This window comes from Furipterus horrens, unplaced genomic scaffold (assembly GCF_987537825.1).
Source record: "Furipterus horrens unplaced genomic scaffold, mFurHor1.1.pri manual_scaffold_4, whole genome shotgun sequence".
NCBI lineage: Eukaryota > Metazoa > Chordata > Mammalia > Chiroptera > Furipteridae > Furipterus > Furipterus horrens.
The window spans coordinates 109941496-110220849 of NW_028327174.1; the positions used below are offsets into that span (position 1 = coordinate 109941496).

At 38.9% G+C, this 279354-nt stretch overlaps 1 protein-coding gene and 2 pseudogenes across 5 annotated transcripts; 1 reads left to right on the plus strand and 2 right to left on the minus strand.

The window, feature by feature from the left end:
* Positions 1-55954: 55954 nt before the first annotated feature.
* MICU2 (mitochondrial calcium uptake 2) lies at positions 55955-240169 on the minus strand. 5 transcript variants are annotated; one of them, XM_090273922.1, is made up of 12 exons: positions 239688-240169; positions 172995-173139; positions 139896-139927; positions 139716-139791; positions 112675-112722; positions 111017-111099; positions 94746-94808; positions 93767-93864; positions 76769-76940; positions 73972-74080; positions 73386-73543; positions 55955-56508 (listed from the first exon to the last, which is right to left on the minus strand). In XM_090273922.1, the coding sequence occupies exons 1-12, from the start codon at positions 239895-239897 to the stop codon at positions 56479-56481; spliced, it is 1224 nt and encodes a 407-aa protein (XP_090130048.1). In that variant the 5' UTR covers positions 239898-240169; the 3' UTR covers positions 55955-56478. The 5 variants fall into 5 exon arrangements, with proteins under 5 accessions (XP_090130048.1, XP_090130046.1, XP_090130045.1 ...); XM_090273920.1 differs by lacking the exon at positions 55955-56508 and adding an exon at positions 70996-71664 and having other exon boundaries at positions 73386-73540; positions 239688-240165; XM_090273919.1 differs by lacking the exon at positions 55955-56508 and adding an exon at positions 70996-71664 and having other exon boundaries at positions 239688-240163.
* LOC150012663 (obg-like ATPase 1) lies at positions 64005-65394 on the minus strand (annotated as a pseudogene).
* On the plus strand, positions 177387-178959 carry LOC150012664 (TBC1 domain family member 7-like; annotated as a pseudogene).
* Positions 240170-279354: the final 39185 nt, after the last annotated feature.

The window sequence follows — 279354 nt, forward strand, 5'->3', positions numbered from 1 at the left end:
CTATCATTGCATTAAACCTAATATATCATGGGCTGTTAGAGTAAAATATTATTAAATTATCCTTTATTATAATATCAAATTATTGGGGCAAAAAGATAGAAGTGCAAAAATAGGCACTATAAAAACAAATATCAAGGTTCTTTTGTGTCTACATATACATATATGTAGTGACTATGTTGACATTTAAAATACATTTAAAGAGAGAAGATGGCGGCGGAGTAGATAGCAGTGTGTCTGCTTGCTCCTATTGCGGAAAGGCTTTGAGTACAGGCATGGAGACTAGTGAGTGAGTGCGAGTTTCAGACAGCGTGAGCAGGGTGGGGAGTGCTGGACTGGAGTGGAAAGGGGCAAAGAGCTCACCCACGCTCTCAAGGGGAGTTACTGGGCCCACCTAGCCCAGTGCTGCTGCTGCACCAAACCCCAAAGGGGCAGCTGCAGACTGGCTCACTGGCCTGGAAACTGCTGCTTGCCATAGGCGCTGGGACCAGAGGAATCCCAGGAGGAGACAATATGAAGGTTTCCTTGAAACAGCTGGAGGTGCGGGTGATGGCAGGCGGCTGGGACTGTGGAAGCTGTGTGAACTGAGTCTGGGTGGAGAACCCCTGGACTGGCAGGTCTGAGCCAGGGGCCCCATGCCCCGGGTGTGCACATCGAGGTACCACTGAACAGAAAGGAAAGGAGCTGGGCCGGGAGAGCTGTGACAGAAACGCGGGCTTGGTGGGGGCCCCAGGTGTGCCAGCAGCATGCACAGACAAATGGTGAGACACTACCAGCCAGGGACAGAAACAGCCTGGTGCTGTGGCTTGGAGCACAGAGACTTCTTGGGAGGAGGAGCAAAGACAGGACCCAAGGCTGGGCGGGGTCTAGGAAGATGTGCAATGGCTTGCCAAAAAAACGGCGTTGCTAGAGAAGCCTGAGGACTGCTGGAGGGTGCCGCAGGACAAGTGGGGAGAGACCCAAGTCTGCGGCTCACAGCAGGTAGTTACAACAGGCCCCTGAGGGAGAGAAAAGCAGCCACAGAAACCAGCCAGAGCTCCTCACAGCCAGCCAACGAGGAAAAAACTTTGAAACACATGGAATTTTGACCAGGTGTGGATCCAGAAAAAGAAGACTGCACACAAAGTCTGAACTAAGTAAAAACTTTCTTTCAAATTTAATTTAAATTTTTATATAAATTTTTTCTTTCTTTTTCTCTTTAAACTATCTCTTTAATCTGTTTCATACCACCTCTCCTTCCCATCATTCATCTTTAATTTTTGTTTGTTTGTTTGTCTGTTTTGTTTAGCCTCCCTTTCACATTAATTATATAGAATATAACTACTATATAAATCTAATACTATACACTAATACTTTCTTATTTTATCCTGCATTCTTTCCTCTCTCATTTTTTATTATTAACATACAATGTAAATATTATTTACTGTCTTGCACAGTCTTAACACTACTTGCTACTAGTATTAATCTATCATCCCTCTTCTCAAAAATCATGTTTTTCTTCATTTAAAACAAATTTTATCCATTTCTCCTATAGTATAATAGCCATTACCTCTTTACATTTATATTAATACTGGCTAATTTGATGCCGATAGCGGGATAGAGGATAGGGGATATTTTCGTGGGTGTGGGTTTCTTGCCTGGGCTGTGTGTTTATGTTTTTAACATCATCTCCACAAAAGAACTCAAGATAAGGTGGGCAGAGTGACTCTCAATCCACTAGCCAGAGGGAAGGTCCCACCAAAGAGCATCTGAAATATAATCAGACAACTTAAACAAATGACATAAAGCATACCCCAAGGACATCAGGTCAAGAGATCAAAGAGACTGCACCACTGAAATCCCCAGATCTCCTATAAAGAATCTCATACCTCAAAGGAGGAAAATCAAAGCAGACAAATCCAAAAAACAAAAACAAAAACAAACAAAAAGAATCCATCATGGGAAGACGCAGAACCAACCTCCCAATGAAAGGGAAAGAGAAATCCTCAGAAAGAGAGGTAGATGGAATAGACATAGAAAAAATGTCAGACATGGAATTCAAAATAATGGTGGTGAAGAAGCTCAATGTACTCGACAACCTCAAAAATAACTATGACAACCTCCAAGGAAGTTACCAACAGCTCCAAGAAAATTACAGGGAACTTACTGAGAACTACACCAGCATAAACAAAAGATATAGAAACTATTAACAAGAACCAGGAAGAAATGAAGAGTACAATCTCTGAACTAAAAAACACAGTAGAATCAATCAAAAGCAGGCTAAACAAAGCAGAGGATTGGATCAGTGAGTTAAAGGACAATGTAGAAAAAAAGTCCCAGACAATACAACAAAATGAAAAAAGATTGAAAAAGTATAAAGACGGTCTAAGGAAATTGCAGGATAACATGAGACAAAATAATATCCAGATCATTGGAATAAAAGAGAAAGAAAAAGAAGAAAGAGGAATAGAGAAGCTGATAGGAGAAGTAATGACAAAAAATTTTCCTAACCTGATGAGAGAAAAAATTATGCAAGTTCAAGAAGCACAGAGAGTCCCAAAGAAAAGGAACCCCAAAAGGCCCACTCCAAGGCACATCATAATTAAAATGGCAGCATTCAAAGACAAAGAGAGAATCCTAAAAGCAGCAAGAGAAAAACAGCAAATAATGTACAAGGAAGATCCGATAAAGCTATCAACTAATTTCTCAACAGAAACACTGCAAATAACGTACAAGGAAGATCCGATGAGACTATCAACTAATTTCTCAACAGAAACACTGCAAGCCAGAAGGGAATGGTCAAAAATATTTCAAGCAACGAAAAACAAAGGCCTACAACCAAGACTACTCTATCCAGCAAGGCTCTCATTCAAAATGGAAGGTGAAATAAGAAGTTTCTCAGACAAAGGAAGACTAAAAGAATACATCTCCACCAAACCAGCATTGCAAGAGATGCTAAAGGGAATATTTTAAGAAAAAGTAAAAGAAAAAGAGGCGAGGAACACAGGTACAAAGGGAAATGAATAAATATATGTCAATAATAACCTTAAATGTAAATTGATTAAATACTTCAATTAAAATACATACGGTAGCAGAATGGATATGAAAATAGGACCCACATATTTACTCTCTACAAGAAACACACCTCAAAACAAAACACTTACACAGACTGAAAGTGAAGGGATGGAGAAAAATATTCCAAGCAAAAGGAAATGAAAAAAAAAGCTGGGGTAGTAATACTCATATCAGACAAAATGAATTTCAAAGCAAGGGCCATAAAAAGAGATGAAGAAGAGCATTTTATAATACTACAGGAACAATCCATCAAGAAAATATAACACTGATAAGCATATATGCACCCAATATAGGAGCACCTAAATTCATAAAGAAAATACTAGAAGACCACAAGAAGGATATTAACAACAACACACTCATAGTAGGGGACTTTAACACTCCATTATCAACAATAGACAGATCTTCAAAGTCAAGAAACACCAAGGATATACAGGCATTGAACAACACACTAGACAACATGGACTTAACTGATATATATAGAACTTTTCAGCTCAAAGAAGCAAAATATACAGTTTTTTCAAATGCACATGGCACATTTTCAAAGATAGACCACATGATAGGACACAAAAGCCTCAACAAATTCAATAAAATTAAAATTATATCAAGCATCTTTCCAGACTACAACGCCTTGAAACTAGAAATCAACCTCAAAGAAAAAAATCAAAGACATCCAAATTCATGGAGAATGAATAATATGCTATTAAATAATGAATGGATTAACAAACACATCAAAGAACAAATCAAGACGTTTCTGGAAACTAATGATAATGAACACATAATAGCCCCAAACCTATGGGAGACACAGCAAAAGCAGTCCTAAGAGGGAAGTTCATAGCAATACAGGCATATCTGAAAAGGATAGAAAATTTTTAAATAAAAAAATCTAACTCTACAGCTACAAGAACTAGAACAATAACAACAAACAAAGCCTAGGGCAAGAAGAAGGAAGGAAATCATCAAGATCATAGCAGAATTATATGACAAAGAGACTAAACAAACAATTGAAAAGATCAAGAAAACTAGGAGCTAGTTCTCTGAAAAAATAAAAACGGCAAGCCTTTAGCCAGGATCATCGAGAAAAAAAGAGAGAAAACACAAATAAACGAAATCAGAAATGAAAGAGGAGAAATCACGACTGATACCACAGAATTACAAAAGATTATAAGAAATTACTACAAACAACTGTATGGCAAGCAATTTGACAACCTAGAAGAAATGGACAAATTTTTAGAAACATAATAACTTTCAAAAATGAATCAAGAAGAAGAAGAAAGTCTCAACAGACCAATAACAAAGAAGAAAATTGAAATAGTAATAAAAAATCTACTGGCACACAAAAGCCCTTCATCGGATGGCTTCACAGGCGAATTTTACAAAACATTTAGGGAAGAACTAACTCCTACCCTTCTTAAACTACACCAAAAAATCCAAAAAGAGGGAAAAACTCCAAACTCTTTTTATGAAGCCAGTATTACCCTAATTTCAAAACGAGGTCAAGACACAACACAGAAAGAAAACTACAGGTCAATGTCACTGATAAACAAAGATACTAAAGTCCTCAACAAAATATTGGCAAACAGTTTCCAGCAATACATTAAAAAGATCATACACCATGGTCAAGTAGGATTCATCCCAAGGATGCAAGGATGGTTTAATAATCACAAATCAATTAATATAATACATCACCTAAACAGAATGAAAGGCAAAAATCACATGATTATATCAATAGATGCAGAAAAAGCATTTGATAAAGTACAACACCCACTTATGATGAAAACACTTGGCAAAATAGGAAAAGAGAGAGCATAGCTTAACATACTAAGGCTATATATGGGAAACCTGAAGCCAACATCATACTCAACGGACAAAAACTGAAAGCACTCCCCCTGAAATCAGGAACAAGACAAGGATGTCCACTCTCTCCACTCCTATTCAACATAGTGTAGAAGTCCTAGCCACAGCAATCAGATAAGAAAAAGTAATAAAAGGCATCCAAATTGGGAAAGAAGAAATAAAACTATCATTATATGCAGATGATATGATAGTATACATAGAAAACCCTATAAACTCCACTAAAAAACTACTCGATATAATAAACAAATTTGGCAAAATAGCAAAGTACAAAATGCATATACAGAAATCTAAGTCATTTCTGTACACCAACAATAAAATATCAGGGGCAGAAACAAAAAAGAAAATACCATTTACTATAACAACAGGAAAAATAAAGTACCTAGGAATAAACTTAACCAAAGAGATAAAAGACTTATACTCTGAAAATTACATAACATTGAAGAAAGAAATTAAGGAAGACACAAATAAATGAAAGCAAATACCATGTTCTTGTGTGGGAAGAATCAACATCATCAAAATAGCCATACTACCCAAAGCAATTTATAGATTCAATGCAATTCCTATTAAAATACCAATGACATATTTCACAGACCTAGAACAAAGACTTCAAAAATTCATATGGATCCAAAAAAGACCCTGAATAGCCAAAGCAATCTTGAAACGCAAGAACACGGCAGGAGGAATAAAAATGCCAGACATCAAACGATACCACAAAGACACTGTGATCAAAACAGCCTGGTACTTGTATAAGAACAGACATATAGATTAAAGGAACAGAATAGAGAGTCCATAAATAAATACAGGACTATGCGGTCAACTAATATTTGATAAAGGAGGAAAGAACATAAAGTGGAGTGAGAAGAACCTCTTCAACAAATGGTGCTGGGAGAACTGGACAGGGATGTGCGAAAAAATGAAACTATACCTCCAACTTACACCACACATGAGAATAAACTCAAGATGGATCAAAGACTTAAATGTAAGCCGTGACAGCATAAAATTCCTAGAGGAAAGACTAGGCAGAAAAATTTTAGATATACCACGTAACAATATTTTCAAGGCAAGAGAAATAAAAGAAAAAGTAAACAAATGGGACTACATCAAACTAAAGAGTTTCTGCTCAGCAAAAGAAAACATCAGCAAGATGAAAAGGAAACCAACGATATGGGAAAACATATTTGCCAATGATATCACAGACAGGGGACTGATCTCCAAAATATATAAAGAGCTTATACAACTCAACATCAAGAAAACAAACAGCCCAATTAAAAAATGGGCAAAGGACCTGAACAAACACTTCTCCAAAGAGGACATACAGAAGGTCCATAGGCACATGAAAAAATGCTCAACATCATTGGCCATCAGAGAGATGCAAGTAAAAACCACAATGAGATACCACTTTACACCAGTCAGAATGGCCATCATCAACAAATCAACAAACAACAAATGCTGGCGTGGATGTGGAGAAACAGGAGTCCTACTGAACTGTTGGTGGGAATGCAGACTGGTGCAGCCACTATGGAAAACAGTATGCAATTACCTCAAAAAACTAAAAAAGGAACTGCCTTTTGAACCAGCGATTCCACTGCTAGGATTATACCCGAAAAATCCTAAAACCCTAATTCAAAAAAGCCCATGCACCCCTATGTTCATAGCAGCCCTGTTTACAATAGCTAAGTGCTGGAAGCAGCCTAAGTGCCCATCTGTAGTTGAGTGGATCAAAAAACAGTGGTACATTTACACAATGGAATACTATGTAGCAGAAAGAAAGAAGGAACTCCTGCCATTTGCGACAACATGGATGGAACTAGAGAGAATTATGCTTAGTGAAATAAGCCAGGCAAAGAAAGCAAAATACCATATGATATCACCAAATACAGGAAACTAAGGAACAACACAGAACAAATTAATTAAGTAGAACAAGGAACAGAATAACAGTTATTAGGGCTAGGGGGGTGGGAGAGAAGGGGTATAAGTAAGGGAAGGGTTTAATCATTGACACGGGCAACGGGGGGGATATGATTGTGGGAGAAGGAGTGGGATGGGTGAGGGGGAGCAATGGGGGGAAAATGGGGCAACTGTAATTGAGAAACCAAAAAATAAAATTAAAAAAATAATAAATAATATAAAATACATTTAAATGATTACTACAGATACTAAATATTTCCCACTATAAAACACAACTTCACAGAAAGTACAACATAAAAAAATGACCTTTTTGCTTTTCCTATATCGTACATACAATAACCAACTTATTGACCATTTTGTGCAGATTTTTTCCCTGGTGTCTCAAATGGCATAATCAATCATATTGACTATAAAATAATCCAAAATAGCCATTAAGAAACAACCTTGAGGTGAAATTCTATGACCTTTATGAAACTTTAAAAATTGGCTTCCCCAAGGATCAATTCCTGACCCTATACTTTACCTTTGGAAATTGATACCCTGAGGCACTTTATCAATGTAACATTTGTTGAAGTCTTTCACTTTTTTAAGAGTTGTATGCAACTCCATTTATGATTTACTTTCAGTGAAAAAATACCTCACAACAATAACCTGGAAATCTATAAGAATTAATTCCACAATAGGTCCATGGGGGGTGTAAAAGTTATGTATTTACAGGTTTTTTAAATAAAGAGCTACATGATAGCTCTCCCTTGGTTAATACATTTCCTAGGAAAACTCTTAACTCAGGCTATAATAAATTACATTAGAATTGAAGAATAATATTATACTACAAACAAATGCAGTACACCCATTTATAACTGGCGCAAAGTGGTTACTCAATCCTCTTTGGAAGTATAATAAATATATGATGTCTGCCATATACAGGGCATCATTCTCCATACTATGGTAGAAATCTGATTTTGGCTCTAAAGAATAGAAATTGAATCTGAATAGTCTAACACAAATTTTTTGTAAAGAATTCTTGATAGATTACAGAATTCAGAGAAAATTTAGAAAATTGAACTGTGGATCTCAATAGAGCAATCAGTCTAACTGCCAAAGAGTATTCTCACTGTGCTTGCCATTGCTGACATCATTACACCATTGGTGAGCTCCTGACACACTGTTAAACATTTCATCCTCTCAGCACTTTTAATTGCACATGTGGGTGTTCCACTCAGCTACAGCCATAATGAAAATCACAGTCTGACCTGGGACCTTTATTTCATCCTCTCAAGCATCAAAGTACAGGACATGTACTTTTTCATTATGTTGGAATCATGCCTCAGGTACTAGGTAAAAGGGAAAGGAACATATCATCCTGGATCCTATAGTGGAAGGAGCTAACAAGATCATTTGGGTTCCCAGAAGCCAGAACTGAGATTAGTTAGTGGTAAGGATACACTCTATACTGATATTTCCAAAATAAGGTAAAGTGGAGTGGCAGAAGTAAAAAAACAGGTATTCTTTACACGATTCCAGAGAAAAGATTCCATTTGAGCTGTGGAATTGAACAAAAATATGTATTAGGAGGTATTATATATGAAATTTAAGTGGTTCTATTCAAACCTTAAATTAAAAATAGTACTAGTCTTAAACGTTTTCAGGAAATAGAGAAGACTTTTCAACCTGTTCTGAGGTTAGGTACAATACAAGCCTCTTACCAAAACATTATGAATATATTTGAAGATAATTAGAGACCAATATCCCTTTTGAGGACAATCACAAAAATCACTAATAAAATATTAACAAATTTAACTCAACAATATATAAAATTATATTATATTATAACCAATTGGAGCTCATCAAGAATACAGGGATAGTTTTACATTCAAAAAGCAATAAAAGTAATGCATGGTGTTAACAATGTAAAGAAGAAAAATTATAAACTCATTTCAACAGATGCATTAAAAACATTTTACAAATTCAGTGCTTATTTATGGTTTTAACAAAAATATTCTCAGCAAAGTAATTTATGAAAACCTCTTCTATCTAATTATTAAAAAAAAAACAACACAACAGTGAATATATACTTAATGGTGAAAGTCAAAAACTAGTCAAGGATATCAGTTATTTAATTCTATTTAATATTGTACTAAAAGATAATTAAATAAAAAGCATAGATATTAGAAAATAAAATATAAAATTGTGATTATTTGTAGATGGCATTGTTATGTACAAAAAAATGCTAAACTATAAAATTATACTGAAAATAATTAAGTAAATATGCAAAAACTCAACTGTTTTTCTATATATTACCTGAGACTAGCAGACATGAAATAGAAGCTATATCATGTACAAATTATCAAATGGCATTAAATACCTAGAAATAAATCTAACAAAAATATTCCAAAATACAAAGCCTTGATAAGACAAATTAAAGAAGATTTAAGAAAAATATCTAATATGATTGTGCTATAAGATTAAAGTATTAAAATGTCCATTCACTGCAAAGTGATCTATATTAAATTTAATGTAGTTCTGGTCAAAATTACAGCAGAATGTTTTCTGAAAATTGACAAGCTGATATTAAAACTTTTATAGAAATACAAATATATCAATAGCCAAAGTAATTTAATAAACAAGAGCAATGTTAGAGAACTTAAAACTACCTGACTTCAAGATACACTATAAAGCTACAATAGTCAAGACAGACTAGAAACAGATAAATTTAATAGATGAGTGGTGAGATAGATATCATACATATATATTTAACTGATTTTTAACTAAGATGCCAAATTAATACATCAGGTAAAACAAAATATTTTGACACTGCAAAAAATATCCATGAGGTGGAAAAGAACCTAAACCACTCACTCTATAGGTAAATATTAAGTAGGGATACATCATGACTTTAACATTAAACCTTGGACCATAACATTTCTAGAACATACAGGACAGTATGTTTATTATATATATATATATTCGTTTTCCAAATCACCATCACTAAATTTATTTGAGGGAGAAATTCTCATCAACTTAATGATGATACCTTGTGTGCAGGGTCTAGTTACCTGTGTAATTGTGCACACCCAGAAGTTAGGCAGATCAGTGTCTCTAGTCCTACCCAGTTTAAAAGTTCCTGATAATGTTTACAATATTGAGTTCAAGTTATCCTCACGGAGTTAGAAATTTTTGAGCATCAACAGGAATTTGAAAACTATGTACACATCGGATATATAGAAAATGATATAATATTTACCTATTATATTAACAAACATTGTTAAGTACCTAGATATTGCTAATGTTTAGAATACAGCAGGGAAGAGTGCAGACAAAATCTGTGTTCTCATTGCATAGGAAGAAAGGAAAGAAGGAGGAAGGAAGGAAGGAAGGTAGGAAAGAAGGAAGGAAGGAAGGAAAAACTATTAGAATTACTCAACAAATCCAGGAAAGTTGCAGGATACAAAATCAACACACAAAATTAGTTGTCTTTCTATACACTACAAAACATCTACAAAAGAGAAAAAAATAATAGTATTCTTAATGGCATCAAAAAACAATTGAATACCTAGGAATATCTTTAACCAAGGAGATGAAGATCTGTGTACTGAAAACTATAAATTTTGATAAGTAAGATTGAATAAAACACAAACATAGTAATATTTCCTGTATTTATGGATCAGAAGAATTAATATTGCTAAAATGTCCATATCCAAAATTATCTATAAATGTAATTCAATGCCTATCAAAATTCCAGTGACATTTTTTACAGATATAGAAAAAATATCCTAAAATTGTTATGGAACCACAAAAATCCTGAGTAGTCAAAACAATCCTGAGAAGAATGAACAAAGCTGAAGTTATCATGCTTTCTAACTGCAAATTATACGGCAAAGTTACAGTAGCTAAAACAGTATGGTACTGGCATTAGCAATAGACATAGGCAAACAGAGGGGAACGGACACCTCAGAATTAAACTGTCACAAAATGGTAATCTAAATTGTGACTAGGAAGCAAAGAATACTCAATAGGGAAAGGATAGTTTCTACAATAAATGGCATATGGAAATCTGGACAACCAAATGAAAAAATAAAATAAAATTGAAGCCCATCATACATCACTAATAAAAGTTAACTCAAAATAAATTAAAAACTTAAACATTAGAACTAAAACCATAAAACTCCCAGAAAAAAACACAAAGCAAAACAAAAAAACAAACAAGGAAACAAACAAAAAAAACAGGGGAAAGCTCCTTTACATTAATCTCAAAATCACTTTTTTTGCATATGACACCAAAAGTACAAGCAACAAAAGCAAAAATCAACCTGTGTTACTACAGCAAACTAAAATGCTCTACATAGAAAAAGAAAAATCAACAAAATAAAGAGACAATCTACAGAATGGGTTGAAATATTTACAAAACATATCTTATAAGGGATTAATATCCAAAATATATAAAGAACACATACAATTCAATAACAACAAACCTAATGTGATTTAAAAATCAGCAGAAAAATTGAATAGACATTTTTCCAAAGAAGACATAGAGATGGACAACAGATACACAGAAAGAAGCTCTGCATCACCCATCACGCAGAAATGCAAGTTAAAAAACACAATTAGATACTGCCTTACACATATTAGAATTGCTATGATTTAAAAAAAAGAGAGATAAGTGTTAGCTAGCATGTGTGGAAAAGTAAACTTTTGTGCACTGTTGGTGAGAATATAAATTTGTGCAGCAACTATGGAAAACAGTATGGAGATTCATTAAAAATTAAAATAAAACTACCATATGATCAGCAATTCCACTGATGGACATATAACCAAAAGAAATGAAAACAGGATCTTGAAGAGATATATGCACTTCCATGATCATAGCAGTGTTAGCCACAAAAGCCTATATTTAGAAATAATCTGTCAACATATCTATGGATAAATATACATACATATATGTATACTCACACATATATTACATAAATATATGTTATATATTTTATATATGTATGTATGTATAATTTAGCCATTTACAATAGCACTATCTTGCCATTTAGGACAACATGGATGAACTTTGAGGGAATAATACTAAGTGAAATAAGTCAGTGAAGCAAATACTACATGACATCACTTAAATGGGTAATCTAAAAAATCTGAACTCATGAAAGCCGAGAGTAGAATGGTGGTAACCAGGATGGGGGAAATGGAGAGAAGTTGATCAAAGGGTACAAACTTCCATTTATAAGATGAGTAAGTTCTGGAGATCTAATAAACAGCATGATAATTATAGTTAAAGTACTGTATTAAATACTTAAAGTTTATAAGAGATTAGATCTAAATGTTCTCACCAATAAAATGAAATGGTATTATGTGACCTGATAGAGGCATTAGTTAACACTATGGTGGTAATTATTTTGCCATATATAACACCGGGGAACACAATTTTCATTGAGTTAGATCTGACACTTTTTTTGACTAACTTTTGGCATCTGAATCCAAAAATGACACCAGTTTTTCTCTATCACATCAATTTTTCAAGCTACAGGATACCCTCCCTTTGTCCCAAAAATCATACAAAATATACATACAAAGGAACATAAAGAAAAAAATTACTTAAATATACTGTTTATTTAGAGTTATTTTATTCATATAAAGACTATATATTGTTACTCTAGTCAAATTGTGTACAAGTAGTAAAGTTCTGCTGCCAAACATACATATTAAGGTATTTTATCTTTTCAAATGATAGGCTAGGAAATGCCAAAATGAGATACTTGAAACAGTCTCCTTCAGTTGGCAAAGCTTTAACAAATTGCTTCATGAGACCCAGTTTTATGTGCAAAGGTGGAAATATAATGTTTTTTCTATCAGCTAGTGGCTCCTGGAGAATGTTTGGATCACCAGGTTTGAGGTCAGATCTTGGAGGCCAATTCAACTCCACCCAATGCTTCTCATGAGCTCTGCTGTCCCACATACACAGAAAACAGGGATACTTGGTGTATGCGCATTGCTGACCAAGAAGGAAGCAGGCCATTTGAAGGTCAACACAAATGATCCAATTGTGTTTATGACATTGCAACAGATCAATGTCTCTTTATATCTTCATATTCTTCATGAAAACAAACCGGATGGCCAATTGGGACTGCACCAAATCAGTTGCCCTTGTGGAGGAGGACACACTTCAAGCTCCGCTTTGAGCTATTGATGAACAGTCACCATTCAGTTGTGTTATAGATTGGAATTCCCGATTCCTCTATTAAACCATGTATGTTACGGCAATACACAAAGCCAGCATCACTTCAAAAGTACTGCAGAATGGACTTTCTCTTGATTGAAAGGAGGATACCTTCGCTCCTTTTTCAAGCAAGTTTTTCTTGTGCAGTCTTGATGCTAGTAGTTCTGAAGCCTTTTTGGATAGTCCCAAATCTCATGCCAAATCATTCAACTCATGCGGATCACATCCCTTACTAACTGAGTCATCTTCAATTTCAAAATCGTCATTGTTGCTGCCACTTAGTTCTTCACCAGACTCCTGTTTTTTGAAAGAGGGTAGTTCAATGAAAACTGGCACTGGGATTTCAGCTGAATGAGGCACTGGGCATATAGCTCATGGTAGACTAGAATACTCTATTTTACATTTATTTTTCTTGTTATATCCTGACGTTCTCACTATACAAAAGTAACAGTCACTTGAATGATTTCTGGGCTCTCGCCAAACCATCGGTATACCAAGTGGTAATTTATCATGTGTTCCCTTTGTCCACATCTGTAAACTCTTGACACACTGTTTGCACACCTTGTGAGGTGCCCAAGACTTATCTTGATCACCAAGTTTTACTTTAAAATATGCAAAATAGGCTTGCCTGACATATGCGCTGATGTCTGTTCTTTGACTGGAAACGGTAAAACTGACACAGATATAACAAAATGAATCAGGGTCATTTAGGCACTTATGATAAGAAATAGCAGAGGCAGACATGATCTGAAGGAAAGGAAATATGTATGTATGTACATAAAAAAATAAATTCTGCTAACTCCTTGAATACAGACAAGAACTCAGACTACACCTAGGAATATGATTCACTATATAGAGTGGCACACAACCTCTCACCACACTGTCTCATGTGTAACTGAATAGCCTAGGCAAGTAAAAACCTGTCACTGGTCTCCAAGGTCATCCTCCTCCCTTTAACACTTGAGGGAGATTTGCTCTCAGCCAATAAGAGAGCAATAGTGCTTCCCTCAATCCAGGCTTGATCCATCCTCGAATGGTCGCATTAAGAAGCTGTAGAGAAAAATTATGTGATAGAAGAAAACAACTGCAGTTTTGAAATCAGCCTGCCTGTTTAAGTCTAAAACAGCTGAAAAATCAAACTTAACAGGAATTATATTAAAAATTGTTTCCCTGTGCAATCAACACATTCTATAACTTAAATAATATATTGTCATATGTTAATTTCTCAATAAAGCTGGAAAATAGTAAATAAAAATAGCTTAACTTGAAAATTTTCTTTGACTCTAGTCATTTGAGAGTGGAGTTTCCATATCTCTATGGTGTTATCACTCCTAAAACCACAACTACTAAGGAGAGCATCTATGATTCCATAAAATATACTCTTTTGAATGGCTCTCTAAATTTGGTTTTAATTATAGTTCCATTATTTGAAGCTTACTCAAATTATAAAAAGTATTAAAGGCAAACTAGAAGCCAATGTAAAAATTAAAGCTTGTGAAAGTTGTTCTTTGTCTCAAATAGCTAAAAATATTAGTCATACCTTTAACAACATTAGGTTTTCTAGATTATTTTACAAACTACTGTTCATGTACAGTTTACCAAAATATTTAAAATCATAAATAAGTAAAAGTGCCAATTTTGTTAATTAATGTACATATATAATTTTATATTAGATATGTGTGAGAGAATTATCAAACTCTTAAATGATATTGGCAAAAATCACTAAATAAAATAAACTATGACACTGTAAATGGCTAGATTACAATTTCACACCTTTATTTTAAAAATCACACTATTACTGTTCTTTTTCCTTTGAGGTAACAATGCTCCCTGAAGTTTTTATTTCCTAAAGTAGCTGATTCAGTGTATGATTTTAATGTCACCTTTATTTACTAGGCAAACACTTCAGCCTGCTCTTTCATCTCTGTCATTTTATACTGAATTAGTTGTCACAAAAACAACATAAATCTTCTTTATTATCAAATACAATTAGTCTGATTTTATATCTATCTATATATTTTCATTCTTACTGTAACATCCCAGAAAGTTGAATTCCATGTGACTTGAGAAGTTTATAATCTGTGATCCAAGTCAAAATGAAATATTTCAAAATGCCATAGTTTATATAAAAATGTATTTATTGTTTATGGTATTTTTCCCTAATCTTGGATTTGCTGTGAATTATGAGCTATGAGAAATCTCTACGTTCTAAGTGCTTCCAATTTTGGGGGCAAGCCATTTCTCCAGAGGGTTGGCAGAAAGGCACTTTGTGGAGTCTGGAATACCTTATGCATGAACACACTTCACTGGAACAAATGCACTGCTTTTCCTCCTTATTGACAAACAAGGAACACTGTGAAAGAATTATCAAGAAAATGTTCTTTAAAAGATGAATGGATAAAGAAAAATTTATATACATGCACATACAGGGTGTGGCAAAAGTAGATTTATGGTTGTTTGTATAAAAATAATACAATAGTAAATAATAATACAAGAATAAACTTTTTTTATGTACTCACAACTGTAAACTTACTCTTGCCCCATCCCATATATTCAGCTTGAAAAAAAAGGAAGTTCGGTTACTCACAACAATATCGATAACACTGAAGGATATTATGCTGAGGGAACTAGTGCATGACTTCACTTATATGTGGAATCTAAAATAGCCAGACTCAGAATGAGAAAGTTGAATGATGATTGCCAAGGATGAGCTAAAGGGAGAAATAGGGTAAAGTTGATCAAGGGAAACAAATGTTCAGTTATGCAAGACTAATAAATTCTAAATACCTAATATATAACATGGTGATGATAGTTAAAAATATTGTCACACAAACACACAGAAATGATAACTGTGTATAGGTGATGAGTGTTAATTAGCTTGATTGTGGTGATCCTTTTACAATGTATACATATAATATCAAGTTGTATTTATATATATATATAATTCTTACATGTCAAGGATATCTCAAGAAAGCTATTAAAAAAATTAATATATTTGAACCACCCTATTTTTCTTAGGTTGGAAAATAATAAACAACGTATTTTCTGATTTGGGTGGGACAGAGAGGATGGTGAGCTTGGAATAGATGAATCATCCTGCACTTCTACCATCTGTCCTGGTTCTCAAGGAAGTAGCTGGCAGTGTACACTAAGGGGTTATGGGACCTTAGAAGTCAAGTCTGGCAGAATACAACCTCTCTAATGAGAGCTAAGGTAAAAAAAGAGAAAGTAACATTACTGAGGTATAACTCCCATGCTTGGAAAATGCATTCAGAGAGAGAGAGAGAGGACACTCAGGGTCCTCAAAAGAACACACTAATGTGTTCAGTGAAAAGAGGCAGCACTTGGCCACCCTGTATAGAGAGGGAGTGGAAACAGCTAGGGAGGCTGGGACAGTTTCAAACTGAACAGGACTGATTCCCAGTTAGAATCAGACTAATAATCTTTGAAAAGTCAAAAATTATTGCAGATATGGAAACAGTTAAGCATCCTTGGTAGACGACTGGATAAAGGTGATGTGGTACATACAAAGAATGGAATACTACTCAGCCATAAGATGAAATACTTCCATTTATAACAACATGAATAGGCCTTGAGAATATCATGCTAAACGAAATAAGTCAGAGGAAAGTTAAGAACATATTATTTTACTCATATATGGGATATAAAACTGATAGCAACAAATGAACAAAGAAACAAAAACTCATAGACACAAACAGTATGGTGATTAGCAGAGGAAAGGGGTTAGTAGAGGGTAAAGAGGATCAAAACTATGGTAATGGAAGAAGGTTTGATTTTGGTGGGCATACAAGGCATTATACAGATCATTTATCATAAATATCTATAACTGGAACCTATATAATCTCATTAACCAATGTCACCCCTATATATTTATTTTAAAATATTAATGAAATATACCATTAAACATTTATTAAATTATAAAAAGTGTACCATTAAATATATTTATTCAATTTTAAACAGGAATTTAAAATAACCTGGCTAGCCACAGTTATTATTTTAAAAATTTTAGTACATCAGTGAGCCAAAATTTACAAATTAAATTATTTTGCTACATGCTAGCATATTTTAAAAATACAATGTATTTTGAATGAGTATAAGATTTAGAATTTAAATTCTGATTCTGTCACTAATTATTTATCATTGAGTAGCTCAATCATCTCTCTAAATCAGTTTAAAGAAATGGATATCAAAATCTCACTTATCTAATGCATAGAGTTATTTTGAACATTAAATTAAGATAATAAACAAAAAATAACTATAAACTGCAATACAATTCAATGGAACTAATAGTATTGGAGGAGAGATTTGGAAGCTATGTAATGTGTGTTTGATTCCATAGCATAAATCTTTTCCTCATTGTTCCGATGCCTTTCACCTCTGTTTTCATAACATATGAAAAATTTCAGAAACATAAAAGCTCAATGTGCCTTTCAGCACAAGATTACTTTACAAAGAAAACAAAACTCATGGGATAATCTGGAAGAAAGGCAGAAGAAGATTGAATGATGACAAACAAAATTATCTTATGTTTGCTTTTCAAATTCATTCATTTTATGTTTAGTCAGTATCTTAGGTGTAAGTCGCTAATCTAGGTGCTTCTGTTTTAAAAGAATTCAATTGTTGAAGGAAAGGATGAAATCAAAGTTTCAGTGGGAAAAGCAAGATATATGTATACATGTATATAAATATAGACCAGATATAACACATATGTATGTGTGTATAAAACATGTATATATAACATGTTTATATTCATATTCCTGAATGTTTAGGAAATTGAGTTTTATGGAGCAAAATTATAGGAAATAATATAGAAATGATAGGTTATAAAGGTCAATCTTATTATTTTTAATAAGGTGGGCAGAAAGAAATGGTCTCTGAGAAAATTATATTTAAGGACACACCTATATAAGGTGAGGATTCCTGTGACTAGAAAATATTCCCAGTCATAGATATAGGTTAGGAAAAAAGGAACTTTTCCTGGAAATGGTCCAACAAGAGGTTGACTCAATAATAAAAAAAAAAAAGAAGAAGTTAAGAAGGGTCCAGATTATAAAGGCCTCAAATGTGCTTGGAGTCTTATGGGAGATTTTGAGAGGGAGTTCTGTTGCTCAAAGGTAACTCCAGGAGGTTTATGGGGAAACTGATTCCTATATCATAAGCTAATAACTATGCTAACTTTGAAAAGAAATTTGTAGTGTAGACACAGTGGTGGAGATAGAGAAGATAAGAAATATTTATAGAAAGGATTTATTTTGCATGTAGAGACCACAAAACTTGGAAATGGGTAGTTAACTAGAGAAATAAATTAAGCAAAGCTCCAAGATTGTTGTATTTTAATGAAAGACACAAAAGAGAGAAAGAAGATATGACCACTGTATAACCCAGTTCAAAAAATGTGTGTCTTTCATCCTGTTTGTACATTATTCTAAATTTGTTAGCTTATGTCAAATCTTTGTTTTTGTCCTCACAATGAACTTTATATTGATTTAATAAAGCAAATGTTCAAAACACTTAAATTTGGTCTTTGTGTATTTCTGTTCTATGACATCCAAGATAGCTTGCCTAATAGAATACTTAGATGCTGTCATTCCCTCAAGATACTTTCCCACATCATAGAGGAACAGAGAAATAAGGCAATAAGTGGAGAGATGTGGGGATTTTAAAGAGGACTCTGAAGAGGGGAGATAATAAAAAATTATTATTTACTGTTGACAATGATCCATTAATGGGACAAAATTATGATACAAATTAGAGAGCTTACATTCACACAAAAACCAGTACACTAGTACTTAAGTAGCTTTATTGATAATAGTTCCAAACTGGAAGTAACCTAAATGTCTTTCAATGGGTGAATGGCTAAACAAATTGTGTTACATCCATACCTTGGAATATCAGTGACAAAAGGAACAGCTTGATGCAGCCAACAACTTGTATCAAGGGAATTATATACTCACTGAAAAAAAGACCAATCACAAAAAGTAACATACTGCTTGATTCCATTTATATAACAATCTGAAAATAAAACTATAGAAAGGGATGCCAGATCTTTGTTTTTCAGGAATTATAGAGGAAGGAAATGTGGTAAATGTTCCCATAAAAGGGTAGCATGAAGGATGACAGAACTATTTTTTGCTTTCACTGTGGTTGTGGCCACGTGAATCTACACATGTGATAAAATTGCACAGAATAAAATATACACACACACACAAATGACTGTATATAAAACAAATAAAATTTTAATGAGATCAGTGAATTGTATCAATGTCAATTTATATCAAGTTATACAAGATATTACCACTTGAGGAAATTGAATGAAGGTTATACAAGATAGCATTAATATTTCTTTCAACTGCTTGTGAATCTACACTTTATCTCAAAATAAAATTATATATTACTCAATCAAGAAGATGGAATGTGAATAGAATCCTGTCTCTCTGAAAATATTTACTCAGTAAATAAAATCTTCCCACAAAGAAAGCGTAAAACCTTGATGACTTCAGAGAATTTTTCCACCCACTTAAGAAAGGAATAACATCAATTTTAAATCTTCTCCTCCAGAGAATAAAAAGAAAAAAAACTCTGATAATATGCATGCCTAAGTATTTACTGGTGAAGTATACTTATGTATGTAACTTAATTCAAAGTGCCTCAAGTACAAAATGAATTGAGAGATTAACATATAAATGCATAGATATGTAATAAAGCAAGGAAAATAAAAGTCTAATTGTAGAATCTAGATTGTAGGTTCATATGATTTCACTGTACAATTCTTTAAAATTATCTTTGTGTTTAAGTAGTTCCTTAAGAAAATGTTGAAAAAATTGAAGGCAAAAATTAGAAACTATGAATTTAGACAGAATCTGGATATCATTTGGCAACAAAACCTTAACTAGATGAGAGAGGGAAATTTTAGAGATTGGCTTTAGATGATAATATGTATAGTTTATATATGCTGCTAGTTATGGGCATAAAAGGCAACCGATGCAATTCAAAACATTACATAACAACAAGAATATGCTCTAATTTTTTATAAAATGTAGAAAAATTATTTGATAAAAATGAACACTCTTTTATGGTTAAAATCTCAGCAAGCTAGGATTATAAGGGCACTACCTCAATTCTAACAAATAAATATACAGAACATTGACTGCTGACAACCTACTTAATGATGAAATATTGAGTGTTCTGCCTTGAGGTTGGGAGTAAGATAAGAATAATCTAGTATTATTATTTTTATTCATCATTGTACTGGAAGACCTAACTATTACATTAAGGATTAAGATAGATAACATAGATAGATATAGATATAGATATAAATATAGATAGATGTATAGATATATAGGTATAGATATAAACTATGATTCAGCCACTTATTTTTTAATAAAAGAAAAATAATACCTTTGTAATAGATGCAATCATATACAAATATATGCTTTGTACTTTCAACATTAAACAAAACCACAACTACTATATAGTTAAAAAGCTTACATTAAAGCAGTAAAAAAGATTGCAAAATTCCAATTCTTTCTTTCTTCCCTCTTTATTTACATTTGTAATATTGTAAGAACTTATGATCACTTCGCTAGATACCTCATCCAATATATTAATTTGGTAAGAAGCTAAATTACAAACCAACAGCAAGGATATGCTATAAATAGCTAAGAATCGTCCTTATCTTTTTCCTGGTGAACCAAATGGTAGGAAAGCAAATCAGAAAAGACAGGTTGGCCTTTCTTCACAGATTAAGGCCAAGTTCACTCAGACTCAAGTTCTTATTCATGATAGTAGTATCTAACCTTCCCATGGATACAAATTGTGGATATTTGACAGATAGCAATCATAAAGGAGTCCTGAAATGAAGCCAAGTATGCTACAGCTTGGAAGTGTTGCTTATTATAAAAGTCTGTAGACAATTTCAGGGCCTCATGGTTAGAAGGAAATACTAGTAACTGATGCTTATTGGTCCAGACCCCAGGCAATGGAAGCAGATGTCATATATAAAGACATGTTGGAGAACCATAGAATAGCTTTATGGAATTCTTCACATTTGGAGGTAGAAAAGATAGTAGGAATTAACTACTTTTTCTTTTTAGTTAAACACATGAAATACAAGAAGGAGCATATCTCTTGTTTAAGTTCAAAGACATGAGATAGCTAAGGCAAGAATCAGATTTCCCATACCCAGTTCAAAGTTCTGCCCTCAATAACATAGTGCTAATAACCACCATGCAGAAATCTATATGTAGGTGCATATAATCATCTCAGGAAATATTGGGCATCTGCTAGTAGTTATTTGTCTTCATTCATGAATTTCATGTGCCATATTATATTGAACAGGGACCAGGTACTACATTCAGATAAAAGATTTGAGCAATGCATTGCAGTAATATCACATCATCACAGATGATCCAACCTGGAATGTAGTAAGGTGAAGAACTTAGTGCTTCTTGAATGTGTAACTGTCTGATGAAGCAGGGCTGTATGGAATGTAAATTTTCATTTGAATGCCTCAGTAAAGAGTGCTTGGTCCCAGTTGAAACATGTTGGAACATATTTCACATTGTAGTTATTACTTTAGCTTGAAGTAAATTAGAATTCATTCAATGAATGATTAATAAATTGGCTGAAATTTATTTTTGAAATGTCCTGAATCTGAAGAACCTAATATTAAACCATTGCACCAAACATATATTTTCTATCCTCTCTTCATCTCATTATGTTTATAGGTCAAAGTGAGCAGGGACACATTATGACTTTCATGGGCCTTTGTTACTTTTGCCTTCTTAGGCTCATTCCTCCATAAAAATATTTAAATTACATCTTAAAATATAATAACATAAAACAAATACATTAATTATATTGTAAAACAGTTTCTTTAAATTATACGTTTTTATAATGAAATGTTTAAAAATTAAGACATTTCTGTAGCTTCAACTTCACTGGAGAGGACACTCCAGCATCATCGTAAGATATCGATTCAACACGGGAGGAGACAGATACCGTGTCACTCCCGAGTCGGACTGCACAGCCATTCTCGGCGGTGCAGATAGACTCTTAAGAAGCTACACCATCGTCTCTCGAGACGGACGGCTGCCGACGACGAATGTTATTGTGAGGTTGGGGTACTGCATCTACTGTGTTTGGCCCTTAGAAGACAGATATTTTCCCTTAGAAACTGAAGAAATCCCTTGGATTCCATAAGTCAACAGTCAGGAACGTCAATAGTTGCTTAGGTATCTTCAATTTGTCAGCAGTAGAAACATTTGACTTGCTTTTAAAGGCCATTTTTATATAAAAATGGGTTCTTAACTCACCATACTCCGCCCTTAGAAATGACTAAAAAATAAATAAAAGGGTCAGTATTTTAGATAGATGTTCCTCAACAGTAAGTGTAACACACAAGCCTTAGCTCTTGGCAAAAGGGTTTCACTCTTTTTCTCAGCAATTTTGCACCTGATTTTGAGTAAAGGAAATTGCACAAGTTAGATTTAGCAATAACAAAGTCCACAGTACTTTGAAAAATTTTTATGCTAATATATATTTTAAACATTTTCTTTCCTGTAATAAGCTCATTTTATTTCATGGGATTCATAAAGGTGGGAAAGGAAAAATGTCTACATGTAAGGTTTTAGAAAAGAGTTAATCTAGTTTTGCATCACTAAGCCATTAGTCAACCATACACTTTCAGCAATTTTTTTGGTCAGGTAATAATCATCTGAAGCAGAAATAAATTCTCAGTAGAATAAAACAAAGGAGAAACAAAAGAGAAATAACGGTGTTGTTACACGAGGGAAGAAGGCCATCCCCCAAAGTCCCCTCAGCTTGTGGTTTGGGGAATGTGGGATGGGACTCAGGGGAGCACAGCCATTTTTCCTGAGATGTCTAAAGCTGGAAGGATGCTGCTGTTAGTCAGCTGAGGTAGGTACTGCAACCCAGGCAGGTGCTTTTGGTTCTGCCTTAGAATCTTCCTTATTGGTTTGTCATAATTTTTTGTCAAATTCCCTTTTTCTCTGAAGCTGTCAAAATATGGCCGATAGCTAGAGTCTTAGTTATGCAAAAGACCATGCCCTTCCAAGGTGCCAGGAAGATGGGAGGGGTTTTGACCATAGATTAGTGACAATAAAGGTTATGGGGAGTCTGAGCAAGATTCCATGGGTGGCCATGATTGGTCGCCCTATCCACTGCATTACAGGCCACAGTCGGGGATTTAAAAATAAGGTGGCAGCCATTGAGAGAAAGCCATGCAGTTTGAAAGGTGGTAAAGCAGAGAACCATGGGGTTTTTGAGGGGAAAGAAAGGGCCATGCAGTCTGAGAGAAGGAAGGGGAAGCTATGCAGTTTGTAGGGATAGTTTGGCCATGCGACCTAGGCTAGTAAGAAAGCCCTGGCACGCTGCTACTTTCATCATGCCTGCTTCAGCTGACTCAAAAGCCACGGAGGATCCTGCCTTGTAGAACTGAACTTTTTTTTCTTTTTTTTTTTGGACTTTAGGAACTTGGGACATGCAGAAAGGTCTCTGTTAAAACCTGGACTTCACCAGGACCCAGTGCAACACAGCACATGGTTTCTTGGACTATTATATGGAGGCTGATGACATTGTACCCCAGATCCGGAAGAAAAGAGCTGACAGATAAGGGATGGGGAACTTCTGGGCATGTTTTTGGCTTATAGTTTTTTGAGGAGCAAGGGAAGTGCTCAGTCCCATGGGAGAACAGGGTTCTGACCTGAAGTGCTTACTGCCTTCTGCAGGTTGAACTATTGTAAATAAAGACCTGTTTTCCTCAACACAAATTGTTAGGTTTTATACCAAGGTATCACATGAAAGAACCCCCTTTTGCTCAGTAACAGTGACCTGCTTTATAGTTTATGGTTGTTGGTGTTTGATATTAATAATTAAGGTTTCTATCATGTTCATTTGTGTAATTTTTATCGCTTTTTCAAATAAGTGCAACAACAAAAAACTTACCTTCAAAGACATTAAATACCAAAATTTAGTGCTTGAAAACTTCCAGACATTAACAAACCTGTTAGTGAGAGTGTCTTAGTTATGCAAATGGCCATGTGAGAGTATATAAAAATATGCCTAAGCTGTTTCTCTTTTGTCCTTAGATTAATTATATTAAAATATGTTTCTATAACAAAAAATGTCAGTAAATATCTCCTTCGTTTTTTCTATTTTATTATTTTTTAGATTAAAATGCTTTTATAGTCCTGAGAGCATTTTCAATTGTGCAGGGTGACTTGGTGTTGTATAAAATAATCTCTAGAGGTGTTTTGGCTTCCACTCTTGTGGTAGCAGCTTCACGTTTCCCCAGTTGTCTGTCTCATAAAAAATTTAACTGGAATCAGGTGCAGTAATATGTTGAACTTCTGGTTGAATGACACACAGTGATTTAACCCAGAACCCAATTATATTCAACTCATTAAACTAAAAAATGCTTTTCAGTTATTCAGATAAAGTCTATAATGAAAATCCAAAGGACAAGCACTCTAAATACAGCTGTTTCTTTGACCTTATTTTGTCTGTCTGTTTTAAGACTCCTTCTGGATTGGGTCATATGTGATAATCTCCCATTTTGGCGATACACTTTGGCAAGACAAATCAGTTTGGAAAGAATGAAATTGAAGTAGCAAACTATAAAATGAAAATCATTTGCCTTATGGAAGAGACAACAGTTAATATCTCCATTCCAGAGCTTCCTTTCTTCTCTGTTTCCCTATCCTTAGGCTTAATGTTACTAATATTATTACTATGTAGCTCTTATTAAAATGGCACACTTTGCTTCCCATTACTTCATCCATGATGAATACTTTTGTGCAAAATTTTGAAATTTCAGTATTATGAAATGCATAATTATATGCCATATGAAATAGCTTTTCACTGTAATCCCCATGTATCCTACTAATGGGATAATTGAATAGTTTTGGCATTGAAATTATAGCCCATGTGTATAAAATATACAATCTAAAAAGAAAAACAAAATTAACTTGAATATTTGCAATAGAAAATAGAAAAACATTAGCTCTGCCACCATGTCAGGTTAAACTTATATTTCTGATCTCATGGAGAGACAAAAAAGTGAATACCTAATTTTTTAGTGATAAATATTTCTCCTTGCTCTAGAGGTGCTTCTCCTCCAATTTAGTACACAATAAACAATGAACTTGGTTTTCTTCCGCAGCTGCAGGTATCCATTCCATTCCTAAAGATTTTTTTGTGTGTGTATTTTTAATTGTTTTACTTTTCCAATTTATGCTTCTAAAAAGTTCATCCTCAGAATCTGAAATATTTTAAGCTATAGGAAAGGGAAAAAGAAATTTGATGCAATCTAATGGGAGCAGCAAAATGTCTTTTGGGGTTTTGGATTTTTTCCCATTGCCCATTTCCTCAGAAAATTGCCACAGTCATTACTTAGATTGCCTTTCTCTGGTTTTAAAAGAGAAAGATTTAGATGTTGAGATCAGTTACTGACTGGCCTTCAACTGAGGAACTCCTTGAATATTATCCTCCATGGTAGTATTAGGCTTGGCTAGTTGACATGATTCTGAAAAAAATAAAATAAAATGATTGTGTTTGGAGGTTTCTTTGGAGTGCAGAGTTTTACATTTATATTTAAGTTTTGATAGTCTGCTTGTGATTAAAGTTGGTATGGAGCATTTTAATGACTCATATTTTCATTCTGGCCAAGTTAGACCCAATTGGATAATCAAAAATATTGTAGAAACCTTAAAGGCTCTATGGTTCAGTTCACTGTCAAGATTAAACAGTTACCACTACATACTCAGCAAGTGATAATTATCCAGGCTCTGCTTATATAATTGACATGATACCAAACACAGTCCTATCTTAATGGTTAAATATTAACACTTCATTGATAACAGCTAGATAGTCATAGCCCTACCATTACCACCATTGTGGGATACCAAAAAGATTGAATTTAAGGCCTTCAAATGATACAGAAATAGACAGGAAAAAAATAATAATAAAGAGAAAAATCTCTACTACTTTGGCTACCTGGAAAAACAGAAAGCATGCTTTAGAAAATGAATATTGCATGAGATAAAAGTCTCTAAATTAGTTGAAAACATATCTATATATCTCAAACTATGAATGAGTCTCAGCAATGAAATGAAACTTTGATGTATTTTAAATATCTTTATACAAAAACATTCATTATGGAAAACTGGTGGGAGAAAAAGATAGTATATATCATTGGAAGAAGAGAATTATTAACCCCCTCCAAAACTGGATAATTCAAAAAACTAAAATAGGGGATACAGAGAGAATTTATGAATTCCTATAATTTGACTATGGTAACCAATAAACTTGAAAGTTATAAATGGAATTTAATATCAGTATTAGTAATTAGTATTTAGTAATATTAATATTTGTACATCCATGTCTGTGTGCATATATGTATATGATATATATCTTTATACTTAAAGAAAATTATAGAAAAATTACTTATTTCTTATTCATTGAAATATTTCATTGATTTAACTTAAACAACTTGTATTTTTAAATGTTTGAGATAAATATCCAATTTTGGTTCTTTCTGATCTAAATAGTCCACAGTTGACAACTCTGCCAAAATTCTGTTACTCTGAGTTAAAAGGTCAGTTGTGAAGCACTCCATAAAAACAATGACAAGTATTATCACTGTCTATGGGCTTCCTTGAATTCATAAAGGAATTAAAAAATGTATTAACTCCATGGTAGTTCTTCTATGTTGGCGAGAGTACCACCAATGTGTACAGTTCACTAGAATTCAAGGCCCAGGCAAAACTATCAGAAAGAATCTCTTAAGGATAGTGCCTATAGAGCAAACTCAGGACGTTCTCCTACATAAAAATTATGACAACCATTTCCGTCATTGCTTTGAATCAGCTACAAGTTACCAAATATAACTAAAACATGAGACTAAGATTCTTAAATAATTAATATGTTGTTTATAGAGGAGAAAGCTGTGGATAATTAAGATGTTTAGGAAGACTGTTTACAAAAGAAAAATCAACATACAGCATTGTATTTATGTCCTAGAATATATACTTGAAGTATTCATGTGCAAAAAGACAAAAAATGTGCCATGAAAAATTAGGACCTGTCTTGGATTCTCATTGGCTTCAACTAGATCTACTTGTTGATCTACCTGTTGGGGACATTGATTGGCTTCCCTCCTAGAGCTTCATTAGGCAGGTGCATACCTTAGCATCTCCCTTTGTTATATTGAGTAATCACAGAAACATAAAAAGAAACAGGATCATATTTCTCTAATTTGTGCACAATGCAAACAATTCTTTTAACAACATATTGAAAAGAAGGTGATCCAGCTTTTACTTGAATGCTTCAGAAATGGGGAGCTTACTCCTAACAAGATAATATAGACCTTTGCTTGATATTTATAACGTTCTAAGTCTTAATGTTGGACTGAAACATGTTTCTATGTTAATTCCATATGGTAGAACATCAAGATCTAAACATGATAACCATTCAACTGTCTAGTGGCAGTTATCAGTTTCCTGTCCACATCTTACCCCTCTCTCTTCTTCTCTAATTCTTTCAGCAATTCTAGATATGGTAGTTTCTGGTGTCCCTTCACTATATGGTATGTTCTTCTCTAGATAAGCTCTAATCAGTAACTTTGTAACAAAATACACCCTCCTATAAGTATAGAAAGATTTCACAATCTAGTGTGAAGCTCATTTTTGCACTGTCCAAAAGATAAAATAAATATTGGTGCATTTAGGGCCTGAAAGCAAAGAAGTAAATTTTCATTCTTTCTCTGCCATTCACATTGCACTTGACATTAGAAAAAAACCCATATTATCTCAAAGATACTGAGAAATTATTAAATTTATGATAAGGTATTATTTTAAATAATATCCTTCAGGGATAAATCATGTCAAATAGTTAAAAGTAATTGTGAGCAGTAAAGCAATGATTTCTATTTGGCTTCTAAATGGAGAATTTAAAATGGTGTTCACAAGTTGATATCAGTATTCCTTTCAAGTGCTACAGAAATTGTAGCCAACACTTTAGAAGCTCTGATTTATGAATTTCTTATCTATGATCCTACCATATTCTGAGATTATGAATGGTAATCTCATTGACTGCTGCTTTGAACATTAATTTTCTTACCTCTTCATTTTACATTTCTACCTCTTTTTTGCCACTCCATTGCAAGTAATAACACTACACTCATTTTCAATTTATTTTTATCTTCATAAAAATTTCACAAATGATAGTATAGTTGAATAAGCCATGGAGATGATTTAGTGTGGTGGAGTTTCATATTTTCTGATCAGGTAAAAAATAATAATCTCTGTGGAAATTCCATGTGCTAAACAAAGACTTAATCCCACACAATGAGTAAATATAGTGCATGCTTAAGTTGCATTAACTACTATCTATTCTGTTAAGCAATAGCCAAGAACAATTTTATATGGGCTTTAATTTGATGTAAATAGGAAAATACTAAGATAAGACAACAAAAATTAATACAAGTCATTCCTACTCCACGAATTACACATCCTTCACACTGTAGTTAAATAGTCATGGGGATACAAAGTACAGTATAGGGAATATAGTCAATAATATCATACTAACTGGAGAGGAGAAAAGATGGCGGCAGAGTAGGTAGCAGTGTTGTCTGCTTGCTCCCATCATGGAAGGACTTGGAGTAAAAACAAGGAGAGGAGTGAGTGAGTGCGGATTTCAGATAGCACGAACAAGGAAGGGAGTGTGGGAGCGGCATGAAAGAGAGCAGAAAGCTTGGCTGCACTCTCCAAGTGGAGTCGCTGGGCCTTCCAGACCAGTGCCTCTGCTGCACTGCACCCAAAATGGGCAGCTGCTGACAGGCTCATTATCTGGGAGCTGCTTAGAAGCTTCCCCCTGCCACAGGTGCCCCAACCAGCAAAGTCCCGGAGGGAGTCAGGGAGAAGGTTTGGTTGAAAGAGCTGAAGGCATGGGAAGACAGTGAACAGCCTGGACTGTGAGAAACTGTATGAACTGAGTCTAGGTGGGGACTCCCTTGGCTGACAACCCTGGGCTGACAACTCTGCACCCCTGGCTGCTCACACCATAGCTCCACCCAACAAAAGAGCAGAACTAAGCAGGGGAGAGGGGCCCATATGGGAAAGCTACAGTGGAACTGCAGACTTGGTAGGGACCCCAAGCAGGCAAGTGACACACGCAGGTGTACAGGCAGGGACACAGGCCGGTGTGGCAGCTTGGAGGGAACACAGAGACTTTTTTGAAGGAGGAGCAGAGACAGGACCTGAGGCTGGGCAAGGACTATTGGCATGTACACGCTGGCCCACCAGCAGAAGAGTGTTGCTAGACAAGCCTGAGGAGGGCTGAGGTTGCCGCCGGACCTGGGGGGAGGGGACTCAACTAAATCGGTTCACAGCAGAGCAGTGGCAGGCCCACAAGTCAGAGAACAGCAACCCCAGAATCAAGCTAGATCTCCTCACAGCCAGCCAGCCAGAAAAGATTTGAAACCCATGGAATTTTGACCAGGGGCAGATCCAGAAAAAGAAGACAGTGCCCAAAGGTTGTACTAGGTAAAAACTCTTTCTTTAATCTTTCCTACCTTCTCTCCCTCCTGTTCTTCTTTAATTTTTTGTTTGTTTGTCTGTTTTATCATTTCTCTCACACTAAACATATACCATATAAGTGCTATATAAATCTAATACAATACACTTCCACTTTCTCACTTCATTCTGCATTCTTCCCTCCCTTTTTCAACATACAATGTAAAAATTAGTTACTGTCTTGCATAGCCTTGATGCTATTTGCTAATATTATTATTCTATCATCTTCCCTCTCAAAAAAAGAAACCATCTTTCTTCCATTTAAAACAACTCTTATCTGTTTCTTTTATAGTACAATAGTCTTAACTTATTTACATTTATATTAACACTGGCTCATTTGCTGCTGATAGTGTGATTGTGCATGGGAGATATTTTGGAGGGTGTGGGTTTCTTGCCTGGGTTGTGTGTTTATGTTTTAACATCTCCACAGAAGAACTCAAGACAAGGTGGGAAGAGGGACTCTCAATCAACTAGCCAGAGGGAAGGATCCACCAAAGAGTAACTGAAATATAACCAGACAGCTTAAACAAATGGCGTAAAGGGCATCCCAAGTGCATCAGGCTCAAGAAAACAGAGACTGCACCACTGAATCCCCCAAGGTCTCCTATACAGAATCTCATGCCACGAAGGTGGGAAATCAAAGCAGACAGATCTAAGAAACAAAAACAAACAAGAAGCATCCAACATGGGGAGACACAGAAACAACCTCCCAATGAAAGGAAAAGAAGAATCCTCAGAAAGAGGGATAGATGAAACAGACATAAGCCAACTGTCAGACAAGGAATTCAAAAGAATGGTTATAAGGAAGCTCAAAGAACCTGACAAACTCAAAGAAAACTGCAACAAACTCCAGGGGAATAACAAAGAACTCCAGGGAAACTACAAAGAATTGCAAGGAAGCTACAAGGAACTTATGGAGAAACACTTCGGCATAGAAAAGGACATAGAAACTGTCAATAAGAACCAGGAAGAAATGAAGAACAAAATTGCTGAGTTGAAGAACACAGTAGAATCAATCAAAAGCAGGCTAAATGAAGCAGAGGATCAGATAAGTGAGTTAGAGGATGATGTAGAAAAAAATTCCTAGACAATACAACAAAATAAAAAATAATGAAAAATAATGAAGAGATTGTAAGAGAACTGCTGGACAACATGAAACAAAAAAATATTTGAATCATAGGGATACAAGGTAAAGAAGAGGAGAATGGGATAGAAAACTTGATTGAAAAAGTAATGACAGAAAATTTTCCTAACTTGATGAGAGAAAAAGTCATGCAAGTCCAGGAAGCACAGAGGGTCCCAAAGAAAATTAACCCAAAAAGGCCCACTCCAAGGCACATCATAATTAAAATGGCAACATTCAAATACAAAGAGAGAACCCTAAACACAGCAAGAGAAAAATAGCAAATAACATAGAAGGAAGCTCCAATAAGGCTATCAACTGATTTCTCATCAGAAACACTACAAGCCAGAAGGAAGTGGCAAAAAATACTTCAAGCAATGAAAAACAAAGGCCTACAACCAAGACTACTCTACCCAGAAAGGCTCTCATTCAAAATGGAAGGTGAAATAAGGAGTTTCTCAGACAAAGAAAGACTAAAAGAATACATCTCCACCAAACCATTGCAAGAGATACTAGAGGGAATGCTTTAGAAAAAGAAGAAAAGACACAGAGGGAGAGGAACACAGGTACACAGGGAAGTGAATAAATACCTGTCAATAATAACCTTAAATGTAAATGGATTAAATAGTTCAATCAAAAGACATAGGGTAGTGGCATGAATACAAGAAACACAGCTGAAAACAAAAGATTTACATAGACTGAAAGTGAAGGGATGGAAAAATGTAATCCAAGCAAATGGACTGAGATAGCAATACTTTTATCAGACAAAATGGATTTCATGACAAAGGCCATAAAAAGAGACAAAGAAGGGCATTTCATAGTACTGGAGAAAATAATCCATCAAGAAGATATAACCCTGGTAAACATATGCACCCAAATATATAAGAGAAATATGAGAAGACTACAAGAAGGATATCAACAGCAACACACTCATAGTAGGGGACTCTAACAGCCCATTATCACCAATAGACAGATCTTTCAAGCAGAGAAACACCAAGGATATTGAGACATTCAACAACACACTCAATCAAATGGACTTAACTGATTATATATATATAACTTTTCACCCCAAAAAAGCAAAATATACATTCTTTTTAAATGCACATGGGACATTTTCAAAGCTAGACCACATGGTAGGACACAAAAAGAGCTTCAACAAATTCAAGAAAGTTGAAATTATATCAAGCATCTTCTCAGACCACAATGCTTTGAAATTAGAAATCAACCTTAAGGAAAAAAATCAAAGACATTCACACTCATGGAGAATGAATAACATGCTATTAAATAATGAATGGGTTAACAATGACATAATGGAAGAAATCAAGAAGTTTCTGGAAACTAATAATAATGAACACAAAACAGCCCAAAAGCTATCAGGTACAGCAAAAGCAGTCCTGAGAGGAAAGTTTATAGTAATACAGGCCTATCTGAAAAGGCTAGAAGAATTTCAAATAAAAAAATCTAACCCTGTAGCTATAAGAATTAGAAAAACAACAACAAACAAAGCCCAGGGCAAGTAGAAGGAAGGGAATAATCAAGATCAGAGCAGAATTAAATGCCATAGAGACTAAAAAAAATTAAAAAGATGAACCAAAGTAGGAGTTCGTTCTTCAAAAAAATAAGCAAAATCAACAAGCCTCTAGCCAAGCTCATCAAGAAAAAGAGAGAGAGGACCCAAAAAAACAAAATCAGAAATGAGAGGAGAAATCATGACCCATATCACAGAAATACAAAGGATTGTAAGAAATTACTATAAACAACTGTATGGCAAAAAACTTGACAACCTAGATGAAATGGACAAATTTCTAGCAACATATAATTTTCCAAAACTGAATCAAGAAGAAATAGAAAGCCTGAACAGACAGATAACGAAGAGTGAAATTGAATCAGTAATGAAAAAACTCCTGGCACACAAAAGCCCTGGACCGGATGGCTTTACAGGCAAATTTTACAAAACATTTAGGTAAGAACTAACACTTACCCTTCTCAGACTATTCCAAAAAATCCAAGAGGAGGGAAAACTCCCAAACTTTTTCTATGAAGCAAGTATTACCCTAATTCCAAAACCAGGCCAACACACAACAAAGAAAGAAAACTACAGGCCAATATCACTGATGAACATAGATACTAAAATTCTCAACAAAATATTGGCAAACAGGATCCAGCAACATATTAAAAAGATCATATACCGCGATCAGGTGGTATTCATCCCAGGGATGCAAGGAGAGTTTAATATTTGCAAATCAATAAATATAATACACCACCTAAACAAAATGAAAGACAAAAACCACATGATCATATCAATAGATGCAGAAAAAGCATTTGATAAAGTACAACATCTGTTTATGTTGAAAACACTCAGCAAAATGGCAATAGAGGGAGCATGCCTCGACCCAATTAAGGCTTTATATACAAGAAACCTGAAGCTAACATCTTACTCAATGGACAAAAATTGAAAGCATTCCTCCTGAGATCAGGAACAAGACAAGGATGTCCATTCTCTCCACTCCTATTCAACAAAGTGTGGGAAATTCTAGCCAGAGAAACCAGACAAGAAAAAAAAAAAAGGCATCCAAATTGGGAAAGAGGAAGTAAAACTGTCATTGTTTGCAGATGACATGATAGTGTACACAGAAAACCCTATAAACTTTACTAAAATACTTCTCGACATAATAAGTGAATTTGGTAAAATAGCAGGGTACAAAGTCAATATGCAGAAATCTAAAGCATTTCTGTACACCAACAATAAAATATCAGAGATGGAACTAAAAATATAAATTCCATTTACTATAGCAACAAGAAAAATTAAGTACCTAGGAAGAAGCTTAACTGAAGAGATAAAAGACTTGCACTTGGAAAACTACGTAACGGTGAAGAAAGAAATTAAGAAAGATACAAATAAATGGAAGCAAATACCATGTTCATGGATGGGAAGAATCAACATCATTAAAATGTACATACTACCCAAAGCAATTTACAGATGCAACACAATCCTTATTGAAATACCAATGACATATTTCACAGACGTAGAACAAATACGTCAGAAATTTATGTGGAACCAATAAGACCCCGAACAGCCAAAGCAATCTTGAGACAGAAGAGCACAGTAGGAGGAATCACAATACCTGACATCAAACTATACTACAAAGCCACTCTGATCAAGATAGTCTGGTACTGGCATCAGAACAGAATAGAGAGCCCAGAAATAAACCTAGATCTATATGGTCAACTAATATTTGACAAAGAAGGAAGGAGCATAGACTGCAGTGAGAAAGCCTCTTCAACAAATGGTACTGGGTAAACTGGACAGGGATGTGAAAAAAAATTAAACTAGACCACCAACTGACACCACACACAAGAATAAACTCAAGATGGATCAAAGACTTAAATGTAAGCCGTGACACCATAAAAGTCCTAGAGGAAAACATAGACAGGAAAATTTCAGATACCCCATGTAGCAATATTTTCACTGATACATCTCCTAAGGTAAGGGAAATAAAGGAAAGAATAAACAAATGGGACTACATCAAACTAAAGAGTTTCTGCTCAGCAAAAAAAAAAAAGAAAGAAAGAAAGAAAAAATAATCAGCAAGATGGAAAGGAAACCAATCATTTGGAAAGACATATATGCCAGTGATACCTCAGACAAGGAACTGATCTCCAAAATAGATAAAGATCTTATACATCTCAACGCCAAGAAGACAGACAGCCCAATTAAAAAATGGGTAAAGGACCTGAACAAACACTTCTCCAAGGAGGATACACAGAGGGTCCATAGACACATGAAAGAATGCTCAGCATCACTAGCCATCAGAGAGATGCAAATAAAAACCATAATGAGATACCACTTTATACCTGTCAGAATGGCCATAATCAACAAATCAACAAACAACAAGTGCTGCTGAGGATGTGGAGAAATGGGAACCCTAGTGCACTGTTGGTGGGAATGCAGACTGGTGCAGCCACTGTGGAAAACAGTATGAAGTTACCTCAAAAAACTAAAAATAGAATATCATAATAAATGTATGGTGCCAGGTGGGTACTATACTTTTTGGGAGAATCACATTGTAAGTTATATAAATGTCTAACCACTATGCTGTACACTTGAAACTAATATGATATAATATAATATTTAATGTCAACTGTAATTGAAACAAAATTTTAAGTGACATTTCTGGTTATATAAGGTCTGTGTACAAACCTCTGAAGAAAGTGTTTAGAGTCATGTCTGTGGATATCTCACATTTAGAGATGAAAAAGGAGAAAAGATGACCACCTGTATATGAAAACTTTCATCTAGATTATTGTTACCTGTCTAAATACAAAACAAAAGTCATACTGAATTTCTTTCACTTTGAACAAGTCAATTATAGTAAATTTTGAGTTATACAAGAATGTTTTCAACTTTGTTATTAACATCTACCCCAAACAAGGTAGATCAGATCAAACCATTAACATCTACCCCAAACAAGGTAGATCAGATCAAGCCATTGGAATTGGCACACGCTTTTCTGAATGAATCTTCAGAGTAAAGAATCCAATCACAATTAAGGAACATCAGTCTTTTCAATATGACAGTCTCATAAGAGACAGACGATTGAGGCTGGATCTTCTTAGCATGAAGAGGATCAGGGAGAATTAGACACTATTAAAGACATTGATGTGGACATCTTACATGTTTCTAATCTTTGAAACAATTCTCATTTTAAAGCAGCAATAAAAATTGGGACACAGAAAAATGTAAGATAAGGTCCACAGGAATCACTAAGAAATATCCATAAGCTGCTACAACAATCTAAAATAAAAATATTTACATCATTATATTACATTTATTTGAGTCCAATCTTAGGCACAGGGTTGGAAGATTTAGGAGAATAGGCAAATTATAGCACTACACACAATGTAAGGCATGTCTTACTTAAATATCTCACGCTAAATATACTCAATTTCAACCTTCAATTATATTAGCTGTCTCGGAAGTCATATGCAATAGATGCCTAGAAATAATGCCCCTACAAGAGATGTCCATGTCCTGATTCCTAGAACCTCTAAATAGGCTACTTCCTATGGCAAATGGTTTTTTTAGGTGTAAGTTAACAATCTTGAAATGAGGAGATTATTGTAGTCTTTGTAAGTAAAAGAAAAGGGAGGATAGTCAGACACACCTGAAGATGCTACAATCTTGGCTTTGAAAGTGGAGGAAGTTACTAGCCAAGGAATGCAGGAAGTTTCTAGAAATTGGAAAAAGCAAAGAGATTTTCCCATACAATTACCAGAAAAACACCAAAAACTCACACATAAAACCCTGCAGACATATTAATTTTAGCTCAGTGAAACCTTAGACTTCTGACCTCCAGAATTGTGAGATAATAAATGTGTTATTTTAGGACATTACATTTATAATAATTTGTTACACAAGTAATAGAAAACTAATTTAATGGTATAACATCACTGGCAAGATAAAACACAAACTTTATACGTAACTTAAAGTCCTTCCAGGCCATCTTACCAATTTCTTTATTCATATCTCTCAATGTTCTTCAATAAATAGTCTCCAATAATAAACTACTTGTACTTCCTATATTTTTAAAAAATTAAAATTTATATTTTGAATTGTAGGTTCACATGGGGTTGTAAAATAATAGAGATCCTGTGCACCCTTTGCCCAGTTTCCTCACAGTGCAACATCTTGCAGAACTGTATCACCAACCAGATAGTGACTGCTAAGTGTGAGGACAAAAGCTCCCCACTGAAGGCAGTAAAGCGGAAGATAGAACTGGGGTGCTTAAGGACACTGAAGGCTTCTGAACTAAGCTACCCGGAAATTACCATTTTCCTTCTAGGCTGCTACATATGAGATAATAAATGATCTGATTATTAAAGCCATTTTTAATTTCAGTTTTTTATCTTAATTTTTTCAAGGTACAGCACTGTTTTACTGACATTTTGTAAAAACGTACAAAACTGACATTTTGTAAAAATAGTGCAGTAGAAATGCTTGTCATTGGTCCAAAGTTAACTAAATTTTGGAAGCTACTGCTCCATTTTAACAACTTAAAATCTGAAAACACTGCAATAGCAACACATTTTCTTACATCCATAAGAGAAGTCAGGGCACAGGGCAAACCACTGTCCCCCAAATTGAAGAGATCAATCAGTGAATAGAGAGAATCATAACAGATCAGAAACCCACAAGTTGAGAACTGCACGAGAACCACTGCCAGGGCAGGGAGACTGGACTGTAATTGATGGACTACTCTGGAAGTAAAAACTCCAGGGGACTCATTCACAAAGGAGGTGAGCGGAACCCACACATTTGTGTGTTTTACTTTCTAGACTCATTCCAGGTTCTCACAATGAAATTTGGAGAAAAATCCTATCATGTTTGCTACAAGAGGAGGGGGAAAGGAACCATTCTGAAATACACCACAGCATTTTCTTCTTCTTAAAAATGTCAGCCTTCAGGAGAAACAATTTAACCAGAACCTAACCTGCAGATGTTTAATCAAAGCCTAAATAATCGAGGGGAAGGCAAATACCCAACCTCAGCTGGCTCTCATCTTCCACATGGAGAAAGGGAAATACCCCGCTCCAGACCTATTTTGCCTGCTACATGGGAAAAGAAAAACATCCAACTGTAGTTCACTCTAACCATTCTGTCTCACCTAAGTCATGTGGTGGAGTTGGAGGTGGCTAAAAAGCTCTAAGTGAAGTTAATAGTCTGGAAGGACCATATTATTGAAAGACTGAGACCTAATCATAGAAGTATAGAATACTTTACACCCCCCTACATTTTATCACCATATTGCTAAAGGCATATTTACAGTAGTTTCTTTGAATCAGTATATCATGCAGATTCAGATATGGCAGGGATGTTGGAATTATTAGATGGGAAATTGAAAACAACTATGATTAGGGCTTTAATGGATAAAACAGACAGTATTAAAAATAGATGGGGTAATATAAACAGAGAGATGGAAATAGTAAGATACAGCCAAAAAGAAATGCTAGAGTTCAAATAGTTATAGAAATGAAGAATGTCTTACTTAGAATTATTAGACTGGTCACAGATGAGAAAATAAGTTCTGAACTTGACAAAATCTAAATGGAAACCTCCAAAAATTAAAAGCAAACACAATAAAGAAATAAAAAATTACAGAATATCCAAGAACTGTGGGACAAATGTAAAAGGTGCAATATGCATAATGGGGATACCAGAAGAAGAAAGAAAGAAGGGACAAAAGCAATATTTGAAACAATTTTAGTTGATTTCCCCAAAATTAGTGTTGGACACCAAACAACAGATCCAGGATACTCTGAGAACTACAAATAGAATAAATGCAAAAAAAGAATAATACTCCTAAGCATATCATTTTCAAACTACAGAAAATAAAAGATAAAAAAAATCTTAAGAGAAGGCAGAGAGGATCCAAGATGGCGGAGGAGTAAGTGGAAGCTACACTAACCTCCTCCCAGGACCAGTCTGGATTTACAACTTAATTTTGGAGAAATCATCTGGAATAACCAACGGAACACTAGCTGGAAAGAAGTCTTATAACCACGGAGAGACAGAAAAGGCCGCTACATCACAACGTGACCGGTAGGGAGTGCGGAGACGCGGAAGAGCTGGCTGGGCTCACACGGGTGGCTGCTGAAGGGACTGAGAAACAGCTCAGCAGCCGGGGATTCCCCCTGAGAAGGGCAGGGTCTAAACCCCCAGCTGGGCTTCCCAGCCTACAGCGACAGAGTGGAAAGTAAAATAGTATCAGCTGTGAAAAGCGAAAAGCCACAGGCTTTCTTGCTAGCCGGAGAGAAACAGCAGGAGAAAAAGAGCTCTTAAGTGGATCACATACGAAAATATTTTGGCCACCACTTACCCTGGGCTCAAGCAGAGGGAAGGCAGAGAGGACTGGAGACACTTGGGGAGAATTTGGCACGGTGGCTTTGAGGGGAGAACTGGAGGAGCAGCTGACTGGGTCCCAGTGCTGACTCATCCCCAGTACTGCGGGTAAACCATTCCCCTCCAAGTGGCGTCAGCCTGAGGGGAAGCAAAAGCCCTGCCTACAGGAATTAAGCTGCCACACCCACAGTCCTTAAGCCTGACAGCTAATCACAGATTGAATAGATTAACAATCAAAGAAGACAGACAACAGCAGTAGATCCCTGGAAGTCTCCAACAGGCTGCCTAGGGCCAGACTGGTACATGATCTGACGCCACCAGAGGCAGATCCAGGAAGTGCAGATCATTCCAAGAAGCACCAACAAACAATAGGAGACAAAAAAATGGGGAGACAGAGAAACAACCTCCCATCAAAAGGAAAGGTAGAATCCCCAGAAAGAGTGCTAAATGAAATAGAGGGGAGCGAACTATCAGATATGGAATTCAAAACATGGATTATGGAGAAGCTGAATGAGCTCAGCGGAAACTTCAAAGAACTCCAGAAAAACTACAAGGAACTCACAGAAAATTACGTGAGCATGAAAAAGGACATAGAAGCTATCAATAAGAGCCAGGAGGAAATGAAAAATACGATCTCTGAATTGAAGAACACAGTAGAAGGAATTAAAAGCAGGCTAGAGGAAGCAGAAGATCGGATCAGCGAGCTGGAGGACAACGTACACAAAAACTCCCAGACAATGCAACAAAATGAAAAAAGACTGAACAAGACTGAAGAGGTTCTAAGACAGCTGCAGGACAACATGAAACGTAATAATATCCGTATCATAGGAATTCCAGAAGGAGAAGAAGAAGAGCAAGGGATAGAAAACCTCTTTGAAAAACTAATGACAGAAAACTTTCCTAACATGACGAGAGAAAGAGTCACGCAAGTCCAGGAAGCACAGAGGGTCCCAATGAAGATGAACCCCAACAGGCCCACCTCAAGACACATCATAATTAAAATGGCAACATTCAAAGACAAAGAGAGGATCCTAAAAGCAGCAAGAGAAAAACAACTAATAACATACAAGGGTACTCCAATAAGGCTATCATCAGATTTCTCAGCAGAAACACTACAAGCCAGAAGGGAATGGCAAAAAGTATTCCAAGCAATGAAAAACAAAGGCCTACAACCTAGAATACTATACCCAGCAAAGCTCTCATTCAAAATGGAGGGTGAAATAAGGAGCTTCCAAGACAAAAGAAGGCTAAAAGAATACATCTCCACCAAACCAGCAATGCGAGAGATGCTAAAAGGTCTGCTCTAAGAAGATAAAGAAACAGAGAGAGACAGAGAAGAACACGAGTACAAAGGGGAAAAATGACAATGAATAAGTACTTATCGGTAATAACCTTAAATGTAAATGGATTAAACGCTCCAATTAAAAGACATAGGGTAGCTGAATGGATTAGAAAGAATGACCCACATATATGCTGTCTACAAGAGACCCACCTTAGAACAAAAGATCTACACAGACTGAAAGTAAAGGGATGGAAAAATGTATTCCAAGCAAATGGACATGAAAAAAAAGCTGGGGTAGCAATACTTATATCAGACAAAACAGATTTCACAGCAAAGTCCATAAAAAGAGACAAAGAAGGGCATTTCATAATACTTAAGGGAAAAATCCATCAAGAAGATATAACCCTTATAAATATATATGCACCAAACTTAGGAGCACCCAAATATGTAAGGAAACTTTTGAAAGACTCCAAGAAAGATATAGACAACAACACACTCATAGTAGGGGACTTTAACACCCCATTGTCAACAATGGACAGATCTTCGAAGCAAAGAAACACCAAAGATATGGAGGCACTGAACAACACTCTAGATCAAATGAACTTAGTCGATATATATAGAAGTTTTCACCCCAAAGAAGCAAAATATACATACTTCTCAAGTGCACATGGAACATTTTCAAAGATAGACCACATGGTAGGACACAAAACAAGCCTTAACAAATTCAAGAAAATTGAAATTATATCAAGCATCTTCTCAGATCACAATGCCTTAAAATTGGAAATCAACCTCAAGGAAAAAACTCAAAAACATTCAAACTCATGGAGAATGAATAACATGCTATTAAATAATGAATGGGTTAACAATGACATCAAGGAAGAAATCAAAAAGTTTCTGGAAACTAATGATAATGAACACACAACAACCCAAAACCTATGGGATACAGTGAAAGCAGTCCTAAGAGGAAAGTTCATAGCAATACAGGCCTACCTAAAAAAGCTAGAGGAATATCTAATAAAAAATTTAACCCTACAGCTACAAGATCTAGAGGAAGAACAACAAGCAAACCCCAGATAAAGTAGAAGGAAGGAAATCATCAAGATCAGAGCAGAATTAAATGACATAGAGTCTAAACTAACAATTCAAAAGATCAACAAAAGTAGGAGCTGGTTCTTTGAAAAAATAAACAAAATTGACAAGCCTTTAAGCAGGCTCATCAAGAAAAAAAGAGAGAGGACCCAAATAAATAAAATCAGAAATGAAAGAGGAGAAATCACAACTGATACCACAGAAATACAAAGGATTATAAGAAATTATTATGAACAACTGTATGGCAAGAAATTTGACAACCTAGAGGAAATGGACAGATTCCTGGAAACCTATAGTCTTCCCAAACTGAATCAAGAAGAAGCAGAAAGTCTGAATAGACCAATAACAGCTAGTGAAATTGAAGCAGTAATCAAAAAACTCCCAGCACACAAAAGCCCTGGACCGGATGGCTTCACAAGTGAATTCTACAAAACATTTAGGAAAGAACTAACTCCTATCCTTCTCAGACTATTCCAAAAGATACAAGAAGAGGGAAGACTGCCAAACTCATTCTATGAAGCCAGTATAACCCTAATTCCAAAACCAGGTCAAGACACAACAAAGAAAGAAAACTACAGGCCAATATCGCTGATGAACATAGATGCTAAAATCCTCAACAAAATATTGGCAAACCGGATCCAGCAACACATTAGAAAGATCATACACCACGATCAAGTAGGATTCATCCCAGGGATGCAAGGATGGTTTAACATTCGTAAATCAATAAACGTAATACACCACATAAACAAAATGAAAGACAAAAACCACATGATAATATCAATAGATGCAGAAAAAGCATTTGATAAAGTACAACACCCATTTATGATAAAAACTCTCAGCAAAATGGGAATAGAGGGAGCATACCTCAACATAATAAAGGCCATATATGAGAAACCTGAAGCCAACATCATACTCAATGGGCAAAAACTGAGAGCATTCCCCCTGAGATCAGGAACAAGACAAGGATGTCCGCTCTCCCCACTCCTATTCAACATAGTCTTGGAAGTTCTAGCCACCGCAATCAGACAAGAAAGAGAAATAAAAGGCATCCAAATTGGAAAAGAGGAAGTAAAACTGTCATTATTTGCAGATGACATGATAGTGTACATAGAAAACCCTATAGACTCCACAAAAAAACTACTCGACCTAATAAGTGAATTCGGCAAAATAGCAGGATACAAAGTCAATATTAAGAAATCAAAGGCATTTTTATACACCAACAATAAAAACTCAGAGATAGAAACTGAAAGAAAAATTCAATTTACCATAGCAACAAGAAAAATAAAATACCTAGGAATAAACTTAACCAAGGAGGTAAAAGACCTGTACTCAGAAAACTACATAACATTGAAGAAAGAAATTAAAGAAGATACAAATAAATGGAAGCATATACCATGCTCATGGATGGGAAGAATCAACATCATTAAAATGTCCATACTACCCAAAGCAATTTATAGATTCAATGCAATCCCTATTAAAATACCAGCAACATATTTCACAGACCTAGAACAAATACTTCAAAAATTTATATGGAACCAAAAAAGAGCCCGAATAGCCACAGCAATTTTGAGGAAGAAGAACACAGTAGGAGGAATCACAATACCTGATATCAAACTATACTACAAGGCCACGGTAATCAAAACAGTCTGGTACTGGCATAAAAACAGACATATAGATCAATGGAACAGAATAGAGAGCCCAGAAATAAACCCAGGTTCATATGGTCAACTAATATTTGACAAAGGGGGAAAGAACATCAAATGGAGTGAAAAGAGCCTCTTCAACAAATGGTGTTGGGAGAACTGGACAGGGACATGCAAAAAAATGAAACTAGACCACCAACTTACACCATACACCAGAATAAACTCAAAATGGATCAAAGACTTAAATGTAAGCCGTGATACCATAAAAGTCCTAGAGGAAAAAATAGGCAGGAAAATTTCAGATATCCCACGTAGCAACATTTTCACTGATATATCTCCTAAGGCAAGGGAAATAAAGGAAAGAATAAACAAATGGGACTACATCAAACTAAAAAGTTTCTGCTCAGCTAAAGAAAACATCAGCAAGATGCAAAGGAAACCAACCATATGGGAAAATATATTCGCCAATGACATCTCAGACAAGGGATTGATCTCCAAAATATATAAAGAACTCATACGACTCAACACCAAGAAGACAGACAACCCAATTAAAAAATGGGCAAAGGACCTGAACAAACACTTCTCCAAAGAAGACATACGGAGGGCCCATAGACATATGAAAATATGCTCAACATCACTAGCCATCAGAGAGATGCAAATAAAAACCACAATGAGATACCACCTCACACCAGTCAGAATGGCCATAATCAACAAATCAACAAACAACTTGTGCTGGAGAGGATGCGGAGAAACGGGAACCCTGGTGCATTGCTGGTGGGAATGCAGACTGGTGCAGCCACTATGGAAAACAGTTTGGAATTTCCTCAAAAAACTAAAAATGGAACTGCCTTTTGAACCAGCAATTCCATTACTGGGATTATATCCGAAAAATCCTGAAACACCAATTCAAAAGAACCTATGCACTCCAATGTTCATAGCAGCACTATTTACAATAGCCAAGTGCTGGAAACAACCTAAATGCCCATCTGTAGATGAGTGGATCAAAAAACTGTGGTACATTTACACAATGGAGTTCTATGTAGCAGAAAGAAAGAAGGAACTTCTACCATTTGCAACAACATGGATGGAACTAGAGAGAATTATGCTTAGCGAAATAAGCCAGGCAACGAAAGAAAAATACATTATGCTGTCACCTATTACAGGAAACTAATGAACAACACAAACAAATGAGCAAAATTGAACCAGAGGTATGTAAACAAGGAGTAGACTAACAGTAACAAGGGGGGAGGGGGAGGGAGAAAAGGGGGTAAGAAGGGGAAGTGTAAAATCAAAGAACATGTATAAATGACCCACAGACATGGGCAACTGAGTGGGGACTGAATGTGGGGGAAGGGAGGGGCAGGATACAGGGAAGCAAGAGGGGAAAAAAAAAAAAGTGAGACAACTGTAATGGAAAAACAATCAAAAAAATTTTTTTTAGTGGGGGAAAATGAAAATATGAAGAATGGAAATGCCAGTTCAGTGAATATTAGGACAAAGATTTTCCTTCACGTTGTATATTTTTCTCCCTATTTGATCTCTCCAGAGTTTGGCATTCTAAACAAGTAAGTAATGACTTAAGTTTCTTTGCATAGACCTAATAAGACCAGTTGTTAATAGAGGTTCCTTTTTCTGAACAAGCCTTTGACTGGAATGTCAAGCCTAAAGGAGACATGCTTGGGCTCATGTTGTTACCAAAAAGCCCTAAGGAACTGGGAATGACTTTCAAAGGTAATAAAAGCCCGCGAAATAAAAGGCCTGCTGCCATGGTTGGTTGTGCGGTCCACAGCAATCTCTCCAGGGAAGGAACGAAGGTTGTTTTCCTGAAAGATGGCTAGAAGGGACCTTAAGGCACAATGGAAAACCAGAAAGACTTGGAAAGGACAGGTGTGTACAGGCAAGGATGAATGCCAGGTATGTGGCCCAGCTTCTGTGCACTGAAGAGCAGACTGAGGGCCACCCTAAATGTTCCTTGGGTAAGTTCCAGCAAAACAGAACTAAAGATCATAAGTGATCATTTGCTGCTCTTGTTATGCTTATGCAAATGAACAGGATAAATTAAAAATGGACTTAATGTAGTCCCTTTAAAGACAAGGAGAGTAATCTTAGGGAGAAAAATCATTATTCAAGGAAAATCACAATGATCAGTGGCAGACTGTAAAGTAGGGCAGCTAACCGTCTTAAAAGTTTCTTCTCATTTAAAATATGGTTTCACTTGAAAATTAAACCATATCTGTGATATCACCAAAGAGATTCAAGTTGCAGGCAAGTAGAATGTCAAGTGCCTTGCAACTGTATGTCTTCCCAATAAGACAGTCTTACAGATTTAGAGACTTTTTTGTTGGTTATGTTACATAAATTAACATGTGTTTTCTGTTTTCAAAGGGCATAAGCCTATGACCGCATTACCTGAGTGATTGTCTGTACGCATAAGCTTCACTTATTCCTCTTTGCAGCGCTGCCTCCGGAGACTCAACAGTTTGGCTGAACTAAATGGCTGAGTTGGTGAAGAATGGGGTGGTCTGTGGGCTTCACTTTAAAACTGAATTCTCTTTTCTATCCTAATGGCTTGGACAGAAAGGGCCCAGAGGTCTGAGAGGGGGGAAACATAAACTATTTCCCTCAGCCCAAACTAAATAAAATGGGCAAAAGGGTTTTGGACAGGAGAGATGTGCCTAGCACACCTTCCTCCAAAGAAGCCCTTTTTTTTTGTTTTTTTTTTTTTTTTTTATCTCCTAATGTGGAACATTGAAAAATTAATCCCTGCCTTTTGCCACCTAGTAGTTATGGATTGAATGATGCTTTTTAACCCTTTTTGCCAAATCTGTTGCCCCCAGAACACAACAAGGATGCCAGCCTGCTAAACCAAGCACGCCGTTGTCCGGAGACAGCCAACTGACCTGGAGTCTGCACAATCCTTCCCCATGTGGGAAGGCCACCCTCCCCTCCACACCCCCACTGTTATTAGGGATTTCTGGACCCAAGGGTAGGTAGGACGACGACCATGTCCAGCTTGAAGCAGCTAGAGGAGCTTGAGACCTTCGCCCATTGTCCTTTACAAGATTACAAAGGGTCTTAATATCTGAGAGGGAGGGATAGTTATTTTTTACGAACCATGGGTATGGACTTGGGGGGGGATGCTGGGGGAGGGAGATACTGGGTGGAGGAGAGTAAAGGGGAAAAAATTGGAACTACTGTAACAACATAATCAATAAAATATACTTAAAAAAAAAGTTTATGTTCACATAAAAAAAAAAAAAAGAGAAGGCAGAAAGAAAAAAAAAAGAAAACTATAGAGAGCAAAGATAAATATTACATCAGCGTCTCCTCAGAAAACATGCAAGCAAGAGCAGAATGGAATGAAGTGTTTAAAGTCTTTAAGAAAAAAATCTACCAACCTGGAGTTTTATACCCTAAAAAATATCTTTTATACATGAAGGATACATACAGACTTTCTCAGATAAGAAAATACTGAGAGAATTGGTGGCCATAGACCTGTTTTTCAAGAAATATTAAAAGAAGTTATTCAGAGATAAGGAAAATGACATAGGTCAAAAATTCAATTCTACAGAAAGAAAGAAAGAGCAACAGAAAAGGAATAATTGAAGATAAAGTAAAACTTTTATATTTTTATTCTTGATGGATCTAACAGTTAAATGTGTCCAAAATATAATAGCAACAATTTATTTGATAATGTCCACTTATGTATACATCTTATGTATGTGTGTGTGTGTGTATATATATATATACATATATGTTTATGTACTCTTATACTTATGTAAAAGTTAAATAAATGACAATAATGATATAAAAAATTTGGGAAGTACAATTATTTTGTTATTATAAAGTTCTGACACTAATCCTAAATTGTTATAGTGTTTGAAAGTGTACTTGGATAAGTTGTAAATACAAGGGTGGGCAAAAGTAGGTTTACAGCTGTATTACAAATAAATAATACAATTAATACATACAAAAGAATAAACTGTTTTGCATATTCACAACTGTAAACCTACTTTTGCCCACTCTTGTACATATTGCAAAATCTAGGGCAACGATTAAAAAACTGATATGCTAATAAAGGAGAAAGGAGAGAAAATGTAACCATAGAAAATGCTCAATTAAAACAAACAAAAAAAATAGAAGAATGCATATGGCAGAAAAAATAGGAACAAAGAACGAGAGTAGTTTCTCCAGCCATAGTCCATACTAAGTGCTCACTATTGAACTGAACTGAATGTTTTTGTTTAGGTTGTAAATACTATATAAAGTGTGTTACTTCTTTTTATAGTTATAGTAAAAGAGTCACAGGTTTATGTAAATTAGAAAAACTAAAATATAGGGTAAAAATAGGTAGTGTTAATATAACCTTTTTCCCTTAATTAGTTTATCCCTGAGAACATGAGAAGATTCTTGCTTGACCTTTTCTCAGAAGAGGAAGTGCAGAACAATATGATCTGCAGCAGGTTCTGAACAGACTTGATGGAAAAAGAGGAAATTGATAGCAACAACAAAAATTGAAGGAAATATATTTCTTTTAGTTATCTCTATGAATAAAAAATCAAACATTTTAATTATAAGTCATTTATAAAAATTAAAATGTCCAAGTTAAATTGTTCTCATATTTACTCCTCAAATTCACTCCTCTGCAACTGTATTTATTTCTAACAAAAAAAGAAAGAGAGAAAGAAAGAAAGAAAGAGAGAAAGAAAGAAAGAAAGAGAGAAAGAAAGAAAGAAAGAAAGAAAGAAAGAAAGAAAGAGAGAAAGAAAGAAAGAAAGAAAGAAAGAAAGAAAGAAAGAAAGAAAGAAAGAAATAAGAAAGAAAGAAAGAAAGAAAGAAAGAAAGAAAGAGAAAAAAGAAAGTTTTATTTGACTAAAAGAATTTGGTGTCAACTCACCGACAAAGTCAGATCATTACAATCCCTTTGCACTGAGGAGTTCATGCTTCTGCTGGTTTCTTGGATCTGAGATTCAAAGGCAGAAATATAAAACTGCTGCTACATTTTACTGGATTACAAAATAAGCAGCACAGTTAGCCTGGATGTCAGAAAGGAACTTAAAAGTGCTGGGAGAATTAAAGCATTCCTTCAGGGGTTGCTCCAGGAATTTAGTCTGATATCTGTCAGCTTCTGCAGCAGATAGGACTTGCGCTTTGCAGTTAGGAATTGTAAGAAAAGTTTCCAATCCTGACTCCACCACTTACTCATGTGAGGTATTTAAATTGGCAGCCTCAGTGTTCTCCTTTATAAATGAAAATCATACAAATTTACCAGGGTTATTATGAAGCTAAAGGAAAATAATGTAAACAAGATGCTTTGTCCCAAACTTAGCATATGGGTAAGTGCTAAGAATATTAATGTCCCCACAACAGTAGCAATAACCACACAAAGGGGAGCATCAGATTCCTCACCAGAAAATAAAAACAAAACAAAGGATAAGAAAAATGACATAGACCATGTCTGTGTAGAAATTTCATCTCTCCAAGGAATGAACTAAAAACTTAACAAGAAGAAACTGTTAAAACATTTAGTTTTGTGAAACTTATACTGAGATAAAATGAGACAACTGTAAAACAGAAGCCCTTAATAGTGATAATTTATATAATAAGGAAAATTAACTGTATGGAAAAGGGTATTTTCAATGAGAATATTGGAGCTTTGAAAAGAGTTAGCAGAGTTGCAGGATTCTTTTATTTTATCTGTTCAACTTCTGAGAATGATAGAGCTGAAATCACAGCCAGCTAAAAAGCAGCAAAAAAACCAAAAACATGGCCAGTGGAACACTGGAAGAGTCCGTGATATGTTCTCTTTTTACTGCTATTAAAACCATAGGCATTACTGTGTTTATGACAACAAAATACATTTCACATAAGACTACCTACCACTATCTGCACCCCTACTACCCCATCCTATGCCACCACTGTCTCTCCTGGCCCTGAGTCATAACCTCCCAACTGGTTCGTCTGCGCTGACTTTTGTCCCATTTTTCACAAGGCAGCAAAGGCGGTGCTTAATGTAAGTCAGTTCCTTACGTTCCTCTGCACCAAATCTAGGAGCTTTGCATCACATAAATAAAGCATGAACTCCTTACCATAGCCTACAGAGCCTGACATAAACCAGCAACTTTCATTGTCTCTAACCTTACCTTCAGACCTGTCTGCCTCCGTCATTCAGTTCTCTTTTTTATCGAATTTACTGGGGTGACATTGGTTAATAAAATTACATAGCTTTGAGCCCCAATGGGGTGGGTTGGTTGGTTGTGTGACAGTGGAAAATTGAAACGGTGAGAAATTGTGACCTACCCTACTATTATTTTGACATTGTTTTTGTAACTGCTGACTCTGACTAATATGTAGCTTGTAAATGAACAGCACGTTTGCCTAAGAATCGTGGGAACTAGTTTCAAAAGATACAGATTGCAAGCTTCAAGCATCCCAGCTCTGAGAGATTTACTGACATTCAATCCATGGAGCCAGGACGATGTGGTGATGACATGAAGCCAGGATGACTAAATCAGGATGACACACACCAGACCATCACTTGCCTCATGGGAATGGACTGTGCTTTTCTGCACGTAGAGAACTTTTCACCCACCTCCCTCAGTCTCTTTGTTCTTTCTCCCTCCTCTTCCTTATATGACCTCTGCCTCCACTGAGTTGTAGAGATGGACTTTGAGATGAGTCCTCCATCTTCCAAGTTGCAGGCACCAGAAAATAAACCACTTTCCTTTACATCACATGCTTCTCAAGTGTCAGCTTTCTTAGTGACAGGCAGCCAAACCTGCATTCAGTTACAGTTTTTGGAAACGCCAGATGGGACAATGTGGACCCCAGTAAGGCCTGGAGGGTTTGGGCAGGGTTTCCCAGCAACTTGGGGCAGGCTGACCCCAGGGTAGGGATTGCAGGAATTCCCAGCAGCTCCCAAGAGTTCTTTATCTTGGGGATTCCCCCTACTGTCCCTCTCAAGGCATCAGCCACCTTTATATGCTTTACTGGTGAAATGAAACAGGTTGTTGGTGGGCTGATGAGTCCATTTGGGTAAGTCCCTAGTGTGCACAACCAGGAGCCCCTGCCCCACCACTGAGGTTCTTTGAACCATTTGAGATTCAGTAGGAATCAATAGCTGCCACTCCGCAGTAGGCATGGCTTAGTGACAAGAAAAAAAGTCCCAGTCCCCAGGTGGGATTTGGTTGGAGTGCTCTTTATGTTTGGGTTTGGGTATTGCTTGGTTTTCTTGTTGCACGCTGCTTTTTAATTGTCTGTTAGTTTGGTTTCTCTGTTCCTCTGAGGGAGAAAGTCTCTCTCTTTGAGAGCTCTCTTCTGTTCTTCCCATCTCTCTGTCTTGGTTACAGTTATTCTTTGTTGCTTTCTTACCTTTTGGGTACTTGGTTTGATCTTTGCTGTTTTGTATACACCAAGAATCTTCTGTCTCCGCCATTTGATCTGTGCCATTTGGACTTTGTAAATGTAATTCATGGTATCAGTTGATATGAGATAATGTCTCTGTTGTTTGGGCTTTTGTGCCATTTGGGCCTCTTCAGGGTCATTTGTGGTACTGGTTGGTGTGAGAAAAGATTCTAAGGCAAGTCACAGCCCCAGCTGTGAGAAACAGCCTCACCCCATCCAAAACTCAAGAAATAGACTTGGAGACAAAAAAGTACAGTGGAAGCGAGGCTTTAATGATGGTCTTGCAAGATCCAGAGTCTGCCTGGTAGGCAGGCACACCCAGTGGAGACACAGCAGGGTTTTTATTCCCTAGTGCATAGGTCCCTCCCCCCAGTTCCTCACTGGCTGAGTACTATGGGAGGTATAATCTTTTCAATTGTGTCTAAAACTGATTGGCTCCTCCCTCCCCGCTTTGTTCTTGAAGGCATTTGTGGCAAGTATTGGAAGTCCCCTGCTCCTAGCTCTAACTGCCACATCTTCTCTCATGCATCCTGTGCATTTTGGCACATCTACTATGCTGTTTGTGCAAGCTGGCCACCACTTGTTTTTTATTGGCTGTCGTCGGCAGCCGTCCGTCTCGAGAGATGATGGTGTAGCTTCTCAAGAGTCTATCTGCACCGCCGAGAATGGTTGTGCAGTCCGACTCGGGAGTGACACGGTATCTGTCTCCTCCTGTGTTGAATCGACATCTTGCGATGACGCTGGAGTGTCCTCTCCAGTGAAGCTGAAGCTACAGAGCCTGGGCAGGGTGATATGGAGGGTCTGCTGTTGCCCATGCAGCAGACCCCCCCTCTCTTCGCAGCTGAAGGGTCCAAGGGAAAGACGGAGTCAATACAGCTTGGCTTCAGGTGCGCCGCAGGAGTTGCCGGTGTTGACTACAACGTCAAACCGCCTTAGGGACTCCGGCTCTGGATTTTCTGTCGGGGTTTACTCCCTTAGCCTTGCCCCTGAAGAGGTATGCCGCAAGGCAGCGGAGGTTTTTTGGAGTCAGAGTACTACCCTGAAAATAGACCATGAATATCCCTATTCCTTACAAATTCCCTCCTATTTTATTTATACTCTGAATGGTCTTATTTTCACCCTTGATTCTTTTGATTCTCAAATCTTCCCACAGAGTCATCTCGGTGGTCAAGAGCACTTGGTAAGGACCTTCCCAGCTTGGCTGGAGCTTGTCCCCTTTTCAGGTCTTTAGTAAGACTTGGTCCCATGACCGAAATGGGTGCAGCGGCTTGTCAGGTGGATAGACAAACCTGCAATGAGCAAAATTCTGCAAAATGATTAATTTACACAACAACCCACAAACAAGTCTCTGAATCTGTAAGACTGTGGAGACATCCAGTCACAGGGCCATTGCTGGAATGATATTTAACAGAGGCAATTTGACAGATCCTCCTTGCCTATAAATTGAGCATCTTTGATGATGTTACAAACCCGCCTTCAACTTCCAAATGAAAACAAACTGAAACAATTAGCTGCACTAGTCTAATGTCCCCCACTGAGCATTACGATTTTCCTTCAATCACGATTTTTCTCCTTAAGATCACCTTCATTTGTCATTAAAGGACTGTATTAAATCCAGTTTTAATCCTGCCTGTTTGTTTGCACAAACACAACAAGAGCAGCAGTAGATTACATATGATCTTTAAGTCTGCTTTGCTGGAACTCACATAAGGAACATTTAGATTGACTCTAGTCTTCTTCCGGGCACAGAAGCTGAGCCACACACCTGACATCTGGCTTCACTTATACTGCCCGCTTCTCTGAAGTCCTTGAATTTTCTGTTGTGCCTCAGGGTTTTTTTTAACAATATTTCAGGAAAGCAACCTTTGTTCCTTCCCTGAAAAGACTGCTACTAACTGCACAACCAACCAAGGTACCAGGCTTTCCCCTAGTGGACTTTTATTAGCTTTGAAAGTCAATCCCAGTTCCTCGGGGCTTTCTGGTGACAAGAGCCTAGGTATGCCTCCTTTAGGCATGACATCCCAGTCAAAGTCTTGGTTGACAAAACCACCGTTAGCAACTGGTCTTATTGGTTTTATGCATAGCTACAGTAGAAACCATGATTTTAGCCTTTTGCTTCTGTTTTTCCTCTTCCCTTCAAACAAATACTTTTTGTGCCTCTCTGAGTAATTCTTCAACTGATCTTTCATTCCATCCCTCTACCTTTTGCAACTTTTTGGAAATACTGGGTCAGCTTCTGGTCACAAAGTTGACTTTTAAGAGACCTTGTCCTATTGGATCTTCAGGATCTAACCCAGAGTACTTTAATATCTATTCCTTTCACAGCTTTTAGAGGATTTAGTTTGAGAGTACTTATTTGAACTTAGTCTTTGCTTTAGATTTTGCTTTTGCTTCCATTTTGAAAGGAATGGCTTGGTCTGAGTTCCATCAGAGTCCATTAGGTTGTGATTAGACTGATTAGAATTGTTTTGCTAAATGTCTGGTAAGTGGGATAAGATCTCTACTCTGCAAGCTTTCATGTCATTACATCATAAAGATTCTACTCAGAAAGGATTAAAATTCATAGTTTAAAAAGGGGGAAATATCTCATTCCCCTCTCAGAAAGTACAACTCACAAAGGACAAAAATGAGAAAGTGAGTCTTTTAAACACTCTGAATGCTCCTCCTGGAGGTGCAGGAGTTGTAGTGGTCCTGGGAACAATGGGAAAATTAATGCCACCCCCAAAACCTTGTATAAATAGCAGGGGTGACAGCTCCACCTCAATGTGAAGGGGAAAAAAATGGCATTTTTAAACCTAAGTAGCTAAAGCCACGTCAACTCTAATACCTCCCTCAACTTCTTTTCAAGCTTCCTAAAAGTTGTCTAGAGCACTAGATAATGAAACAGCTCACTTTTAACCACACTGAAGAAATTTGGTAATCACCAAGAATAAAAATGTGAGTGTAAGAGGGGGACCCAAAAAGAAATGGAATGTATTTATTTAAAAAATGTGTGTTTATTCTTACATGTCTAAACTTCAGTCATCTTCAAAGTACCCTATATTTGAGTCAATATACCTATCAAAATGTTTTTCTTCACTGCTCAAAACAGATAAAGTATATTTTATTGATTATGTCGTTACAGTAGTTTCTATTTTTCCCCTTTGCTCCCCTCTGCCCAGTATCCCCCTTCCCTCCAGAAATTCCACCCTCCTTAGTTTATATCCATGGGTTGTGCATATATGATACATTCTTTGGCTTCACCCTTTCCTATACTGTATTATCAACTTCCCCCTATATATTTTGTACAAACCAATTATACTTCTTAATCCCTGCACCATTTCCCTCTTTCTCCCCATTTCTCCTCCCAGCTGATAACCCTCCAAATGATCCCCATACCTATGATTCTGTTCCTATTCTGGTTTGCTTAGTTGGATTTTGTTTGTATTTTTTAGATACAGTTGTTGATAGTTGTGAGTTTGCTGTCATTCTGATGTTCATAATTTTGATCTTCTTTTTCTTACATTTCATATAATAATAGCTTGCTAATGATGAGCTCCTTTAGCTTTACCTTGTCTGGGAAGCACTTTATCTGCCCTTCCATTCTAAGTGATAGCTTTGCTAGATACAGTAATCTTAGTTGTAAGTCCTTGTTTTTCATTACATTGAATACTTCTTGTCAGTCCCATCTTGCCTGCAAAGTTTCATGTGTTACTGATTGCATTTAGGCTACAGGGAAAGTCTAAGTGTGGCTGCTACCATGGAAACACTGATCGACATTGCTGCTCTATTACTGTGATTTCTCCCTGTGATCAGTTTGGATTGAGAACTAACAAGTTCCCGACCAACAAAGGTAGTGTGCACATGCCATTCCAGACAGGAGAGGAGCAGATGTTAAAATCTTGAGTGTGAGTGTATTTGTATGTTTGTGCCTGCGGGGGGTGGGGGGACAGTTAGCATTTGGAACTACCCTATAGTCATGCAGCTTGTCTAAAATCCCTCTATAAAGCACTCAGGGACCTCTGCTATACATGATTATTTAATTAAAGATAGTCGCTTCCCCTAGACAGTCAGCTTTTTGAAGGACGGACTAAGTCTGCTTCGCTGAGCGCTGTGAGCCCAGAACATTGGCAGGCACATAAAAGGCACTAAATCATTATTGAACTGACAGGTTACAAGTAACCTGGGATTAGGAATGTCCACACTTTTCCTCAGTTTCTCAAACTTCCCATAACTTTAATCACAGAAGCAGCTTTGTATATGGTGGTTATTTTTACTATAGAGTTAGAATACTGTGTTTCCTTATATTATGAAATAAAAACATTTGTGGGCTAGCACAGGGATTGAACTATGATATAGAATCTAGTGGGGATAAATTAACTTTGGGCATCATGGAAAAAAGATAGATTGTGATGTAAGTGATATATGGACTCAAATCTCAGCTTCTTCTCTTATCAGCTATGTAACATTGTGGAATTCATCATCAAGCTCCCAGACACTCAGTGTCCTCTTCTGTATAACACAGCATTTGTTGTGAGGATTAGCTGAAATTTTATACAAAAGGTATGTATATATAGGTATACATGTATAAATGTGTACACATGTACTTGTATGTAGATGCACCTATATACACATGTGTATGTGTATATATATATTCTAAGATCTATCTATCTATCTATCTATCTATCTATCTATCTATCTATCATCCATTCATCTATACTGTGCATCTATAGTTTCTGGGATATGGTCATTGTATTAGTCAGGGTCCATATTTCAGCAAAGAAAGTTTAATACAAGAAATTGGTTAAACAGGATTAGAGAACTAAACAAGCAAAGGGGACACTGAGATAATAAAGAGAAAGCAGCTGCTGGAAGAAGTATGACCTGGATTGATGCCAGTGGCACAGGGAGAGGTTGGGATTATCAGGATCTAGAAGCTTGTCCTGCTTAGGAAGGGCACCTGCAAGTTGGTGCTGGTTTTGCAGGAGGACACAGTGAGTTGATATTGGTAGTGTAAAAACATTAATAACACCTAAAGTGGAGACTGGTACCAATGCTGCTCGGGCGAGGATGTGACTAGGGATGATGACAGGACAGCATGCCCTCAGTCAAGGAAAATGGGCAGCGGCCTGTCCTGGCATCACAAAGCACATATGTATGGAAGGGAGTGGAAATGAGAGACAGTGGCTTGGCAACTGTGGACCTTAATTTCATTTATTCATCATTTTAACAGCTCCCAAGTATTCCATTGTACAACCATATAGCACAATGTACTTATCCATTTTTTATTATTTGAAATGATGCTGCAACAAATATTCCTTTAATGTTCTTTGGATTGTAGAATTTTGTAGTTGAGGGGAGCTTGAATAAAATTCTCCAATCCATAAAGGAGTTATTAATTAATACTTTTTTCTTCCAACATTGAATGTCTAAATACGATATAAAATCAAGTATTTATACATGTTATAGCAAAATATATTCTCCTGTTTTTTCCTTTTGGAAGGAAGACTGTCAGAGAAGGAAGACAAGCACCTAGCAGAGTGCATAGAATAAGACATGTTTTGATAAAAGTTTGATACTAACACTGTTGAAGTAATAACCTACCCCAATTACAATGCGTTGCCTGGAGACTCCAAAGATTCATTTCCTTCCTCACTGAATGTAGCAATATGCAAATGGCACATGGTAATGGTAAATGTGTTAGATCTCTGTGTTCACTTTCCTAAGGGCTGGTGAATAGCTCAGGGATGTCAGGCCAAAGTGCCTCACTTCAACAAGGAAGTCATTTTTGAAATGTTCTGCAATTTTCTGTATATTTGATTGATCTGTTAAAGATCATGCATGGTGCTCAAGGAAGATAAAACATTTTAGAAAAGCAAGTGCGCCATCTGGTGGAACATTTATTCTTTTATTTTGATACATATGCTGCCAAAGGGAACACTAGTTCTTTTAATTTATATGAACTATTGTGCTACCAGCAGTGATTTGCAGGATTCTTTAAATTTTTCTCAATATGGTTTTTCTCCCTGAATCTCATATTTTTGTTTCTTCTACTCTATGGCTTTGGGGGTGGTATTGGTGTCAATTTACATCCCAGCCTTTGTGGACATCCAATTTCCATCAAATAAAACTTAATGCATCATCTGTCCTGCATTACCTTTGGCTATTTGTCTCCTAATTTTCATAATTTGCATCAAACTCTGACTTTGCAGTTTGCCTGTACTTCCACAAAGAATATCAGGAAATTTCTTTTAAAATCCACTTAACTGCTACAATTTAGAGGAGAGGAGAGAGAACGTAGGGTTGAACAAAGGTCAGGCGTGCCTCCTTGTGAGCATTAAACTTCTCTCCCCAGTTGCCTGGAGTTTGGTTCATCTGTTCAGCACGTGTACGTTACACATTGGTTATGCTCTCTTCAGCAAAATGTTGGCAGAGAGCTTGGAACCTGGAGAAAGGTTTCACATCATTAGAAGGATTCAGGGGACTAATACAGTATTCCCTCACTTATCGTGGGTATTACGTTCTAGAACCCCACACCACCCGCGATAGGTGAAAATCTGCGAAGTAGGAACCTTACATTTATTTTAGTATTTATATATATTTTAAGGCTTTATAAACCCTTCCCACACACTTATAAACCATTCCCAGTCCCTTATTAACCTTTCCCACTCCCTTATTAACCTTTTCCACACTTTTATAAACACTACTTATGTTCTTAAACATATTCTACACACTTAAACCTACGTAACTTTAACAATATACATATACAGTACCACAAAATCCCGTGATATAGCGAAAAATCTGTGATAAATTATTAAATATAATATTTTTTAAAAATCCCACGATACAGTGAAACTGCAATAAGTGAACCGCGATATAGAGAGGGACTACTGTATTCAGGGTAGACCTTTCTTCTTGTCTCCTTGCTTATCACTACATGGACAGAGGTGAGAAATCGCAGGAATATGGGATATCTAGGGGCTTAGAAAAGGAAGAACTAGCCCTCAAAATGCTGGCAACGGAGGGTCTAGCTGGCTCCTCTTGCAAGATAGTAAAATGCTCAGCCCCTCTGACTCCATTGTTTTTAAACCTGCTTTGTTCCCACATTCTTTCTGTTAATAGCTTCTGCTTAGTCTTGCATGCAGCATTAGAGGAATTCCCCTTGCAGAGTTTTACAAAAACAGCTCCTAACCAGTAATTGCCCCTCCTGATTAGGAAAGCATGCATTGTTTAACCTCTTGACCAGGTTCACATCAACTAGAGTCAACAGATTAAAAACAAAGCCTCCTTGGACCCTTGATGGCACCCAGATGTCATTGATAGTCACCTCTTGCCCCTCCCATTTCCCCCTTCCCTTGAAATAAGACAAACTTGAATTCTGTACTTACTTTTTTTAAAAATGTTTTATTGATTATACTGTTACAGTTGCCCCAATTTCTTTTCCCTCTGCTCCCCTCCACCCAGTGACCCCCCTTCTTACAGTTGTCCCCCACTTTTAGTCCATGTCCATTGGTTGTGCATATAGTTCTTCTCAACATCTTCCTGTCTACTCCATTCCCTCCTACTATGCTTCTTAATTCCTGTACCATCTCCCTCCCTTTCCCCCTTCCCCCTCCCTACTGACCTCCCCCCAATATGTTCCCCATACCTATAGTTCTTTTTCCACTCTCGTTGCCTACTTAGTTTGCCTTTATTTTGATTCCCTAGCTTCTGTTGTTGGTTGTTGTGATGCAGTTTTCATTTTAGTGTTCATAGTTTTGATTCTCCTTCTTCTAAACCAGTCCCTTTAACATCTCATATAACAGTGGTTTGGATCTGATGAACTCCTTCAGTTTTCCTTAGTCCTGGAAGCACTTTCTCTGCCCTTCTATTCTGAATGACAGTTTCGCTGGATAGAGTATTTGTGGCTGTAGGTTTTTGATTTTCATTACTTTAAATATTTCTTGCTAGTCCCTTCTTGCTGCAGGGTCTCCTTTGAGAAATCAGCTGATAGTCTAATTGGGACCTCTTTGTACATAATTCTTTTCTTCTCTCTTGCTGCTTTTACGATTTTCTCTTTCTCTTTAATTTTTGACAATTTGATTATAATGTGTCTTGGAGTGGTCTCCCTGGATCCAGTTTTTCTGGAACTCTCTGTGCTTCCTGGACCGGTAAGTTTATTTCCTTCCCCAAGTTTGGGAAGTTCTGCTTCATTATTTTTTCACATAATTTTTCTATTTCTAGTTCTTCTTCTTCGCCCTCTGGCAATCCTGTAATCCGAATGTTCGTTCGCTTATAGCTGTCCCAGAGGTTTCTGAGCCTCTCCTCATGTTCCTTCCTTTCTGTTTCCTCTTTCTGCACTGGTTGACTGTTTGCTCCTTTCCTTTGTTCCGATTTGTTGATTTGATCTCTGGTTTTTATTTCCCCACTTGTCTCATATGCGTTTTCATTCATTTCAGTGTGACTAGCTTTCATTCCTCCCCATCTTGTTCCAAATCTTTTGTTAATTCTGTAAGCCACCGTCTGACTATAGTTCTGAACTGAGCCTCAGAAAGATTTCTTATTTGCTCATTGGTTAGGTCCCTCATCTGCTGCCTGGTGAGCTGCGTCACTGGGATTTCAGTCATGGTCTGTTTCATCCTGTCAGTTTTCTGTTTACCTTTGTTTCCTGGGAAGGCTGTAGGGGGCGGTGTCCATGCTCTTGTCACTACCCGGCCACCGGAGACCTTTTTCACCACTCTGTGGCTCTTTGTGTGGGGGCAGGGGTCCAAGATGGATTCCTGCCATTACTCTCCGCTGATAGACCAGGAGGCTCCTTCCCCACAGCCTCACCGTCCAAGGCAATGGGGGTCTGCCTTCCCCAGCATCATAATCGCAAGCTGCCGGGTCTCCACTACAGCCGGGATTGCTTCCCTGGTGTTTCTCGCAGTCCCGTTGCTATCCCCGCTGCTACGTGGACAGCACAGCCTGACCTTTCTGTCCTGATTCCTATTTTGCCCCTCCTACCCATCCAGACGATCACCGCTAGTTTATAACTTCATACGTTGGGCTTCCATGTAGTTTTATTTTCTGGAATTTCTGGTTATCTTTGGTTTTGAGGTAGTTGTATTCCTACTTAGTTGTGTAGGGAGACAGAGCGTGTCAGTTTAAGCCTCCATCTTGGCCGGAAGTCGAATTCTGTACTTTTTTAAGATGGTTCTTCATGATGCTAGTTACCTATTTTCTAGTTTTGTGGCCTTTCTGAATTAAGTTGCTTTCCTTGACCCAACACCTTGTTACTTGATTTATTGGCTGTCATGGGGCAAGCGGTATGAGCTTAGATTCAGGTACACTTTCTGCTTACCCAAATCCCCCCGCTATCTCACCTTCTGGCCCCAAAGAAGCAGAATATACATTCTTCTCAAGTGCACATGGAACATTTTCAAAGATAGACCACATGGTAGGACACAAAACAAGCCTCAACAAATTCAAGAAAATTGAAATTATATCAAGCATCTTCTCAATCACAATGGCTTAAAATTGGAAATCAACCTCAAGGAAAAAACTCAAAAACACTCAAACTCATGGAGAATGAATAACATGCTATTAAATAATGAATGGGTTAACAATGACATCAAGGAAGAAATCAACAAGTTTCTGGAAACTAATGATAATAAACACACAACAACCCAAAACATATGGGATACAGCGAAAGCAGTCCTGAGAGGAAAGTTCATAGCAATACAGTCCTACCTAAAAAAAGCTAGAAGAATCTCTAATAAAAAATTTAACCCTACAGCTACAAGAACTAGAGGAAAAACAACAAGGAAAGCCCAGATCAAGTAAAAGGGAGGAAATCATCAAGATCAGAGCAGAATTAAATGACACAGAGACTAAACTAACAATTCAAAAGATCAACATAAGTAAAAAAAGAAAGAAAAGAAAAGAAAAAAATAGTCTAAAACATGCCTTAGTAAAAGGAGGGGAAAAAAATAGATCAAATTAAAATCTTTTACATAGCTGTTAATTTATTGAATGTTCTCAAATGTATTGGTGAAAAAAAGTTCCATATATAGAATTCTTGGAGCAACTTGCTCAGCAGTATCCTCTTTTAGGCCAGGCAGGCAACTTCTCGAAAGTTCTCCTGAAACTTACTTGTCACTTTCACCCTGATCCTCTGATGTTCAATAATAGTTTGCCCTGCACGACCCTAAAGATTCCTAAACTGGTCTTAGCCTATAGCATTTCAATATGTGGAGGATGACTCTGTGTGTCTGCCCTGCACCTACTCATTCTTCTGGTAGTAGTAACCTTCGTCTTTTAAAAATGGCTCCTTCTCTGCCATATCCAACTATGTGGGGTCATGGAAACTGCCATGATACCATCCTTCTGGCCAAATCTTATTAGACTAGGATAATACCTGATCCAGATGGCCAACCAATCAGCACCTTTCCTAGGAGTTTTGATTTTCAGGGAGAGCACAGTTAATCCTTCTCCTGCACATGTACAAGTTTTCAAGTACTTGGTTGGAGTTTTCCTAAGTCCCAGCTGCTCCTCTGACCCTCCCAGGGTTTAAATATGTGACACACCTTTCTATCCTTCCAATAAATTCTTTTGCCTAACGTATGTCAGAATGGTTTTCTATTGCTTGTCTCCAAGAATCCTAATGAATACATGTGGGAAGGCCCATGTCAAAGTCACAGGACGGTCAGGAAAGGTAGGCCCAACCAGAGTATTCCTTCACTCTAAACAAATGATATGAAACTGGATTATCAGAAGATTGTTTGCCCTGACTGGTGTGGCTCATTGGGTTGGGTGTTCTCCTGTGAACTGAAAGGTCACAGGTTCGAGGGCACATGCCTGGGTTGTGGTGGGTCCCGTTTGGGCTGTGGTTGGGGCATGCGAGAGGCAACCGATCAATGTTTCTCTTGCACATTGATGTTTCTCTTTCTCTCTCCTTCTCTAAAAATAAATAAATCTTAAAAAAAAAGAAAGAAGATTGCTTGGTGAGCAGAAAATTAGAATAAGGAGAACTAACCACATGATTAGAGAATTTGATAACAACTTATTTTGAAAAGAAACTGCTTCATTGATAGGTCTTCATCTCTCTGGAAAGTTCTGCGTTGTATTGCTTGTTTCTGTGGCTTCTTTTCTATGCTTTCATGACTCACTCTTATTTACCCAATGATTCAAAAATATTTATGGAGCATTTACTGTGTTGCCAGGTGTTTTGATTACTATGAATATAGTGTAAATAAGAAAAATTCCCTGCTTTTATGGAAGGTAAATTCTAGTAAGATATGATTATATCTGTAGATAATAGCCAAGTTAAAAAATATATACTGCTGTGAACCCTGAGAAAGACGACATCTAGTAAGATGGACTCCTGGTGACTAACTGAACTCAAATTTCAAAGAACAGAGCCTAGCAACCATTTTTACACAGAGGCCTCTCATGCAAACTGCACTTCAGGGAGAAATTGCACTGAACTGCCTGCCTGCACTGTGTTACTGCCATCTGAGCCAGCTCTTCCAAAAGAGTTCCTGGAATCATATTTCAACCAATAGGACTGAGACTATCCTCATCTAATAGGCACTGCACAGCTCCAACCAACCAGAGTGGCTGTATTCTGACCAATCAGGACACTGCCTTTGGACCAATCAAACTGTGAGGATTTGGAGTCCTCATTTGCTGAGGATAGACCAATCAGGGACTTCTGTTTATTTAAGCCAGCTCACCTCTGTTTGGAAAGCACACTTTTCCTTTCCAACAAAGACTGGAAAATATGTCTCCCTGGCTGAGTTGGAGCAGAGTGGAGTGGACCAGCGCAGGTCAGAGCAGGCTGGCACAGAATGGAGCAGACCAGAGTAGAGTGGAGGAGCACAGAACAGAGCAGAACTGTCTAGTGGGAAAGGGGTCTGGCCCACAGGCTTCCTCACAGCTGTGCTGCATCACAATTGAGCTGTTTTGCACTGAATAAAGTTTCCTTCTTCTCTGCACCCCAGATTGGAGATTACAGTTGGCATTGAATTAGCAACAATGATCATCGGTTGACACTGTTATGTATACCAAATCTAATAGCGTCTTCTACATCTATTTTATTTTTACAGGGTTGGACACCCTCACTTTGAAACTCTATCCTGCTCTTGAATGTGAATACACCAATAAGAGCTAGAATAAAAGTTGCAATTCAAAGCTTACAACTAGTTTGTGAAAATAGTTGGTCAATGACATATTTAGAAGTCTTTTTACAAAAATTGATATGAAGTCACAGTTCTATTTAGCATTATAGATTTCCTTTTAACATTTAGCTTTAACAGATTATTTGGAGTTCATTTTGTAATACAATGTAAGCTCAGCCATCTTTCACTACATAGCCAATTTTACTAATAGAACAAGTACTCTATTCTTTATCATTGATTAAAAAATTTTTTATATTGATTTTAGAACAGGAGAGGGAGAGAAATTTGTTGTTCCATTTATTTATGCATTCAGAGATTGATTCTTATATGTGCTCTGACCTGTAATCGAACCCAGAACCTTGATGTATCAGGACAATACTCTAACCAGTTGAGCTACCTGGCCAGGGCTATCATTGATTTTTTTCCTTTTTTTCTTTAATTGTAGTTTTTCCATTACCATTTATCACTCTTTTACCTTCTTCCACCCCCTCCCTCCCACAACTGCCAATATTGATTTTTTAATGCCAGCTCAACTATATACCAAATTCTCATATATAAAAGGATTTGCTGAATACACTATTTAATTGGTCTATTTGTTTCTGTGCTAATGCTATGCTCTTTCAATTAGCATACCTTTGTAATGTCTTAATAGTTTTTTCATAATTGTCTTAGTTAATTGTGAACTGTTGACTTTCAATATAATTTTAGAATCTGTTTTTCAAATTCCTCACTACAATCTTGCTAGAATTTTTATTGGGAATATTGAATAGTCAATGTCTACATTAATTTGGAGAGAACTGACACAAAATGGTGTTTTGTTCCATTTATTTTGATCTTCTTTAAAGTTCTTTAATAAGGCTTTAAAGGGGACACACACACACACACACACACACACACACACACACACACACACAGCATTAGGGGATGACCAAGTTCTATGAAAAATAATAAAATAGGTAAGAGGATAGACAGTGATTGGAAATCACAAGAGGTTGGGATTGGTCTGTGATGGTCTCTTTAACAAAGATAACTGAGAGCTGGATTACATGGAAGAATGAGTCCTGTGGAAAATCCATAGTCACAACCTTGAAGGTCAAGTGAATGGCAAAGGCAAACATCTTGAGCTTGTGGGAGCTCCAAGTAAAGCAAGATGGTCATGGTGGGTGAGCAAGGAGAGGGATAGGAGGTGAGGTTGGGAAGTTACAGCAAAGCTTCATATTTGATAGTTATGGAAGGTCTTTGAAAGTAAACTAAATTTATTAACTTTTGTAGTGGTTGCCCTAGAATTTGTGATATATATTTACAACAGTCAATACTTGTATGAACATCTTTGTATATTCCCTCATGTAGATTTGTGCTTCTTTCTTTGGTGGGGGTGGGCATATATCTCAGAGCAAGATTTCTGAGTCACAGGGTGAACATGGACTTAATTTCATTAAAGACAGCCAGACTGTTTGCTAACCAGTAGTGCACAACAGATCCCATCTCTCTATTTTCCTTACCATCAAATGTGTCAGGCTTGGCATACATGATGGAGATTAATTAAGTATCATGAGAGTAATATGGCTTCTGAAAAGCTTCTACAATCTGGAGTAGGGTCTTAATCATATGAAAAGTAAAACTGTTCATGTTAGAGAACTTGCATTTCATTGGAGGTACACAGTGTTATAATTTTAAAACAAATATAATTCTGTTTGTAGGAGATTCCCATACCCCCAACTCTGTCCCTTCAGTTTTCAGAAATTTTAATTTAAAAAAATCATATGCCTTTTGGAAATTGTATGTTTATCTGGTTACTAACTTAAATTTCTTTCTTCTTTGGTTGTTCAGGTGTATTAAATTTGAAGAAGATAATATCTCCATTTTCAACAATATAATTTCTGCCTTGTTGACTGTACTTTCCAACAGCCTTGACTGCATTTTCAGAACCTTCCCCTTTAAAATCTTTATATTTCATTACTTCAGCCATATTGAATCCTTTTTCAAAATCTGTGTGAATCTTTCCTACAGCTTGAGACTTCATCCCTTTCATGATGGTCCATGCATGCACTTCCTCTGGGCCTGCAGTAAAAAAGTATGCTGGTTGGAGTGCTGCAAATCCAGCCTTAACAATCTTTGGCAAAGTGCTTTGCGTCATGTTCGCTTCTAGATACTTCTGTTTCTCCTCAGCACTCAGTTATTGCAACTTGAGTTCCAAGGCCCCACTGAATGGAATGACCAAGGCACCTGGGTCAGACCTGTCCACCTACCCTTTAATTTTTATCAACCATTTATTTTTCTAATGTAGTTTTTTTCAGAAAGATTAATTAACAAAGTAGACCATAGGTTTTTGAAGTTAGAAATGTGTTTATTCAGTACTTCAATCTCTGTCATTTCAGTCATGATAGAAGCAAACACGTTTCTTTTGATCTATAACCCAGGATTTGAGGATTTGACTTTGCACATTATATCAAATTCAGGTTTTAGTTTTTTATCTCCTCCCCTCACTGCCAATTTTTCTAGTTTAGCTATAATGGGCCCAATCATAGCCTCATCTTCATGCTGAAGCTCTTCATGTATTATTTCTATATCTCGAATAGGATCTAAACTTCCTTCAACATGAATGATACCATCTTCAAAAGCATGTGTTTGATGAAAGATTCCACCACAAGCACTAATATGAGATAAAAAGGCATTTCCCAGGCCTTGTCCAATGCTCCTTTTACAAGACCAGCAATACCCACAACATTTAGAAAGGTAAAGATTTTGCTTTCTGGTTTGTGGTACTGGCAAAGAAAATCAAACCTTTTATCTGGCACAGGTACTCTGCTCTCATTTGGATCAATAGTGCAGAATGGGAAGTTATCTGCTGAAGCCCGACTATTGGTTAATACACTGAAGAAGGTAGATTTCCCAACATTTGGCAACCCAACAATACCAATTTTCAAAGAGGTTCCAAATCTTCCAACAATTGAGGGTGGTTTAACTCCATCATCTCTGTTTTTTTTTTTTTTTTTTTTTTTTTTTGGTTGGGGGGAGCATTGTGCTGGAGGCCACTGATGACAGAGGGTCCCAGAAACAGTGGCACATAGGTCCTACTGGCAGCGGGAGTTGGGGAGGCGGGGAGGAAGGAGTGAGCGCAGGCCTGGCCCCTTTGCTGAACTGCAAGCACCACAGCAGGACCACAACGGGTCTCTTGTTTTAATTCGCATTTTTTTTGTTACTAGTGAGGAAATGTTTTCCTTAGCTACCTAGATCCATCTCCTGCTTACTCACTATCTCACTGTTAGTGGAAATCAAGTCTCTGGGTAGGGGCATTTCTTTATGCCCCCCTGTCCAGGTGTCCTGTGACTCAGTTAAGCGAGCTGGACTTGCTAACGCCAACAGCTGCAAGCTATTTCAGGCCGCTGAGCTATGGTATCCTGGGAACAAAGAGACTTTGCTGAGTACTCCATTACTCCCTTGTCCTATCATCTTGTTTGGAACTTACAGTTCTGTTTTGTACCTAAGTAGTTAATGTTTGAACCCAGGTATCCTGTTTTCTCCTTAAGCGATAGGATGTATATCCTGTAATTGCCACCCTCAGATTTCAATAAAAGGAAGGTTGCTCTGCTCAGCGCTGACCTGCCTGAGCGTGCAGCAGCCCTCCGTCCATCCCATTCTGTCTGATGGAATTGCCTCCGCGCCCTCGACCACTAAGTACTACAACACCTCACCTTCCCTTGGTGAATTACAAAAGCCCTGTTAACTGCTTAGTTTTCTAATTTTATATATATATATATATATATATATATATATATATATATATATATTTTTTTTTTTTTATGTGTATAAGAATGTTGGCCCTGGCTGGGTAGCTCAGTTGGTTAGAGCATCACCCCTATACACCAGGATTTTGGATTTTTTTTTTTTTTCAGATTTAATGTGTTTTATTGATTAAAATATTACATTTGTGCCAATTTCCCTTCCCTCTGCTCCCCTCCACCCGGTGGCCCCCCTCCCTCCAGTTGTCCCCCCCTTTTAGATTATGTCCATTAGTTGTGCATACAGTTCCTCCCAACCTCTCTCCGTCTATTCCATTCCCTCCTACCTTGATCCCCAATTCCTATATCATCTCCCTCCCTTTCCCCATTCCCCCTCCCTGTTGACCTCCCCCCAATATGCTTCCCGTACCCACAGTTCCTTTTCCACTCTCGTTGCCTATTTAGTTTGCCTTTGTTTCATCTCCCTAGCTTCTGTTTTTTAAACCAGTCCCTTTAACATCTCATATAACAGTGGTTTGGATCTAATGAACTCTTTCAGTTTTATTTTGTCCTGGAAACACTTTCTCTGTCCTTCTATTCTGAATGACAATTTCGCTGGGTAGAGTATTCGTGGTTGTAGGTTTTGGATTTTCATTACTTTGAATATTTCTTGCCAGTCTCTTCTTGCCTGTAGGGTTTCCCTTGAGAAGTCAGCTGATAGTCTAATTGGGACCCCTTTGTACATAATTCTTTTCTTCTCTCTTGCTGCTTTTAAGATTCTCTCTTTATCTTTAATTTTTGACATTTTGATTATAATGTGTCTTGGAGTGGTTCTCCCTGGGTCCAGTCTCTTGGGAACTCTCCTTGCTTCCTGGACCTGCAAGTCTATTCCCTTCCCCAAGTCTGGGAAGTTCTCCTTTATTATATTTTCACTCAATTTTTCAAGTTCTAGTTCATCTTCCTCATTCTCTGGCAAACCAATGATTCTTATGTTGGGCCTTTTATAGCTGTCCCAGAGGTTTCTGATCCTTTCATTGTTGCTTCCCATTTCCTCTCGCTACATTGGTTGACTGCTTGTTCCTTCTCCATATTCCAGTTTGTTGAAATGAACTCTGGATTTTATTTCCTTTCCTTCTGTCTCGTATGCGGTTTTGTTCCTTTCGTTATGAAAGTTTTTCGCTTCTTTCATATCTTTTTCCTGCTCTTTTGTGAATTCTGTAAGCCATCTGTTAACAATGGCCCAGAACTGAGCCTCTGACAGGTTTCTTATCTGTTCATCTGTCAGGTTCTCTATCTGCTGTCTGGTGAGTTGTGTCACCGGGATTTCTATAGTTGTCTGCCTCATTTTGACAGATGCGTTTTGTTTTCTTGGGCCGGCTGTCGGGGGCAGTGCCTGTGTATGCGTCACAAATCAGCGACCGGCCGGCGCCTGCCTGTCCGCGACCTATTTCGCAGCCCTGTGGTGCTTTCTTTGGGGGCGGGGGTCCAAGATGGATTCACACAGTTATTCAGCTAGGGGACCGGGATCCGTCCTCCCGCCCCCCTGGGCCTCACTGTTCAAGGCGATGCGGCGGCCGCTCTCCCCAGCGCCGGAGTCGCGCACCGGCAGGGGCTTGGCCGCAGCCGGGATTCCTCGCCGCCCGCCGTTGTCCAGGTGCGACCGCAAACAGCACTGCCCTCTTTAACTCTTACCTGCCCAAATGGCACCGCTGGTTTATAACTTCATATGTTGGACTTCCGTGTAGTTTTATTTTCTGGAATTTCTAGTTATCCTGTTTTGAAGTAGTTGTATTCCTCTCTAGTTGTAGAGGGAGACCTAGCGTGTCCGTCTAAGCCTCCATCTTGGCCGGAAGTCCTAATTTTATATTTTATTTTTATGTATATCCTAGATGGTACTGGCTTAGGAGGTCTTTTAGAAATATATAGGGCTTGATTTTTTGATGTGCTAGTATAGGGTCAAACATACACATATTGATTATATGCTACTTTATTATAAAATTATGTTAATGATTTATATTATTTTTAAAAATGTGTGTAAAGCTATTCATAGGTAACAGAATTAATAACCCAGAACCAAAAACGAGGAGGGGACACAACAGAATGACCACAAGAACAAAGAAAAGTGGTTACAGAACACTGAGAATGGATAAAACATATTCCAGGAGCAGAACGAATACAGGGAAGGGGGTGAAACAGGTGGGGAAACCCCCTAGCCAATAAGGGAACCACAACTCACTAAAATATAGAAAGTAACCAATAGAAACTTACACAACATACACTTCCCCTTACTGCGGTTTGTTGTTTGAAAAACCAGTATCTGAGCCGCTTTCAGGTGGGAATTGGTCCTGATCTCACTAGTTCCCCTTCTCTCAGCTTGATGGGAATTGGCCCTGCTCTAATTCTCCCTCTCGTTGGAGAGGACCCCAATAAGTCAACTGCTTTGCTGTAAGTTTGCTGCCTTCTCCTGACTTTCCTGGTGACGCTGGACTCACAGCTATGACTTTCATTTTAGGAATAAAAAGGGCAGTACAAAGTATTTCTTAAAAATGGTGTAGGTAGAGGGGAGGATATTGTCTCACTTGGTTGGCTTTGGACATTTCTAAATACTTTTTTCTCAACCTATCACCCATTGGTTAACCTAACCTATATTGTACACTGTTAAAAAAAAAAAAGCTTCATTAAGATGTATTTCACATACTGTATGGTTCACCTATGTAAACAAAAATTGTGTAAAAAAAAACAAATCTGCCATTTAAACCATTTTAAAACATACAATTCAGTGACATTAATTACATCCATGTTGTATAATCATCACTATTATTTCCAAAAATTTTCATTACCCTAAACCAAAATTCTGTAACAATTAAGCAATAACTTCCTATTCTTCCTCCTCCTTGGTCCTTAGTAACACTGAATCCACTTTCTGTCTCTAGGGAGTTGTCTATTGTAGGTACTTACACAAGTGGAATCATACATTAATCTTTTTGTGTCTGGATTAATGTTTTCAAGTACATCCATGTTGTAGTCTGTGTCAGGACTTCATTTTTTAAAAATTGATGAACAATATTCCATCACATACAAATACATTATACATATATTTTGCTTTTCCATTTATCTGTTAATAAACAGAAGCTCGAATCAAATGGCGGATATGAGAGCCACAGCCTCGCTTTGCAGGGCCTCTTGAGAAGTTGGTGGAGTGCAGGAGATATCATCACAGGCAGAGCAGGATGTGGAGCAGGCCAGGGCCTGCACACCCAGCACAAGAGAGAGAGGAAGAAAAAGGAAACATCAGTGTGAGAGAGAAACATTGATTGGTTGCCTGCCATATGTGCCTGGACTACAGATCGAAACCATAACCAGGTTTCCATGGAAAAGAAAAAGAATAATGAAAGAAAGGCATCCAAAACCAGCTCTTGTGGCTGAGCACTTTGCAAGACACTGAAGAGACTTCATGTGCAATAGGTGCAGTGAACATGGGGATGCAGTATCTCTTCAAGATCCTGCTATCAGTTCTTTTGAATAAATACCCAGAAGTGGAATTTCTGGATCGCATGGCAATTCTATTTTTAATTGTGGAAACAAACATCCATCAAAAGATAGAGAAGTTGTGGTATATACATACAGTGGAACATTATTTACTCTTAGAAAAAGAAGATCCTGGCATATGCAACAACATGGATGAATCTGGAGTACATTATGCTAAGTGAAATAAGCCAGTCACAAAATAAAAATATTGCATGATTCCACTTACATGACATATCTAAAGTAGTCAAACTCATAGAAACAGAAAGTAGAATGGTGGTTGTCCTGGTTTGTGGGGAGGGAAAATGAGTTGTTTATTAAATATAAAGTTTCAGTTATGCAAGATGAATAAATTGTAGAGATCTCTTGTACAACATGATGCTTATAGTTAACAACACTGTTCTGTATACTTAAACTTTTGTTAAGAAGATAGATCTCATGTTATCCTTACTGCAATTAAAAAGAAAAAAAAGAAAAGAAACATGTGGAATGACAACCACTGGCATTTCTACTGCAGCCTTGTGAAACTTGAAGCCTTTGCTCACACTGTTCTTTCTTGAAGGCCCTTTCCTTCTCATTGCTCTTCCTACATGTTTGAGGGGCATGGACTCTCATTGCTTTGTTATATTTGTATTATAACTAATAAAAATAATTTGTCATAAAAAAAATAAACAGAAGCTCTTATCATTTGTCAATCTCAAACATTAAACTATGTCTTCCAATTAAGCAGATTTAAAATATTTCAAGGCCTTTCCCTTTAACAATCACAAAGGAAAGGTTCCCCTTGCCCCATTAATGAATTTTCAGTGTAAGATCATATTTCTTATTTTATTCAATAGTTTATAATCCGTTAGTGACAGTAATGGCTCTGATGCTCAAATTGTACCAGATTTGGCCAGGAGCTGTCCCTTCAGGTTGGCTCTTGTCTTTTGGCATGTCCCTTTATTTTTTGAGCACTTCTTACTTCTAGGCATAAGGTGCCCCAGGCTCCTCTAGTGCTTTCCCTGCCCCAGTCTTGAAATCAGCTATTTATCTAGGGAGTCAAACATGTTTTCAATATTTGAAAATACTCTTATTTGAGAAGCATGTTTAAAAAAGATGTCATTTTGTGTTTAGTGTCAATTAATTTCTAGGGTCATTTTAAACATTTACGTACAACCCAATAAATCCCATGAGATCCTGATTTTGTGATCAAGATTATCCCAATTACAATAGTTTTAAAATATATAAACTGATGAGGCTGGCAAGGGATGAAAGTATTCACATTTAAAAACAATGTAGTTTTGCCCTGGCTGGTGTAGCTCAGTAGATTGAGTGCCAGCCTGCGAACCAAGGGGTTGCCAGTTCAATTCCCAGTCAGGGCACATGCCTGGGTTGAAGTCCAGGTCCACAGTTGGGGGCTCACAAGAGGCAACCATACATTGATGTTTCTCTCCTTCTCTTTCTCCCTCCTTTCCTCTCTCTCTAAAAAATAAATAAAATCTTTAAAAAATACAAGAATGTGGTTTTCAAACAACACATGTAAAATGAAACATACCTCAGTAATTTTTGTATCATTGTAAATACTTTATTCTGTTTCTAGGTCCAATGTTGAAATTTATATGGTACTTTAAAGACAACTTATATACAGTTCAATGAAATAAAATGTACAAGAAGTTTATGTGATATAAGATACACATGAGGAAACTTAAATGTTAACTTAATTTGCTCTTCTAGGAACATCAGGGCTTACAGAATTGATACTGGCCTTTTTATCAATTACTTGTTTTTATAAGTTCTTGTTGATCCTTCCAGAGAGCATATTGTGTGTGCTATTGTGTCTAAGAAATCAATGAATAACTACGTTTTCCATTTTATCAAAGTACAAAGTATTACTTCATTCCTAGGCCTTCTCACAGAATTCAGTATCTGTTTTTGTAAAAGCATACTTTTATTTTTACTAAGTTTGTTAATGAAATCTTCTTAGTAAATTATTGAATCAGAAAGCAAATACAAGGGGTCTTTATATTACAAAGGATATCAATGTAGACTTAAGAAGATAAATATCTGGTACTTTTAAAAAAATTTCAAATTCTGACATTTTGAGCAAAATTCCCACATGATCTTTTCCTAAAAAAGACCTTTTCCAGCTTGTTTCCAGACTTCTTTTACTCCTTTGATGCTTTCTTTTTTCACACATTTCCAGTATTCTTGAACACTTAGTTGTTGTGGTACCTGTTAACCAAAAGTAAAACTTAAGGGGCTTTTCTCTTTAAGGCTAGACACAATTTCATGTGTGTGCTGTTACTGTTTATTTCCCACACTCCTCCAAAACATATTTGAGGTGAATTTTGTTGTAAAAGGTGATTGCAACAGAACTGTACAATAAGGGTAAAAGATAAAAGTGAATGTGATGTAAGAATATCCATAAATAACCAAGGAATGGAGGTGACCATATGTGATTGGAGATTCCTCCCTCATAAGAAAAGGAACTTTGGTTGATCTTCTTTTACATATTGGTTTCAAAATGTAATCATTTAAAAAATTTTCCTTGTATAATATTTCTCCTTTCCTGATGAACTTTATTTAGCTCTGTGGAAAAAAAATAAGCCTAAATGTTTGATTTAACCTTGGATAAAATTAAAAAGAAACTACAGGTCACACTATATTTGATGAGAAGCCTTAAGAAGAAGTAATATAATTTATTTAGGTGCTGAATTAAAGGTACTGTGTGGTTTTCTTTCTCTCAGCTGAATGAGAAAGTGGAAGTTGGACAACGCTGGGACCCTGGTGAGCACAGGCGCACAGCACTGCTGGAAATCTGCCACACTGAAGCAGAGTCTACTTCAGGTTGTGTATATGTCCTTTTCCTACTGCTGATTTATAGCTCTTTTCTTTAATGCTTTCTGAGAAATGGTAGAGGCTCCTGGGTATATTAAATTGTTACTGGAAAGGTTTGTTTAATTTCCAGGAATATGATTATTAACTATGAGGTACTGGATGACTACAAGGCTCATAAGACATGTTTGCTAGTGGAAATCATATTTGTTCATTTTCCATAAGTAATGTTTGTGGCAGGACATAAATGTGCTTTTCTAAGTTGTAAATAGATTTGTTTTTGTATACGCACCATGTTTTCTCTCTCATCCTCTCTTCTGACCTAACTGCCTATTTACTAGTTGGTCCTCTCTGGATCCAGGTTTTCAACCTGCACACTGCCTTCCTGAGGGGGCTTCTAGCAGATGCTCATCTAAATTAAATTTTGGGTTGGATCTGTCCCAATTATAGACCAATATGTGAATTTGAGTGAATAATAATAATATCACAGCTAACATCAACTGCAAGTGTCTCAGCCACTATACTATTTTACACTTAATTCTCATAATAATTCTTTCTGGTAGTTTCTGGTAGATCTTATTAGTTTCCTCATTGTACAGATGAGGAATCTGAGTGGCTTTGTAAGATTTGGTAGTTAATAGGTAATAGAGCTTGGATTTGAAACTAGATGTGTTTGCCCTACCTAGTGTGGCTCAGTTGGACAACATCCCACAAAGCAAAAAGTCACTGGTTCAATCCCTGGTCATGGTACATGCCTGGGTTGCAGGTTTGATCCCCAGTTGAGGCATGTATGAAAGGCAACAGGTCAATGTTTCTCACATTGATTTTTCTCTCCTTCCTTTCCCCTTTCTCTAAAAGTAAATAAATAAAATCTTAAAAAATGAAACTAGGTGTGTCTAACTACAAAGGCTGAAGTAAATTCTAGGTTATGATTTCTGAATAATGGTTTCTTGATTAGATTCAGATTTTAAAAAGAAAAATGTCAGATGACATCTGTATGAGATATATCTTTATAAATGATGAAAACTCCACTTAAGGTAACACATTTCCTCAAATTCTAGGTTTAACATCATTTAATTACATGTAAACATGTTATTTAAAAACTCAAAATCTGTTACCCATAAACCTCGATGCATCCTGTTTTTTAACACTCCAAGAAACTCTCCATGACTAAGACATTCATCACCATCCAAATCAAAGATCTTGAAGACAGTGTCCAAAATATTGTTTGAGAGCTCCTGTCCTGTAGCTACTTTCACAGCTCTCTTAAACTCTGCTAAAAAAGAAAACATAAACCAACTCATCCATCATGTTAAACAGTCTAAGTGAAATTAATCTAATTTTTCATATTTTAAGAACTAAAAAGAAATATAACAAGTATATGAGAAGTAAAACAAAAATGAACATCAAAATATAAATTTGGCTGACAAGTGACATGAACATAACTGCAAGCACTGTTTTAATTTAACCAATGTTTCAAACACAAGTATTTAAACATGTCTTTCTCCCTCTCAGGGAAAAGTAAAAAAGTAAAAGCAAACGCAAGCAGAGTAATTGTGAAATATAAGTGTTTTGCTGTAAATCCAGAATAACCTCAGTGAATTAAGTAAAAGGCTAGTCCATTGCTTTTACTGATAACTGGTACCTTGGTTGGTATCTTCTAGTTTAAGAAATGATAAAAATTAAATGATTCATAGAACTTACCTAGTCTGACAGGGCGATGAGCTAAATTAAACATCTGCATGGCAATAGCAAAGTCTTCCAAGTGGGTTGTAAAATGACAAAATGACTTGAACTCATTCAGACTAATACTCTAATTAAACGAAAGGGAGTTTTTATTACAATTTTGTAATTACATTAAATATTATGAAATAAGTGTGAGTTCTCTTTTCTATCATAAAGCTTATGAATTTCTACCTTTCTAAGAAAGTATATTAAAAAGTTTGAGATGCAGAATAACAAAATTATAGATATTAGAGATTAGGAGGAGCCCCAAGAGACTAATGGTAGGGCACTAGCTGTGACCGCAGACTGTATACTGTGTGAATGGAGTTGTGCACTGCAAGACTTGGGATGGTCCTGTGTTATGGACTGATCCTGTCTCGTCAATATTCATGTGTTGAATAACCCCCAATGTGACTATATTTTGAGATGGGAGGTCGTAAGAGTGGGGCCCTAATCTGATAAGCCTAAATCCTGATAAGATATACCAGTGTGCTCTCATTCTGTGTGTGGTGAGGAGAGGCCTCACCAGACACCAACCCTGCCAGCACCCTTATCTTGGACTTCCAGGCTCCAAAATTATAAGAAAATTAGTTTGTGGTTTAAGCCACCCATTCTGTGGTATTAATGGCAGCCTGAGGATACTAATACATTCTATTGAGTGGCCTACTTCTTAGTTTTTCCACTTAGTTTTATCTGTGAACATAGCACTGGGTTTTGGAGTTAGATGAACCTATGCTGAAATTCCTGCTCTGCCATTTATTGTGGCATTATATATTAAATAGGGTAAAATGTCAGACCCTTCATAGTTCTTGATTTTTAAAGACCCCATTATAAATTAGAGACATTGGTTTATTACATGTGACCCCAATATTTCTCCCCATTTTGTTAATTTTTAACTTTGACGTTGATTATAATTTTTTGGGGGGGGGGATGAGGGGAGTCAACAGACTTAATTTTTAGGTAGTAACTTCATAAATTTTTCCTTTAAAGTTTCTAAGATGATGTTTCCAAGTTTTCTTATATTCTTACTCAGTTTCCTTTTTCTCTTTAACATTTAATTGTTTGATCCACTGGAATTTATTTTAGAGCAATAAGTGTGGTAGACTTAACCTTCATTTTCTCTCTCAGATGGCCAGTGAATTGTCCTAATGCCATTTAATAATTTTTCTTTACCCAACTAATTTGTAATACGAGTTTACATATACTAAATTTGCATGTGTATTTGGGCCTATCTATCTCTGGACTTTATATTCTAGTCAACTGATATGTCTGTCAAGTTCATTGTAACTGTTTTAGTTACCAATGGTTGATGATACACTTTAATATCCTGTCATTCTTTTATTTTTAAAAACCATTTTTTTAGAGTAGTTTTAGGTTGACAGCAAAACTGAGGAATATCCATCTGCCTCCTCAGCATTCTTTTCATATAAACTCTTATGGCATTTTTATTTAAACCTGCAGTGGTCAGCAGTGCCTGGTTCTCTTGTAATTCCTGCACATAAGAAGGATCACATTTTGGTGCCTCCTTGCAGTTAGGCTGGGTCATGTGATCAGTCTGGCCATTAGCCAGAGTGGTAATGTTTCTAGGACAAAATATTTAATTGCCAGAACATGACTCGCTCACTCCTTTCTTTTCTGACACCAGCCTCTGAGAATGGTGGTTTTTTTTCAGATGGTGGAGCTCCAAGATGGCAGATCCTGTAAAAGTCCAGTCTCTGGAGCACCACATGGGTGGTCTCTCACCCTCCATGATAGAGATGGGGAATAGTTGAGAAAGAAGCCTTCCTGTGTCAGCCACAGTGGTTTCAGGGTTAGTTTGTAAATGTGGCAACAGGCTGTTCTGACTGGTATGACCATCCCACTTATAGACTAATTTAAAGGAGAACTACTGTATTTATAATGCTGTGATTTTCTATTCAATCACAGGGTACGTCTATAATCAGATAAGTTTTACTTCATATCCATCAAAACTTTAGTTTTAGTTTGTTTCCACATATTTGTAGTTAATTTATAATTGTTATATATTTGTATTGCAATTATAAATGTGATCATTATATTTTATCATCTTTTCCCTCACTATAAAAATAGCTTTAAAATTATATGAAAATACACATCCATTTCAAAAAAATTTTTTGGAATAATATAGTAAAGACAATACATAAAGTAATAAATCCCTTGAAATCTCACCACTGTACATAGTTTGGCAATCATCATTTCATGCATTTCACATACATAAATACACACAAATGGTACTACATTTTCTGACCTGCAATTTTTATATAGGACAGCTACTTTTGATACACTATTAGCATTGTAACAGGTATTTTGCTTAGTTTTTATTGTTCCTAATCATTTTTTCCATTTGATTCTCTTGGGTCCTCTAGGCATGTAATCATATCATATGCAAACAAAACTGTCGCCTCCTTTCACATTTTTATACTTTTTTATTTTGTTAATTTGCACTGCCTAAGATTTCCAGAACAAGAGAAAGTGACATAATTGACAGCAGATGTTCCTGTCTTATTCTGACTTTACTGGAAATGCCAAACTCATGGCTGCTACACTGATTCTTAGCTGACAGTTTACTAATAAGAAAATAGTATGTGCAGAATTTTTACTTTTTGTATTTTTATGCTTAATTTTATATTTTATTTTATACTTAAACAATATAGAGCAACTCAAGTCTTGGTTAATTTGGAAGTCACTTTATTTAATTATATAAGTATGTCTAACTTATTTCATGTTCATCACAAGCATAACAAAAAGATATACCAACCTCTCCTGCTGACAACTTCTCTCTCACATTTTTCCAATAAATGTCTTTATTTTCAGTGTTAGTGAAAAAAAGGAGCCACTCTGCAAAGTCTTCTTTTCTCATGAAACTCAAACCTTTAGAGAATTGAAGGAACTCCATTTCTTGGACCTCTGTCTGTAGATTCTCCATAAACCTAAATGTTAAAGTACAGAGCTGACAGAAGTGACCAGTGGCTTTCAACAGTCACACCATCAATGGGGCTGTGTGAGCACCTCCATGAGCTGCATGAAGCATAAATGCTGTGACAAGGATGGGCAGTGAGAGGGTCCAGCAGCTGGGTAAGTCCAATACCTGCTTCAATTTGACTCCCTATCCTCAGTGTTTGTGAAAATTCCACTTCGCAACCTACATTCTGGCAAACTTAAATACTTAAAAAATTGGTAAAATGTTGCTCTGATACAGCCATAGAAAATTAAAATGTATGTAAACCTATTTTCCCAATATAGAAAAGATACCAATAATCAGAGAAACTTAAAATACAGTTGGAATACTGTGTTTAGAATGTTAATCATAATTAATGGTTCCTCATATTTTTCAGATACCAAATTTGAGCAATATAATTAATGGCTTTCCATCAATAGCTTAGATTTACCAAAAAGTATTTATAATTTTGTAGACAATAACATGTCTATGTGACTCAATAGTTTTTTAAATTTTATTATGCTTTATTGATTATGCTGTTACATTTGTCCCAATTTTTTCCCCTTTGTTCCGCCCTACCCAGTGACATCCCTCCCTCCAGTTGTCCGTCCCCTCCTTAGTCCATGCCCATTGGTTGTGCATATAGTTCCTCTCAACATCTTCCTGTCTACTCCACTCCCTCCTACTATGCTTCCTAATTCCTGTACCATCTCCCTCCCATTCTCCCCTTCCCCCTCCCTGCTGACCTCCACCCAGAATGTTCCCCATACCTATAATTCTTTTCACACTCTCGCTGCCTACTTAGTTTGCCTTTGTTTTGGTTCCTAGCTTCTGTTGTGGGTTGTTGTGATACAGCTTTCATTTTAATGTTCATAGTTTTGATCCTTTCTCCTAAATAAGTCCCTTTAACATCTCATATAACAGTGGTTTGGATCTGATGAACTCCTTCAGTTTTACTTTGTCCTGGAAGCACTTTCTCTGCCCTTTTATTCTGAACGACAGCTTCGCTGGATAGAGTAATCGTGGTTGTAGGTTTTTGCTTTTCATTACTTTGAATATTTCTTGCCAGTCCCTTCCTGCCTGCAGAGTTTCTTTTGAGAAATCAGCTGACAGTCTTATTGAGACCCCTTTGTATGTAATTCTCTTCTGTCTTGTTGCTTTTAAGATTCTCTCTTTAATCTTAATTTTTGACATTTTGATTATAATGTGTCTTAAGAGTGGTTCTCCCTGGGTCCAGTTGTTTTGGAACTCTGTGCTTCCTGCACCTGTAAGTCTATTTCTTTCCCCAAGTTTGGGACGTTCTGCTTCATTATTTTTTTAGATAAGTTTTCCATTTCTAGTTCTTCTTCTTCACCTTCTGGCAACCCTATGATTCAGATGTTGGCCTGCTTATAGCTGTCCAATAAGTTTCTGAGCCTCTCCTCATTTTCCTCACTTCTCGTTTCCACTTTCTCCACTGGGTGACTGTTTGTTCCTTCCCTATGTTCTGGTTTGTTGATTTGATCCCTTGTTTTCTTGCCCTCACTACTAGTTTCGTATGTGTTTTTGTTCATTTCAGCAGGACTTGACTTCGTTCCTTCCCTGTCTTGTTTAAGATCTGTTGTTAGGTCTGTAAGTGCTTTTATAAGCAAAGCTCTGAACTGTGCCTCAGAAAGATTTTCTTTCTGCTGCTTCATTAGATTAGAAATTTGCTGTCTGGTCAGCTGCGTCACTGGGATTTCTATCATGACCTGTGCCATCCTGAACAGTTTAGTGTTTTGCTTTGTTTCCTGGACAGGGCTGCCACACCTCTTACGCTATCGGAGGAAGGAGCCCTGTGCACTTGTCACAACCAGGTGTTTTCTGCAGGAGTGGGGGTCCAAGATGAATTCCTGCCATTCAATCTCTGCTGAGAGACTGGGAGCCTCCTCCTATGTCCCCACCCCCACCGGGCCTCACAGTCCAAGGCAATGGGGATCTGCCTTCCCCGGCTTTGGAATCGTAAGCTGACAGGGTCTGGTCTGCAGCTGGGGGTGCTCCCCAGGCGCTTATCACCTCCCCTTAAATATGGGTGTCTGTGATTACCTCTGTCCTGCCGCCGTCACTGCTGCTGCCATGGACAGCACAGCTTGACCTCTTCTCCCTGGCTTTGCCCCTACTAGCAGTCCGGATGAGCACCACCTCTTTATAACTTCATATGTTGGACTTCCATTTATTTTCTGGAACTTCTGGTTATTTCTGGTTTTGTGGTAGTTGTATTCCTTCTTAGTTGTGGAGGGAGATGGGGTGTGTCAGTCTAGGCCTCCATCTTAGCCGGAAGTCTCCTGTATTTCTTTGCTTCCGTGTCCCAGGCAGAGCTGTCACTCCTACTATGTTGTAAAGGGCAGAGCCTTAGGTATTCGTTAGTAATGGGCGACTTGTTTCACCACGCTGTGGCGCTGTATGCAGGGGAGGTGTCTGAGAGGGAGCAATGCTGCTTGCCCAGCACTCACCCCTTTTCCAGGCACTTCTCCCACTTCCGCACCGGACTGGCGCCCCTATAGCTGCTGCCTTGGCTGTCGTTCCCAGAATGGGTGGGTCTACGGATGTTCTAGGTCTGTGGGGGCCCTTTAAACAAGCGGACTCCGACTCTGCTGAGACTGGCAGTTTCTGCCTCCGTCTCAACCCCCACTGGTTTGCACAGTCAAAAGCAATGAGGCTTGATTTTCCCTGGAGGTGGTACAGTGAGCTGCTCTGGTGAGGAGCTTGGAACGCTCCCCAGGTGTCCCTTCTGACTTTTTAAAACGTGTAACTGCACTTTCCGCCAGCCTGCTGCTTTTGCCACTGCTGCCACCACCACGCTGTGTCCTCTCCGCCTGAGTTCCGCCCCTCCTATCTGTCTGGATGAGTATTTCTTCTTTATATCCTTGTTTGCTGGACTTCCAAGTACTTTGATTTTCTGGAACTTCTGGTTGTTTCTAGTTAGTTGTATCCTTCTTAATTGTGCAGCGAGACGCAGCATGTCTGTCTATGTCTCCATCTTGGCCGGAAGTCCCAATAGTCTTTTAAAAAAAAAAAAAACCCGTATGATCCATGCCTCTGTTTCTATTTTGTCAGTTTATTTTGTTCATTAGATTCCACATATAAGTGAGATCATATGGTATATGCTTTTCTCTGACTTATTTCACTTAGCATAATAATCTCTAGGTCCATCCATGTTGTTACAAAAGGTAAGATTTCTTTCCTCTTTACAGCTGCATAGTGTTCTGCTGTTAAAATGTACCATAACAATTTTGTCCATTCATTGCATGGACACATGGAACAGACTGACAGCTCTCAGAAGAGAGGCTGAAGGGGGGACTGGATGAAAGAAGGTAAAGGATTCTATTAATCAAAGAACATATATGCATAACTCACAGACACAAACAACTGTGTGGTGATGGTCAGAGGGAAGGGAAGAGGGGGCTGGATGGAGGCAGGCAGAAGGGGGTAAAGTGGGGACATTTGTAACAGTGTCAACAATAAAAATAAAGAAAAAAACCCCACATGACACTTGGATCAAACTGTTATCAACAGCTTCCTAAGAAATGTACAAGTTGAAAGAATATCAGGTTAAAAAACACCTTCTTTGAACAAGAGCCCAGAAATGCTGCACCTGATTACTTATAACTTAAATCGCTTGAAAAGCATGGGTATCTCCACGAGCTTTAACATGCTGCAGATTCCTTACTTACCTTTCCACATGTTCAATGATCTGCACTCTCTGTCATGTCACAATTTAGTGGGAATACACATGGGGTGAAAAGAGGTTCAGTCCAGTTCACTGGGAGGAGAGATGCCACTTGTCCCCCACACCTTAGAAGCATGAAGGGACTTTGATTTTAGGCTTCTATATGTGGTAGGTGAGAGTCTGAATGTATTCAATACACATATTTATCAATGCTATGTGTCTGTTGGGGTGAAAGCAGAATTTCATCTAGAGTTGAAGCATTTCAAATTTGGACTGAACAAAATCTACTAATACACTTTATCCTTTGTTGAACTGTGTGTTGTGATGACATTCAATTTTTTCTTATTAGAATTGTTAAAAAAATGCTTTACTTGCAAACAAGTGTACAATGAATTAGGGAAGGTAGAAAATATATTGTAAGAACATGAATAACTGGTTCCTTCCATTTTTCTTTAGGCTCTGAGGCTGAGATATTATAAATGTAATTGCTGTTGAACTATACATTGTCAACTTCTGGCCAAGATGGAGGCCTAGACAGACACGATGGGTCTCCCTCAAAATTAAGAAGGAATACAACTCTCTCAAAACTAGAGACAACTAGAAGTTCCAGGAAATCAAGCTGCATGGAAGTCCAACAAACAAAGATATAACGAAGAAGTACTCATCCAGACAGGTAGGAGGGGTGCAGCCGATGTGGAGAGGAGGCAGTGTGGTGGCGGCAGCAGCGGTGGCAGTGGCAGGCTGGTGGCAAGCAGTTACACGTTTTAAAAAGTCAGGAGGGACACATGGTGAGCGTTCCCAGTTCCTCACCAGACCGCGAAGCTCATGGTCCCAGCGCTGGGGAAAATAAAGCCTCATTGCTTCCGACTGTGCAAACCAGTGAGGGTTGGGGCGGAGGCACAAACTGCTGGTATCTCAGCAGAGTCTGCTTGTTTAAAGGTCCTCTATGATCCCAGAACATCCACAGACCCACCCACTCTGGGAATGAAGGCTAGGACAACAGCTAGAGGGGCGCCAGTCCCATATGGAAGTGGGAAAAGTGCCTAGAAAAGGGGCGAGTGCTGGACAAGTGGCATTGTTCCCTCTTAGACCCCTCCCCCACATCGTGAAACAGGTCGCCCTGTACTGACGAATCCTTAAGGCTCCGCCCCTTACAACATAACAGGAACGACAGCTCTACCTGGGATGTGGAGGCAAACACACAGGAGTCTGTCAGAATGAGGAGACGGAGAAGTATGGCCCAAAAGGGGGAATGGATCAAGGTTCCAATGGGAGAACTAAGTGACGGAGATAGCCAACCTAACAGGTGAGGAGGCAGACAATCTAACAGATGCAGAATTCAAAACACTGGTGATAAAGATGCTCACAGGGTAGACAGATATGCTTGAGTATGGCAAACACATAAGAAATGAAGTCTATGCTAAGTGAAACGAAGGAAAATCCACACAAAACCAATGGTGGAGGGAAAGAACCTAGGGTTCAAATCAGTGATTTGGAACATAAGGAAGAAATAATCAGTCAACCAGTGCAGAATGAGGAAGCAAGAACTGAAAAAAATGAGGAAAACTTCCCAAATTTTACAAAGGAGATAGACATACAGGTCCAGGAAGCACAGAGGGTCCTGGGTGACCTGGACCCAGAGGGGACCACACCAGGACACGTCATGATTGAGATGCCAAAGGTGAAAGATAAAGAGAGAGTCCCGGGGGCAGCAAGAGAGAGGCGGAGAGTTGCCTACAGGGGGGTGCCTATAGGACTATCAGCTGATTTCTCAGATGACACTTTGCTGGCAGGAAGGGACTGGCAAGCAGTATTCAATGTGAAGAAAGGCAACCTGCAACCAGGATTACTCTATCCAGCAAAGCTATCATTTGGAACGGAAGGGCAGATGAAGTGCTTCCCAGACAAGGTAAAGCTAAAGTTCATTATCACCAAGCTATTATTATATGAAATGTCAAAGAGACTTACTTAAGAAAAAGAAGATCAGAACTATGAACACTAAAATGACAACAAACTCACAACTATCAACAACTGAATCTAAAAAATAAAAACAAAATCCAACTAAGCAAACCAGAATAGGAACAGAATCACAGGTATGGGGATCATTGGAAAGGTTATCAGCTGAGAGTGGGGGGGAGGAGGAATGGGGAAATGGTGCAGGGACTAAGAAGCATAATCAGTTGGTACAAAATAGACAGGGGGAAGTTAAGAACAATATAGGAAAGGGTGAAGCCAAAGAACTTATATGCATGATCCATGGACATGAACTAAGGGGGGTTGGATTGCTGAAGGAGATGGGGATACTGCACAGAGGGGAGCAAAGGGGAAAAAAATTGGAACTACTATAACAGCATAATAATAAAATATACTTAAAAAAATTTTAAAAAGCTATACAGTGTCTGGCTTAAGCTACTTTCATTTTAACATTATACTACTTTTGAAGAACAAAGTATGTTATATCATAATCTTTCTAAGTCTAAAATTATATATCTTGTTATGGCATAGAAATCTGGAATATGAAACTGAACATAATATATGAATTAAAGAATTTATAATACATAAGGCCACCAGATGCACTCTAAACACATTAAATAGTTTATAAGTTACTGGACTAACTGGAAGCGCTGGGAAACTTCACTTGTCATTGGCTTGGTGTTTAGGCCCTGTGTACTGGAACCAGCCCATAGCATCTGTAAGCGTGAACTGTGCGTGTGTCGTCCACCTCTGCTTCATGTCAGGCAGCTTGAGATCAGCTTGCTGGAGTATTCACACCACTAACCAAAAGTGTTTCCAGTCTAGGTGGTTCACCCTAAGAGCTGAGCATAGGATGTACTTACCAGTACACTACCTTGTCATTTATGAAAACTTTGTGAATTTAGAACACCCACAACTAATAAGTGGTATTTCAGAAGTTAAAATAATCCCAGTCCTAAAAAGTACATTGGTATCAAAACGAGACCATTTTTCTTTCCTTCCTAACTACTTCCCTAATATATCTTAAGTCACAGAATTATTTTCAGCTTTAAAAATTTATTGAAATAAAAAATGAGGTCAAATATACCATACCATAAATAAATTTAGGGATTAGTTCTGGTGACTATTTCTAAGGCTAACCATCATAAGAGTTTAAAAGAATGAAAAGAAATGCAGAAGAAGAAAAGGCCCTAAGTAAAGTAGAAGAGGGAAAAAGAATCAGGAAAAACAAAACAGAGACACAGGGAGGTAAATGCCAACAACAGTTGCCTGAGTAGATTGGGCATTAATATTTTCTTCCCTGAACAATACATATGCTTATAAAGAACTGAATTTTCACATTTAAATGATTTACTGATTTCATAATAATAAATAAAGACAAAAATTTCAGGAGACAGAACTTAAATTATACTTCATTTTTTATTTAAATGGCAAATTGGTATTTCTGTTGAAAAATCCCATGACTAGCTGTAAAAGTAAAAACAACAACAAAACAAACAAAAAAACTAAAAATTCCAAAACCACAAATTGATCCACATGTTCTCTCATTAGCTTCTAAGTTTCTCTTGATATGTACTAGTATCTACTTAATATGCCTGTCTCTCTGGTGCACCTATCCACCCACCAGGAACCTGTGGAACTAACTCATTGAGAAACTTACACCTTTTAAAACAAACCAGGGTCTAAATACCTCTTCTTCAGTTTCTGAGGTATATGACCCTGGACCAAATTCCTTAATCTCATCAAGTCCCAGTCATCAAAGGGAAGACTACCTGTCCCAAGTTTTCAGGATTTAGGTAAAACAATATGTGTAAAACACTTAAAACCCCTGCTGGGCACATGGTAAGCAAACACTCAACAGACAGTAGCTTGGGATGGCACTGAGAATGTGTGCAATTATTTTGCCTTTTCATCCTACTCAAGTCCAGACTTTACTCTTCATTGCTTTAGTTGCTCTCTTGCTCTTTGGGCTTTTTTTTTCATGTTAATCATAATTTCCCAGTCATAAACTATAGATATTTACTAGTGTCATGTAGTAGGATAGTTGACTAGGGCTTATAGTATTTTCAAGGTCATGTAGATGAAATCAGAATTTAGATGCAAGTATGTCTGATCTCAAACACTAAGGCCTACTGCTTTCCAAGCATGTCTAGAGTATTTTTTTTAACAATTTAAATTATATTTTATTGTTTATGCTATTATAGGTATCCCAATTTTTGTCCCCTTTGCCCCCTTCACTCAGCCCCCCAGTCCTTCAGGCAATCCTACACCAGTGTCCAGGTTCATGGGTCATGCATATATGTTCTTTGGCTACTCCCTTCACCTTCTTTCAACCTCCCTCCCCTTTTGACAGCTGCCAGCCTGTTCCATGTATCCATGCCTCTGTTTCCATTTTGATTGTTAGTTTATTTTGTTCATTCCATTCCATATATGTGATATAATAAGCTGTTTCTCTTTCTCTGACTGGCTTATTTTACTTAGCATAATAGCCTCCAGGTCCATCCATGCTGTTGCAAAAGGAAAGTTTCCTTTATAGGACATAGTGAAAGCAGTCCTGAGAGGGAAGTTCAGAGCCCGGTTGGGCTTTGACGATCTTCTTCAAGTGAAGCTTGAAGAAAACCATATCATAGCTGCACATAGTGGTACCAACATAAACTCACAGTCTACACTGTTATTGGGCCTTCAACACTTCCCACAGCCTCTGCCAGCATGGAAAGCTCTTTGTCAGTTTGCAAAGTGGCTATTTCATGCCCCCCCACAGCCTCTACAAATCTATCCCATTGGCTTTGTTTGTCTTTAGTAGATGACCCTGTCCCAACTTCCTAGAGAAGTTAGAAATCATTATTTAGGAAATTCTCTCATTTTCTTGCTATCACTACAGAAATGTGACAGAACCCAGAAGAGAGGATGGCTGACTGATCTACTGGTCATCTGAATTCCACCTCTATTCCTGCTTCCTCTTCTGCAGGGAACTTATTCTTCTGGTCATTCCCATTCATTCCTTTATTGTTTCCTCTTTACATCATCAGGAAAAACTTTCTAACACTCCCCTTCTGTTAGTGCCCACTTTCTCTTCCTTTTTTGTAGTCAACCTTCTTGGAAGAGTTACCTGTATTTATTTCTCTACTTACCCCTCGGAAGAGTTACCTGTATTTATTTCTCTCCTTACCCCCTGCAATCTGGCATCCACTCCCATTGACAAGGTCTGAGCTACACTCATGTTCTTTCCTTAACTGGTTCTTGGGTTCTCCAGCTCAGTGAACAGGCATCATCACATTTATTCATTGGTTCCACTCAAAACCGGCATTACTCGATTTTTGACTCACTCACTTTCTCCCATTTCCAGGCACTATCAACTCCTTCCCCTAAATAACCCCTCAGACTCCTCTACTCTCTATTCCCACTCCCACCACCTCAGTCTAATCACCACCACTTCTCTATCAGCCAGGCAGCTGCTAACTGACCTCCCTGCTTTGATTTCCTCAGCTACTGACTCGATCTGACATCATCTCAGTCTCTTATGATTTTCTTCTGTTCTCACCATGGATTAAAAAACCTTCACAATCTTGGCTGTTTACCTTTCCACCCTCTTTTCTTGCTAATCCCATTGCCATGTATTTTCTCATAATACATGTTATTTTATCTATCTAGTAATCATTGAGTACAGACAATTCTGGGTTGATAATTTTTACCAATTCTGCAAATATGATTTTTTTCCTGATTTTAAAATTGAGAAAATTAACATGGAGAGAGCAACAGTCTATCATTATATCAATTAAACTATTCCAAAGAATGACAGCAAACTTAAAATATTTCTGAGAATTTTTTTCTTACATTAAATTCATTGTGTATTAGTAGCACTACAGAATAAACCCATTTAGTACTGAATATTCTATATACTATCAGTTAGTCTATATCAAAATTGAGGGTGGAAAAATAATGGTGAGATAGTCTTTCTTTTCATGTCTTTTGATGAGGGATAATTTTTGTCAGGGCCAAAGATTAGAAAAATCATAAGTATTTTGTAAAGTAAAATTTGACTTGGAGATTTAAACAAAATTACTGTTTTATTAAAGTGCAAAACAAACTAAAAAATTAAAAAAAAAATTCTCACCTGATGATATGTTTATTGATCCCAGAGAGAGGAAGGTGAAGTGAGAAAGAGAAACAGTAACGTGTGAGAGAAACATCAATCTGTTGCCTCCAGCATGTGCTCTGACTGAGGATTGAACCTGCCACTTTTTGGTTGTAGTACAGGACGATATGCTCCAACCACTCAAGCTACCTGATGAGGGCCAGGTTTTTAAAATAATTGCTTTTTTCCTAAGTGAAAAGTCTACATTTACTAAGAAATGTTTTTTTTTTTTTACCCCCAAAACATCAACTTTATTTATTGATTATATATTATGTTTCAGGGTACTTTATGTAAAGTATCTTCTGTGAAGTAAATACTATAATTAAGTCCATTTTCCAGATTTAAAAACTGAGATTTAAGGAAGTTAAGAAACATCATAGACAGAGATATTTCAGTGGATAATTTGTCCTATTTGCTAAACCATGCTCTTAACCTCTGCACATCACTGCATGGTCAGAGCTAAAATACACACAGCAGATTTGCTCTTCCAGGCCCCCCCATTTTCAGGACAATTCAGTGGATGCTCAGGGGTAGAGTGACTCATTTGAGGTTATACAATAGTTAACCAAGATCATAGCCTGAGTCTTTCTCATTTAAGTTTGATGGTCCAGGTATATGCTAATGTTGTCTCCAACATAATTAGGATTCTGGGAAATAAGGGACTTATTGCTCACACTGGCTTTTGATTCAATGAAAACTGACATGGAATTGTAGTAGCATTATGTAGAGGCAGACAGTTTGGAGAGAAAGTAGTGACTGTTTAGTTCCAGTTACTTTTCAACTTCTTTTAATTCATTGTTGTCATGCTAAATTGGCCCCTTCCAGAGATGCCTATATTAAATGCTTTCACTGATTTGGTGTTTAACTGTGTGGATGTTTGGGTATGACTTGGAGAAAATCTCTCTTACTCATCTCATGTTTTAGGACTTGACTTTACTTCAATCATCATGCTTGTTTAGAAAGTGAGACTAATAGTCACTAAAATAAATCTTGAAATATTTGGCATGCTGGATCTTAATGCTAGTTTTTCAAGTGTAGAACATTTTCTCCCAGCTTTATCATTTCTCCATCCAATATCAATCAATCAATCAATCAATCACCTATCTATAAGAAATGTTTTGCCTAAGCAATTTCTACATTCTTTTGTGTGAATGAAGAATTTTAATTAATTTATTTCTATAATAATACTGCATGACAAGAACTCTGGAATACTGTTTGTTAAACTTGACATCAATATCTTTTTAAAAAAAATATGCTTTATTGATTATGCTGTTACGGTTGTCCCAATTTCTTTTCCCTTTGTTCCCCTCCACCTAGTGATCCCCCCCTTCAGTTGTCCCCCCCCCTTAGTCCATGCCCATTGGTTGTGCATATAGTTCTTCTCAACATCTTCCTGTCTACTCCACTCCCTCCTACTATGCTTCTTTATTTCTGTACCACCTCCCTACCTTTCCCCCCTCCCCCTCCCTGTTGACCTCCCCCCAGAATGTTCCCCATACCTATAATTCTTTTCACACTCTCGTTGCCTACTTAGTTTGCCTTTGTTTCAGTTCCCTACCTTCTGTTGTTGGTTGTTGTGATACAAATTTCATTTTAATGTTCATAGTTGATCTTCTTTCTCCTAAACAAGTCCCTTTAACATTTCATATGACAGTGGTTTGGATCTGATGAACTCCTTCAGTTTTACTTTGTCCTGGAAGCACTTTCTCTGCCCTTCTATTCTGAATGACAGCTTCACGGGATAGAGTAATCGTGGTTGTAGGTTTTTGCTTTTCATTACTTTGAGTATTTCTTGCCAGTCCCTTCTTGCCTGCAGAGTTTCTTTTGAGAAATCAGCTGACAGTCTTATTGGGACCCCTTTGTATGAAATTCTCTCTTCTTTCTTGTTGCTTTTAAGATTCTTTTATCCTTAATTTTTGACATTTTGATTATAATGTGTCTTGGAGTGGTTCTCCCTGGGTCGTTTTTTTGGAACTCTCTGTGCTTCCTGGAACTGTAAGTCTATTTCCTTCTCCAAGTTAGGGAAGTTCTGCTTCATTATTTTTTCACATAATTTTTCAATTTCTCGTTCTTCTCCTTCACCTTCTGGCAACCCTGCGATTCAGATGTTGGCCCGCTTTTAGCTGTCCCATATGTTTCTGAGCTTCTCATTTTCCTCACTTTTCGTTTTCACTTTCTTCACTGGTTGACTGTTCCCTATGTTCCGGTTTGTTGATTTGATCCCCGGTTTTCTTGCCCTCACCACTAGTTTCGTATGTGTTTTTGTTCATTTCAGCAGGGCTAGCCTTCATTCCTCCCCTGTCTTGTTTAAGATCTGCTGTTAGGTCTGTAAGCATTCTTATAACCAAAGCTCTGAATTGTGCCTCAGAAAGATTTCCTATCTGCTGCTTCGTTAGATATTTGCTGACTGGTCAGCTGTGTCACCTGGATCTCTATCATGATCTGTGCCATCATGACAGCTTTGTGTTTACCTTTGCTTCCTGGGCAGGGCTGTCATACCTCCTATGCTACAGGGGGCAGAGCCCCGTGCACTCGTCACTACCGGGTGACCCTTCTCACCACACTGTCGCGTTTCCTGTGGGGGTTGGGGCCCAAGATGGATTCCGGCTGTTGACTGTCCGCTAAGAGACCAGGAGAGCCTCCTCCTCTGTCCCCACCCCCTCTAGTCCTCACAGTCCAAGGCAATGGGGGTCTGCCTTCCCTGGCATTGGAATCGCAAGCTGATGGGTCTGGTCTGCAGCTGGGGGTGCTCCCCAGGTACCTCTTGCCTCCCCTTAGATATGGGTGTCTGTGCCTACTGCCGTCCTGCTGCCGTTGACAGCACAGCTTGACCTCTCCTCCCCAGCTTCACCCCTTCTACCTGTGTGGACGAGCACGACTTCTTTATAAGTTCATACATTGGACTTCCATTTATTTTCTGGAACTTCTGGTTATTTCTGGTTTTGCGGTAGTTGTATTCCTTCTTAGTAGTGGAGGGAGACAGAGTGTGTCAGTCTAGGCCTCTATCTTGGATGGAAGTCTGACAATATTTTTTGATCTGTATACTAATTACTGGTCTGTAGCTTTCAGTTTTTTGATAAGTTTAATCACATTACTAGCATATTTCCAGAAGGCTTTGTAAGTACTAGGGATCCTGCATAAGACTCATATACATTCTCAGTATTTTAATTTTTTAAATATTTTATTGATTTTAGAGAGGAAGGGAGAGAGAAACATTGATTTATTGTTCCACCTATTCATGCTTTCATTGGTTGATTCTTGTATGTGCCTTGACCAGGGATTAAACCTACAACATTGGTGTATCGGGGCAATGCTCTAACCAACTGAAATAACTGGCTAGGTCCTCACAATTTTGCGTGAAATGACTATTAAAAAGTAATGAATTTTCAGACTTCCAGACAAGATGGAGGCCTAGACAGACATGCCAGATCTCCCAACACAGCTAAGAAGGAATACAACTACCTCAAAACTAGAGAAAACCAGAAGTTCCAGAGAATCGAGCTGCATGGAAGTCCAACAAACATATAAAGAAGAAATACTCATCCAGACAGGTAGAAGGGGCAGAAAGGATGCGGTGTGGTGGTGGCAGCAGCGGCCACCAGACCAGACCGCACAGCTCATGGACTCAGCGATGGGGAAAATAAAGCCTCATTGCTTCTGACTGTGCAAAGGAGTGGGGGTTGAGATGGAGGAAGAAACTGTTGGTTTCTCAGCAGAGTCTGCTTGTTTAAAAAGCCCCCACAGTCCTAGAACGTCTGTAGACCCACACACTCTGGGAACAATGGCCGGGACAACAGCTAGAGAGGCACCAGTCCCATGTGGAAGTGGGAGAAGTGCTTAGAAAAAGGGCGAGTGCTGAGCAAGTGGCATTGTTCCCTCTCAGACCCCTCCCCCCGCCACAGCACCACAACCTGGTGAAATGGGTCGCCCATACTGATAAATACCTAAGGCTCTGCCCCTTACAATGTAACAGGTGCGAAAGCTCTACCTTAGACACAGAGGCAAACAAATACAGGAGTCTGTCCAGTTGAGGAGACAGAGAAGTATGGGGCAAACAGGGAATGGATCAAGGTTCCAGTGAGAGAATTAAGAGATGAGGAGATAGCCAACTTACAGATGTAGAGTTCAAAACAGTGGTGCTAAAGATGCTCACAGGCTTTACAGATATGCTTAAGTATGGCAAACGCATAGGGAAGAAGTGAGGGCTATACTAAATGAAACGAAGGAAAATACATACAAAACCAATGGTGAAGGGAAGGAAACTGGGTTCAAGTAAATGATTTGGAACATAAGGAAGAAAAAAAGTCAACCGGTACAGAATGAGAACACTAGAACTGAAAAACATGAGGAAAGGCATAGGAACCTCTGGGACAATTTTAAACATGCCAACATCTGAATCATAGAGATGCCAGAAGGAGAAGAGGAAGAGCAAGAAATTGAAAGCGTATGTGAAAAAATAATGAAGGAAAACTTCCCAAAATTGGTGAAGGAAACAGACATACAAGTCCAGGAAGCACAGAGAGTCCCAAACAAGCTAGACCCAAAGAGGACCACACCAAGACACATCATAATTAAATGCCAAAGGTTCAAGATAAAGAGAGAATCTTAAGAGCAGCAAGAGAAAAGCAGAGCATTACCTACAAAGGGGTACCTATAAGGCTATCAGCTGATTTCTCAAAAGAAACTTTGCAGGCAAGAAGGGACTGGGAAGAGGTATTCAAGGTGATGAAAAGAAGGGCCCACAACCAAGATTACTCTATCCAGAAAAACTATCATTTGGAATGGAAGGGCAGATAAAGTGCTTCCCAGACAAGGTTAAAGCTAAAGGAGTTCACCATCACCAAGCCATTATTATATGAAATGTCAAAGGGACTTACTTAAGAAGAAGATCAAAATTATGAACATTAGAATGACAACAAACTCACAACTATCAATAACTGAATCTAAAAAATAAAAATAAAATCCAACCTAGCAAACCATAATAGGAAGAGAATCATAGGTATGGGGATCCCTTTGGAGGGTTATTAGCTGGGAGGGGGAAGGGAGAGAAACGGGGAAATGGTGCAGGGATTAAGAAGCATAATTGGTTGGTACAAAATATATGGGGAAGTTAAGAATAACATAGGAAAGGGTGAAGCTAAAGAACTTCCATGCACGACCCATGGACATGAACTAAGGGGGTGTGGAATTGTTGGAGGAAAGGGAGGTACTGGATGGAGAAGAGCAAAGGGAATAAAAATTGGGACTACTGTAACAACACAATCAATAAAATATACTTTAAAAAAACTACTGAATTTTCAAATTAAAATATTGGTAAACCAAATTTGAAAAAAATTGGCCATCTGTGATAAAAAAATGAAAAGTTATGTCCACTTCTCTGTTCTAACTTAAAATAAAAAACAAAACCTTTCTCCCTGAATTTTAAGTAGTCAATCCCTAGGGAAAAAGATACCAAGTAAGTTATCCTTTTATTTTAGTTTTGATTTGTTTTCTTTGGGAAAGAGAGAGAGCTGAAGAAATGCAAACCAAAAGAGGCCCTCAGGAAGCATCTGGCAGCTGGCCAACAAAGTGTGAGAGGCCTTTGAAAGTCATCAAATTGATATAAGCTCAGCATGCATTCTGAGTGTCGACCATGTATTATGTTCTTTGTGCTTCAGATACACTGTCTCATCCAACTCTCAGGTCCACCTCAGATTTTTCTTTTTTAAAAAAATTTTGTAAATATTGTACAAATTTTAATAGCTTAAATTGTATATACAGCCAAATAAAAACTTGCATTAACAACTGGTAGAGCTGGTGCCACAGGATCAGTCAGCCAGGCTCCTTTTTTTGGCTCAGGCTGTAGATTTTAATGGTCTGGAATCTCCAGAAGTGAGGGTTTATTTATATAAGCCAACATTGTCTGTGGACACATTGCTATTAAACTATTAGGAAGATATACCTATATTACATATGAAGAAATTGAGCCCCTGAATGGTTAAGTACCCTGCCTTAGGTCAGAGACCAAGTAGGAGCACCAAAGCTCTGAACCCTGTTTTAGCCAGTCTGATGCTGCGGAAGGGGTGGAAACTCAGGCTGTTGGCCCTTGTGACAGGACAAGTGTGAAGGTTCATTGGCTAGGGGTGGGATGGGATGGCAGGGGGAACAGGCCAGCACTTTCCTGCCTGCAAACCCCCACCCAGCCTTGATAGCAGTTCAGCAAGCTGGGAATCATGGCCCTGTGCTGGACTGCCAAGAGCTTCAGATGACCCCCTTGTGGGCTGCAGCTAATCACTTCAGATTCCTGGAGCTGGAAACCCAATGAGGCCCAACTCTTGTCTGGAATGCAGCAGAGGTAAGTGGGCACTCTACCTCATCACGGGTAGAAAGAATGAACCCAGGGACTGACACAGACATGCTGTGCCCTTGTGCCCAGCACTGCATTTGGGACTGAAGACTTCTAGGGCCCATGCCAGTCATCCATATTCTTCGTAGCCTCTACCAAGCCTGGTCTGGCCTACAGCAAAGGCTTGAGAATATTTGCAGCAGTGAGTCTGAGGACCAAAGAAGGAAGGTGCCCAATGAGTCTGTGCTGTGCTACCCTCCCCTAAACTTGGTTGGGCTGTTGCTTTCACCAGAGGGGCAGTCAACAACCTCCAGAATTTAAATAGCTAAGTCCAAGTCCACTTCAGATTTTTCATGTAGGGGAAAAAATAGTAATGTGAATGAAAGGGGAAAGAATAGATTAGGAAGGAAAATATTTTCCTGGATTAAATTGTCCCTTTTCTGTTATTAGATAAATTATACAATTGATTATTAGAATTTATAGTTTTACATTTACTCACGATTCTGTAAAGTAGGCAGGTCAGGACAAGTATCACCACATAAAGTTTTTAAAGACTAAGAGAATGTACAGTTGAGCCTTGAACAATGTGAGTCCATGCAGTTCATACTTGGTTGTTTAAGGATCAACCATACTCAGGTGTTTCTTCAGTTCTTATCTATAAAATTTCCCTAAATGAATATAAATATTTGCATTTACCTTCGAAATTCTCTATAATGAAGTTTTCTTTCTCCTCTTTTTCCAAAGAAATGTATCTGAAGGGTTGTGTTAACTTCAAGTTCTTTCACTTTTGGTTCCTATAAGAAATATTACAGAAATTTCAAGGAATTATAACCAAGAACAAAAATAGTTTCTGTAGCCTGGAATTCTCAGGACGATATCCAAGAAAGACTCTTGTAAAAACAACAAAGGTGGAAAAGAGAGAGGCAGCCATTCTGTCTGTCTGTTACTTTGCATAACAATATTCTATAATCATCTTTGCTTAAGCAAGAGAAAAAAAGGAGGGATACAATACTCAAAACTCTTAAGGTGGACTTCAGCAGTAAACAAAATTTTAGAAACGTTCAAATGTTTGATCCAGCAATTGAATTTCTGAGAAGTTACCCCTCAGATACACTCACATACATATAAAATGAAATAATTACAGAACTAACTGTAGCATTATTTGTAATATCAAAGATGGGATATACTTAAACATCTTTCAAAAGAAGAATGGTTACATAAATTGCTATAGCCATGCAACAAAGTACTATGGAGCCATTTAAAAAGAATAAGATACTCATATATTAAGGAAATACAGGAGAGTGTGAAGCAATGCATAGTATGTATGCTACTGCTTGTATAAAAATGGGAAAAAGATACGTAGATATATTTAGTTATTTATATATATGCTTATATATACATAAAATAGCTCTGGAAGATTATACAGGAAACTGATAAGCACACATTGCTCAGGGAGAAGTGCTAACTAGGAGGAAAATTCTACCCTATATACATACACTGTAAACATTTTGAAGTCTATACCATGTCAATGGAGCACAATTTACTTAAAATATTTAGGAAATAATAAACTACTGATAATTTTTCCAAGTATTTGGGTATATTTATTTGAACAAATAAAATAGATATGCTAATATAATATCATCTGTTTGGAAATGTTTACTTTGTCTGCACATACCTGAAATTCTGTTTCATTAGTTATTGTCTTCAAGTCATCCTGTTTACTTATGATTTTCTGCAGCTAAAAGATGGCAAACATGATTTAGATGTGTGTTTACTGGATTTTTCAAAACAACCTATAAAAAAGATGCTACATTTTTGTTATAAAATATATACTAGATATCTTTAAAATATTAACTGAAATTCTTATACTATAACTCCTAATGTTACATTTTCTCCCCCTCAGATCATGTAAGAATCAGAGGAGACATAGATATGCAGATATCAACATTCCTATTATTACAATTTGGATAATTTTTTTCTCCTAAAGAAAGCCAGCTTAATATAGGACAAAAGTAGGTTTACAGTTGTAATGCAGATAAATAATACAATAATTAATAAATAATATAAGAATAAACTCTTTGTTTTGCATACTTATAACTGTAAAGCCACTTTTTTCCACCACTGTATATTCTAAGGGCATCACTCTATAAAAACTTCATAATTACTCTTATTCTTCAAGAGAAATTTTATTCATAATTTTCTGTATTACTGAGAGTTTATGGCCACATTTTCAAGTGAATAACTCCTAAAAAGCTACTTATATCATATAAATGTTGTTCCTTTTCCCTTTATGCACTTATAAAGCATTAAAGTAATTTAAAGACCTATATTTCAACCAATTATAAATTGGTAATAATACCCTGAGACTGAGTACATTAAAAAACCTACCTTTCAGAGTCATTTGTACCAATCCTCAGTTGGAGAGCAAATTAAAAAAAAAAGTTTTTAAAAAATTAAATGTAGACAAAATCTCAAACTAAATCAATTAGGAAATAAAACTTCACCCATTTTTTTCTAAGCTATTTCTTTGTTAACAATTTAAAAATTGTTGCAGCTAAATTTCAAAATAATCACCTCAAATTTGGCCCCTTCTACTATGTTTATTTTAGGCAAGTGTTCACCTCTAGTTCTCTAAATCCCTGAAGTTTTTCAACATACCCCTTCTTTGGGGAAAAAAAGTTGAAAAGCTTTATTTTTTATTTATTCTTTATCTTTTAAGTTGACAATCAAATATTATAACATCAAGTTGAATATCAAACATTTCTCCCTAATGGTTTCATCTCCTTTTCATTCCTAATATTGGTAATAAATATCCTTCTTTTTTAAACTAAAGTATAATTGACTTACAATATTGTATGTATTAGTTTCAGGTGTGCAACATGATTAAACATATATACACATTACAACGTGATCAACATAATGTCTAGTTACCTACTATCATCAAAGAAAGTTGTTACAGCATTACTGACTACATTCTCTATGCTGTTTGTTAGTTCCTCGTAACTTATTTTGTAGCAGGAAGTTTGTATTCCTTAATTCCCTTTACATATTTGCCCATCTCCCCACTCTTGTCCTTGTGGCAACCAACAGTTTGTCCTCTGTATTGATGAGTCGGCTCTGTTTTGTTTGTTTGCTCATTTGTTTTATTTTTTAGATGCTACTTATAAGTGAAATCATATGGCATTCGTTTTTCTCTGACTTATTCATTTAGCATGATACCTTTCAGGTCCCTCCATGTTGTCACAAATGGCAAGATTTCATTCTTTTTTTCTGGCTATTTAAAAATATTCCACTGTATGTACATGTACCATCTTTAAAATTATTTATTTATTTATTTTTAGAAAGAGGGGAAGTGATGAAGAGAGGGAAAGAAATACCAATGTGCTAGAGAAACAATTGATTGGTTGTCTTTCACATGCCCCCCACTCAGGGACCTGGCCTGCAACCCAGGCATATGCCCTGACTAGGAATCAAACCATGACCTTTCAGTTTGTGGGACAATGCCCAACACTTAGGTTGCTTCCACATCTTGACTACTGTAAATAATGCAGCAGTGAACACAGGGATGATGCATACATCTTTTTGAATTAGTGTTCTAGATTTCTTCATATAAATACCCCAAAATTGCCGGGTTGTATGATAGTTCTATTTTTAGTTCTTGGAAGTGCCTCCACACTGTTTTTCAAAGTGGCTGCACCAATCTACAATCCCACCAAAAGTTCACAAGGGTTCAATTTCTCATGTATATAACAATTAAAAAAATAAAAAATAGATGCTATTCATAAAATGGTTATAAATTTTTATAGAAAATTCAATTTATTTTTTTATCATAAGACATTTAATATAGTTGTCATCATCTTTACATAGTCATTGCCAAATTGTTACAAATAAAAGATAGCAAATAGGATTAGTTTACTGAAATAATAATTTTTAGGAGGCTTATTATAACACTGGCTTATTCTAACATGGTGTGGCATTTAGAACAAGAGCCTATCCTGAAGTCTGTCAAATGAATTTAGTGCCAGATAAAGCTTGTTATGTCTGAGTTTTCCCTAAAACATTTCAGTTTGGACTCGGAGATGGTTATAGCAGGTTCTAGTGTACTATGAAGATTATGGTACTGTATAGTTAGTTCTGCGGTAATGGATCCATTTGAAAAATAATAAACTTTTTATCCAGGTATGCTTTCATGCCAGAAGGTCTCTCTGGTCTACTAAGACACTTTCTAAAGTAGCTGTACATGATGTGGATTCAAGATAACAACGTACTAGGTACCCATTATGGGACCAAAGTTCTGTTCTAAGTAGTGGGAATATAGTGTTTAAGGACAGATAATGTCCTTGCTCTCCCTGAACTCATACGTTCTAATGGGTGACAGATAAAAAACAAGTGAACAATGAATAAGAAATTTTAGATAATATTGAGCGCTATGACTACAATAAAATAAAAGAAAGCAAGGGTAACAGGAATGCTGGGGAGAGGTTGCTGGTGAGATAGGCTTATTCTGGCCCTGGCTAGTATGGACCAGTGGGTTGAGCATCGTTCCACAAACTGAAGGGTTGCCTGTTCAATTCCTGGTCAGGGCACATGCCTGGATTGTGGGTCAGGACCCCAGTTGGAGGCATGCAGGAAGTAACCAAGCAATGTTTCTTTCACAAATCAATGTTCTTCCCATTCTCATTCCCTTCCCCTCTCTTAAAAAAATAAATAAAATCTTTTTAAAAAGGTAGGCTTATTCTGGGTAATCCTTTTTGCAGACATGACATTTGGGCTGAGATCTGAACGAAAGCTACCAAGGCACGGGAAAAGGATAATTTAGGTAGACAGGAAAAAGCTAAGTTTCTGCTAGAAACAGGGGTGCTCTGTTAGACAAAGAACAAGAAGGTAAACTGGTTAGACACAAGTGGTAAAAGAAGCAGGAGGACACATTCACCAAATACAAATTCTCAATGTCTATAAAAGTAGTGTCACATTGACTAAATTTACATGGATCCACAATGTCAATTTCAGGCTGAAAATAAAGAAAAGTATGTAAGGTTGATTTAACTTATTTTTGTTTGCAGATCATGAAGTTTAAATTGTGACACAAAAACACTATTCCAAAATCAAGAAGAAAAAATTCTACTAAAGGGTTTTGTATTTATTGAAAAATAGCTCTAGGAGGTGTATTCCACATGGCAGAATTTAACACTGCTATATGAAAAGCACAGTCCTTCCCACCAGGATGGAACAATGTAAAATAAAGGATCACCAAGGAGAAATCTGCACTAGTAAAGAGACCTGTCATTAGTCTATTGTTTAAAGAAACTATACTAAAACCCTGGTAGTCATCCCAAAGAAGCCAGTACATCACTTCAAAAGTAAATATTAAATTGATTAATTATTACAGGCTCTGATCACTGCTGGTGTTATTATTTTAGGTATATTTTATTGATTATGCTATTACAGTTGTCCCAATTTTCCTCCCCCTTTACCCTCCTCTGACCGGTACCTCCCATCCCTCCAGCAATCCACTCCCCTTAGTTCATATCCATGGGTCATGCATATATGTTCTCTGGCTTCTCCATTTACTTTATTATTCTTAACATTTCCTTGTCTATTTTGTACCTACCAGTTACACTTCTTGATCCCTGCACCATTCCCCCCCCCCGCATTCTACTCCTTCCCTTCACTGCTGATAACCCTCCATATCATCGCCATATCGATGGTTCTGCTCTTGTTCTAGTTGTTTGCTTAGTTTGTTTTTTAGATTCATTTGTTAATAGTTTTGAGTTTGTTGTGATTTTACTGTTCATAGTTTTGAACTTTTTCTTAAGCGTGTCCCTTTAATATTTCATACAATAAGGCTTCATCACGAATTCCTTTAGCTTTACCTGGTCTGGGAAGCACTTTACCTGTCCTTTCGTTCTCAATGATAGCTTTGCTGGATAGAGTAATCTTGGTTGTAGGTCCTTGCTTTTCATCACTTTGAATATTTCTTGCCAGTCTCTTCTTGCCTGCAGTTTCTTTTGAGAAATCAGCTGATAGTCTAATAGGTACCCCTTTGTAGGTAACCCTCTTCTCTCTTGCTGCTTTTAATATTCTCTCTTTATCCTTAATCTTAGCATTTTAATTATGATGTGTCTTGGCGTGGTCCTTCCTGGGTCTAGTTTGTTTGGGACTCTGTGCTTCCTGGACCTTTATGTCTATTTCCTTCATGAAATTTGGAAAGTTTTCCTTCATTATATTTTTCACATAATTTTTCAATTTCTTGCTCTTCCTCTTCTCCTTCTGGCACCCCTATGATTCGGATGTTGTCACAATTAAAGTTATCCCAGAGGTTTGTAAGTTTCTCCCCTATTTTTCAATTCTCTTTTCCTTCTTCTGTACTGGTTGACTTTTTATTTCTTCCTTATGTTCCAATTTGTTGATTTAAACCCTGGTTTCCTTTCCTTCACTACTAGTTTTGTGTGGATTTTCCTTCATTTCACTTAGTATAGCCTTCATTTCTTCCCACTCCTGCTTAATTTTTTTCTGTCAACTCTGTGAGCATCTCTATCACCAGATCTTTAAATTGCGCCATCTGTTAGGTTTGCTATCTCTTCATCTCTTAGGTTCGCTAGTTCCATGTTGCTTAGTTCTCCCAGTGGAACCTTGATCTGCCCCCACTTTTGGGCCATACTTCTCTGTCTCCTCATCTTGACAGCTTTCTGTGTTTGCTTCTGTGATTTAGGCAGAGCCGTTGCACCTGTTATAAGAGGCAGAGCCTTACGTATTCATTAGTGCCAGTGACCCCTTTCACCACGCTGTGGCACTGTATGTGAAAGAGGGGTCTGAGAGGGAGCAGCGCTGGTTGTCGCTCCTATTCCAGGCACTTCTCCCCCTTCCCATACTAAGCCAGGTGCCTCCTTTGAGGAACCGGTAGTTTATTCCTCCACTCCAACCCCCACTGGCTTTCACAGTAAGAAGCAATGAGGCTCTGTTTTCCCTGGCACTGGAACAGCACTGCATGGTGTGGTTTGGGTCAGGGATCGGTCTGGCCTGCAGCTGGAATTGCTTCCCAGTTTTAAAATCTATGATTTTGCTTTTGGACACAGCTACAGTCCCTGTGCTGCTGCCGCTGTCACCAGCCCTGTTGCCATTGACAAGCTCAGCCCCTGCTGCTAGTCTCTCCATCCCAGCTCTGCCTCTCTTATCTTTCTGGCTGAATAGTTCTTCTTCATTTTTTAAAGTATATTTTATTGATTATGTTGTTACAACAGTCCCAATTTTTTCCCCTTTGCTCTCCTCCACCCACTACTCCTCTTCCCTCCAGCAATCCCACCCCCCTTGATTCATGTCCATGGGTCATGCATATGAGTTCTTTGACTTCATCCTTTCCTATATTATTCTTAACTCCCCCCTGTATATTATGTACCAACTAATTATGCTTCTGATTCCCTGCATTTCCCCATTCCTCCCCCTTCCACCTCCCAGCTGATAACCCTCCAAATGGATCCCCATACCTATGATTCTGTTCCTATTCTGATCTGCTTAGATTTTGTTTTTATAGATTCAGTTGTTGATAGTTGTGAGTTTGTTGTCATTTTAATGTTGATAGTTTTTAATCTTCTTTTCCTTAAATAAATCCCTATAACATTTCATATAAGAAAGGCTTGGTGGACACAGAGGCAAATAAACACAGAAACAAGTCAAGATGAGAAGACAGAGAAGTATGGCCCAAATGGGGGAAACAGATCAAGGTTCCAGTGAGAGAACTAAGCGACAAAGAGATAGTCAACCTAACAAACGAGGAGATAGCCAACCTAACAGACGCAGAGTTCAAAACACGGGTGATGAAGATGCTCACAGGCTTGACAGATATGCTTAAATATGGCAAACACATAAGGGTAAGAAGTGAAGGCTATGCTAAATAAAACGAAGGAAAATCCACACAAAACCAACAATAAAGGGAAGGAAACCAGGTTTCAAATCAATGATTGGGAACATAGGGAAGAAAAAAACAGTGAACCAGTACAGAATAAGGAAACAAGAATTGAAAAAATGAGGAGAGGCTTAGGAACCTCTGGGACAAATTTAAATGTGCCAACATCCGAACCATAGGGGTGCCAGAAGGAGAAGAGAAAGAGCAAGAAATTGAAAACTTATATGAGAAAATTATGAGGGAAACCTCCCCAAATTTGACAAAGGAAATAAGACATACATGTCCAGGAAGCACAGAGCCCTAAACAAGCTAGACCCAAAAAGGACCACACCAAGACACATCATAATTAAAATGCCAAAGGTTAAAGATAAAGAGAGAATCTTAAAAGCAGCAAGAGAAAAGCAGAGTGTACCTACAAAGGGGTGCCTATAACACTATCAGCTGATTTCTCAAAAGACACTTTGTAGGCAAGAAGGGACTGATGAGAAGCATTCAAGGTGATGAAAAGCAAGGACTTACAACCAAGATTACTCTACCCAGCAAAGCTATCATTTAGAATAGAAGGGTAGATAAAGTACTTCCCTGACAAGGTAAAGCTAAAGGAGTCCATCATCGCCAAGCTATTATTATAATGCAATGTCAAAGGGGCTTACTTAAAAAAAAATCAAAATTATAAACATTAAAATGACAACAAACTCACAACTATCAACAACTGAATCAAAAAAAATAAAAACAAAATCCAACTAAGAAAACGAGAATAGGAACAGAATCATAGGTATGGGGATCCATTTGGAGGGTTATCAGGTGGGTTGGGGAAGAGGGAGAAATGGGGAAATGGTGCAGAGATTAAGAAGCATAATTGGTTGGTACACAACAGACAGGGTGAAGTTAAGAATAACATAGGAAAGGGTAAAGACAAAGAACTTATATGCACGACCCATGGACATGAACTAAGGGGGGTGGGATTGCTGGAGGGAAGAGGGGTACTGGGCAGAGGGAGCAAAGGGGAAAACAAATTGGGAATACTGTAACAAGATAATCAATAAAATACACATAAAAAATGGCTTGGTGATGAAGAACTCCTTTAGATTTATCTTGTCTTCAAAGCACTTCATCTGCCCTTCCATTGTAAATGATAGCTTTGATAGGTAATCTTGGTTGCAGGTCCTTGATTTTCATCACATTGAATACTGCTTGCCATCCCCTTTTTGCCTGCACAGTTTCTTTTGAGAAATCAGCTGACAGCCTTATAAGCACTCCTTTGTAGGTAACTCTGCTTTTCTCTGGCTGCTTTTAACATTTTCACTTTATCTTTAACCTTTGGCATTTTAATTATGATATGTCTTGGTGTGGTCCTCTTTGGGTCCAGCTTGTTTGGGACTCTGTGCTTCTTGGATTTCTTTGTCTATTTCCTTCGCCAAATTTGGGAAGTTTTCCTTCATTATTTTTTTACATAACTTTCAATTTCTTGCTCTTCCTCTTCTTCTTCTGGCACCCCCATGATTCTTACGTTGGCACGTTTAAAGCTGTCCTCGAGGTTCCTATGCCTCACCTTATTTTTTTCAATTCTTGTTTCCTCATTCTGTACTGGTTGACTGTTTTTTTCTTCCTTTATGCTCTAAATCATTCATTTGAACCCCAGTTTCCTTCCCTTCACCATTAGTTTTGTGTAAATTTTCCTTCATTTAGCAGCCTTCACTTCTTTCTTTATACATTTGCCATACTTAAGCATATCTGTCAAGCCTGTGAGCATCTTCATCAGCAGTGTTTGGAATTCTGCATCTGTTAGGTGGCTATCTCCTCATCTGCTAGGTTGGCTATCTTCTTGTCTTGTAGTTCTCCCATTGGAACCTTGATCTGTTCCCTTCTTTTGGGCCATACTTCTGTCTCATCAACTGAACAGGCTCCTTTGTTTGTTTGCCTTTGTGTCTTAGGTAGAGCTGTTGCAACTGTTACATTGTGAGTGATGGAGCCTCAGGCATTCATCAGTATGGGCAACCTATTTCACCACGTGGTGTTGTATGTGGGGTGCGGTTTGAGAGGGAACAATGCCACCTGCTAAGCACTTGCACCTTTTCTAGGCACTTCTCGCACTTCTGTATGGGACCAGTGCCTCTCAAGCTGTTGCCCTAGCCATTGCTGCCAGAGTAGGAGGGTCTGCGGACATTCTAGGACCATGGGGAACCTTTAAACAAGCAGACTCTGATGACAGACTGGCTGTTTTTTCTTCTGCCCCAACCCCCACTGGTTTTACCATCAAAAGCAATGAGGCTTTTTTCCCCCCAGTGCTGTACCCGTGAGCTGAGTGGTCTGCTCTGATGCTGGGATCGCTCCCTAGGTACCCTTTTCTATTTTTAAAAATGTGTGACTGCACATTCCACTGGACTACCTCCTCCACCGCTGCTGTGACCACACCGCATCCTCACGACCTGGCTCTGCCCCTCCTACCTGTGTGGATGAGTATTTCTTTTTTATATCTTTGTTTATTGAACTTCCATGCTTGATTTTCTGAAACTTTGGTTGTCTTGTTTAGAGGTAGCTATTTTCCTTCTCAGTTGTGGAGGGAGATGCAGTGTGTCTGTATAGGCTGCTACCTTGGCCAGAAGTCTCTTCATTTCTTTGGGGAACTGTTTTTTTCTCTATATAGAATTTTTATTTTGTTTTTCAATTACAGTTGTCCCATTTTTTCCCCCACTGAACCCTCCCAATCAGCCTACCACTTCTCCCACAATCATATCCACGCTCCGATTGTCCATGTCCATGAGTCATTTATACATGTTCTTTGACTGAACTCTTCCCTTACCTATCCCTTTTCTCCCTCCCCCTTCCCCCTCCCCCCTAATAACTTCTGTTCCTTGTTCTATTTAGTTCATTTGTTTGTGTTATTCCTTAGTTTCCTGTATTAGGTAATATCATATGGTATTTTTCTTTCGTTGCCTGCCTTATTTCACTAAGCATAATTCTCTCTAGTTCCATCCATGTTGTCTCAAATGGCAGGAGTTCCTTTCTTTCTGGTGCATAGTATTCCATTGTGTAAATGTACCACTGTTTTTTAACCCACTCCTCTACAGATGGGCACTTAGGCTGTTTCCAGCATTTAACTATTGTAAACAGTGCTGCTATGAACATAAATTCCTTTGAATTAGGGTTTTAGGAGTTTTCGGGTATAATCCTAGCAGTGGTATTGCTGTTTCAAAAGGCAGTTCCATTTTTAGTTTTTTGAGGTAATTCCATTCTGTTTTCCATAGTGGCTGCAACAGTCTGCATTCCCACCAACGTTGCAGTAGGGTTCCCATTTCACCACATCCTCGCCAGCACTTGTTGTTTGTTGATTTGTTGATGATGGCCACTCTCACTGGTGTAAAGTGGTATCTCATTGTGGTTTTAATTTTCATCTCTCTGATGGTTAGTGATGTTGATTGAGTATTTCTTCATGTGTCTATGGACCTTAAGAATATCCTCTTCGGAGAAATATTTGTTCAGGTCCTTTGCCCAATTTTTAATTGGGCTGTCTGTTTTCTTGATGTTGAGTCGTATAAGTTTTTTTATATATTTTGGAGATCAGTTCCTCGTCTGAGGTATAATTGGCAATTATGTTTTCCCATATGGTTGGTTTCCTTTTCATCTTGCTGATGTTTTCTTTTGCTGAGCAGAAACTCTTTAGTTTGATGTAGTCCCATTTGTATATTTTTTCCTTTATTTCTCTTACCTTAGGAGATCTGTGAAAATATTGTTATGTGAAACATCTGAAATTTTCCTGCCTATGTTTTCCTCTAGGATTTTTATGGTGTCACGGCTTACATTTAAGTCTCTGATCCATCTTGAGTTTATTCTCGTGTGTGATGTAAGTTGGTGGTCTAGTTTCACTTTTTTGGATGTCCCTGTCCAGTTCTCCCAGCACCATTTGTTAAAGAGTCTCTTCTTACTCCATTTTACGTTCCTTCCTCCTTTATCAAATATTAGTTGACCATAGAGGCCTGGGTTTATTTCTGGGTTCTGTATTCTGTTCCACTAATCTACATGTCTGTTCTTATGCCAGTACCAGACTGTTGTGATCACAGTGGCTTTGTAGTACTGTTTGATGTCTGGTATTGTGTTTCCTCCTATTGTGTTGTTCCTCTGTCTCAAGATTACTTTTGCTATTTGGGGTCTTTTTTGGTTCCATATGAATTTCTGGAGTATTTGTTCCAGGTCTGTGAAATATATCATTGGTATTTTAATAGGGATTGCATTGAATCTGTAAATTTCTGTGGGTAGTATGGCCATTTTGATGATGTTGATTCTTCCCATCAAATAACATGGTATTTGGTTCCATTCATTTGTATCTTTCTTAATTTCTTTCTTCAATGTTACGTAATTTTCAGAGTACAGGTCTTTTATCCCTTTGGTTAAGTTTATTCCTAGGTACTTTATTTTTCTTGTTTCTATAGTAAATGGTATTTTCTTTTTTGTCTCTGTCTCTGATGTTTTATTGTTGGTGTACGGAAATGCCTTAGATTTCTGTATGTTTATTCCGGACTCTGCTATTATAGGGTTTTCTATGTATACCATCATGTCATCTGCAGATAATGATAGTTTTACTTCTTCTTTCCCAATTTGGATGCCTTTTATTTCTTTTTCTCGTCTGATTGCTGTGGCTAGAACTTCCAACACTATGTTGAATAGGAGTGGAGATAGCGGGCAGCCTTGTCTTATTCCTGATCTCAGGGGGAATGCTTTCAGTTTTTGTCCATTGAGTATGATGTTGGCTTCAGGTTTCTCATATAAAGCCTCAATTATGTTAAGGTATGCTCCCTCTATTCCCATTTTGCTGAGTGTTTTCATCATAAATGGGTGTTGTACTTTGTCAAATGCTTTTTATGCATCTGTTGACATGATCGTGTGGTTTTTGTCTTTCATTTTGTTTAGGTGATGTATTATATTTATTGATTTGTGAATATTAATCCATCCTTGCATCCCTGGGATGAATCCCACTTGATCGTGGTGTATGATCTTTTTAACGTGTTGCAGGATCTTGTTTGCCAATATTTTGTTGAGGATTTTAGCATCTATGTTCATCAATGATATTGTCCTATAGTTTTCTTTCTTTGTTGTGTCTTGATCTGTTTTTGATTAGGATAATACTGGCTTCATAGAAAGAGTTTGGGAGTTCTCCCTCTTGTTGAATTTTTTGGAAGAGTTTGAGAAGGGTAGGAGTTAGTTCTTCCCTAAAGGTTTTGTAAAATTCGCCTGTGAAGCCATCCAGTTCCAGGGGTTTTGTGTGTCGGGAGATTTTTGATTACTGTTTCAATTTCATTCTTTTTATTGGTCTGTTGGAACTTTCTATTTCTTGATTCAGCTTTGGAAGGTTATATGTTTCTAGAAATTTGTCCATTTCATCTAGGTTGTCAAATTTCTTGCCATACAGTTGTTTGTAGTAATTTCTTACAATCCTTTGTATTTCTGTGGTATCAGTCGTGATTTCTCTTCCTTTTTTTCTGATTTTGTTTATTTGTCTTCCCTTTTTTTCTTGATGAACCTGGCTAAAGGCTTGTTGATTTTGTTTATTTTTTCAAAGAACAAGCTCCTACTTTTGTTGATCTTTTGAATTGTTGTTTGGTCTCTATGTCATTTAATTCTGCTCTGATCATGACGATTTCCTTCCTTCTACTTGCCCTATGCTTTCTTTGTTGTTGTTGTTCTAGTTCTTGTAGCTTTACGGTTAGATTTTTTATTTGAGATTCTTCTATCCTTTTCAGATATGTCTGTATTGCTATGAACTTCCCTCTTCGGACTGCTTTTGCTGTGTCCCATAGGTTTCGGGCTGTTGTGTGTTCATTATCATTAGTTTCCAGAAATTTATCGATTTCTTCTTTGATGTCATTGTTAACCCATTCATTATTTAATAGCATGTTATTCATTCTCCATGAGTTTAGGTGTCTTTGATTTTTTTCTTTGAGGTTGATTTCTAGTTTCAAGGTATTGTGGTCTGTAAAGATGCTTGATATAATTTCAATTTTCTTGAATTTGTTGAGGCTTGTTTTGTGCCCTATCATGTGGTCTATCTTTGAAAATGTCCCATTTGCATTTGAAAAGAATGTGTATTTTGCTTATTTAAAGTGAAAAGTTCTATATATATCAGTTAAGTCCATGTGGTTTAGTGTGTTGTTCAATGTCTGTATATCCTTGTTGTTTCTTTGCTTCGAAGATCTGTCTACTGTTGATAATGGAGTGTTGAAGTCCCCTATTATGAGTGTGTTGCTGTTAATATCTTTCTTGTGGTCTTCTAGTATTTTCTTTATGTATTTGGGTGCTCCTATGTTGGGTGCATATGTTTATCAGTGTTATATCTTCTTGAGGTTGGTTTCTTTAAGTATTATGAAATGTCCTTCTTTGTCTCTTTTTATGGCCCTTGCTTTGAAATCCGTTTTTTTTCTGATATGAGTATTGCTACCCCAGCTTTTTTTTCATATCCATTTACTTGGAATACTTTTCTCCATCCCTTCACTTTCAGTCTGTGTAAGTCTTTTGTTCTGAAGTGTGTTTTTTGTAGAAAACAAATATGTGGGTCCTGTTTTCATATCCATTACTCTACCCTATGTCTCTTAATTGGAGCATTTATCCATTTACATTTACGGTTATTATTGACATGTATTTATTCATTTCCCTTTGTACCTGTGTTCCTTTCCCTCTCTTTTTTTGTTTCCTTCTCTTTCTTAGATCATTCTTTTTAGCATCTCTTTCAATGATGGTTTGGTAGATATGTATTCTTTTAGTCTTCCTTTGTCTGAGAAACTCCTTATTTCACCTTCCATTTTGAACGAGAGCCTTGCTAGGTAGAGTAGTCTTGGCTGTAGGCCTTTGTTTTTCATTGCTTGAAATATTTTTGACCATTCCCTTCTGGCTTGTAGTGTTTCTGTTGAGAAACCGGTCGATAGCCTTATAGGAGCTCCCTTGTATGTTGTTTGCTGTTTTTCTCTTGCTGATTTTAGAATTGTCTCTTTGCCTTTAAATGTTGCCATTTTAATTATGATGTGCCTTGGAGTGGGATCTCTGTGCTTCTTGGACTTGCATGACTTTTTTTCTCATCAGGTTAGGAAAATTTTCTGTCATTATTTTTCCTATCAGCTTTTCTATCCCTTGTTCTTCTTCTTCTCTTCTTTTATTCCTATGATCCAGATATTATTTTGTCTCATGTTGTCCTGTAATTCCCTTAGACCTTTTTCATACTTTTTCAATGTTTTTTTCAATTTGTTGTATTGTCTGGGAATTTTTTTCTACATTGTCCTCTAACTCACTGATCCAATCCTCTGCTTCATTTAGCCTGCTTTTGATTGATTCTACTGTGCTTTTTAGTTCAGAGATTGTATTCTTCATTTCTTCCTGGTTCTTATCAATAGTTTCTATGTCCTTTTTTATGCTGGTGTAGTTCTCCATAAGTTCCCTGTAATTTTCTTGGAGCTGTTGATAATTTCCTTGGAGATTGTCGTAGTTATCTTTGAGGTTGTCTAGTATACTGAGCTTCTTCACCACCATTGTTTTGAATTCCATGTCTGACATTTGGGGTATGGCTATTCCATCTGCCTCTCTTTCTGGGGATTCCTCTTCTTTTCATTGGGAAGTTGTTTCTGTGTCTTCCCATGTTGGATCCTTCTTGTTTGTTTTTGTTTTTTTGGATTTGTCTGCTTTGATTTTCCGCCTTTGTGGTATGAGATTCTTTATAGGAGATTTGGGAGTTTCAGTGGTGCAGTCTCTTTGATCTCCTGAGCCTGATGTTCTTGGGATACCCTTTAAGTCGTTTGTTTATGCTATCTGGTTATATTTCCGTTACCCTTTGGTGGGACCTTCCGTCTGGCTAGTTGATTGAGAGTCACTCTGCCCATCTTGTCTTGAGTTCTTTTGTGGAGATGCTGTTAAAAACATAAACACACAGCCCAGGCAGGAAACCCACACCCTCAAAAATATCCCCCACCCTCTAACCCACTAACGGCAGCAAATGAGCCAGTATTAATATAAATGTAGAGAGGTTAGTGCTGTTATACTATAGGAGAAATAGATAAGAGTTGTTTTAAATGCAGAAAAAGATAATTTTTGAGAGAGGGGATGATAGATTAATAATAGTAGCAAGTAGTGTCAAGACTATGCAAGACAGTAAGTAATATTAACATTGTATGTTAGTAAAAAAAAGAGAGGAAAGAATGCAGGATAAAGTAATAAAGTGATAGTGTATAGTATTAGATTTATATAGTAGTTATATGCTATATACTTAGTATGAAAGGGAGGCTAAACAAAACAGACAAATGAACAAACAAAAATTAAAGATGAAGGATTGGAGGGAGAGATGGTATGAAACAGATTAAAGAGATAGTTTAAAGATAAAAAATATTTATAAAAAATATTAAAATTAAAAATAAAATTTTTACTCAGTTCAACCTTTGTGTGAAGTCTTCTTTTTCTGGATCCACACCTGGTCAAAATTCTATGAGTTCCAAATTTTTTCCTGGTTGGCTGGCTGTGAGGAGTTCTGGCTGGTTTCTGTGGCTGCTTTTCTCTCACTCAGGGGCCTGCTGTAACTATCTGCTGTGAGCCGCAGAGTTGGTTCTCTCCCCAGTTGTCCTGCAGCACCCTCCAGCAGTCCTCAAGCTTCTGTTGTAACGCTGTTCTGTTGGCAAGCCAGTGCGCATGATCCTAGTCCCCGCCCTGCCTTGGATCCTGCCTTCGCTCCTCCTCCCAAGAAGTCTCTGTGATCCAAGGTGCAGCACTGGTCTTGGTCCCTGGCTGGCAGTGCCTCAGTTTGCCTGTGTGCTCTGCCCGCCCGCTTTGGGCCCTGACCAAGACCGTGTTTCTAATGCAGTTTTCCCAGCCCAATTCCACTTTTTTATGATCAGTGGCGCCGTGATGAATGCGCGCGCCTGGTATGTGGTACTGCCAGCTCCAGACTCAGTTCACACAGCTTCCCGTATTCTGGATTGCTCGCACTCTTACCGTTCACCTGCGCGCCCTGCCCGCCAGTCTGGAGCTCAGACTGAGACAGTGTTTCTAATGCAGCTCTCCCAGCCCAGTTCGGCTCCTCTCTTTTAAGTGGTGCCGCGATGCGCACACCCTGGGTGTGGGGTCGCCAGCCCCCACGTGCCTGTTTGGGGGATCTCTACCCAGATTCAGATCATACAGCTTCCCATAGTCTAGGCCGCTCACTGTCCTCCCATACCTCCGGCCGCTTCACGGAAACCTTCCTATTGTTTCCCTACAGGACTCCGCTGGTCCCTGCGCCCACAGCAGGCTGCAGTCTCCAAGCAGATTCCGGTTGGGTGAGCCGGTTTGCAGCTGTCCCTCTGGGGTGCGATCTGGTAGGAGCGCGGGGCTTGGTGGGTCCAGCGACTCCTCCTGAGAGCACTGGCGAGCCTTCTGCCTTTTTCCACTCCACTCTCGCTCTCCCTTCCCCACTCTAGCTGTCTGTAGTTTGTACTCACTCACTTGTCTCCTTGTCCCTATTCCAAGTTTTCCACGATAGGAGCAAGCAGACATCACTGCTACTTACTCCGCTGCCATTTTCCTCTCTCTCTGTGGAACTTTTATGTAGTTTGATTTTCTGGATCTCCTGTTTTTTTTTTTTTTTTTTTTTTTTTTTAACTTTTGATGTGGTTATAAGTTCCTTCTTAGTTGTGAGGGAGACACAGCATGTCTGCTTATGCCTTCATCTTTGCCGGAAGTCAATTTTTGTTTTTCTCATCCCTTTCTTTGGTGAGGGGGTGTGTAAAAATAATTTTTAACAGACCTATGAAGCCCTTTCTATTGTATTATCACTTGCTGAAATCATAAAAATAAAACCCTAAAAAATGTAGATGCTTTAGCTATGGTAATTTCTCTTTGGAGTCTTATTCTCTGATCCTTAACTGTTTCCTTGAGATGTAACACATATAATTTAATATTTTTAATGTATAAATAATTTCTTGACATTTGATTATAAGTAATGGATATAATTTTGAATTTTATTAAAGTGTAAAATTATCACACAAATATCCAGGTGCTTTTTGTTAAACCAAAAGTAACTAGAATCTACTTACCTTAAAAAATTCCTTTTTCTCAACCATCTCATCACCATCTGCATCCAGCATTTTAAAAGCAACATGAAACCCGGTATGGGGTTCTGCAGTCAAGAGAAAAATGAAAAATGAGTATTTAAATGCTGGTGAAATAAAAATTACATGCAGATTTAATGGATTTTCAAATTTGAAATTAGCCACCAGAAGTTACATGACTAAATATGTAAACAGAGAAAAAAGTGATCTTTTCTTACGTTAATTACTTTTAAAGGCTGATAACATTCCCATGGATGTGCTGTTCTGCTAGTAAGTGTGCTGCCCTTCAAAGAAAATATTATTTGAGAACTTAGTTTTTTTAGTTTTCTTATACTTTTATAAGACCATGAATCTTATCATATCGATTTCCCTTTCTCATAGTAGTTTTTAAAAAACTTATTTTGAAATAATTTTAGACTTACAGAAATATTGGAAAGATAGTATGGTGGGTTCCCATATACTCTTCTTCCAACTTCCTCTAATGCTAACATCTTATATAACCATAGTACCTTTATCAAAACTAAGAAATTAATACTGGTATAGCATTTTTAACCTAACTAGAGGCCTTATTTTGGTTTCAAGCTTTTCCACTAATGCTCTTTTTCCTGTTCTAGGATCAAATACAAAAAACCATATTGTATTTAGTTGTTTCCTAGTCTCTTCCAAGCTGTGGAAGTTTCTCTGTCGCTCCTTGATTTTCATGACCTTGACAGTGTGAAAACTACCGGTCAGGAATTTTGTAGACTGTCAATGAGGGTTTTTAAATATAGAAACTAAGGTGTTATTGGAGAAACCCTGGTTCTTCTTGATGACACAGTAAAGAATTACAGATCAGCAAGCCTATTAGCATGCACACAAAATTTACTAGTGAATGGGAGAGCAAAAGCAAGGGTGGCCAGCTCACTTTAGGGTGGCCAGAGGCCCGGTAGCCATAAGGCCAGGAACGCCAAGAGAGAGAGTCCTTTGTTTTGAGGACATATATAGTGGGCAGGATGGGGGTGAAGAAGTTACATATTGATTTACAGATAAAGGTGGTGATAGCTCTTCTTGGGGGGATGTAACTACCCAAACTTAGGTATGTGTGGGGGTCTGTTAGCCCAAATCCTTATCTTGCTCCAGACTCCATTTGTTCATCTTGTTGTAAAACATATATGTGACAGGAGGCAGTTAATTAAAGTTGGGGCACTTACCCAAAGTTATTTATGGGTTTTTTCTGTAAGCGCTAGGGACTTTCTGTAAAACAGGTAGTGACCAGAGGTAGGTAATTAACCAAAGTTGTTTTATGGGCTTTTTCTTTGGGCACTGTGGACCCTCTCCTTCCTTTCTGGCCTTGGGATAAAAACACAGTTTTGAAGGCTTTCTTTCCCAGATAGCGGAAAGGATACATAGAATTTCAAGGATTTTCCTCCTGTGCTAACATAAGTGTTTCTGGTGATGTTCTAACACCTGGCAATATTATCAGACCAGGCCCAAGACTGCTCAGTTAGGGGTGAGACCCTGTCTCCCTCTGCTACTCATTCTACAATAACAAAGGTACCAATAATATTTTTAATAATAAAGACATAAATACTGAACTTCCAAAACCCTGTTTAAGAATAAAAAATTCCACATGATAAGTTTTGAAAAAAAAAAGGGATACTTACTCGTGAGGATTGTAAGCAAGAAAAGATACTCAGTGTATGAAATTAATCCTGGAAGAAATAAAATAAAAGCATTGGAAAGTAAGTTTTGGATGGTTCAGAAGTAATCATATATATACTACAATATATGGAAAATTCTTTAAAAACACATTTTCACTTTAAATTACCTCTGGTACTGTGGAAAACTTTTATAATAAAATAGAGTACTATTACTTAAAGAGAAGACACTAGATTTTATCAGATTATTATTACTAGTAAAACGGGGAATGGATGCTGGCTAAGAAATATCTGGTATCCACCAGATGTTTTATTTGCATGGCACTTTATGTAATTTCTGCTTAAATTTTACTATTCATAACATCTCAAGTAAAGCAAAATTATAAATTCAGTAGGATAACAGATTTGGATATACAAGGGTCAAACCATATAATTTAAAGTAAAATTTTACATAGAAAATGTCAATCACATACAAATGTAGAGAATAATATGATGAATAATTATATATATATCAGATTCAGTAATTATCAATTCATGGCAGGTCTTGTTTTACCTATACCTCTTACTCCCTTTCCCTCACCTCCTACTGGATTAATTTGAAACAACACCCACAGATCATATTATTTCACAGTAGAAAATTCAGGCTGTATCTTTAAAGGGACTATTCCTTTCTCACAAATATATCTACCGCACTTAAAACATTAACAATAATTCCTTGACATCATCAAATCAAAATCAGTGCTGCAAACATCTCTGTCCCAGAAAAAAAAATTTTAAGTGTGTTCAAAACAGAATTCAAAGAAGGTTCTTGTATTGCATTAGGTTGACAGATCTCAAGTCACTTTATGTGGTACAGCATACAACACATAATATTTACCACTCTGGCCATTTTTAAATGTATAGTTTAGGCATTAAGTACATTCACATTGTTTTGTGACCATTATCATCAGAATAATTTCATCATCACAAACAGAGATCCTATAAACACCAACTCCCCATTCTTTTCTGCCCCCAGCTCCTATAACTTCTAGTCCAGTGATTTTCAACCTTTTTCATCTCATGGCACACATTAACTAATTACTAACATTTTGTGGCACACCGAAAAACATATATTTTGCTGATCTGACAAAATAAATAGGTACACTTTTGATTCATTCACACTGGATGGCTACTGTGTTGGCTGTTGTCATTTTTTTATTTGACAGTCTAAGGGAAAAGAAGTCAGTGCCCTGACTAAATAGTCAGGTATTGCATGTTTAAAAAATTCTAGCAGCACACCAGTTGAAAATCACTGGCCTAGTCTACACTTTGTCTCTGTTTTAGGGACCTCATATTAGTGGAATCACACAGTATGGGTCCTTTTGTGACTGGCTTACTTCACTTAGTATAATGTCTCCAAGGCGTATCCATATTGTAGTATGTATCGAAATTCCATTCCTTTTTAAGGTGGAATAATATTCCATTGTATGGATGGACCACAGTTCATTCGTCTATCATGTTTTCACCTTTTAGCTACTGTAATTAATGCTGCTGTACTAATACTGGTGTACTAATATTACTATCTATGTGAGTCTCTGCTTAAAAAAAACAAAAACAAAAAACACGTCACCCAAGGACGTTCTTACATTGCTTCTAGAGAGAGAGAAGGGAGAGATTGAGAGAGAGAAACATCAAGCAGTTGCCTTTTCGTATGAACCCCAACTGGGGGTCAAACCCACAACCTAATTAAGTGCCCTGATTGGGAATCAAACCCACAACCTTTTGGTCTACAGGACAACGATCCAATCAACTGAACCATACCACCCAGGGCCTTCAGTCTCTGCTTTTAATGCTTTCAGGTGTATACCCAGAAGTGGAGTTGTTGGATCAAATGGTCATTTTTAAAAATTTTTTAAGAAGCATACATAATGTTTTCCACAGTGGCTACACCATTTTACATCCCCACCAACACTTGTTATTTTCACCCCCCCCCATAGTAATAGGTGTGAAGTGGCATCTCACTGTGGTTTTGATTTGCATTTCCTTAATGATTACTCATGCTGAGAATCTTTTCATGTGAGAATTAGCCATCTGTATCTCTTCTTTGGAGAAATGTCTATTCCACTTTGCCCCCTTCTACATTGGTTTGTTTTTTATCATTGAGTTGTAGGAGTGTAACAGAGCACCCTCCCCAAGTTACTCACAGTCCAGGGTTTTGGGGATGGGAAGGAGATAATAAAAATCTTAAGGTACCTTGCAATGTATGGCAGGTTGGCAGCTAGAAAACAGCTGTACTACTGCCCAGGTAAAAGGCTGGTAAAAGGGCAGATGATAATAGTTTAAGATACTTTGCATATCAATGACAAGATGATAGCCCCAGTCTTTCCTGAAGGGTAGATGTGCTGGGTAAGGCTTAGGATACTTTACATAACAATGAAGTATGGTGCTCCAGGTCCACATTTAAAATTATGGTGGCCAGCCATGAGAGGGGGAAAGAGTCATGAGGAAGGGGGCCATGCTGTTTGAAAGGATGAAGGGCTCCCTCATCTGCCATGAAGTCTGATGTGAAAAAAGGGCAATGCTATTTGAAAGGATAAAAAGAGCTCCACCGTCTGCCATAAGAAGCAGCATGATGGCAGGAGCATGATGGAGCAGCACGTTGTAGCAGCCATGTAAGAAGCAGAAGAAGCTATGCAGTTTGCAGTCAGGATTCGATCATGTGGCCTGGGCTAGTAAGAAAGCAGACATGCTGCTGTTTTGATCGTGCCAGCTCCAGCTGACTCCAAAGACACTAAGGACTCTGCCTTGCAGACCCAGATTCTATCTAGACTCTTGGAACTTGGGACATGTGGTGAGGACACTCTCTTAGGACTTGTCCCTTTCCTGGACTTCTCTTGTGTCTTTCCTGGACTTGTGCCTTTCTGCTTTCCTGGACCATTATATGGAGCCTGAAGACAACATACCCCAGATCCTGAAGGAGAGCTGACAGATAAGAAATGGGAAACTATTGGACTTGGTTTTGGTTTATAGCCTTTTGGGGAGCCAAGGAAGTGCAGGGTGTCATGGGAGAACAGGGTTCTGAGCAGGAGTGCTCAAAGACTCCCACTCCAAGGTTAGAATATTGTAAATAAAGACCTGTTTTTCTCAACACTAATTGTTGGGTTTTACACCAAGGCACCATGTGAACAAGCCCTACTTTGCTTGGTAACAGTTGTTGTCTACATATTCTTGATATTAGCCCCCTATATGTAATTTGCAAATATTTTCTCCCATCCAGTGGGTTGCCTTTCACTCTCTTGATAGTGTACTTTGATTCACAAAGTTTATAAAATTTCTTTTGTTCCTTATGTTTTAAATCTGTTAAATATATAGGTTCTCCCTTCTCTTTTTACCCCCCCCTTTCAATTAATTTGTTGAAGAAGGTTGGTTATTGGCCCTGTAAGGTTTATTATAGCTTAGAAAAATTCGATGACTGCATTTTCTTAGTGTGACTTCATGTTCCTCTAACTTCTACATTTTCCTGAGAGAGCTGATAGATAAGGGATGGGAAACTCCTGGGCATGTTTTTGGCTTCTAGCCTTTTGGGGAGCAAGGGAAGTGCTGAGTCCCATGGGAGAACAGGGAGCTGACGTGCTCACTGCCCTCCCCAGGTAGGACTACTGTAAATAAAGACCTCTTTTCCTCAATACTAGTTGTCGGGTTTAACACCAAGGCGCCATGTGAAAGAACTCCCTTTTGCTCTGTAACAGAACCTGCAACCTAGGTTTATGCCCTGACTGGGGACTGTACCCACAATCTTTTCGTGTAAGGGACAAGGCTCCAATCAACTGAGCCACTGAGAAAGGCTATGGCAAGAATTCTTAATAGACGGTGCTGTGTATACCAGCAGACCAAAATGCAAATGTTTATAGAAAATGTTAAACACCACTGAGAGATATTGATAGTAAGAGTTACAAGATTTTAGGACTTGTGGCCAAGATGGAGGCCTAGATAGACACACTGTGTCTACCTCCACAACTAAGAAGGAATACAACTACCTAAAAACTAGAGATGACCAGAATTTCCAGAAAATTGAGCTTCATGGAGGTCCAAAAAACAAAGATATAAAGAATAAATACTAGTCCAGACAGGTAGGAGGGGTAGAGCCAGTGCGGAGAGGACGCGGTGTGGTGGTGGCAACAGTGGTGGCAGCGGCAGGTTGCTGGAATCCACAGTCACACGTTTTAAAGAGTCAGGAGGGACACCAAGGGAGCACTCCCAGCACCAGACCAAACCACGCAGCTCACGGTCCCAGTGCCGGGGAAAATAAAGCCTCATTGCTTTGACTGCAAACCAGTGGGGGTTGGGGCGGAGGAAGAAACAGCCAGTCTCTCAGCAGAGTCTGCTTGTTTAAAGGGCCCCCACAGTCCTAGAACGTCCACAGACCCACCCATTCTCAGAACAATGGCCAGGGCAACAACTAGACAGGTGCCAGTCCCATACAAAGTGGGAGAAATACCTGGAAAAGGAGCAAGTGCTGAGCAGGTGGTATTGTTCCCTTTCAGACCCCTCTTTCACATACGGCGCCACAATGTGGTGAAACAGGTCACCCTGTACTGAAAAATCCCTAAGGCTCCGCCCCTTACAACGTAACAGGAATGACAGCTCTACCTAAGACACAGACGCAAACAAACACAGGAGCCTGTCAAGATGAGGAGAGAGAGAAGTATGGCCCAAAAGAGTGAACAGATCAAGGTTCCAGTGGGAGAAGTAAGAGGAGATAGCCAACCTAACAGACACAGAATTCAAAACACTGGTTATAAAGATGCTCCCAGGCTTGACAGATATGCTTCAGTACTGCAAACACGTAAGGGAAAAAGTGAAAGCTATGCTAAATGAAACGAATGAAAATCCACACAAAACCAAAGATGCTGAAGGGAAGAAAAACGAGGTTCAAATTAGTGATTTGGAACATAAGAAGGAATACAACAGTTAACCAGTACAGAATGAGGAAACAAGAATTGAAAAAAATGAGAAGAGGCCTATGGACCCTCTGTATATCCCCCTTGGAGAAGTGTTTGTTCAGGTCCTTTGCCCCACCTTTTACTTTTGAAAATACAATGGTTTATTTAGTCAGAGAGCCTCTGAAGGTACCTGGTTTCTGTTGAGTATAAAAAAAATGCAGTAATATAGCAACTGTACAGGGTACATGACAGGAAGACACAAGGCAGGGGGAGCAGGTAGTGGCAGGGAGAGCTTAGGGAAGGAAGCAGGGAGGGGTGCAAGCATAAGACTGGACCTTAGAACAGACAGTTCTGGCCTCTATCAACCTCTGGTACAGGCACAAAAACATACAGACACGCACACTCTCTGAGCCTAGGAGCCTCTGTAGTCCAGCTGACGAAGGGATCAGTCAGAGCCAAGTGTGGGGGGATCCGAGCATATGCAGAGACTGCATCCCCTCCCTTGACTCTGACCTGCAGGCCCACAATGTCTCCACTGTTCAACTATTCACCTAGAGGGTTCCACCTCGGGGCTTGGACACAAGGTCCAGCACAGGCAATGAGAAAGCAGAATTTGGCTAGAAGAGAAAACCTCCAGCCAACCCCTGCCCATCCCTGAAAGATAAAGAAGGAACAGAAGCAGGTGGCCATTGTAGGCCTCTGTCCATCCATGGTTACTCAGTTTCCCAGAGCAGGAGGGAGAAGATAAGATAGCCCTCAGCGCCAGGGCCAGAGACAGAAAGAAGGACATAATGGCTCTAGATGTCTCTGCCTCAGCTGGCTTCACTTTCTTGGGCCTGAAGCACATGCAGAGACTGGTGAGGTAGCCGTTGGAGAAGGCAAAGGTGGCCACGAAGAAGAAAAACCAGGCATCGTGCCTGAAGACCACAGCCAAGTGCTGGCGGGGATGGATGTTGCACAGCAACAGCAGGCGCACAAATACCAGCCCGGCCAGCACCAGGCGTGGCAGCCAGCAGCTGTCCTTCCCAGGCCACATGGTTATGGCTGTGAGGCTTTGGCTCAGCCAGTCGAAAACATTGAAAGTCAAGAAACAGGACATAGGAATGAAGTAGTGTCCCCAGGTGCTATTGCCTGCAATGCTGGACTTGACCTCAGCAGTAACGACAGGAATCACCCCAATGCTGACCATGAAGATGAAACAGATGGAGAGAGCTGGGACTATGATATTTTTGAGGATGGCTTGGATTGAGTGGCTTTTGTTGGTGGGCTGAGAGTTGGGGGCTGAAACTCCAGACTCCTCTTTGCCTGCTTTTGGCTCCTCTCCTTTACTAATGAGGTCCAACTTGGTCTCCTGCTCCCCAGGCCCTTCAAGCTTTAGCTACTGATAGTAGCAGAATGCCAGCTGGAGGCAGTCCCAGATGACAAATGATGGTCAAAACGATGACCCCACAAGCTGTGATAAAATAGCTGAAGGCACTTTCTGACAGCTCTGAGCCACTGGCAATGGCACACATCATGGCCACTGAGGCAAAGATGCCTGCCAGGCCCTGGCCACTCATGATGGGGGCCGGGTAGTTGGCAGGCAGGAGGCCAGCCAGACCAAACAGCCTGCTCTTCAGGATGGCCCAAATGAATTAATGACCATGATCTTGATCATGGTGAAGATGAAGACAGGCAGGGCATCCAGGTACACCTTTATCAAGGTAGCAGTAATCAGGAACACCAGCAGGATGGCCACCAGGCTGCCCAGGATCCGAATAGACTGGGGCGTCCTCTGGTGCAAGAAAGAACTGAGGCAGGTAAAGAGCAGCAGGGGCCGCATGGAACAAAAGGTCATGACATTGTTGAAGACAGCACTCAGAGAATTCTGCTCTGAAGGCGGTGCTGTGGGGGAAGCTGACACCTGAATGTCCCTGCTCAGTTCAGCAGTGACCAAGGACACATTCTGGGACTGTTCCAGGTGGTTTGTGAAATACTGAGTAGCTGTCACGAAAAAATTCCAGGGAAGCAGTGTCCCCAGACCTAGCATGAAGAAGATAAGCCAGATAGTTTTGTATAGGCTCCAGAGGTGCTGAAGTGGGAGGACCGGGGTGAGCCAAGGTGATGTGAAACAGAAGCAACCCTGAGGGAGGGGTAGTTCTGCCAGGTGTGCTCTAGAATCAGCAGGGCTACCAAATATCTCCCCATGGTGGTGGCAGGAGCCAGAATCTGCTGGTTGGCTGTCCTGAGGCTGGTGACTGGTTGTGATGGTGATGGTGATCTTGATTTTGGCTGGCTGACAGCTGTCTTCCTCTGAGGCTTGCAGATGCCCAGACTTGCCAGCAGAAAGGTCAGAGCAGAGGAGTTGTGGGTAGTCCCTGGGAGTCGGTCCTAGGTGCAGCTCAGGCAGCAGGCCTTGTCCATGGGCTTCCCTGTGAATGACGGGCGCTGAGATCTGCGCGCTCTTGCCAATTGCCGCGGCCGCAAAAGTGCTTTCAAAACCCTGCCCATTTTTCAATTGGGCTGTCTCCCTTCTTGCTGTTGAGATATGTAAGTTCTTTACATATTTTGGAAATCAATCCCTTGTCTGAGATATCATTGGCAAATATGTTTTCCTATATGGTTGGTTCCCTAATTACCTTGCTGAGGCTTTCTTTCGCTGAGCAGAAACTCTTTAGTTTAATGTAGTCCCATTTGTTTATTCTTTCCTTGATTTCCCTTGCCTTAGAAGACATATCAGTGAAAATACTGGTACATGGGATATCTGAAATTTTCCTATGTTTCTCGCTAGGACTTTTATGGTGTCACGGCTTACATTTAAGTCTTTGATCCATCTTGAGTTTATTCTGGTGTGTGGTGTAAGTTTGTGGTCTAGTTCCATTTTTTTTTGCACGTTCCTGTCCAGTTCTCCCAGCACCATTTGTGAAAAGGCTTTTATTACTCCATTTTATGCTCCTTCCCCCTTTGTTGAATATTAGTTGACCATATAGACCAGGGTTTATTTCTGAGCTCTCTATTCTGTTCCATTGATCCATATGTCTGTTCTTATGCCAGTACCAGGCTTTTGATTACAGTGGCTTTGTAGTAAGTTTGACATCAGGTATTGTGACTCCTACTGCTGCGTTCTTCTGTCTCAAGATTGCTATGGCTATTCAGGGTCTTTTTTTGTTCCATATAAATTTTTTAAGTATTTGTTCTAGGTCTGTGAAATATGTCATTGGTATTTTAATATGGCTTGCATTGAATCTGTAAATTGCTTTGGGTAGTATGGCCATTTTAATGATGTTGATTCTTCCCATCCATGAACATGGTATATGCTTCCATTTATTTGTATCTTTCTTAATTTCTTTCTTCAGTGTTACATAGTTTTCTGAGTACAGGTCTTTTATCTCTTCGGTTAAGTTTATTCCTAGGTATTTTATTTTTCTTGTTGCTATAGTAAATGGAATTTTTCTTTTTAGTTTCTATCTCTGATATTTTATTGTTGGAGTACAGAAATATCTTTGATTTCTGAATACTGACTTTGTACCTTGCTTTTTTGCCAAATTCACTTATGTTGAGTAGTTTTTTAGTGGAGTCTACAGGATTACCTATGTACACTATCATGTTGTTTGCAAATAATGACAGTGTTACTTCCTCCTTTCCAATTTGGATGCCTTTTATTTCTTTTTCTTGTCTGATGCTGTGGCTAGAACTTCCAACACTATGTTGAATAGGAGTGGAGAGAGTGGACATCCTTGTCTTGTTCCTGATCTCAGGGGGAATGCTTTCAGTTTTTTTCCATTGAGAATGATGTTGGCTTTCGTATATGGCCTTTATTATGTTGAGGTATGCTCCCTCTATTCCCATTTTGCTGAATGTTTTCATTATAATGGGTGTTGTGCTTTATCAAATGCTTTTTCAGCATCTATTGATATGATCATGTGATTTTTGTCTTTCATTTTGTTTATGCGTGTATTACGTTTATTGATTTGTGAATATTAAACCATCCTTGGATCCATGGGATGAATCCCAGCTGATCGTGGTGTATGAACTTTTTAATGTGTTGCTGGATCTGTTTTGACAATATATTGTTGAGGATTTTAGTATCTATGTTCATCAGCAATATTGGCTTGTAGTTTTTTCTTTGTTGTGTCTTTACCTGGTTTTTAAATTAGGGTAATACTGGCTTGAAATAGTTTTGAGAAGGGTAGATGTTATTTTCCCTAAATGTTTTGTAAAACTCACCTGTGAAGCCATCCGGTCCAGGGCTTTTGTATGCCAGAAGTTTTTGATTACTGTTTCAATTTCACTCTTTGTTTTCGGTCCACTCAGACTATCTATTTCTTGATTCAGTTCTGGAAGATTATATGTTTCTAGAAATTTGTCCATTTCATCTAGGTTGTTAAATTTATTGCCATACAGTTATCTGTATTAATTTATGATCCTTTGTATTTCTGTGACATCGGCCATGATTTCTCTTTTGTTTCTGATTTTGTTTATTTGGTTCACTCTCTTTTTTTTCCTGATGACCCTGGCTAAAGGCTTGTCAATTTTGTTTATCTTTCCAGAGAACCAGCTCCTACTTTTGTTGATCTTTTGAATTGTTTGTTTAGTCTCTGTCATTTAATTCTGCTCCAATCTTGATTTTCTTCCTTGTACTCATTCTGACCTTTGTTTCTTATTGTCGTGCTAGTTCTTGTAGACGTCGGGGTAGATCTTTTATTTGAAATACTTCTATCCTTTTCAGGTAGGCCTGTATTGCTATGAACTTTCCTCTCAGGACTGCTTTTGCTGTGTCCCATAGGTTTTGGGCTGTAGTGTGTTCATTATCTGTTTTTTCCAAAAACATCTTGATTTCTTCCTTGCTGTCATTGTTAACCCATTCATTATTTAATAGCATCTTATTCATTCTCCATGAGATTGAAGGACTTTGACTTTTTTCCTTGAGGTTGACTTCAAGTTTCAAGGCATTGTGATCTGAGAAAATGCCTGATATAATTTCAATTTTTGTGAATTTGTTGAGGCTTGTTTTGTGTCCTACCATGTGCTCTGTCTGTAAAAATGTTCCATGTGCACTTAAAAAGAACATATATTTTGCTTCATGGAGTGAGAAGTTCGATATATATCAATTAACTACATTTGGTCTAGAGTGTTGTCCAGTGCCTCAATATCCTTGGTATTTCTTTGCTTCAAAGATCTGTACATTGTTGATAATGGGGTGTTAAAGTCCCCTACTATGAGTGTGTTACGGTTGATATCTTTCTTGTAGTCTTCCAAGATTTTCCTTATGTATCTAGGTGCTCCTATGTTGGGTGCATATATGTTCACCAGGGTTATATCTTCTTGATGGATTGTCCCCTAAAGTATCATGAAATGACCTTGTCTTTTTTAATGGCCTTTGCTGTGAAATCTGTTTTGCCTGATATAAGCACTGCTACCCAAGTTTTTTTTTTGTTTGTTTGTTTCATGTCCATTTGCCTGGTATAGTTTTTTCCATCCCTTCACTTCCAGTCTGTGTAAGTCTTTTGTTTTAAGGTGTGTCTCTTGTAGACAGCATATATGTGGGTCATGGTTTTGTATCCATTCCGCTACCCTGTTTTTTGATTGAAGCATTTAATCCATTTATATTTAAGGATTTTATTGACAGGTATTTATGCATTTCCTTTTGTACCTGTGTTCCTCTCCCTCTCTTTTTCTTAAAGCATCTCTGGCAATGCTGGTTTGGTGGAGATGTATTCTTGTAGTCTTCTTTTGTTTGGAAAACTCCTTATTTCATCTTCCATTTTGAATGAGAGCCTTGCTGGGTAGAGTAGTCTTGGTTGTAGACCTTTGTTTTTCATTGCGTGAAATATATTTTGTCATTCCCTTCTGGATGTAGTGTTTCTATTGAGAAGTCAGTTGATAGTCTCATTGGAGCTCTCTTGCACGTTATTTGAGGTTTTCCCTTGCTGCCTTTAGGATTCTCTCTTTGTCTTTGAATGTTGCCATTTTAATTATGATGTGCCTTGGAGTGGGCCTTTTTGTGTTCATCTTCATTGGGACCTTCCGTGCTTCCTGGACTTGCATGGCTTTTCTCTCATCAAGGTAAGAAAATTTTGTCATTACTTTTTCAATCAGGTTTTCTATCCCATGTTCTTCTTCTCCTTCTTGTATCTCTATTGTTTCGTTTCATGTTTTTCTGCAATTCTCTTAAACCCTCTTCATTCTTTTTGAATCTTTTTTCATTTTGTTGTAATGTTTGGGAATTTTTTTCTATGTTGTTCTCTAACTCACTGATACTATCCTCTACTTCATTTAGTCTGCTTTTGATTGCTGGTACTGCGTTCATCAGTTCAGAAATTTTATTCTTCCTTTCTTCTTCCTGGTTCTTACTGATAGTTTCTATGTCCTTTTTTATGCTGGTGTAGTTCTCCAAAAGTTCCTTGTAGTTTCCCTGGAGTTCTTTGTAGTTCCCCTGGAGTTCGCTGTAGTTCCACTGGAGTTCGCTGTAGTTTTTTCTGAGTTTGTTAAGTTCACTGAGCTTCCTTATAACTGTTCTTTTTAATTCCATGTCCGATAGTTTGCTTACCTATGTTTCACCTAGCACTCTTTCTGGTAATTCCTTTTTTCCTTTCATTGGGAGGTTGTTTCTCTGTCTCCCCATGTTGAATGCTTCTTATTTGTTTTTATATCTTGGATTTGTCTGCTTTGATTTTCCATCTTCGTGGTATAAGATTCTGTATAGGAGGCCTGGGGGATTCAGTGGTGCAGTCTCTTTGATCTCCTGAGCATGATGCTCTTGGGACGCGCTTTATACCATTTGTTTATGCTGTCTGGTTGTATTTCATTTACTCTTTGGTGGATCCTTACCTCTGGCTAGTTGATTGAGAGTCACTCTGCCCACCTTGTGTTGAGTTCTTTTGTGGAGATGCTGTTAAAACATAAACACACAACCCAGGCAAGAAACCCACACCCTCAAAAATACCCCCCCCCCACAATCACACTATCAGTAGCAAATGAGCCAGTATTAATATAGATGTAAAGAGATTAAGACTATTATAATATAGAAGAAACAGATAGTTATTTTAACTGAAATAAAGATGATTTTTGAGAGGGAAAATAGTAGAATAATAATACTAGCAAGTAGGGTCAAAGCTATGAGAGCCAGTAAGTATTATTAACATTGTATGTTGAAAAAGGGAAGGAAGAATGCAGAATGAAGTGAGAAAGTGAAAGTGTATAGTATTAGGTTTATATAGCAATTATATGTTATATATTTAGTGAGAGAGGGAGGATAAACGAAACCAACAAAAAAATTAAAGGAGGGAGATAAGGTAGGAAACATATTAAAGAAAGAGGATTTTCCCAGTATAACCTTTGGGCACTGTCTTCTTTTTCTGGATCTGCCCCTGGTCAAAATTCCATGGGTGTGAAATCTTTTCTGGCTGGCTGGCTGTGAGGAGATCTAGCTGGATTCTAAGGCTGCTATTCTCTCACTGGTGTGCCTGTTGCAGCTTTCTGCTGTGAGGCACACTGAGGTTGAGTCCCCCTCACTGGTCCTGTGGCACCCTCCAGCACTTCCCAGGCTTGTCTAGCAATGCTTCTCTGCTGTCGAGTCAGTGTGCATGCCCATAGTCCCTGCCTGGCCTTGGGTCCTGTCTGTGTTCCTCCTCCAAAAGTCTTTGTGTTGCCTCCAAGCTGCAGCACCGGCCTGTGTCCCTGCCTGGCAGAGTCTTGTTGTGCACCTGTGCTCAAAGAGTTGCCTGCCTGGGGTTTCTGCCGAGTCTTGGGTTCTGCTGCAGCTTTCCCTTACGGTCCCCTCTCCACAGCTCAGTTCTGCATTTATTGTTTGGTGGAGCCTTGGTGTGCACGGGTGTGTAGGTGCAGTGTTGCCTGCCAGGGGTCCCCACCTAGTCTGGTTTTTTTCTGCAGCTTTCCCATGTGGGCCCCTCTCTGCGGCTCACTTCTGTGTCTTTATTTGGTGGAGCCCTGATGCAAGCGCCCCCAGGTGCAGGGTCCCCACCAAGATTCAGTTCCCATAGTTTCTCACAATCTGGGCTGTTCTCTGTCTTCCCACACCTCTGGCTGTTTCAACCAAACCTTCTTGCTGACTCCCTCTGGGACTTTGCTGGTCAAGGCACCTATCGCAGGGGGAAGATTCAAAGCAGATCTTGGCTAATGCGCCAGTCAGCAGCTGCCCCTTTCAGGTACGGTGCAGCAGAGGGGCCAGGCTGGGAAGCCCAGCGACTATGCTTGGAGAGTACGGGCCGAGTTTTCTGCCCTCTTTAATGCTGCTACCACACTCCCGTCCCTGTTTGCCCTCTCTGAAATCCGCAATCACTCACTCCACTCCTTGTTTGTACTCCAAGTCCTTACACGATGGGAACAAGCAGACCATGTCTTATAATTTATATTCAGTATGTTTAAAAGGATTTATTTATTTATTTATTTATTTATTTATTTACTTACTTACTTACTAGAGAGAGGGAAAGGGAGTGAGAAAGAAAGGGACAGAAACATCGATGTGAGAGAGAAACATTGATCGACTGCCTCTTACATGCATTCCCCCTGGGGATTGATCCCACAGCTTAGGCTTGTGCCCTGACCAGGAACAGAACCCGCGACCTTTTGCTTTGTGAGATGCAGCCCAATCAACTGAGCCACACTGGTTAGGGCTATATTGAGTACATTTTTGAGGATGGTATTATATTGAGAATTCTGCTCATGTTTAAAAAATACATAACTATGAATTACAATTTCCTTTTTTAATAATGAATGGGGCATAACATGTTTTTATTTTGAGAATATAAAGAATTTACTACCATAGTGTTTTCCACAGTGGCTGCAACAGTCTGCATTCCCACCAACAGTGCACTAGGGATCCCTTTTCTCCATATCCTCACCAACACTTGTTGTTTGTTGATTTTTTTATAATAGCCATTCTGAGCAGTGTGAGTTCACATCTCATTGTGGTTTTAATTTGCATCTCTGATGGCTAGTGATGTTGAGATTTCTTTCATATGCCTATGGGCCATCAGTATGTCCACCTTTAAGAGGTGTCTGTTCAGGTCTTTTGCTGATGTTTTAATTGGACGGTCTGTCTTCTTGGTGTTGAATTATTTAAGTTCTTTATATATTTTGGAGATCAAATCGTTGTCTGAGGTATCAAAGGTAAATGCTTCCCCATACAGCTGATTCCATTTTCAACTTGCTGATGTTTTCTTTCATTAAGCAGAAACTCTTTTGTTTGATGTAGTCCCATCTGTTTATCCTTTCCTTTATTTCCCTTGCCCTAGAAGATATATTGACAAAAATATTGCTATGTTGGATATCTGAAATTTTACTGCCTATGTTTTCCTCTATGATGTTTATGGTGTCACATCTTATGTTTAAGTCTTTTATTCATCTTGAGTTTATTCTGGTATATGGTGTAAGCTGGTAGTCCAGTTTCATTTTTTTGCATGTCCCAGTCCAGTTATTCCAGCACCATTTGTTGTAGAGGATATTTTCACTCGATTTTAAGTTCCTTCCCCCTTTCTAAAGTATTAGTTGACCATAGAGAACTAAGTTTATTTCTGGGCTCTCTATTCTGTTCTATTGATCTATATGTCTGTTGTTATTCCAGTACCAGGCAGTTTTGATTACAGTGGTCTTGTAGTATAGTTTGAGATTAGATATTGTGATTTCTCCTACTGCGTTCTTCCTCAAGATTGCTGTGGTTATTCGGGTACCTTTTTGTTGTATATAAATTTTTGAAGTATTTGTTCTAGGCCTGTGAAATATGCCATTGGTATTTTAATAGGAATTGTGTTGAATCTGTAAATTGCTTTGGGTAGAATGCATTTTAATGATGTTGATTTTTCCTATCCATGAACATGGTATATGCTTCCATTTATTTGTATCTTCCTTAATTTCTTCCTCAGTGTTCTATGGTTTTCCGAGTACAAGTCTTTTACTTCCTTGGTTAAGTTTATTCCTAAGTATTTTACTTTTCTTGTTGCTATAGTAATTGGGTTATTTTTTCCAGTTTCTATCTGTGATATTTTATTGTTGGTGTACAGAAACACCTTTGATTTCTGAATATTGGCTTTATACCCTGCTATTTTGCCGAATACACTTCTTAGGTTAAGTAGTTTTTTAGCAGAGTCAATAGGGTTTTCTATGTAGAGTAGCATGTCATCTGCAAATAATGATAGTTTTACTCCTTCTCTTCCAATTTGGATGCCACTTATTTCTTTTCTTTTCTGATCACTGTGGCTAGAACTTCTAAAATTATGTTGAATAGGAGTGGAGAGAGTGGACATCTTGTCTTGTTCCTGATCTTAGGGGGAATTCTTTCAGCTTTTGCCCACTGAGTATGATGTTGGCTGTAGGTTTCTCATACAAGGACTTCATTATGTTAAGATATGCTTGCTCTATTCCCACTTTGCTGAGTGTTTTCATTATAAATGAATGTTGTACTATACCAAATGCCTTTTCAGCATCTGTTGATATGTTCATGTGATTTTTATCTTTCATTTTTTATGTGGTGTATTATGTTTATTAATATGTGAATATTAAGCCATGCTTGTATCCCTGGGAAGATTCCCACTTGATCGTGGTGTACGATCTTTTTAATGTGTTACTGGATCCAGTTTGCCAATATTTTGTTGAGGATTTTATCATCTACGTTCATTAGGGATATTTGCCTGTATTTTTCTTTCTTTTTTTTAAAGTATATTTTATGATTATGTTGTTACAGTAGTTCCAATTTTTCCCCCCTTTGCTCCACTCTGCCCAGTACCCCCATTCTGTACAGCATCCCACCCCCTTATTTCACGACCATGGGCCACGCATGTAAGTTCTTTGGCTTCACCCTTTCCTATATTATTCTTAATTTCCTCCTGTCTATGTTTACCAACTAATTATGCTTCTTAATCCCTGCACCATTTCCCCATTTCTCCCCCTTGCCCCTACCAGCTGATAACCCTCCAAATGATCCCCATACCTATCAATCTGTTCTTATTCTGGTTTGCCTAGTTGGATTCTGTTTTTATTTTTTAGATTCAGTTGTTTATAGTTGTGAGTTTGTTGTCATTTTAGTGTTCACAGTTTTGATCTTCTTCATCTTAAATAAGTCCCTTTAACATTTTATATAATAATGACTTGCTGATAATGAACTTTTAGCTTTACTTCATCTTGGAAGCACTTGATCTGCCCTTTAGTTCTAAATGAAAGCTTCACTGGATAGAGGAATCTTGGTTGTAAATCCTTGCTTTCCATCACATTGTATACTGCTTGCCAGTCCCTTCTTGCCTGTAAAGTTTGAGAAATCAGCTGATAGTCGTCTTATAGGCACCCCTTTGTAGGTAACGCTCTGCTTTTCTCTTGCTGCTTTTAAGATTCTCTTTTTATCTTTCACCTTTGGCATTTGAATGATGATGTGTCTTGGTGTGGTCCTCTTTGGGTCTACCTTGTTTGGGACTCTTTGTGGTTCCTGTACTTGTATGTCTATTTTCTTTGCCAAATTTGGGAAGTTCTCCATTATTTTTTCACATAAGCTTTCCATTTCTTGCTTCCTTTTTTCCTTTTGGCACCCCTATGATTCAGAGGTTGGCACATTTAAAGTTGTCCCAGAGGATCGTCTGCCTCTCCTCATTTATTTCAATTCTTGTTTCCTCATTCTGTACTGGTTGACTTTCATCCTTCCTTATGTTCCAAATCATTAATTGGAAACCTGGTTTCCTTCCTTTCACCATTTGTTTTGTGTAGATCTTCCTTCATTTCACTTCTTCCCTTATATGTTTGCCATACTTAAGCATATCTGTCAAGCCTGTGTGCATCGCTTTCACCAGTGTTTTGAACTCTGTATCTGTTAAGTTGGCTATCTCCTCGTCGCTTCATTCTCCCACTGGGACCTTGATCCGTTTCCTATTTTGGGCCATACTTCCCTGTCTTCTCATCTTGACAGGCTCTTGTGTTTGTCTGCCTCTGTGTCTTAGGGAGAGATATTGCTCCTGTTAGGTTGTAAGGGGCAGAGCCTTAGGGATTTGTTAGTAGAAGGTGGCCTGTTTCACCATATTGTGGTGCTGTATGTGGGAGAGGGGTCCGAGAGGGAACAATGCCGCCTGCTCAGCACTCGACCTTCTCGTAGGCACATCTGCCACGTTTGTATGGGACTGGCACCTTTCTAGCTGCTGCCCTGGCCATTGTTCCCAGAGTGGGTGGGTCTGCAGATGTTCTAGGTCCATGGGGTCCTCTAAACAAGCAGACTTTGCTGACAGACCGGCAGTTTCTGCCTCCACCCCAACCCCCACTGGTTTGCACAGTCAGAATCAATGAGGCTTGATTTTTCTCAGCGCTGGGACCGTTAGCTGTTGCGTCTGCTGAGGAGCTGGGAATGCTCCCCCGGTGTCCCTCCAGACTTTAAAAAATCTGTAACTGCGCTTTCTGCCAACCTGACGCTGCTGCTGCTGCTGCCGCTACCACTACACTGTGTCCTCTCCACCCCGTCTCCGCCCCTCCTACCTATCTGGATTAGTATTTCCTCTTTATATCTTTGTTTGTTAGACATCCTTGCAGCCTGGCATTCTGGAACTTCTGGTTAACTCTAGTTTTGCTGTAGTTGTATTCCTTCGTAGTTGTGGAGGGACCCAGCGTGTCTGTCTAGGCTTCCATCTTGGCCGGTAGTCCAGTATTTTTCTTTCTTTGTTGTGTCTTGACCTGCTTTTGGAATTAGGGTAATACTGTCCTCATAAAAAAAGTTTGGAAGTCTTCCCTCTTCTTACATTTTTTGGAATTGTATGAGTAGCATAGGAGCTCGTTCTTATGTAAATGTTTGGTAAAATTCACTTGTGAAGCCATGTAGTCCAGGGCTTTTGTGTGCCAGGAGATTTTTTAATTAATGCTTCAATTTCACTAGTTGTTATTGGTCTATTCAGGCTTTCTGCTTCTCCTTGATTCAGTTTTGGAAGATTATGTCTCCAGAAATTTTCCATTTCCCCCAGGTTGTCAAATTTCTTGTCATATAGATGTTCGTAGTAATTTCTTACAACCCTTTGTAACCCCATGGTATTGGTTATCATTTCTCCTTTTTCATTTCTGATTTTACTTATTTAGGTCTTCTCTTTTTTCCTGATAAGTCTGGTTAAAGGCTTATTGGTATTGTTTATCTTTTCAAAGAAGCTGCTCCTGGTTTTATTGATCTTTTGAATTGTTTGTTTAGTCTCTTCATCACTCAATTCTGCTCTGATCTTGATGACTTCCTTCCTTCTACTTGTTCTGGACTTTGTTTGCTGTTGTTGCTCTAGTTCTTGTAGCTGTAGGGTTAGGTTTTTTATTTCAGAATCTTCTATAGGTTTTAGGTATTGCTATGCACTTCCCTTTCAGGACAGCCTTTGCTGTGTTACACCCATTTTTGGCTGTTGTATGTTCTTTATTATTTGTTTCCAGAAAACTTTTTATTTTTATTCTTTTAAATGTTTATGCTATTACAGTTGTCCTAATTCTTTTTCCTTTGTTCCTCCCCAACCAGTGAACCCCTCCCTCCAGTTGTCCCCCCTTAGTCCATGTCCACTGGTTTTGCATATAGTTCTTATCAACATCTTCCTGTCTACTCCACTCCCTCCTGCTATGCTTAATTCCTGTACCATCTCCCTCCCTTTCCTGCCTTCCCCCTCCCCACTGACCTCCCCCTAAAATGTTCCCCATACCTATAATGCTTTTAGCACTCTTGTTGCCTACTTAGTATGCCTTTGTTTCAATTCCCTAGCTTCTGTTGTTGTCGTGATGCAGTTTTCATTTTAATGTTCATAGTTTTGATCCTCCTTCTTCTAAACAAGTCCCTTTAACATCTCATATAACAGTGGTTTGGATCTGATGAACTCCTTCAGTTTTACTTTGTCTTGGAAGCACTTTCTCTGCCCATCTATTCTGAATTGACAGCCTCGTGGGATAGAATCATCGTGGTTGTAGGTTTTTGCTTTTCATCCCTTTGAATATTTCTTGCCAATTCCTTCTTGCTTGCAGAGTTTCTTTTGAGAAATCAGCTGATAGTTTTATTGGGACCCTTTTGTATGTAATTCTCTCTCACTGCTTTTAAGACTCTCTCTCTATCCTTAATTTTTGACATTTTCATTATAATGTGTTGGTTTGGCTGTCCCTGGGTCCAGTTTTTTTGGAACTCTCTGTGCTTCCTAGATCTGTAAGTCTATTTCCTTTCCAAAGTTAGGAAAGTTTTGTTTCATTAGTTTTTCACATAAGTTTTCAATTTCTCGTTCTTCTTCTTCACCTTCTGGCACCCCTGTGATTCGGATGTTGGCACACTTATATCTGTCTGATAAGTTAGTGAGCCTGTCCTCATTTTCCTCACTTCTTGTTTCCTCTTTCTGCACTGGTTGTTTTTTTTTTTTTTTGTCACTATATTCCGAATTGTTGATTTGATCCCTGGTTTTTGTTCCCTCACCACTAGTTTTGTATGTGTTTTTGTTCATTTCAGCAGGACTAGCCTTCATTCCTTTCCCGTCTTAAGATCTGCTGTTAGGTCTGTAAGCATTTTTATAACCAAAGCTCTGAACCGAGCCTCAGAAAGATTTCCTACCTGCTGAGCCATTAGATTAGATATTTGCTGTCTGATCAGCTGCATCACCAGAATCTCTGTCATGATCTGTGCCATCCTGGCCGTTTTGTGTTTACCTTTGCTTCCTGGGCAGGGCTGTCACACGTCCTACGTTATAGGGGGCGTAGCACCATGCACTCGTCACAACCAGGTGACCCACCTCAGCATGCTGTGGCATTTTCTGCGGGGTTGCTGGTCCAAGATGGATTCCTGCCGTTCACTCTCTGCTGATAGATCAGGAGCCTCCTCCTCTGTCCCCACCACCTCTGGGCCTCACAGTTTAAGGCAATGGAGGTCTGCCTTCCCCGGCTTTGGAATTGCAAGCTGACCGGTCTGGTCAGCAGCCGGGGGTGCTCCCCAGGCGCTTCTCACTTTCCCCTAAATACGGGTGACTATGCTTACCACTGTCCTGCCGCCGTCGCTGCTGCTGCCACGGACAGCAGAGCTTGAACTCTCCTTCCTGGCTTCTCCCCTCCTACCTATCTGGACGAGCACCACTTCTTTATAACTTCATACATTGAACTTCATTTATTTTCTGGAACTTCTGGTTATTTCTGGTTTTGAGGTAGTTGTATACCTTCTTAGTTCTGGAGGGAGATGGAACATGTCAATCTTGGCCTCCATCTTGGCTGGATGTCTCCTGTGTTTGTTTGCTTTCATGTTCCAGGGAGAGCTGTTGCTCCTACTACGTTGTAAGGGGTGGAGCCTTAGATATTCATCAGTAACTGGCGACCTGTTTCACCATGTTGTGGCGCTGTATGTGGGGGAGGGGTCTGAGAAGGAACAATGCTGCTTTCCCAGCACTCACCTTTTTCAAAGCACCTCTCCCATTTCTGCACCAGACTGTAGACCCTCTTGCTGCTGCCCTGGCTGTTGTTCCCAGAGTGGGTGGGTCTGCGGATGTTTTAGGTCCATGGGGGCCCTTTAAGAAAGCGGACTCTGCTGAGTGACCAGCAGTTTCTGGTGCTGGGACAGTGATCTGTGAGGTCCAGTGAGGACCTGCAACACTCCCAGGTGTCCCTCCTGACTTTTTAAAATGTGTACCTGCGCTTTCCGCTGGCCTCCTGCTGTTGCCGGTTCTGCCACTACCACACCCTGTCCTCTCTGCTCCCGTCCCCGCCCCCCCACCGTACCTGTCTGGATGAGTATTTATTCTTTATATCTTTGTTTGCTGGACTTCCATGCACTTTGATTTTCTGGAACTTCTGGTTGTTTCTAGTATTGAGGTAGCTGCAATCTTTCTTAGTTGTGGAGGGAGACATAGGATGTCTGTTTATTCCTCCATCTTGGCTGGAAGTCCCTCCAGATACCTTTTTATTTGTTCCTTGAAGTCACTGTTACCTCATTCAATATTTAATAGGATGTTATTCATTCTCCGTGAATTTGAATGGTTGAGTTTTTTGGTTGAGGTTGGTTCCAGTTTCAAGCTGTTGTGATCTGAGAAGATGCTTTATATAATTTCAGTTTTCGTGAATTTGTTTAGGTTTCTTTTGTGTCCTACCATGTGGTCTATCTTTGAAAATGTTCCATGTGCACTTGAAAAGAATGTATATTTTGTTTCTTTACGGTGAAAGATTCTATATATATCGACTAAGTCCACTGGATCTAGAATGTTATTCAATGCCTCAATATCCTTCGTGTTTCTTTGCTTGGAAGGTATGTCCATTGTTGACAAAGGGGTGTAAAACTCGCCTAGTATAAGTGTGTGGCTGTTGATAACCTTCTTGTAGTCTTCCAAGGTTTTCCTTATATATCTAGGTGCTCCTATGTTGGGTGCATATATGTTTACCAGGGTTATATCTTCTTGATGGATTGTTCCTTTAAGTATCACGAAATGTCCTTCTTTGTCTCTTTTTATGGCCTTTGTTGGAAAACCTATCTTGTCTGATATGTTTTACTACCCCAAATCTTTATTCATGTCCAATTGCTTGAAATAGTTTTTCCATCCTTTCACTTTCAGTTAGTGTAGATCTTTTGATGTGAGGTGGGTCTCTTGTAGACAGCATATATGTGGGTCATGTTTTCGTATCCATTCCACCACCCTATATCTTTTTATTGGAGCATTTAATCCATTTACATTTAAGGTTATTATTGATAGGTACTTATTAACTGTGATTTTTTTCCCTTTGCACCTGTGCTCCCTGTGTCTTTTTTCTCCTTCTGCTTTAGCATTCTCCCTAGCATCTCTTCAAATGCTGGTTTGGTGCAGATGTATTCTTTTAGTCTTCCCTTGTGTGGTAAAATACTCATTTCACCTTCCATTTTGAAAGAGCCTTGCTGGGTAGAGTATTCTTGGTGGGAAGCCTTTTTTTTTTTTTTTTTTTTTTTTTTTTAAATTTCTTGAAGTGTTTTTTGCCATTGTCTTCTTGTTTGTAGTTTCTTTTGAGAATTCAGCTGATAGACTTATTGGAGCTCCCTTGTATGTCATTTAGTGTTTTTCTCTTTCTCCCTTTAGGATTCTCTCTTTGTCTTTGAATACTTCCATTTTAATTATGATGTGTCTTCGAATGGGCCTCCTTGGTTTCATGTTCATTGGGACTCTCTGTGCTTCCTGTGCTTTTGAGACTTTCTCTCATAATATTCGGCAAGTTCTCTGTCATTACTTTTTCGAACAGGTTTTCTATCCCTTGCTCCTCTTCTTCTCATTATGGTATTATATTCCCTATGATATTGATATTATTATGTTTCATGTTGTCCTGCAGCTTTTTAAAACCCTCTTCATTCTTTTTCCTTCTTTTTTCATGTTTTTGCACTGTCTGGGAATTTTCTTCTATATTGCCCGGTAGCTCACTGATCCGATCCTCTGCCTCATTTAGCCTGCTTTTGATTCCTTCTACTGTGTTCTTTGGTTCAGAAATTGTTTTCTTCATTTCTTCCTGGCTTGTTGATAGCTTCTATGCCCTTTTTAATCGTGGTGTATTTCTCAGTAACTTCCTTGTAGCTGCTCTGGAGTTCACTGTAGTTTTCTCTGAGTCTGTTGAGGTCATTGAGCTTCCTTATTACCATCGTTTTGAATTCCATGTATGAGAGTTTGCTTGCTACTATTTCATCTATCCCTCCTTCTAGGAATTCCTCTTTCCTTTCAATGGGGTGTTGTTTCTTTGTTTCCCCATTTTATGTGGCTCTTCTTGTTTGTTTCCGCTTCCTAGATTGATCTGCTTTGACTTCCTGCTTTCCTGTTATGACTTTCTGTGGTAGGAGTTCTGTGGGATTTGGTGGTGCAGACTCCTTGATCTCTTGAATTTGATGCTCTTGGGATGCACCTTATGCTGTTTTTTTTTTTGGCTGTCTGTTAGTATTTTGGTTTTGGTTGCTGTTGTGTTGCTCTTTGGTGGGTATTTCCCGCCAGCTAGCTGACTGAGAGTCATTCCGCCCACCTCTACCTGTAAACAGTTGTTGAGCTGCTGCTAAAACAAGGCCACCTACCCAGGCAAAAACCTCATACCCACAAAGATATCTCCTACCTTCAATCACCATAGCAACTGCAAATGAGCCAGTATTAATAAAGATGTAAAGAGATTAAGACAATTGTGAGAAAGGAAAAACAAATAAGAGTTGACTGACTGAAAGAAAAATTATTTTAGATAGGGGTGGAGAAGACCAATAATAGTAGCGTGTAGGGCCAAGGAAATGAGAGAAAGAAAGTAAAATTTATATTGTATATAAACAATGGAGGGAAGAAGATGGAATGAATTGAGAGAGGAAGCATGTTGTATTAGGTTTAAACAGAAATCATTTAAAAAAATAGTGTATGTGAGAGAAGACACACACACAAAAATAAGGAAGATGAATAAGAAAAAAAAAGGCATCAAATTAGAGAAAAAGTTTCACCACAGCACTAACAAGAACCTATGAGCTAACATCAATATAGGTGGGATAGGAGTAAGAGGTAAAAAAGAAAGAAAGAGAAGCTTAAGAGACTCATGGAGAAAAGGGAAGTGATTTAGACATGATAGAGGGAGAAGGCATACTTAGAGTAAGGAATGAAAACCAGGATATGAAAGCGAAAAAATTCAAATTCAAAATGAAAGAAGGAAAAGGGCTGGAGTTAAGGTACAAATGGATTAGGAGTGGGGAATGATAAGATTTGAGACTTGAAATACAAGAATACTGAAGATCTATGAATAAAGTTGTAATGTCACAGAATGATCAAGGTGGAGAGAGAGTAAGTGTACTTTATGATGGGAAAAACAATGAGAGGTGACTAATGGCAAGAAAAATGGTATGGTGATGGTGGAGAGGTGAGAAATAATGAGTGCAGATTGGAAACTAGTTGTAGTAAGAGAAAAGATAGAATTTAAAACAAAAGAGGAGGAAATCAGATGATAAAATTGAGAAAAGGGAGGCGCAATATATGAGATATAAAATAAACTATAATATAAAGACTAGGTACTTATAATGCATATAATGGGAAGACAAAAAAATGACCGTTGAAAGAATAAGCAGAAGACAACTCCTGTAGAAGGAAGATCACAGTGGAATTTGTCTCTGTAGTATCAGGATTTTCCCTTTCTTCTCTTTCTGGATCTGTCCTGGTTGACCTTAGAATGTGTCCAAGACTGGATCTAGGCAGCCTGATTAAGACTATCAGTACTCTTCTGCCTGTGTCTCTCTCTTTTGCTTTTTTTATTCTAGCCACTCTGTAATCCACAGTCAGGCTTAAGCACCATGGGGCAGGGCTGAGTACTTTCTACAGGAGGGGCAGCTTCCCTTCTGGATGTTGTCACTTGGATAGTAGTGATCTGCTTAAACGACTTCTCCTGAAGCACTGGGAAAAAGTCTGCACTGGGGTCTGTTCTGTCATCTCCCCACTCTCTTTCACTTACACCACCGCCCCAATCTCAGCTTACGCGTCTCCAGACACTTCACCCTACCTCTGCCAGAGCCTGGAGCAAGTGTGTACTCCCCTTAAGAATCTTGCTGCGCCTCCAGCCGTTCCTCCCAGGTGGGTGAAAACAAATGAACAAACAGAAGAAACGTTGTTTTATATCTCTTAGAGCCAGACCCCACCTGGTTTATTCTCAGCTCTGCCTGCAGGTCCAGCCTGAGTTTCAGCCCCCACACCTCTTAGGGAAAATCTTCCACGTGCTGTAAAATCTCTCTGCACAGAGAGCTGCTGCCTGCTGGCACTGGGCTGGCACTCATGGGGCTCCTGCTGGTGTCTCTTCCTCAATCTGCACCTGACAGGTCACTATGAAGCAGCCTCGTGCGTCAGTCCGTGGTCACAAGGCTTTACTCCAGCCAGTTTCCAGCTGATCATACATATGATTTCTCAATGATTAAGCTAAAGTTCCAGATCTGAAAGAAGACCAGCACACCTTTTCACTGAGTCCCTCCTGGATATTGCTGGACAGGGTGGCCACAGCCAGAGCTCAGCCTCCAGGCCTCTGCACTTCCCCTGCCTTCGCTCTTCACAACTATTGGTCCCAGCTACTGAGATGGTCCACCTATGTCTTTTCTTGGTGCAGCCCAAGGAAACTCGGCTTAGAAAGTGTGGGCTGGGGTTCCTTCTCTCTCCTGTGCTGTTTCCACACTTCTGTCATTGTTTGCCCTATCTGAAAGCTGCTCTCACCCACCCTCTGCGCTCTCCCTGTCCTCCAAGTCCCCTCCATAATAGGAGCACATCCACCAGGCTGCTAACTATTCTGCCTCCACCTTCTCCCTCAGTTTTTATTATTTAGATTGAGCTGTTGATAGTTGTTTGTTGTCATTTTAATGTTCACAGTTTTGATCTTTTTCTTAAATTAGTCCCTTTAACATTTTATGTAACAATGATTTGGTAACGATGAATTCCTTTAGCTTCACCTTGTCTGGGAAGCAATTGATATGCCCTTCCATTCTAAATGACAGCTTTGTCGGATGGATTAATCTACTTTGTAGGTCTTTGCTTTTCATCACTGGAATACTTGCCAGCCCTTTCTTATCTGCAAAGTTTCTTTTGAGAAATCAGCTGATAGTCTTATGGGAACTTCTTTGTAGGTAACTTTCTGCTTTCCTCTTGCTCCTTTTAAGATTCTTTCTTTATCTTTAACCTTTGGCATTTTAATTATGATGTGTTGTGGTGGGGTCCTCTTTGGGTCTAACTTGTTTGGAACTCCCTGTGCTTCCTGGATTTGTACATCTATTTCCTTAACCAAATTAGGGAAGTTTACATTATTTTTTCAGATAAGTTTTCAATTTCTTGCTCTTCCTCCTCTCTCCTCCTGGGACCTCTATGTTCAGATGTTACTATGTTTAAAGTTGTCCCAGATGTTCCTAAGACTCTCCTTGTTTTGTTTGCATTCTTGTTTCTTCTTTTTATTCTGGTTGAAAGTTTATTTCTTCCCTTTGTACCAAATCATTGGTTTGACTTCTGGCATCCTTCCATTCACTGTTGGTTCCCTGTATATTTTTATTTCACTCACTGTAACTTTCATTTCTCCATTTATGTTGTCGCCATACTCAATGAGTTCTTCCAGTATTATCATCAGCAGTGTTTTGAACTCTGCATCTGATAGGTTGGCTATCTCCGTTTCGTTTAGTTCTTTGCCTGGGATTTTGTTCTGTTCTTTGATTTGGGCCATATTTGCCTCCTCAATTTGGTAGCTTCCCTGTGTTTGTTTCTGTGTATAAAATAGCTGTGTTTACTCCCTGTCTTAGTACCATGGCCTATGTAGCAAAGGCACCTCAAAATTGCATGGGGCAAGGTCACCTGCTTCACTGCTTTGTGGCTGTGTTTGTGGTGGGGGCTTTGGAGAGGTGACAACGCTGCTACCTGGCTTCTGGCAATTTTCCCAGCACTCACACTATTTCCAGTTACTTCACCCACTTCCCATATGTGATTTGTGCCCTTCCACTTGCTGCCCTGGGGTTTGTGTGCTTTAGTTCTAAGACCATGGAGGCCCTTTAAGTGGCAAAATCTGGCAGTTTCTTCCATTGCTCCAACCCCCACTGGTTTTTACAGCCAGAGGTAATCGAGGTTTATCTTCAAATGCTGGAACCCTGGGTTGTGTGGTCTGGCCTGGGGCTGGAATCACTCGCTCCCTATTTTTACCCATATTATATGAATGTGGGACTGTCTGTGCTGCTGCCACTGCCCTTGTCTGAGCCACACTGCCTCTCAGTCCCATCTCTATTACTCCGACCCTCCTATCAGTCTGGATGAATGTAGCTTCTTTAAATCCCTGGTTGTCGGACTTCCATATAGCTCGATTTTCTGACGGTTCTGATTGTTATTTGTTTTTGAGATATGGTTGTAATTCTTCCTATGTTTGTGAGGAGGCAAAATGTGTCTACCTATGCTCCTATCTTGACAAGAAGTCTTGTTACTTTAGATACTCTGCCTTACTCCTCTATGCAGGCTTTAATGATAATTGATGCTTGAATAATTTATTTGTAATTGCTAAGAGTTGGACAGTTACTTCTTCCTAAATGAGTATTTTATTATGAGTTAAAAACACCTATAAAATAACATGGTGTTTTAACATTCTCTATGAAGATTCTCTATTGTATATTTTCTAACACACAGCTGCAAACCTCATACAATAATTCCTTAATAATACTTTGGTTAATTGAAACACATAATAAGAAAGTTAACAAATCAAAATTACCTTTATCACCAAGGTCTCTAAAAAAGGTTGATCCGCAACAAGTTGTTTGGATTACTGCCAGTACATCTTCGATATCCTTCAAATATATACATATTAAAATCTTTTAATTTAACTTATAAGAGTTCATTTTCTATCATAACATTTTAAAAAAGAACCGCTCCCTACACACACACTGCTTACCTTTTTTGTCAGCTTCTTGACTAAAGTTTTACCTATATTTAAAAGACAAAACAATTAAATATTTGTTAAAAAATAAAAGTCTGACAATTTTAGCTAAAGTTTTAAATGAAAATTATGAGCCAGAAAATTCTAAATCTAAACACAAAGACATTGCAGGTTCTTTGTAAGACCTGTTTTCAATTTCACTCACACCATCTCAGAAATATGAATTATAATTGGCATACAATATCTTACTGATTTCAGGTGTGCATCGTAATTTGATATTTATATACATTACGAAGTGATCACCACAATAAGTCTAGTTACCATCTGTAACCGTACAAAGCTTTTATAATATTATTGACTGCATTCCTTATGCTCTATTTTACACCCCTTTTACCTCTTAATCACCTTCACTTATTTTGCCTTAACCTCTCCCACTCTGGAAACCACCAGTTTGTTTCCTGTATCTATGGATTTGTTTGTTTTTGTTTTATAGATACCACATATAAGTGAAATCATACATTTGTCTTTCTCTGTCTTACTTATTTCACTTAGTATAATACCTTTCAGATCCATCCATGACATATGAAATCTTGTTAAATATCTCTGACTTGTCTTAGTTGTCTGCATCACAAATTCTTGCCAAACATGCTTTTGTTCACATAATTATTAAAATTTGCTTTTCTGTTTTCATTGATTAAAAAATATATAGTTTTATGTTTCAGAAAGCTATCTTTTTGATCCTGAAATTTCTCTTAAGCTTAGAACTCTGTATTCAAATTTAAAAGGCTAGCCAACATGACTGTCCACTCTAAAGCGGTCACTTCTAATAATTTTCTATTGGATAAAAAGAGATTTAAATTCTTTCAGATTTCAGCTATTTTATCTACTGCCTACATCACTTTCCTCTTATCCACTGTAATTCTAAAGCTATCACATTGCTTCTCTTGTTGGAACTTATTCTGATAGCCTCAGCCATTTCACACAGCTAGAACAATGCTGGAAAAGTTCTTGTTTCTTACATAAGCCATGTACATCACAAAGTTCCCTTCTTGCTTTCAAAACATCTGTGAAGTTTCTTCAGGACACTGAAAATTCAGGTGACAAGTTAAAAAGTGAATACTTTCACATGTGCCTTTTCTGTAGTTTGGATGCTTAATTAGGACTATAAACCTAGTGGGGATAAATTCTATTATTTGATGTTAATAAACTGTCAAGATTTAATTTTTGCATTATTAATCCAAACATTAATTGTGAATATTAGATAATTTTTAGAAACATCTATGACCATGTTTGTAAGTTTAGGTATTCCAGTTGGGGATCATTTTTATACCTTGATACATTATTACATGTCATTAAATGTCAAAGAACTCTAGATTCTAATGTTAAATACTATCTCATGAGTTCAACACATGGATAAACTGTACCATTTATTTTACAAATCTAAGTGTCCACGTGAATGTATATGTAGAATATGTAGTAATATGATGCTGATAATCCCAGAAAACTGTGTAGTACACATTTTTCTATCTTTGAATATTCTATTAACTTAAAAAAGAAAGTGACCATAATTCACATACCTTATACTGCTTTTCTTAGTTATGTCACAAATTGTTCATTACCATATCCAATTTCATTTTTAGAATTTAAGGTTAGTCTTACCAGTTTTTTAAAGAAAGACTGAAAGACTGATCCTTGTTCCTAATAAAAGAAGTGTTCTAGAAAGTAAAACTGACATCTAGAAGGTGACAACCTGAGATGGCAGTATCTATGATTTCTAAGATATAAGATAATTTCTAAGGGATCTTATATCTACTTTACAGTTAGATTTCTTTCTGGCCTTTTAGGAATCTTTGTGCTCAAAAAAATCCTTTTACTTGAAACTGAGGAAGGAAGGTAATATTTGATTCCATGCAGCTGGACATCTTGATGCCAAACAGCTGAGGCAATACAATTCAATACTATGTGAGTGAAACAACAATAAAAGTATGAGCTAATTAAGTAAAACCAGAATCACAGCTAAGAACTAAAATGTAAAACCCTACTAAAGCAGATATTTCAAATCTATCTTACCTTTACGTAGCTCAGTGCTTAGCATTTAAATATTTGTTGAATGAATAATTGAGTAACAATTAGAAAAGATTCCGGAATGTCTTATTAGTGAGATCCCTGCCTTTTAATGGTTAATAAATTAGTATCCCTATTTTACAAATAAAACAGGGCCCAGTGAAGGGCAAGAGAGATTAGATCATGATATGGGCATCTAAGGGTTTCATTTGTCACACAGATTTTTCAAAAACAGGTGTTGGATATCTTGAGTTTCATTACAGTGGGAAACTGTGGACTAGTTTCAAGACTTCAGAAAGCAGAGGCAGGTTTTTTTGCTTTTGATTATAACTTGGTACTTCTATATATTTTATTATCAAAATGGAGAAACCATGTATTTTATAAACTTCTCTTCTTTTCATCCCTAGCTGGTGTGGTGCAGTGGATTGAGCAACAACCTGCAACCCAAAGCATAGCTCATTCAGTTCCCTGTCAGGGCACATGCCTGGGTTGCAGGTCAGGTCCCTAGTTGAGGACATGTGAGAGGCAACTGCACATTGATATTTGTCTCCCTCTCTTTCTCCTTCCTTTCCCCTCTAAATAAAAATAAATCTTTTAAAAGTATATTATATTGATTATATTGTTACAGTAGTCTCAATCCCCCCCCCGTTGCTCCCCTCTTCCAGTACCCCCCACCCCTCCAACAATCCCACCCCACTTATTTCATGTCCATGGGTTGTGCATATAAGTTCTTTGGCTTCACCTTTTCCTATGTTATTCTTAACTTCCCCCTGTCTATTTTGTACCAAACAATTATGCTTCTTAATCCCTGCAGCATTTCCCTATTTCTTCCCCTTCCCTCTCTCAGCTGTTAACTCTGCAAATGATCTTCCTACCTATGATTCTGTTCCTACTCAGGTTTGCTTAGCTGAATTTTGTTTTTACTTTTTAGATACAGTTGTTGATAGTTGTGGGTTTGTTGTCACTTTAATGTTCATAATTTTAATCTTTTTCTTAAGTAAGTCCCTTTGGTATGTCATATAATAATAGCTTGGTGATGATGAGCTCCTTTAGCTTTACCTTGTCTAGGAAGCACTTCATCTGCTCTTCCATATTAAATGATAGCTTTGCTGGATAGAGTAATCATGATTCTGGGTCCTTGCTTTTCATCACTTGAATACTTCTTGCCAGCCCTTCTTGCCTACAAAGTTTCTTTTGAGAAATCAGCTGATAGGCACCCTTTTGTAGGTAATTCTCTGTTTTTCTCTTGCTGCTTTTAAGATTCTCTCTTTATCTTTCACTTTTGGCATGTTAATTATGATGTGTCTTGGTGTGGTCCTCTTTGGGTCTAGCTTGTTTGGGATTCTCTGTGCTTCCTAGACTCGTATGTCTACTTCCTTCGCCAAATTTGGGGAGTTTTCCTTTATTATTTTCTCACATAAACTTTCAATTTCTTGCTCTTACTCGTATCCTTTTGGCACCCTTATGGTCGGATGTTGGTATGTTTAAAGTTTTCCCAGAGGTTCCTAAGATTCCTAATTTTTTTCAGATCTTGTTTCCTCATTCTGTACTGGTTGACTGTTTTTTTCTTCCTTATGTTCCAAATCATTGATTTGAACCTTGGTTTCCGTCCCTTCACCATTGGTTTTGTGGTGATTTTCCTTCGTTTCACTTAGCATAGCCTTCACTTCTTCCCTTATGCGTCTGCCATACTTAAGCATATCTGTCAAGCCTGTGAGCATCTCCTTCACCAGTGTTTTGAACCCTGCATCTGTTAAGGTGACTATCTCCTTGTCTGTTAGGTTGGCTATCTCCTCAATGCTTAGTTCTCCCACTGGAACCTTGATCTGTTCCCCCTTTTGGGCCATATCTCTCTGTCTCCTCAGCATGACAGGCTCCTGTGTTTGTTTGCCTCTGTGTATTAGGTAGAACTATCACAACTGTTATGTTGTAAGGGGTGAAGCCTTAGGTATCTGTCAGTACAGGGCTACCTGGTTCACCACGTTGTGGCGCTGTGTGTTGGCAAGGGATCTGAGAGGGAACAATGCCACTTGCTTAGCACTTGTCCCCTTTCCAAGCACTTCTCCAACTTCCGTATGGGACTGGTGCCACTCTAGCTGTTGCCCTGGCTGTCATTCCCAGAGTGGGTGGGTCTGTGGATGTTCTAGGACCATGGAGGTCCTTTAAACAAGCAGACTCTCCCGAGACATTGGCAGTTTCTTCCTCTACCCCAGCCCCCACCGGTCTGCACAGTCAGAAGCCATGAGGCTTGATTTCCCCTGGTGCTGAAACTGTGAACTGTGTGATCTGTTCTAGGGCTGGGAGCACTCCCCAGGTGTCCCTCCTGACTTTTCGAAATATATGACTGCACTTTCTGCTGGCCCACCACTTCTGCTGCTGACACCACACTGCATCCTCTCTGCGCTGACTCTGCCCCTCTTACCTGTCTGGATGAGTATTTCTTCTTTATATCTTTGTTGGACTTCTATGCAGCTCAATTTTCTGGAACTCCTGGTTGTCTCTAGTTTTGAGGTATTTGTACTCCTTAGTTGTGGAGGGAGACGCAGTGTGACTGTCTAGGTCTCCATCTTGGGTGGAAGTCCTGCTTATTATTTTATTTTTTAGATTTAGTTGTTGATAGCTGTGAATTTGATGCCTTTTCAACGTTCATGGTTTTGATCCTCTTTTTCTTAAATAAGTCCCTTTAACATTTAATATGATAATGACTTGGTGATGATAAACTCCTTTAGCTTTACCTCATCTGGGAAGCACTTGATTTGCTATTCCATTCTAAATGATAGCTTTGCTGGATAGAGTAATCTAGGTTGTAGGTCCTTGCTTTTCAACACTTTGAATACTTTTTGCCAGAGCCTTCTTGCCTGAAAAGCTTCTTTTGAGAAATCAGTGGATAGTATTATGGGAACTCTTTTTTAGGTAACTCTGCCTTTCTCTTGCTGCTTTTAAAATTCTTTCTTTTATCTTTAATCTTTGGCATTTTAATTATGATGTGTCTTGGTGTGGTCCTCTTTGGGTCCGATTTTTGTTTGGGACGCTCCGTGCTTCCCGGACTTGTATGTCTATTTCCTTCAACAAATTAAGGAAGTTTTCTTTTATTATTTTTTCAAGTAAGTTTTAAATTTCTTGCTCTTCTTCTCCTTTTGGCATCCCTATGATTCAAATGTTGGCACATGTGGAGGAGTCCCAGAAGTTTCTAAGACTCTCTTCGTTTTTCTGAATTCTTGTTTCTTCTTTTTGTTCTGGTTGAATGTTTATTTCTTCCACATATTCCAAATCATTGGTTTGAATCCTGTATCCTTTCCTTCTTGTTGGTTTTCTATGGATTATTCTTTAGTTCACTTAGTGTAAGCTTCATTTCTTCCTTTATTTTTTTGTCGTACTCAAGTAGTTCTCTGAGCATCCTGATCACCAGTGTTTTGAACTATGTATCTGATAGGTTGACTATCTCCGTTTCGCTTAGTTCTTTTTCTGGGGCTTTGTTCTGTTCTTTGATTTGTGCTATATTTCTGTCCTCTCAGTTTGGCAGCCTCCCTGTGTTTGTTTTTGTATATTAGGTAGAGCTGCTTTTACTCTCTGTCTTAGTAGCATGACCTGTGTAGCAAGGCACCTGTAAATTGTGTGGAGCAGAACCTAAGGTATTTGCCTGGGCAGGGCCACCTGCTTCTCTGCTTTGTGGCTGTTAGGGCTTGGAGAGAGAAGACAGTGCTGCTGCCTTGTTTATGGTGGTTCAAGGGGCACTTGCTCTGTTTCCAGTCACTTCACCTCCTTGCCATGTGTGACTTGATGCCCGTCCAGCTCTTGCCCCGGTGCTGAATCCAGAAGTGGGTGACTTTGCGTACATTCCAAGACAATGCTGGCCTTTTAAGCGGGAAAAATTCAGCAGTTTCTTCTGCTGCCCCAACCTCCACTGGTTTTTACAGCTAGAGGTAACAGGGGTCTATCTTCTGGTGCTAGAACCCTGAGCTGTGCAGTCTGGCCTGGGTCTGGGATCACTCACTTGCAAGTTCTGTCTGTTCTGTCAGCACCACTGCCACTGCCACCTTCCTGTGCCTCTCTGCCTGTCTCCATGACTCCACCCCTCCTACCCATCTGGATAAATGTGTTATTCTTTAAGTCCTTGGTTGTTAGACTTTCATACAGCTTGGATGTTACTGGTTTTGAGATCTGGCTGTAATTCTAAGTTGTATGAGAAGGCAAAGTGTGTCTATCTATGCCTCCATTTTGACTAAAAGTTCATGGTCTGAAATTAGTAAGTGGGAAATTTCAGAGGTAAACAATTCCTCAGTTTCACATTGTGTGCTGTTCCGAGCAGCATGATGAAATCTAATGCCATCCCACTCTGTCCTGTTGGGGATGTGAATCATCCCTTTATCCAGTGTCTCCGTGCTGTAGATACTACCAGCCTGTTAGTCACATAGCAGCCATCTCTGTTATCATAGCAATGGTCATGGGATCACACGGGTTGTGTTCAAGCCACCCTTATTTTATTATACTTAAAAAGGGCCCGAAAGCATAAAAGCAGTTTAAACTTCATCATGGATATGTCGTCGGCAGCCGTCCGTCTCGAGAGACGATGGTGTAGCTTCTTAAGAGTCTATCTGCACCGCCGAGAATGGCTGTGCAGTCCAACTTGGGAGTGACACGGTATCTGTCTCCTCCCGTGTTGAATCGACATCTTGTGATGACGCTGGAGTGTCCTCTCCAGTGAAGCTGAAGCTACAGAGCCTGGGCAGGGTGATATGGAGGGTCTGCTGTTGCCCGTGCAGCAGACCCCCCCTCTCTTCGCAGCTGAAGGGTCCAAGGGAAAGACGGAGTCAATACAGCTTGGCTTCAGGTGTGCCGCAGGAGTTGCCGGTGTTGACTACAACGTCAAACCGCCTTAGGGACCCCGGCTCCGGATTTTCTGTCGGGGTTTACTCCCTTAGCCTTTCCCCTGAAGAGGTATGCCGCAAGGCAGCGGAGGTTTTTTGGAGTCAGAGTTTTCCTTCTCTGATGTGCCCTGACTGGAAGATCAAACCAGCGACACTTAGCTCGCAGGCCGACGCTCAATCCACTGAGCCAAACCAGCCAGGGTATGTATGTATAGGAAAAAACAGTATATATAAGATTTGGTGCTACCCCAGTTTCAGGCATCCACTGTGGATCTTGGAATGCATCCCCCTGTGGATAACAAGAAAGACCCTAATATGAGCTCAGAAAATTGGGTTAATGGCATTCTTGGAATAGTATACACATCAATTCTGAGATAGGAAGAGAGGAGGCTGAGTGTCTGTGCTAGGAGTTTTGGTGGCAGAAAGCTGAGATAATATCTAATGATTTATATTTTGAGTTGGTGATCAGATAATTTTCTAGAGCATAGAGAACAAAGTGGAGGGGTGAAACTTACAGACACTTAGCATGCTGCACTGCAGATTGCTAGTATAAACAAATATAACCGATTTTCACATAGAGATGCTGTATCCTGTCTGATCCTGATAACTCATTTTTAGTTTTAGTATTTTATTTTATTTTTAATTTTCCCTATTATTTCATTCATTCATTCATTAAAATTATTTATTTATTGTTTTTCAACTACAGTTGTCCCACTTTTGCCCCCACTGCTCCTGCCCAACCAGCACTCTCCTTCTCCCACAGTCAATCCCCCACCTCATTGTACATGTCCATGGGTTATTTATACTAGTTCCTTCACTAAACCCTTCCCCTACTTACCCCCACTTCTCTTCACCCCCTTCCTCTGCCGGTAACTGTTAGTCTGTTCCTTGTTAACATGCCTCTGGTTCAGTTTTGCTCATACATTTGTGTTGTTCATTAGTTTCCTGTATTAGGTGATGTCATATGGTATTGTTCTTTAGTTGCCTGCCTTATTTCACTAACCATAATTCTAATTCCATCCACGTTATCACAAATGGCAGGAGTACCTTTTTACATTCTGATGCATAGTATTCTATTGTGTAAATGTACCAAAGTTTTTTGATCCACTCATCTACAGATGGGCACTTAGGCTGTTTCCAGCACTTGGCTATTGTAAATAGTGCTGCTATGAACATAGAAGTGCGTGAGTTCTTTTAAATTGCGGTTTCAGGATTCTTCAAGTATAATCCTAGCAATGGAATCACTGGTTGAAAAGTCAGTTCCATGTTTAGCTTTTTGAGGAAATTCATACTGTTTTCCATAGTGGCTGCACCAGTCTGCATTCCCACCGGCAGGGTTTTCTTTTCTCCGCTTCCTCACTAGCCTTTCCCGTTTGTTCATTTCTTGATGATGGACATTCTGACTGGTGTGAAGTGGTATCTCATTGTGTTTTTTATGTGCAACTCTCTGATAGCTAGTGATACTGAGCATTCTTTCATATGACTACGGACCCTCTGTATGTCCTGTTAGGAGAAATGTCTGTTCAGGTCCTTTGCTGATTTTCCAGTTGGGTTGTCTGTCTTCTTTATATATTTTGGAGATCAAACCCTTGTCTGAAGTATCATTGGCAATTATCTTTTCCCTTATGGTTGGCTCCCTTTTCATCTTGCTGATGTTTTCTTTCGCTGATCAGAAACTCTTTAGTTTGATGTAGTCTCATTTGTTTATTCTTTTCTTTATTTCCCTTGCCTTAGGAGATATAATGGTGAAATATTGCTTTGTGGGATATCTCAAATTGTCCTGCCTATGTTCTCTTCTAGGACTTCTATGGTGTCATGGCTTACATTTAAGTCTTTGATCCATCTTGGGTTTATTCCGGTGTATGGTGTAAGTTGGTGGTCTAGTTTCATTTTTTTTGAACATCCCTGTCCAGTTCTCCCAGCATCATTTGTTGAAGAGGTTCTTCTCACTCCATTTTATGTTCCTTCCCCCTTTGATGAATATTAGTTGACCATATAGACCTGGGCTTATTTCTGGGCTCTCTATTCTGTTCCATTTGTCTATATGTCTGTTCTTATGCCAGTACCAGACTGCTTTGATTACAGTGGCTTTGTAGTATAGTTTGATATCAGGTATTGTGATTCCTCCTACTGTGTTCTTCTTCCTCAAGATTGCTGTGGCTATTCAGGGTATTTTTTGGTTCCATATAAATTTTTGAAGTATGTCTTTGTTCTAGGTCTGTGAAATATGTCATTGTATTTTAATAGGGATTTTATTGAATCTATAAATTACTTTGGGTAGTATGGGCATTTAATGATGTTGATTCTTCCTATCCATGAACATTACATATGCTTCCACTTATTTGTATCTTCCTTAATTTCATTCTTCAGTGTTATGGAGTTTTCTGAGTACAGGTCTTTTACCTCTTTGGTTAAGTTTATTTCTAGGTACTTTACTTTTCTTGTTGCTATAGTAAATGGGATTTTTTCCTAGTTTCTATCTGTGATATTTATTGTTGGTGTATAGAAGTGTCTTTGGTTTCTGAATATTGACTTTGTACCTTGCTATTTTGCCAAATTCACATATTATGTTGAGTAGTTTTTTAATGGAATCTATAGGGTTTTGTACACTAACATGTCGCCTGCAAATAATGACAGTTTTAGTTCCTCTTTTCCAATCGGGATGCCTTTTATTTCTTTTTCTTGTCTCATTAATGTGGCTAGAACTTCTAAGACTATGTTGAATAGGAGTGGAGAGAGCAGACATCCTTATCTTGTTCCTGATCTGAGGGGAAATGCTTTCAGTTTTTTTCCATTAAGTATGATGTTGGCTTCAGGTTTCTTGTATGTGGAGGTATGCTCCCTCTCTTTCCATTTTGCTGAGTGTTTTAATAAAAAATGGGCGTTTGACTTTATCAAATGCTTTTTCAGCATGTATTGAAATGATCACGTGATTTTTGTCTTTCTTTTTGTTTATGTGGTGTATTATGTTTATTGATTTGCAAATATTACACAATCTTTGCATCCCTGGGATGAATCCCACTTGATTGTAATGTATGATCTTCTTAATGTGTTACTGGATCCAGTATGCCAATATTTTGTTGAGGATTTTATTATCTATGTTCATCAACAATTTTGACCTGTAGTTTTCTTTCTTTGTTGTGTCTTTTCCTGGTTTTGGAATTAAGGTAAGAACAGCTTCATAGAAATAGTTTGGGAGCCTTCCCTTATCTCGAATTTTTTTGGGAACAGTTTGAAAAGGGTAGGCATTAGTTCTTCCCTAAATGTCTTGTAAAATTTGTTCTGGGGCATTTGTGTGTTGTAAGTTTTTTGATTACTGCTTCAATTTCACTATTTGTTATCTGTCTCTTTAGGCTTTCTGCTTCTTCTTGTTTCAGTTTTGGAAGATTATGTGTTCTAAAATTTGTTCATTTCATCTAGGTTATCAAGTTTCTTGCCATAGGTTGTTTGTGGTAATTTCTTACAATCCTTTGTATTTCTGTGATATCTGTTTTGATTTCTCCTTTTCTGTTTATGATTTTCTTTATTTGGGTCCTCTCACTTTTTTCTTGATGAGCCTGGCTAAAGGCCTGTGAATTTTTTAGATCTTTTCAAAGAAGCAGTGTTGGTGGAAATCAAGTCTCTGGGTAGGGGTACTTCATGCCCTCCTGTCACAGGTGTCCTGTGACTCAGTTAAGCGAGCTGGACTTGGTAACGCCAGCAGCTGCAAGCTGTTTCAGGCCACTGAGCTATGGTATCCTAAGAACAAAGAGATTTTGCTGAGTACTCCATTACTCCCTTGTCCTATCATCTTGTTTGGAACTTAGCCTTAAGGACTTACAGTTCTGTTTTGTACCTAAGTAGTTAATGTTTGAACCCGGGTATCCTGTTTTCTCCTTAAGCAATAGGATGTATATCCTGTAATTGCCACCCTCAGATTTCAATAAAAGGAAGGTGCTTGCTCTGCTCAATGCTGGCTTGCCTGAGAGTGCAGCAGCCCTCCGTCCATCCCATTCTGTCTGATGGAATTGCCTCCGTGCCCTCGACCACTAAGTACTACAACAAAGCAGTTCCTGGTTTAATTGATCTTCTGAATTGTTTCTTTAGTCTCTAAATCATTTAATTCTGCTCTGATTTGATAATTTCCTTCTTTCTACTCCCTCTGGGCTTTGTCTGTTGTTCTTCGAGTTCTTGCAGCTGTAGGGTTAGGTTGTTTATTTGAGATCCTTCTATCCTTTTAGGTAGGTCTGTATTGCTATGAACTTTCCTCTCAGGACTGCTTTTGCTGTGTCCCATAGGTTTTAGGCTCTTGTGTGTTCATTACCCATTGTTTCTCGAAACTTCTTGATTTTTTTCCTTCACGTCATCGTTAACCTACCCATTATTTCATATCAGGTTATTAATTCTCCGTGAGTTTGAATGTCTTCGAGTTTTTTCCTGAAGGTTGATTTCCAGTTTGAAGGCATTGTGATCTGAGAAGATGCTTGATATAATTTCAAGTTTCTTGAATTTGTTGAGGCTTGTTTTGCGTCCTACCATGTGGTCTATCTGTAAAAGTGTTCCATGTGCACTTGAAAGGAATGTATATTTTGCTTCACTGGGGTGAAAAGTTCTATATATATCAACTAAGACCATCTGATCGAGAGTGCTGTTCAATGCCTCAGTATCCTTGGTGTTCCTTTGTTTTAAAGATCTGTCCATTGTTGACAATGGGGTGTTAAAGTCTCCTACTATGAGTGTGCTGCTGTTGATATTCTTCTTGCAGTCTTCCAAGATTTTCTTTATATATTTGAGTGCTCCTATGTTGTGTGCATATATGTTTGCCAGGGTTATAACTTCTTAATGAATTGTTCCCCTAAGTATTATGAAATGTCCTTGTCTCTTTTCATGGCCTTTGCTGTGAAATCTGTTTTGTCAGATATAAGTATTGCTACCTCAGCTTTTTTCATGTCCATGTGCTTGGAGTACGTTTTCCATCCCTTCACTTTCAGTCAGTGTAGATCTTTTGATGTGAGGTGGGTCTCTTGTAGACAGCATATATGTGGGTCATGTTTTCTTATCAGTTCTGCTACCCTATGTCTTTTGATTGGAGCATTTAATCCATTTACATTTAAGGTTATTGACAGGTATTTATTCATTTTCCTTTTGTACCTGTATTCCTCTCCCTCTCGTTTTCTTATCTTAAAGCATTCCCTTTAGCCTCTCTTGCAATGCTGGTTTGGTGGAGATGTATTCTTTTAGTCTTCCTTTGAATGGGAAACTCCTTATTTCACCTTCAATTTTGAATGAGAGCCTTGCTGGGCAGAATATTCTTGGTTGTAAGCCTTTCCTTTTCATTGCATGAAAAATTCTTTGCCATTCCATTACGGCTTGTAATGTTTCTGTTGGGAAATCAGCTGATAGACTTATTGGAGCTCCCTTGTAGGTTACTTGCTGTTTTTCTCTTGCTCCTAATAGGATTCCCTCTTTGTCTTGGAATGTTGCCATTTTAATTACGATGTGCCTTGGAGTGGGCCTTCTTCGGTTCATCTTCACTGGGCTCCTCCATGCTTCCTGTGAGACGTTTTCCCTCCTCATGTTTGGGTAGTTTACTGTTTATCAATCAGATTTTCAATCCCTTGCTCCTCTTCTCCTGGTATTCCTATGATACAGACATTATCGTGTTTAATGTTGTCCTATTCTCTAAACCCTCCTCATTCTTTTTTAGTCTTTTTTCATTTTGTTGCATTGTCTGAGAATTTTCTTCTACGTTGTCCTCTAACTCTCTGATGTGATCCCCTGCTTCATTTAGCTTGCTTTTGATTGATTCTACTGTGTTCTTAAGTTCAGAAATTTTATTCTTCATTTCTTTCTGGTTCTGTTTTTTCAAGAATATTTTATTGATTATGTTGTTACAGTAGTCCCCATTTTTTCCTCTTCCTCCCCTCTGCCCAGTACCCACCTTCCATCCAACAATCCCACTCCCCTTAGTTCACGTCCATGAATTGTACATAAAAGTTCTTTGGCTCCACCCTTTCCTATATTATTAACGTCCCCATCTATTTTTTACCAACCAATTATGCCCATTAATCCCTGCACCATTTCCCCATTTCTCCCTCTTCCCTATCGCAGCTGATAACCCTCCAAATGATCCCCATACCTATCATTTTGTTCCTATTCTGATTTGCTTAGTTGGATTTTGTTTTTATTTTTTAGATTCAGTTGTTGATAGTTGTGAGTTTGTTGTCATTTTACTGTCCGTAGTTTCAGTCTTCTTTTTCTTAAATAAGTCCCTTTAACATTTCGTAATAATTGCTTGGTGATGATAAACTCTTTTTGCATTACCTTGTCTGGGAAGCACTTTCTCTGCCCTTCTATTCTAATTGATACTTTGCTGGGTAGAGTAATCTTGGTTTTAGGGGCTTACTTTTCATCACTTTGAATACTTCTTGCCAGTCCCTTCTTGCCTGCAAAGTTTCTTTTGAGAAATCGGCTGATAACCTTATAGGCACATCTTTGTAGGTAACTGTGATTTTATCTTGCTGCTTTTAAGATCCTCTCTTTATCTTGAACCTTGGAATTTTAATTATGATGTTTCTTGGTGTCGTCCTCTTTGGGTCTAGCTTGTTTGGGACTCACTGTGCTTCCTGGGCTTGTATGTCTATTTTCCTCGCCAAACCTGGGAAGTTTTCCTTCATTATTTTTTCACATAAGCTTTCAATTTCTTGCTCTTCCCCTTCTCCTTCTGGCACCCCTAACTGTTTGGGTGTTGACACGTTTAAAGTTGTCCCAGAGGTTCATAAATTTCCCCTCATTTTTTTCACTCCTTATTTCCTCATTCTGTACTGGTTGACTGTTTTTTTCTTCCTTATGTTCCAAATCACTGATATGAACCTTGGTTTCCTTCCCTTTACCATTGGTTATGTGTAGATTTTCCTGTTTCATTTAGCATAGCCTTAATTTCTTCTCTTATGTGTTTGCCGTACTCAAGCATATCTATCAAGCCTGTGAGCATCTTTATCACGTTTTGAGCTCTAGATCTGTTATGTTGGTTATCTCCTCGTTGCTTAGTTCTTGCGCTGGAACCTTGATTCGTTCATTCCTTTGGGCCATACTTCTCTGTCTCCTCATCTTGACGGCTCCTGTGTTTCTTTGCCTCTGTGTCTTAGGTAGAGCTGTCAATCCTGTTATGTTGTAAGGAGCAGAGCCTTAGGTTTTCTCATCAGTACAGGGCGACCTTTTTCACCACGTTGTGGCACTGTATGTGGGGGAGGGGTCTGAGAGGGAACAATTCCACTTGCTCAGCACTCACCTCTTTTCCAGGCACCTCTCTCCCTTCCATATGGAACTGGTGCCTCTCTAGCTGATGGTGTGGCCGTTGTTCCCACAGTGGGTGGGTTCGCAGATGTCCTAGGACTGTGGGGGCCCTTTAAACAAGGGGACTCTGCTGAGAGACTGGCAGTTTCTTCCTGTGCCCCAACCTCCACTTGTTTGCAGTCAGAAGCAATGAGGCTTTATTTACCCCAGCGCTGGGACCGTGAGCTGTCATTCTGGTCTGAGAATGGGAACACTCCCCAGGCGTCCCTCCCAACTTTTTGAAATGTGTGCCTGCGCTTTCTACCGGGCTTGCTGCTGCTGCCACCACACCGTGTCCTCTCCGCACTGGCTTGCCCCTCCTACCTCTCTGAATATTTCTTCTTTATATCTTTGTTTGTTGGATTTCCATTCAGCTTGATTTCCTGGAACTCTTGGTTGTCTCTAGTTTTGAGGTAGTTGTATTCCTTCTTAGTTGTGGAGGGAGAAGCAGCGTGTCTGTCTAAGCCTCCATCTTGATTGGTACTACTTCTTCCTGGTTCTTATTGATAGTTTCTATGTACTTTTTCATGCTGGTGTAGTTCTAAGTTCCTTTTACCTTCCCTGAAACTCTTTGTAGTCCCCCAGAAATTCGTTGTAGTTTTCTTTGAGATTGTTGAGTTTATTGAGCTTCCTTATCACTATTATTTTGAATTCCATATCTGATAGTTTGCTTGCCTCGATTTCATCTATCCCTCCTTTGGGGCATACCTCCTTCCTTTGGTAGAGTGTTGTGTGTTTGCCTCCCCATTATATGTGTCTGTTTTTGTTTGTTTCCCCTTCTTAGATGATCTGCTTTTGTTTTCTGCCTTTGTGGTGTGACTTTCTGTGGTAGGAATCCTGTGTGATTCAGTGGTGCAGACTCCATGATCTCCTGAATTTGATGCTCTTGGGATACCCTCTATGCCTTTTGGACTCTATAGTATATTTTCATTTTGGTTGTTGTTGTTCTTTGGAGGGTCCTTCCCTTAAATTGGCTGAGAGTCATTCAGACAGTTGAGCTGCCTTCGACTGATGCCTCTTGGAGGGGAGTAGTCTGCTTATGAGATTTCTCCCATAGTACTGGGGTTGATTCTGCTCTGGGATCTGGTCTGCTGCTCCCCCAGCTCTTTCTCCAGAACCAGGACCCAAAGTTTTCCAAAGCTCCTCTAGTTCACTTCATCCTTTTTCGGCTACAGCACAGGTAGAGTATGGCAAGTCCTCTTGCCCACCAGTCTGCAGGTGGGCCAAGGTGATGGGCAGGCATGAGTTCTGGGGCGGTATTTCCGTGTCAGAGGGTGGGCTGAGGGTGTTCACTTGCACCGGTGGGCTGGTTCGTTGACCAGGGGCATTCCTTGTGCTGGCGGGCAGGCTCACTGACTGAGGGCGTTCCCCTGTGCGGGGGATCGAGCTGAGGGCGTTCCCCCATGCTGGCTGTGCAGTGCGCTGCCCATGACTTTCCCCTGCACAGGTGGGTGGGTGGGCTGGGGGCATCTCCCTGTGATAGCTGGTGGGTGTGCTGACCAGGGCGTTTCCCCGCACCAGTCTGCAGGTGGGCGCTTGGGCTGGGGCAGGTGTGCTGAGCGCGACCCTTCGGGTGGGATCCTGCATGTGTGCTTCTGAAGGATCTCCCCTGCCCCTAGCCTTTCTTCCCTGATCCGCAAAAAAACAATCAATAAATATTTTTTTAAAAACCCACAAAAAAGAACGCTGCTCTCAGCCTCCCAGAGCCAGATGCCACCTGGCCAACTCCTGGCTCTGCCAGCAGGCAGAGATTTGATCTCCACCTTCGACTACTCGCAGGGGAGACCCAGGGGCATTGAAAAAGCTTTGTGCTCCACCAGCCGCTACCCTGAGAGCCAAGCCAGGCAGAACTCGCATCTCTCTCGTGTCTCCTCTGTGAACCTCACCAGACAGGTCACTCAGAGGCGGCCTCCTCCGCTGCCAGCAGTGCCAAGGTTCAACTCCCGCCAGTATCCAGATGTTAACTAAGATGTTCTGTCCACATTTAGCTGAAACTAGAGACTAGTCTCCGAGGCAAGTAAGGGCAGCCTCTCCTCATTCATCTGCCATCGTCTTCAAGTTCTGGTAGTTTTATTATTGGTTGATGCTTTGAGGTTTTCTTCATAGATGATGATATATCTGAACAAGGACAGATCCTTTTAAATCTGCAGGTCTATTACTTTTTCTTGCTTTCTTGCCCTGACTAGGACTTCTAGTACTTGCTGAATGCAAGTGCTGAGAGTGGACAGCTTTGCTAGTTACTGAACTCAGAGGCAAAGCTTTCAATCTTTCACCACTGAGACTAAGATCAGCAAGTGGCTTCATATCCATATGGCCTTTTAGGACCTAACCTCAAAAGTGCCATAATTCATGCTCCATAAATTTAGGCAGTCACAAAATTTGAAGTAGAGGGGACACAGACCTCACCTCTTGATGGTAAAGTTTGGAAGAGTTTATGGGACCAGAAATATTGTTGCAGCCATTTTTGGAAATACAATCTGCTATAGCACCTTAACTGATTTATCCCTTTCAACGAAGCAATTTTTTTGTTTTCACTTATGAAATTCTATCCATTCTTTTCTACACTTTGTGAAATCCTGATTACTCCAGTTCTTACCCAGAGCTCTGCTGAAGCTTTACCACACTTTAGACAGTCTATTACCCAGACTTATATTAGATTGTGAATTCCATTAATACAGTAACAGTATCTCTTTCATTCGCCTATAACCCCCAAAACCTAACACAGTGCCTGTTACGAGGTATATCCAACAAAAATTTTATATAAAATATGAATTACGACTCATTATTTTGTTATATAATAAGTTGTTTGTATTGGTGTATTTATTAATCTATTCAATAAATATTTGCCAGGCACTGTGCTAGGTAAGGAACAGTGTCAAAGAATGGAGATCTTGATGCTGTTATTCGTTAGTAGAAGAACCAGAAGATAAAGTAGGCTTGGGAGTACATGTGGGAGTGGCGGTGGGGGAGCACAGCATCTGCCACACATACACATGTAGAATGTCTCCGGTACTTCTTAGAGCAGATATCCAAAGACAGGTAGATTCATGGGTCTGGTTTTCAAGTGAGAGGTCTAGTCTTGAGAAACACATACAGAAATCAGTATTTAGAAAACATCTGAGTCATGAAGATGGTAAAAAGGAGGAAAGAAGACAGTTTGAAGATAGAATCTTATAAAATAACTTCTAAGGTAGTCCTTAGTTTAGTCCCTACCAGGAGACTGAAAATGTTTTTGAGGGCCCATATCTTACTAATTACCTATAACCTCCAGGGTATTTATTATAATATGAAGCACTTATTTATTATTAAATATCAGACTGATCTGAATTGCTTCATGTATCCAGGGTTACATGTATCTACGAATTTCCATCAAAACTAAGTCTCATAACCAGGAATTAGAGCTTGTCACTCTTGCAGCAGCCTCTGCTTTATAAACATGTGATGGAATGAATCTTGGGAGAGAATTCTTCAACTGTGAACAAATCCTTTAGGCTAGTGTTTTGTTAACATTTATGACAGATAGCTCAGTTAGGCACCATCCCCATATGCCAAGGTTGAGGGTTAGATCCCTGATTAGGCACACACAAGAGTCAACCAATGGACTTCAGGCCAAGATGGAGACCTAGATAGACACGCTGCATCTCCCTACACAACTAAGAATACAACTATCTCAAAACTAGAGACAACCAGAAGTTCTAGAAAATTGAACTGCATGGAAGTTCAACAAACAAAGATATAAAGAAGAAATAGCCAGACAGGTAGGAGGGGTGGAGCCAGGGTGGAGAGGACTCGGTATGGTGGGGGCAGCAGCAGCAGCAGCAAGCAGCGTCAGGCTGGCAGAAAGCACAGTCACACGTAGGGAGGGACACCTGGGGAGCCCTCCCAGCACCAGACCAGACTGCGTTCAGGGTCCCAGCGCTGGGGAAAATAAACCCTCCTTGCATCTGACTGTGAAAACCCTTCAGTGGGGGATGGGGTGGAGGAAGCAACTGCTGGTATCTTAGCAGAGTCCCCTTGTATAAAGAGCCCCCACGATCCTAGAATGTCTGCAGACCCATCCACTTTGTGAATGACAGCGAGAGCAACAGCTAGAGGGATGCCTGTCTCATAAGAAAAGTGAGAGAAGTGCCTGGAAAAGGGGCGAGTGCTGAGCCAGCGGCATTGTTCCCTCTCAGACCCCTCCCCCTCACACAGTACCACAACATGGTGAAACAGGTCGTCAGTACTGAAGAATACCTAAGGCCCAGCCCCTTACAACATAACAGGTGTGACAGTTCTACCTAAGACACAGAGGCAAACAAACACAGGAGCCCGTCAAGATGAGGAGACAGAGAAGTACGGCCCAAAAGAGGGAATGGATCAAAGTTTCGGTGGGAGAACTAAGCAAGGAAGAGATAGCCAATCTAACAAATGAGGAGATAGCCAGCCTAACAGATACAGAGTTCAAAACACTGGTGATAAAGATGCACACAGACTTGACATATATGCTTAAGTACGGCAGGCGCATAAGGGAAGAAATGAAGGTTATGCTAAATGAAACGAAAGAAAATCCACCCAAAGCCAATGGTGAAGGGAAGCAAACCTGGGTTCAAATCAATGATTTGGAGAATAAGGAGAAAAAAAGTCATCCAGTATAAAATGAGGGAACAAGAATTGAAAGAAATAAGGAGAGACTCAGGCACCTTTGGGACATCTTTAAACACACCGACATCCGAATCATAGGGGTGCCAGAAGAAGAGAAAGAACAAGAAATGGAGAGCTTATGTGAAAAAATAATGAAGGAAAACTTTCCAACTTTGGCGAAGAAAATAGACATACAAGTCCAGGAAGCACAGTGAGTCCCAAACAGGCTAGAGCCAAGGAGGACCACACCAAGACACATTATAATTAAAATGCCAAAGTTTCAAGCTAAAGAGAGAATCTTGAAAGCAGCAAGACAAAAGCAGTAACATACAAAGTGGTGCCTATAAGATTATCTGCTGATTTCTCAAATGAATCTTTGCAGGCAAGAAGGGGCTGGGAAGAAGTATTCAAAATGATGAAAATCAAGGACCTACACCAAGACTAATCCATCCAGCAAAGCTATCATTTATAATAGAAGGGCAGATAAAATGCTTCCCTGACAAGGTAAAGCTGAAGTTTATCATCACCAAGCCATTATTATATGAAATGTTAAAGGGACTTATTTAAGAAAAAGAACATCAAAACCATGAACATTAAAATGACAACAAAGTCACAACTATCAACAACTTAATCTAAAAAGAACAAAACAAAGTAAGCAAACAACCAGAACAGGTAGAATCATAGGTATGGGGACCATTTTGGAGGGTTATCAGCTGGGAGAGGGGAGGCAGAGAAATGGGGAAATAGTGCAGAGACTAAGAATTATAATTGGTTGGTACCAAATAGACAGGGGGATGTTAAGAATAGTACAGGAAAAGGTGAAGCCAAAGAACTTATAGGTACAGCCCATGGACATGCTGGAGAGAACGGGGTACCATGAAGAGGGGAGCAAAGGGAGAAGAAATTGGGACAACTGTAACAACATAATCAATAAAATATACTTTAAAAAAATCAACCAATGAATGCATAAATAAGTGGAACAACAAACTGATTTTTTTCCTTCTCCCTTCTCCTCTCTCTAAAATCAATCAATAAAAAAATTTTAAAAGATTTCTTTAAAAAAAGTTATGTCAGTTACCTTACCCTGGGCTCAATCGGGAGGACCTGTGGGAGAATCTCTCTCCTGCCATGTCTTGGTGACATTCCTATGGGAATGACTAGTGTTAAAACAGGGATCTATGGTTGTACCTGTAATGTCCTAACCTCCTCTTTCCAATGTCAAGAATCTCCTCCATCCATGTCGGGTTTAGGTACTCATGAGGTTCACTACATCTACATATAACACATTGCAATCCTTCCTTTCCCCGCCCCCCAAAATCCTTTTAGATGGCACAGTACCTAGTCAGCTTTTTAGTCAACAGCTTGTTGATGCCACACTCCAGAACCATACCATCTGGTGACAAACAATTTAAAAAATGTACACTAAAGTTTTTCATTTCTTATTACAATAATCACAACAATACACCAGAAATCATATGTATATAAATGTATACTGATTAGTTGAATCATTTCAGAATTTCATGCTTTTACCTTAATTCATTTGCTTTTTATTTATTGTACAGAAATCCCACAAAAGTGGCTTAAACTGATGAAATTCCAAGGAATCTCAAATTTAGATTTATTTTATAGAGGCTATTAGAAGAATCATATGCTTTGTGCTTGGATTATGAAAAGAATGATTTGTAGAATGGTATCTTTAAATGTTCTTTCTGCTTTATCTGTAACTCATCCCTTCTTTTTAATAATTTCTTTTTATATCATTCAGAGAGCAACAGTGAGCAAGCTGATTATAAGCAGAATATAAAGAAAATAAGGATAGATGGAAACCTTGCTGTCATAACATGGCGACAGCTGAACTGCCTGACTGGACTTTTGACATATGGAAATAAACCATATGCAAGTTAACTTGCTGGAAGTGTTGATGGGCAAACTCACTGTAACCAAAACGTATGTTCAGAAAGATGTGGAGACAGCCCCTGCAGGCGTACAGGAAGGGGACTCCTATGAGCCCTCAAGGTGGACTGGAAGTCTCCATTCCCCTTCCCTTGCTCCTATGGGCCCTCAAGTTGGTCCAGGAGTTTCCTCTTACCTTTAACCCCTTCTGTCCCTTCCTTCAATAAACCTGGTATAAAATCCTAGATGGTTTGGGTGATTTCTCAGAGCAAGACACTTCCTTCTTGAATACCACCCCCATCTGCCAAGGAAGAGCAATCCGTCTTTAAGAATGAAAAGCATGACCTATCAGCTTATTCTTCTCACACTGAAAAATACATACTTCCCAGTTGGGGGTGGGTTAGTGATGAGTCAGAGGACATTTGAGTCTTATTTGCCATCTTGCAGTTTAACAACTGAGATAATTCTCATTAGGCTCCATCATAGGTGTGTATGTGCATATATACAACAAAGCCCAGAGAGTAGAAAATGTTTGTGTGTGTAGAGACTGGAAATGTTGATACTTCTGCAAAGTACTCAAATTCTGTGACAGCAGATCTTATTCATGGCCTGATTCACCTAGATGTTGATTTTCTGTTTAACTTGAGGAGTGGGAATGAGATTTCTTATTGAGTCCTTGGAGGCCTCTACAGCTAAGCTTTTGGAAAATGAATTTATAACCAACTTGTGCTTTTAAAAGTTTTGATGATATAAAAACTGATTCCTAAAAATACATTAAGGTTTCTGTTAGAACTACACTAGCTGGATGTTTTGGTACACATATCTGCTCAGATCCATAGTTCTTTGGTGTTAGAAAAGCATGTGAAGAGTCATGCTTTTATTATTTTTGTGTCTCATTTATTTTTCTAAAGTATAATAATTTTAATATTAATATTTTCAGTTGGTAACAATAACTGACATTTTTTACATATGCATTTTAATAGCTTTATTGTGATATATTTCACATACCATAAAATCCATACATTTACATTGTACAGTTCAATGGTTTTAAGGTATTCACAGAGTTGTACAGCTAGTGCCACAAAATGCAAATCAAAACCATTAGATAACACATTGCACCCACTAGGATGACTATTACAATAAAAAACAAAATATGAAAAATAATGACTTTTAAGGAGAATATAGAGAAGTTGGTACCCTCACACAATGCTGGTGGGAATGTAAAAAACATTAAAAAATGAATAATACATGCTATATTACGATGAACACTGAAAACCCTGTTATGTGAAAGAAGCCAGACATAAAAGAAAAAATATTGTATGAGTCCATTCATATGAGGTATCCAAAATAGGTAAATCCATAGAGACAGAACATAGTAGTTTGTAGTTGCCAGGGGGGCAGGAGCAGGGAGATGGAAAGTGACTGCAAATAGATACTAAATAATGACATGTTCTGGAATTAAAGTGGTGATGTATGCGTAATCTTGTGAATATACTAAAAATCAACTTAAAAAAGACCTTTGTAGTATGTAAATTTCAATTTTAAACAAGTTTTATGTGAGGAACATTTCAGTGAATTAATAACACAATAAGACAACTAAGACTTACTGAGCAGATGTTATATGCTTAGGTACTGTTCTGAGCACTTTATATAAATCATCTCATCTAATCCTGAAAATGACCCTTTGAGGCAGATACTGTTCTTATTTTCCCACTTGATGCATGAAACAGATTTACAGAAGATGTTTCTTTTTCTGGATTATTCAGTTAGTAAAAGGAGGGAATCTAAAATCAAAGCTTATGTATATTTGTTGTACTACCCCCAAAAAGAGCCTAGTTTAAAAATTTCAGAGATGTGAATTCCAGCCAAGATAGAGGCATAGGTAGACATGCTGCATCTTCCTTCACACCATGAAGGAATACATCTACCTCAAAAATATAAAAATCAAACAGAAGTTCCAGAAAGTCGAACTGAAGGGAAGTACAACTAAGAAATAAAGAAGAAATACTCATCCAGACAGGTTGGAGGGGAGGAGCCGGGGCAGAGAGAAAGGAGGGCAGTGCACTGGTGGCAACACCTGCACCAGTGGAAATGGCGCCAGTGGCAGTGGCAGTGCAGTCCATGGGTCCGGACGGTGGAAAATGCAGTCACACATTTAAAAAGTCAGGAAGGAAACCTGAAGAATTATCACAGCTCCAGAACCAGATGGGGCAGCTCAGGTTTCTGCTATTGGGGGGAAATAAAGCCACATTGCTTCTGACTGTGAAAACCAGTGGGGGTTGGGGTGATGGAGGGAGCTCCTGGTCCCTCAGCAGAGTCCCTTTCTTTAGTGGAAAAGGGGCGAGTGATGAGCAGGTGATATTGTTCCCTCTCAGACACTTTCCCCACATACAGCACTACTATGTGGGGAAACAGGTTGTCACCACACTGACGTAAGGCTCCACCCCTTGCAATGTAACAAACACAACAGCCCTACCCAAAACACAGATGTAAACACAGGAGGCTGTCAAGTTGAGGAGACAGGAGTATACTCCAAGGGAGGGAGCAGATCAAAGTTACAGTAGGAGAACTGAGCGACAAGGAGATAGCCAACCTGACGGATGTGCAGTTCAAAACGCTGGTGAAAAGGATGCTTACAAACTTGACAGACAAAATTAAGTATGACAGGAAGAAATGAATCAAAAGAAAATCCACATGAAACCAGTGTTGAAGGGAAGGAAACCAGGGTTCAAATCAATGATTTGGAGCATAAGGAAGAAATTAACAGTCAACCAGTACGGAAGGAAGAAACAAGAATTGAAAAAAATGAGGAGAGGCTTAGGAACTTCTGGGACAACTTAAAACGTGCCCACGTCCAAATCACAGGGGTGCCAGAAGAAGAGGAAGAACAAGAAATTCATAAGTTTTTTTTTTTTTTAAATGTTTTGGTGATTATGCTGTTACAGTTGTCCCAATTTCTTTTCCCTCTGCTTCCTTCCACCTGGTGGCCCGCCTCTCTCCAGTTGCCCCCCCTCTTTTAGTCCATGTCCATTGGTTGTACATATAGTTCTTCTCAAGCTCTTCCTATCTACTCCATTCCCTCCTACTATGCTTCTTAATTCCTGTACTATCTTCCCCCCGTTTCCCTCTTCCCCTTCCCTGCTGACCTCCCCCCAATATGTTCCCTATACCTGTAGTTCTTTTTCGACTCCCGTTGATTACTCAGTTTGCCTTTGTTTCAATTCCCTAGCTTCTGTTGTTGGTTGTTATGATTCAGTTTTCATTTTAATGTTCATAGTTTTGACCCTATTCTAAACTAGTCCCTTTAACATCTCATATAATAGTGGTTTGGATCTAATGAACTCCTTCAGTTTTATTTTGTCTTGGAAGCACTTTCTCTGCCCTTCTATTCTGAATGACAGTTTCGCTGGATAGAGTATTTGTGGCTGTAGGTTTTTGATTTTCATTACTTTGAATATTTCTTGCCAGTCCCTTCTTGCCTGCAGGGTCTCCTTTGAGAAATCAGCTGATAGTCTAATTGGGACCCATTTGTACATAATTCTTTTCTTCTCTCTTGCTGCTTTTAAGATTCTCTCTTTATCTTTAATTTTTTAAAAAATAATTTATTCATTTGTTTATTTATTTTTAGAGAGAGGAGAAAGGAGAAAAAGAGGGAGAGAAACATCACTGTGTGGTTGCCTCTCACCCACGCCCCCAACTGGGGACCTGACGAGCAACCTAGTTATGTGTCCTGATTGGGAATCGAACCTATCTTTAATTTTTGACAATTTGACTATAATGTGTCTTGGAGTGGTTCTCCCTGGGTCCAGTTTTTCTGGAACTCTCTGTGCTTCCTGGACCTGTAAGTCTTATTTCCTTCCCCAGGTTCAGGAAGTTCTGCTTCATTATTTTTTCACATAATTTTACTATTTCTAGTTCTTCTTCTTCGCCCTCTGGCAATCCTATTATTCAAATGTTCGTTCGCTTATAGCTGTCCCAGAGGTTTCTGAGCCTCTCCTCACTTTCCTTACTTTTTGTTTCCTCTTTCTGCACTGGTTGACTGTTTGTTCCTTCCCTATGTTCCAATTTGTTGATTTGATCTCTGGATTTTATTTCCTCACCACTTATCTCATATGTGTTTTCATTCATTTCAGCATGACTAGCTTTCATTTCTTCCCTGTCTTGTTCTAAATCTTTTGTTAATTCTGTGAGCCACCTTATGACTATAGCTCTGAACTGAGCCTCAGAAAAATTTCCTATTTGTTCCTCTGTCAGATCCCGCATGTGCTGCCTGGTGAGCTGCGTCACCGGGATTTCAATCGTTTTCTGCTTCATTCTGACAGTCTTGTGTTTTGCTTTGCATCCTGGGCAGGCTATAGGGGGCAGAGCCCCGTGCACTCCTCACTACCTGGCAACCTGCAGAGACTGGCGACCTTTTTCGCTGCACTGTGGCACTTTGTGTGGGGGCGGGGGTCCAAGATGGATTCTGGCCGTTACTCTTCGTTAAGAGACCGGAATCTGTCCCCCCCGCCCTCTGGGCCTAATCGTCCGAGGCAATGGGGGGCTGCCTTTCCCAGCATTGGAATCGCGAGCAGTGGGGTCTCGACTGCAGCCAGGATTGCTCCCCTGGCGTTTCTCACAGTCCTGCCGCTATCCCCGCTGCTACCACAAACAGCACCGCGGTTTCTTGCCCCTCCTACCTGTCCGGACGAGGACCGCTGGTTTATAACTTCATACGCTGGGCTTCCATGAAGTTTTATTTTCTGGAATTTATGTTTTGTTTTGAGGTAGTTGTATTCCTCCTTAGTTGTAGAGGGAGACCGAGTGTGTCAGTCTAAGCCTCCATCTTGGCCAGAAGTCCAAGAAATTTAAGTTATGTGAAAAAACAACAAAGGGAAACTTCCCTAATTTGTTGAAGGAAATAGACATACAAGTCCTGAAGTATAGAGAGTTCCAAATAAGCTAGACCCAAGGAGGACCACACCAAGATGCATCATAATTAAAATGCCAAAGTTTAAAGATAAAGAGAAAATTTTAAAAGCAGCAAGTCTATGTGTCAATGCTGGCTAGTTCTGGATGGTGGTGTCAGAATTATGGTAAACTTATATTTTTTGCTGTATTTTGCAATGTTTCAGTTTCTAAAATGAACACAGATTTTTAATATAAAAAGTGTTATTCCTTAATTTAAAATATTTAGTTGCTAATGTTTACCTGATGAGATGTTAATATGAATTTTGTGGATTAAAGGCTTTAATCCTTTAAGGTTTAGTTTTTTAACTGGTAATATCAATTATAACCAATAGTCATTGCAGGCTTTCCCCACATACTCTAATTTATCCTAACATCATAGAGGGAGACACTATGACTTTATAGATTTAGAAACAGAGGCAAGATACGTCTGGTAGTTTACCCCAGGTCATAACAGGGCTAACATGATGGAGACAGAAATGACTCCAGGCCTGTTTGACTCTGATAGGCTACCCTTTGCCTCGATTACAGTGATACAATACTGCAAGGCACCATCACATATATTAAGTACTTCTCAATCTTGTTTGATTATAACAATCACCTAAGGGGCGTAAAATGTCGAGAAAGGTAAATACCAGGTAAATTAAATTTAGGAACTAGTAAGTCTCAGGTTGTTTTGTTTCTTTCTGTTTATACATGAAGACAATTGGTCACTGGGTTAGCTCTCCCCCCCTCCCTTGTTTTGCTGTTCATCATGATATATAGGAATGCAACCAGTATTATTACTATTCTTATCAGTGATGAAAATGAAGATGAATGACATTATATGCATAAAGGATGTATTATTTGGTTTTCAAAATTACTAAATTTTTGATTTAGCTAAATGCCTTCTGATCGAGTTTAACTGCATTTCGATGAATAATAAAGGTAGAAACATTATAAGAGCTTAACTTGATTATATCAAGGGTTACATAAAAACAACAACAATGAAACAAAGACTATGTAAACTTTAAACCTGGTTAGAAGAACAGCTTGGACCTGTGGCTAAAATAAGGTAAAGCAAAAATTAGATTCAATTGAAAGAATGTAAGGGAGGGATATTCTGTGATGACATTAAACCCAAGAGAAAATAGCTGGGAAATACAAATGCTTACTTAAAATAAAAGGAGCAGATCACTAAGCTGTATGAAAAGACATCAATACATATTATTTACAAGTGTTATGACGTTAATATTTTGAGGATGCTGATCAAATTCCTATAACCTCTTGTTGAAAGCCTAATATGAAAAAAAATGAGCATAAATTACAGTATAGGATGTAGTATAGACATTTCTGATAACCAAGAATTGTTTTGCTATAACTTATTTCTAAAGAATTCTTCTATTATTTTTTCTCACATACTATCATTCTATTTTTCGCCTTTTAGAAAAACGATTTTTTGAGAAAACAATCGATACCTGCTAATTTCATTACCCCCTAATTTTCTCTTTACTTGCCCACCAATCTTTTGAAACTGTTCTACCAAAAGTCCCAATGAATGATGCTAGTGACTAAATCCAACATCCTCTTCTCATGTTATCATCCTGCAGGAACTTCCGGGAACATCCACACTACTAACCAAACACTTCCTGATTTCCATGATATTGCATTTTCATCCTTGGTTAATGGTCTTATTTAAAAACATTTTTGTAATTGGCTCTTCTTGCTTCGCTTACCTTTCAAATGTAGATTTCTTTAACAAGTGTTTTTCTTAACTTTTTAATAAATAATATTTGTTGCAAATTAGAAAAATTGTAATAACAAAAAGAATATAAAAACTGATAATTCCAAAAGCAAAAGTGATCTATTAGCAATTTATCCAATATCCCTGCAGACTGCATTTTATATATACATGTATATAAATAATAAAAAATGAGCTCTTACTCTATGCATATTTAAAAACCCTGCCTAATTGACAAAATTGAATGAAAAAGACAGTTCTACAATAATAGAGACTTCAATACTCCACTTTCAACAATGAACAGAACTCGGATGACACTGTAAAAACAATTAGACTTAACATATATGGGACTCTTCACTTGAGAATATCAGGATATACATATTCTTCTAAAGGGCACATGAAATATTCCAGGACCATATGCTAGCTTAAAAAACAAATCTTAATAAATTTAAACACTGAAATCATACAAAGTATTTCTTTTCCCCTGATAACAGTAGAATAAAATTAGAAATGAGTTAACAGGGAAAACTGTAAAATTCACAAATATGTAGAAATTAAAAAACACACACTTAAATAATGAATGGATCAGAGAAGAAATCACAAAGGAAATTAGAAAATACCTTGAGAAGAATGAAAATGAAAACACAACTTTTGGAACACAATAAAAGCACTACTAAATGGGAAACATATTGCTGTAAATGTGTACATTATAAAAGATCTCAAATCAATAGCTTAATTTTACCCATTAATGAGTCAGAAAACAAAACAGCAAACTAAACTGAAAGCTAGCACAAAGGAAGAACTACTAAAGATTAGAGTGGAGATAAACAACATAGAGAACAGAAGAGCAGTAGAGAAAAATGAATGAAACCAAAAGTTGGTTCAAAAGATCCAGAAAGTTGATAACCTTTAGCTACTTTGATTATAAGAAAAGAGAGAAGCCTTAAATTACTAAAATCAGAAATGAAAATGGAGACATCACTAGATTTTATATAAATCAAAGATTCCACAAGATACAATGTACAACTATAGGCCAACAAATTGGATAACTTAGATGAAATAAGCAAATAAGTAGAAACAAATAAACTGGCAAAACAAATTCAGTAAGAAATAGAAAATGTGAATAGACCCAAACAAGTATGGAGAATGTATCTGTAAATCAAAAACTTTCCAACAAAGAAAAGCCCAGCACCAGATGGACTTACTAGTGAATTCTACCCATCATCCTCAAGGTCTTTCAAAAACCGAAGAGGAGGGAACATATCTGAACTCATCTTAGAAGCCCAGCATTACCCTGACACCAAAGCTAGACAAAGACATTACAGCAGATGAAAACCACAGGCCAATATTCCCTACCAATATTGGAGTAAACATTTTCAATAAAATTCTAGCAAACAGAATCTGACAGCACAATAAAAGGATTATACACCATGACCAGATGGGATTCATCCCTGGATACAAGGGTGACTAAGGTATGAAAATCAATCAATGCAATACATCACATTAATAGAATGAAGGAAAAAACCCACACGATCATCTCAATGGAGGCAGAAGCATATGACAAAATCCAATACCCTTTCATGATAAAAACAAATTCAGAATAGAAGAGCCCTTCCTTAACTTTATTAAGGGTATGTATATAAAAGAGTTAACAACATGCTCAATGGTGATGATTAAAATCTTTTGCTGTGAGATTATGAACAAGGAAAGGGTGCCTGCATTTGTTACTTCTATTCACGTGACTAGAAGTTCTAGTCACAGCAATTAGGCAAGAAAAAGATCTAAAAGACATCCATATAGAAAAGAAAATTACTTCTGTTTGTATAAGACATGATCTTATATGTAGAAAATGTTAAGAAATTTACAAAAACCTGTTGGAGTTAAAAAATTAATCAAAGTTACAGGATAAAAAATCAACACACAAGAAAATGTAAAAGATAAAAAAAATCTAAAACACATCCAAATAGAAAAGTACAATTATTTCTTTTTTTAATATCTCATCTAAGGATATGCTCATTGATAGAGAGAGAGAGAGAGAGAGAGAGAGAGAGAGAGAGAGAGAGATAAGAGAGAGAGAGAAAGAGAGAGATCAATGTGAGAGAAAACTATGATCGGTTGCCTCCCATATGTGCCCCGACTGGGAACTGAACCTGCAAACATTTTTGGTGTATGGGTTGACTCTCCAACCAACTTAGCCACACGGCCAGGGCAAAAAAGTAAAATTATTTATGTTCATAGAAGACATGATTTTATATGTAGAAAATCTTAAGAAATCAACACAAAAAAATTAGAGCTAATAATTAATCAAAGTTACAGGATACAAAATCAACAAACAAAAATGAGTTGTATTTCTATGTTCTAGGAATGTGTGGAGTGTTCTAAAGCTGTCTGTTAGCTCTAGTTCATTCACAATGTTGCTTAAGTCTTCTAATTACTTTTTGGTCTTCTGCTTAGTTTTTCTATTTATTAAATGTGGTACTGAAGTCTCTCACTATCATTGTTAAATTACCTGTTTTTTTTTTCTCTTCATTTCTATCAGTTTTCGTTTCATGTTTTTGGGGCTCGGTTATTAGCTGCATATAGATTTCTATCTAGCTGATGAACTGATCTTTTTCTCATGACAAAATGTCTCTATCTCTAGTATATTTTTTTGTGTGTTTTAAAGTGTATTTTATTTGATACTAGTAGTATAGCCACTCTAGTTTCCTTGTGGTTGCTTTTTGTACAATGTATCTTTTATTATCTTTTTATTTTCTGTTTGTATCTTTGCATTTAAACCCTATCTCCTGTTAATAGCATATAAGTTGGATCTTGTCTTTTTTCATCTAGTGTGACAATTTCTGCCTTTTGATTAGATTGATGCATTCATATTTGATGGTAGTATTGATGATGCTGGGTTTATGTTTGCCATTTTACTTTTTGTTTTCTATGTGTCTCACTTTTTGTTGTTGTTGTTATTCCTCCATTCCTTTTTAACTGCTCTTTTTTTTTAGTGTTTGCTAGTGAAACATTTAAATTTAATAATCCTTCAATTATAAATCTGAGTTATTTCCTTAGTGGTTTTTCTAAGCTTACCATATACTTTTTAACTTACTAGAAATAGCTTCAGATTTATACTCAATTCTGATGAGATATGGAAATATTACTCCTATATAGTTCTATTTCCTTTTCTGCTTTTAGGCATCATTTATATATATATTGTACCCATTAATGTTACAAACTGCAAAATACGTTGTTATAACATTGGTATTTCCTCATATCTACCTCCTCTGTGCTGTTATTTAGTAAATATATTACATTTCTTTATGTTATGGGCACAATAATATATTATGTATAATATGTATATATGTATAATACATATATTATTGTGCACAACTGTTTTCAAAATCAGTTAAAAGGAGAAAATATAAACATTTATACACTCTTTTAAAGTTACGTAATTACCTTTACCAATGTTCTTTCTTTGTGTGGATTCATATTATTGTCTGGAATCATTTGCTTTCCCTGAAAAGCTTCCTTTTGTAGTTCTTGTAAGACAAGTCTACTAGCAACAAATTCTCTTAGCTTTTATTTGGGAAAGTCTTTATTTCATATTCAATTTTGAAAGATAGCTTTGCTGAATATAGGATGCTTGGCTGACAGTTATTCTCTTTGAGCAATTAAAGCATGCTATCCCACTGCCTTCTGTTCTCCAGTGTTTCTGCTGAGTCAGCCATTATCTTATGTGGGTCTCTAGTAAGTGGCAAGTCATTTCTTTTTTTCTTTCTTTCCTTTCTATTTCTTTTTCATTTTTTTTGGCTGCTTTCAAGATTTCTCCTTGTCTTTGACTTTCAGTATTTTTACTAGGGTGTGTCTGTTAGTGGATCTCGTTATGTTTATCCTACTTGGAGTTTGTTGACCTTGCTGGATATATATAAATTAATATTTTCCAATAAATTTTGGAAGTTTTCAGCTGTTATTTCTTCAAATATATATTTTTTTCTGCTCCCTTCTCTCTCTCCTCTCCTTCTGGTACTCTCATTAAGCATATGTTGGTAATACTTAATGGTGTCCCACATTTTTCTGAGACTTCATTTTTCTTTGTTCTTTTTCTTCTCGGTTCTTCAGATTGTATAATCTTTATCAATATGTCTTTACACTCACTGGTACTTTCTTCTGATATTTCTAATATACTGTTGATCTCCTTTAGTGAAATTTTCACTTCAGTTATTCCAGAATTTCTATTTGGCTCTTTTTATTTGTTATTTTTATTATTTTTAATTTTTTTTAATTAAAGATTTTTGTTTATTTATTTTTAGAGAGAGTAGAAGAGAGGTAGGAAGAGAGGGAGAGAAACATCAATGCGTGAGAGATACATTGGGTCAGTTGCCTCTCACATGCCCCTAACTGGGCACCTGGCCCAGGAAGTGAACCAGCGGCCTTTCAATTCACAGGCTGGCACTAAATCCACTGAGCCACATCACCTAGGGCTTGGCTCTTTTTAAATAATTTCTATCTTTTATTTGATATTCTTTATTTGATGTAACATTGTCATTATAATTTCTTTTATTTCTTTAATAAAGATTTACTTCTCTGAAACTATTTATAATGGGTATTTTAAAGTTTTTTCCTGTTAAATCTGAGGTCTGGATGTACTCATAAGCAATTTCTGTTGACTGTTTTGTCTAGTGGGGCAATACTTTCCTGTTTCTTTGCATGTCTCATTGTTTGGAATCTGGACATATGAGATAATATATAGTAGCAACTTTGGGTACTAGCTTCCCTCTCACCACAGGGCTTGCTATTTGCTTGTTTAATAGTTTAGTATCTGGCTGGGTTGCTTTAGTTGGTTCTTTTGATGTTGTTTCTCTGGGAAGCGCAGGTTTGGGAATGTCCTCTTGGTCTCTTTCTCCGACTGCATCCAAGGTGTTAAGCTCCATTAACTACCAGTTGATTGCTTGCTGTTTTCAAGAATGCCATGGCACATAAATTGCTCTAAATTATAATATAATCAAATTTGGGACTCGAGCACCTTGTCTTGGCCCATTTCCCCTGTTCCATATATGGCTATCCACAGGGCAGTACTTCCATCGCACTTCAAAAATTGTCAGGAAGCCAAGAAATTTTCATAGAACACTCCTGCAATATAAGGACCAGAAGTTGGGGCCATATCTACGCTCTACAAAGTAAAAGGGACTAGTTTAGATAATGAAATGAAGAATTTCTGATATTATTTGAAGTAACTAAGAGTTGGAAGTTTATGTAATATAGCTTTTGGATTGTTTCTTCTTATTCTATTTTTTTCATGTTTTTAAAAAACTGATGGTAGCATGACTCCATTATGTGACCCTCTTAATTGCTCTAATTAGTTACATTTTTTTGTCCCATTTAAAACATAAATATCACCAAATACTACTATGCTAGATAAAATAATTATTCTATTAATAATTCATCTGGTGACATTAAAAACTTAACTATTTGTCTTCTTTCTCTTTCCAAAACACCTATTTCTTATATAAACACATATGTACAAAAGTTTAACTGTACTTGTATTACAATGATTGAAACATCTAAACAATAAGTTAATGCACGTCATGAAGAATGAGGATAAGCAAAATGAAGAAAACCTGTATACTAATTCTGAAAAACAGGTTTTCAGCCCCAATATTTGTTTTATTAAATTAAAAACAAAAACAAAAAACTCACGTTCCATGTTTTCAAACATTACTGAAAAGAGGAAGTCTCGTGGTGTCATGTAATATTCTCCTTCATGTTCCAGTGAAGAAAACTGCATAAAGCGTTGTTTACGAAGAGACAACTTCCCCATCATCTTTCCACAGTCAGCATTTTCCTGACAGAAAAAAAATAGCAATGTAAGATTTCTTTCAGTATTATTCCCTAACTTAGCACCTTCTAGAATAATTTTATAATTATGAATAAATGTGTAAAGTAATGTGAGAGTGAGAAATGCCAAGAAGAAATACAAAGCAGGATAAGAAACTGATAAGGGGTAACGTTTTTGATGGGACAGTCAAGAAAGGCTTTTTTAAAAGAGATAACATTAAGGAGACTAAATGAGGTGCAGCTACTGAGCCATGGGGCTCTCAGGAGGAAGAGCATGCTAAGCAAGAGATAAAGAGGGAATAAGCTTTGTGTGTTCAAGAAGCATTGTGGCAGAAGATCCGATCAGAGACAGGTGGGCAACAGATCACATAAACTTGTGCTTTCATAATGATAAAATATAGCATATCTAGTAAAAGAGCTCTGCTTTGAGAAATGTATTTATATTATGGGTTAAAAGTACAAACAAAACAAAAATGGGTAAAATATTGCTAGTGTAGGAGTCTGTAGCCCAGGCAACAGGACCTAGATCTTGACCCAAATGCTGATAGAGGCAATATTGAAAAACTTATTGCTAACCTTTCATTGAGCACTTAGCATGTGCAAGTCACTGTACTAATTAATCATTTTACATGGATTATTTAGTTAGTCTTCATAAAAACTGAACAACAAATATCACATTAGATATGAAAGCAGTAAAGTAAATGGCAGAGTCAGGATGAATCTTGTAACTAGCATACTACCCTCCTACTCATGGCTGGGCACTGTGTCCCAGGCAGAATGGATGAAGATGACATACTAGTTAACACAGATACCAATGTTAATATAGTAACCTTGACACAGAATGTGACTGTTAGCTATGAAATCCGAGAGCACACTCTCACCTTAGATATGAGATCTATCCAGAAGGTATCCACCCATGTAATATGAAAACTGTAGACATTTACTGAAGAAGGTAGAAGATATAATAAACACTGCACATAGGACAATGATGCCTCAGTCCCCTTCAGAGTAGGCACCTTGGGACCTCATACAGTTCTCCCAATTGCCATCAGCTGCTGGTTGTATTTTCCTAAATTTCATCGACAGTCTGAAATCTCTTCCGTTTCAAAGGTGATTTTAGTTTTGGGAAAAACCAGAAGGTGCAGGGCGCTAAATCTGGGCTGGAGGGAGACTGAGTCGCCTGGGTGATTTGATGTATTGCCAAAAAACTGCATGAGATGCAATACATGAGCAGGCACATTGTTGAGATAAAGCTGCCGATCACCAGTAGCCCATAGCTGTGGCCTTCTGAATCATTCGAGTAGTTTCCATGGAGGAATGTTCTACCTTAACACAAATTGGATGCAAATTCATTGCTCTCCTCTCTCAGTCAATTTGAATGGGATGGCCACATGACACATGCTCACTCAACAGCATCTACCATCCCCACTTACTAATACAGCGAAGTTGTCATTGTTCACACATGCACATTCCAGTCCACTCTCTTTGGCTGCCAGGTTATATCAATGTCATGAAAACTTTTCATTATATTAACAATGGCTGGAATTTTTCTGGACAGACCTAGTAGCTTTCCTCAAGGTGCTGCTCTAACTTGGGCAACATCCTTCCTTGGACACACCACTCCATTATCACACTCACTACCGATCTGTTACTTACCCTGACACACAAGTGATGTTCAATGAGTGAAGACTAGAACTGAAATAAGGAAACATAAATTCTAGTGGCTTAAATGTCTCCAGATTCAAAGCTCCTTTTTGGCTGATTTCAGTCCTCTCTCCTGATTTGACAGTGACTTCCTTGAGCAGTTAGCTTTATACCTTTTGTGTTTTGTGCAGTGCCTACCAGAATACTAGACATATATGGAACACTCAATAATACTACAATGGTCTGTAGCTCTGTCTTTTCTAGAACTTGTCTATTCATGCTTTTCCTTTTCTTTCCCCTTAAATTACTAATAAAAATCATCTGAGAGGCATGTTTCAATTACAAGAGTCCATAGTCATCCTTAGTCATCAGAAAACTGAATTTTATTAAAAATTTCTGAAGATTTTATACACAGGAAGATAAAGTATCATTTTTTAAACCAAATAATATTAAGTAATCATAGGAAAACAGTAATAAACAAGACAACATTAATTCAAACTAAAATGTCCTAAGTGCTTTTGCAGTAAATTTACAGAAAGTATACTATGGGATAGAGAAGGAGGGTGGGTAAGAGTCTCCTCAGTAAATGTCATAGCCCTGGCAAAGTCCTAGATATGAAAGAGAGCACAGTATATTAAAAGTATTGGAGGACTTCCGGCCCAGATGGAGGCTTAGACGGACACGCTCGGTCTCCCTCTACAACTAGAAAGAAATACAACTACCTCAAAACAAAAGATAACCAGAAATTCCAGAAAATAAAACTACATGGAAGCCCAACGTATGAAGTTATAAACCAGCGGTGCTCGTCTGGATGGGTAGGAGGGGCGAAATCGGACCCAGAACAGAAAGGTCGGGCAGTGCTGTTTGCGGTTAGCAGCGGGGAGAGCGGCAGGGGGAACAATCCTGGCTGCAGTCGAGCCCCAGCAGCTCGCGACCCCAACGTGGGAAACGGCAGCCCCCCCATTGCATCGGACGGTGAGGCCCAGAGGGCAGGAGGATGGATCCCGGTCTCTCAGCGGAGAATAACGGCAGGAATCCGTCTTGGAACCCCGCCCCCACACAAAGCGCCACAGCACGGCGAAAAAGGTTGGGATCCCCGCCAGTCACAGGGTAGTGACGAGTACATGGGGCTCCGCCCCCCACAGCCTGCCCAGGAAATAAAGCAAAACACAAATCAGTCAAAATGAAGGAGACAACGATTGAAATCGTGGTGATGCAACTCGCCAGGCAGCAGATGAAGAACGTGACAGATGAACAAATAAGAAACCTTTCAGAGGCTCAGTTCAGAGCTATTGTAATAAGGTGGCTTACAGAATTAACAAAAGATTTGAAACAGGACAGGTAAGGAAAGAAAGCCACTCATACTGAAACAGACAAAAACACATATGAGACAAGTGGTGAGGAAATAAAATCCAGAGATCAAATCAACAAACCGGAACATAGAGAAGGAACAAACAGCCAACCAGTGCAGAAAGAGGAAACGGGAAGCAAGGAAAGTGAGGAGAGGCTCAGAAACCTCTGGGACAGCTATAAGAGATCGAATATTCAGATTATAGGGTTGCCAGAGGGCGAAGAAGAAATAGAATTGAAAAATTATGTGAAAAAATAATGAAGCAGAATTTCCCGAACCCGGGGAAGGAAATAGACTTACAGGTCCAGGAGCACAGAGTTCCAGAAAAACTGGACCCAGGGAGAACCACTCCAAGACATATTATAATCAAATTGCCAATAATTAAGGATAAAGAATCTTAAAAGCAGCAAGAGAGAAGGAAAAAATCATGTACAAAGGGGTCCCAATTAGACTACCAGGTGTCTTAAGGGAGACCCTGCAGACAAGAAGGGACTGTCAAGAAATATTCAAAGTAGTGAAAATCAAAAACCTACAGCCATGAGTACTCTATCCAGTAAAACTATCATTCAGAATAGAAGGGCAGAGAAAGTGCTTCCAGGACAAAATAAAACTGAAGGAGTTCATTAGATCCAAACCACTATTATATGAGATGTTAAAGGGACTGGTTTAGAAGAAGGAGGGTCAAAACTATGAACATTAAAATGAAAACTGCATCACAAGAACCAACAACAGAAGCTAGGGAATCAAAACAAAGGCAAACTAAATAGGCAACGAGAGTGGAAAAAGAACTACAGGTATGGGGAACATACTGGGGGGAGGTCAGCAGAAAGAGGGAAGGGGGAGAGGGAGGGAGATGGTATAGGAATTGAGAAGAATAATAGGAGGGAATGGAATAGACAGAAAGAGGTTGAGAAGAACTATATGCACAACCAATGGACATGGACTAAAAGGGGGGGGTACAACTGGAGAAAGGGGGGCCACCAGGTGGAAGGGAGCAGAGGGAAAGGAAATTGGGACAACGGTAACAGTATAATCAATATAACATATTTAAAAAAAAGTATTGAAGGAAGCTTTCTTGGGCGGGCAGTGTCTGGGCTGCTGCTCCACCTGGCCAGCACGCTAGTGGTGCCGTTGCCCCGCTGCCTGGCCTTCGTGACACCCATTTGCCTGCCCACCAGTCAGCGCCCCTGGCCTGGTTTCGGTGGCTTCCCCTGGACCACTTAGTCTGAACTCAGGTTTCCACTACTAGAGAATGAAACATGACTGAGGATTCTCAAGAGAAACTTTCGTTCAGTATATTATGAGAAAGTGGGGTTTCATGGAGTTTAAGAAAAGAAATCATTAGGAATTCTCCCAAAAGATGACCGTTTGGATATTGAGAAACTTTGTACTTTTAGTCAAAGATTTCCTTTCCCACCCATGTATTGTGCATTGGTATGGAAGGTGCTTCTAGGGATCCTAACTCCACACCATGAGTCCCATGCCCAGGTGATGATGTATCGCAAGGGGCAGTATTTGGATGTCCTGAAAGTTGTTCACTTTAGTCAGTGATGCTACACCTCAGGTTGAAGTCTATCTCCGCATTTATCAGCTGGAGTCTGCAAAGTTGCCTCAAAGCCCCTCCTTCCCACTGGAGCCAGAGGATTAAGTATTTTTGGCATTGCTAAGGCCATGGAAGAGATGGTGGAAGATAGTGTTTACTGTTACTGGATCACCCGATGCTTTGTGAACCAATTAAACAACAAGAACCGACTGAGATGAGGGAAAACTAAAATATTCCCCTCAGCCCAAACTTAGTGGCCAAAAGGGTTTTGGACAAATGTGATGTGCCTTGCATACCTTCCTCCAAAGAAGCCTTTTCCCCAGTGTGGGACACCGAAAAATCCCTGGCTTTTGTCATCTAGTTGCTATGGACTGAATGATGCCTTTTAATACTGTTGCCAAATCTGTTGCCCCCAGAACACAACAAGGATGCCAGCCTGGTAAACCAAGCATGCCGTTGTCCGGAGACAGCCAACTGACCTGGAGTCTGCACAATCCTTCCGCATGTGGGAAGGCCACTCTTGCCTCCACACCCCCACTCTTATTAGGGATTTCTGGACCCAAGGGTAGGTAGGACGACAATCATGTCCAGTTTGAAGCAGTTAGAGGAGCACGAGACCTTTGCCCATTGTCCTTTATAAGGTTATAATGGGTCTTAAGTCTGAGAGGGAGGAATTGTTATTTTTTAATGTTATAAAAAATTATTTAAAAAAAAAGAGACTAATATAAGAAAGGGTGAAGCCAGGGAACTTACATGCATGACCCATGGACATGAACTAAGGGGAGTGGGAATGGTGGGGGAGGTGGGGTGCTGGGCAGAGGGGAGCAAAGGGGAAAAAACTGGAACTATTGTTAACAATATAAACAATAAGATATATTTAAAACAAACAAACAAACAACAAGTACTGAGACAGTTTACCTCAGCTGCCAAAGGCTTTTGAATAGTACTTGAATATGGAAGATAGCAGGCTGCTGAGTCATCTGAGTATATGCTGTGCACTGTTCAAACTTCCTTATGATCTCTGGTTCAAGAGGTGCTTTGCAGGGTGCTTGACTGAATCCAGTTTACAGAGGGTTTGAGATAAAGTTGTAAGTGGACCCTGTAAGATCCTAGTTTTTGTTGCAGTGGAAATTTTATTAACCTTTAAAATAAAAGTAATGGCACTGAACAATTCAGAGAAGATAACAAAGTTTCTGGAAAATATTTCCCAGGACAGCTCGGATGTGACTGTGAGCAAGGCCATCGACTTGTGGCACAAACACTGTGGTAACCTGGTACATTCAGCCTGAACTTCAGCTGTGGACAGTCTGCCAGGCCCGCCCTGAACATTTTGTTGTGGGAACATGATCTACTAAATTGACTGAAAGCAGGGCTCTTGCTTTGGTGCTCAAAGTGTAATTTTTTTTTCCAGGAAAATGATTTAATTACGAGACTTGGTGTTGCTGTGTTGTGAGCAGCATTTTTTGGTTACACAGAAGTACAAAGTTCCATTCTGAATACAACTTAGAAGGGTTGTTGGAGTTTCTAAAGCAGTTCAGTCAGGGTGGGTGTAGGTGCTTAAACAAGCAGTGCATAAGCACACCCTGCCCTGCTTTTTTCTAATTAGCACCAAGTTAGTGATTTTCTAAGGTCTGTGGAATAAAGAATAACTTCCTGTCCATACGTGTAGGCCTCACTTAATCCTGTCTGCATTGCTGCCTCCTGAGACTAAACAGTTCGGCTGAACTAAGTGGCTGGGTTGGTGAAGCATGGGGTGGTCTGTGGGCTTCACTTTAAAACTGGTTTCTCTTTTCTATCCTAAAAGCTTGGACAGAAAGGGCCCAGAGGTCTGAGAGGGGGGAAACATAAAATATTCCCCTCAGCCCAAACTAAGTATAGTGGGCAAAAGGGTTTTGGACAAATGTGACATGCCTTGCACACCTTCCTCCAAAGAGCCTTTTTTTCCTCTCTAATATAGGACATTGAAAAATTAATCCCTGCCTTTTGTCATCTAGTCATTATGGTTTGAATGATGCCTTTTAACCCTGCTGCCAAATCTGTTGCCCCCAGAATACAACAATGAAGCCAGCCTGTTAAACCAAGCAGGCCATTGTCCGGGGACAGCCAACAGACCTGGAGTATACAAGATCCTTCCCCATGTGGGAAGGCCACTCTTGCCTCCACACCCCCACTCTTATTAGGGATTTCTGAACCCAAGGGTAGGTAGGACGATGACCATGTCCAGCTTGAAGCAGCTAGAGGAGCACGAGACCTTCGCCCATTGTCCTTTATAAGATTATAAAGGGTCTTAAGTCTGAAAGGGGGGAATTGTTATTTTTTATTGTTATAAATAAATTAACTAATTTTTTAAAGAAAGAAGAATATAGGAAAGGGTGAAACCAGGGAACTTGTATGCACGACCCATGGACATGAATTAAAGGGGGTGGGATTGCTGGTGGAGTGGGGGTACTGGGTGGAGGGGAGCAAAGGGGGAAAAATTGGAACTATTGTAAAAACATAATCAATAAAATATACAAAAAAAAAGAATAACTTCCTTTTGTTGACAAAAAAAAGTATTGAAGGAAGTTGAACATAGGCAATATTAGTTTAAAGAATATTTATATTTACTATGCAAATGTTAATATATAATCTATTGAGATTTGTTAATAGTAACAAGTAAATAATCTATACAGAAGTACATATTTCCAAATCCTTTTATATTTCCTAATATCTAAGTTTTTCATGACTGACTTAGAAACTGCCTTTACCAACATTTTAATCCTTTTTACATAAACAAATACTCTTCCAACTTTAACCAACTAAAAGGGGTCCATTGCTTATTTATCATCCTCAACTGGTCTTATAACAAGTTGATTAATGCTCATTTTATGTGTTATATTATATACTGTATTCTTACACTACAGTAAGCTAGAGCATAGGTTTGTCTGTAATTTTTTCCAAATTATTGCAAATCTCCAAAAAATTTTTCAATATTTTTATTGAAGAAAACTTGACTATAAGTGGAGCCATGCAGTTCAAACCCGTGTTATTCATGGGCCAACTATAGACAAAGGTTGGGCTTGTCATATAGTTACATGTCAAATAAAATTAAATCACAAGATACAAATCTTTTTTTCCTCCAATAGTTTCATACTTTTTTTCTTTATTTTTATTGTTTACATAATTACAGATGTTCCCATTTACCCCCCTTTGTCCACCTCCCTCCGGCCCTCAAACTGTACTCTTTGGCCATCACCACACAGGTTTCCATGTCTATGGGTTATGCATATATGTTCTTTGGCTAACCCATTCACATTCTTTCATCTAGCCCCTCACACTCCTGTTTCCCCTGACAGCTGTCAGTCTGTTCCATGTATCTATGTCTGTTTCTATTTTGTTTCTCAATTTCTTTTGTTCATTAGATTCCACATGTAAATGAGATCATATGGTATTTGTCTCTCACTGACTGGCTTATTTCATACAGCATAATAATCCTAGTCCAGGTCCATCAATGCTATTACAAAAGGTTAGGTTTCCTTTTTTTTTCTTTTAATAGTCCATTGTGTAAATGTACCACAGCTTTTTTAACTACTCAGCTACTGATGAGTATTTGGGCTATTTCCAGATATTGGCTATTAAAAAATGCTGCTATGAACATAGGAGTACATATATCCTTTTGAATTGGTATTTGGGATTCTTAGGATATAATCCCCAAAGTGGGACTGTTGAGTCCATTTTTAATTTCTTAAGGAAACTGTAAGTTTTCCACAGTAGCTGCCCTAGTATGCATTCCAAACAACAGTATACTAGGGCTCCCTTTTCTTCATATCCTCAACAGCACGTGTTGTTTGTTGATTAATTGATGATAGCCATTCTAACAGGTGTGAACTGATAACTCATTGTGGTTTTAATTTGCATCTCTCTGATGTTTAGTGATATAGAGCATTTTTACATGTCTATTGGCCATCTGTATATCTTCTTTAAGATGTGTCTATTCAGGTCCTTTGCCTACTTTTTAATTGGACTGTTTGTCATCCTGTGAATCTATATATTGTTTTGGGTAGTATGGACATTTTAATGATGTTCTTCCAGTCATGGTATATGCTTCTACTTATTTATATCTTTCTCAATATCTTTCTTCAATGTCCTATAGTTTTCTGACAGGTCTTTTACCTCCTTGGTTAAAATTATTCGTAGGTACTTTATTTTTTGTTGTTGCAATAGTAAATGAAATTGTTTTCTTAGTTTCTCTTTTTGATAGTTCAGTTTTGGTGTATAAAAATGCCACAAATTTCTAAAAATTATTTTACATCCTGCTACTTTGCCAAATTCATTTATTAGATCTAGTAGTTTTTTGGTGGAGTCTTTAGGTTTTTCTATGTACAACATCATGTCATTGGTGAACGAGAGTCTACTACCTCCTTTCCAATTTGGATGCTTTTATTTCTTCTTGTTTGATTGGTGTGGCTAGGACACAGTCTATGTTGAAAAGAGTGGTGAAAGTGGACATCACTGTCTTGTTTCTTCTCTTAAGAGAAACATTTTTAGTTTTTGCTAATTGGTTACAATGTTGACTGTAGGTTTTTCATGGCCTTTATTATTTTGGGGTATGATCCCTCTAGTCTCACTTTGCTGATTAATTTGTATCATAAATAAATGCTGGATTTTATCAAATGCTTTTTCTGCATCTATTGATACGATCATGTAACTTTGGTCTTTCATTTTTTAAAATGTGACGTATCACACTTACTGATTTTCAACTATTGTACCAACCTTGCTTCCCAGGGATAAATCCCACTTGATCCTGGTGTATAATCTGTTCAGTGTACAGATGGACCTGGTTTGCTAATATTTTGTTGAGGATTTCAGTATCCATATTCATCAGGGATGAATTTTCTTTGTAGTGTCTTTTTCTGGTTTTGGAATTATATGAGCTTGGATGCCTTCCCTCCTGTTGCATTTTTTGAAATAGTTTGATAAAGCTAGATGTTAGTTCTTCATTTAATATTTGGTAAAATTTGCCTGTAAAGCCACCTGGTCCAGTACTTTTGTTGCTGGGAGCTTTTCTTTACTTTTTCTTCCTTTTTTTTTTTTTTTTTTTTTGATTCCAGCTTTAATTTCATGAATTGTAACCAGTCTATTCTGGTTTGCTGATTCTTCCTGAATCAGTTTTTGGGAGACTGTATGTTTGTAGATATTTATCCATTTTTCCCAGGTTTTCCAGTTGGGTTGTTTTTTGTTTTGTTTTTGTTTTTTGCATATAGCTGTTCATAGTATTTTCTTATAATCCTTTGTACTTTTGTGATGTCAGTTGTTACTTCTCTCTCTTTTGGTTACTTCTTCATTTCTGATTTTCTTTATTTGGGTCCTCTCTCTCTCTCTCTCTCTCTCTCTCTCTCTCTCTCTCTCTCTCTCTTTTTCATTGATAAGTATGGTTAAAGATTCATCAATCTTGTTTACTTTTTGAAAGAACTAACTCTTGGTTTCACTGACTTTTGTGTTGTTCTTTTAGTCTCTATGTCATTTATTTCTGCTCTGATCTTATTTCATTCTTTCTACTAACTCTGGGCTTTATTTATTGTTCTTTTTATAGTCCTTTAAAATGTAGGGTTAGATTGTTTATTTGAGATTTTTCTTGCTTCTTAGGTAAGTCTGTAATGCTACAAACTTTCCTTTGAGGACTACTTTTGCTATTTCCAAACAAATTTGGGTTGTTGTGTGTTCATTTTCATTTGTTTCCAGGTACTTTTTTATCTCTTCCTTCATGTCACTGATAACCTATTCATTGTTTATTAACATGCTATTTAGCCTTCATGTGTTTGAATGTTTCTGAGTTTTTTAATTGTAATTGATTTCTAGTTTCATGCCATTATGATTGAGAATATGTTTGATTTGATTTCAATCTTCTTTAATTTGTTAAGACTTATTTTGTGTCCTATTGTGGTTTATCTTTGAGTATGTTCCATGTGCACTACAGAAGAATCTATATTCTGCTACTTTGGGATAAATTGTTCTGTAAATAACAAATCCCTCTGATCCAGTCTGTTAAGGTCACTGTCTTGGTTGATAATTTGTCTGGAAGATCTATCCATTGATGACAGTGGGTGTCAAATCCCCTACTATGACTATATTGTTGTCAAGCTCTGCCTTAAAGTTCACCAAGACTTTTTAATATGTATTTAGGTGCTCCTATATTGGGTGCCTATATTTAAAAGGGTTATAACCTCTTGTTGGATTGATCCCTTTAGTATAATTTAGTAACCTTCTCCGTCTCTTGTTATGGCCTTCTTTTGAAGTCTGTTTTGCCAGAAATACGTATTGCTACCCAAGCTTTTGTTGTTTGTTTCCACTTGCATGCAATATTTTCTTCCATCTCTTCACTTTCAGCCTGTGTGAATCTTTTGTTCTGAGGTAGGTCTTAGGTAGACAGCATATACAGGGGTCATGTTTTCTTATCCATTCAGCTACCCTATGTCTTTTGATTGGAGCTCTTATCCATTTACATCTAAGGTTATTACTGATAGGTACTTATTTATTGCCAGTTTTTTCTTTATACCTATGTTGTCCTCTCTTTTTTATTAAAGCAGTCTCTCTTTAACATTTCTTGCAGTACTAGTTTGGTGGTAATGAACTCTTTGGCCTTTGTCTGGGAAGCTCTTTAATGACCTTCAATTTTAAGTGACAGCCTTGCTGAGTAGATAGTTTTGGTTACATGTCCTTGTTTTTCATCACTTTGAATACTTCATGGCAATCCTTTCTAACCTGAAGTGGTTCCTGTTGAGAAATCACCTAACAGCCTTATGAGAGCTCCCTTGTAGATAATGAGCTGTCTCTCTCTTGCTGCCTCTAACATGGTCTCTTTGTTTTTACCCTTTGCCGTTTTAATTATGATGTGTCTTGATGTGGGTCTCTGGGTTCATCCTTTTTTTTTTTTTTGGCTGTTCCCATTTTTAATTGAGGAAAACTGTAAGGTGGTTAAGTCATATCTTGGAGATGGAGTATCACATCACTAGGAACTGGTGGCCATGTCTCTGGGTTCATCTTGATTGAAATTCTCTGACTTGTGTGACGTTTTCCTTCACCAAATTAGGGAAACTTTCTGCCATCATTTCTTCAAACAGGTTCTCTATCCATTGTTCACTCTCTTCTCCTGATACCCTTATCATGTAGATATTTTTACAGTTAATTTCATTCCAGAGGTCCCTCAGTCTTTTTTATTTCTATAAATTCTTTTTTCTTTTAGTTGCTCTGCTTGGGTGTCTTTTGTTATCTTGTCCTCTGTTGTAGTACTTTGTGGTCGAGGGCACGCAAGTAATTCCAGCAGACAGAATGGGACAGATGGAGGGCTGCCACACGCTCAGGCAGGTCACCACTGAGCAGTGCAAGCACCTTCCTTTTATTGGATTTTGCAGATATGCTAATCAACAGGGAGGGTCAAGAATGAGCTCACAGGCACATTCCAAGAATGATTACAATGTACTTGAAACTTACAACAAAGGAAGCTTAAAGGATTAACTGAAGAGAATGCTTCCTGATAAACAAGTCTATATAGCATCTATAGATTCAAAAACAGAAAACAGAAATCCAATAATTTATTCTTTTAAGACTATGGAACGGATGCACTGTTCCTTAAACACTAACAGAAAGCAATCAAGGTTAAACACCATTTGTGCTTAGTTTTGTTTGATTTCCTTATCAACATCAGGAAAGATGGAGTACTCAGCAAGATTGTTTTTAAGTTACAGGATGTCTTTAAGATCCTGAGGCCTGAGCAGTCAGAGACTGTCAGCACCAGCGAGTCCAGTTCGCTACTGGGATCATTAAACACCTGGACTGAGAGGCATGTAAACATACCTCAAATCAGAAGTCTTGATTTCCAGCATCAGTCCTCAAATTACTGATTTGATCCTCTGCTTCATCTAACCTGCTGTTGATTCCCTTTTAGTCTATTTTTAATTTCAGATATTGTATTTTTCATTTCTGACTGGTTCTTTTTTATGGTTTCTATATCCACTTTTTAAAGTATATTTTATTGCTAATGCTATTACAGTTGTCCCAATTTCTTCCCCTTTGCCTCCTTCTACCCAGTATCTCCCTTCCCTTCAGCAATCCCCCTGGTAATTTCATGTGGCATGCATATAAGTTCTTCAGCTTCTCCATTTCCTATACTATTCTTAACATCCCCCTATTTATTTTGTACCTACCAGTTATGCTTCTTGATCCCTGCAACTTTTCCTCCATTGTCTCCATTCTCCCTCCCCACAGACAACCCTCCATATGATCTTTATATCTACGGTTCTGTTCTTGTTCTAGTTTCTTGCTTAGTTTCTGTGCTTTTTTGGATTCATTTGTTAATAGTTTGTTGTCATTTTAATGTTCATCGTTTTAATCTTCTTTTTTTTTCTTAACATATCCCTTTAACATTTCATATAATAAGGGCTTGGTGATGATGAACTACTTTAGCTTTACCTTGTCTGGGAAGCACTTTATTGGTCTTTCCATTCTAAATGATAGCTTTGCTGGATAGAGTAATCTCGGTTGTAGGTCCTTGCTTTTCATCACTTTAAGTACTTTTTGCCAGTCCCTTGTTGCCTGTAGTTTACCTTGAAGAATCAGCTGATCATTTTATGGGAACTTCTTTGTAGGTAACTCTTTGCTTTTCTCTTGCTGCTTTTAAGATTCAGTCTTTATCCTGAACCTTTGGCATTTTAATTATGATATGTCTTGGTGTGATCCTCTTTGGGTCCAACTTGTTTGGGATTTTCTGTGCTTCCTGGACTCATATGTCTATTTCCTTCACCTAATTTGAAAGTTTTCCTTCATTATTTTTTCAAATAAGTTTTCAATTTCTTGCTCTTCCTTTTCTCCTTCTGATACCCCTATGATTTGGATGTTGGCACGTTTAAAGTTGTCCCAGAGGTTCCTAAGCTTCTCCTTGTTTATTTCAACTCTTGTTTCTTCATTGTGTACTGGTTGGCTGTTTACTTCTTCCTTATGTTCCAAATCATTGATTGGAACCCCAGCTTCCTTCCCTGCACCATTGGTTTTATGTGGGTTTTTCATTTAACTTACTATGGCCTTCACTTCTTCCCTCATGCGTTTGCTGTACTTAATCATGTCTGTGAGCATTGTTATCACTAGTATTTTGAACTCTGCATCTTGTTAGGTTGGTTATCTCCTTGTTGTTTAGTTCTCCCTCTGGAGCCTTGATCAGTTTCTTCTTTTGGGCCATACTTCTCTGTCTCCTCAACTTGACAGCATCCTGTGTTTGTCTCTGTGTCTTAAATAGAACTGCCACACCTGTTACATTATAAGAGGTGCAGCCTTGGGTATTTGTCAGTCCTGGGCAACCAGTTTCACCACCTTGTGGTGCTGTGTGGATGAGTATCACTTCTTTATATCTTTGTTGGACTTCTATGCAGTTTGATTTTCTGGTAATTCTGTTGTTTGTTTGTTTGTTTGTTTTGAGGTAGATGTAATCCTTCTTATGGTTGTGTAAGGAGGCAAAGCGTGCATACCTATGCCTCCCTCTTGGCCGGAAGTTTCTATGTCCTTTTTAATATTTACTGTCTTTAAATTCTCACTGAGATCGTCCATCCTTCCCTTACGATTCTTGAGTACCCTTATAAATATTATTTTAAACTCTGCATCTGTTACTTTGGTTGCTTCCATTTCATCCATTTTACTTAATTCCTTTTTTTGGGGGGGGCCTTTTTCTGTCTCTCCATTTTGTCTCTGTGTATCAGGTAGATCTGCTATGACTCCAAAAGTTGTTATGATTGTTTTATGATGTTGTATGGGTCTTGTTGGGCTCAGCTACACAATCTTCCAGGAAAATCACTTGTGCTTGTGCTCTAGAAATGTTTCTTGTGGGTTATGTGCATCCCCCGTTGTATTGAGGCTTGAATGCTATTGGCTCTTCAATAGGTGAAGTTAAACCTTCAAGATGGGTGACATGGATCACCATGTATGGTATACTGCAGGGGCTGCCCACTGAGGTGGGGTTGTTCTTAGCTGGGTCTGGTACCTACTGAAATTCCCCTTTGGGTGTGCTGCTTGTGTGGATAGTTGTGTTGGTTCTGGGTCATTTTGGGTAGGGTTCAGGTACACGTGGCTGTCAGACATTGTGTGTAACCAGCGCTGGGCTATCTATAGGTACAATGCTGTTCACTGTTTGTGTCTGTGTCCACCGGACCTTAGTGTGCATGGGAAAGGCCAATCTGTATAAAAAGGTTGGCTTCTTCCAGTCGAGAGCTGGGGGCAGAACTGTAAAAGGAACAAGGGTCCCTGAGTTCCACTTTCACCTGTCAGCTACTCCACCTCCCCTTGAGGTTTCCTAGCCTTCCTCCAGAGCTTTCTGAAAAGAGATTGTAAGATAAGCCTAAGGTAGTTGAGATAAGGCTCGTGGTCTCCCACTTGGGGATCACTCAGACATTCAATGAAGGGAAAGTAGTTCCTGCTTCAAAGCCAAATGCCATAGTCTCCACCAGGGTCTCCAACTCTAGTTCCCCCAGTGGGGCTTTCTACAGGTTCAGGTTGGGTACAGCCAGCCATCCCCTCTGCAGGAGCATGGTCAGCTCCCATGAGCTCAGATGTATAGATCAACAGTAGTATCCCACTGGGAATGATGTCAGCCCTTCCTGCAGGAAGGGGCTAAGCACTTTGTCCTGGTCCCAGATAATAGCCTCTTAGGGTGTCATACCTTGAATGTCCCCACTCTGAGCAACTCTCCCTCCCTGCCAAGGAACAGTGTGGGTATCTGGGCCTTGGCAGCACTCATCCAGTCAGTCTCCTTTTGGAGGTGGTGCCCGTAAGCCTGCAGGATGAAGGCAGGCACTTCTTCTTCCCAGGTTACTGCAGGATGAACTCACAGAGTTTAGATTTGCCTCCTTGCAATGAAGCCACACAGTTCAGCACTCATCAGTTTGGCTCCTGGCAGAAGCTTCCCCAGAAGATATAGTCCAAAAATCTCAGCTCAGTGCAGTTTCCAAGTCTCTGAAACCACTGCCCTTGCTCTGGTGCAGTGGAACCATGAAGAGTGGGGCCAAAGGTCAGCCCTGTGCAGCACTCTAACCACTCCACACAGCTTGTCTTAGCAGGGTGGGGCCTAAGTCCTAGCTCCACACAGCTCCAATCTCAGCAGGACAGGGCCAAAAGTTCCAGCCCTGTTAGGGTCCCCTATGGTGCAGAACTCAGCAAAACAGAGCTGGTGGAGTGGCTCAACAGGTGGAGGGAGGGGTGCCACTGTGCACAGTTTAGTTACTGTCTGGGTCTGTGCCAAAGCCTCCACAGAAAAGAGGGACTTTTAAAGTTACTGCTGGGTGCAGAGAGCAGACCCCTCCATAAGACACAAGTACAGCAGCATGGCCTCACCAGTAGTCAGAGTCTAGATTCTGAACTCCCCAGGTTGGTGTGTAACAATAAGGAGTGCTCCTTCCTGGGAGGGTTTGATCTGAGTCTCCCAGGTGGACTGAATCCTACCAATTTTCACTGCCAGATGCTACTGGGCTCTACTTTCCACCTCTTTTGCTCTGGGTTGGGGATCCTTGCTTGGGGTTCAGACCCCACAGTCCTAGGGTTAGGGGGTTCTACAGCCATGGTATCTTTCCAGCTTCTCAGCTGCCACGGCTCCTGCGTGCATGGGCTAAACCTTTCTATCTCTCTACCATTCTTATCAGTCTCTATGTGGCTTTTCTGTAAGAGCTAGCCTTCTGTTAATTTTTCAGGTTGATGACTCTGTAATTTAGCTGCAAATCTGGTTTGGGGGTAGGAGCAAGTGGGTAAAACTTCCACCTAACCTGCAGCCATCCTGGAATCTGTTAACATACACTTTTAAAAGAACTTATCTCTAGTGTACACTTAGTCATAATGAGGTATCAATTACAGAGAAAGTATCTACACAAATAATAAGTCAGTATGCTGACACATAGGTTGGAGGATTCAAGATGTAAGGGGAAATGTAACTAATATCTCCTAGGGCTAAATGAATTCCTTTCAAAAATAAAAAGTATCATGAGGCAAGCCATAATTTTAAGTAATTTATTTAGGTCATAAATTTCATTATAGAAGTTTGTATTAACATCTAAAGCCCTTGTAAGTACCAAGCGCTATTTCAAGGCTATGGAGAAAATATCAGCACTGGAGAAAGTTGGAATCTCCAGGTATTATAGGATATACTGAACAAACCAAGTTTTCTTTTTTTCCCTTAGGATTTTTGGTTTTTACTCTCATCTATATAGTAATCCACTTTAAAATAAAACATGAGAAGTTATTTTCTCTATGCTAGTTTCCTGCCCCCGGCAAAGGAATAAATGTATCTTCCTGAGTTAATGCTTAATAAAATCACAGGGTCATAAAAAAACCTACAAACTGGTGAGAAAGAATTAGGGGAAAGTTCTTCAAACCTCATTACCCGATAAAACACAAAACCAAAAGGAAGCACACACAGCCATGTTGATGCTGGCTCCTAAACTTCCACTTTGAACTTGTTCTAGAAGGACCCTCTGGATACTGATAATTTGGACCAAACTAAGACAACACTAGGATTGAAAACCAGTTTCTTCTTCTGTGTACTGGAATGAGAGGATGAAATTTTGAAACACCTCATTGATCAGAACTCTAAGGAGCATTTTCCACGCTGTGGTCACCACACAACTGTCTAGCTAATGTCAGTCCAGTGCACTGAGAAGGGAGTGCTTTTTCCTAATTTCCACAAAGGTCCCATATCTGCTCGGTAATGCTGTCATTGGTATCTTCCAATTTTCAGGAATGATGGAAGGATAGAAAAGTACAGAATGTACACTGGAAGCTCCCATCACATGCTGCTTTCACTATAGGCTCAAAACTTGCCATTTTTCCCACCTGTGTCCTTTCAAAGATAGGTGGGACCAGCATTGGCAAGTTACAGCTTAGTTGGGCAGAGAAATATGCTGTATTCATGATCACACTAACCTAAAACCTATGAACTAAGTATGAGGGCATTTCCTCAAAGAGGCAGGCACACCAAAATGGGGGGACAAAGTGAGACCCAAAAGTCATCCTGTGCAATGGGATAAATCCAACTTCACAGAATAGGCAGATCTTCTGGAGTAGAAGTGGGACACCGACACATTCCCAACTACAGAAGACCTTGGCCCAGCTCTTTCTCCAACCCTTCAGGTAGTGGAATGATTAAACAGTTGATATAAACTAGTACAATAAAGAATGCTTAGAGGGCCCTGGCTGCTGTGGCTCAGTGGATTGCGCATTGGACTGCGAACCAAGTGTCACTGGTTTGATTCCCAGTCAGGGCACATGATTAGGTTGCACGTCAGGTCCCCTGTTGGGGGCGCGAGTGAGAGGCAACCACACAGTGATGTTTCTCTCCCTCTCTCCATTCCCCTCTCTCTAAAAATAAACCAACAAATAAATGAATTATTTTTAAAAAAAGGATGCTTAGATCAAGATGGAAAGAAGATACGGATATATATTCACCCTGTTTTTGACAAATAACACATATGGCTAGAACATCTGTTTAAGGACTAATTCTATGGGAAGAATGAAGCCAAGAGCAATAGGAAACAAGTAACAATAAAAATCACATTATGGAGAGAATGAAAGAGAGGACTTCCAGCCAAGATGGAGGCATAGACAGACATGCTGTGTCTCCCTCCGCAACTAAGAAGGAATACAACTACTTCAAAACTAGAAACAACCAGAAGTTCCAGAAAATGAAACTGTATGGAAGTCAAACAAACAAAGATATAAAGAAGAAATACTCATCCAGACAGGTTTGACAGCTCTAAGACAAAGAGGCAAACACACACAGGAGACTTCTAGCCAAGATGGAGCCCTAGACTGACACGCTCCGTCTCCCTCCACAACTAAGAAGGAATACAACTACCGCAAAACCAGAAATAACCAGAAGTTCCAGAAAACAAATGGAAGTCTGATGTATGAAGTTATAAAGAAGTGGTGCTCATCCAGACAGGTAGGAGGGGTGAAGCCGGGGTGGAGAGGTCAAGCTGTGCTGGCAGCGGCAGTAGCAGTGATGGCGGTGGGACTATGGTAAGCACAGACACCCGTATTTAAGGGGAGGCAAGAAGCACGCCTGGGGAGCACCCCTGGCTGCAGACCAGACCCATCAGCTTGTGATTCCAGCACCAGGGAAGGCACAGGTGGCTCCAGCTCTGTCAGCAGAGTGAATGGCAGGAATCCATCTTGAATCCCCACCCCCACAGAAAATGCATGGTGAGAAGGGTTGCCCGGTTGTGATGAGTGCACGGGGCTCCGCCTCCTATAGCGTAGGAGATGTGACAGCCCTGGCAGGAAGCAAAAGTAAACACGAAACTGTCAGGATGGCACAGATCATGATAAGAGATCCCGGTGACACAGCTGACCAGACAGCAAATATCTAATCTAACGAAGCAGCAGTTAGGAAATCTTTCTGAGGCTCAGTTCAGAGCTTTGGTTATAAAAATGCTTACAGACCTAATCGCAGATCTTAAACAAGACAGGAAAGGAATGAAGGCTAGTCCTGCTGAAATGAACAAAAACACATACAAAACTAGTGGTGAGGGAAAGAAAGGCAGGGATCAAATCAACAAATCGGAACATAGGGAAGGAACAAACAGTCAACCAGTACAGAAAAAGGAAAGGAAAAGTGAAGAAAATGAGGAGAGGCTCAGAAACCTATGGGACAGCTATAAGCGGGCCAACATCCGAATCATAGGGTTGCCAGAAGGTGAAGAAGAACTAGAAATTGAACAATTATGTGAAAAAATAATGAAGCAGAACTTCCCTAACTTGGGGAAGGAAACAGACTTACAGGTCCAGGAAGCACAGAGAGTTCCAAGCAAACTGGACCCAGGGAGAACCACTCCAAGGCACATTATAACCAAAAATGTCAAAAATTAAAGATAAAGAGACTCTTAAAAGCAGCAATAGAGAAGAGAATTACATACAAAGGGGTCCCAATAAGACTATCAGCTGATTTCTCAAAAGAAACTCTGCAGGCAAGAAGGGACTGGCAAGAAATATTCAAAGTAATGAAAAGAAAAAACCTACAACCCTGATTACTCTATCCAGCAAAGCTGTCATTTAGAATAGAAGGGCAGAGAAAGTGCTTCCAGGACAAAGGAAAACTGAAGGAGTTCATCAGATCCAAACCACTGTCATATGAAATGTTAAAGGGACTTGTTTACGAGAAAGAGGATCAGAACTATGAACATTAAAATGAAAACTATTATCACAACAACCAACAACAGAAGCTAGGGAATCAAAACAAAGGCAAACTAAGTAGGTAACAAGAGTGTGAAAAGAATTATAGGTATGGGGAACATTATGGGGGGAGGTCAGCACGGAGGGGTAAGCGGGGAAAGGTAGGGAGATGGTACAGGAATTAAGAAGCATAGTAGGAGGGAGTGGAGTAGACAGGAAGATGTTGAGAAGAACTATATGCACAACCAATGGGTATGGACTAAGGTGGGGGACAACTGAAGGGAGGGGGGGTCAACGTGTGGAGGGGAACAAAGGGAAACATTGGGACAACTGTAATCAAAATCAATAAAGCATATTTAAAAAAAATCACATTATGAAAGAAAAAAAAACAAAAAAAAACTAAAGAGGCGCTGGCCTTTATAATATTAGACAGAAAAGATAAGGTGCAAGAGGACAGAAATATTTAACAAGCAAGTTGGCCAAACTAAATAAACGAAGAGGAAAAATACCATTGTAAAACATTGAAAACTTTAAGAAAAAATATAGAGTGAACATTGCAGAAAATCTATGGACAGCGAAATAGGGACAAAACACACAGAAGGAAGAAGAAAAGCACCAGGAAAAGCAGTTAGGAAAAAGAATGCCCATGTGAATGACGGACACCAAGCAGTCAACTGCTATGCTTTAGGAAGAGAAAGAGCAAAACAACATCTCTTTCAAAAGTATAGCAAGAAAAACCTTTACTGAAATGCACAAAGATTTGTGTTTGCTATTCTATTTGCCACTGATCTATGTGCATGTACTCTAGGTTTGACTAATTCTAGAAGACCTCAGGAAAGACTTATCAATCTTAGTCTCTTTCAGAAAACCTAAGTAAGGTTAAGAATCATGATGCCCTTATTGCTGGATTCAATCTTAAAGCTATTCTCTAAGGAGTTAATACGAAAATTGACACAGGAAAGGATGAAATATGACTGATTTCTAAGATTGTTCTCAAGATATGCACCACCCTTCTGCAGTATGTGGAGATGAAAGCAGTGCAGGGAACAGCACTTCTGAGCTATTCAACTGTAAAGGGTGAAGAGGATTTTTGTCCCTCCTTACCCCAACTTGCTCCCTGTAGTTTAAGAGAACTACTCATATGGAAGTGGACTAAACAATAGTCTACCTTTACCTGAATAATGAGATTCCACAAAGCTACTCTGTGGGCCAATGTGCATTGCCACATATAAATAACGGATGGGCTGGCAGGAGGGAACAGCTAGCTGCCTGGGAAGCAGTTCATAGGGATGAAGTGTAGGAATTTGGTGGTGGAGATCAAAGGCCTGCTTGGGGCCGGCTGGTAGCTGTTATCCTGAACAACCTGACACACTGAATGGGGTTCCTGTAAGGTTCATATTACCACAACTATGTGCTTCTCAAACCTGCATCTATCGCTAAATTCATGGGAAATGAGGGGCAAGAGAACTGCTGGGACTGTGCTGTACTGAGCACATGACAACTATTCACATGGTGGTGCTTATATGTAAACTGCTCCATGGATTTCCAGGATTAATTTGTAATGCAGTGAAATTTGTGACAAAGGAATTAAGACCAATGAGTCATATGAACTAGATAAAAGAGATCTTTGAATGCTGATGACTTCTGTTAAAACATTTCACGAGTTTATTCTCATTAAAGCAACAGGTGCTTCAGCATTCTGTCTCTACTTTTTGTCCATGAAGTGACAAACTGGAAAAAGTTTGTTCACTGCTCTTAGTTGAAATTCTTTGGTCTCTACATTTCTCAGGAAGATAGTGGGAAAAGGGCCTTTCTTACAATGCTGTCAATGTCATATATGTATTCCATTAGACAAAATGTGTAAAACCTTATTCATTTGGGGCCTTTATTTTGGAATTTATAATAATCTGAATAAAATGTAATTGTTTTGCTGTCTTTGAACTTTGTGGTGTAACTGAAAGAGAATCTTTTCTTCTTAAAAAAAACTTTACAACTGAAAATTTTCAGTCATTACACAGAACTTTTCCATTTTGTTCTGGATCAGGGAGATACTATTGTACATGAAACAAAATACTGCCACGCTAAGTTAGAAATAGTCACTGCATAAGCTATGTCCATGATAAGTTCTGCAAAAAGATAACATATTAGCCAAGGACACAAATAATTCTTGAGAATGTAGGAGCCCCTGGGATATGCTCTCCAACTTCTGAAGATGCTCTGATCTAGTGATGGCACTGTCTGGACAGCTTTCCAGAAACTGCAAGGAAGGTATTGTGGCTCCCTTACAGGAACATGACAGAATGAAGTGGTATGTGCTTATATATACTAATTCTTAAAAAACAAAAACTTCTCATATTCTGTCTGAGGAAAGGGGGCTCCTGTCAGGAGATGCTGATGAGTAAAGCAATAGCATCTCTTCTTCTAGTAACTGCTTTCTCTTTCCTGCTGAGGTCACTGAGAAGAACACTCATCGACTCTTCCAAAATTACCCTTCATGGGGTACATCATAACTACATAACTTTTTGTTTATGCTATAAAAGAGAAGTTTAAATTGAGTTTTGAGTGATTTTAAAAAGAGAGAGAGACTTAACTTAAAATTTCAATATCCTTCTACAGTTTGATCAAAATCATTTGTTGCAACCATAACTAAATAACGATTTTCTTAAGAAATGATTGAGTTACTTTAGCTTATTTCCCTACACATGAGAGGGTAAGTACTACTTTGTGCACTCCTTCTTAGAGCAATTCAATATCATTCTATCAAATAAATATTTCATATCTACTATGACCAAGCACTGCATAGAGATAAAATGACAAATGGATAGATGCTCCCTTTCTAGTGGGGGAAGCACAGCAGAAGGTGGTCAGTGCTAGACAGAAGTATGAAAAGAGCACCCAGCATCCAGCAAACGTGTGTCCCACTCTGATAAATTTCAAACTATGATTATTTTTAAATGCTATATATCAGCTGTGACATTTTGACTTATTTTTCAAAATTGTTATATTTTTCAATTTTATATAATTAAACTTAACTAGAACATTAGTAACAGGTCTGGCATAAGTTTGTCTAGACTGTGGTCTCTCCTCTTCTGGCAGTAACTGTAAGAAAAGTGCAGTCAATCAGTTAACAAGTAACAAGCTAAGATCTGATTTCAGGAACCTCAGCCACGGAGAAAGGTCTCCTCAGAACTGAGAACTTCCAGTAAGCCTGAAAAAGTGCTGCTGTCAGAGGCCACTGAGAGGGTTAACACTTAGGATATTGTATCTTATAACATATGACAGTGTGGCACAAAGAAAGGATGGATTAAAGGACCCCTCTTTCCTTCCTCCTAACCCCTTCCTAGGGAACAGCTGCTGTCTGTAGCTGTATCTTACAGTTGGAATTGCAGAAGTAAAGTGATTCATCCACATAGTATTTTGCATACCTCCCCATGCCCCATGCTCCTACATTCTGTGGTTTACTTGGACTTCCATGTCCCTAGTCCCCAGCAAAAGGCTGTCCCCTACATACACTATCTCAGTTTATAGGACACTCATAGTAAGGATGGATTTCCAAAGCTTGTGGCTGAGTACTGAAGGCAGTCTGCCTCTCTCTAGCATAGGTCCCTTAAGCCTCACACTCTAATGCTACACAAAAATCTGGTCAAATATTAGAATTATGGTTAATACAATTATATAGCATTCAAGTGTACAATTCTGCAATACATTATCTGTATACTGTATTGTGCTCACCACCCAAAGTAAAATCTTCTGTCACCGTATATTTGATCCCCTTTTCTCTTTACTACACCCCACCTCTGAGTATTATATATTTTTAAAAAGGCAATAAGTTGCTTGCATGCAAAGAGAAATTTTATCCAAGAAAAAAATGAAACAAATTTCTTTTTTAAATCCTCACCTGAGGATATGTTTTATTGATCTTAGAGAAGAAGGGAGAGAGAAACATCAATGGGAGAAAGAAACATTGATTGGTTGCCTCCTGTTCATGCTCCAACTGGGGATTGAACTTAAAACCTAGGTATGTGCCCAGACCAGGGACTGAACCCTCAATCTAGGTATGTGCCAACTGGGAATCAAACCTGCAACCTTTTGGTGTATGGGATGACACTTCAACCTACTGAGCAACCTGGCCAGGGCAAAACAGAACAAATTTTTAAAAAATCTTCAGGTAAATGAAAAGATAATCAAAGCTTGGATAAAGAAGCATATTTTAATTTCATATTAAAAAACTTATATTTCTATTAAAAAATTCCATTGATACTATTATTTTTATTAATCAGTCTTCATACAAAATACTGATTTAAATGCCAGCCTTAGTTTTGTACATTGTGAACATGATAGCTTATGTGTTCTTAGCTTCACTATGCACCTATCTTTGATGAGCTTCAATAAACCTCTACTGCATACCTTTCCAGAAGACAGATTAAACAGTCATTTACTGCTTCTGATGGTAATTAAACACTTCACAAATTACGTCATACATCTGGTTGTTTTTTGTCCCTTTTTTCATTTGGCTAACCTACTTTTTAAGAATTCTGGTAATTACCTCCTTTACGTCTTCCAAAGTACCTATTTCGGGTTTAGTGTCCTATCATTGTAAGCATACAGAATCCTGACTGAACTTTATGAAAACCCTAATGACTCTGAATTCCTCAAGAAGAGAAAGTATCTTTTTTCTCTGTCTCCCCAGTGCCTACCACATGGTTAAAACTGCTAAATGGTTTAAAAAAAAGGGTGCAGGCATTTTTTTAAAAAGTGTGCAGGAATGAAAGACTCTTTATATAATGAGAATCAATTCCAAATTCAGTGTGTTATTTAAAAAGTACCAACTTAAAAACAGATTTCAGTCTGTGAACCAATATGCAAATTCTTGGTTTTTGTGATTATATATTTTAAACTCTATTATTAACACGGAGGAACAATTTTTAACTTAATTCCAGTTGAGTTTGATTTTTCAGCTGTTTTAGACTTAAATAGGCATGCTGACTTCAAAACTGCAGTTAGTTTTCTTCTATCATGTCAAGCTTTTTCTGTGCAGCTTATCTTAATGCTGTACACTCTAGGCTGGATTGAACCTGGATCGAGTGAAGCACTAGTGCCCTCCTATTGGCTGAGAGCAAACCTCCCTCGAGTTGGGAGGGGTGGGGGACAACCTTGGAGACCAGTGACAGGTTCATACTTGTTGAGGCTATTCAGTTACACGTGTGCTGCTCTATATAGTGAATTGTATTCCAAAGTGTAGTCCAAGTTCCTGTCTGTATACAAGGAGTTAGCAGAATTAATATTTTTATTTACATATGTACTTATTTCCTTTCCTTCAGATCATGTCTGCCTCTGATATTTCTCATCATAAGTGCCTAAACAACACTGATTCGTTTTGTTATATCTGGCAGTTTCAGCATTCCCAGACAAAGGACAAACATCAGTGCATTTGTCAGGCAAGCCTATTTTGCATATTTTAAAGTAAAACTTCCTGATCAAGATAAGTTATGGGCCCCTCACAAGGTGTGCAATCAGTATGTCGAGAGTTTACGGTGGACGAAGGAAACACGTGATAAATTGCCATTTGGTATACTTATTGTTTGGCGAGAGCCCAGAGATCATTCAAGTGACTGTTACTTTTGTATAGTGAAAACGTCAGGAAATAACAAGAAAAATAAATGTAAAATATAGTATCCTAGTCTACCATCAGCTATAGCTCAGTGCCTCATTCAGCTGAAATCCCAGTGTCAGTTTTCATTCAACAACCCTCTTTTGAAAAACAGGAGTATGCTGAAGAGCTAAGTGACAGCAACGATGAAGATTTTGAAATTGAAGAAGACTCCGTTTGAAAGGGATTTGATCAGCATGAGATTTGGGACTACCCAAAAGGCTTCAGAACTCCTAGCATCAGTGTTACTGAATGGGGGTGTCCAAAAAAAACCTCAGAGCTTGGGGCTGGGGGATGGGGAAAAGGAAGTAGCTTTTAGGATGCCTTTGCATGCCTGGGGCTCGTGGTTGGTAATTTTGTTGCACAAATGGCTTTGATGCTTCCAGGGCCCCTGGAAGATGGGAGAGGTCTTGGACCATGGGATGGTATTGAAAGAGCTTACAGAGCCTGTGTAAGGTTCTGTGAATGGTCAGAACTGGTTACCACACCCACTGCATCAGAGGATGCAGTCAGGGATTTAAAAAGCAGCTGCAGACATTTTGGCGGGTCTCTCCATGCTGCTTTAAGAAGGACTCTCTCCATGCAGTTTTGAGAAGGGAGTTCTCCATGGGGCTTGGTGAAGAGGTTCTCCATGAGGTTTTGAGAAGGTTCTCTATGCTGTTTTCAGAGGGAAACCACCATGCAGCTTTGAGAAGGCTGAGAATCCATGCGGTTCTGCATTGAAAGCTGGCGGGCACCACAACACAGAAAGACCTCCCCAATCAGAATCGAATGATTGGCAGCTACTGGTAAAGCTGAACTGTGTCTAGGAATTAGGGAAACAGTATCTCTAACTTTTCTAAAACTAGCCTGGTTTGGTAGGGGGGAGGCAGAACTATGTGTTTGTGGGTGCTTTAAAGAACATAAGACTTACCGGCAGAAATCCGCAAATAATCTAAATCTATATAACTGTTAAATAAACAGTTTTCTTTTCACTAAACTCTGTATTGAGAGTTATAATTCTGGTGGCCGGCAATCGGGCCCCTAACTAAACAGCCCGTGGGTTCTGTTTCAATCGGAGCAGCCCAGGGGTTCTGTTACATCAGGACTGCACGAGAAAAACTTGCTTGAAAAAGGAGCGAAGGTATCCTACTTTCGATCAAGAGAAAGTGCATTTCTGCAGTACTTTTGAGGTGATGGTGGCTTTGTGTATGTTATTGTCATAACATACATTGTTTAGTGTAGGAATTCGGAATTCCAGTCTATAACACAACTGAATGGCGACTGTTCATTGATAGCTCAAAGCGGAGCTTGAAGTGTGTCCTCCTCCACAATGGCAATTTATTTGGTGCAGTCCCAACTGGCCACTCAGTTTGTTTTCATGAAGAATATGAAGACATAAAGAGAGTCATTGATCTGTTGCAATATCACAAGCACAATTGGATATCTGTGTTGACCTTAAAATGGTCTGCTTCCCTCTTGGTCAGCAACACAGATACACCAAGTATCCCTTTTTTCTGTGTACATGGGACAGTTGAATTGGCCTCCAAGATCTGACCTCAAACCTGGCGATCCAAACATTCTACATGAGCCACCTGTTGACAGAAAGAACATTATATTCCCACCTCTGCATGTAAAACTGGGTCTCATGAAGCAATTTGTTAAAGCTTTTCCAACTGAAGGAGACTGTTTCAAGTATCTCCCTTTGGCATTTCCTAGCCTGTCATTTGCAAAAATACCTTAATATGTATGTTTGGTATCAGAACTTTACAACTTGTACACAATTTGACTTAGAGTAACAATATATAGCCTTTATATGAATAAAATAATTCTAAATAAACAGTATATTCAGGTAATTTTTTTCTTTCTTTTCCTTTGTATGTACATTTTGTATTATTTTTGGGACAAAGGGAGGGTATCCTGTACTTTAAAAAGTTGATGTGATAGCGAAAAACTTGGGTCATGTTTGGATTCAGATGCCAAAAGTTAGTCAAAAACAAGTGTCAAATATAACTCAATGAAAATTGTGTTCCCCAAGTGTAATTTATTAAAATATCGTTAGACAGCTAGGTATGTACTCTGTCTTGTTCAAGTAAAGAAGTGTGCACAAATAGAAATAAAGGCACTTTTTAAATATTCATTTTATTATAACCATAAATTACTGCACAATTAATTACTTTAGATGAAAAGATACCTTCATAACAAGAGGAAAGGTAAAGCCATTGGCAGGTGGTGGCAGTGTTAACTGCTTCAAAGGATATTGGTTTAGTTTTCACCAATCATGGATATCACAGACTGTGAGAAACTGGATCACACAGCTGCTTCATACTCTCCTTCTGTAAATCTGAATGATCTAATGAATTTCATGCCTCATACCATGTTTGGTTTAAGATTTAATGAATTATTTTGCTTTAGCTTGGAGTTCACTGACTATCAGAATATGGTATGTCTAAGATAAAATTCTCCTATTAAAATGTATTTGTAGGAAATGAGCAGGGGATGAGCCAGACAGTTCACCAGTGCTGACAAAATGGATAGTTTCCTAGGTAGTACTAAGATATATGTCATTTGTGTTTCTGTTGATATTTATTAATACATCACCAGTAAAAGAAGTAATACATAGATTACACAATACAAATAGAAAAGTAATATACAAATATTATATATTTTTGCAAATTATCATATTTTCTGCACTATAAGACACATCTGACCATAAGATGCACCTAGGTTCAGAGGAGGAAAACAAGAAAAAAAAAATCTGAACCAAATGGTGTACTAAAATATTTAATAAAATATAACAGAATAATATTTCAACCATGTAAAGTGAACAGCAATGAACAGAGGTTTTAAGAACTATCATCACTGTCATAACAAATGAGGAGAGATTTTAAGGTTCAAGTACTCTTCTAGTTTTCTGGGAGCCCCAAGAACTCATCATCGCTAGTGTCAGAATTTATGGAACCTTTAATAACAGGCATTGAGGGAGTTAAGAGGTATCAGTAGCTGTAACAGTCACTGAGAGTATAACTATCCTAATTACAGGTTCTGGTGAACTACCCCCAGTGCCTGTAATGGCTAGTGATACCCCTTAATCCCCTTAGTGCCTATGTTACTAGTAGAATAGTGACCCCTCCATAACTCCCTTTATGTACTACAAACTTCAGCATTTATGGCTGCTCACCCAGTTACTGCTGGCCTCCTCACACAGAAATCTGGTGTCCATTGGGAACAGTATGGAGGTAGACAAGACAGCTGTAGCATCTAACAGAGCCAGTAGCCAGCCGAGAACATGCTACTTCAGCTCCACCCATCTGCCTCTCATTATTGGCAGAGCTTAAGACACAGTGATTGGTGGTTGGAGGCAGTTCTACTGACACAGACCCCACCCAGTGTCAAAGACAACTCGCAGTTTTGGCACTGTGCCTCATACCCATTATTAGCCTCAGCTGATTCAACAGGCCAGTGTTTGTAGCTGGGAGTGTCAGGCAGCTCTCTGCACTCCCCCAGGTCCCAGGTGATGGGCAGAGGAAGATGGCAACTGACCAGACGTCTTGAGATACAGCAGTAAAGTGGGACATTTAAGCGTCCCCAGGGGTTGCGCATGGGCCCACCGCTTCCTCTTCTAACAGCTGTTGCCATTGCTGACATGTCAGGTAATACACATCATGGTCTGTGATGCAATATTCACTCCAAAAGATGCACAGACATTTCCCCTCACTTTTTTTTTTTTTGGAAAAACGTGTGCCTTATGGAGTGAAAAATATGGTAATTTACTGTTGAAGCAAAGCTCTGCTTTGTATCTATACAGTAAACTTGAACAAATCATTTCAGACAGGCATGCATATGCCAAAATCTCCCTTCCTGCATTTACCTTTTCTATGGACATTATTTCATAATAAAATATTAATGTTCTCATTTACTAATTTCTGAAGATATTTTAATAGTGAAGGTTTAAAAAGATTCCATCACAGACTTTGCTCTATAAAGATGGAAAGACTGGACTTTTTTTTTTTTTGCTTTAAGGTAGCACAAAACAAAACTGAAATATGCGAGTGCTAATAACTGAAAAGGAATTTCCACTTTACTATTTCAATTGCCACCACTACTAGAACTAAAGGCCAGTTTTCTCCTTCAACTCATCACCCTTTTGTCTTTTAGAACAGTTGGTGTCAAATGAGGAATGACTTCCTATATCTTAAACTTCCAGTATAAGACAACAGCGGTACAAAACTGCCAATAAATCTGATACTAAGTTAGCATAACTGTTAGCATATACCCAGGCAACAGTGGGATCTGTACCAAATGTAAAGTTCTTTGGGGGAGTGTGTTAAAGAAAAAATTTTATCTTGACCCCTGAGAACTTTAGGATCTTATATGAGAAACATAACCAGTGAAAATATAGTTTATGATAAGTTGAGTTGTTACATGCTTACTTTAAGGGCAGGCATCAGCAGAGCTAGCCCTTGGGTATTCTTTTTATTTTAAAATGTATTTGGTGATTAATATACTCCTGAACTCTTATAAAAAAGTTTATTCAAGAGAATAATACTAATTAAATCTTGGGAAGATGTTGGGGGAAAGAAGGAACAGATATTTGCAGGCTAAAATAGACAGAGCCTGGCAATCTGAAGTGAATCAGGCAACCTAAATCTCCAAATCTGAATTGCTAGTGAAGTCCCAAAGGGTAACTGAATATTTAAAGACTTGCATGGATTTGATCGCTTTAGTTCCTAAATGTTTATGGCTATTGTTTAGATACTGTTTTAACTTGTAATAAAAAAATCTTTATATATGTAATATGTATTATTACCAGTATTTATAACATTCCTAAGAATGTTAGGCTCTGAAAACTTGAATAACCCAATTTATTCACGGGTGAGAGGGTAAAGAGAAGAAACTTGAAGACTCTCCCTTGGATGATGGATCATTATGATTATAAGGAGAGGGATGTGGAAATAGAACAAAGGCATTTATAAAGGTTTAATTAGGATGATCTAGTACCATAGGGCTGACAGAACATATGCTGGGCTAGGAAAGAATGTAGAGTGAGAACAGAAGTGAGTATCGTATGTTATTTGATATGAGGATAATGACATGATCAAAGCAGTGAACCAGAAGATTTTAGATGTACCATTTGAAACATTTCATAATGTGAAGGACAAATATTAAGAACTTAGAAGGAACAATGGGTATAATCCAAGAATTTACAGCAAAGGCTCTTAACCCTACACTACATGGTCATACTGCCTGGTGTTCATAACTCTCTGAAATTACATGAAAAGAAAATGTGTATACCCACTTGTTGGGAGAGAGTAGATAATTTTTATCACATTCTCAAACAGATTTGCAATCTATTCAAAGATTAGGTGACAAAGATGAACCAGTATACCTGAGTGATAACATGGTAAAATGATTCATAAAATGATCTAATTTTGAGTACTACCCATATTAGTGTATATAGTTAACTTTAAGTAACTGAAATGAATATCAGATTCAATTCATGTTCAACATATGGCCATAGAGGTCTCCTAAAACTTAAAAGGAAAAAAGAAAGCTTCTCCAACAGGACAAAGTATAAAGTGAGACAACTTACTAGTCCCAGGTCCTTTAAAAATGTCTCACATTTTCTACCAATTAAGGCAGATAAAATAAATAATACACAACTGCTATCTAGCCAGAATAAAGCAAAGTACTAAAGGACATCTTTGCTGCATAAGAATTCCAAATAAAAGCTCGGACTTAATAAATCCTATATGTCTATCTGCAAGTTCTGACTTCTGTATCACTGTATCTTTTCATGAATGTCGTCCTAAAGCCACTATATGTAGGCTGCCTTCCCCACACTAGGCCCTCCTCTGTGTAAGGAAGCAGTCATCACACTAAGCATAATAAATACTTGTACAGGTTTTAATGGAGAAACATCTAAAGAGAAGAACCTGCACAGCAAGGATACCGGGCCTCTTAATTGGGCAATTATGACCAAATTAAACTGAAAAAGATTTTGTCTTTAAACACTTAAGAGTGGGCCCTGGCCAGGTAGCTCTATTGGTTAAAGCATCACCCTGACATGTCAAGGTTTTGTGTTCAATGTCCAGTTAGGGCACATACAAGAAACAACCAATGAATGCATAACCAAGTGGAACAACAAATCCATGTCTCTGGCTCTCTCTTTTGCTCAGCAAATTGATGTCTCTCACTCTCTTTCTGAAAAACAAAAACAAAACAAAACAAAACAAAACCCCCTCAATCAATAAATTAAAAAAAACTTAATAGTGCACTTTAATCTCTTCGCACTGGGATTGCACACGTACTAAAAAAGGAAACCATCCCATTTATACTTTCTTACCAGTAAAATCTTCTCATTGTACACATTAGCAAATGAGAAAATGACATCATAGTCTCAAACAGCAGATACACTAAGTCAACCATATTTTTTTAAATATCTAGAAGAGTGCTTGCTTCAGCAGCATACACGAGGTATACTGAATATCTAGAACAATTTGAGTAAAAAGACTGTGCTTTCCTACTTAAAGTTCATTTTTCCTAATTTAAAAAATGGTATTCATTTCCAAGGCACATACCAGGTAAGTGATGAGCAACTGTGATATGTAATAAGAAACACATAAAGTATAGAGTTTCTAGCACATATACATGTGGATAAAGTTAAGATTTTATAAGACATATTTGTAAATTAATAGTAACCACAAATTTTATTCCACACACCACACATTCATGGAACTTTCATAGAGGTCAATGAAAATTTTCTGTATAAGTAGCTAAGTGTCAGTTCCTGGCTGTGCCTTCTTTGCCTTACTGGAAGGAGTTCAGTTTGAGAAAAGAAACTTCAGTGAAGGAATCTGATAACATGCAAAGTTAGTGTGATAATATAAAATTGTATGAAGACTTATATTGTAGAGAGGTGAGAGATTTCATGTTAGCCTGTTATTTAAATCTCATTTTTAAAATGCAAAATTGCAGAGGGGAGATGCAAGATAGCGAAGGAGTAAGTGGTAGCTACACTAACTTTCTCCGAGGACCAATCTGGAATTACAGCTAAATTATGGAGGAAGCATCTGGAATAACCAACTGAACAACAGCTGGAGAGAAGCCTTATAACCATGGACAGACAGAAGAAACTGCTTCATCCCAACATGACTGATTGACTAGATTAACAACTGAAAGAGACAGCCACAGACTGTGGATTGGTGATAGTCTCAAACAGGCTGCCTAGGGCCAGACTGGGATACACCTGACAGCACCTGGGCAGATCCAGAAAGAGAAGAAAGTGGCAGAACCTGTACACAGCATACAAGACATGGTGGGCAAAGTGACTCTCAGTCAGCCAGACAGAAGGAAGGACCCACCAAAGAATGACCGAACAACAACCAAAACCCAATTACAACCAGAAGGCCCACAAAAATTGCATAAAGGGCATCCCAAGAGCATAAAGTTCAAGAGATTGGAGACCGTATCACTGAATCCCACAGGTCTCCTACTGCAGAGTCACAACATAAGACAGAAAGTCAAAGCAGATCAAAGGAAAGGAGGAATCCCCAGAAACAGTGTTAAGTGAAATAGAGACAAGCAAACTAACAAACACCGAGTTCAAAATAATGGTTATAAGAATGCCCAAGAAGCTCACTGAGAACTATAAAGAACTCCAGGGAAGCTACAAAAAACTCACTGCAAACTACGCCAGCATGAAAAAGGACATAGAAACTATCAATAAGAGAACAGAGGGAATGAACAATACAATTGCTGAAATGAGGAACACAGTAGAAGGAATTCAAAGCAGGCTAGATGAAGCAGAGGATCTTATCAGTGAGCTCGAGGACAAGGTAGGAAAAAACTCCCAGACAGAGCAACAAAACAAAAACAGAATGAAAAAGAATAAAGAGGGTTTAAGGGAGCTGCAGGACAACATGAAATGTAATAATATCCATATCATAGCAAACCTGAAAGAGAAGAAGAGGAGCAAGAGATAGAAAACCTATTTGAAAAGTATTGATAGAAAACTTCCCTAATTTGATGAGAGAAAAAGTCACACAAGTCCATAAAGCCCAGAGGGTTACAATGAAGATGAACCCAAAGAGGCCCAATCCAAGAGTTATCATTAGATTGGCAAAATTCAAAGATAATGAGAGAATTTTAAAGGTAGCAAAAGGGAAAGAGCTAGTAACATACAAGGGAGCTTAGATAAGGCTATCAGCTGATTTCTCAACAGAAACACTAAAAGGCAGAAAAGGATAGCAAGAATTATTGCAAGATATGAAAAGCAAAGGCTTGCAATAAGACTGTTCTATCTCACAAGGTTCTCATTTAAAAATAGAAGGCAAAATAAGGAGTTTTCAAAAAAAAAAAAAAAAGGCTAAAGAATACATCTCCACAAAACCTGCATTGCAAGAGATGCTAAAGGGTCTGCTTTAAGATGAAGGGGGTGGAGAACACAGGTACAAAGGCAAAAAAGGCAATGAATAAGTACCTATCAATAATAACCTTAAATGTAAACGAATTAAATGCTCCAACCAAAAGGCACTGGATAGCTGAATGGATTAGAAAGCATGACCCACATATATGCTGTCTACAAGAGACACACCTCACATTAAAAGATGTACACAGACTGAAAGTGAAGGGATGGAAAAAAACTATTTCAAAAAAATGGACATGAAAAGAAAGCTGGGGTAGCAATACTTATATCAGACAAAATAAATTTCAAAACAAAGACCAAAAAAAGAGACAAAGAAGGACACTTCATTATACTTAAGGGAACAATCAGTCAAGAAGATATAACCCCTGTAAACATATATGCACCCAACATAGAAGCACCCAAATATATAAGGAAAATATTGGAGGACTTAAGAAAGATATTGTCAGGAACACACTCACAGTAGACCATTTAAACACCCCATTGTCAACAATGGATAGATCTTCCAAGCAAAGAAACAACAAGGATATTGTGACATTGTACAATACTCCAGATCAAATGTACTTAATTGACATATACAGGACCTTTCACGCCCCAAAGCAAAATATACATTCTTTTCAAATGCACATGGAACACTTTCAAAGATAGACCATATGAGAGGACACAAAACAAGCCTCAACAAATTCAAAAAAACAAATCATATGAAGCATCTTCTCAGATCACAATGGCTTGAAACTAGACTAACATCAAAGAAAGAATAAAAAATATTCAAATTCATGGAGATGGGTAACATGCTATTAAATTATGAATGGATTAACAATGAGATCAAGAAATATATCAAAAAGTTTCTGGAAACAAACGAAAATTGACAAACAACAGTCCCAAACCTATGGTACACAACAAAGGCAGTCCTGAGATACAAGCCTACCTAAACAAGAAAGAAAAATTTCAAATAAACAAACTAACCCTACATTGACAAGAACGAGAGGAACAACAAACAAGGTACGGAGCAAGTAAAACATCCCATGCAGCAATATTTTCACTGATATAACTCTTAGGGCAAGGGAAATAAAGGAAAGAATAAATAAATGGGACTGTTTCAAACTAAAAATCTTCTGCTCAGGTAAAGAAAACACCAGCAAAATGAAGAGAGAACCAGCCATATGGAAAAATGTATTTGCCAATGATACTTCAGAAAAGCGTTTGATCTCCAAATTATATAAAGAACTCATACAACTAAACACCAGGAATATAAACAATCCAATTAAAAAACAGGCAAAGGACCTGAACAGACACTTCTCCAAGGAGGACATACAGAGGGCCCACAGACATATGAAAGGATGCTCAACATCACTAGCCATCAGAGAGATGCAAATTAAAACCACAATGAGATACCACCTCACAGTCAGAATGGCCATTGTTAACAAACAAAACAAACAATTGCTGGTGAGGATGGGGAGAAAAGGGAACCCTAGTGTACTGTTGGTGGGAATGCAGACTTGTGTAGCCACTGTGGAAAACAGTACGGAATTTCCTCAAACAACTAAAAATGGAACTGCCTTTTGACCCTGTGATTCCACTGCGGGGATTATACCCAAAGAATCCAGAAACACCAATTCAGAAGAACCTATACACCCCTATGTTTACGGCAGTGCCATTTACAATAGCCAAGTGCTGGAAACAGCTTAGGTGCCTATGAGTAAATGAGTTAATAAAAAAACTGTGGTACATGTACACAATGGAATACTATGCAGCCTACCTTTTGGATGGAACTGGAGAGTATTACACTAAGTGAAATAAGCCATGTGGTTTAAGACAAACACCATATGATCTCACATATGAGGAACCTAATGAATAAAACAAACAAATGAGCAAAATAAAACCAGAGGCACAGAAACAAGGAACAGACTGACAGTGACTAGAGGGAAGACCAGAGGGGTTGTAGCGGGGTGGAAAAGGGGAAAGGTCTAGTCAAGAAACATATATAAATGACCCATGGACATGGACAACAGGGTGGGAACTGACTTTGGGAGTAGGGGTGGGGGCCAGGCAGTGGAGAGCAACAGGGGAAAAATCGGGAGAACTGTAAAAGAACAATGAAAAACAAGAAATTAAAAAAAGAAAGAAAAAAATGCATGTACAGATTTTGACCTTCCAGATAATCTAAGAGTTTCAAATATCTATGAGGGGAATATTTTCAGAAAATCTACTTACTGAAAACAGGGTGGGGATTGACTGTAGGAACAGGGTATGTGTAGCGGGGGAGTGTGGGCGGGGCAGTGGAGAGCAATGGGGAAAAATTTGGGACAATTGTGATAGAATAATAAAATTGCATTATAAAAAAAAAATTTCTGTATAGACCACACTGTACTTCAATACAGGATCTATTAAGCATTATTTCTATATTGAAATTAGGTACAACCTGAAAGATTTAACAATCTTATTTATGGAGAGTAGGTTATTAATAGAACATATTTGCTATTTGTTTACTTTACCAAATAGTTACCAGTTATTTAACTATAACTTTTAAGTTCATATACTGCTTTTATTGGTGGCTTATGATATATTTATGCAATGTGGTAATTTATAAAACTCCAAAATTCACAGGAAGAAAAGCATCAATTTGCATACATTTTCTAGAACATGTTTTATAGAATAAGAACAAATAGTAACATTTTACTGGATTTCAACTAAAGAAATATAATTGCAAAAGGAAAGACTAAAATATGCTTCTATTTTTATATTACAATTTGTTTTCTTTCTTTCTTGCCCCCAGCACCCACTGAAAGATATATATGTACTGTCCTATTATCAAGGAAGAAAAATAAGACAACTTCTCACTCATGCAGGACAAATAGCTATGCCAAAAGCACAAATTACATCTAATTACAGGGTACAACTTTGTCATCTTTCTTTTCATAATGCAGTCATTTACACACTTTGATTTTTGACTTCCATTTGGGTTTATTAACATCAAAGCTTTGTCATCACTTATCTGTTTGCAAAGGCATTTTTACCCAAGGCAATAATGAGTAAAAATGACTTTCCATTCTTGCTTTACTGTTGCAAGAAAGCTTTAGTCTTTATTAGGTTTAAAATGTTTCCTGCTTATTAAACTTGTGTTGTAAAGTTTACTGCCCTTGGCATACCAGTTTTAAATGTACTGTAATGAAACTCAGTGTACTGCACACAAATACACCCTGATTCAAGTAGAGTCCAACATGGTCTAGTTTTAAACCTCTGCTAATGTCTTTGTGTCCTTTTCCATCCTTTTCACAAAAGTAATTACTACATAGTCAGACAACTTGAAATAATAGCAATGTCAATTTTACTGTATGAATTGTCTAGAGCTCTTACAGCAAATTAAAACAGCTCCATCTTACTAACTACATTATTTGAATTTTTAGACTCCTCATTGACATGCAATAGAAAAAGAGAGTTCTACACTAAATGAAACTTGTAAAATCACTTCCCAAGTTAATATATTTCTGTTTGACTGTTTAAACATGATGGTCCACATTCCTTGCTTTTACTTATTTAAAATTTGTGACCATTTGTTTTAGTCAGGTTATACTCATAAAATATAAAATGAATCTGGCTAGTGTAGCTCAGTTGGTTGGGACATTGTCCTGTAACCGAAAGGTTGTAGGTTCAATCCCTGGTCCAGGTGTGTACGGGAGGCAACCAGTTGATGTTTCTCTCTTCCCCTTCTCCTCCCTTCTCCTCTCTTTAAGAGTGATGAAAAAAAATATGTCCTCGGGTGAGAATAAAACAAAAATAGATACACACACATAAAATGAGTTCAAATGTGAACTCAAATAAATAAATAATATGTAAACCATCTTTGATGTTTTCTTAGGATTTTAGTAATTCTGAAAAGTTTAATACCATGATGCAATATATTACTCACATTAAATTAATAATATCAAAGTTTCTTAAAAATAACTTGTTAGATAATACTCTAGCAATATTGGAAAAATCCACCAAAAGAAAGACATTAAAAGTTTTTGGCAACTGGTCTCATATTCATCATAATTGTTTCTAAGTTCTCATTCTTCACTAATGTTAAGTCATCTCCTCTTCCTACTCTATATGTTTCTCGCCAGTAGCAGAGTCATTATAGATCCCTCTGACACAGTCCATGTCCTAATTCCACCTGATAATTTTTCAGAGCAGTTTGTCATCAGGTTCTTTTGGCCTTTTTTTAAAGAAAGAAAAAGAAGACAGAAGGAAAGTGTGGAGTTAGGTCTACAGCCAACTTGCAGGATTAACCACACCCTGTTACTCCAGTTACAATGGAGGAAGAAAACTTGTTACCATCAAAATTCAACCTTTGTACCACCATCTGGACTCCATATAACTTCCTTTCATAAAGACTACAACCTAGAATTACTCCCCCCCCAGATCTGTAACAAATTTTGCCTCCTCATGGCATCATTCTTTTGGCATTCAAATATTCTATTGTTGCACATCTTAAAACAAAAACAAAACCTATGTTTAGTCTCATATCTCCTGCTCACTGTGTCTTTTTTTATACTCTTTACACTTCTAGAAAAAAAAGTATCTCTGTTCACTTCCTTTGCTTCCTTCAGAGTCTCTTCTCAACAAATGTCAATTAAATTTCTGTCCCTAACATTTCACTGAAATTTCTCATTAAGGTCACCAACAACTTTCCCATCACAACACCCAAACTCAATTTTCTTGTTTCCATACTTCCAGCCACAGACTTAAGTGGGTACTCCCTCCTTGATGGGTTTTCTCATGATTATGCTGTCATGGTAAGCACACTTACCTAATACATTTTTGGGGTTAGGCAAATACATTTTTGGGATTATGCAAATGTTGTATTTTGAGATTATAAAAACTGTCATATGAAACTGCTTGCTATACTTACTATAATAATGCTCTAGTACCCTCTTTATGAAACAGAAGAAAATACTGTTTTATTCCCAGAATTAGTTATGTGTATACTTCTGAGCAACTGACTATAGTCATGTGTCCTGTAACAACAGAGATAAGTTCTGAGAAACTTGTCGTTAGGTGAATTTATAGTTGTGCAAACATCAGAGACACAGAAACCTAGATGGTACTGTACACTACACACCTGGGCTGTATGATATACAGTACATATAGTCTGTTGTTGACGGAAATGTTATCACATCACACATCTGTGTGAGGGACAGATAAAAGTGACACTCAAATTGGAAAGAAATAATTAGCAGAAAAAGGGAAATGTGATAAGCAGGTTAAAACATTGTGTACGGGTGTCGAGAATTCTCATCATTTGTAAAAGGCATTTGAATACCCCGGTACGCAACGGGTTTTAAGAAAACTTTCAAGAAGGGCTAGAGACACAGACAGTCAGAGTTAAGGAATACTTATGACCTAAGAAACAGAGTTAACCCAGAGTGTAAAGGACATAATATTTATAACCTGGGAAAATGTGATAAGCAAGTTAAGAAAACTTTCAAGAGGAAACAAGGCTGGAGACATAAACAGAGATAACTGAGTGTGAGGGGCACCCATCATGAAATATGTATCACCTGGGAATTACGCATGGTCAGAGAGTTAAGGAAACTTTTTCATGAGCTAATTGCTTCCCTTAGTTGATTTAGTCAATAGCGTTAGATTGTAACTCTGGAGTATCCAGTAGGGAAAACCGGAGAGGAAGGGGAGGGAGTAGAAAAGGGGGGGGGGGCTTGCGGTTAGGATAAAAGCAGCCTGCTCTAAGCCCTGGCACATGCCCAATGTTAGGCTGCGCCGGGACTTGCAAATCTGTGAATAAACAACTGCCTCATTTACTACTTAAGTCCTGTGTCCCGGTGTTTTATTGTTGGCAATTCTCACAATTTGAGGGCTTGTCTGGGATCCTCCACCTGTGTGCAGGAAGGGGCTCTGAGCCGAGGTGGGGAGACACGTCCTACCTGTTCTTGGGTGGCTCATTCGACCCAGGGCCCACCTGCGTCACAGTGTCAGGATACGACCCAAGACTTGTTGGAACAGCAGTGGATCGACGCAGGGGGGAAACAAAAGCAACCACTGCGGCAACCAGGCAACCCCATGCCTGGGCCAAGGTACAAAAATTGGACTTAAGTACTGCCGTGGTAGTTGGGCATCCTCGGAGGGTCGAGTGAGTGTGTGTGGCTGAGACGTATCTCAAGATATGCGAGGGAAATGGCCAGAGATGGATGAAGTGTCTCGGGCTGTGTGCAACGTCTCTGGTAAGAGGGTTGAGCGCACAGAACCGTATACAAGAAATTTCCAGTAAGGGGGATTGAGTATATAGGACATGGGCAGGAATTCTCTGGCATAGGGGGATAGAGCTCACGGGGTCTGTGTTCAATAAATCTCTGGAAAGGAGGTTGAGAACACAACCGGATTCAGCCACAGGAGTCGACTGAGGATGGGAAATAAAAATTCTAAGCCTAGGGAAATGAAGTGGAGCCAAGGAAGGCCCCATAGACATTCTGCCAAATAGTCCATTACAGAGAATGTAAAGGGCATGGACAAAAAACTTCCGGTACGGGTGCGGGTGGGGTGTTGAGTTCACAGGCTGTGGGCAACAAATTTCCAGTATGAGAGGTTGAGCTCACAGTGAGGTTAGTGGGGAGAAGATCCCCAGACTCAGAATAAGGAGAAACAGAAAATGGTAAAATACTGTTGTCTCCTTTGGCCAAAAGAACCCATTATCGGGCAATCTGTTTTCTGGACTTATATGTGAGTAATCAGGCATCAGCTTTTAAGGAAGAAAGGAAATATGTTCTCTGCCGATCACCACCTACTAGCAGATCCACAGGTCTCTTTCCTGTAAAAGGAAAAGAAGATTAAGCCTCGGACCCTCTGTCCTGTTTCTCCACCACCTTATAGCCCTGGCCAGCTGGTGGCCAACTGGCAGAGGCACCCAGACAGACAGTACAGACAGGTCAGGGTGGGGGCACCTAACAGGTGCTTAACCAGCAGGGCACCTGCAGAAATTTACTCTAAATTAAGAAAGGAATTAAAGCAATACAAACAGAACCTTGAGAATTTTCCCAAAGAAATTGCTTGCAGCATTTCTTCTCACCCCAGGTAACTTCTAGCAATTCAATTTGCATCTGAATACTCCCTGCTAGAGCTGCAAGGAGGGGCAATGTTAGGTTTCCTAGCCAAGGGGCCATCTAATCCCCTAAAAAGCTACTAGGTCCTGAGAACAATAGGATAATTAACTTGCTACAGGTTACAGAAACAGCAGGATGTCTGTCTCTACAGCACAGAGAGAGGAGGAAAAAAAGGTGACTCTTAAAACTCAGGACGCTTTTCTTCAAACTGTGGTACAAGCAGCAGTAGTAGGACCTTGACTGCCAATCGATACCACCTCTAGGGCTGTAACTGGAGGGCCCTCAACCTCCTCACTGCTTCAGCAGGGGAACATGCCTATCTATATCTTACTAAAGAGTGTTGTTACACACGGACGGAATAATGTCAATTCTAGACAACTTCTTCAGTGGGGAAGGAAGTGAATAATCAGACAGACTGCTATAAGAATATGGAAAAACAAGCATCCTCTTGGTCTGGGAATTGTCCTGGCCAAACAAAAGTTTCCCAATATAGATCCTAGAAGGGATAATAACAGGCCAGAGGATAGGGCCCAGATGAGAGACTTTGTCTCGTCATCAGGGGAATCAAGGAGTCCATTCCCCTGAGCACAGAATGTCTCCAAGGCATTCAAAATACAGCAAGAAAGAGATAAAACTCCATCAGCATTCCACAGAAGCTCAGGGACCAGATGAGAAAGTATTCTGGTCTAGTTCAGAGAACATTGTAGGGCAGGGACTCTTAAAAGTCACCTTTGTAACAGAAGCTGGCCAGATATTTGTAAAAAAAAAAAAAAAAAAAAAAAAATTGCAGAAGTTAAATGAATGGGCCAGATAGAACAACTGAAAAACTCCTCAGGAAAGCTCAAAAGTGTACGTCAGAAAAGAGGAGAAGCAGGAACTTCAAAAAGCTGCAGGATTTCTGCAAATCTAGGTACTTTCAGTTGCCAGATACTGAGTTTGAGTATAGTCCTTCACAGTGTGGAAAAGAACAAGGATTGGAAGCATGTTATGGTTAAACCTAAAGAAGTAAAAGGTATTTAGAAAGTTTGTAAATGTTGCAGAAGGTCTGTGGAAAGTTGTAATAATAAAAAGGAAACAGTTACAGAAGTTTTAAACCTGGGAAAAGAAAATCTCAGCTGCGTGTGTGATTTCATAGAACTGTATTTTGATCAGTTCTGTTGTGGAATTCTCTATATCTCTTTCAACCAGTAACACCCAGGAAAGGTCATCTGTAAACCGGTCGAGGAGAATTCCTTTTGAAACCCAGGACCCAGGAAAGGTCATTCAGGGCTGATGAGCGATCCAGCCTGAGCAAGTGAACATGTCTCTGCCAAGGGCACGTCTCTCTAGGAGGCCAGTGGACATATTGGAGAGAGAGAGGGCCTAGCTGTCTGTGTTTTGAATTATTGCTCTGTCAATGAGGTTTCCCAGGGAAAGTTAAAACTTCACATGAAAGAAAGTAAACAAGGAAAAATGTACGGCATGAAAATGCAGAAGGTCTGTGAGAGGTATGTAAGTTTTGTTAAAAGTTTGTAAAAGTTTTGAAAAAAAAAATGTATGGTTTTAGTAATGGAAGATACAATGCATGGAAATGCAGTTTTGAAGGACAAGAATTTTCCTTCACGCTTTTATATTTTTCTCCCTACCTAATCCCTCCAGTATTTGGCATTCTAAAGAAATGAGCAATGACATAAAGTTTCTTTGCATAAAACTAATAAGACCAGCTGCTGATGGTGGTTTTGTCAACCTAAGCTTTGTCTGGAATGTCATGCCTGAAGGAGGCATTCCCAGGCTCTGGTTGTTACCAGAAAGCCCTGAGGAACTGGAGTTGGCTTTCATCAGAAAGCCAAAGAGGAGAAAGCCTAATATCCTGGTTGGTTGTGCGGTCGTGGCAATCTTTCTAGGGAAGGAACGAAGGTTGCATTCCTGAAAGATGGCTAGGAGAAACCTTAAGGCACAATGGAAAACCTGAAAGACTTACAAAAAGCATGGGTTTTATAGGCAAGGCCAGACGGCAAGTGTGTGGCTCAGAAGGGCAGACTGAAAGTCAACCTGAATGTTCCTAGTGTGAGTTCCAGCAAAGCAGACTTAGATAATATATAATAAATTGCTTCTCTTGTTGTGTTTATGCAAATAAATGGGCTAAATTAAAACCTTTAATGACAAGGAGGGCAATCTTAAGGAGAAAAATTATGATTTAAAAAAAACAAAATCACAATGCTCAGTGGTAGACTATAAATTAGTACAGCTGTTTTTAAAGGTTTGTTTTCATTTAAAAGTTAAAACTAGGTTTGTAACATCATAAAAAATGTTCAATCTACAGGCAAGGAGGACCTGTCGAATTGCCACTATAAATATCATTCCAGCAGAGGCCCTATAACTGAATGTCTCCACAGTCTTACAGATTCAGAGACTGGTTTGTGGGTTATGGTATGTGGATTAACATGTATATTCTTCCTCCTGTTTGCATAGGACATAAGCCAATAATCTCATTACCTGAATAATTGTCTGTACATATAGGCCTCAATTAAGAAGCCTATCTGTATTGCTGGCAGAACTAAGTGGTTGGATTGGTAAAGTGTGGGGCAGACTTTGGGCTTCACTTTAAAACTTTTTTCTCTCTTTCTGTCCCATAGCTTGGACAGAAAGGGCTCAGAAGTCTGAGAAGGGGGAAATCTAAATATATTCCCCTCAGCTCAAACAAAATTTAGTGGGCAAAAGGACTTTGAACAGGTGTGACATGCCTTGCACACCTTCTGCCAAAGCCAATTTTTTTCCTAATGGGGGACATTAAACATTAATCCCTGCCTATTGTCATCTAGTGCTTATAATTTTAATCATGCCTTTTAACACTGTTGCCAAATCTGTTGCCACCAGAATATGACTATTATGCCAGTTTGTTCAGTGTGCCAGCCCTTGAAAACTGAGTATGCTGCTGCCCGCAGACAGCCAACTGACCTGGACATTACAAAATCCTTCTCCATGTGGGAATGCCACCCTCCCTTCCTCACTCCCAATCTATTAGGGATTTCTGGACCCAAGGGTAAATAGAATGACGACCATGACCAGCTTGAAGCAGCTAGGGGAGCACAAGACCTTTGCCCATTGTCCTTTATAAGATAAAGGGTCTTAAGTATGAGAGAGGGAATTGTTACAGAGGAAGGTCCCCAGGAGTTCCGCAGAACCTGTGGTTGGGGGATAGGGAAAGAAGACAGCTATAGGGGTGCCTTTGCATGGCTATGGCTGGTAGCTAGTATCTTGATTATACAGGTAGCTTTACTTCTTCCAAGGCCCCAAGGAAATGGGAGGGATTTTAACTATAAAATAGTGACAAAAGAGGTCAGCAATGCCTAATGACATCTACATTGATGTCATTAGGGTCCCTAGAGAAGCTCCAGATAAATTTAAAACTAAAAATCAAATAGCAGCAGGATTTAAGTCAGTGCCCTTCTGGTGGTTGACCCTTAATAAAAATATTGATTGATTATAACCAACAGAGGTTTATCAATTATACTAGAAATACTATAAAAGGAATAGCTCAACAATTAGTGCCACCTGTCAATGGCCTGGGAGAATAGGTTGGCACTGAATATGATGTTGGCAAAAAAAAAAAGGAGGTGTATGTATAATGCTCATGGGGCAGTGTTGCACCTTTATCCCTAATAATACAGCCTCTCATAAAACTATCACTAAGGGAGATCCAAGATGGCGGAGGAGTAAGTGGAAGCTACACTAACCTCCTCCCAGGACCAGTCTGGATTTACAACTTAATTTTGGAGAAATCATCTGGAATAACCAACGGAACACTAGCTGGAAAGAAGTCTTATAACCACGGAGAGACAGAAAAGGCCGCTACATCACAACGTGACCGGTAGGGAGTGCGGAGACGCGGAAGGGCTGGCTGGGCTCACACGGGTGGCTGCTGAAGGGACTGAGAAACAGCTCAGCAGCCGGGGATTCCCCCTGAGAAGGGCAGGGTCTAAACCCCCAGCTGGGCTTCCCAGCCTACAGCGACAGAGTGGAAAGTAAAATAGTATCAGCTGTGAAAAGCGAAAAGCCACAGGCTTTCTTGCTAGCCGGAGAGAAACAGCAGGAGAAAAAGAGCTCTTAAGTGGATCACATACGAAAATATTTTGGCCACCACTTACCCTGGGCTCAAGCAGAGGGAAGGCAGAGAGGACTGGAGACACTTGGGGAGAATTTGGCACGGTGGCTTTGAGGGGAGAACTGGAGGAGCAGCTGACTGGGTCCCAGTGCTGACTCATCCCCAGTACTGCGGGTAGACCATTCCCCTCCAAGTGGCGTCAGCCTGAGGGGAAGCAAAAGCCCTGCCTACAGGAATTAAGCTGCCACACCCACAGTCCTTAAGCCTGACAGCTAATCACAGATTGAATAGATTAACAATCAAAGAAGACAACAGCAGTAGATCCCTGGAAGTCTCCAACAGGCTGCCTAGGGCCAGACTGGTACATGATCTGACGCCACCAGAGGCAGATCCAGGAAGTGCAGATCATTCCAAGAAGCACCAACAAACAATAGGAGTCAAAAAAATGGGGAGACAGAGAAACAACCTCCCATCAAAAGGAAAGGTAGAATCCCCAGAAAGAGTGCTAAATGAAATAGAGGGGAGCGAACTATCAGATATGGAATTCAAAACATGGATTATGGAGAAGCTGAATGAGCTCAGCGGAAACTTCAAAGAACTCCAGAAAAACTACAAGGAACTCACAGAAAATTACGTGAGCATGAAAAAGGACATAGAAGCTATCAATAAGAGCCAGGAGGAAATGAAAAATACGATCTCTGAATTGAAGAACACAGTAGAAGGAATTAAAAGCAGGCTAGAGGAAGCAGAAGATCGGATCAGCGAGCTGGAGGACAACCTACACAAAAACTCCCAGACAGTGCAACAAAATGAAAAAAGACTGAACAAGACTGAAGAGGTTCTAAGACAGCTGCAGGACAACATGAAACGTAATAATATCCGTATCATAGGAATTCCAGAAGGAGAAGAAGAAGAGCAAGGGATAGAAAACCTCTTTGAAAAACTAATGACAGAAAACTTTCCTAACATGACGAGAGAAAGAGTCACGCAAGTCCAGGAAGCACAGAGGGTCCCAATGAAGATGAACCCCAACAGGCCCACCTCAAGACACATCATAATTAAAATGGCAACATTCAAAGACAAAGAGAGGATCCTAAAAGCAGCAAGAGAAAAACAACTAATAACATACAAGGGTACTCCAATAAGGCTATCATCAGATTTCTCAGCAGAAACACTACAAGCCAGAAGGGAATGGCAAAAAGTATTCCAAGCAATGAAAAACAAAGGCCTACAACCTAGAATACTATACCCAGCAAAGCTCTCATTCAAAATGGAGGGTGAAATAAGGAGCTTCCAAGACAAAAGAAGGCTAAAAGAATACATCTCCACCAAACCAGCAATGCGAGAGATGCTAAAAGGTCTGCTCTAAGAAGATAAAGAAACAGAGAGAGACAGAGAAGAACACGAGTACAAAGGGGAAAAATGACAATGAATAAGTACTTATCGGTAATAACCTTAAATGTAAATGGATTAAACGCTCCAATTAAAAGACATAGGGTAGCTGAATGGATTAGAAAGAATGACCCACATATATGCTGTCTACAAGAGACCCACCTTAGAACAAAAGATCTACACAGACTGAAAGTAAAGGGATGGAAAAATGTATTCCAAGCAAATGGACATGAAAAAAAAGCTGGGGTAGCAATACTTATATCAGACAAAACAGATTTCACAGCAAAGTCCATAAAAAGAGACAAAGAAGGGCATTTCATAATACTTAAGGGAAAAATCCATCAAGAAGATATAACCCTTATAAATATATATGCACCAAACTTAGGAGCACCCAAATATGTAAGGAAACTTTTGAAAGACTCCAAGAAAGATATAGACAACAACACACTCATAGTAGGGGACTTTAACACCCCATTGTCAACAATGGACAGATCTTCGAAGCAAAGAAACACCAAAGATATGGAGGCACTGAACAACACTCTAGATCAAATGGACTTAGTCGATATATATAGAAGTTTTCACCCCAAAGAAGCAAAATATACATACTTCTCAAGTGCACATGGAACATTTTCAAAGATAGACCACATGGTAGGACACAAAACAAGCCTTAACAAATTCAAGAAAATTGAAATTATATCAAGCATCTTCTCAGATCACAATGGCTTAAAATTGGAAATCAACCTCAAGGAAAAAACTCAAAAACATTCAAACTCATGGAGAATGAATAACATGCTATTAAATAATGAATGGGTTAACAATGACATCAAGGAAGAAATCAAAAAGTTTCTGGAAACTAATGATAATGAACACACAACAACCCAAAACCTATGGGATACAGCGAAAGCAGTCCTAAGAGGAAAGTTCATAGCAATACAGGCCTACCTAAAAAAGCTAGAGGAATATCTAATAAAAAATTTAACCCTACAGCTACAAGATCTAGAGGAAGAACAACAAGCAAAGCCCAGATCAAGTAGAAGGAAGGAAATCATCAAGATCAGAGCAGAATTAAATGACATAGAGTCTAAACTAACAATTCAAAAGATCAACAAAAGTAGGAGCTGGTTCTTTGAAAAAATAAACAAAATTGACAAGCCTTTAAGCAGGCTCATCAAGAAAAAAAGAGAGAGGACCCAAATAAATAAAATCAGAAATGAAAGAGGAGAAATCACAACTGATACCACAGAAATACAAAGGATTATAAGAAATTATTATGAACAACTGTATGGCAAGAAATTTGACAACCTAGAGGAAATGGACAGATTCCTGGAAACCTATAGTCTTCCCAAACTGAATCAAGAAGAAGCAGAAAGTCTGAATAGACCAATAACAGCTAGTGAAATTGAAGCAGTAATCAAAAAACTCCCAGCACACAAAAGCCCTGGACCGGATGGCTTCACAAGTGAATTCTACAAAACATTTAGGAAAGAACTAACTCCTATCCTTCTCAGACTATTCCAAAAGATACAAGAAGAGGGAAGACTGCCAAACTCATTCTATGAAGCCAGTATAACCCTAATTCCAAAACCAGGTCAAGACACAACAAAGAAAGAAAACTACAGGCCAATATCGCTGATGAACATAGATGCTAAAATCCTCAACAAAATATTGGCAAACCGGATCCAGCAACACATTAGAAAGATCATACACCACGATCAAGTAGGATTCATCCCAGGGATGCAAGGATGGTTTAACATTCGTAAATCAATAAACGTAATACACCACATAAACAAAATGAAAGACAAAAACCACATGATAATATCAATAGATGCAGAAAAAGCATTTGATAAAGTACAACACCCATTTATGATAAAAACTCTCAGCAAAATGGGAATAGAGGGAGCATACCTCAACATAATAAAGGCCATATATGAGAAACCTGAAGCCAACATCATACTCAATGGGCAAAAACTGAGAGCATTCCCCCTGAGATCAGGAACAAGACAAGGATGTCCGCTCTCCCCACTCCTATTCAACATAGTCTTGGAAGTTCTAGCCACAGCAATCAGACAAGAAAGAGAAATAAAAGGCATCCAAATTGGAAAAGAGGAAGTAAAACTGTCATTATTTGCAGATGACATGATAGTGTACATAGAAAACCCTATAGACTCCACAAAAAAACTACTCGACCTAATAAGTGAATTCGGCAAAATAGCAGGATACAAAGTCAATATTAAGAAATCAAAGGCATTTTTATACACCAACAATAAAAACTCAGAGATAGAAACTGAAAGAAAAATTCAATTTACCATAGCAACAAGAAAAATAAAATACCTAGGAATAAACTTAACCAAGGAGGTAAAAGACCTGTACTCAGAAAACTACATAACATTGAAGAAAGAAATTAAAGAAGATACAAATAAATGGAAGCATATACCATGCTCATGGATGGGAAGAATCAACATCATTAAAATGTCCATACTACCCAAAGCAATTTATAGATTCAATGCAATCCCTATTAAAATACCAGCAACATATTTCACAGACCTAGAACAAATACTTCAAAAATTTATATGGAACCAAAAAAGAGCCCGAATAGCCACAGCAATTTTGAGGAAGAAGAACACAGTAGGAGGAATCACAATACCTGATATCAAACTATACTACAAGGCCACGGTAATCAAAACAGTCTGGTACTGGCATAAAAACAGACATATAGATCAATGGAACAGAATAGAGAGCCCAGAAATAAACCCAGGTTCATATGGTCAACTAATATTTGACAAAGGGGGAAAGAACATCAAATGGAGTGAAAAGAGCCTCTTCAACAAATGGTGTTGGGAGAACTGGACAGGGACATGCAAAAAAATGAAACTAGACCACCAACTTACACCATACACCAGAATAAACTCAAAATGGATCAAAGACTTAAATGTAAGCCGTGATACCATAAAAGTCCTAGAGGAAAAAATAGGCAGGAAAATTTCAGATATCCCACGTAGCAACATTTTCACTGATATATCTCCTAAGGCAAGGGAAATAAAGGAAAGAATAAACAAATGGGACTACATCAAACTAAAAAGTTTCTGCTCAGCTAAAGAAAACATCAGCAAGATGCAAAGGAAACCAACCATATGGGAAAATATATTCGCCAATGACATCTCAGACAAGGGATTGATCTCCAAAATATATAAAGAACTCATACGACTCAACACCAAGAAGACAGACAACCCAATTAAAAAATGGGCAAAGGACCTGAACAAACACTTCTCCAAAGAAGACATACGGAGGGCCCATAGACATATGAAAATATGCTCAACATCACTAGCCATCAGAGAGATGCAAATAAAAACCACAATGAGATACCACCTCACACCAGTCAGAATGGCCATAATCAACAAATCAACAAACAACTTGTGCTGGAGAGGATGCGGAGAAACGGGAACCCTGGTGCATTGCTGGTGGGAATGCAGACTGGTGCAGCCACTATGGAAAACAGTTTGGAATTTCCTCAAAAAACTAAAAATGGAACTGCCTTTTGAACCAGCAATTCCATTACTGGGATTATATCCGAAAAATCCTGAAACACCAATTCAAAAGAACCTATGCACTCCAATGTTCATAGCAGCACTATTTACAATAGCCAAGTGCTGGAAACAACCTAAATGCCCATCTGTAGATGAGTGGATCAAAAAACTGTGGTACATTTACACAATGGAGTTCTATGTAGCAGAAAGAAAGAAGGAACTTCTACCATTTGCAACAACATGGATGGAACTAGAGAGAATTATGCTTAGCGAAATAAGCCAGGCAACGAAAGAAAAATACATTATGCTGTCACCTATTACAGGAAACTAATGAACAACACAAACAAATGAGCAAAATTGAACCAGAGGTATGTAAACAAGGAGTAGACTAACAGTAACAAGGGGGGAGGGGGAGGGAGAAAAGGGGGTAAGAAGGGGAAGTGTAAAATCAAAGAACATGTATAAATGACCCACAGACATGGGCAACTGAGTGGGGACTGAATGTGGGGGAAGGGAGGGGCAGGATACAGGGAAGCAAGAGGGGAAAAAAAAAAAAAGTGAGACAACTGTAATGGAAAAACAATCAAAAAAATTTTTTTTAGTGGGGGAAAATGAAAATATGAAGAATGGAAATGCCAGTTCAGTGAATATTAGGACAAAGATTTTCCTTCACGTTGTATATTTTTCTCCCTATTTGATCTCTCCAGAGTTTGGCATTCTAAACAAGTAAGTAATGACTTAAGTTTCTTTGCATAGACCTAATAAGACCAGTTGTTAATAGAGGTTCCTTTTTCTGAACAAGCCTTTGACTGGAATGTCAAGCCTAAAGGAGACATGCTTGGGCTCATGTTGTTACCAAAAAGCCCTAAGGAACTGGGAATGACTTTCAAAGGTAATAAAAGCCCGCGAAATAAAAGGCCTGCTGCCATGGTTGGTTGTGCGGTCCACAGCAATCTCTCCAGGGAAGGAACGAAGGTTGTTTTCCTGAAAGATGGCTAGAAGGGACCTTAAGGCACAATGGAAAACCAGAAAGACTTGGAAAGGACAGGTGTGTACAGGCAAGGATGAATGCCAGGTATGTGGCCCAGCTTCTGTGCACTGAAGAGCAGACTGAGGGCCACCCTAAATGTTCCTTGGGTAAGTTCCAGCAAAACAGAACTAAAGATCATAAGTGATCATTTGCTGCTCTTGTTATGCTTATGCAAATGAACAGGATAAATTAAAAATGGACTTAATGTAGTCCCTTTAAAGACAAGGAGAGTAATCTTAGGGAGAAAAATCATTATTCAAGGAAAATCACAATGATCAGTGGCAGACTGTAAAGTAGGGCAGCTAACCGTCTTAAAAGTTTCTTCTCATTTAAAATATGGTTTCACTTGAAAATTAAACCATATCTGTGATATCACCAAAGAGATTCAAGTTGCAGGCAAGTAGAATGTCAAGTGCCTTGCAACTGTATGTCTTCCCAATAAGACAGTCTTACAGATTTAGAGACTTTTTTGTTGGTTATGTTACATAAATTAACATGTGTTTTCTGTTTTCAAAGGGCATAAGCCTATGACCGCATTACCTGAGTGATTGTCTGTACGCATAAGCTTCACTTATTCCTCTTTGCAGCGCTGCCTCCGGAGACTCAACAGTTTGGCTGAACTAAATGGCTGAGTTGGTGAAGAATGGGGTGGTCTGTGGGCTTCACTTTAAAACTGAATTCTCTTTTCTATCCTAATGGCTTGGACAGAAAGGGCCCAGAGGTCTGAGAGGGGGGAAACATAAACTATTTCCCTCAGCCCAAACTAAATAAAATGGGCAAAAGGGTTTTGGACAGGAGAGATGTGCCTAGCACACCTTCCTCCAAAGAAGCCCTTTTTTTTTGTTTTGTTTTTTTTTTTTTTTATCTCCTAATGTGGAACATTGAAAAATTAATCCCTGCCTTTTGCCACCTAGTAGTTATGGATTGAATGATGCTTTTTAACCCTTTTTGCCAAATCTGTTGCCCCCAGAACACAACAAGGATGCCAGCCTGCTAAACCAAGCACGCCGTTGTCCGGAGACAGCCAACTGACCTGGAGTCTGCACAATCCTTCCCCATGTGGGAAGGCCACCCTCCCCTCCACACCCCCACTGTTATTAGGGATTTCTGGACCCAAGGGTAGGTAGGACGACGACCATGTCCAGCTTGAAGCAGCTAGAGGAGCTTGAGACCTTCGCCCATTGTCCTTTACAAGATTACAAAGGGTCTTAATATCTGAGAGGGAGGGATAGTTATTTTTTACGAACCATGGGTATGGACTTGGGGGGGGATGCTGGGGGAGGGAGATACTGGGTGGAGGGGAGTAAAGGGGAAAAAATTGGAACTACTGTAACAACATAATCAATAAAATATACTTAAAAAAAAAAAAAAAAAAAAAAAAAAAAAAACTATCACTAAGGCTCTGCAGGGACTGACTACCCTAGCAAATGAACTAATGGAAAACTCAGGCATCGACAATCCTATAACAGAATAGTTAGAAAATTGGTTTGGCAATTAAAAAGGAATGATCTTATCAGCTCTCGTATCTCTCATAGTGGTAGCAGGCATATTCCCTACATCAGAGGTTTAGTTTAGAGACTGACTGAGACTGCACTAACTAAACAGATGCTGACAACTTTTCATAATCTCCTCCTCCTAGAAGCCAAAGGGAAACTTTGCTATAAGAAAGAGAGCTGAGAAAGACTTCTTAGGTTTGAAGGAATAATAAAATGGTTTGAGTAGTCAATTTCCCAAAAGAAGACAGAGGGAATTTTAAGAAACAAGAAAACTGGTGACTCCCAAACCAGTAGAAAATAATTAGCAGCAAAGGGGAAATGTAATTAGAGGGTCTCTGAGCCAGTTAACAGTATTAGCATATTTACAAATCAGAAAAGGGGCATTCTGCAGCTCAGCACAAATGCTTCTGAGGACAAAGGATATCTGAGATCAAAGCGGGGGAGATAGTCATCACCAAACTCAGGGAAATGGGAATATGTAGCTAGACAGCCCAGCAAACAAGATAAATTTCAAAGAAGAGCTGGAGACAGACCTAAAACCAGATCATCCTCAGTTAATTATCACCCTCAATTAATTTAGTTAATCACGTTACATTGTAACTCTGGAGTATCCAGCATGGAAAAACGGAGGAGAAGGAGGGGGAGAGGGGAAAGGGGGGCGCTTTACTTGCATTAGGATAAAAATGGCCAGCTCAGTTCTGGTGGCGCGCACCCTGATTTGGCTTTTATGCTGTGCCCAGAGCTGCAGATCTGTGAATAAACAACTGCCTTAGTTACTGCTCAAGTCCTGTGTCCCAGTGTTTTATTGTGAGCATTTCTCAAAGATGTGACATGCCTTGCACACCTTCTGCCAAAGAAGCCAAATTTTTTTCCTAATGGGGGATCATATGAGGCTAGAGGAAATAGGCTGACTGATAATGCAGCAAAGCAGGCTGCATTAGAAGGAGAAAGCAAAATCCTCCGTCTAGTTCCATGTCTCCCTCCAGTGTCAATAGCTCCCACCTTTTTCCTTGGAAGAAACAAGGAGATTAACTCAGATAGGAGCATCAAAGGATGCCACTGGGAAGTGGAAACTCCCAGATGGGAGGGAGATGCTGAATAAACAGATCCTCAGGGAAATTATGATAACAATGCATCAAGGCAGCCATTGGGGACCTCAGGCCCTCTGTGACACAATCTGCAGACAATATGGGGGATTTGGAATTTACACTATAGCTAAGCAGGTCTGCCATGGATGCCTTATATGCCAAAAGATAAACTTTAAAAAGGCATTATGCAAGGTGCAGCCTGGAGGAAGGTCACCAGGACTCAGGCCCTTCCAAAGCATTCAGATTGATTTTATTGAAATGCCAAAGGTAGGTAATCAGAAATTCCTCTTGGACAATAGTAGATCATTTTTCTGGGTGGATAGAGGCCTCTCCACATCCATCGCCACAGCAAGTAACGGGGTTAAAGTAATCCTTGAGCAAATTATCCCCTGATTTGGCCTAGTTGAAAACATTGACTCAGACAATGGGAGCCATTTTACATCCCAAGTGTTAAGAGGGGTCACGAATTGTCTGGCTATCAAATGGGATTATCATATCCCCCAGCACCCTCCTTCCTCAGGCCAAGTAGAACGCATGAACCAGACCCTAAGGAAACAACTTAAAGAATTATAATTCTTAAATAATTATATATTGGCTATTTCATCTACCCTTGTCTCTCTCAAGGTGAAAAGTCTCCTTGTCCAGATACCACCACTCGAGTTCCCGGTTCAACGCTTCTAGCCTGGTGACAAGGTCCTGATTAAGTCCTGGAGAGAAGAGAAACTTCATCCCATGTGGGAAGGACCATTCCAAATGCTCCTGACCACTGAGACTGCCGTGAGAACTGCTGAAAGGGGTGGACTCATTACAGTAAAGGGACCCCTAGAAGAAAAGACAAAGGCTAAGTGGGAAGTAACCTTGAAGCAGGGAAGGGACCCTCTGAAATTAACTCTCAGGAAAAAGTCATGTTCCCTAGGTGGTAGAGTGGGCCCTTTATAAGGCTCTGCTGGATGACAATCTTCTTCCATGGCACTCTGGGCTGGGTCAGGCCAATAACTCTAATTATTAATGTAACTGAAAGTCCAAACCCCCAAACTCTGAAGTTTGATGCATGCCAAGTTTTGTCTTGTAGGCACCTTACTTATCAATGCTGGCTGTCGTCTCAGGAAAAATATCTCTGTCCCTATCTGAAAAATAATGGAATTTTTACGTATTTAGGGAAAGGTCCTTGTCCTACCAGGGATGATATCTGGTGGACAACAAAACCTGATGGGCAAATGGCCACTCCCCCTGAACAAGTAAAACTGTTCCTGCCTAAAATAACTTTAAGCAAAGAAGCTCCTCCCCTGAACTGCCAGCCTCTCCAGTGCAACCCTCTTCTAACACTTAACCAGCCACTGGCCTTAAATCAGGAACCCCATGTGGCTACCAAAGTTTATGGCCTAGAGCTGATGTATATGGCATAGATTCATTAGGGTGGCTAGGTCTTCACTTAGTGACAACTTCTCCTTTCCTAGAAAATCTAACTTCCCCCACCTAGACCACGGAAACACCTAGGAAAGACCCCATAATGATCCAGCTCACGTAAATGTCTTCGAGGTATTAGATCTCAGACAAACTCTAGAGATAGAGACTGGGTAGAATGAGTCAAATTTACTGTTAAATCCCTGAATAAAAACAACTGTTATGCTTGTGTCTCAGGGAGACCCCACGCACAGGTCGTACCGTTTCCACTAGGCTGGGACTCTGACGCCTCTGGAATGGCCTGTACGCTTGCTCTCTACCAGGATGAGACTGCATGGGAAATTGAGATTTGCAAAAGCTTGTCTCTTCTCTTTCCCTCTATAAACAGTGATGAAACTCAATCTCTCCCTTCGTACTCAGTGGGACCCATGAGTTATTCTTCTTGGCTCTCTAGGTGGGAAGTGAATTCAGGCACCCCTGTGGGAGAACTCCTTACATGTACTCATACCAGAAATGCGAGCTACCTCAACAGTGGGGAAGGCAACTATTCTCCCCTCCGAATCCCCAGAGCAGATGTCTGGTGGTATTGTGGGCAGAGGAGCCTCTGGAAAGTCCTGCCAGAAAGGTGGAGTGGAACCTGTGCCCTGGTTCAATTGGCTATCCCATTTACCCTAGCATTTCCAATACCAGACCAGGCTAAAGCTGCTAGGAAAAAGAGGTCAATGGTGCCTGGTGGGTCATTTGACCCTCATATTTACATTGATGCTATTGGGGTCCCTAGAGGAGTTCTGGATGAGTTTAAGGCTAGAAATCAAATAAGAGCAGAATTTGAGTCAGTGTTCTTCTGGTGGTCGACCATTAATAAAAATGTTAATTGGATAAACTATATTTATTATAACCAGCAGAAGTTTATCAATTATACTAGAAATGCTTTAGGAGGAATAGCTCAACAACTAGATGCCACCAGTCGAATCGCCTGGGAGAACAGGATGGCACTAGATATGATGCTTGCAGAGAAGGGATGGGTGTGTGTAATGCTTGGGGGGCAGTGTTGCACCTTCACCCCTAATAATACAGCTCCTGATGGATCTATCATTAAAGCTCTTCAGGGACTGACAACCCTAGCAAATGAATTAGCAGAAAACTCAGGTACAGACAATGCTATAAAAGGATGGTTAGATAATTGGTTTGGCAATTGGAAAGGAGTGATTTCTTCAGTTATAGTATCTCACATAGTAGTAGCAGGCATCCTCACAGCTTTAGGTTGTTGTATTATTCCCTGCATCAGAGGTTTAGCTCAAAGGCTGATTGAGAATGCACTAACTAAACAGATGCCAGCAATGTATAATAATCTCCTCCTCCTAGAGGCCAGAGGAAACCCTCACTATGAGAAAGTCAAGAAATCCTTCTTAGGTTTAAGAGGGCAAATAAAAAGGTTTGAGTAGTCAATTTCCCAAAAGAGACAGGAAAAAAGAATTGTGAGGGACAGATAAAAGTGACATTCAAGCCAGTAAGAAATAATTAGCAACAAAAGAGAAATGTGATAAGCAGATTAAGAAAACTTTCAAGAAGGGCTAGAGACACAGATAGTCAGAGTTAAGGAATATTTATCACCTGAGAAACAGTCAGAATTAACCCAGAGTGTAAAGGACATAATATTTATAACCTGGGAAAATGTGATAAGCAAGTTAAGAAAACTTTCAAGAGGAAACAAGGCTGGAGACATAAACAGTCAGAGTTAACTGAGTGTGAGGGGCACCCATCATGAAATATGTATCACCTGGGAATTACGCATGGTCAGAGAGTTAAGGAAACTTATTCATGAGCTAATTGCCACCCTTAGTTGACTTAGTCAATCGAGTTAGATTGTAACTCTGGAGTATTCAGTAGGGAAAACCGCAGAGGAAGGGGAGGGAAAGGAAAGAGGGGGTTTACTTACCTTCGGATAAAAACAGCCTGCTCTAAGCCCTGGCATGCCCCCTTTGTTAGGCTGCGCCTGGACTTGCAAATCTGTGAAATAAACAACTGCCTCGTTTACTGCTTGAGTCCTGTGTCCCAGTGTTTTATTGTGGGCAATTCGCACACCTGTACTATGAAGCACATAACTGGCCTGCTCCCCTCTTTGAAAATGCTAAGTTTAAAATCAAATTTATGACTTACCTCAAGCATAATACAGGATCTCACAGAATACATTTTTATCTTTTTTAAAGTATCATCTTGTATTTAATTTTACTCTACATTTAAAAATTGTAACTTGCAGTAGCATTTTCTAAGCCATTTTAAATCCTTTCAGTATCAAGGTCAGCATAAATAAATACATTTAAATACAGTTTAAGGAAAAAAATGACAGCATTAAAGTCAGCAGGGGAGGGATGATGTCTACTTTGGTCTCCCTAGAAGCTGCTTTTCCAAGTACCCTTTTCACTTTTCCCCTTTATTTGTCTAACATTTCAGAGATTATCACTGACCATATCCTAGGCAAGTTACCTGTCATTTTGTTACCTATGCTGAAAACTCTCCTCTTAAATCGACTGATCAATCAACTGATCAACTCTTGGTGGCAGCCCCTCTCTTTCTGCTCCTCCTTTGCCAGAGGTGAGGGAAATGGGCATGTGTATCCAAGGGACAGCTTTCAGGACACTGGTTACATATAGGTACATTAAGCATCCACATAAACATGATAATCATGAATTGAAACTTTGAATAAAACAGGAATCCATGAGTCTAAACAGATATAAATGAATGAATGAATGAATAAATAAATAAATAGTGGAGAACAGAAAGCCCCACAAAGCCTCAATGTACTGCCCTCCAAAATACTAATTAATGAGTATCAAATATACATTAATTAACTTTATGGTGGAGAGACCTAGCAGATACCATCTTATTACATGATAAAAATTAACATCATCAGTAGAAATTTGCATCATGTAACTCCTAACATCAAGCACTGAAAGAACACAGTGAGGATACAAAATGGCAGAGGAGTAAGTAGAAGCTACACTAACCTCCTCCCAAAACCAATCTGGATTTACAACTTAATTGTGGAGAAATCATCTGGAATAACCAACTGAACAATGGCTGGAGATAAGCCTTACAACCACGGACAGTGAGAAGAGTCCACTTCAGCACAATGTGATGGGTAGGTAGCGCGGAGACACGAGAGGGCTGTCTGGGCTCCCATCGGTGGCAGCTGAAGGGACTGAGAAACATCTCAGCAGCCAGAAAGTTCCCCCTGAGAAGGGTGGGGTCTAAACCTCCAGCTGGGCTCCCAGCCTACAGCAACAGAGCTGAGAGTAAAACAGCATCCAGCTGTGAAAAGTGAAAAGCTTCAGGATTTTTTCCCTGGCCTGAAAGAAAGGGCTGGAGACAAAGAGCTCTTAAAGGGACCACATACGAAAATATATTGGCACCTACTTACTCTGGGCGTCAGCAGAGGGAGGGCAGAGTGAACTACAGTTGCTTAAGTAGTGTTCAGGGCAGTGGCTTTGAGGAGAGAACAGAGGGAGCAGCTGACCCGGTCCCAGTGCTAACTCATTCCTGATACTGCAGGCAGACCACCCCCCTCCAAGTGCTGTCAGCCTGAGGGGAAGTAATAGCCCCACCCACAGGAATTAATCTGCTCTGCCCTCCGTGCCTAAGCCTGATTTTGGATCACAGATTGAATAGATTAAAAACTAAAAGAGAGAGACAAAGGCAGTAGATCTCTGGTAGTTTTGAACAGGCTGCCAAGGCCCAGGCTGGGACAGGATCTGAAGTCACCAGGGGCAGATCCAGGAAGTAAAGAAAGTGCACCTCTACAACAGTATACAAGAGGTTGTGGGAGGAGTGGCTCTCAGTCAGCTAGCCAGAAAAGAGAACCCACCAAAGAGTAACAAAAATACAACCAAAACCCAATTACAACCAGACAGCCCAAATAAACAGCATAAAGGGCATCCCAAGATCATCAAGTTCAGCAGATCAAGGAGAATGCACTCTGAATGCCACAGGTCTCTTAGCATAGAGGGTCACAACACAAAGACAGAAAGTGAAAGGAGATCAACCTAAGAAGCAGAAACAAACAAGAGGAGTCACAAAAAATGGGAAGAAAAAGAAACAACCCCTCATTGAAAGGAAAGGAGGAATCCCCATAAAGAGTGCTAAATGAAATAGAGGCAGGCTCACTATCAGACATGGAATTCAAAATAATTCAGTGAGCTCAAAGAAAACTACAAAGAACTCCAGGGAAACTACAAAGAACTCCAGGGAAGCTACTAGAAACTTACTGAGAACTACATCAGTGTTAAGAAAGACATAAAAACTATCAATAAAAGCAAGGAGGAAATGAAGAAAATAATTTCTGAACTGAAGAACATGGTAGAATGAATCAAAAGCAGGCTAGATGAAGTAGATCATATCAGTGAGCTGGAGGACAACGTGGAAAAAAGTTCCCAGACAGTGCAACAAAATGAGAAAAGAGTGAAAAAGAATAAAGAGGTTTTAAGAGATCTGCAGGACAACATGAAACATAATAATATCCATATCATAGGTATACCAGAAAGAGAAGAAGAGGAGCAAAGTGTAGAAAATCTGTTAGAAAAAGTAATGACAGAAAACTTACCTAACTTGTTGAGAGAAAAAGTCACACAAGTCCATAAAGCACTGAGGGTTCCAATGAAGATAAACCCACAGAGGCCCACTTCAAGACACATCATAATTAAAATGGCAAAATTCAAAGACAAAGAGAGAATCCTAATGGCAGCGAGAGAGGAACAGCTAATAACATACAAGGGAGCTCCGATAAGGCTATCATCAGATTTCTCAACAGAAACACAAGCCAGAAGGGAATGGCAAAAAAATTCCAATCAATGAACAACAAAGGCCTAAAACAAAGACTATTCTACCCATCAAGGCTCTCATTCAAAATGGAAGGTGAAATAAGGAGTTTCCCAGACAAAAGAAGGCTAAAAGAATAAATCTCCACCAAACCAGCATTGCAAGAGATGTTAACAGGGCTGCTTTAAGAAGATGAGGAACCAGAGAGAGATAGAGAGGAACATAGGTACAAAAGGAAAACATGACAATGAATAGGTACCTATCAATAATAACCTTAAATGTAAATGGATTAAATGCACCAATCAAAAGATACAGGGTAGCTGAATGGATAAGGAAACATGACCCACATATATGCTGTTTACAAGAGACTCACCTCAGAACAAAAGATCTACACAGATGAAAAGTGAAGGGATGGGAATAAAATCCAAACAAATGGACATAAAAAAAACAAAACAATGCTGTGGTAGCAATACTTATATCAGACGAAAAAGATTTCACAATAAAGGCCATAAAAAGAGATAAAGGAGGAGATTTCATAATACTTAAGGGGACAATCCATCAAGAAGAGATAACTCTTGTAAACATATATGCACCCAACATAGGAACACACAAATTATAAGTAAAATCTTGGAGTACTTCAAGAAGGACAATGACAGCAACATAGTCATAGTAGAGGACTTTAACACCTCATTGGTAACAATGGACAGATCTTCCAAGCAAAGAAACACCAAGTATATTGTGACACTGAAAAATATTCTAGATCAAAAGGACTTAATTGATATACATAGAACCTTTCACCCCAAAGTAGCAAAATATACATTTGTTTCAAATGCACATGCAACATTTTCAAAGACAGACCACATGGTAGGACACAAAACAAGCCTCAACAAATTCAAGAAAATCGAAATCCTATGAAGCATCTTCTCTGATCACAATGGCTTGAAACTGGAAACCAACTGGAAGGAAAAAACTCAAAAACACTCAAATTCATGGAGAATGAATAACATGCTATTAAATAGTGAATGGGTTAACAATGACATCAAGGTAGAAACCAAAAGTTACTGGAACAAATGAAAATTAACACACAACAGCCCAAAACCTATGGGACACTGTGAGGCTGTCCTGAGAGGGAAGTTCATAACAACACAGGCCTACCTAAAAAGGATAGAAGTATCTCAAATAAACAACCTAACCCTTCAGTTACAAGAAGAAGAGAAACAACAACAAACAGAGCCCAGAGGGAATACAAGGAAGGAAATAATCAAGATCAGAGCGGAATTAAATAACATAGAGACTAAAAGAACAATTCAAAGGACCAATAAAACCAGGAGCTGGTTCTCTGAAAAGAGAAACAAAATCAACAAGCCTTTAACCAAACTCATCAAAGAAAAAAGAGGACTCAAGTAAATAAAATCAGAAGTGAAAGTTGAGAAATCACAACTGATAGCACAGATATATAAAGGATTGTAAGAAATTACTGCAAACAACTATATGACAAGACATTCAACAACCTGGGTGAAATGGACAAATTTCTGGAAACATATAATCTTCCAAAACTGAATCAAGACGAAGCAGAAAGCCTGAATAAACTGATAACAACTAGTGAAATTGAAGCAGTAATCAAAAACTCCCGGCACACAAAAGTCCTGCGCCAGATGGCTTCACAGGAGAATTTTACTAAACATTTAGGTAAGAACTAACTCCTATCTTTCTAAAAATATTCCAAAGAAGGGGGAAGACTCCCAAATTCTTTCTATGAGGCCAGTATTATTCTAATTCCAAGAGAAGATAAGACACAACAAAGAAAGAAAACTACAGGTCAATAACACTAATTAACATAGATGCTAAAATCCTCAACAAAATATTGACAAAATGGATCCAGCAATACATTAAAAAGATCATACACCATGATCAAATGGGATTTATCGCAGGGATGAAAGGATGGTAAAATATTTGCAAATCAACAAATGTAATACACTGAGCTGACAAAATGAAAGACAAAAATTACTTGATCATATCATTAGATGCTGAAAAAGCATTTGAAAAGTACAGCACCCACGTATGATAAAAATGCTCAGCAAACTAGGAATAGAAGGAGCAACCTCAACATAATAAAGGCCTTATACAAGAAATCTGCAGCCAATATCAACACAGAAGAACCTTTGCAACCCTATGTTCATGGTGGCACTATTTATAATAGCCAAGTACTGGAAACAGCCTAAGTGTCCATCAGTGGATGAGTAGATTAAAAAACTGGTACATTTATACAATAGAATACTATGCAGCAGAAAGAAAGAAGGAACTCCTACCATTTGTGACAACATGGATGGAACTGGAGAGTATTATGCTTAGTGAAATAAACCAGGTGGTGAAAGAAAAATACCATATGGTCTCACCTAATACAGGAACCTAATGAACAAAACAAACTAACAAGCAAAACAGAACCAGAGGCATGGAAACAAGGAACAGAATGACAGTGACCAGAGGGGAGGAGGGAGGAGAAGCGGGGAAAGGAGGGGTAGGGTCTAGTCAAGGAACCAATACAAATGATCCACAAACATGGACAACAGGGTGGGGACTGACTGTGGGACAGGGAGGAGGTGGGCAGGGCAGGGGAAAACAATGGGAGAAAGATAGGACAACTGTAAAAGAACAACAATAAAAAAATGGAAAAGAGCAAAACAAAAAAGAAAATAACACAGCATAGCTCTAGTGTTATTCCTATCAAAAACACCTAAATCATGAGGAAACATCAGCCAAATCTAAATTAAGAGACATTCTGAAAAGTAACAAGCCACTACTCAGTGACTGGTGAAAATGCTTTAGAACTGCAAACATGCATAAGAACATATATAGATTGCAGCACACTAATTATAAACTGAATTTAGCCATTTAAAAAATTATTTTTAGCCCTGGCTGGTGTGGCTCAGTGGATTGAACACCAGCCTGAGACCCACAGGTCGTTGGTTCGATTCCCAGTCAGGGCACATGCCTGGGTTGTGAGTCAGGTTCCCAGCTGAGGGTATGTGAGAAGCAATCACACATTGATGTTTCTCTCCCTTTCTCTCTCCCTTTCCCTCTCTCTAGAAATAAATAAATAAATAAAGGGAGAGAAACATCAGTTGGTTGCCTCTTGCATGCCCCAACCGGGAACCTGGCCTGCAACCCAGGCATGTGCCCTGACTGGGAACCGAACTGGCGACACACAAGCCAGCACTCAGTCCACTGAGCCATACCAGCCAGGGCTGAATTTAGCCATTTTAAACACAACTTTGAGCACTCTAGCTATATTCATGATATAGTAATACATGTAATTCTTTATAAATTAAATAACCGTGATATGGTGGCATGTTTAAAAAGAACTCTAATTTCAAAGTGATACTGAGATACCTGTAACAACTATAATAAGAAAATATCTAAGATTTCTATTGATGGCAAAGTTGGTTACTGTTAATACTCTTGTAGCTTGTTGCCTACATTCATAATTGAAGAAAATGTTCAATATAGGTCAATCAAAACAAAAATGTAATCTTCTTCTAAGTTCACAGACCCCTGAATTCTATGCCTGGATCTTTTGGGACACATGAGGGGTAAGTACCCCTAAAATGGCTCCCTGTTGCCCTCAGATAAACACTTCTGTTATTTCGCTTAAGGGGAACATCATGATCTGACTTCCTGTCACCACTCACCCCCATCTTGGACCTTGTATTTTGCAGCATCTGACTGACTGAAACCCTTACCTTCAGACCTCTGCAATTCTATTGCCTGCAACATTCTTCTTATATGTTTTGCCTGGCAAACTCCCAATCATCTGACAGGTGTAAGTTCACATCATTACTTCAGGAAATCAAGACTGTGTTGGATGCACATCCACTGCTCCTATAGCACCCACACTTACCACCCTATCACACAGCATACTGTGTGAAAATTGCCCTCCCCATGAAACTGGAAGCACTTGAACTATTTCTCAAATCCCCACTATCAGCATGCTGCCTGGCACAGAGTAGGTACTTCAGTAATTGTGGAAGAAATGAAAAAAAGAAGGAAAATTCTTATTTGCTGTTTCTTGACTTTGAATTCTATCATTAGCTCTTGACTGACCCTGTAAATGCAAGCGGTTGGTCACAATGGGAACCAGAAAAGTATAGGATTGAATTAATATATTTTACTATTTTTATTGGAAAAAATCACTTAGTGTGATGATTGAAAATGGAGAATATTATCACTATTATTATAAATGCATATGAGGAAGGTTTTATCGCCTTGCAATAGTAAGTAACTGTATTACTACAGAAAATAAAACTGTACCAAGAGATTGTACACATCTATAGTAATTCTCAACTATGCACATGATTCCAGAATGGTATTAGCAGTGGCAGTGGTGGAGGGACTACAAACTCCTCCTTGGAAAGTGTTACCAGAATTGATGAGGTGGAGAGAGACTTTTCAAACTACAGGCCTCTCAATCTCTTGTACTCTGCTGCTGATGAGAGGAATGTATGGTCTTCTGAAAGCCCATTGTGGTGGTCAAAGAATGGGAATCATTGTTTTATATTTGCCCAATAGCAAATCAAGCAACACTGTGTTGATAGACCTTGTTAAAAAAAATACTGATAATGTTTTCTGTATTCCTTTAGCTAGGCTGAAGGAGGGGAGGGAGCTGGGGAGAATTCAAACTTACCACAGTGGTATAAAGTTTTTAATGTCATGTCAGGAATTTAAAACACAAACAGGTTGGAAGTGGGCCAGAAAAAAAGAAATGAGATAGATTAACTGAAATCAGACTACAAATTGCTGAGGGGGTAAAACAGAATTCTTGTTCTGAGTAAAGGTGTGAATACACTCTGATTGGAAAGTGCATCTGAGTCATGACAGGTCAGAATGTGACTACAGCAGGTTCTGAATGACAAAATTATAGGGAGATCAAGGCACTAATGGCTTCCTTTGGGAAAATTAACCTAAATGCCCTAAACAGAATGAATTAAGGGGTTGAGAATGGAGGTAGAGAAATCTATGATGAGTAATAAACTGCTTGACACAGATTAACTAACAAAAATGTCATAAAACACTAGAAGATGGATCCTGCCATCCGTGATCAGAAATGGTATAAGGATATGGAAGTCACTGCATGTTTTACCTACATGGCATCTTAATTTAACACAAGTAAAAGATATCATACGTCAATTATTTTAACTCAAAAGGCCTGTTTTCCTCTCTTTTGTTGTATCTGACTATTCCTGGAGTTTTCATGAGAAAGGCATAATGTAAACCAAACAAACAGACAGAAAAAGAATAATATACTGCTTTTAATTTTTAAAAATCCACACAAAAACTATTAAAATTAAAATGTCCCTAAAATATTTAAAAAGTAGTTTTTCAAATTTTCAAATATTTTACATAGCCATTTTATATAAAAGTAGAGAAGTTGACCTTTACCATTAAGACAGAGATGTTTTAGAAGAAACATCTTTTATTTAGTGCTCACAGTCCACTGAAGCATTAAAGTTTATGATCATGTATTATTTCTTTACCGTTGACCATAAAATCTGGAAATTATAGCCAGTTAATTTTCATGGCTGACATTTTTATGATTAAATAAAAGTCATCTATTCGGACAAGTTCCCCAAATAAGTAGTTGTACAAGCTTTGGGACGTGCTTTGGTTCATCCGGGTGGGGCAACTGGACACAATGACCTGCAGATCTGAGAATCGCTTCACTGACCAGGAAGGCAGGAAGGATGGAGAACTGGGCAAAAGGAAAGGGGCAAATTCAGTGCTACACTAAGACACTCCCAGTGCCATCACTGCCTAATTTATGTTGTGGAGGTTTGTCTGTGTAGTTGGGCTTCCCAAGGGCTGTCTGAAGAAGCTGTGTGCTGCAACCGGCCTCGCATACCCTCAGGGGCACTTCGTGGGGCTCTCACTCATCCCTGACCGGTCTTTGTGTGGAGAGCAGGACCAATAAAATGGCATGGATCCAAGTAAGATAGCCTAAAGTATATAAAACAAAGTGGAGTCACTCATGTCAAATAAAATGGCTGTCTGTCAGCCATGACATTTTGGTTCAAGATGGAAACTAAGTCAGAGCTGACACATCTGGAAAGGTGACACACCTAAAGTATCTGCATACGTGGTCAGAATAGCCATGTCTGTAGAGTGGGACCACCCATAGTTAGACTTCTGGGCAAATTTCCCACTTGGCAAGAGGGGTGCCAAGACATTTATCAAAAGACCCAGAAGGGTGGAATATGCCACTTTCAAAGTATAACTGAGGCAGGTTCCAGACCACTGCTGAGACAGCTGAGCTCCACACGCCAGAGTGCTGCTCCATGCCACGCTGATCTCCTTTAGCATTGGCCGCCAGAGGCTCTGCCCTGCTGGGCTGAGGACTTCGTCTGACCTGCTGCCCACTTGGCTCCAGAGATCCTTCCTTGCAAGATGCCGACAATTCCCTTGCCCACCGTGCTGTGTCCCGGCCCAGCAGATGGAGACTCTGGGACTCGGGTTTGTTATCCCCCACTGATTGCTGTGTGTGTGTTATATTTTTCTTAGATCGTTAGAATGTGAGTAGGGTACTAATGTATGTTGATGTTCTACTTTGAGGGCACCTGCATTCAAGAAAAGCTGAGTGAACAGCACAGTTACTGTGTGCGACTCTTGTCTATTCCTCGGTGCCGAGCTGCTCAGCTGGCAGCTAACCCAGCGGTTGCCCAGCTGACTTACAGGAAAAATCATACGACAAATACAGGCTCGTGACGCTTCACCGCCCTGCCCGCACCTTACCCCACCTCCCGACAGCCCCGGCCCAGGCGTCTGAGGAGCTGGGTGGCGTCCAGTGAAAAGGGCCCGTCCCTACCTGCGCTAGGACCGTGAGTCTGCCCTCCGGCACCGCCACATTCAGGAAGCCGCGGTACCACGCCACTCCCGCTCCTGCCAGCGCCAAGCTGGCCAGCGATGCGGCCAAGGGGCCACCAGAGCCCGGCGCAGCCCTCCAGCCGGCAACAAATCCTTTTTGCAGCCTACCGCCCCAGGCCGCAAACTTAGACAGCCGTGCCGCCGCCGCCATCTTTGCGGAAGTGCCTTCAACTCATCACGCAAGAACGCCTACATCCGTGGGCCTCGCGAGACCCGCAGCCTCCGCCCCGCCTCCATGGGCTGCGGTGGGCGTGCAATGCAGCCGACTTCGGGCAACGGTTCTGGGCGCCAACGGAGGAAATGTCTTCCGCTGCTGCCGCGGCTCGGTGGAACTGGAGAAGCGCCAGGACAGCCAGACAGGACCCCAGTCAAATGCTAAACGGAGCCCTGTGGTGGAGGAAGTGCCCCCAATACGTGAGCGAGCACGTCATCTGTTGGTCACGGAGAGGTCTGCGCTGCGGGCTCCATCCTGCTCAGGAAGCAGCACAATTATCTAATGGTAATTAAGATCAGTTGTGTGGTTCGCCTACCGGAAAGGTTTGAGGGGCGGAGCCAAATCCTCTGTGTACTCCTAAGAGCTACATTTGCTCTCGATGCTGCAAGCCTACCTGTATTAACGGTCTCTTAAAGCTGTCCCGTTACTCAGAAGTCTGCAGATATATTGTACTTGCGCACGGACGTTTAAAATACCGTGGGTCAAGCTGTCCGGCTTCAAGTAAGCATCCTTGATATAAAGAATTGTTTCTACTTGGCTAACTTAAGCAGCTAAGTAAACTTGTTTAAATTCGGTTTTTTAATTATGGGAAAATTTACATAACATAAAATTTACCATCTTAACCAATCTTATGTCTACAGTTCAGTGGTATTAAAGACATTCACACTGGTGTGCAGCCATTACACCATCCATATCCACAACCTTTCCCATCTTGCAAAACTACCACAGTTTAAAAAAAATTAGTTTAGGGTCATATTCTTTTTAAAAAATTACTATTTTTCAATTAGTTTATATTCAGTAATATTTTGTATTAGTTTCAGGTGTACAATATAGTTAAGACAGTCATATACTTTACAAAGTGGTCCCCCCCCTATACTTCAAGTACCCACCTGGGACCATACATAGTTACTGGAATATTATTGACTACATTCCCTATGCTCTACTCTACATCCCCTGTTTTGTAACTGCTGATTTGTACTTCTTAATCCTTCCATCTTTTTCACCCAACTCCCCAACCCCCTTCCCATCTGGTGACCATCAATTTGTTCTCTGTGTCTACCTAACCTCATATCCTATCCCAGCCATCTCATTTAGATGAAGTATTTTCTTACAAACTCTCAAAGAAAGCCACTCTCTTTATTTCAGGCAATCACTATTTATTGAATGTTGAATTTAAACTCTGTCCTGATAAGGTGTTTGATGGTATCTTATTACACCATCTGGGGCCAAGTCAGATGCAACAGCACCCCTACCCAATGTCCCTGTCAACGGGGACCCAGACGTTTTTCCCACTGTTGGTCGGAACATTACCTCAGCCTGGGTTGTTCCATTGGTCATAAGAAATGCTTTCACTGAGGCAGTTAACTTGGCCTTATTTTGTCACCTCTGACCTTCCAGTCTTGTCTTTCAGTGTCAACTTACCTCAGAAACTTTGTTCAGCCTCTGAAGTGTCCTGGCCATTAGAAGCTTTACTAAGGCATGCAGAAACAGAGTCAAAGTCAAAGGTGCCAAGAGTCCTGATCTTTTTCTTTTTTTCTTCTTAATTTAAGTTCTGTCTTTACTGTGCCATTTGTGGAGAGTGAGGAAAGGGTAGCCTTCAGATTTGGCGTTGAGAAGCTTGCAACTCTCTTGAAGTGGATAAAAGGCATCTTGACTTCACTGCTGACGCCCTTAACTGCTCTCAAATCAGAGGGAACCCAAATACCCTAACCTGGATGCTATAATGTTGCTATTTCTTTCTTTCTTTCTTTTTTAAGTGTATTTTATTGATTATGTTGTTACAGTAGTTTCAATGTTTTTCGCCTTTGCTGCTGCTGCCCAGTAGCCCCTTCCTTCCACCAATCCCATCCCCCTTAGTTCATGTCCATGGGTCATGCATATACATTCTTTGGCTTCACCCTTTCCTATATTATTCTTAACTTCCTCCTGTCTAGTTTGTATTTACCAATTATGCTTCTTAATCCCTTCACCATTTCCCCATGTCTCCCCCTTCCCCTTCCCAGCCGATAACCCTCCGAATGATCCCCATACCTATGATTCTGTTCCTATTCTGGTTTGCTTAGTTTGATTTTGTTTTTTGGGTTTTTAAAAATTTTGTTCTGATTTTTTAGATTCATTTGTTGGTAGTTGTGAGTTTGTTGTCATTTTAATGTTCAAAATTTTGATCTTCTTTTTCTTAAGTAAGTCCCTTTGATATTTCATATAATAATAGCTTGGTGATGATGAGCTCCTTTAGCTTTACCTTGTCTAGGAAGCACTTCATCTGCCCTTCCATTCTAAATGATAGCTTTGCTGGATAGAGTAATCTTGCTTGTAGGCCCTTGCTTTTCATCACCTTCGATACTTCTTGTCAGTCCATTGTCTGCAAAGTTTCTTTTGAGAAATCAGCTGATAGTCTTATAGGCACCCCTTTGTAGGTAACTCTCTGCTTTTCTCTTGTTACGTTTAAGATTCTCTCTTTATCTTTAACCTTTGATGTTTTAATTATTATGTGTCGTGGCGTGGTCTTTTTTGAGTCTAGCCTGTTTGGGACTCTCTGTGGTTCCTGTACTTGTATGTCTATTTCCTTCGCCAAATATGGAGAGTTTTCCTTCATTATTTTCTCACATAAATTTTCAATTTCTTGCTCTTCCTCTTCTCCTTCTGGCACCCCTATGGTTTGGATGTTGGCATGTTTAAAGTGGTCTCAGAGGTTCCTAAGCCTCTCTTCATTTTTTCCAATTCTTGTTTCCTCATTCTGTACTGGTTGACTATTTTTTTCCTCTTTATGTTCCAAATTATTGATTTGAACCCCAGTTTCCTTCCCTTCAGCATTGGTTTTGTGTGGATTTTCCTTCATTTAGCATAGCCTTCACTTCTTTACTTATGATTTGCCATACTTAAGCATATCTGTCAAGCCTGTGAGTATCTTTATCACCAGTGTTTTGAACTCTGTGTCTGTTAGATTGACTGTCTCCTCGTTTGTTAGGTTGGCTTTCTCCTCACCACTTAATTCTCCCACTGGAACCTTGATCCATTCCCGCCTTGGGGCCATACTTCTCTGTCTCCTCTTCTTGATAGGCTCCTGTGTTTGTTTGCCTCTGTGTCTTAGGTAGAGCTGTCACTTCTGTTACATTGTAAGGGACGAGCCTTAGGTTTTCTTGCCAGTACAGGGTGACCTGTTTCACCACGTTGTGGCACTGTGTGTGTGTGGGAGGGGTCTGAGAGGGAACAATGTTGCTCGCTCAGCACTCGCCACTTTTCCAGGCAGTTCTCCCACTTTGTATGGGACTGGCACCTCTCTAGTTGTTGTCCTGGCTGTCGTTCCCAGAGTGGGTGGGTCTGCGGATGTTCTAGGACTCTGGTGGCCCTTTAAACAAGTGGACTCTGCTGAGAGACCGGTTGTTTCTTCCTCCACCCCAACCCTCCACTGGTTTGCACAGTCAAAAACAATGAGGCTTTATTTTCTCCTGCTGTTGGGACCGTGAACTGCATGGTCTGGTCTGGTACTAGGAGTCCTCCCCAGGTGTCCCTCCTGACTTTTTAAAATGTGTGACTGTGCTTTCTGGCAGCCTGCTGCTTCCTCCACTGCTGCTGCCACCACCACACCGCGTCCCCTCCGCCCTGGCTCCACCCCTCCTACCTGTCTAGGTGAGTATATCTTCTTTATATCTTTGTTTGTTGGTCTTCCATGCAGCTCGATTTTCTGGAACTTCTGGTTGTCTCTAGTTTTTGAGGTAGTTGTATTCCTTCTTAGTTTTGGAAGGAGATGCAGCGTGTGTGTCTAGGCCTCCACTTGGCCAGAAGTCTCAAGAGTCCTGTTCTTATAGTCACTGCTATCTTAAAAATTTGCAAAACCAAACCCAAGGACCATACTAAATTTGATTTGACCACTTGATTCCTCAGATCATTTTGTCATAATTTACCCTCAGTTCTTAGTCCCTTTTTCTTAGCCAGCTTGACTAAAGTAATCTGCAGTTTTAGCTTTCTCACATTCTCCCCAGCTGCTGAAACTACTTTCAGTGCCTTCCCAGTAAGTAAGTACATCAGACCCATAGTGCACAGATATGTGAGCCAGACCACAGGGCTATGTTGGAATTTGGGGCAAATTACTTAATCTCTGAGTCTCAATTTTCTCCACTGTAAACAACTGTCATGGTTTTGGATTGGGAGATTAAATGAAAGTTCTATGGGAAGTGACCTGGCACATGGTCGACTCACCACAGATGTTATTTTACCTTCTTTGAGATCTGGCTTACTCCTCCCTTATGATTACAAATGAGCTTGATCACTATTCCATCTAACCTGAGAATTTTTTGCTTGACCTTGTAGACCTCTGGTCTATTTTTCACCTCTGCTAACTCTAGTGCCTAGACATATGCCTTGCTTTTCTGGATTGTTGACATCCATCTTTTTTCTGTGCCCTGCTGTTTATAGGACTTCTAGGATATGTTTGGATATCCTGAATGTCTTTGTAGCTTAATCTTAATTTCCATGCACCACAGTTAAAATGGTAGTGTTATTTATATACGTGCTGCCTAATTCACACAGTTTCTATAGCCATTTGATGAAACCCTGCATCTGTTACTTAGTCATGGCTCCACACCCCAAATAGATGCATATTCCTTTTAGAGCATTTGGCATATTTAAAAACATTGTATTTCTCCCACAGTTTGACAAGCTCCTGTCTGAGGATATCTTGTTTTTGTTTTCTCAGTATCCAGCACATGTTAGACATTCAATGAAATGAATATGTAAATAAGAGACTAAATAGATGGCACAAATAAAACTGTAGTGTACCTATTTACATTCTGTAGGCACCCAACATACAGAAATATTCCTTTTGTGTAATTTATTTTCCAAACAATAAACTTATTTTATTTTATTTAAAAATTTTTATTGTTATTCTATTACAGATGTTCCAGTTGTTTCCCCTTTGCCCTCCTCTGTCAGATCCCTCCCCACTTCCCCCCGCCCTGCTCCTACAGTCAGTCTCCACACTGTTGTCTGTATTCATGGGTCATTCAGACATGCTCTTTGATTAGTCCCTTTCCCTTCTTTCCACCATTCTCTCTCTCCTCACCTCTCTAGTTGCTGTCAGTCTGTACCATGCCTCTGGTTCTATTTTGTTTTTTAGTTTATTTTGTTCATTAGGTTCCTCTTATAAGTGAGATCATATGGTATTTGTCTTTTACCAGCTGGCTTATTTTACTAAGGATAATACTCTCCAGTTCCATCCATGTTGTTGCAAAAGGTAAGAGTTCTTTCTTTCTTTCTGCTGCATAGTATTTGATTGTGTAAATGTACCACAGTTTTTTTATCCACTGACCTACCGATGGGCACTTAGGCTTTTCTAAATCTTGGCTATTGTAAATAGCGCTGCTATGAACATAGGGGTGCATAAATTCTTTTTTTAAGTTATATTTTATTGATTATGCCATTACAGTTGTCCTTTTGACCCCCTTCCACCTTGTACTCCCCACCCCCTCAAGAACTCCCCTCACCATTGTTCCTGTCCATGGGTCATGTGTATAAGTTCTTTGGCTACTCCATTTTCTATACTGTACTTTACATCCCCATGGCTATTCTATAACTACCTATTTGTACTTCTTAATCTCCTCACCTATTCACCCATTCCCCCACACCCTCTTCCCATCTGGCATCCCTCAAAATGCTGTCCATAGCCATGATTCTGTCTCTGGTGTATGATCTGTATTGTATTGCTGGATCCAGATTGCTAATATTTTGTTGAGGATTTTAGCATCTATATTTATCAGAGATATTGGCTATACTTTTCTTTCTTTGTTGTGTCTTTACCTGGTTTTGGAATTAGGATAATACTGGCTTCATAAAAAGAGTTCGGGGGTCTTCCCTCTTCTTGAATTTTTTGGATTAGTTTTAGAAAGATAGGAGTAAGTTCTTCTTTACATGTTTGGTAAGATTTGCCTGTGAAGCCATTCAGTCCAGGGCTTTTGTGTGCCGGGAGTTTTTTGATTACTTCTTCATTTTCACTAGTTGTTATTGGTTTGTTCAGGCTTTCTGCCTCTTCTTGATTCAGTTTTGATTATGTCTCTAGAAATTTGTCCATTTTTCTGAGGTTGTCCAATTTCTTTGCATATAGTTGTTCGTAGTAATTTCTTATAATTCTTTGTATTTTTTTTCCATTTTTAAAATAGTTGTTCTATTACAGTTGTCCCATTTTTCCCCAATTGCTCTCCCCTTCCTCAGTTACGTCCCTGCTTTCCCACAGTCAGTCCCTACCCTGTTGTCTGTGTCCATGGGTCATTTATATTAGTTCCTTGACTAGACCCTTGCCTTCTTTCCTCCTCTCATAATCCTTTGTATTTTTGTGGTATTGGTTGTAACTTCTCTTTTGCTTCTGATTTTATTTATTTGGGTACTCTCTCTCTTTTTCTTGATGAGTCTAATTAACCGTTTGTCAATTTTGTTTATCTTTTGAAAGAACCAGCTCCTAGATTCATTGATCCTTTGAATTGTTTTTTATTTTATTTTATTTTTTTTAATTTTATTTATTTTTTATTTTTGGTTTTTCAATTACAGTTGTCCCCTTTTCCCCCAATTTCTCTCCTCCACGCATCCCACCCCCTCTCCCGCAATCATATCCCTCCCCGTTGTCCATGTCCATGAGTCATTTATACAGGTTCTTTGACTAAACCCTTCCCTTACTTATCCCCCTTCTCTCCCTCCCCCCTCCCCCCTATTGACTGCTATTCTGCTCCTTGTTCTATTTAGTTCCTTTGTTTGTGTTGTTCTTTAGTTTCCTGTATTAGGTGATATCATATGGTATTTTCTTTCTTTGCCTGGCTTATTTCACTAAGCATAATTCTCTCTAGTTCCATCCATGTTGTTGCAAATGGCAGGAGTTCCTTCTTTTTTCTGCTACATAGTATTCCATTGTGTAAATGTACCACAGTTTTTTGATCCACTCATCTACATATGGGCACTTAGGTTGTTTCCAGCACTTAGCTATTGTAAACAGTGCTGCAATGAACATAGGGGTGCATAAGTTCTTTTGAATTGGTGTTTCAAGATTCTTCAGGTATAATCCTAGTAGTGGAGTCACTGGTTGAAAAGGCAGTTCAATTTTTAATCTTTTGAGGTAATTCCACAGTGGCTGTACCAGTCTGCCTTCCCACCAACAGTGCAGTAGGGTTCCCGTTTCTCCGCATCCTCGCCAGCACTTGTTGTTTGGTGATTTATTGATGATGGCCATTCTGACTGGTGTAAAATGGTATCTCATTGTGGTTTTTATTTGCATCTCCCTGATGGCTAATGATGTTGAGCATTTTTTCATGTGTCTATGGACCTTCTGTATGTCCTCTTCGGAGACGTGTTTGTTCAGGTCCTTTGCCCATTTTTTAATTGGGTGGTTTGTTTTCTTGATGTTGAGTCGTATAATCTCTTTATATATTTTGGAAATCAGTCCCCTGTCTGTGATGTCATTGGCAAATATATTTTCTCATATGGTTGGTTTCCTTTTCATCTTGCTGATGTTTTCTTTTGCTGAGCAGAAACTCTTTAGTTTGATGTAATCCCATTTATTTATATTTTTCTTTATTTCTCTTGCTTTAGGAGATGTATCTGTGAAGAAATTGTTACGTGAGATATCTGATATTTTCTTGCCTATGTTTTCCTCTAGGACTTTTATGGTGTCACAGCTTACATTTAAGTCTTTGATCCATCTTGAGTTTATTCTCGTGTGTGGTGTAAGTTGGTGGTCTAGTTTCATTTTTTTGCAGGTCCCTATCCAGTTCTCCCAGCACCATTTGTTAAAGAGGCTCTTCTCAATCCATTTTATGTTCCTTCCTCCTTTATCAAATATTAGTTGACCATAGAGGCCTGGGTTTATTTCTGGACTCTCTATTCTGTTCCACTGATCTATATGTCTGTTCTTATGCCAGTACCAGACTGTTTTGATCACAGTGGCTTTGTAGTATTGTTTGATATCTGGTGTTGTGATTCCTCCTGCTGTGTTCTTCTGTCTCAAGATTGCTTTTGCTATTCAGGGTCTTTTTTGGTTCCATATCAATTTTTGGAGTATTTCTTCTAGGTCTGTGAAATATATCATTGGTATTTTAATAGGGATTGCATTGAATCTGTAAATTGCTTTGGGTAATATGGCCATTTTGATGATGTTGATTCTTCCCATCCAAGAACATGGTATTTGCTTCCATTTATTTGTATCTTCCTTAATTTCTTTCTTCAATGTTATGTAATTTTCAGAGTACAGGTCTTTTATCTCTTTGGTTAAGTTTATTCCTAGGTATTTTATTTTTCTTGTTTCTATAGTAAATGGTATTTTCTTTTTTGCCTCTGTCTCTGATATTTTATTGTTGGTGTACAGAAATGCCTTAGATTTCTGTATATTTATTTTGTACCCTGCTATCTTGCCAAATTCACTTATTATATTTTGTAGTCTTTTAGTGGAGTTTACAGGGTTTTCTTGGTATACTATCATGTCATCTGCATATAAGGAAAGTTTTACTTCCTCTTTCCCAATTTGGATGCCTTTCATTTCTTTTTCTTGTCTGATTGCTGTGCCTAGGACTTACAATACTATGTTGAATAGGAGTGGAGAGAGTGGACAACCTTGTCTAGTTCCTGAATTCAAGGGGAATGCTTTTAGTTTTTGTCCATTGAGTATGATGTTGGCTTTCAGTTTCTCATATATAGCCTTAATTATGCTAAGGTATGCTCCCTCTATTCCCATTTTGCTGAGAGTTTTCATCATAAATGGGTGTTGTACTTTATCAAATGCTTTTTCTGCATCTATTGATATGATCATGTGATTTTTGTCTTTCATTTTCTTTAGGTGATGTATTATATTTATTGACTTGCGAATATTAAATCATCCTTGCATCCCTGGAATGAAGCCCACTAGATGATGATGTATGATCTTTTTGATGTATTGCTGGATCCTGTTTGCCAAAATTTTATTGAGGATTTTAGCATCTATGTTCATCAGTGATATTGGCCTGTAGTTTTCTTTCTTCGTTGTGTCTTAACCTGGTTTTTGAATTAGGATAATACTGGCTTCATAGAAAGAGTTTGGGATTTTCCCTTCTTCTTGGATTTTTTGGAACAGTTTGAGGAGGGTAGGAGTTAATTCTTCCCTAACTGTTTTGTAGAATTTGCCTGTGAAGCCATCCGGTCCAGGGATTTTGTGTGCAGGGAGATTTTGGATTACTGTTTCAATTTCCTTCTTTGTTATTGGTCTGTTGAGACTTTCCACTTCTTCTTGATTCAGTTTTGGAAGGTTGTATGTTTCTAGAAATTTGTCCATTTGTTCTAGGTTGTCAAATTTCTTGCCATACAGTTGTCTGTAGTAATTTCTAACTATCATTTGTATTTCTGTGGTATCAGTCGTGATTTATCCTCTTTCATCTCTGATTTTGTTTATTTGGGTCTTCTCTCTTTTTTTCTTTATTAGACTGGCTAGAGGCTTGTCGATTTTTTTTATTTTTTCGAAGAACCAGCTCCTAGTTTTGTTGATCTTTTGGATTGTTTGTTTAGTCTCTCTGTCATTTAGTTCTGCTCTGATCTTGATGATTTCCTTCCTTCTTCTTGCCTTAGGCTTTGTTTGTTGTTGTTCTAGTTCTTGTAGCTTTATGGTTAGCTTTTGTATTTGAGATTCTTCTATCCTTTTCAGATATGCCTGTATTGCTATGAACTTCCCTCTCAGGACTGCTTTTGCTGTGTCCCACAGGTATTGGGCTGTTGTGTGTTCATTATCAGTAGTTTCTAGAAAGTACTTGATTTCTTCTTTGATGTCATTGTTAACCCATTCATTATTTAATAGCATGTTATTCAATCTCCATGAGTTTGGGTGTCTTTGATTTTTTTCTCTGAGGTTGCTTTCTAGTTTCAAGGCATTGTGATCTGAAAAGATACTTGATATGATTTCAATGTTCTTGAATTTGTTGAGGCTTGTTTTATGTCCTATCATGTGGTCTATCTTTGAAAATGTCCCATGTGCATTTGAAAAGAATGAATATTTTGCTTCTTTGGGGTGGAAAGTTCTATATATATCAGTTAGGTCCATGTGGTTTAGTGTTTTGTTCAATGCCTGTATATCCTTGGTGTTTCTTTGCTTGGATGATCTGTCTATTGTTGATAATGGAGTGTTGAAGTCCCCTACTATGAGTGTGTTGTTGTTGATATCCTTTTTGTGGTCTTCTAGTATTTGCTTTATGTATTTGGGTGCTCCTATGTTGGGTGCATATATGTTTATCAGTGTTATATCTTCTTGATGAATCGTTCCTTTAAGTATTATGAAATGTCCTTCTTTGTCTCTTTTTATTGCCCTTGCTTTGAAATCCGTTTTGTCTGATATGAGGACTGCTACCCCAGCTTTTTTTTCCAGTCCATTTGCTTGAAATATTTTTTTTATATCCCTTTACTTTCAGTCTATGTAAATCTTTTGTTTTGAGGTGTGTTTCTTGTAGACAGCAAATATGTGGGTCCTGTTTTCTTATCCATTCCATTACCCTATGTCTTTTAATTGGAGCATTTAATCCATTTACATTTAAGGTTATTATTGATGTGTATTTATTCATTGCCCTTTGTACCTCTGTTCCTCTCCTCTCTTGTTCTTTTGTTCTTTATTCTTAGAACACAGCCTTTAGCATCTCTTGCAATGCTGGTTTGGTCGAGAAGTATTCTTTCAGTCTTCCTTTGTCTGAGAAACTCCTTATTTCACCTTCTATTTTGAATGAGAACCTTGCTGGGTAGAGTATTCTTGGTTGTAGGCCTTTGTTTTTCATTGCTTGAAATATTTTTGACCATTCCCTTCTGGCTTGTAATGTTTCTGTTGAGAAATGAGTTGATAGCCTTATCGGAGCTCCCTTGTATGTTATTTGCTGTTTTTCTCTTGCTGCTTTTAGGATTCTCTCTTTGTCTTGAAATGTTGCCATTTTAATTATGATGTGCCTTGGAGTGGGTTTTTTTGGGTTCCTCTTCATTGGAACTTTCTGTGCTTCCTGAACTTGTATAACTTTTTCTCTCATCAGGTTGGGAAAATTTTCTGTCACTATTTCTCCTATCAGTTTTTCAATTCCATGGTCCTTTTCTTCTCCCTCTCTAATTCTGATGATCCTGATATTGTTTCTTCTCATGCTATCCTGTAATTCCCTTACATCTTGTTCATATTTTTTCAATCTTTTCATTTTGCTGTATTGTCTGGGAGTTTTTCTCTACATTATCTTCTAACTCACTAATCCGATCCTCTGCTTCGTTTAGTCTGCTTTTGACTGATTCTACTGTGTTTTTCAGTTCAGAGATTGAATACTTCAATCCTTCCTGGTTCTTGTTAACAGTTTCTGTGTCTTTTTTTATGCTGGTGTAGTTCTTTGCTAGTTCCCTGTAATTTTCTTGGAGCTGCTGGTAACTTCCTTGGAGGTTGTCAAAGTTGTTTTTGAGGTTGTCGAGTATATTGAGCTTCTTCACCACCATTGTTCTGAATTCCATGTCTGACATTTGGGCTATGTCTATTCCATCTACCTCTCTTTCTCAGGATTCCTCTTTTCTTTTCATTGAGGGTTTATTTTTGCGTCTTACCATGTTGGATTCTTTTTGTTTTTATTTATTTGTTTGTTTTTTTGGGGGGGGTATGGTCTGCTTTGACTTCCCTCCTTTGTGGTGTGAGATTCTGTATGGGAGATCTGGGGGTTTCAGTGGTGCAGTCTCTTTGATATCCTGAGCCTGATGTTCTTGAGTTACCCTTTATGTCGTTTGTTTATGCTGTCTGGTTATATTTCAGATGTTTTTTGGTAGGATCTTCCTTCTGTCTAGTTGGTTGGGAGTCACTCTATCCACTTTGTCTTCAGTTCTTTTGTGGATATGTCAATTTAGCCTTTGTGTGTCGCCTTCTTTTTCTGCGTCCGCAGCTGGTCTAGTGTGGTGGTTCAGAGGTTCTTGTTTCTTGCAGCAATGGTGTGCACCCGCGGTTTCCGCAAAGGTGTGCGCCCGCGGTTGCCGGCATGGCGGGCTCCCTTGTTCCCCGTGGAACCAGCTGAGGTGTCCTTGTGCGCGCGTCCCTGCACGCGCAGGCAGCCGAGAGCTTGCCCCGCGATTGACACCTATTGTTGCTGGGCTGAGGTGTTTTCGCGCTCGCGTGACTGTGCCCTTAGTCCGGCTGAGCCGAGCTCCGGGAGTTGGTTTCTTGCCTCTTAGGGTGGGGCCCCGGACACTTGTGCTCAGTGGAAGTGAGTGTCTGTGAGTTGCTGCCGCCCGCTGTTCCCGTGCTGCAGCCGCCTGCCTTCCCTCACCTGTCTGGGCCAGCATGAACAGAGCCTGCGCTAGTGGTCTGCTTTCCGCCCTGGGGCCCACTGGAGCTGGCTAGGGGTGTCTGCGCACGGTCCTCTGCGTGTTCAGTGGGCCCTCCCTGTGCCCGTTGGGGCAGTGATCTTATGTCCGTTGGGGAGTGTCCGAGGGATGCCGGGACTCACTGCCCCACGCACCTGGGCCAGTGAATGAGGGCACTTCCCTCTGTGTGCCTGCATGACCCAAGGGTAGGGTTGGGGAGTGGATGAGCGCGCCTCTACGCCTGTGCTCCTCAAGAATGGCCTACCATCCCCAAACTTTCCTCCCCTCTCCACTGTCCACTAGAGAAAAACATAAAGGAGAATTATGTTCTCACTTGCCCGGCAGCACGCTGTCTCCTGTCCTTCAGCGCCAATGCCACCTGGTCGAGTCCCGTCTCTGCCAGCAGGCAGAGATCCGATCTCCTCCCGACTCTTCTCCGGGGCAGCCTGTGGTCGCCAAAAATCCTTTGTGTGCTTCCCGCTGCAGCTCGGGCAGCCGCCCCAGTCAGGAATCCCGTTTTGTCCCCTTTTCCTCCCCTATCCTCACTAAACAGGTTGTTCCCAGATGGATTTTCTCTAATCCAGCAGTGCCATGGCTCGACTCCTGCCAGTGTCCAGCTGCTCACTGAGATGTTCTGTCTGCAATTAGCCCAAACTGCAGACGGGTCTCGGGAGCCTGAAAGAGCAGCCTCCCCTCACTCCTCCGCCATCTTTCCACCCTGAATTGTTTTTTTAGTCTCTATGTCATTTAATTAAAAACTGCTTTTAAATTATTTTTATTTATTGAAATCTTTTAAACCTACTTGTAATTAGTTTTTGTGTGTTATGTGCTCAGGCCTCTTGAACTCACATTAAGATTTAATGTATTCAGACTTTTCTTTTGCATAGGAAAGAAATTATTATAATAGAACCAATCTCCTGTTGAATAACCATTCTAAATATGAACTCTTCTCTGGCAGCTGCTGACATTTGTCTAAGTACATTGACTCTATTGGCCTTTTTTGTCTCCAGCTTTGTTCACTTCTTCATCACCAGTTGTAGAAAAAGTCCTTGGCTGGGATGTATTTTCAACCATGTAGTTTTAAAGCTAATCCCCAAGTAAGGAACTGCTTCTAAATCTGTAAGATCTATACTGTTCTTTTATTTTTATTTTTTGTTTTTCTACATATATTTTACTGATTATGCCATTACAATTGTTTCCGTTTTTCCGCCTTTTCACCCTCCACCCCGTACCCCCATTCCCTCCAGCAATCCCCCTCCTTAGCTCATGTCCATGGGTTATGCATATAAATTCTTTGGCTACTCCATTTCCTATACTGTAGAAAAATACACATGTAAGTTGTATAAGGCAGAGTATTAGGTAATTGCCAGGGCAGGGCAACCTGTTACTGCTCTGTGGCTTTGTGTGGGGGAGGGATTGAAGAGGGCACAATGTTGCTACCTGGACTCTGGAGATTTGCCTGGGAGCAAGCTGTGTCCTGGCTCTCCTCGTATCCCAGTGGTACCCTGGTTCTGAATCCCAGAGGGAGTGGGTCTGTGTAATTCCTAATCTGTTGCCGGCCCTGTAAGAGGAGTCTCCTGTGAATCCTGCAGTTTCTTCCACTGCACCAAACCCCACCGGTTTTTATAGCCAGAATTTATGGGGACTTATCTTCCTGGTGCTGAAACATTGGGCTGGGTAGTCTGGTCTGGAGCTCGAATCCCTTGCTCCTGAGGTATCCCTCCCAATTTTTATCCACCACATGTGGATGTAGGACCACCAGTTCCATGCCTCTGCGCCTCTCCACTTCTCTGCACTTCTCCCTATGTCCCTGCACTTCTCCCCATGTCTCTGCACCTCTCCACCTCTCTGTCTCTCCCAATGTCTCTGCACCTCCGTCCTGTCTGGATGAATGTGACTTCTTTAAATCCTTAGTTGTCAACTTCTATATAGCTCAATTTTCTGACGTTTCTGGGTGATCTTTGTTTTGTAGTCCAGTTGTAATTTTTTCTGTAGTTGTGCAAGAAGTCAAGCGTGTTTAGCTATGCCTCCATCTTGACCAGAAGGAGATCTATGCTGTTTTTAAAAAATAAGATCTCTTATACACACATTTATTTGCTATTAAATTTTGAAACAGCACATCAAAAATTGTTATAATTCAAAATTTTGAAAACCAGAGAATCTAGCTAATGCACTTTGCATTAATTATGCTCTAGCCAAACAACCCCAATGTTTTCCTTTTTTTACATTCCTTCCACACAAATTACTTGCTTCTAGTTCCTATTTTAAGTATATTTTATTTATGCTATTACAGTTGTTCCAATTATTTTCCCTTTGCCTCTCCTCATCCCAGTACCCCCTCTTCCCTCCAGTAACCCCCCCACCCCGCCGCATTTCATGTCCGTGAGTTCTTTGGCTTCTCCATTTCCTTTACTATTCTTAACATCCCCCTGTCTATTTTGTACCTACAGTTATGCTCCTTCATTCCTGTACCTTTGCCCCCTTCTCCTCCTTCTCTTTCCCCACTGATAACTCTGCCTGTGGTCTCCATATCTATGATTCTGCTCTTGTCCTAGTTGTTTGCTTAGTTTGTTTTTGTTTCTTTGTTTTTTAGATTCAATTATTGATAGTTGAGTTTGTTGTCATTTTACTACTTATAGTTTTGATCTTCTTTTTCTTAAATAAGTCCCTTTAACATTTCATATATAATAAGGGCATGGCAGTGATAAACTCTTTTAGCTTTACTTTATCTGGGAAGCACTTTATTTGCCCTTCCATCCTAAATGATAGCTTTGCTGGATAGAGTGATCTTGGTTGTAGGTCCTTGCTTTTCATCACTTTGACTACTTCTTGCCAGTCCCTTCTTGCCTGCAAAGTGTCTTTTGCGGAATCAGGTGATAGTCTTATGGGAACTCCTATGTAGGTAACTCTCTGCTTTTCTCTTGCTGCTTTTAAGATTCTCTCTTTATCTTTAACCTTTGACATTTTAATTATGTGTCTTGGTGTGGTCTTCTTTGTGTCCAACTTATTTGGGACCCTCTGTGCTTCCTGGACTTGTATGTCTATTTCCTTTGCCAGATTAGGGAAGTTTACTTTCACTATTTTTTCAAATAAGTGTTCAATTTATTGCTCCTCCTCTTCTCCTTCTGGCATCCCTATGATTTGGATGTGGAACTTTTGGAAATGTCCCAGATACTTCTTATTCTCTCCTCTTTTTTTTGAATTCTTGTTTCTTCATTCTGTACTGGTTGACTGTTGTTTTCCTCCTTATGTTCCAAATCATTGATTTGAACCCCGGTTTCCTTTCCTTCACTATTGGTTCCCTGTGGATTTTACTTTATTTCACTTAGTGTAGTCTTCATTTCCTCCTGTATGCTTTTGCCATATTCAGTGAGTTCTCTGAGCATGCTTCTCACCAGTGTTTTGAACTCTGCATCTGATAAGTTGGCTATCTCTGTTTCACCTTGTTCTTTTTCTGGAGTTTTGGTCTGTTCTTTCATTTGAGCCATATTTCTTTGTCTCCTTAACTTGGCAACCTCCCTGTGTTTGTTTCTGTGTCTTAGGTAGAGCTGCTTTGACTCCCTTTTTGGGCACACCTGTTATGTTGTAAGGGCTGGAGCCTTAGGTATTTGTCAGTATGGGATGACCTGTTTCACTGCTTTGTGGCACTGTATGTGGCGGAGGGGTCAGAGACAGAGCAGTTCTGCTTGCTGGGCTCTCGCCCCGTTTCCAGTCACTTCATCCACTTCCTACATTTGACTGGCACCCCTCTAGCTGCTGCCCTAGTGGTGGTTCTCAGAGTGGGCTGGCTTGGGTACATTCTGTGACCATACAGGCCCTCTAAACAGACTCTCCTGAGAGATGGGTAGTTTCTTACGCTGCTGCAATCCATACTGATTTTCATAGCCAGAAGCTATGAGTTTTATTTTCCTGGCACTGGAATTCTGGGCTGCACGGTCTGGCCTAGGGCTGGGATTGTTCTCCTAGTGTCCCTTCCAGCTTTTATCTGCCACACGTGAATGTGGGACCACTCTTTCTGCTGGCCACCACTGCTGCCTTTGCTTCTGCTGCCACACTGCGTCCTCTCCTTCCCAGATCCCTGTCTCTACCCCTCCTACCCATGTGGATGAGTATTTCTTCTCTTAATCCTTGGTTTTCGGACTTCCATACAGTTTGATTTTCTGGCAGTTCTGGTTATCTTTTGTTTTGAGATTAGTTGTGATCCTTATGGTTGTATAAGGAGATGAGGTATGTCTACCTATGCCTTTATGTTGGCTGCGAGTCTTATGCTGTTTTTAAATGTAGTTGAGAACAACACAGTAGAAATAATGATATTTTCAAGCTATCTTTTTTTTTAAACTTATTTTTATCCTCATTCTAGGACATGCTTATTAAGATTTTAGATAGAGGAGAAGGGAGGGAGAAAGAGAGGGAGAGAAACATTGATGTGAGAGAGAAACATCGATCGGTTGCCTTTTGGACGTGCTGTGACTGGCACTGAACCAACAGCCCAGCCATGTGCCCTGATTGGGAATCAAACCTGTGACCTTTCAGTCTGTGGGATGATGCCCAACCAACTGAGCCACACCAACCAGGGAGATAGTGTCAAGGTATTCTTAATTTACTTTGTGCTTTTTTCCTATAGGAGGTACAGAAGTTATATGGCTGAGAAAAAGTTCTCAAGGGGCTTTACTTTTTCTGAAGAGACCAAGCCTGAATTTTAAAATTATGCCAGATGGCCTTTAATGATTGTATTGTACAGAGGAGGAAAAATGTGGTGGGCTGATGTGGAAAGTCAGAAATGCATCTAGGGAAGAAGGAATATGGAAAGTGAGAAAGGTTTGGCTAGGTAGAGTCCTCCAAAATTGGAGGAACAGTAAGGTTGAGATTGTGGGAGAGAACTAGATATGGTGTGTGTTTACATGGCTTGGAGCAGAGGGACTGCTTTAGGGCTGGTCTTGAGTGGCTTGAGGGCCACAAGGGAGTCATGCAACAATTTACACTGGTATATGAAATAGCTGTCAGTTCTCCTGACTCACTGCACTTTTGTTATTGGGGTGTTCATTCCTCCTTTCTGCCATCCGTACCTACTTTGCGCCTGATCTCTGTGTCTCAGACATGCTCTACCCAGTGGTTGTTTCTGTTCAGATTCTATCTTGGCGTTTCTTGCCCACTGTCCCATGTGCTTCTCTAAATTGTATCCCTGCTACCTACAACCAAAACTTTGATTTTTCTCTGAGTTGCTAATCTTGAACAAAAGTGATCAATTAGCTTTTCTTATTGAAGACATTATGGTATTTCCATTTAAAAAGTTATTAACTCAAATGCATCTTAGCATGTGTGGGGAAAGTAAATAAAAATTGCTATTCTGATTCTGTCAGATTGTTCACTGTTGTATTACAGAATGTGTGTTAAGATTGGTTATCTTAGATGAAGGAGAAAAAATAGAGAGGATCTCAAAAGATAAATTAAGGAGTTTGGATTCAATCCTGTAGTTATGAAGTAAATGACATACAAATGGACATTATTAAAAGACCAATGCATGGAATATGCAGAGGCTAAGCTATCTTTATGGTGGATAATTGTGTAGAGGTGACTATGAATCACTCTAGAGGCCGTAGGTGAGTCAAAGAATTGCTAATTATGTCTTTGTGTGTGTGTGCAATTTGGAGCCATCGATAAAAATATATGTGTATCATTTGATACTGGTACATATAGAAGTAGGTTAAGATTAAATCTTACGATGCTGAAAAAACAGTGCCAAGAGTTGCATTGTCAGTATTTTTCAGACCCTCTTGTTCTCACTCTCTCCCCATCATCCCAGTCTATGCTCTAATTGCTGTGGGCTTTGATGGCTGCAGTCGGCTCTTAACATGGATTTTTGATTCTCTGCTTTTTCTCCTCTGAGGCATCCCATATACCTATGTCAGATCAATCTTCCTAAAACATTTCTCTCACCATACTTCTATTAGCTGTGTGATTTAACCTTCCCAAGCCTCTTGTTTCTGTGTTGGAAAATGAGTAGATTTGTTTCAGTTTATTTTTTCAATTGTAAAATTCTCATTTTGTGCTGTTCCAAAGTGTATTCTTTTTCCACTCAGCATACTGTATTGAGTGTGAAATATAGGACAAATGTAGTGGCACAGCTTAGAGATGCAAAGACAACACACAGCTCCCTCCCCTTGTGGCGCCTGTCACAGCTGGGGTCTCCACATGTTGGACTGTAGCCCCTCTACTGAAAACTTTTAAAGCATGTTGCCCCCATTTATGTATATTTATTTCTTAAATCTACATATTTACAACTAAATATTAAAATTTTAATGGTGAGATAAAGATGAAATAGTATTTATAAAATAAAAAATTTTATTTTTTAATTAAAGGTGCAATGAATGCTTTGCACACAAAATGTTAATATTTTAGTGAGATCAGTGTATTAAGTTGACTTTGTTAACTTGGACAGTCTTGGTTTAAGGTGTGTGGCATAGAGATACACATGTCTGTCATTTATTAAGCTAATTTACGAGGGGGGGACCCAAAAACCTCATAATTCATTTATAAAAAATTGTGAATTATTACATGTTTAAACTTCAGTCACTGTCAGAGTACTCTCCATTTGAGACTTTTTTTTCCACTTGTTGGTTTTGATGCCTTTTAGTGCTTCTGCTGTTTTTTGTTTCACCTCTACCAAATCAGCAAAGTGTTTGCCTTTGAGGACTTTTTTTATCCAGGGCAACAAAAAAAGTCGCTAAGGGTGAGATTGGGTGAATGAAGAGGGTGGAGCATGGGGGTCATGCCATTTTTTGGTCAAAAATTGCTGAACACTCAGCATGGTATGGACAGGTATGCTTATAAATAACCCATCATAAAATGGGCAAAGGTGTAGAAAGGGTCTTCAAAAAAAAATTCACTGAAGCCAAACACAGCCTTTCACAATACCAGCTGCTTACACTGATACACTTGGGTTTGTAGAATACTCACTTAGCAGGGGAAGGCTATACAACAAGGGGCCCACCCTCCAGAAGATAATTCTGTGTTTATTTTTGAGGGCCCTCCCTTGTATTTATTTTTGAACACTTTCTGGGGATTTTTATTTTTTTCATCTATCTTTATTCATTTTTAATATTATTTTATATTGGTTTCAGGTGTTCAGCATAGTGGTTAGACATCCATATATTTTACAAAATGTTCTACCTGATATTTTCAGTACCCACCTGGCACCATACACTTTTATTACAATATTATTGATTATATTCTTATTTTTAATTTTTGTATTTTTTGGTTTTTCAATAACACTTGTCCCATTTTTCCCCCACCCAGTCCACCCCTTCTCCCACAATTATATCCCTCCCTGTTCTCCATTTCCGTGAGTCATTTATACACGTTCCTTGACTAAACCCTTCCCTTACTTATCCCCCTTCTCTCTCTCCGCCCTCCCCCCTACTGACTGCTATTCTGCTCCTTGTCCTATTTAGTTCGTTTGTTTATGTTGTTCTTTAGTTTCCTGTATTAGGTGATATCACATGGTATTTTTCTTTCTTTGCCTGGCTTATCTCACTAAGCATAATACTCTCTAGTTCCATCCATGTTGTCGCAAATGGCAGGAGTTCCTTCTTTCTCTCTACTACATAGTATTCCATTGTGTAAATGTACCACAGTTTTTTGATCCACTCATCTACAAATGGGCACTTAGGCTGTTTCCAGCACTTAGCTATTATAAACAGGGCTGCTATGAACATAGGGCTGCATAAGTTCTTTTGAATTAGGCTTTTAGAATTTTTCGGGCATAACCCTAGCAGTGGAATTGCTGGACAAAAGGCAGTTCCATTTTTAGTTTTTTGAGGTAATTCCATAATGTTTTCTATAGTGGCTGCACCAGTCTGCATTATTGCAGTAGGGTTCCCGTTTCTCCACATCCTCGCCAGCACTTGTTCTTTGTTGATTTGTTGATGATGGCCATTCTCACTGGTGTAAAGTGGTATCTCATTGTGGTTTTTATTTGCATCTCTCAGATGGCTAATGATGAGCATTTTTTCATGTGTCTATGGACCTTCTGTATGTCCTCTTCAGAGAAGTGTTTGTTCAGGTCCTTTGCCCATTTTTAATTGGGTTGTTTGTTTTCTTGATGTTGAGTCGTATAAGCGCGTTATATATTTTGGAGATCAGTCCCCTGTCTGTGATGTCATTGGCAAATATGTTTTCTCATATGGTTGGTTTCCTTTTGATCTTACTGATGTTTCCTTTTGCTGAGTAGAGACTCTTTAGTTTGATGTAGTCTCATTTGTTTATTTTCTCCTTTATTTCTCTTGCCTTAGGAGATGTATCCGTGAAAATATTGTTACGTGGGATAGCTGAAATTTATCTGCCCTTATTTTCCTCGAGGACTTTTATGGTGTCACAGCTTACATTTAAGTCTTTGATCCATCTTGAGTTTATTCTCGTGTGTGGTGTAAGTTGGTGGTCTAGTTTCATTTTTTTGCAAGTCCCTGCCCAGGTCTCCCAGCACCATTTGTTAAAGAGGCTCTTATCACTCCATTTTATGTTCCTTCCTCCTTTATCAAATGTTAGTTGATCATAGAGGCCTGGGTTTATTTCTCAGCTCTCTATTCTGTTCCATTGATCTATATGTCTGTTCTTATGCCAGTACCAGACTGTTTTGATCACAGTGGCTTTGTAGTATTGTTTGATGTCTGGTATTGTGATTTCTCCTGCTGTGTTCTTCTGTCTCAAGATTGCTTTTGCTATTCAGGGTCTTTTTTGGTTCCATATCAATTTTTGGAGTATTTCTTCTAGGTCTGTGAAATATATCATTGGTATTTTAATAGGGATTGCATTGAATCTGTAAATTGCTTTGGGTAATATGGCCATTTTGATGATGTTGATTCTTCCCTTCCAAGAACATGGTATTTGCTTCCATTTATTTGTATCTTCCTTAATTTCTTTCTTCAATGTTACGTAATTTTCAGAGTACAGGTCTTTTATCTCTTTTGGTTAAGTTTATTCCTAGGTATTTTATTTTTCTTGTTTCTATAGTAAATGGTATTTTCTTTTTTGCCTCTGTCTCTGATATTTTATTGTTGGTGTACAGAAATGCCTTAGATTTCTGTATACTTATTTTATACCCTACTATTTTGCCAAATTCACTTATTATATCGAGTAGTCTTTTAGTGGAGTTTATAGGGTTTTCTAGGTATACTATCATGTCATCTGCATATAATGATAGTTTTACTTCTTCTTTCCCAATTTGGATGCCTTTTATTTCTTTTTGTTGTCTGATTGCTGCGGCTAGGACTTCCGAGACTATGTTGAATAGGAGTGGAGAGAGTGGGCAGCCTTGTCTTGTTCCTGATTTCAGGGGGAATGCATTCAGTTTTTGTCCATTGAGTATGATGTTGGCTTCAGGTTTCTCATATATAGCTTTAATTATATTAAGGTATGCTCCCTCTATTCCTATTTTGCTGAGAGTTTTCATCATAAATGTGTGTTGTACTTTATCAAATGCTTTTTCAGCATCTATTGATATGATCATGTGATTTTTGTCTTTCATTTTGTTTAGGTGGTGTATTATATTTATTAATTTGCGACTATTAAACCATCCTTGGATCCCTGGGATGAATCCCACTTGATCGTGGTGTATGATCTTTTTGATGTATTGCTGGATCCTGTTTGCCAATATTTTATTGAGGATTTTAACATCTGTGTTCATCAGTGATATTGGCCTGTAGTTTTCTTTCTTCGTTGTGTCTTGACCTGGTTTTGGAATTAGGGTAATACTGGCTTCATAGCAAGAGTTTGGGATTTTTCCGTCTTCTTGGATTTTTTGAAATAGTTTGAGGAGGGTAGGAATCAGTTTTTCCCTAAATGTTTTATAAATTCACAAGTGAAGCCATCCAATCCAGGGCTTTTGTGTACCGGGTGATTTTTGATTACTGTTTCAATTTCCTTCTTTGTTATTGGTCTGTTGAGACTTTCTACTTCTTCTTGATTCAGTTTTGGAAGGTTACCTCTTTCTAGAAATTTGTCCATTTCATCTAGGTTGTCAAGTTTCTTGCCATACCATTGTTTGTTGCAATTTCTTACAACCGTTTGCATTTCTGTAGTATCGGTCGTGATTTCTCCTCTTTCTTATTTGATTTTGTTTATTTGAGTCTTCTCTCTTTTTTTCTTGATCAGCCTGGCTAAAGGTTTGTTGATTTTGTTTATCTTTTCAAAGAACCAGCTCCTAGTTTCGTTGATCTTTTGAATTGTTTCTTTGGTGTCTATGTCATTTAATTCTGCTCTGATCTTGATGATTTCCTTCCTTCTTCTTGCCCTAGGCTTTGTTTGTTGTTGTTGTTCTAGTTCTTGTAGCTTTAGGGTTAGCTTTTGTATTTGAGATTCTTCTATCCTTTTCAGATGTGCCTGTATTGCTATGAACTTCCCTCTTAGGACTGCTTTTGCTGTGTCCCATAGGTTTTGGGCTGTTGTGTGATCATTATCATTAGTTTCCAGAAATTTCTTGATTTCTTCTTTGTTGTCATTGTTAACCTATTCATTATTTAATAGCATGTTATTGATTCTCCATGAGTTTAGGTGTCTTTGATTTTTTTCTCTGAGGTTGATTTTTAGTTTCAAGGCATTGTGGTCTGAAAAGGTGCTTGATATAATTCCAATTTTCTTGAATTTCATGAGGCTTGTTTTATGTCCTATCATGTGGTCTCTCTTTGAAAATGTCCGATGTGCATTTGAAAAGAATGTATATTTTGCTTCTTTGAGGTGAAAAGTTCTATAAATATCAGTTAAGTCCATGTGGTTTAGTGTGTTGTGCAATGCCTGTATATCTTTGGTGTTTCTTTGCTTTAATGATTTCTCTATTGTTGATAATGGAGTGTTAAAGTCCCCTACTATGAGTGTGTTGCTGTTAATATCCTTGTTGTGGTTCTAGTATTTTCTTTATGTATTTGGGTGCTCCTATGTTGGGTGCATATATGTTTATCAGTGTTATATCTTCTTGATGGATTGTTCCTTTAAGTATTATGAGATGTTCTTCTTTGTCTCTTTTTATTGCCCTTGCTTTGAAATCCGTTTTGTCTGATATGAGGACTGCTACCCCAGTTTTTTTCTCAGGTTCGTTTGCTTGGAATACTTTTTTGTATCCCTTCACTTTCAGTCTGTGTAAATTTTTTGTTTTGAGGTGTGTTTCTTGTAGACAGAAAATATGTGAGTCCTGTTTTCTTATCCATTCTGTTACCCTATGTCTTTTATTTGGAGCATTCAATTCATTTACATAAGGTTATTATTGACAGGTATTTATTCATTTCCCTTTGTACCTGTGTTCCTCTCCTATTTTTTCCTTTTTCTTAAAACATTCTCTTTAGCATCTCTTGCCATGCTGGTTTGGTGGAGATGTATTCTTTTAGTCTTCCTTTGTCTGGCAAACTCCTTATTTCACCTTCCAGTTTGAATGAGAGCCTTGCTGGGTAGAGTATTCTTGGTTGTAGAGCTTTGTTTTTGATTGCTTGAAATATTTTTGACCATTCCCTTCTGGCTTGTAGTGTTTCTGTTGAGAAATCAGTCGATAGCTTTATCGGAGCTCCCTCATATGTTATTTGCTGTTTTCTCTTGTTGCTTTTAGGATTCTCTCTTTGCCTTTGAATGTTGCCATTTTAATTATGATGTGCCTTGGAGTTGGTTTTTTGGGGTCCCTCTTTATTGGGACTCTGTGCTTCTTGGATTTGCATAACTTTTTCTCTCATCAGGTTGGGAAAATTTTCTGTTAATACTTATCAGTTTTTCTATTCCATGCTCCTCTTCTCCCTCTCTTATTCCGATCATCCTGGTATTGTTTCTTCTCATGCTATCCTATAATTCCCTTATATGTTGTTTATATTTTTTCTATCTTTTTTCATTTTTTTGTAGTGTCTGGGAATTTTTTTCTACATTGTCCTCTAACTCACTGATCCAATCCTCTGCTTCGTTTAGTCTTCTTTTGATTGATTCTACTGTGTTTTTCAGTTCAGAGATTGTATTCTTCATTTCTTCCTGGTTCTTGTTAATAGTTTCTATGTCCTTTTTTATGCTGGTGTAGTTCTCCGTAAGTTCCCTTTAATTTTCTTGGAGCTGTTGGTAACTTCCTTGGAGGTTGTCATAGTTGTTTTTCGGTTGTTGAGGATATTGAGCTTCTTCACCACCATTGTTTTGAATTCCATGTCTGACATTTGGGCTATGTGTATTCCATCTACCTCTGTTTCTGGTGATTCTTCTTTTCTTTTCATGGAGAGGTTGTTTCTGGTTCTTCCCATGTTGGATTCTTCTTGTTTGTTTTTGTTTTTTGGATTTGTCTGCTTTGACTTCCCATCTTTGTGTTATGAGATCCTTTATAGGAGATCTGGGGGTTTCAGTGGTGCAGTCTCTTTGTTTATGCTGTCTGGTTATCTTTCAGATGCTCTTTGGTAGGATCTTCCCTCTGGCTAGTTGACTGAGAGTCACTCTGTCCACTTTGTCTTGAGTTCTTTTGTGGAGATGCTGTTAAAAACATAAACACACAGCCCAGGCAGGAAACCCACACCCTCAAAAATATTCCCCACCCTCTGTCCCATTATCGTCAGCCAATGAGCCAGTATTAATATAAATGTAGAGAGATTAGGGCTTTTATACTATATGAAGAATACATAAAGAGTTGTTTTTAAGGAGGAAAAATATGAATTTTGAGAGAGGGTATGATAGATTAATAATAGCAAATAATGTTCAGACTATGCAAGACAGTAGGTAATATTTACATTGTATTAATAATAGAAGAAAAGGAAGGAAGAATGCAGAATATAGTAAGAAAGTGGGATTGTATAGCATTAGATTTATATAGTAGTTATATTCTATTTAGTGTGAAAGGGAGGCTAAACTAGACAGACAAATAAACAAAAATAAAAGAGGAAGGAATGAGAAGGAGAGATGGTATGAAACAAATTACAGATATAGTTTTTTAAGGATAAAAATTTAAATAGTAAAAATTAAAATTAAATTTAAAATTAAAAATAAATTAAAGAAAATTAAAATAAAATAAAATACCAATAAAAAAACTCATATAGAAATAAAAGTTAAACATATATATAAAAGGAAAGTTTTTTCTCGGTTTAGCCTTTGTATGTCATCTTTTTTGGATCCACAGCTGGTCTAATGAGGCAGGCCAGAGGATCCTGTTCCTTGCAGCAGCGGTGTGCGCCCCATGGTGGTTGGCGCATTCCTTTGGCGCCTGTTGGAGCCGGCCAGGGTACTTTTGCGTGAGTGCCTGTGGACGTGCAAGGCGGCCTGAGTGCTATCCTTAGGCCTGCTGAGCTGTGCTCCGGGAGTTGGTCTCTCGCCTCTTGGGGCGGGGCCCTGGACACTTGTGCACAGTGGAAGTGAGTGTCTGTGAGTCGCCGCCTCCCTCTGTTCCTGCTCCGCAGCCGCCAGCTGTTCCCCTTCCTGCATGGGTGGGAACGAGCAGAAGCAGAGCAAGTGGTCTGCACTCTGGCCTGGCGCCCTCTGGAGCTGGCCAGGGGTGTCTGCACGCGGTCTTCTGCTTGCTCAGCGGGCCCTCCCTGCGCCCGTTGGGGCACTGATATTATGTCTGTTGGGGTGTGTCCGAGGTGCACCTGAACGCGCGGCCCTGCACACCTGGGCCAGTGATGAGGGCACTTCCCTGTGCACGCCCGCGCAACCCAAGGGGAGGGTTGGGGAGTAGGTGAGCGCACTTCTGCACCTGTGCTCCTCAAGAATGTCTTATCACTCCCAACCTTTCCTCCCCTCTCCACAGTTCACAAGAGAAAAATATAAAGGAAAATCACGTTCTCACATGCATCGCAGTACGCTGTTTCTTGTCTTTCAGCGCCAATGCCACCTGGTCCAGTCCTGTCTCTGCCAGTTGGCAGAGATCAGCTCTCCTCCTGATTCCTCTCTGGGGAAGCCTGTGATCGCCAAGAAGCCTTTGTGTACTTCCACACACAGCTCAGTGAGTCACCTTAGTCAGAAATCCCGTCTCGTCCCTTTTTCCTCTGCTATCCTCACCAAACAGGTCATTCCCAGATGGTTTTCTCTAATCCAGCAGTGCCAAAGTTCTACTCCTGCCAGTGTCCAGCTGCTCACTGAGATATTCTGTCTGCAATTAGTCCAAACTACGGACAAGTCTCGGGAGCAAGAAAGCGCAGCCTCCCCTCACTCCTCCACCATCTTCCAAAACCTGATTATATTCTTTGTGCTGTAGTTTACAACCCAATGACTACTTTGTAACTGTCAACTTGTACTTCTTAATCCTTTCACCTCTTTCACCCAGTTGTTTAGTTAATTTAAATACTAGTTTTTAGTGCCTGTCAGAGCTCAAAAAGATACCTCACAAAAATATATTAATTCAAATGGAAGAAATATATTTTAACTGAAGTAAATGAAATGATACTTGTGTCCTTTCATGCTTTTTATTATGAAAAACTTTAAATATATGTAAAATTCAAGAAAATAAAATGATGAACCTCATGTACTTCTAACCTGACTTCAACAATTACCAACTCATAATCAATCTTGTTTCATCTATAGTTCTCCAATTCCCCCAACTCCCCAACTAGATTATGTTGAAGTAATTCTGAAGCTTATATAACTTTATTCTATGTATTTCATTATGCATTTTTTAAAAGATGAGGACTCATAAGAAAACTCACATACCAAAAGCACATTTAGGTTTTGTATTTCTTAATGTTAGTTAATCCAATGAACACACACAATTTCACTGAGAGAAAATAACTGCAAAGATTGCATGAAATGCTGAGAGGTTAGGTAATGGGGAGGAGAGTAAAAAGTCTTATTGTACCAGTGTTGTGTAATATTTCCATATCACAGGAGAGTTTACTGTGTTGCCATGAAGTGCACTTGCAAGTGAGTGAGAGTGGTGTGTTTGAGGCTGCAAACAAGATTTTCTCTGAAAACACATTTATGGAACAGATTGTGTATGTCTAGAAAATTAGATTATTTTCAAGTCAGTTGTTATATCTCCGAAGTTCTGCATATTCCAGCAAGAGAGAAAATTAACGCTTTTCTTTCTTTACCCCTTTTTAACTGTAAACCATACATCTTGAGCAAATCACAGATGATAACTAGATGGCATATCCAGATAAGCACGGGGAAGAATCTAAAAATTGAATGAAATGTTCCTTGAATCCAGGATTTCAGAAATTTCCAAGTCCATGATTCATAGTCGTATGCCACAAGACATCCAGAACATGTTACTTAGCCTGTCTTCAACTGTGCAGAAGACTAAGGCAGTAATTTGGTGCAAAAGCTTCACCATTTTTATTACTTAAAAAAATTTAGTTTCATTATGCTTTTTCCCCAAGAGTTGATCTGTTTGTTTGTTCCCTGTACTTCGGCTACCATGTGATGTGAACAGATGATAGCAACACCACTATCCTGAGGTGGTTATGTCCAACAGGGGCCAGTAGGGCCAGACGTTGGTCATCTGGCAGCAGAATTTCAGTTTCCTTTAAGAGCTTCTTTTTTCAACCAATTGGGTTGCCCCAAATTTGTTTTGTGCTTCAGGAACGCAGAAAAATACACCGGGATGGTTGCCATTTAGAAGCTTTCCCAGAGACAAAGATGATCATAAAGTGTCAAGAGGTGTTAGAAATACAGTGAGGAGGGTGAGGACTAGGTGTGATATGATAGGAGATCCTCCACTAACTCACAGGGTAGACAGATGCAGTCTAAACACAAGCAGACTGACGGCTGGCTGGGGTGCTGGCCACCTGCCGCCTGCTTGGCTCACAGGTGATACAGGTGGCCTTGAAGGATTCAGTCTGGCTTGTTCATGTCTTCCTGACCATGATCACAGTGACCTTTTCCAGTGTGAGACCTTCATTTGCCACCTTTGGGTGTTGGGGGTGGAGCTTCACGTGAGGGCCAAGACCAATGGACCAGGATGTAGTTGCTGGACACTAGAAGAGCTATGTGTTGCTTTGGAGAGCCAGTTCCTGCCATACTGTGGGGGACTTCTTCAGAGGTTGAGCCAATACACCCAAATCTGTGAGTCACATGCAGAACAATATCTCATATGGGGATGGGCTTTAGTGTGGGAGTGTTGGTATGTGAAAGAGCCAGTTCAGATGGAGTGATGGGGCTGCTTCTGGGCTGCCCTGGGGGGAAGGGGTAACTGTGAAAGGTCACAGGGCAGAATGACAGGTCTACCTGTTCCACCCAGATCCTCTAAACTTGGACACCAGGGACAAGTGGCCTTTGTGCTTATATTTTGGAGGTCCTATTGGCCTCCTGGGGAGTCTGAGACATTCTGCAGGACTGCGCTGGCTGGGTGGGCTAGGAGGAACCATATCCAGAACCAGCAGGGAGAGTGTATTGAAGCACAGTGAGAGAACAGTGGGAACACTGAGCCTGGGTGTGGAATATGAGAGGCTAACATTTTTGTGCTGTTTGTTGGCGGTAATGGTGAGGATGAGAGCTTTCTGCCAGTTTCTTCCCCAGTGCCATAGGGCTGCTAGCCAATGGTGTTTCCACAAGCCATTAGTTGCTCTCAGTTGTTCACATGCATCTCTTCTGTGGGTGAGCTATGATCTTAGGTCCTAGGCATGGGGTGTGGGGGTATGGTGAAGGCAGTAGGTAGCTTGCATGACTGCGTGGCCCAAAATAATATTTATATTACAGTTCCATCCACCACTTAGGAAGAGTTTCTGTTGGGAGTTTGGCTCCTGAAATCATCAACTTTTTTGAAGTCATTTGTTTGATCTTTCAAATAATTGGGTTCAAAACTCACCAAAAATGTTCAAAGATTTTCAAGTAGGTTAGACAATTTAGGGTTCAGGTTTTATAAGTGTGCAGATATGAATTTTTCTAAGTCACACATCATTTTTGGGCAACTGACCGTGTAGTGATGCAAATACGGTGGACCTTTGAACAACGTAGGGGTGCCAATGTCCCTTGCAGTGGAAAATCTAAATACAGTGGAAAATCTATATAGTTGGCCTTCTGCATTTGCAGATCTAAAATACAGTTGACTCTTGAACAACTTGAACTGTGTGGACCTATGCAGTTCAAACCTGTTATTCAAAGGTCAGCTGTGCCACCAAATATTGGTTTTCAAAATGTACTCTGCAAGTAAATGTATCATTCAAAAGCAACTTTAGTCAATAAAAATTTAACAAATCATGTTTGCCTTTAAGAGACAGATTAATATGTTTTTAAAAATAACTTTATTACAGCTATGTGTAGAAGTGAGCAACAAATATTGAACACCTTTCATTTTGTAAAAGAAAGGTGAGTCACTCACCTCTTCATGTGACAGTGCTTAGATTACTTTGCTGTTAGTTTACTAGGAGTTTCATTGTCACATTCTAGGTCACTGTAAAGATTCTACTGTATATCAGATAGCTTATGAACTTAAACACTGGTGTTTTTTCAGTGTTGATGTTATTAACACTTTGGGCCAGATAACTCTTCGTGGTGAGGGGCTGTCCTGTGCTCTGCAGGATGTTTAGCAGCCGGCCACCACCCACTAGATGCCAGTAGCACCCTTCTCCCAAATGTGAAGAGCAAAAATGTCTCCAGGCAGTGCCGGGTGCCCTCTAGGGGACAAATCTCACCTAGTTAAAACCCACTGCTCCAAAATGTCAGCTCCAGGAGGACAGTGATGTTGAGCTGTTCTGTGTACTCTTTATCTCCCTAATACCTAGAACAATGCCAGACACATAGTATGCATTCAGTCTCTATTTATTAAGTGAATGAATGACTATTCCTTTGATCATTTTTATTATGATAGGAAAAACCAGGTTTTACTCCTTAGGGTTTGGGGCTTTGTTCTTTGAGATTAACAGATTTCAAACAGAACTCATGAATGTTTAAATTTAGTAAAAATTGATGAGTACTGGACTGAATATTGTTGAAAAAATTTATTTATAGAGGCTTGTCTTTGTATATTTTAAAAATAATTTATTGTTTATGCTATTACAGTTGTCCCACTTTTTTCTCTTTGCCCCCTCAACACAGCCCGCCCCCCACTTCCATAATCAGTTCCCTCACTGTTATCCATGTCCATGGGTCCTACATATATGTTCTTTAATCCTTTCACCTTCTTTCAATCAGTCCCCACCTTTTCCTTCTCCTCTTAGTGGTGTTAGTCTGTTCCTTCATTCTATGCCTCTGGTTCTATTTTGCTTATTAGTTTATTTTGTTCATTGGAATCCTCTTATAAGTGAGATCATATCCTGTTTGTCTTTCACTGGCTGGCTTATTTCACTTAACATAATAGTCTCCATTTCCATCCATGCCGTCACAAAAGGTACGGATTCCTTTCTTCCTGCTACATAGCATTCCACTGGATAAATGTACCACAGTTTTTTTTTGTTTTTGTTTTTTTTTATCTACTCACCTACTGATGGGCACTTAGGCTGTTTCCAAATCTGGGCTATTGTAAATAGCGGTGTTATGAACATGGGGGTGCATAAATTCTTCTGAGTTGGTGTTTTAGGATTCTTCATATATGTTCTTAGCAGTGGAATCGCTGGGTCGAAGGGCAATTTTTTTATAGTTTTTTTGAGGAAATTCCATAATGTTTTCCATAGTGGCTGCACCAGTCTGCATATCCACCAGCAGTGCACTAGGGTTCCCTTTTCTCCACATCCTCACCAGCACTTCTTTGGTGATTTATTGATAACCATTCTGATAGGTATGAAGTGATATCTCATTGTGGCTTTAATTTTCAACTCTCTTATGGCTAGTGATGTTGAGCATTTTTTCATATGTCTAAGTGCCATCTCTATGTCCTCCTTGGAGAAGTGTCTATTCAGGTCCTTTGTCCATTTTTTTTAAATTTTATTTTTATTGTCTTTCTATTATAGTTATCCCCCTTTTTCCCTCATTGCTACCACCCACCCAGTCCACTCCTTCTCCCACAGTCCATACTGACCCTGTTGTCCATGTTAATGAATTATTTATATCAGTTCCTTTGCTAAACCCTTCCCCTACTTACCTCCTTTCCTCCCTCTGCCCTTCTCCCTGATAACTGTTACTCTGATCCTTGTTCAATTTTGTTCATTTGTTTGTGTTGTTCATTAGTCTCCTGTATTGAATGATATCATATGGTATTTTTCTTTCTTTGCCTGGCTTATTTCGCTAAGCATAATACTCTTTAGTTCCATCCATGTTGTTGCAAATGGCAGGAGTTCCTTCTTTCTTTCTGCTGCATAGTATTCCATTGTGTAAATGTACCACAGTTTTTTAATCCACTCATCTACATATGGGCACTGAGGTTGTTTCCAGCACTTGGCTATTATAAACAGCGCTGCTATGAACATAAGGGTGCATAAGTTCTTTTGAATTGAGGTTTTAGGATTCTTCAGATATAGTCCTAGCAGTGGAATCGCTGGACAAAAGGCAGTTCCATTTTTAGTTTTTTGAGGTAATTCCATATTGTTTTCCATAGTGGCTGTACCAGTCTGCATTCCCACCAACTGTGCAGTAGGGTTCCCGTTTCTCCACATCCTTGCCAGCACATGTTGTTTGTTGATTTGTTGACGATGGCCATTCTGACAGGTATAAAGTGGTATCTCATTGTGGTTTTTATTTGCATCTCTCCAATGGCTAGTGATGTTGAGCATTCTTTCATATTATTATGGACCCTCTGTATATCCTCCTTGGAGAAGTGTTTGTTCAGGTCCTTTGCCCATTTTTTAATTGGGCTGTCTGTCTTTGTGTTGAGATATGTAAGTTCTTTATATATTTTGGAGATCAATCCCTTGTCTGTGATATCATTGGCAAATATGCTTTCCCATATGGTTGGTTCCCTTTTCTTCTTGCTGATGTTTTCTCTTGTTGAGCAGAAACTCTTTAGTTTGATGTAGTCCCATTTGTTTATTTTTTCCTTTATTTCTCTTGCCTTAGGAGATGTATCAGTGAAAATATTGTTACGTGGGGTATCTGAAATTTTCCTGCCTATGTTTTCCTCTAGGATTTTTATGGTGTCATGTCTTACACTTAAGTCCTTGATCCATCTTGAGTTTATCCTGGTGTGTGGTGTAAGTTGGTGGTCTAGTTTCATTTTTTTGCACATCCCTGTCCAGTTCTCCGAGCTCCAATTGTTGAAGAAGCTCTTCTCATTCCATTTCATGTTTCTTTCCCCTTTTCGAATATTAGTTGACCATGGAGGCCTGGGTTTATTTCTGGGCTCTCTATTCTGTTCCAATTGATCTATATGTCTGTTCTTATGCCAGTACCAGGTTGTTTTGATTACAGTGACTTTGTAGTATAGTTTGATGTCAGGTATTGTGATTCTTCCTATTGCATTCTTCTGTCTCAAAATTGCTATGGCTATTTGGGGTCTTTTTTGGTTCCATAAAAGTTTTTGAAATATTTGTTCTATGTCTGAGAAATATGTCATTGGTATTTTAATAGGGATTGCATTGAATCTATAAATTGCTTTGGATAGTATGGACATTCTAATGATGTTGATTCTTTCCGTCCATGAACATGGTATATGCTTCCATTTATTTGTATCTTCCATAATGTCTCTCTTCAGTGTTCTGTAGTTTTATGAGTACAGACCTTTTACCTCCTTGGTTAAGTTTGTTCCTAGGTACTTTATTTTTCTTGTTGCTTTAGTATATGGGATTTTTTTTTTAAGTTTCTATCTGATATTTTATTGTAGGAGTACAGAAACGCCTTTGGTTTCTGAATATTGACTTTGTACCTTGCTCTTTTGCCAGATTCACTTATTAGGTTGAGTAGTTTTTTCATGAAGTCTGTAGGGTTTTCTATGTATACTATCATGTCATCTGCAAATAATGACAGTTTTACTACTTCTTTTCCAATTAGGATGCCTTTTATTTCTCTTTTTTGTCTAATTGCTGTGGCTAGAACTTCCAATACTATGTTGAATAGGAGTGGAGAGAGTGGACATCCTTGTCTTGTTCCTGATCTCAGGGGGAATGCTTTCAGTTTTTGTCCATTGAGTAGAATGTTGGCCTCAGGTTTCTCATATATGGCCTTTATTATGTTGAGGTATGTTCCCTCTTTTCCCATTTTGCTGAGTGTTTTCATCATAAATGGGTGTTGTACTTTATCAAATACCTTTCAGCATCTATTGATATAATCATGTTTTTTTTTTCTTTCATGTTGTTTATGTGGTGTATTACATTTATTGATTTGCAAATATTAAACCATCCTTGCAATCCTGGGATGAATCCCACTTGATCATGATGTGTGATCTTTTTAATGTGTTGCTGGATCTGGTTTGCCAATATTCTGTTTAGGATTTTACCATCTATGTTTATCAGTGATATTGGTCTGTAGTTTCTTTCTTTGTTGTGTTTTGACCTGGTTTTGGAATTAGGGAAATACTGGCTTCATAGAAATAGTTTGGGAGTCTTCCCTCTTGGATTTTTTGAAATAGTTTGAGAAGGGTAGGTATTAGTTCTTCCCTAAATGTTTTGTAAAATTCACCTGTGAAGCCATCCAGTCCAGGGCTTTTGTGTGCAGGGAGTTTTTTGATTACTGTTTCAATTTCACTCTTTGTTATTGGTCTGTTCAGGCTTTCTGCTTCTTGATGTAGTTTTGGAAGATTATATGTTCCTAAACATTTGTCCATTCATCTAGGTTGTCACGTTTCTTGCCATATAGTTCTTTGTAGTAATTTCTTACAATCCTTTGTATTTCTGTGATATCGGTTGTTATATCTTCTCTTTAGTTTTTGATTTTGTTTATTTGGGTTCTTTCTCTTTTTTTCTTGATGAGCCTAGCTAAAGGCTTGTCGATGTTTTTTATCTTTTCAGAGAACCAGCTCCTACTTTTGTTGATCTTTTGAATTGTTTGTTTAGTCTCTATGTCATTTATTTCTTCTCCGATCTTATGATTTTCTTCTTCTACTCTCTCTGAACTTGTTAGTTGTTGTTGTTCTAGTTCTTGTAGCTGTTGGATTAGATTTTTTATTTGAGATTCTTCTGTTCTTTTCAGGTAGGCCTGTATTGCTATGGATTTTCCTCTCAGGACTGCTTTTGCTGTGTCCCATAGGTTTGGGGCTGTTGTGTGCTGATTATCATTTATTTCCAAAAATTTCTTGATTTCTTCTTTGATGTCATTGTTAATCCATTCATTATTTAATAGCATCTTATTCATTCTCCATGAGTTTGAATGTTTTTGACTTTGATTTCTAGTTTCAAGGCATCGTGATCTGAGAAGATGCTTGATATAATTTCAATTTTCTTGACTTTGTTGAGGCTTGTTTTGTGTCCTAACATGTGATCTATCTTTGAAAATGTTCCATGTGCATTAGAAAAGAATGTATATTTTGCTTCTTTGGGGTGAAAGGTTCTATATATATATATCAATTAAGTGCATTTTTTCTAGAGTGTTGTTCAGTGCCTCGATATCCTTGGTGTTTCTTTGCTTTGAAGATCTGTTCATTGTTGACAATGGGTTATTAAAGTCTCCTACTATGAGTGTTGCTGTTGATATATTTTTTGTAGTCTTCCAATGTTTTCCTTATATAGATTGGTGCACCCATGTTGGGTGCATATATGTTTACAAGGGTTAGATCTTCTTGGTGGATTGTTCCCTTAAGTCTTATGAAATGCCCTTCTTTGTCTCTTTTTATGGCCTTTGCTGTGAATTCTTTTTTGTCTGATATAAGTATTGCTACCCCAGCTTTTTTTTCATGTCCATTTGCTTGAAATACTTTTTTTCATCCCTTTACTTTCAGTGTGTGTAAATCTTTCGTTTTGAGGTGTGTCTCTTGTAGATAGGATATATGTTGGTCATGTTTTCATATTCATTCTGCTACCCTATGTCTTTTGGTTGAAACATTTAATCAATTTACATTTCAGGTTATTATTGACAGGTATTTATTCATTTCCCTTTGTTCCTGTGTTCTTCTCCCTCTCTTTTTCTTCTTTTCCTTACAGAATTCCCTTTAGCATCTCTTGCAATGCTGGTTTGGTGGAGATGTATTCTTTTAGTCTTCCTTTGTCTGGGTAACTCCTCATTTCACCTTCCACTTTGAAAGAGAGCCTTGCTGGGTAGAGTAGTCTTGGTTGTAGGCCTTTGTTTTTCATTGCTTGAAATATTTTTTGCTATTCCCTTCTGGCTTGTAGAGTTTCTGTTGAGAAATCAGTTGCTAGTCTTATCGGAGCTCCCTTGTATGTTATTTGCTTTTTTTCTCTTGCTGCTTTTAGGATTCTCTTTTTGTCTATGAATGATGCAATTTTAATTATCCTGTGCCTTGGAGTAGGCCTTTTTGAGTTCATCTTCATTGGGACCCTTTGTGCTTCCTGGACTTGAATGACTTTTTCTCACATCAAGTTAGGAAAATTTTCTGTCATTACTTTTTCAATCAGGTTTTCTATACCTTGCTCCTCTTCTTCTCCTTCTTATATCCCTTTGAGTATAATGTTGTTTTGTCTCATGTTTTCCCGCAGTTCTCTTAAACCCTTTTCACTCTTTTTCAGTCTTTTTTCATTTTGTTGCATTGTTTGGGAATTTTTTTCTACGTTGTCCTCTAACTCACTGTTCCGATCCTCTGCTTCATTTAGCCTGCTTTTGATCGATTCTACTGCGTTCTTCAGTTCAGAAGTTGTATTCTTTATTTCCTCCTGGTTCTTGTTGATAGTTTCTATGTCCTTTTTTTATGCTGGTGTAGTTTTCAGTAAGTTCCTTGTAGCTTCCCTGGAGATCTTTATAGTTCCCCTGGAATTCGTTATAGTTTTCTTTGAGTTTATCGAGTTCTTTGAGCTTCCTTATTGCTATTGTTTAGAATTCCATGTCTAATAGCTTGCTTGCTTCTATGTTATCTAAATCCCTCCTTCTAGGAATTCCTCCTTTCTCTTTGGTGGAGTGTTGTTTCTATTTGGTAGGGTGTTATTCCACCTCCCCATTTTGGGCCCTGGTCTTGTTTCTGCTTCTTAGATTGGTCTGCTTTTATTTTCTGCCTTTATCGTGTGACCTTCTTGTATACAGTTGTTTAGCTGCTTCCAATTGACGGCACTTGGAGGGGAGCAGTCTGCTTAAGTGATTTCTCCTGTAGCACTTGGGATGCTTCTGCTATGAGACCTAGTCCGCTGCTCTCCCAGCTTTTTCTCAAGAACCAGCACCCAAAACTTATTACAAAGTGCCTCTAGTTCTTTTCAGTGTCCTTTGGCCTCAGCCAGAGGCGAGTGCATTTCCTCATGAAAGCTAGGGGCGGGTTTACGGATTGCGCATTGGGGTGGGTGGATTTAAGGCACACCGGTTGCTCTCTTGTTCCGGCGGAGGGGGAGGCCTCTACTCGTTTCTTGTGGTCCTATTGGGGTGGCTGGTGTGTTGGTTTCATGCCCGTTGGGGCAGGCCAGAGGTGCCTGGGCGCGGTGGCTGTGGTGTGCGCCTGTGCGCGGCGTGTGCGTGCTAGCCTCGTGCCTGCTGGGTTGCGCATGGGTGGCACACGTGCCTGGCGGTCAGCAAATTCATTTGGCGCCTGTTGGGGCAGGCCGGAGGTGCTTGCATGCTCTGGCTGGCGTGCTAGACTCGCGCCCGCTGAGCCTTTCCTGGGAAGTTGGTTTATCACCTGTTGGGGCGGGGCCACGGGCACTTTTGCATGGTGGAGGTGGGCGTCTGTGAGCAGCAGCCGGCTAGCTGTTCTTGCACCTGCTGGGGCATGCCCGATTAGCGCCTGAGCAAGTGGCTGTCGTGTTGGTTTGGCGCCTATTGGGGCGGGCCAGGAGTGCCTGCGCGCTGCGGCTGGCATGCCGACGAGTTGATTTTGCGCCCATTGGGGTGGGGCCACAGGCACCTGAGCGCGGTGGAGGTGGCCATCTGTGCCTGGTGGCTGGCTTGTTGATTTTGTGCCTGTTGGGGTGGGCCTTAGGGACACCTGGGCGCGGTGGCCCGGAGTTGGTTGTGTGCCTGGGTGGATGGACGGGGGCACCTCCCTGTGCACCCTCGTGCCACCCAGGGGGAGGGTTGGGGTGTGGGAAAGTCTGCTTCTGTGCCTGTGCTCCTGAAGAATCTCGTCCCACCCCTAACCTCTCCACCCCTCTCCAGAAAAAACAAAAGAGAAAAAGAAAAAGGGAAAAACACGTTCATACACACACAGCAGTATGATGTTTCTTGCTTCTCGGCTCCCGATGCCACCTGGCCCACTCCTGGCTCTGCCAGCGGGCAGTGCCCCGCTCTCCTCCCGATTCCTTTCTGGGGAAACCTGGGGTCACTAAAAAATCTTTGTGTACTGCCAGCTGCAGCTCGGGAAGCCAACCCAGTCAGAAATTCCATCTTGTCCCTTTCTCCTCCACTATCCTCACCCAACAGGTCATTCCCGGACGGTCTTCTCTGATTCAGCAGTGCCAAGGCTCAACTCTTGTCAGTATCCAGATGTTAACTGAGATGTTCTGTCTGCAATTAGTCCAAACTACAGACAAGTCTTGGGAGCAAGAAAGTGCAGCCTCCCCTCACTCCTCTGCCATCTTATTCTCCCTTTGTCCATTTTTAATTGGATTGTTTGTCTCCCTGGTGTTGAGTCTCATGAGTTTTTTATATATATTTTTGAGATCAAATCCTTGTCTGGGGTATCATTGGCAAATATGTTCTTCAATTCAGTTGGTTCCCTTTTCATTTTGCTGATGTCTTCGTTAGATGAACAGAAGCTTTTTAGTTTGATTTAGCCCCATTTATTTATTTATTTATTTTCCCTTGCCCTAGGAGATATATTGGCAAAAATATTGCTCTGTGAGGTATCTGAAATATTACTGCCTGTGTTTTTCTCTAGGACTTTTATGGTAGCATGGCTTACATTTAAGTGTTTCATCCATTTTGAGTTTATTCTGGTGTATGGTATAAGTTGGTGGTCTAGTTTCTTTTGCATATACTAGTCCAGTTCTCCCATCACCGTTTATTGATGAGGCTATTTTTACTCCATTTTATGCTCTTGCCTCCTTTGTCAAGTATTAATTGACCATGAAGACCTAGGTTTATATCTGAGCTTTCTATTCTGTTCCATTGATCTATGAGTCTGTTCTTATGCCAGTACCAGGCTGTTTTGATTACAGTGGCCTTGTAGTATAGTTTGATATCAGGTATTGTGATTCCTCCTACTTTGTTCCTTTTTCTCAAAATTGCTAAGGCTATTTGGGGTCGTTTTTGGTTCCATATAAATTTTTGGAATAGTCTAGATATGTGAAATATACCGTTGATATCTTAATAGGAATTGCGTTGAGTCTAGATTGCCTAGTATGGACATTTTACAGATATTAATTCTTCCATTCCATGAACAGAGTATATGCTCCCGCTTATTTGTATCTTCTTCAGCTTCTTTCTTCAGTTTCCTATAGTTTTCTAAATACCAGTCTTTTTTTACCTCCTTTGTTAAATTTATTCCATTCTATTTTATTTTATTTTATTATTTTATTTTATTTTATATTTTGTTAGCAATGGAAAATGGGATTGTTTTCTTACTTTCTCCTTCTGATAGTTCATTATTGGTATATAAGAATGCCTTGATTTTTGAATATTGATTTTGTATCCTGCTATTTTGCTGAATTCATTTATTAGGTTGAGTAGTTTTTTGGTGGAGCCTATAGGGTTTTCTATGTATAATATCATGTCATGTGCAAAGAATGACAGCTTTACTTCCTCTTTTCCATTTTGGTTGCCTTTTATTTCTTCTTCGTTGTTTGCTATGGCTAGTACTTCCAGTACTATGTTGAATAAGAGTGGGGAAAGCAGATATTCCTGTCTCATTCCTAATCTTAAGGGAAATACTTAGTTTTTGCCCGTTGAATATGATGTTTGCACTAAGGTTTTCAAATATGGCCTTTATTTTGTTGAGGTATGTTCTCTCTAATCCCATTTGTTGATTGTTTTTACCATAAATGGGTGCTGGATTTTATCAGATGCTTTTAATGTGTCTATTGATATGATCATGTGATTTTTTTGGCTACTATTTTGTTTATGTGATGTATCACATTTGCAGATATTGTACCATCCTTGCATTCCTGGAATAAAATGCACCTTTCATGGCGTATGATCTTTTTAATGTATTGCTGGATCCATTAGTTAATTTTTTTGAGGATTTTAGCATCTATGTTCATCAGAGAGATTGGCCTGTAATTTTCTCTTTGTTGTGTCTTTATCTGGTTTTAGAATTAGGATA

Coding starts and splice junctions, on each gene's coding strand:
- MICU2 (XM_090273919.1), bottom strand. CDS start 239,897: ATGGCGGCGGCGGCACGGCTGTCTAAGTTTGCGGCCTGGGGCGGTAGG. Junction 173,140..239,687: donor GACTCACGGTCCTAGCGCAG/GTAGGGACGGGC, acceptor TTTTTCTGTCAG/GAAAATGCTGACTGTGGAAA. Junction 139,792..139,895: donor TCAAGAAGCTGACAAAAAAG/GTAAGCAGTGTG, acceptor ATATATTTGAAG/GATATCGAAGATGTACTGGC.